General features: G+C 44.3%; 9 protein-coding genes and 2 long non-coding RNA genes across 28 annotated transcripts; 7 read left to right on the top strand and 4 right to left on the bottom strand.

Annotated features, from left to right (window-relative positions):
* Positions 1 to 11,575: 11,575 nt before the first annotated feature.
* On the bottom strand, positions 11,576 to 14,350 carry LOC119404858 (glucose-6-phosphate exchanger SLC37A2-like). The gene is given in 2 exon segments (XM_037671537.2): positions 11,576 to 12,814; positions 12,816 to 14,350. Coding segments are annotated over 2 exon segments (1,593 nt in total). The 5' UTR covers positions 14,081 to 14,350; the 3' UTR covers positions 11,576 to 12,486.
* A 13,315-nt stretch (positions 14,351 to 27,665) lies between these two features.
* Positions 27,666 to 126,670, bottom strand: LOC125759810 (uncharacterized). The gene is made up of 3 exons (XR_007417501.1): positions 126,526 to 126,670; positions 96,639 to 96,711; positions 27,666 to 27,705 (listed from the first exon to the last, which is right to left on the bottom strand). It is a non-coding gene; the product is annotated as an uncharacterized LOC125759810 (long non-coding RNA).
* On the top strand, positions 43,848 to 51,889 carry LOC119404866 (uncharacterized). The gene is made up of 3 exons (XM_049419051.1): positions 43,848 to 44,046; positions 47,180 to 47,282; positions 50,714 to 51,889. The coding sequence occupies exons 1-3, from the start codon at positions 43,888 to 43,890 to the stop codon at positions 50,791 to 50,793; spliced, it is 342 nt and encodes a 113-aa protein (XP_049275008.1). The 5' UTR covers positions 43,848 to 43,887; the 3' UTR covers positions 50,794 to 51,889.
* Positions 54,104 to 80,242, top strand: LOC119404859 (zinc finger protein 271). 3 transcript variants are annotated; one of them, XM_037671538.2, is made up of 15 exons: positions 54,104 to 54,183; positions 55,474 to 55,533; positions 55,818 to 55,877; positions 56,166 to 56,225; positions 58,079 to 58,138; positions 58,367 to 58,426; positions 59,466 to 59,525; positions 59,922 to 59,981; positions 60,258 to 60,355; positions 64,364 to 65,087; positions 65,749 to 65,879; positions 70,072 to 70,792; positions 73,128 to 73,258; positions 75,579 to 76,280; positions 79,293 to 80,242. In XM_037671538.2, the coding sequence occupies exons 1-15, from the start codon at positions 54,157 to 54,159 to the stop codon at positions 79,345 to 79,347; spliced, it is 3,009 nt and encodes a 1,002-aa protein (XP_037527466.1). In that variant the 5' UTR covers positions 54,104 to 54,156; the 3' UTR covers positions 79,348 to 80,242. The 3 variants fall into 3 exon arrangements, with proteins under 3 accessions (XP_037527466.1, XP_049274991.1, XP_049274992.1); XM_049419034.1 differs by lacking the exon at positions 65,749 to 65,879 and having other exon boundaries at positions 54,116 to 54,183; positions 64,364 to 65,048; positions 70,754 to 70,792; XM_049419035.1 differs by lacking the exons at positions 65,749 to 65,879; positions 70,072 to 70,792 and having other exon boundaries at positions 54,116 to 54,183.
* LOC119404862 (zinc finger protein 160) lies at positions 83,261 to 141,477 on the top strand. Its single transcript, XM_049419042.1, has 11 exons — positions 83,261 to 83,406; positions 88,690 to 88,749; positions 89,034 to 89,093; positions 89,381 to 89,419; positions 90,598 to 90,657; positions 91,283 to 91,380; positions 96,216 to 96,936; positions 98,611 to 98,741; positions 101,326 to 101,996; positions 139,614 to 139,667; positions 141,346 to 141,477. Exons 1-10 carry the CDS (start codon positions 83,383 to 83,385, stop codon positions 139,643 to 139,645), a joined length of 1,896 nt encoding a protein of 631 aa, XP_049274999.1. The 5' UTR covers positions 83,261 to 83,382; the 3' UTR covers positions 139,646 to 139,667; positions 141,346 to 141,477.
* LOC119404868 (uncharacterized) lies at positions 96,966 to 113,542 on the bottom strand. The gene is made up of 4 exons (XR_007417500.1): positions 113,278 to 113,542; positions 113,064 to 113,154; positions 98,080 to 98,207; positions 96,966 to 97,467 (listed from the first exon to the last, which is right to left on the bottom strand). It is a non-coding gene; the product is annotated as an uncharacterized LOC119404868 (long non-coding RNA).
* A 2,553-nt stretch (positions 141,478 to 144,030) lies between the features above and the next one.
* On the top strand, positions 144,031 to 158,352 carry LOC119404860 (zinc finger protein 883). Of its 2 annotated transcripts, none has more exons than XM_049419040.1 (10): positions 144,031 to 144,102; positions 144,802 to 144,861; positions 146,048 to 146,178; positions 146,505 to 147,315; positions 148,484 to 148,572; positions 151,896 to 152,466; positions 153,578 to 153,672; positions 155,975 to 156,086; positions 156,514 to 156,573; positions 156,898 to 158,352. In XM_049419040.1, the coding sequence occupies exons 1-10, from the start codon at positions 144,046 to 144,048 to the stop codon at positions 156,904 to 156,906; spliced, it is 1,995 nt and encodes a 664-aa protein (XP_049274997.1). In that variant the 5' UTR covers positions 144,031 to 144,045; the 3' UTR covers positions 156,907 to 158,352. The 2 variants fall into 2 exon arrangements, with proteins under 2 accessions (XP_049274997.1, XP_049274998.1); XM_049419041.1 differs by lacking the exon at positions 144,031 to 144,102 and adding an exon at positions 144,113 to 144,368 and having other exon boundaries at positions 156,898 to 158,350.
* A 1,372-nt stretch (positions 158,353 to 159,724) lies between these two features.
* On the top strand, positions 159,725 to 168,368 carry LOC125759809 (endothelial zinc finger protein induced by tumor necrosis factor alpha-like). Of its 7 annotated transcripts, none has more exons than XM_049419044.1 (7): positions 159,725 to 159,983; positions 161,475 to 161,560; positions 161,850 to 161,909; positions 162,193 to 162,252; positions 164,205 to 164,264; positions 164,636 to 164,730; positions 165,813 to 168,368. In XM_049419044.1, the coding sequence occupies exons 2-7, from the start codon at positions 161,504 to 161,506 to the stop codon at positions 166,528 to 166,530; spliced, it is 1,050 nt and encodes a 349-aa protein (XP_049275001.1). In that variant the 5' UTR covers positions 159,725 to 159,983; positions 161,475 to 161,503; the 3' UTR covers positions 166,531 to 168,368. The 7 variants fall into 7 exon arrangements, with proteins under 7 accessions (XP_049275001.1, XP_049275006.1, XP_049275000.1 ...); XM_049419049.1 differs by having other exon boundaries at positions 161,501 to 161,564; XM_049419043.1 differs by having other exon boundaries at positions 161,501 to 161,560; positions 165,813 to 168,367.
* A 4,438-nt stretch (positions 168,369 to 172,806) lies between these two features.
* Positions 172,807 to 226,585, top strand: LOC119405411 (uncharacterized). Its single transcript, XM_037672249.2, has 20 exons — positions 172,807 to 173,229; positions 174,523 to 174,582; positions 174,749 to 174,808; positions 175,592 to 175,651; positions 177,909 to 178,054; positions 179,448 to 180,225; positions 181,219 to 181,344; positions 181,451 to 181,503; positions 199,582 to 199,909; positions 200,782 to 200,884; positions 201,697 to 201,822; positions 201,942 to 202,104; positions 215,892 to 216,041; positions 216,442 to 216,538; positions 218,761 to 218,817; positions 219,354 to 219,413; positions 219,715 to 219,774; positions 221,991 to 222,121; positions 223,262 to 224,051; positions 225,220 to 226,585. The coding sequence occupies exons 2-20, from the start codon at positions 174,526 to 174,528 to the stop codon at positions 225,403 to 225,405; spliced, it is 3,531 nt and encodes a 1,176-aa protein (XP_037528177.1). The 5' UTR covers positions 172,807 to 173,229; positions 174,523 to 174,525; the 3' UTR covers positions 225,406 to 226,585.
* LOC119404863 (zinc finger protein 358) lies at positions 182,918 to 212,570 on the bottom strand. 9 transcript variants are annotated; one of them, XM_037671542.2, is made up of 16 exons: positions 212,030 to 212,567; positions 211,692 to 211,890; positions 204,604 to 204,663; positions 204,266 to 204,325; positions 201,956 to 202,086; positions 199,367 to 200,090; positions 197,071 to 197,130; positions 196,715 to 196,774; positions 196,367 to 196,426; positions 196,019 to 196,078; positions 195,676 to 195,735; positions 195,333 to 195,392; positions 192,578 to 192,637; positions 192,113 to 192,207; positions 188,067 to 188,784; positions 182,918 to 186,073 (listed from the first exon to the last, which is right to left on the bottom strand). In XM_037671542.2, the coding sequence occupies exons 1-16, from the start codon at positions 212,098 to 212,100 to the stop codon at positions 185,978 to 185,980; spliced, it is 2,574 nt and encodes an 857-aa protein (XP_037527470.1). In that variant the 5' UTR covers positions 212,101 to 212,567; the 3' UTR covers positions 182,918 to 185,977. The 9 variants fall into 9 exon arrangements, 8 of the variants coding, with proteins under 8 accessions (XP_037527470.1, XP_037527474.1, XP_049274993.1 ...); XM_037671546.2 differs by lacking the exon at positions 196,019 to 196,078; XM_049419036.1 differs by lacking the exon at positions 195,676 to 195,735.
* LOC119404864 (zinc finger protein 768) lies at positions 225,952 to 256,806 on the top strand. Its single transcript, XM_049419392.1, has 21 exons — positions 225,952 to 226,032; positions 231,975 to 232,034; positions 234,090 to 234,149; positions 234,219 to 234,278; positions 234,342 to 234,518; positions 234,576 to 234,635; positions 234,697 to 234,756; positions 234,814 to 234,873; positions 234,931 to 234,990; positions 235,052 to 235,111; positions 235,169 to 235,228; positions 235,286 to 235,345; positions 235,406 to 235,582; positions 235,642 to 235,701; positions 236,627 to 236,757; positions 245,243 to 246,014; positions 249,295 to 249,377; positions 250,989 to 251,641; positions 253,391 to 253,450; positions 254,282 to 254,401; positions 256,374 to 256,806. Exons 1-18 carry the CDS (start codon positions 225,952 to 225,954, stop codon positions 251,476 to 251,478), a joined length of 2,571 nt encoding a protein of 856 aa, XP_049275349.1. The 3' UTR covers positions 251,479 to 251,641; positions 253,391 to 253,450; positions 254,282 to 254,401; positions 256,374 to 256,806.
* Positions 256,807 to 265,399: the final 8,593 nt, after the last annotated feature.

Here is a 265,399-nt window from a genome sequence, read left to right on the forward strand (position 1 = left end):
TCGTCATTTCAGCATTGACAGATTTAAGCTTAAACAATATTGAAACACCACCATTCGCTCAAACATGTTGACCATGCAAATACTATAGGTAGCGGGGTACTGCCCCTTTGGGAATTAGTAGGGTGGTTGTACTGCACGAGATATGTCACCAAGCTACTAGCCCTCGACCTTGGTAACGTTTTTTGAGTACTTTTGCAGTTCCTAATGCATCTGATGATATCAGCTTTATGGGGCGCTCATTCTTAACTGGATAAAACTATCAAGATGCCTTTCCTACGTTGAGGAATTACAGGAATGGAATCGAACTGCCAGGCCACTCCCGGAGTGGGTATGGGCTAAGTTTTTTCATTCCGAGGAACTGAAATGAATGGGACTGCGGCAATTCCTAATTCGCCGGAATGGAATTGGAATGGAATGGAGGCGCCCATGCCGCAACACTCCTTCCCACGCACTGCAAAGTGCTCAGCCATAATTCATCATCATCAGCCACAGCACAAAATGCAGATAATGCCTTACAGATGTGTAGCGGGTACCGCGATTCTCCGAAGAATGACGAAAAATGGCATAGTGGGAACTTCGCTACTTCAGAAAAATTGCGATCATTTATGACGTAGTGGGTACCTTGCATGTATACATGTATTAGTTGCCCCAAGATGCTCTACAAAGTCCGCTCTTCCAACTTTTGCTGTGACTGTGCTGCGTGTTCCACGCAGGCCTGCGATCTTTTTTATCAGAACAGCGGTCTCGCACATCAGAGAGTACACTCAATGACGCGCTGCTTCTGAGATCGTGCTCACTCCCTTGACACAAAGCATTTAGCCGACTAAAAAAATTCGTATTTGTCTTGTGAGAAAATAAATACCATGACTTTGAAATGAATACTGGTTTGTGCTAGTTGGTAGGAATACGTGATACAGTTACTTCCGCTCCTCTGAAGAACGTGTTTTACCCTTGTCCCACTTTCTTAAAAGGAGGGCAAGTAACTACATCACAAATCTAATGTTTTTTTTTTTATGATTGCCTTGCCTTCAATTGTTTTCATACAAAAGAAAAAAACCGTTACGAACCGTTACGGAACGTTTTTTTTTTTCGTTCCGGAACAGAAACGGAACGGAACTTTTTGCAGTGGAACGAAACTAAAACCGAAACGAAAAACATTTCGTTCCGACACCCTGCTCACAAGTCTCCACGAGAACGACCAACTTCGGGCCGTCCAGAGGGCTCACGACCTGGCCGTCGAGTTTCAACTCCCGGTCCCGTCGTGGGCGCGGCCCGCAGACGAGGCCCCGTAGGGAGCCATCGCCAGGACCAAATAAAGCTATTTAGATGGATAGAGAGGACAACGGGTGATGCGCACATACCGGAGTTTTCATCGCGCAATTAAAGACGGCCGCAGACCTCAGTCGTCGCTTTACTGGAAGTTTACGGACTGATTTTCGACCACCTGATGTCGTTTAACGCGAGGAACGGTGCACCTAAAGCCCCTCCATCGCGTCTACCCGGCGGAAAACGCATGGAGGGGCTTTAGGTGCACCGTTGTCCCTGCACTCCCTAGCCCCATTACTGAGATGCCACAGCTGCCGGGAGTCGAACCCGTGACCTCAAATTAGGTACCGTCACGGATGGATATGGATACTGAGCAAGGGTGTGTGGATTAAATTTGGCGGCTCCCTGTCACACATACGTGCACCTTACTTGGACACACAAAACGGACATGTCCGCAGCCAAGTCTCCGACGAGGTATTCAACTAAAGCAGGGGTCTCAAACACGCGGCCCGGACCACACATGACTGTCTTCGTCCCATATTCTTGTTTTCTTAATATGTTCGTGAGCAACAGAGACGCGGCTGCTATCAAGCATTCTTTTGGTGAGGCGTCCCATGCGGTCGCCATGTGTTGAAACATGACCGCGGAACAAAAACTATATCTCAGAATCGGCGTCCACATTTCGGTCATTGTGGCGATCAGTATCGATAAGTTTCTCGAAACCTGACGTCGAATCCCCTTCATAAACGACCCATATATAAGATATGAGAAAAACTCTAACAAAATGTAGGTAACGTAGCATAGACCTTCGGACCATCTATACACGGCGTTATCGCGGCGTTCTTGTTTCCTCGTTCCATTTTCAAAGGGACGTGCGCTCACTAACGCGCGATATTAGAGCTTAGGTGATTAAAACCGCTCTTTGTCTCGGGCTGCCCATACAGCCGCGACGCTTCGCTCATGGCACATTTTAATTACTTTTTTGGGGGGTGGGGGTACGCGCTAGAACGCGATATATATATTTTTTTAATTACGGCAGATTCGCACTAGTGATGTCAAGCCTGAAGGAAGTGAGGAGCTGGACGACCTTCTTTGTTTCTCTTCAGTTTTCTCTTTCTTTCTTGCTCTCTTTCTTTCTTTTTCTCTCCTCTCTGTTTTTTCTATGCCCTTTTTATCTATATTTATTTATATTATATATTTCTCTCTATTTCTCGCTTGTTTCCTCTTTCTTTAAATCTTTCTTTCTGCCTTGCTTTCTCTATTTCTCTCATTATTTCTATGTTATGTTTCGCTCTTTCCCCTCCTCCTAACCCTCACATCTTTCATCCTCACTTCCCTTTCCCACCCCCTTCACTATACAAGGCTATGCTATGCTCTGGTTAGCGTGCCTGGATAGCCGAGTGGTTAATACGCTCGCCTTCATATCGTGGGTACGCAGGTTCGAATCCCGCCTCGCCATGAAATTTTTTCCTAAAGAACTTCTCTTTCTCTTTCTTCCTATCTTTTCCTTTATTTCTGTCTCTCTCTTTCTCTATGTGCTTCTACTCTCGCCCATCAGTTATTGCATCCCGCTCCGGACAAATTGGAGTATGTAGTCTGGGAGCGAAGCAGAAGATGAAGACGAGGGAGATCGAGGACATAGGTAGCGCGTGCCGGTTCGTGATTATGATCATTTCAGTTCACGCGCCACGGAACAACGCGCAGCCCGAGACAAACAGCTCCGCTGCTTAGAAGATGCCAGCGCTTTTATATAGCACCAGCCACTCATTTTCACTGTTAACAGAATCCGTGAAAAATCACAGCAATGTAAACAAAAAAGAACAAAATACATAAAAGAGCATCTAGGGGGAGGTCGTGTAAGTCAGTCGAGCCATAAATATATTTTCCCGGTGCGCGAGGGTGCCCGGTGTGCCAACCCCTGGCTACGTCGCTGCGGGCAAGTGCTTGTCGCATTATCATCCAACGTAATATACTGATACACAGGCCTTCTCTGTGTGCAAAAGCCAATATATTCTTATCAGCGAAGCTGCACACCATTTCCGATTGCACGCGTGCCACAGGATATCGATCTTTCGGGGTCTGTATTTAAAACAATGAAAATTTGTGATAACAAAGTTTAATGGCTGAGATGACAGGAAGATTGTACGTAATTACATCAGAAGCGCCCCACCCCACCCCCCTTTTTTTTTTATGCCGGCGGTAGTAATATAAGCGTGATGATTGAAGAGGCGTGACAGTGAAGAAGATAAGACAGCATTCTACCGCATACTGAAAAGAACGGAAAAGATTTCATAGCCACAATATAGTTTGAACTCTGACGGCACGTGGTAGTGCGATATATGCCTTCGGTTGCCGTCGGCTCAACGCACTTGAAAAAATTACTGCACGCTGCTGGTGATCTAACCTGCATCGTGTAGCTTCCCAAAGAAGAGGCAAAAAAGAATTCGTCAGCACGGGGTATCGCTGGACCCGACGCTTCCACAAGCGGACTTGTCTTCTTCAAGGCTGCAACAGTGACCCGACGTTTCGACAGGCGGACTTGTATTCTTCAAGGCTGCAGCAGTTGCAGCCTCGAAGAAGACAAGTCCGCTTGTCGAAACGTCGGGTCCAGCGACACCCCGTGCTGACGAATTTTTCATCCCTTCAAGCTTCCATCCTCCCCCGAACTTCTCCCAAATAAGAGGCCATATTTAGAAAGAAATTGACACTCGGGGCAATCCAACAGCTATGGCTTCCTATAGTGCATGGTCCTTGCGGCTCTTGTTGGGACAATGCGACCTATACGGCAGAGACCGAACGAAAAGCGACTGGTCGCAAACGGTCGCAAATGGCCGCTTTGGTCGTAAAGCGACTGTCGTGGCTCGGCCGCTCGCTGCTTGATTTTTCAGTCGCGCGACTGCAGTCGCAAACCTCTGAACAAATCAGATGCACAGGAACAGGACGTCAGCTTATTTTACGGGGCAATGGCAATGTGAGCAGACGTGAACTCTGTATGTCGACGGATATAAGTCGCACGCAGGTGTGAACGTCGGTTGCGTCGGGCGGGACGCTTTTTGGTCGCCGGTCGCAAATGGTCGCGCGACCTGTGCTAGACGCAGGTGTGGCTCATAAGCACGTATGCGGTTACTTTTTCGCACTGGTTTCAAATGGATGACAACCAGGCATATGCGTGCGCACAGAGAAGAGAGGAGTGGGGGGGGGGGGGGGGTAGCCACCCCTTTAATCATCGAAGGGGGCGGCTACCTCCCCCACATCTACATCTTCGAAAGATCTACATCTTCGGAAAAAGCGCTCGCAGATAGGGGTGTGCGAATATTCGAGTTTCGAATCGAATAGTTCCTAATCGAATAATTCGATTCGAATTTCGAATAGCTAATATTCGAAGTTTTGAATAATTCGACAAGACGAATGTCTAAAACGCGACAAAGGCCAATGGTGCAACTGTTACGGTATACGGCGGCTAAAACTAAAGCTAACGTCGCCATTCGTTAAAATTTCTCTGACATCCTGGTTCAAAAGAACTGCAGTAGGGTACGGATTTGGGCTGGTTGGCATGACTTCAAGTAGAAAACAGCGCTACGAGACGGACGAAGAAAGGGCACAAACCACGGCGCTGACTATCAACCAAATTGCTTTTATTCCACCAGTCCGATATTTATACTCCACATGACTAAGAAAGCATAACAAAAAACCAGAAAAAAACCGGTCAGCCTGCGCAAAGGCAAGAAAATTTTTAACTCGACAGAAATGTTTATCTCCTTCGGAAGCAGTGAAATCGCGGGAGGCTAACACTGCCTCGCCGCCTTTACAAATGTGATACGCTTCAGAAACGAGACGCGCCGTTCGTCATAGTACTTTGATAGGAAACTCGTATCTTTAAAAAGATGGCTGGCAGCCGCATTCATTGCAATGAATGGACAGTTTGACTGTATTTTGCTTGTTTAGAGATCTTGTTCGCGTGCTCGCGCAGCGGTCATTAGCACACCGGCCAGTTTGACCAACATAGTAACGCCCGCAGGAAAGAGGAATCTTGTACACAACAGAATCGCAACATTCAACAAACTTTTGCCGGTGCTTCTTACTACATCTTTCCGTCTTGGTTTCTCTGTTTACCTGCTGACACAGGCTACCAAGTTTATTTTTGGCAGAGAATAACAACCTTACCCCAGCCCTACTGACCACCTTTTTAAGATTATGTGCCACCTGGTGCACATACGGGATGACTACAACTGGTTGCATATCACATTTGTAAAGGCGGCGAGGCATGTGTTAGCCTCCCCTCGATTTCACTGCTTCCGAAGGAGATAACATTTCTGTCGAGTTAAAAATTTTCTTGCCTTTGCGCAGGCTGACCGGTTTTTTCTGGTTTTTTGTTTGCTTTCTTTAGTCATGGTGGAGTATAAATATGCGGACTGGTGGAATAAAAGCACATTTGGTTGATAGTCAGCGCCGTGTTTGTGCCCTTTCTTCGTCCCGTCTCGTAGCGCTGTTTTCTACTTGGTTCAAAAGTGAGCGCATGTTGATCTTAAAGGAGATTATGTCATTTACACACGTGGAAAAACACATGAGAAAACTGTCAAGTCCTTCACAACTTCGCTCCCGAAACGAAGGCATGGACTTCTTGCGTAGTTCGGTTGCATATGCCGCAAGCGCCATAAAACGACCTGACTTTGGCCTGCAAAACCCTCGGTGATTGGCTTTGCATGTAAAAATTTGTTCCCACTGGGCAGTCGCCACTGCCGCACCGCACCCATTAGTTCAGAAACTCTCATCGTTCCGGCGCGCAGTTAAAATGCTGCTGTGAACTGGCGCCCGAAGACTTTCGGGCCTGGAGCACCCATGGCGATGAAGCATAACATTACCGTTGTTGCAGATGAGCCTTATTGCTCCACCATAGGGAAAGAAAACTAGCTACCGTACTCCCCTCTGTTAGGAGTGGCGCTGCTGACTGGAATGGCGGCTCTTCTATCAACATGCCTGCTCGCCCGTAAAAGCTGAAACAAAAACCACTCCCGAACAAGTGCGTAATGAAGCTGTCACCACGCCGTAGCGTCCCTGATTTTTCCTTTGTCTTGCCTTAACTGGCGGTACACATTTCGTGTAAATATACTATTCGATATTCGATTCGATATTTTTGGCCACTATTCGGCACTATTCTATTCGAACTCGATTCGAGATTAAATTTCACTATTCGCACACACCTACTCGCAGACTGTCACCATTTCTTCTTTGCTACAAGTGCGATATGTATTACTACTGTTTAGCGGCGCGCACCCTAAAGTGTCGCTCAGGGTTCCGAAGCGTACTCCCCAATAAACTTGATTTGATATGACTTGATGCTGCAGACAACAGTCCTCGCCGCGGGCAATCAGCCTAGCTTTTGCCTTGTGTTTGAAGCCGCGCGAAAGTGGTTCGCTGACAGCAAAGGCTGAACGTAAGCTCCTTGTCTTGTCTGATAAGACGCTGTCGATATCAGGGTGCGGGGCGGGCCCCAGACAAGATTGTCCGGACCGTATGCAATGATTCACCATGCGTCGTCAACTCGTCTACCGAACTCGGCGGCCATCTTTTTAACAATTAACTTTGGTCAAACTGCCTGGTGGGACGGGACACGAGGAAAGAAGTGAGACAAACAAGCGCCGACTAACAACTGGGTTGTTAGTCTGCGCTTGTTTGTCCACCACGCAGTTTGACCAAAATGAATCATTACCAGCTTTCTCCGCTGTTTACTCATCTTATCAACAAATATGGCTAACTGTTACTGTGTCATGGCACAAAGGGGCACACGCCTGTTGTAAAAAAAGGAAAAAAAAAGGCATCAACATTTCAATGATAACTTCGTGCATGGATGTATATCTTCGCAATACTCCCGAATAAATAAATATAATCCTTGCTACGTCCTTGCTATCTTTGAACTAGTACTATTTGAGGTGAAGTGCTGTTTGTTTCCGGCACTTGTGGTGTTTGAAGAGCTAAGGGCAATTAACGGAACTTTAAACAAAGCTCGCGCGGCTCGAGCTGTTGTTGCCTGCCGTAAAACTCGCGCCGCTCAGTTACATAATAAATTGCGAAGATGTGCATGTTTGTAAGTGCTACCGCGTCCGAAACGTACAGCGCTGAAATGTTCAGGGTCGCGCACACGCGCCATCCCTACGTTCCCCACGCGCGTATGCGCATGCATAAGATAAGCTCAGTGGTCAACGGTTAATTGTTGCACCTTTCACAAGCGTCATGCACTTCAATTGAGCCCCTATCTCGCCGCTGCGGAAGGATGCGATTGCAGACATGGAGGACGCGACATTGCGAAGCACAAAAGATAACGGCGTCCTCGTGAACAATGCACCGCCGCAGCACTTCAACGGAAAAAATGGATGCTCTTTCCTCGCTAGCGTTGATGATACGTATCGAGTTTTACGCTTCAGGCTCGCTCCTATAGTTTGGCTGGGAGGTCTTCCGACAAATTTGGATTGATCGCCTGAAGTTCTTTCACGAACAATGGAACCCTTAATCACGCAGGCGAATAGTCACAGCGATGCAGTCAAATCTATCAAACCCATGAACAAAAGCTCTAGCAGCAGAGCGCGTTATTCGACCAATATGTGCTGCTCGTACGCGTTTTAGATGTACCGCTAGTGTAGTGCTGATTGACTGATGACATTTCATGGCCTAGAGAAAAACGGGGTGCCGCGCGGAGTCGTGGCACAAGGCTTAACATTCATTTTGAGAAAAGTCTGAGCCACATGGCATTGTTACTAACTGGCTTCATGTAGCCTCCGCAAGTCTTTGACACTGCGCTATAGCGACACACAGCACAGTGGAGGCTGTATCAATGGCATAAACTCAAACAGGAATCTAAGTCAAAGTGCATCTGTACTCTCACATTCACGAAGCGTTACTCCTGGACCGGTCAATCTTCAAATTATCGTTCTGCGCGGAACTTGACTGCAGTAAGGCCACACAACAGCCTAGAGTCGTAAAAAAAACAGTGATATTATCAGTTTAAGCAAAGTTCACTTGTTTCTTGTCGTATCTTATTTTACATGTGTCAGGGTCAGCAAATCTGCTGCCACATCAGTCAAAATGCACAGAAGTGACACCATGCGCTGAAGTATTTTAATAACTGCAGGTCGATTCCACGAAAGATCGAAAAAGGGTGTATATTTGATGTTTCCGATTTTCCTGATAATTTTGTATGTTGTGCACATATGATTGCACAGCACAAATCGCAGTTCGTTTTCAAATAAAAATTTTTTTCAACACAGCAAAATTCGACAAGTGTCGCCGGTTGACGACGACCATTTTACGAAGAATGCGTTTTCGTAAATTCGCAATCATGCTGGCAGCCACTGAAGCTATATATTACAAATAACTTTCTTTTTGGCGGAAGTAGAAGTAAAGAGGAAATCACTCTTATCATTTCATGAAATTCTGAGTAAATGATGTATTTTTAAAAATTCACGAAAAACGCTGCGTTTTTTGAAAATCAGTCAAATTTGGGACGCTATGGCTACTTCTGTGAACATCTTAGCTTGTTCATATTTGCAGTATGAATAGGCCTTTATGTGAATAATGAACCTCTGCATTTCTATTTCTCTAATAATTTTCAAAGTAGTAAATTTTCATGCTCGAAACACGAAAAAGAGAAAAGTGCTCCTCGATTAAAAAATCTATAATAAAAAAAACCCAATCTCAATTTTGTTCAAAGTCCCCCAAAATGTTCTCAAAGGACTGCAGAATGATATTATGAAAAAACATGTTGCATCATTTTTATTAGAACAAAAGCAGAAAATGTCAAACATTGTGTTTCCAGAGCGTGGTGGCCACTGCGTAAAGGACATCTCTAGTAACAAGAAAATACAGTAACACGTCATTTTTCTTCTCTGAGCTTCGCTAAACAGCAGTAATGATCTATTGTTGGAAAGTGGGAACTGTTTTGTAAAGAAAAAAAAGATCGTTCCAATTAAATGCATTTGCGACACCACTTACATTCCTCGTTGACGGGCAGCACGGACATTTTCATTCCTCTGGATAATTTTTTTTTTAGTAAATGCGCTTATATAAAAGTAACGAAGCTAAACGCGAAATATGTGTAGCTGAGTCGATCATGCATTGTAAGAATGTGAGAAATCGCAATGGCGGCAGTGGTGAACGGCGAGTACCGCAGTGCAACCTAAGCACAGCAGCGACACATTGTTTGCCGGGCTTTGTCGCTATGCACGAGAAAAAGCTGGGGTGTCGATTGCGTTGGTTACACGATACATTTTTCACCGCTCGTCGCTCTCCCGCCCGGTCTCTGGATCCGCACAGTGCGAATCGTGTGGCCCGCGCTACAAGCACTCGTGTAAACGGGGTAGCATGCGTTAGGCGGACAGGTGCAAAGTACGGCGCGATGGACGCCCGCCTGAGCAGACGACAGCAACGAGTACGGCTGTGCCAGTAAGCCAAACACCACCTGAGATAGAAGTTAAGCATCCAATTGTGCTTCACTTTGATGCGATCACTATCCTACGCTCTGAAGGCGGCTATGGGTAGGCGTTATAGCCATGGCCGAGATTTGTACGGACTGCCTCATGGTGCACAAAAAGAAAATTCCGCTGCCGCAGAATTTTCGTTACGTAGAAGATATCGGATCGAGACTCTTTTGCGGAGGGTCATGAAGCAGGATGCGCGCTCAATTCAAGAGGGAAACCAGATCTGCCAGCACTCCTTCAAGAGAAGAAGGATATGCAAAACAAAGCAGATGCAATGCAAACAAAACGTGTTTTGTCCGTGGCCAGAACTGCTGCCACCAATCTTCACGTAATCGATTCTTTTTAAACTCTGCATTGATCACATAAGGTTTGACAACGTACACATTGGGCCAACAAAAACCACACCTCTTGGCGACCGCTCTCCAGAAATTCATTTCCATTCATGAAGAGACCTTGGCTTTTATACCAATCTCTCAATTCTGGCACAGCACATCATCATAAGAGACGCATGGAGGGAATGCGATCTTTAGCACTCAAGATATGAATTATACTCAACTGAAATAGATGAAGAAAAGGAGGCTACAACTGAAAGTGCATACTGTGGACTGAGGGATGTCTAACACTGGCGTGAAGTCGCAAACCACGCGAATGCATTTAATTGGAACGGTCCTTTTTCTTTACAAAACAGTTCCCAATTTCCGACCATAGATCATTACTGTTGTTTAGCGAAGCTCAGAAAAGAAAAAAGACGTGTTACTGTATTTTCTTGTTACTAGAGATGTCCTTTGCGCAGTAGCCACCACGCTCTGAAAACACAATGTTTGACATTTTTCTGCTTTTGTTGTAATAAAAATGATGCAACATGTTTTTCATAATATCATTCTGCAGTCCTTGAGAACATTTTGGGGGACTTTGAACAAAATTGAGATTGGGTTTTTTTTATTATAGATTTTTGAATGAAGGAGCACTTTTCTCTTTTTGGTGTTTCGAGCATGGAAAATTTACTACTTTGAAAATTATTAGAGAAATACAAATGCAGAGGTTCATTATTCACATAAAGGCCTATTCATACTGCAAATATGAACAAGCTAAGATGTTCACAGAAGTAGCCATAGCGTCCCAAATTTGACTGATTTTCAAAAACGCAGCGTTTTTCGTGAATTTTTAAAAATACATAATTTACTCAGAATTCCATGAAATGATAAGAGCTATTCCTCTTTACTTCTACTTCCGCCAAAAAAAAAAGATATTTGTAATATATAGCTTCAGTGGCTGCCAGCATGATTGCGAATTTACGAAAACGCAGTCTTCGTAAAATGGTCGTCGTCAACCGGCGACACTTGTCGAATTTTCCTGTGTTGAAAAAAATTTTTATTTGAAAACGAACTGCGATTTCGTGCTGCGCAGTCATATGTGCACAACATACAAAATTATCAGGAAAATCGGAAACATCAAATATACACCCTTTTTCGATCTTTCGTGGAATCGACCTGCAACAATCACCTTGTATACAGCACTCACAACACTGCCTTTCAGATCTTTTGTTCCCGTGCTGTATCGGAGTGTCAGTACATCACATAAACACTTGGTCTGCCTAATGGCAGTGAAATGGCGGTGCAGTCTCGGCAGTCACCGGAAGACAGGTCCTTATATTACAATGAACTTCTGTGACCAACACTACTGCTGGCCGCATGCGTACTCCAGAGCCTGGAAAAGCCCATCCCTCAAACACATTATTGCTCAAAACACATACACATTTCCTAATGCCCGTCCTAATGAAAATGCACAATTTCTGGAATGTACCCTGCCTGATTTTTTGCGGGTGGTTCAGAAAAGTTCCCTCCTTCAGGTAGTACATATGAAAGCTCTCCTGGTCATTCCTGTACACAACCGTGGTTAAAAGTACTGTTTAGAAGCAGTCACGCTTACACAAAAGCACTACATAGTGAAATTTTCTTTCTATATCTTTGAAATCTGCTGCCCATATGAGAACGATGAACAAGTGCACAGATTTACGGTGAAATGCCACACTGCTCTCTGTCACTTTCACCATTTGGTTCTTTACATGGTTAATTTGTTTGCTGTATACGATGATGCAACCACTCAGGTTTTCACAAGTGCACAGTAAATGTGTATGCAGTAGAGGTTAGTTCACATTAGGTGAAACAACATGCAAGAACAACTTGCGTCATTTGGAATGTGCAAATGAAGATGACGAATGATCGCTGGACAACAAAAATGTAGTCACTTGCACATAAAACAAACACTGGTGTATAAGTGTGCATAAGCACATTATGTATACTATGTATATGTATGTACAATCCTCAGGTGATCCTAATGTACAGGGTTGTCCACATCTAAGGTGAACACCTCATTAGTATTCAAAACCTCACAGAAATTGATGTTTAATACATGATTAGGAAAATCATTACTGGCGTTTGTCGACACCGTGATCAGACGTCATATGATGGACATTGCCGTCGTGAAGTAGGATAAACACTGTTTTACCAGTTTGAATACTAATGATGTGTTCCTGTAAGATGTGGTCAACCCTGTACATATACCTTGGCACTCCTCTGGTAGCCCTTTGTCTCGCTTGCGATAAAATGCAAGCTGCTTGACAACCTGTAAATTCGTCTAAAGCACGATTATCGTGAGCATGGAAGTTCTAAAACATTTTGGGGCAAGTCTCACCAGCCCCAAACAACAGGCAGGCAGTCAGTCGTCCATAAAAAAACAATAATAATGACTAGTTTAGAGACATTCGAGTTGTCTTCCGAGATCTGAGTCGAAGGAACTCGTACTTGGTGACCCTGAGCAGACACAACACAGCAAGAACATCGGACACCATGACCATGTAGAACACGGTGTTCCAGCCGTACTGCAGAACGAGTCCCGCTATGAGAGGGCCCACTGCAGCTCCTATGGAACCCGTGCCGTCGATGATGGCCGTGACCGTTGCCAGCGCCTTGGCACTGCCAGTCACCGTCGGGTGGGTGCCGAGCTCCGCCGAGACGGCGGTTGTGATGAGCGCGTACGGGCCGTTAATTAAAAGGCCCGCTAACTCTGGAGGACCAGGTCATGGTGAGGCTGACGCTTCCGTAGTGCTCGAAAACAAACATCATGGGGACGGCGGCCATTAGGAAGACGACGCAGGTGATGGCGCTGGCACCACTTCGATCGGACAGGTAGCCGGCCAGAATGCCCCCCACGATGCCTCCGAAGTCGAACGCGGTCGATATGAACGCCGAGCTCGAGGAAACTGACGTCGTGGAGGCGTGGATGTAGAAGGGTAGCCAGAAGAGGAACGTGTAGCTGACCAGCTTGGCGAAGAACAGTGCCAGCGAAAAGTCGAGTACTCCGGGGATGGCCAGTGCCTGGACAAACGTCACGGCTTTCTTCTCGCTTTCCTTTTTGAGTCTCCTCTCCAGCAGATACCGCTGTTCGTCCTCGTTCAGGGTGCCGCTCGCGTAGTTTTCGTCTTCTCCGTCATCGCTGGGCACGTCTTCCGGCCGAACGACCGCGGACGAGAGGGACGTCTGCAACGACGCCGAACTGCGCCGCGGCGTGTCGCATCCGACCTCTTCAGGGTAAGGCGTGAGGAAGAGCACCACGAAGACGCCGACGAGACCGCATATGGCAGCCGGCACGACGAACGAGAGGCCCCAGTCGCGGTTGACGAACGCACCGGCGATGTAGGCGCCCAGTATGTTCCCGACCGACGTGTGCGCGTTCCAGACGCCGAAGATGAGACCGCGCTTCTTCTTTCCGAACCAGTTGCCGACGCACGTCACCACGCTGGGCCAGCCGGTGCTCTGGAAGGCGCCGCCCAGCAGTTGCACGACAAAGTAGAAGGCGAACGAGTGGATGCCCAGGCTGTAGCCCATGCCGAATATGTGCGTGGTGAGCGCGCTCAGGAGCATGCCCAGCCCGAGGAAGTAGCGCAGGTGCATTCTCTCCGCGACAAAGCCGCTCACGAACATGCACGCGGCGTACGTGAAGAGGTAGATGGAGTCGAGGTAGGAGAAGAGGCGCGGAGCGTCGTCACCGTCGAAAGGGGCCCAGTTGCACCACGTCTGGCTGTTGTTCTCGGTAACGACGATCGAGGCGTCGGGCGTGGCGTACCGACAGTCCTGGTGCAGCACGGACTTGACGATGCTCAGGGGCCGCCGCGTCATGTGGTAGCAAGTGTAGGCCAAGAAAGTGGCCACGAGCACGAAGCCGCGGTAGTAAGCGAGCCTCCTTTCGGCCGTAATGGAATCACAGCACTTACGGAATGTCAGCTGAAGTAGCCGAAGTCCCAGCGGGGCCCCCGTCGACGCCATCGGATCGCTGGATGTCATAAACGCGACCGCCGCTGCTTTCAGGCGCGAGTGAAGTCGCCAGCTGCTTCCTCGCGATTTCTAGTCCTTCGCAGTCACGAGGAGGACTGGCATGGCTTTTCGATGCGATAAACACGGACTTCGGGGGCTCGGCTGATTGCGGTTATCTGTCCGTCCGTCCGCGGGATCGTAGAGTTCGCATTTAGCTGTCAGCGGAGTCAGCTGCGCACGGCACAAAGGCGAAACCGACGGAGCGCGATGACGTACGAGGTAAAAAACACATGCAAGAGACATGCGAGCGATAAACCAATGACTAAACCAAACAAAAACAAAAAATCTGGCCGCGAGAGGACGCGACGTTTGCGACATTGTTGCTTACATGGGTTGTCTGTTTTTCGCTAAATTTACGTAAAAAGTCAGTGCGACGTGATGGCTTCACTGTAATGTTTGCGTAAAGAAAACAGTAGAATCTTTGCAATATGTAGAGAATTTTATACTTGCGAGGTCAATAGTACAAATTAAGTCAGTGACCGCATCATATGCGTGTCGAAACATGGCCTCCGAGATTGCAACATTTCAGGCTCCTAAACGTTGCCTAAAATTTCTTCCGCCGCACGTAGCCAGCAGAAGGCTCCAAGATCTGTATTTTTATTCAGGGAGCAGTCTGAAGACAAGACGCATAAAAAAAAGCGCGAAATACAAGCTCCTTAGTCCATAGCGATGCGTTGAGGATCTGTTCTTGTTTTAGTTTGCTCTGAAGAACATCTTAGTTTTGATGCACGTGCATAACTATGAATGCAGGAAGGAAATTCTGAGGGTTCATTTCTTTTGTTTATAGCATATAATAAAACCAATGAAGTATAGGGGACATTAATTGTACTGTTTTAAGCGCATTGTAGTAATTGTTGCATAGATGTGAAGAAAATAAAGTGGGCGAAAAGACAACTTTGCATAAATATGCATATTCCTGTGTATGTTTTCTTGAAAATATTGCAGCGATATAGATGGATGGAGGTGGATGCTATGCACGCACCATAGTTCAGCATTTCAGGCGCGAGGTGCTGGTTTTTAAACTTTGTTCTGCAATAACTTCCCAATGCTTCATGCGTTGTTCATGCAACGAGGGAGCCATGACAATGCCGGGAACAAGGTAACACTTATGTTAATCGAATTAATTGTTTACCTGAATGAAGAAAACTGGCAGATTTCACATACTGTGGGAATCAATGTAATCCGAAGCAGTCATCTAGGAGCTGCATACACCGCATTGTTTGTCCTTGAGGCGATCAAGGCATTCATGTCATGAAAGGTCATTCACTATTGCATGTTTGTCATGCATGCATGCATGCATGTACAATGTGGTCTGTAACATGCTAATCAAATGAAAGCAGGGGAATCTTAAGGGCTCATTGTTAGACACAATATTAATTAGAACCAACAGACAATCAAGCCAAGGAAAGTATAGGGGACCTTATTTGTAGTAACTATGTTTAAATTAAAAGAAATTAAAGTGGATGAAAAGAACTAGCTGCCAACAGGGACCAAACCTGCAACCTCCCAATAACACCTCCAATGCTCTACCAATTGAGCTATACTTTCTTTGGCTTGATTGCATGTTGGTCCTAATTAATGTTGTGTCTAACAAAGAAAAACGAGGCCCTAAAATTCCCCTTCTTTCGTTCATTCATAGCGAGGGTCTCATTCTGGTAGACTTCATGCCTTCAGGTAGGTCATCTGCCAGCTCATGGAAAGATCATGTACTATATGATGCCAACAGGCAAAAAAAATGTGTTCCACACTCGGGTTAATCCCCTCTTCCCCCCGCCTCGCACGGAGGAAACTGCTGGACCTTTAATAAAGTTTGTTCATTCATTCACACTCACCGTCACGAGCGGCACTGCCTAACACTCCCAGGTTTAAAAACACAGATAAACCCAATAAAGTGAACGTGAAGACGACCGCCGCAGTAGCTAAATTTGTAGAGCATCGGACACGTTATTCGAAGGTTGCAGGTTCGGTCCCTGCTGGTGGCAAATTGTCCTTTCATCCACCCTAATTTCTTCTCATTTATAACATAATTACTACAAATAACATCCCCTATACTTTCCTTGGCTTGAATGTCTGTTCATTCTAATGGATGCTAATGAAACATACATTCTGGTATATACAAATTTGCTTGACCTGTCATTTATGTTCTTCGTACATTCATGTCCTCCCATACCAATTTTCACATATATCAAGTTGATGAAGTGGCCACGGGTTCACCATGACCATGTCATGTAAATCATGATGTGAATGACATGCATGTCATTATTTTGATGCGAAGACCTGTCATTTATGTTCGTCATACACTCACGTCATGTCAAACCAATACTGGTATATATCCAGTTAACGAAACAGCTGTGAGCGCCCCAAGATCGTATCATGTAAATCATTCTGTATATGACATTCATGCCATGATTTGCATGTTACAAGCTGTCAATGATGTTCGTGATACAGTAATGTCACGCCCTACCAGTTTTGGTATATATCCATTTAGTGAAACGGCGCCCCAAGACCATGTCATGTAAATCATGCCGTACATGATATGGCAGGCATATTCATTAAAACTTCCTCTTAAACACAGCGTCATTTCAAAGCATGTTCTCATATGCATTTACAGGGGGCAGTACATCTTAATTATGCCGTACCTCTTTAATAAAGTAGAACATACAGTATCACCTAAGCACAAATGCACATCAGCTGTAATCAGATCATCCATCATACTAGTAAGCGCTTTGCCGGTTCATTCAAGATATGATGCATTGGACTTGCAATTCGGAGGAGAAAGAGTCACTCTGTAGCCGTTGTCCATTACTGTAAGATGCTGCTTTCCAGTCAAAAGGCCCGGAAAATCACTTTTCACACATGGAACACTTGTATATATAGAATTCTCATGCCTGATGCATGAATTTACCAGTGCACAAGTGGTACACACATGGTATATAAGTTTTGCTCCACTTGAGATGCTGTTGTAGGCTCTTCTTCCAAGCAAATACCTTACCACAATGGTCGCAGCCGAAAAGGTCCACACCTATTGGATGCAGTTCTTCGTGCCTTTTTATTCGTCCCTTGTACTAGAATGCAGATGGGCACATCTTGAACTTGTACTTCTTTGCCCGCCTCAGTGGTACAGTGGTCACGGAGCTCGGCTGCTTACTTGAAGGTCGCGGGTTCAATCCCAGCCGTGGTGGTTGCATTTCAATGGAAGCAAAATGCCTTGTACTGCTTTACGCAATGTAAGTGCGGTGGTACTCAACTAACGCTCACTTTTGTTCGAACTGTTTGGCCACCATGGTTCCACTCATGCAGCATTTTACTCTAATATGTTGCACGTAAGTACGCAATGTCCGAGTGCTTGCTCAAACCGCCAGTCATTGGCAGCACTGTAACAGGCTGTCAGAAATGCTGGTACCTGGACAGGTGCATCCACATGACAGTTTCCCACCAGAGTGCACGAGCTGGACGGCAGCGGTTGAGTGCTTCTTAACGAACATTCACTAGCAGATGAGGCAAACATGCTGTCTTTCAACCATGTATATGAAACGACGCATCGCGCATTCCACTTGTGAGATTCGTTGACGTCAGTGCTCTCGCTGAACAGCGTCAAGGGGGAGATGAAAGTTCCACCAGGGGATTCTGCACACTGAAAAGATGTACACGTCTGCTTGAGCTGCTTCGGTACTGTACAACAATAAATTTAGGTAAGAGGACCATAATGCGTGAAAGCACACAGATTTGAATGACAATGAAGTGGGTACAAAGTAGATCGGTGATTGAAGGAGCAGCGAAAGAGGCGGTGTGTCACTACTTGCAAAAGGGTAGTAAAGGCCATTTAAGAGTCCAGTTACTCCAAGACTTATAGCACTGGGTCCTTTCATTTCGTAAAGGAGAACTAGTATACTAGCCTTGACATCCAGTCATTCGATGATGTTATCGAACAAACGGCTGGCGCCAGGGTGGCACTGCCGTGCACCAGAGCATAACATGTGCATGCTCCATAGATCATCAGTGATGTGCCCATCAGCACTGATGTATTGACAAGCATGCATTTGGTACTCGTATTCAACACAAATGATGGCAAGTACATATGTCAGAGGAGTGTCATTGGATACACGGAGCTACAACTTCGTGGCAATTTTTTTGAATCAATAATCATAATGCTGTTGATTCATTGTGCAGAGTCACTTTAGCGTTCCCTTTAATTACCAGAATGGCTGAAAAATAAGAAAAAAAGGCCGTCAACTGTGCCTTGTTTGGTACTCTTGTGATTTGAACTCTAGGGTGGCACAACGTGGTTGAGGTGTTTCTGTGGTCAACTTCTGCGCTTAATTTATGCTCAACTTATTCTACATAGCTCACATGGAAGCCTTCCAATATGTATCACAGTACTATTAGCAAGAAACGAGTTTTGACGATTTAGCATGAGATGGAACGCCAAAATATTCACCTAGCCCTAAGAAACGAGCCAAAATATTCACCCTAACAAACAGCCACTTTTATATGCTGAGGTTCAAATTTTATAAGACTACCACTAGCCAGTGGCAAAGGTAAGCAAGATACATATAGAGAATTGGTGAATACAATGGTAAAAGGAATGAAGAGCTGATATTGTAACAGGCGTAGGTCACTTGAGAAGTGGAGTTGGGGGTTTACTGAAAGAAAAAAAAAAAAATATGCAGAGACAGCCAAAATGGCAAATCTGTACTAGATGTGCTGTTAGTTCAAGCAAGCTTGGCGGCCCTATGTTGCAGCCAGGATTCAAAGTGGATTCCACAAGAAGTCATCATCATCCAAAAGGCACAACTGCAATTCATCATTATCATGACAAAAAAGCTATGCAAAGTTCTTTGTTTTTTATATATTTAAACTAGCCATGTGATTGACACCTTGCAGACCAACCATATTGATTTCTGGTTGCACTTATGTTGGATTTGCAGCTTGCGATGCATTTGCTATATCGCTATTTATTGCTTGGGCTCAGCATCCCAGACATCTGACATCTGGAATGGCACTACCAACAAGACATTAACCATAAAACTAGATACACTTTATACGAAAAGCATGCGAACTACCAAGTTGATTGTACCAATTGGCACTTTGACCTTCTTATTAGATATGTAAGATGACATTCACTCTAATTACAGATGAGTTAGAAATCTCACCCTGGGATAGTATGTGTGGTGATTTTATCATTTGTAGACTCGGCGCTGTTCGTCTGGAGGTTAAAGAGATGATGCATGGCTAAAGGGCTGCTGGCCTTTGTCGTTCGAGTCACGTAGTTCCTACAAATACAGGGTGCACATTCATTTAGCAAGAGTGCAATGGCAATATGTTACGAGGCATCAAGCGAACTTCCCACAGTTCTTAACTTTCTCTATGCCATTTAATGCTTGGGTTTCGCTTAACGATAACTTCCTTCACTTCCTGCATTTGTTGGCTTTACAACATGAGCAGCATCTTTAAGCAGCCATAAGAAAAAAACACGTCACACCTTGGTGCTGACATCCACCAGCCAAGACAGCCAACAGTACACTTGCTAGCTCATCCATATTATAATGCTATGACAAATCACGGAGAGATAACAGATCACCAGTTATCCGTCCTACGTGATACATTGCCTGCCCAGTTCCATTTTGATCTCTTGCTGTCAGCTATAATGCTGGCTATCCCTGTTCGTCCTCGGATCAACACTACTGACTTCCTATCTCTTTATGTTATGCCTATCATTTTCCATTTCATTGCATGCGACGTAGTCCTTAAAGGGACTGACAACCATTTCATATGGTATACCTATTTTCTTTGGTGCAACAGAATTAGGCTTACCGGTCAGTGTGTAATCATGGTAATGTAGAAAACACCGTAAACATTTTTCTGTGTGCAGTGCTGAGTACCGTATTTATTCGAATATAGGTCGACCTTTTTTTCCCAAAAATGTTGCCCATAATCAGCTATCGACCTATATTCGTGACCAAAGAATCTCGACCTATATTCGCGATCAAAGCGACCAAAAGCACCGCACCTATGGCGTTCAACTGCCGCGCCTGCTGTTCTTCAAGCAGTTCCTGCTACATACGCACATTATATACCATAAAATCTTGTATAAAAACCGTACCCGTTCGCCTTTTCCGACTAAGTAACTAAGAAAAAAAAAGTTATTTGTGCAATAGCTGCACACCGCCTTTTCAAAGCCCCCGCGAAATGCAGCCGCCCCGCCATGTTTGCGCTGGAACCCGTGATTTCCCTAGGTAGGCCGTGAAGTCCCTAGCCCCCTAGCCGCGCTGCCTGCCGACGCGCAGCCGCACTGGCCACTGGCTGCACTGGCCTCACTCTTTGTTTGTTTGTTGCCCAGCAACTGGCAGGCATGACGCTCTTGAAAAAGAACTGCTGAGGCTCCGGGCGCGCGTTTGAAACCAAACGCGCCACGGGCGCGCTCGGTTCGCGCCGTTTTGCGAAGCATAAAAAAAGCAACAACGGAGAGACATCGGTGCATGAAAGAAATTTCACGTATTCCCGAAGCGTGGTAGCACATGCCAAGCAAGAGAAATGATCGAAAAAGGTGCGCACTTTAAACCAGCTGCACCGCGAACGCGCTCGGATGGGCAAGCGATAGGTGGCGCGCTGTTTTGCGAAGCATAAAAAAAGCAACAATGGAGAGTCATCGGTGCATGAAAAAAAATTTTACGTATTCCCGAAGTGTGGCAGCACAGGCCAAACAAAACAAATGATCGAAGAAAGCACGTGTTTTAAAAATAAACGCTATGCCGTACATGTACGACGAAAACCCTTTGGTGCCAGGAAGCTTCTGCCGTACATATACGGCGAAAACCCTCAAGAGGTTAAAAAGGTTTTAGAGGGTTCAGCACCATGGAAGATAAAGTGCATGCGTTTTGACAGATTGTGGTAGCATGCCATTGTAAAATAAAAGTCTTCTTACTGTTTTGTAGGACCCTCTTGAAATGGATACAAAGGAACCATCTGAGTCTCCAGTAATTATGCCAAAGATTTTTACCGCAGCATCATCAACAAGCGGTACTCAAATGCCAGGAAGTGTAGCCACAACAGACAGCAACAAAGGGTGAGCAGCGCCTGGTCCCCTGTGAAAGGATAAAGGTGGTACCAGTCGAAATACATTTCATTATTATAGGGATGACTACAGCCCTAGAGTATCGTCGTTTGTACTTACAATACCCACATTAAAGTATCTGCATATGCAGGGTGCCCCAGCTATCTCTAGCCAGAGTTTAAAAATACGCCGACACACTCTATGACAATGCGACCAAATGCATGTTGCCGACTGTTCCATAGCGTACGTCACACCAGTTCTTGTTTTCTGCTTAATTGCCTGATTAGACATGTTTAATTGACTGACTTTTGAAGCAACAGAGCTGGGCGATAAATTCTAATGAGAAATTTGTAGATTCAAAGCATCCGAACAGACAGTTTGTAGATTCAAAGCATCCGAACAGACAGTTTGACAAGGGCAGACAGAGTGGACCAATCTATTTCTGGATAATTAATGTCACCACCTAAGAATAAAAGCGAATTAGGAAATTTCTGTGTAACTTGTTCAATGGCGTCACCAAGAAGTTCTGGAAACTCTGAATTGCTGTCGGGGGGTCGATAACAATTGCCAATGACGCAAGCAACGGGACGAAATTCATGAAGCACGTGACATACTAGGCACTCCGTGGCGACACGGGGAAAAGTTAAAACCAACTTAGGGAAAAAAAGTCTTCAAGTGACGTCACACGTGAGTGACGTAGCAGTGACGTCATCTATTGTTCGCGAGAGAGCCCAGACTCCGGCGAAGCGCATGTGTCAGAATAACGAAGCGCTATTTTCACGAGGGTCGCAGTAGGGCCCGCCGCGTTTGGCATCACGCGTTTAGATATGTAGATATGTGTATCGCGAAGCGACCTGCGTCGACTTGCGTTTAATAAGATTTGTAAAAGTACGTGTGAGCGTAACTTTGCGTGCCTTGGAAACTGTCATCAGTGCCGTTTTGACCAAAAATCACTCGTCGGCAGTGGCATATGTATTTCTCTCATCTTGATCGCTCAGATTCCGCGAAGGCTGTGTCCAAGCATTGCGTCCAGATTACACTGAATTTCTTTTTATAGTCCAGATGTAACGACAAGCAGTTGCCATAGGCCTTCGTACTACAAACTCTATGGCAGTTGCTTTAGTTACGTCCAGTGTGTTGTTTGCGGTGCGTATTTGACTTTATTGCAGTGGAGTTGCCTTAGGCTACCCTGTGCCGTCATCATCACCCTTTTAGTAGTAGTAATAGTAGTAGTAGTAGTAGTAGTAGTAGTAGTAGTAGTAGTAGTAGTAGTCCAGAGTAGTGAATAAAAAAATCAAATGATGATAATTGAAATGAGACTAAGCTGCGTTAATCTACCCTCACATACACTCACGCACTTACCACGAAACCTCTATAAAACGTTAGAGGTTTTGTGTTTCATGGGTTACAGCTTCGCTGCTCAATGGTTTTCACGGCGTGCAATTGGCAGAATCTTTTTTTTTCCCTTCTTTCTACATGCCTGGTTTCGTTTCTGTCCAAATTCAGGTAAATGGCAGAGATACTGACAGCCAAATGAAAACTGGGACTTTGCCAGGCTTAATATGTCGGCTTACCAACTAGCGTGGAACCAGAGCCTAGTTCTCGGTAGCCGACTTCGCTTCTTGCCTCCAGCCCTGCGTGCCTCCCGAGCTCATTGCCATTCTCAGTGATTGCCCGACAATGTTCATGTGCGCTGTGGCCAAGATTGTATACTTGGGTAGACAACAGACAGTACCTAAAAAGTCATTCAAGATGCTAAGAAAACTTTCGTTATTCACCTGATCTAGGAATGTGCGATATATACTGTGGTTCGGAATGTACGCTTCCTTTCGTTGTCTGTGTGCTTCTCAAAAGTTGTGTTCGCTTTAATATAGTTTGATAGTAGAAGAACGCACTTATGTACGACCTAAAGGAATTATTGTTGTGCTCATTGGTTAAAACTTAATTAATGAAAATGTACCGTTGTGCAAAGACTTCAAGCCTAAAATGAGGTAGCTTCTTACAGTTAATAGTAGAGGAGTTCACACTAGTCATCTCAACTGAACTTAAATGGAGAGAGAGAACATTTCCTCAGCATGTGCATGTGGTGCAAAATATAGGGTTGGCTTCCAACTCTTCTAAAAAAATCTAAAAAATATATTTCTTTAGAACGCAACGGGTGTTGATATCAAGATATAACCAAGCAGCCCAATTTTTACACTACCTCATGTAAGTGCAGTTTTTTTTCACCTTGATTATCTGGTTTTCTGTAAGTGTCATTGTGGTGTTTATGAGTTGATAATCAAGCCTTTATAAAGACATCAGCAGCATTCTTGTTTGTTTTGTGACCCAGGATCCTTTCTGCCTTCTTACAACTAACAGTGCGAAATAGTTGAGACTACTATGCTAAGCCGAACTTTGATGGAGTATAAAGTTCTTCAGAATGTGTGTGGTGTTTAGAGTACACGGTTTTTCCCACCACCAGCTTTGTGCCCTCTCCTCTGTCCTTGTACAAGCGCATGTGTTGTGTCCTCCCTCTTTCCTCGTTGCAGTGCCTGTGCCGTGTCCTCTCCTCTGTCCTCCCCCGTGTCAGCACCTGTGCCGTGTCCTCTCCTGTGTCCTCATTCAATTTGTTCCATGCAGTCATGATGATATTGAATCATCAACTCTCCCAAGCCACCACCCATTCTTCTCACTCTGGAAATTCATTCACACGAGTACACTAAGCTGATCTAGGATACAGGATGAGGCTCTCTTCAGCATGTGTGCATTGTTCTGAGTTTACGGCTCTCTCTCAACCCCGATCTAAAAAAGGGCATTTTTTTCTCAGGGTGTGATGGACGTGGAAGTCAAGGTAGAGCCCTGTAGCCCGCCAACCACACCACCTCCTGTGAGTGAAGTGGATTCTGTCTTCTTTGGAATCTTGTTGCTTCAAGCTAGCATTTACGATAGTAGTAACGTTCAGGCTTTGTTGACAAAAGTTTTGTCATGATTGCGAGTTAGCCCAGTAGCCCACCAACCACACCACCTCCTGTGAGTGAAGTGGATTCTGTCTTCTTTAGAATCTTGTAACTTCAAGCTAGCATTTACGACAGTAGTAACCTTCAGGCTTTGTTGGCAAAAGTTTTGTCATGATTGTGAGTTAGCCGAGTAGCCCACCAACCACACCACCTCCTGTTAGTGAAGTGAATCCTGTCTCCTTTGGAATCTTGTTACTTCAAGCTAGCATTTACGACAGTAGTAACCTTCAGGCTTTGTCGGCAAACGTTTTGTCATGATTGTGAGTTAGCTGAGTTGCCCACCAACCACACCACCTCCTGTGAGTGAAGTGGATTCTGTCTTCTTTGGAATGTTGTGACTTCAAGCTAGCATTTACGACAGTAGTAACCTTCAGGCTTTGTTGGCAAAAGTTTTGTCATAATTGTGAGTTTATGAGGCAGCCATACAAAGAATAATAATGTAACTATTTATTTGGTGGGAACTGGGATTCTTTCTGGCATGCTATCTCTATCCAACAGCAGTCGTTCTTGTTGAACATTGCCATTGCATAAATGAGTCGAATATTATTTGTTTTGTTTTGTGTATCAGCATGCATTTTTTGTTTCACTTCTTTTTTTCTACCCTCTCTTCCCAATGGTCCGATGTTGATTGTTGGTAGTACTTCTGAAAATAAATTCATATTTTTTTTTTCTGTAGATATACGTTGACACCAGTGAAAAAGAAGTGCCAGCTGAGGGAATACTTGGAAGTTACAGCTCTGAAACTTCGGAAGACAGCATGGATAGCAGCCAAGGGTGAGTTCACTTGAGTCCCGTGAAACACTATTCAAAGTCTTCTGTATCATGCTTTCCAGTGAGGTGAATACATTTGCATCGTGGTGCAGAAGGTTCTCCAGGATGAAGTCTTTCCCTTCATCCAAGCCTGTTGTTTACATCTTCTACATTTTTCTTTATGTAGTTTATGAGATACATTCACTTTTGGTAGCTCAATACTTTAAAGGGACTGACAGTGACTTTTAACTGGCTCGGTTTTTTATGCCACATGTTTGATGCAGCGCTGAAATACGTCAGCACCGTTAATGTGTGTTTTATTGCACAATCATCTTGCCCAAGTCATATATGTGACCACCAAAAGAAATATAGAAAAGTTATGTTTTCCCTGCAAGGGGGCCGGGGGGAGGCATATTTTTGTGGCATGTCCCATTAAATTTCTTAAACAGCAAAGTGCTCTCTCAAGAGTATATTAGTAAGCTTTATACAAAATGAGCCATATCAAGTAGTGCCATTGTTTGAGCATGCAGCATGCAATTAAGCAATCACGCTCTCTCTTTTTTGTATGATTAGGAATTTCCTTGTCACAAACTTTCCATAGGTGTATTGCTTAAAGGACCGCTGACACTAACAGCTTGCCTACACCTCCCTAACAAGCTTGCTGATTTGTCAGAATGCCACGGCAATCACATTTCATGACTATAACAGCGCCACACAGACACTCCATTTTAGGAAAGAATTCCCACACCTCTTTCCAGTGCCTGTCCATTTCTTTTTGCCCGCAAAGTGATGTAATGTTGCCCATGGGCAAATTACATACCATTGAGCTCATAAGTTGGTCCTATGCACTATGAAACTGCACCTTGGCCCTTTTGGGATGCAGACCTGGCCGCGCAGTTGTTGTGCATTTCACATATTTGTTTACCTTGTCAATCCCTAACACCGCGCCGCCTGTATCTGACTCAAGTGACACTAGGAGGAAGCCTTGCTCGGTCATTGGCTGCACGTCGATGATGTAATCACCGATGTCGTGTTACGTTGCCAATGTGGCCACAGTTGCAATGACAAGCAACACCTACCCTTCTGCACGACTGAGAAGGATAGGGACCCAGAGTAAGAAACCAAAACCAGCCAAAGTGGCTGTTCTATTCTCTGACTCCTTGATTACAGCACTTATTAGCAAAATTTTTGCGGCAGCATGTTCAAAACATACAAGCACGCAGTTATCTCTTCATCACAAATTTTCGACCTGAGGATTGTTTACTGGCCCTTTAATAAACTGGAGTGATCCTGGATGCGTGTCTAGGAGTGGTGGTAAAACTGGGCCATTTTGCTACTATTCTGCTTCTCTGCACTCTGATACGCAACTGCAACGCGCAGTAACTGCCTAGCTAGTTTTGCCGGCTTACTAAAGAAAGAACATCCCTGTTCCGAAATTTTCTTGGTCCAGCAAGAAAGAAATAATTTTAGGAAAAGCTCTACCTACTTCTTTCCCCCTTCACAGAGTGCATGAGAAGCCCCCTGTGATGTTCTCCAGAGGCGTGGTCTATGCAACCTCTTTGTCTTGTGGTATTTGTACATTGGCTGAACCAAACATTCGTGCACATCCGCTCAAGGGAGCATGCACAAAAAAAGTAAGGAAGAGGACAAGGGTGCACTTATGGTTGTCCAGATTGCTGTATGTGGATGTGATATCCTATTTTCACAGGCAGGAGCGTAAAAGTTCTTTCCAAATTGCAGTGGAAGCTTTTTTAACCAAAAGAAAAGAGATCAATGTGTGAGCTGTCAATGCTACCCAACGGCACACCTGCTTACTTGGCAAGCTCATGTTTACTGCATTTTGTAATGCCAATAAAGCTGCTAGTTTTGCTTTGTATAATATTTCAGTGTGGTGCCATCACATTATTTGCTTTGGCCTTCCATCAGCGCTGTATGTTTTTTCTTTTCATTCTTGACGTGCAGTTATGAGTTGTGCTTCTCTTTGATTCCTTTCTCGTGTTACTATCTTTACTTTTTGTGCCACCTTACCGTTGTCATAATGCAAGAGCAATTAGCCCAACAATTAATTCTTCTCATCTCAGTTCCAATGGTGCTGCTCCAACGAAAAAGTGAGTGTCTTCTTCGTGCCGTTTATTACGGTATCTTTCAGAAGCTGTGTCAGTTTATGCAACAACTGATCAAGCTGCTTTGTGGTTATTTTATTATATTATTATTTCTTTAATTTATGCATGACATTATTACTTACAATTACCTTATTTCTTTGTGTCCAGAATCTTGGAAGGTACCGCGGAGCCTTCACCGAAGAAGCCTAAACAGAGTGTGAACAACTTTAACAAGTGTGACCTGTGTGGGCGGTGCTTTTCTAGAGCAGACCATTTGAAAAGGCATCAGATCGTGCACGCATCTGGGGAGGAACACTTCAGCACTCACAAGTGTGACCTGTGTGGCCGGTGCTTCGCAAGAGCAGAGTACTTGAAAAGGCAGCAGACCTTGCACACCTCTGGGAAGCAGCACTTCTGCACTCTCTGTAGCAGGCGATTTCCTTGCGAGAAAAGTCTGACTGTACACCAGTTTACCCACACAACCGAGAAGCCCTTTGCTTGCACCTTTTGTGACATGAAGTTTTTTTATATAGCTGATTTCACTAAACACAAGCGTGTGCATACAGGCGAGGTGCCATATGCATGCCGGATATGCCCATCTAAATACTGCACTAAGGAATCTTTGGACAGACACGAGCAGCTGCACGCAGCTGGAGTGGAGATGCTCAACTGCCCGGAGTGTGGCAAGGCCTTCAAGCAGGAAAGATATCTGCGGGAGCACCTGAATTGGCACAGAGTGGAGAAGCCACACTCGTGTCATCTTTGCCCAGCGAAGTTTGCCACCGAACATCATCTAAATGGCCATGTGTTAACGCACACGAGTGAAAAAAGGCATAAGTGTGCTGTGTGCGAGAGAGACTTTAAGAGGCAAAATGACCTCAAAAGACACATGGCCACTATACATGTTGGAGTCAAGGTTGCCGTGGCAAGCACCAACAGCAGGGTGGAGATGCCAAGTAGCCCCCTCTCCATGCAGCCTGCCGTAAGTGAAGCACAATATGGAACTGAGCAGTTTCTTTATTCACGGTACAATCCAAAAAGAAAAGTAATTGTGGTTTTCTGCTTCAAAGCAGCATTATTCTAGTCAAATTAACGCTAGATAAATGGCGGTTCGAGAAGTTCTTTCCAAATGTTAGTGCACGGATCTTTCTTACGAGCTCAGGTTGATGCAGAATGGCCCGAAAAATTTCGCCAGGAATACTGTTGTGAGATAGTATAGAAGTTTTTCGTTTGAGGTAGCACTGTGTGTTCATATGTCGTCATGCATACCCTTCACCATACTTTATTGAGTGGCAGTGGCACTTTGTAGCTGGGCACCTAGTTCGAGGTGTGATGTGTAGAGCACATGTGGGAGAGTGACAACACATTGTTCTGTAACTGTAGCGCATTCCTAGTTGACCTTTCCTCTGTTTCTTTGGCCCCAGTGCCAGCCTAATTTCTGTGCCATTTGAGGTCTCACTTGACTTCTTCTTTCATAGCGCAGTCGTGTTTATGTCGCAAGGGCTATAGTTGCCTACTTTGGTGCAGGTTTTGGTAGACTGAATGGAAAGAATACAGTAGACTTCGGTAATTGCTTTGGCAGTGAGCTTATTTACTGCAACACCAGTATTTTCCATCTACCCGATTGCCATCACAGTTTTTATTTTGCCACTGAAGATAACCCATACCCACTATACATGACATCTCAAGTTAAGCAATCTCCTCAGCATGTGCAGTGCAGATGTATGGTATAACCCTCCCAATGAGAATTGTGCAGCATTAAATGCACATGCAAGTCGGTGTGTGGCGTTGTTCTGACGAACTCTTTAGAAGTAAGTGGCACTATGCATGGCTTGATGTGAGCAGCGTAGAAAGTTGGGCAATTTGGTAAAGGTTCATCTTGGTCAAACTGCACGATGGGACGGGACACGAAGAAGGCGTTGTTTGTCTCAGTGTCTTTTTGTTTCACTCCCTTCTTCGTGTCCTGTCTCACCGCGTAGTTTGACGTATATGGCTTGACATTTCTTTGCCAAATGTGTCCCCATCGTTACTTCCTTATAAATGGGTCTGCATCATGCTTACTGCCCATTGGGATCATTTCCATGCAATGCTTGTGTAAGAAATGTTTGAAGCTTGAGGATTCTTATCATTAATTTGACATGTGCCTCCTTTGTGCCACTCGCACTGTTTGAATGAGAGTATCAACAGGGAATCGTAAGCTAACACGTACAGTAGGACTCAGTGTCACCATTTTTACTCGTCTGAGCCAACTTGAACCACTCTAACCAAAATTTTGCTTGGCCAAGCTCCCTCAATTTTTTCCGAAATTATATACTTGGCAACGTCCACTCCGACTCAAATACACTAAGTTTTACAAAGCTGGACTCCATCTGATTAAAACTTGCCCAACTTATGCTCATCTAGGCTCACTTTATCACAGTGACAGATAAATGCAGTGTGATGTCGCAGTGTGAAGTCATGTCGCAACAGCAACTCTTGACATACTAGCAACACTCTGTAGTCCGCTGTCAGTTGTACATGTACGTAAACAGTGAAGAGTGAGTTGCGTCCAGGGGTTCCAACAGCAATTTCGGCCGCATCCAGGACACAGAGTTTGCAAATCCAGCAAACTATGCTGAATGGTCATGATAATGTCCATTGCTGTGAGGTTGGCCTGCAGATGCTCAGTGACGAAAACATTAAAACTAAATTTTGCTAGATGTGTCCTGGCTCCAGTGTGTGCAGGGCATTAACACTGCATGCCAAGGAAACAAAAGATGTCTCTTTTGCGATACCTCAAAATCATGTCAGTACTCCTGTTGTTAATTAACATCACGTGAATTCCCACTGCACGTTCTTTCTTTTACCACTTGTCGTTCAATGACATTTAGTGTAGCGAAACAGATTCTTACTCAACAAGATAGTGACTGCGTAAAGGCTTGTAAGGCAAGTTTTACCATTACATTTTTTTTGTTTTAAGCAAGAAAAAAAATTTGAAGTTTTTCATTGACGGCTATATTCCCATTGTTCCTAAAGCGCACCTTCCTCACTGAACTTTCCCTTTGCTGTCAGTGGGAAACTTCAAAAATTTTTTTCCTTGCTTAAAACAAGAAATGTAGTGACAAAACTTGCTGTATCAAAATAAGTAGGGATGGACGAATATTCGGGCGTTTCGAATATTCGAACGAATATTACAGTATTCGAATTCGCTTCGATACAAATTTAGATTATTCGAAATTTCGAAGTATTCGAAATAGACGAATATATGTATTTGATCGCACATAACCCCCTGTAAAGGTGGTTTCACTGCAGCGTCTGGTTGCTTTGCCGTGAAACAACCCATCGAGGAAACATCTGCACTACCGCGAAGCCACACTTCAAGGTGAAATGTACATATTTTTTAAGTTTAAAAGCGTGTTATATGGGCTTATATGCGCTAAGTGTAGTAATCTTTAAATTGTAACGTATTGCACCACTTATAACTTGCACCCTACTGCTATTCAAATCTTGATACTATTCAAGGCTGCTTCCACTTCATTTCAAACCAAAAAAGTGACATTCACTCATACCTAGTTCCAATTCTTAAAAATACTTTGCAAAGGTCATGACAAAAATGCTCATTTTTCTTAATAATATGCAGAAATACTATTCGAACTATTCGATTCGAAATTATTCGACTAAATCACTATTCGCTTCGGATTCGCTTCGAACCTCAAATTCACTATTCGCCCATCCCTAAAAATAAGTGTTTATTTGCTTTGGATTGAGGTTAACACTGTTTTTTAATTGAAGCACCCCATTGTGTAAATTGGGTCTCAATGTAGACCAAAATGAGGATTTTATAAAATTTGTGATTTTTTTCTCAAAATATCTAAAAATTCAGTGGTCGGAAAGTATCTTTAACTCAAATATATCTTTCATAGAGTGAGTACTGATTACTCGTATAATCATACATAGTACAGGGAAAAAAATCCAAGCATAGAACATTCTGGAAAAATTTCTAGAGGCGTATATGGCAGTAATATTTCAGAGCTTTGAACACTTTACACAAGTGCCTTTGCTTAATGTGTAAGCCAGATTTGGTATTGATACAAGGAACAATGCTCTCATAATAAAATTTCTGACGAACATCGCTCAGACGACATTCTGCGAAAATTGGAAGGCTCCCACGTGGCCAAAAATGATTTTATCTCGGAGAAACTCGGTTTCCAATGCATTAAATCAGCGTGATTTTTTTCTGAATACACTTGAGATAGTTGTTAAAATGGATGGGACATTTGACATGGAATGACCTTTTATGCATTTGCACTGTATGCAGTAAGAATTGTGTTGCAAGTGAGTGCTCCTAAAGCACGCGTGTTGGCACACTCCGTGCTAGCTTTCACTTGTAGAAGTAAAGAAGTTTGTACTGTTTTGTAGGACCCTCCAGACGTGGATAGAAAAGGAAAATCTGAGCCTCCAGTCCCACTGCCAAGGATCGTTTCTGTGACCACATCGACAGACAGCGTGGAAACTTCAGGAAGCGCAGCCGTTACACACAGCGACTGTGCCTAGTCAACAGAGACTGGATGAAGGACATAGTTGATGGAACACATTTCATTGTGATGGTTATAGCAACCAGCCTAGACTGTTGTCATGTGTACTTCCAATACTCACAATAAGGTTACCCAACATCTACAACATTGTGCAGTGGCAATCACATCGCGCTGCCTAGCTCAAGGTTGCATATTTCAATATGTGAGCTTGGCTGCATTTTGGTGCGGGTAAAATAAAGAAGAACAAGGGCCCTCATACACATAATTATAGGTGCATGTCAAAGTATCTCTGGCAGCAAAATTAATCTGGTATCCTATGCTACCGCGTGCCCCTCGATGGTATCAATTTTTTCACTAATATTTGTGAACTAGTTTTTGACGATGCCCACTCGCACAAGTCACATTCTCACATTCGGATAGGACAAGAGTGTATTTGTGTACTTATGTTAAGGCTGTTAGGATATGGGATTTTCTTTATCTCTAAGCCTCTGCAAAGCATGTGTTACAGTTGCTGTAGGCTTTTTCAACAAGTGCAGTCCAGCTCAGGCTCATAGAATGGAGCAGCACAAAGATGCGATCAAAAGTGATCACATGTAAATTATTACAATATTATTACATTATTACTTCAAGTAATACAGTCGAACCCACTTATAGCAGTACTCAAGTGCCATGAAAATTTCATAGTTTTAATCGATAATTAGAGCACAAAAAAAAAAGCAATATAGAGGGACGGCAGGCTGCTGTGAGAAAACCATAATATCAGATGGGATATGCCAACAGACATTAGTGATAAGGATGACAAAGCTGCCAATTTTTCGGACATGCTTGAAAATTCAGACGCTCAAACTCATCCAAGTCTCAACATTTTACTTAAGTTGCATGTTGTGCATTAACAGAAGCCACCACCACTCCCCGCTGTAGTGGTTTTCAAAAGTCAGCTTTGCCGCAATGCCACAACGCTATGCGGTGAAGCATACTGCGAGTCTGAAGGGGCGCTGGGGCAGTGGGGTTGTGGGCGGGGGTTCAGCAGCTTGAATTTCTCGTTTTCTTCGCTTTCTCCAAGGATTTCATGATCCATTACCTTTCAGCACGGACACCCAACAGACAGAATTCATTGTTACAACCGATAATGCGGCATGTGGGCATTGCTGCAAGTGGGTTATTTCACCATAGGAAACATACCAGTGTTGACGATGCTGCAGCTTCTCATTGTTATAACCATTATATTGTTAAAACCGGTATAGTTATAAGTGGGTTCGACTGTAATAATAATAAGGCAGCATCTGGCTTGACGAAGACTACTTGTCGAAACGTTAGCTCCAGCTGCCTTCCGTATTCAAGAATTTTTTCATCACTTTCGCAAGCAGTGCTTTGTGCAGCTGAAGTAGATAAACCACTGAAGTTATTAATCTTGGGGTAGCCTGACTTCTATTGTGCTACACATCATGTGAGTTGCAGTAGCAGCTACCACAAATTAAAACGCGGATGTCTTCATTCTGCGGTTTGTCATAGTGTCTCAAGATGTCTGTATCGACGTTATTCAGTGACCAAATGTATAAATTTATGCTCATGCAAAGTTAGACGGCATGAAAGACGAGAACAAGAGAAAACACAGACACACAGCACCAGTGCTGATCCAGCACACTCAGGACGAGTGCTGAAAACATGCACACAGAGGACACTGGTTTTGTTTTGACTTGTCGCCAAGGGGAAAACAGCTCATACCTACTAAGAAGACTGGCCACACTGTCCATTATTAAGAGAAATGAGTAAAAAGCATTAACTAAAGCAATAGTAAATGCTATGTAACATAAAAAAAAAGAGGACGAAATGCAATGTAAATAAAAAGTGGAAGAGATATAAGATTGAAAAAAGGAAAACGAAAAAAATTGTTTCCAGTGGTCGGTCGCACTAGCAGCGTAATCTTAGCAGCGTAAATTTGTGCAGCGCAGTCAGAATAGCACTGTGGCTTGCAGTAAACTGATTGGGCTCCAAACAACAACAGGTTAGTAGTAGTGAATGTTGAACCCAGCTTACCACTCAGCATTTCAAGAAACATTCTGTGGAGTTGGTGGCATGACAGAAAACGTGATCTGTTGTTTTCGGTTGATTGCAGGGCTGTACAGAGGTTAGTTAATGAGAAACCAGATTTGTGAAGGTAAAAATTGAACCAACACTTGTCCCGTGCATGCATATTTTCATGTGTCCTCGTCTTTCGTGCTCTTTAACTTTGCAGATGTCGCACCAACTTGCCCAAACCAAAGAACTCCTAAACCAAATTTACTCTTATGCCTTTGTTTTTTTATGTCCAGGATCTCTGAAGTTGCCATGGGATCTTCACAAAATGAGTGTTTGTCAGCTGGCACAAGCGTAACTGTGCAGACGGAGCTTTGATATTGTAAAGGGTTGCATTTGGCACACAATGAGAAGGAGCACAAGTTCCCTGCCTGTGGCTGGAAGTTTGTTGCGAGGTATTCAACACCCGCTGATTCATGAGAATGGGAAGCCGTACGCTTGCCTAGTCTGTGGCAGGTAGTTTTCTCGTAAGTTCAAGCTCACTTTGCGCGAGGGAGATAGGCCATATGTGTGCCAGATGTGCCCTTCCAGATTCTGCAGGAAGAAGCCTTCACACCGGCACGAGCAGCTGCATACAAGCGGAGTAGACTTGTACTTTTGGCCAGTGTGTGGCAAGGCCTTCGGGATGAGAGCTATGTTGGAGCACTTGAACTGGTACAAGAGGAACAAGTTGTGCCTGTGCCACTTGTGGCCTGCCAGATTTGCATGGAAACACTGTCTGGAAACTCGTGCAGTGACACATAAGCGTTCCGTTCGCAAGACACTCCTTGCCTTACGTTCACCCTAAATGTGCACATGCGCTGGATGCACGGTGGAGATTGCAGCGCCAAGTAACCCTCCGACAAGGTGTTTCCTGCAAGTGAAATGCAATGCAGAATTGTGCATTTTTTAAAAAATATTTAAGGTGCAGTCCAAATGGAAAAGAAATTGCTGCATTCTGTTTCAAGGGGTCATTATTCTGGCCACGTTCTTGCTGGGTAATCCCAATGTTGTGGCACGATTATTTCCCAGTTCCTGTTCTTCAGATTTATGCGAAATTTGTGCCGCATTATCTCTGCCTGTGATGCCACTGTTAAACTGTAAGAAATGTTTTCATTTGAGGTAGCACCTTGTGTTCACTAGTTGTCATGCATTGCCATCACGGTATTTTAATGAGTGACCACGGTGCTGTTCTGCCGAGTGCAGAATTGCAACTTCAATACTCACTTTACTGCAGATTTCAGCACCGGTCAAATACAAAAATGCCCACTAACATAGATTTAGATGCTTCTTAAAGAACATCATGTGTTCTACCTAATTCCCTGTCACGAATTTCGGGTAGCCCGGTGCAATGGACTCAGTCTAGACTCGTGGCATAGCACAGCAAACATTTATCAAACAAAAAACAAGGAAAACTTGGCACTCTAAAATATACAAATGTACAAAATACAGTCGCTACAAACTTCAACCTCTCAACTCAGTACATAACTAAATCGTCCTACCCCTATCCTGCTCCAGTCTTATAACAACTAACACGTCGGAGCGGCCTTACTTGTCATTTCTGGTGACTTGGTGCAGAGCCAAAGTCCCGTCTGGTGTCTACGTCGTCCGGTCATTTAACTTGACATGGTCCACGCCGTAGCGCAATGCTCCAACCGTCGTTGCCTGGTCACAAGCAGGCACTCCGCTCTCCTGACGGCTAGGCCCGCTAGGCCTAACGTCGTTGTCGGCTCCTTCGCCAAGCCTGGCGTTCCACCGCTGACGTGGCCCTCCGTTGATTGCCCTCGGTGGCCTGCTTCGGGAGGGGTCTTGCGCCGGGAACGTCCGTACTTGAGGGCGCGGCCACTGCGTCACCGAGGTGCCTTGCTCGAACGTCGTCGATGTCGCCGGCCTCACCTCGGGACGCCCGCGTCACCGTCCGCAGACTCAAACGCCCGTCGCTGCCGTCGCCAGTGCGTCTGCTGGCGATGCGACCTTCCTTCGCCGAGCCCACGAAGACAATGCCAGCTCATTGCTCTTCGTCCTCCTTCATGGCTCGGTCGCGTGCCTCGAGCTCTGTCGAATCTTCCGTGCACGCGCTCGTGCCGCTTCGAATGTTTTGAGAACTTCGCCGTCGTCGTCTTTTGGTCACCTGGCACTCACTCGTGACATTCCCTCATAATGGCATGCCTCATTACGAGTTTGATGCTTTGGCATGTAAAAAACCATTACTTATTTTAGTTTTCATCACACTTTTAAAAGTGGTGAAGTGACTTATCGTCTAGCTTGTGTTTTTCTCTTGCAATGCTGACACAGCATTTATAATAACCTAGTCTGGAGGTCCTTAAAGGAAATGCCTTAAAGCTAAGTTTGAGAATCAGTGTGTTCTGTGCACGGAACCTGTCACAAATCAGATACTATGACCACTATGACCATTGGTATAGCCAGAGAGGGGTTGAGTCCCCGGCCCCAAAATTTTTAAGTATTATGTGTGAATATATACACATGCACATACATGTGCATGAAAATACATAAAGGGTGATTGAACCCCCCGAAAAGAATTGCTCGCTCGCACGACCATGAGAATGTGTTGATTGTACAAATGGGGCAAAGGTTTGTTGATAACTTGCGACAGTGCTTAAGTGTTTAAAATGAAGGGTTGGCTCAAATCTAGTGATTCCCTGTGAAAAATTTGCTCGCTATTCAAAATATTGCACTGGTACTCATAGACCTCATTCTTGTGCCAGTAGAAGCCATGCTGCACTTAACAAAGTAAAAAAAAATAACAGCTTTGTTGTTAAATTGTGTTCATTGTCTTGTAATAAAAAAAGAACCAGCTGAGGCAGGGCCATGACTGTAACACTCCAGACAAGCAGCACTGAAAATTCGAGAGGCATAGTCGATAGCTAACTAGGACTAGGATTAGTTCAGTGGTGACTCATGAAATACTATTGAAGCAAATGTTTGAATGTGCTTTCAGTAAGGGGGAACTGATGACTGTTCTATTGAAAGTGGTTGTCTTCAAAGCAGACTGCATTTCCTTGGACGTAGGTTCACTTATACCAAGTCAGGCTTTTAAGTGGATGATGACGATGATGAGGACATTGCAGGTTGCCAACGGGTCTAGCGTTGCGAGATTTGTCGGCAGTTTCCCCGCCCGGTTTCCTCCTTTCAGATTATGTTGAAATAATGTATTTCTTTTAAAGCGAAGCACGGGCAGGCTACCAAGAAGGTGCACGCAGTGCGATGCAGCAATGCACATGCTGGTGGCCTATGAGTTATTCCGAACACGGTTGCAACAACAACCGTGGCCCCCTGGCGGACGTTTACAAGGACGTGTGTTGCACTGGTCGATCTCCGCTCATTTGTTGCCGGTGTACGAATACTGAAAGTGCCACCTGCATAGGTGGCAAAACTAGACGCTAGGGTAAAACTGCTCTGCAATCCCATCCAACATAAGAAGACTCGCGAGCACTCTGCGGGACTGTGACTTACTCCTTGGCTCTCGGGACATACAACCGTCGCCTGGTCATTCGTATGCCAGTTTTTATTTACTTTTGAACTTTTGTATAGTTAGCCACTGTTCAGCATATGCTTCTGAAGTGTTAGCCGAATTGCTATTCGAGGGTTTACACACACACACATGTGTGTTTGATATATCTGTGTTCACATATATATATGTGAAAAAAATTTTTGGCTACGCCACTGGTGCCGTAGACATTTCTCCTATAGCTGTTTATTTTAAGCTTTGTTCGAATTTAACTCCGTCTTTTATACTTTCAAAGGGGTACTCTTTGGAAGTTTAATCTATGCTCTAACTCGAACTTAGGTGCTGTGGTGAGTCATAAACTGGCAAACAGCATCCTCATAGGTTCGACTACCCGTATTTAGAACACATAGCAACAATTTTTTGCAGTACACTGGCCAGATAACACAACTATAGCTTATGGCAGCACATATCAAAAGCAAGGACAAAACACACACATAAAGATGGACAAAGATGTAAGCATCAGTGTCTTTGTCTATCGTTATGTGTCCATTTTGTCCTTCTTTTTGATGCACTCCGCCATAAGCTATCACAAACCAACTAGCCCACCAGTATGTCTTAAGCAAAACGCACAATAAAAGTTTACCTTTGCAAGCTTGACAATTTATCTGCACCAGAAAGGTATGTGTTATGCAAATGGCTGCCATTGAGAATGGCAATCCTATCAGCTTTTACCAGGTGTTTGTGAGTTACGAGATAGTTGCGTGAAGCTGGATCCGGAATTAACAGAACCAGTTATTCTTTCTTTTGGGGCCACTACTCTAGGATACAGCCAAAGGGATGCTTTCTTCGCCATTGAGGAAAATATCATTGAGACTAAAAGAATCTTGTAAATTCTGCCGGCTTTAAGTACTTTACTACTCGTAATTTGATATTGAAATGAATATATTAACTACGACATCTAGGAATGTTACCTTATAGAAAATTATGGAAAAATCTACCCACTATACTCGGCCAATCTCCCATATTGGGTATGAGCCATGATCAGAGGCCAATCAGAACAACAACAGCGTGAAAGAGACCAAATGTTCTGTGCCAAATGGTACTGATTTTCAGCACCTTGGGATTTCGTGGTATAGCACATGGTGTAGCACAAGGCACTTTTAAGTTGCTTTAACTAAACTGTGATGCAGAATACCTTCAGTAAATTTTTATTTGCACATACCTGGTTTCGTTCCTTCCCCTCAAAATTACCATTGTAATCATGTAATTAAGCACTAAGCATAGAGCACTTTTTCAGAGAATATCGTGGATATGAAAATCAAGGGCAAAGATTTCTCAAACGTCCTCGAAAATTAGGGACTCAGCCTTCTATATCGGCATTACTCTCCCTGGGGTTGTCGCACTGGGGCACTGCAACAGGGGCATATATGATTACATAATTAATATTATAAAGGGATCAAAGAGACTGCCATGCTAATAATATAAGTCTCTTTCTATTATTATTATTTCATTCTTTGGTTATTTATACACCTTGTTTTTATTCATTTATTACTATTATATAGGGGTGTGCGAATATTCGAAATTTCGAATATTTTTCGAATAGTGTTTGCTATTCGATTCGATTCGCACTGGAATTTTATTATTCGAACTATTCGAACTTCCCAAAGACAAATACAGTCAATGTCCGATTGAAAGTGACCCCTTCAGATTTTTAATATGCTTCACCCCATTACACTCTCGTATTGCGGCAAAGCTGCCTTCAAGCTTCGTTACGGTCGAACTTTGCTAAGACACAGTCAACGTCCGATTGGAACTGGTCCCTAGATTTTCAATATGCTTCACCTCATCACACCCCGGTATTGCGGCAAAGCTGCCTTTCAAGCTCTGCTACGGTCGCAAATGTATTAACTCAAGAAAACGCTGATTGAAAGCATGGAGATAAAAGATGTGGCAGAGGTGGGGGCTCAATTAATGCTGTTTTGGACCTGAAATTTGGGCAGCAAGTTCAAAGAATCGGACGCCGAAGCTTTTTAACATCCAAAATTTCAGATGTTCTTATATATTGACGTCTACGAGGCAGATTTGGAACTCCGAACTTGAAGAGAGCACACCCTTGTCCGCCACATCAGTTAGGCTTCCACAGAAGTTGAAAGAGGGGGGGAGACTGAGGAAATGGCATCTTTGCCTATCACGTGTAAAGTGTTGTCGGCAACACTTTGGTTGCACAAAATTATGTACATAAATACAATTTGGCCTCTGCATTGCCTCATTCTTGATTAGACAACTATGAAGCACCACCCTGCCAGCACTTCATCAACCAAGCGAAAAGAAACACTTTCATGTTGCTATCTCATAATATGCTTAGGAATCTTCTCTAAAATTCTTTTCTGCAATTTCGCTTCAAAGTATTCGAAAAATATTCGATAATTATTTGAAAAATATTCGATTCGCACTCACACTTCAATATTCGAATTCGCTTCGCACCCAAAATTTTGCTATTCGCACAGCTCTACTATTACATTATATTTTAAAATTAACTACAGATTAGTCAACAGAGATTTCTTAACATTCAACGAAGAAGCCAAAGTAATCACTCTAATATTTTTGCACGTCTACAAATTATCTTTCTAGCATTTGCTTTTTCTTTTTTTCACAAATTCTAGTGCAGCACGCATAAATCTGGCTTTTCCTTAACAAATCTCTGTGCAGTTTGCGATGAACCAGAAACAATAGATCACTTTTTTCTATCATGCCACCGTTTCACCTCACTCCGTAGAATGTTTCTGGAAATGCCGACTGGTAGGCTTGGTTTACAATTTACTACTTCTAGCCTGTTGACTTTTGGAGCGAATCAGTTTGGGGCAAGCCGCAGTGCTATTATAACTGCGCTACACAAGTTCATTCAAGCAACAGGAAGAATACGCTGCTAGTGATACCGACCACGGAAACCAATTTTTTTTTTTCCTTTATTATTATTATATATATTTTTTTTTCAATCGTTATCCTATGGCTTTGTTAACTTCTTTACTCTCATTTTTATTTACATCGCGTTTCGTGCTCTATCTTTTTTTTTGAAGTTTCATACGGTTTACATTTCCCTATGTAATTGTAAGTGCATGTGGCCAATCCCCCTTGTGGGTATGAGCCAGTCTCCTTAAGGCAAACAAACAAACATACTCGCGACAGATTCTCCGTAGTGGGTTGAATCATACCCGTAGATGAAAGAGAAGCAAAATGGCTTTATTTCATTTTGTAGTTAGCAGCGTAATAAGGATTGTGTTCGCATTGTTGCTGATATACGCACACCTACAAGCCTGCAAAATCAGGGATTTCTTCAGAGTCGGAGACGGCAGCGTAAGTACTTATGTTTTGTTTTTGAGGTTTAGCTTATTGTGAGCGCCAGCGTTCCCGTAGGCCTAGAGCCAGAGCTTCGATCATTCTCTCTCGCTGAAATGCTTCCACACTTCTACAGCAGAGTAGTGTCTCTACCTCATCGATTCAGTCTTTGATGAGATTGGTGGGCAGGTGGTGTATTGGCCAATTTTGCAACTGCTGGCTGTTGGAAGGGAATGGCGAGGTTGAGCTGCTGCAGAACCAACGCTTTCCGTGAGGCACGTGTCTTTGTAAGCTGCTGTGTCCCATGGTTTTATGGTAGTACGCATCAGATGCAAGGCTGCAGCGAGTCTGAAAAGAAGGAAGTGTAAAGGGTGGGAGAAATTATCCATTACCCAGCCAGTGAGCAACACGGATGGACGCACAATACGTGTACACACAGTCGTCGGGTATAGTTTGTCTGGCCGCGTACGTTACGCAGGGCTTCAAGGGAGTGAAGACGGCTGGTTTTGAAAATGAGTATCGCTGAAAATGATAGCTCAAGTGTAGAAAACTCAAATTCTTAGGTAAACAAAGTTGGCTGATAGCTTACACGTCTCAATTTGAAGCGGCTGACATAGATAATTATAGTGGGAAGGTCGTAATCTAACTTGCACATGACATCCTCCCGACTTTCACTTTAGACATGGCATGTAATAGAAAGCCATTGTATTCCATTCACCATATGTATTTCTTATTTCTGCTACTTTTGTGTCTTTATTTCATTGCACACCCAACTATCCGATAGGATTGCAATTCTCATTGGCAGCCATTTGCATAACACATACTTTTCTGGTGCAGATAAATTGTCGAGCTTGCACAGGTCAACGTTTTTTTTTTTTTTTTTTTTTATAGTTGTGTCTTGCTTAACACGTACTGGTGGGCTAGTTGGTAGCGTTTGGCAGCACGCATCAAAAGCAAGGATGAAACAGACACATCAGGACAGACGAAGACGTAAGCGCTGGTGTCAATATATTTATCTATCCTTAATTATGTGTCTGTTTCGGCCTTGCTTTTGATGTGCGCTGCTATAAGATGTGGTTGTGTCATCTCATCTGACCCGTGCTTTGCGTAAAAATTGTTGCTATGTGTTCCAAATGTGGGTAGTCAAACCTCTGAAAATGCTCTTTGCCAATTCGTGGCTCAGTGCCACGCCTGAGTTTGTGATGAATAAAGGAGGGGCACGAGGCGCGTGCCGAACGTGGAAGCGCGACGACGGTGCGCGAGAAGCAGAAAGTCACCCGATGGCACGCGCACCAGCCACGTCGACGCAGAGGATTGGCCAGATAGGGGCTCGTGGCATGCGACCCGAGCCGTGATGGTGAACGACGAAGGATGATCGTGGCACTGTGCTGTGGGGCGCCGGACGGAGAAGATCGAGGAAGGAGCAAGCGTCGCACCCGCGGCGAAAGCGGCTGGTACTCGGTTCTGGAGGTGGTGGCACTCAAGGCCCGGGGAGTGGCCGTCGACCTTGGAAGGCTCCAAGCGAGGCTGCCCGGACACGTCGCCCCTCAATACGGCAGTTCCGGGATCGCCAGCAGCCCTTCTCTTCTCGGCAGGACGGCTGCCGACCACAGTTCAGTCAAGGAGGTGCCCGTCACCTGTGGAGTCTTGAAGCAAGGGACGAAGGCCCAGTTAGGCCTAACCGACGAGAGCAAGCGGTAGGCTGGACGAAGGCGACCGACGATGAACTTGGAGGCCTATTGAGGACGTCGGCGACGGTCTCTACGAGAGATTGACGCGACGGAAACATCGAGTCGTCGCGACGAGCTGTAAGAACATTCCATTACCGCAAGGCCCATAGTGGGCGGCCACACTGAGTTGATGTGACGGGTCTAAGCCTAGCTAGAACGCATTGTTTAGCTAGTTGCAGTTCTGGATATGAACTGAGATTTTTGGAAAATGTAAATAGGTTTTGGTTTGAATTATTCAGTGTCTTTAACGTTTTTTTATGTTATCTTTTTTGCTCATTATAAACTTTGTTTTTGCCGTCCTCCCACGGTACTCTGACAAAGCTTAGAACAAACAGCTGTAGGAGAAACGTCTATGGCACAGCTAATCGGAGACTTACTTTCCAAGACGTTACTGAGAAAGATATTTAAGGAAGCATTATCTGACTACGTGATGTCAACAGACCTACCGGCCCCACGTATGTCTGGCGAAGCTAAAATATAGTGGACTTGCTGGCGTATGCAAGCTACAAACAATATTTCAAGCGTGAACTGGGACAAGCACCAGTGAGTGAACGACACAAGTGCTTAAAAATACTACTAAATACTGAAAGGGACACTAAAGGCAAATAATTTATGTCACAATGAAAGGTCAGTGTGTGAGAATGTCTAAAACGGCAATAGTATCCACATCAGTGCTCTAGTAATCGCGAAATTGATGTAAATGTAGGACACGATGTGTGGCAGGAGTGGGACATTTTTGGAAATTATCCTGATGATGTCAATTAACCACTGGTAATCAAACTAGTTGCGATAAAGAACCTTCGTACATCCCAAAACGTAATAAAGTGCTGCTTGTTCGTTTCTGTTTGGTTCGTGGAAAAAAGAACATCTTGGCGTTGCCATGAGGAACGGTGCAAGGGGCTCAAAAGTTCCATTTTCGCCGAGCTGCGCGTTTCAGTGGTAGTTTCGATATCGTGTACTGCTGCATGTGCTTGGCTCTCGCTATTTTCGCACTGTTGATACTACTGCTGCCGCTAGCCAAGCTAAGCTCCATTACAGTGAACTATACAGTTTCGGAGTGGCCCATGGCTGCATCTTGGCAAAGTTGATGGCCGCTTTTGCATCAGAAACCGCAGCGTCGGCGGCCGGGCAGTAAAGGCGGGCGACGTTGTGCATGGAAACTGCTACGTCAGAAGGCCCGTTCAGGTGGATGATTTGAAGTGCGCTAACGCCGTGCGGACCACTAAAACGTGATTTCCTTTCAAATTAACATTTCCTTGGCACGAAACAAGCACTACGAGGTTTCTGGAACGCTATTTCAACAATCAACATCGACTTAATATTTGCATTTAGTGTCCCTTTAAGGATGGGTGTCTCTGATCTCGACTCCTTTCTGGTTGACACTTGCGTTGTGGGTTGTTACAGATGAGTTGGTCGCATTCTTGGCCCAATATGGCCGTGCGCTTCTTATCATATATAGTGTGCCATTTTGCATTGTAGTTTCATCAAAGCTTCGTTTACACCGATGCCCACAGTGAATGGGACCTGATGTCCTCCTTTCACTCACCCATTTTTATCCTCCTTTGCAGAGGGATGTCGCTTTCCGAACCGTATCATCATACTCTGGAAGGACTGGTTTGGAAATACCTTTCGTCATCGTGTTTGCTGTGCAAACGCTAAACAGCAGATATATGCTATTCTATCGGACAGAGCACAAGCAAGAGCTGCTCAAGTACCCGCAGTCCGGAGACAGGCCTTCATACAATTTGTGGAGTCTTGGTCGTCTCTGATGAAGACTGAGGATATTTATCTGACAGCGATTCCTATAGTAACATCTGAGATGACAGCAAGTGGACATGCCACTTTTGTTGTAGTTTATGGCATAATTTCTATGATAAACAGACTGAAGTTTTTGAGTGAGGCTTACTGGGCAACCAACCAGCTCACGGTGAGTATTCTCAGGGCACTTGGTTTATAGAATGCCACATTCCCGCTTGAGAAAGTGCTTATGCATCATGCATTGGCAAATTTTCGACATTGAGCATCATGGAAAACATAACATAATTTTGCAAAACTCATCATTTTTATTAAAACCTGACCATTCATATGAAATCAAAGGTACTAACTGCCCATTTCAAGAATGGCTGATATGACTTAAAACCAGTCTGTAAGCTGCCACACAAGTATAGATGGATGACGTTGGTAATGTAATAGAGTTTATTCAAGGCAACTGAAATATGCAGAAAGTTGAGATCACTTCCAGCACGGTGGAGATAAAATGTGTGGATGAGGGAGAGAGCTATGTGGCTGCGCTGAAATGAAAGAAGTTTTATTTTTTCCTCAATGCAGGGATGTCTCTTTGTTCAGATCTGTTCACGTAGCATTAGAAAAGCTAAAGAAAGCGTTCACTGTAGCTTCTACACGGCTGCCGCTTAGCATGAGGTGTCCAGTTCTATTACTTGCCGTGGTAGCAGCGCTGTGAAATAAGCTCGCTGCAGCTCCCTGGCTAGCCGTGTAGAAATCTCTTTCGCATCGTTACAGAGAAAGCTCTTGCATTAACAAGACTGAGCAGAATTATTAAGAGTGTACATTTTAAAGAATCTGCAGCGCAAGTACTTAAGTACTGAAAAGAAGGCGATGGAGTGTCGGAGACCCTTTTAGCATTCCTTCCTATATTGCGTCATCTTTCATTCAGTGCTTGCGTTCTTGCATTGAGATTCTTTGAAATTTACATAAACCAACTCGCCCACATTGCCATTCTTATTCAGGGCACCTAAGAATGCTCGACATTGATGAAGGATTCCAGCAAAACCCAGGCATTGTGTGAATCGATGTCTTGGGAAGCATTCAGCAAGAATGTGCCTATGCCCCATTGTTTGTCGTTTTGCCCAGCATTACAAGGCGGGCAAGTGTAAATTCAGTGGTTGTGTACAGAATGTGGGTTTACCAGGCATGTCGAATACACTGTGATGCTTAAAGGGTAGCTTATGGTACGGCACAACCAGTGGTGTAGGCAGAAATTTTTTTCGGTGGGTGCACCTCGATCCTTGATCAGACTTTGGGTCTGGGCAAATAAGTGATGTCGATTGTCATTTCGGGCTCTGTAGCCCATGGGAAAAAAAATTTCGGGGTGGGGGGGGCACGGGCCTGGTGTGCCCCCCCCCTAGCTACGCCACTGGGCACAACGTCAGTGCTCACGTTAGAGCACAGATGTCCGTTACATTGAGGAGAAACGCATCCTACAGGGTGCGCTGATGTGCATTTCATAAGCAGCGTTTGTTGACCTATTGATGACGGTTTGAGCAACACCAGGCCATAGCTTGCTGAGGCACAGTAGTAGGTATACAATGTTTACTGCATTGTTGTTTTAAGACTGGACAGCCGACACCGCAACCACGGTGTTAGACACCATCACCACAACTGCTGATGCAGCACATTTACCTACTTTCTCTACTGCGTGGCTGGTTGTTAATGGCTGTCGTAGATGTTTGTTTGCATTTGTCTCCTTGTGTGATGTCTACAATTATATCGCCTGCTATATAAGAAACCTGGAGTTTTTCTGTTGTTTAACTTACACCGTTATGGTGGTACAGTGGTTATGGTGCTCGGCATGAAAATTGCCGATTTCATTCCGGCCGCGGCGGTCCCATTTCTATGGAGGTGAAATGCAAGAGGCCCATGCACTTAGGTGTAAGTGCATGTTAAACAACCCCAGGTGGACGAAGTTTTCAAAGCACTTCATTACGGCTTGCCTCATAATAATATCTGGGGTTTAACGTCCCAAAACCACGATATGATTATGAGAGTCGCCGTAGTGGAGGGCTCCGGAAATTTTGACCACCTGGGGTTCTTTAACATGCACCTAAACTTAAGTATAGGGATGGGCGAATATTCGGGCGTTTCAAATATTCGAACGAATATTAAAGTATTCGAATTCGTTTCGATACGAATTAAGATTATTCGAAATTTCGAAGTATTCGAAATGAACGAATATACCCAGCACCTCCACCACTCTGAAAGACACAGGAAGACTTCACCAGGCAGGGCCAGCAGCAGCGTTTATTCCGCAATGTCTGCCTCGGCTCAGAACAGCAACCAACGAACCCAATGGCGACGATGATGGTTATGTACAAGTGAGAACGATGAAGTACGATAGATGTGCTTACAATATGTATATATTTGACCACACATAACTCCCTGTAAAGGTGGTTTCACTGCAGCCTTTGGTTGCTGTGCCGTGAAACCACCCATCCAGGGGAAAACCTGCACTGCCGCGAAGCCACACTTCAAAGTTAAATGTACATTTTTTATATGGGCTTATGTGCGCTAAGTTTAGTAATTTTTAACTTGTAATGTATTGTGCCACTTATAACTCGCACCCTACTGCTATTCAAGTTTTGATACCATTCAAGGCTTCTTCCACTTCATTTCAAACCAAAAAAGTGACATTCACTCATACCTAGTTCGAATTTTTAAAAATATTGTGCAAGGGTCATGACGAAAATGCTAATTTTTCTTAACATGTGGTGAATACTATTCGAACTATTCGATTCAAAATTATTCGACTAAATCACTATTCGTTTCGGATTCGCTTCGAACCTCAAATTTACTATTTGCCCATCCCTACTAAGTACACGGGCGTCATAATCATATCATGGTTTCGGCTTATAAAACCACAGATGTTATTATTATTATTATTGTGTAACTCATGTAAAGTGTGTTCTTACGTACTTTTCTATGTCTATTTTCACTGATCTTGGTTTAATACAAAGTAAAGAGAGCATTTCATCACGTGTGACGCAAACCAGCATACCCAGGTGGGTCGTGGTATGTGGGTCTGGGCCATACCTGTTGGGGATAAGGTCTCCTGACGTATATTACAGAGAGATAGACAGAAAGGTAGATGTATTCCGTCAAACTGCCTTTGCTTCACATTTAGAATAAGTAATAAGTGCTATTTTCGTGACATACCAACACTTCAATTTAAGGCACTTTAGTTGTGAGAAGTTCACAGCTTGCAAAGCAAAATATTTTTGCCGGAGTTTATATATGCTTCTTTGTTTTTGGTTCTGCCCTAACAGGACACTGATTTAATCCAGTGGACATTGTTTATTATCAGCTGGATCTTATTCCTAATACTGCTTGTCACAGGAGCTCTTGATGCCATCTTCCAGACTGCCTTGAGTGAGTTGCTTCTTATTATTCTCAACTGCTAACCTTATGCTCTTTAAGTTCTATTTGAGTACGGCTCTCAAAAACCACGCCGAATCGCGAATGCTGCTGGAGACAATGTTTCGGAAAGTTGACTTGTCTTTGTCAAGGCAGCAACATTGCCTTGACGAAGAAAAGGCTGTATATATAGACCAGAACACAGCGAATTCCATGCGCATCGCCATGTTTGCATCGCGCGTCGCGCCATCTATCGCACACGCGACGAAACAACACGCGCGGGCTGCCACGCCAGCAGACGATACACAGAGCAAACGTGAAACTTCCGAAACTCAGCCCGTCGGAGAGCGTGTTTCGCGTCTTTTCTAGCCTGGACATTTTCGCTGATTTTATTGGAACACCAAGAACATCTTCCTCATGCAAGTCCACAATGTATACAGTACGTGCTAAGTGGGCTGCGGAAGCAACCACGTCAGATACGTACGCTGTTACATTTGTAAAAAAAAAGGTTCTCGCTGTAGTAGGCGTGAATCGTAATTGCAGTGCAGCTCGCAAAAGAGTGAAACGATGTTTTGTTGCCCCATATTACAAGTTGTGCACAAAGTTTTGTGAAAGCTCATCATTTCAGCATGCATCGCGTAATAATTAGAGTACGCTTTACGGGTAGTTTCGCGGAACGTAATTTTTGTTTCACGGGCGCTCTTACAATAATGCGTCTTGCTCACAAAAGCGTGCTATCAGAGAGTATAACCTGAAGTAACGTTCAGCGATCCCTTCTGGAAGCTACCTGCGCTATTTTATTCTTGTAACGATGGTGCTTTACAAGCGAAACTGTGCTACTCTTAGTTAAGCCGGTTAGCTACGCCTGCGACGTAAAGGACACTGGCGCGAGTACTGTTTACTTACGTGCCAATATATGTATTATGTGCAGCTGGATGCCTCGTGTCCAAATAAATTTGGGGGCATCAAACACTGAAATGAAAGCACGAAATTCTGGCCAGCTGTTGAGGAGCACCGTGCCAATCTCGAAGGCGTGGATGCCATCAAAAGCACTAAAGCTTAATACTGCGTTGAAAGTGGCAAAGCATGCTGATTGCTTATGCTTGAGAGCACTACCTTGCACTAGATTTTCGTCAAAGGAAACGCTCAAAGGTATGAAGTGCACCCCCACACAAAGATCACGCCTGCCTTCAACCCAGCTGTGTGTCAGGCAAAATAGGTTCGCAAAATAAAATAGGTGGGCATCACACTGCAGAATACACGCTGTTAGTGTACTTACTCGCGCATTTTCACTCGGCTCCTAGTTTTTTTTGCTTGAATCACAGTTATCCACTCGCGGCGAAGCTGAAAACACCGCACCGGCACTATTTCCGTGGCGCGTCGTAATCGTCGTAGACAACGCTAATATCCTCTTGTTGCGCAGCTTGTTTTGGCATCCGAAGACGACGCAGTAGTGCCCAGACGAGCTCTTATACGCTGAAGCGGCGTGAACGGGTACTTTTTCGCACTTTAAAGCCTCAGAACTGCAGCTTGCCCTGTTTACTTGGTGCAGCCCGCACGCGCCTTGGCAGCCCCGGTCAGCCCGGCGTATGGGTGCGAGAGTATCCGCTCGGCTCGCCAGCAGCCTGGGTGCGAGACAGGCGTGCTCTGGTGTATACTTGTCAGAACGTTGGCTCCAGCGACATTCCCTGGTCAACGATTTCTCAAAGCATCGGTGAGTTCATTACATGTAATTCAGTGACAGTATTAGAAGTAAAGGCCCACAAAGTTTCAAACTGGCTATAGGCATTTCCATAAACAGGAAGGAGCCTATAATTGCTTCACATCATTTGAACTACATGCCAAAGTAAAAGATGAACACACTGTGTAGCCGATCCAACACGCATTCAAGCCTTTCATTAAGCGTATTTTGCCGGCAGCAGTAGGCTGTCGTCATGACGAATCAGTCTAGCGACACTGCGCATATGTCAGTCCAGTTAGGCTTTCAGAGAACTGGGTTTACTCGTGTACTCGTGCAAAATGAATACCTGCTCAAATACTGGACCAAAATACTTGTGCTCACACGTCACTAGGAAACCTGAAAAACCTTCGTGGAACTGGAAATCCCTGGGTTACAGAGCTGCGCAAAACATGTGATGCCCCGACTTAGCCATCTTCGTCTAATGCATGGCTCACCTGCTCGACGTGGCTCATTGCGGCTTCCGTTCGCTGTGCGTCACATCAAATGTCTTATCTTTCCCGTATTCATAGTTGGCACGCCAACCGAGCGAGATAATCGGGGGCCATTCAACTCGTGATATATCGCTGAGCGAGTGGCAAGGATGAGCGGAGGGAAGCGCTACGAACACAAGCCGACCAGTTCCCGCGCTTTGCCTGATTTAAAATTCACAAAATAAGGAATAAAAAAGACAAAATAAACAATAGAAGAGTTCTTTAAAGTTCGATCAAATTTGTTTATTTGTAAAAACTCGCGAAGGACAATAAACGCGAACATCCACATCAACCTAATTTCGTTCAACCAGATCTTAGGATGCCCGGCAACCGCTACGAGCGCGCATGTTCCTTGAAACTGAAACTGGCGCTCAGTATCTGGCATAGAGTTTAATATGGTATCTGGGGCCTGTGGCCATGACGAAATGTTTCCTAACTGGGGAAAATAGACAGATTTAGTTGGGCGTCCGCAGCAACTCTGTGGACGCAGCCTGCCAGCCATTTCCTATGGCAGGCTGCGTCCGTAAAGCTGTTGCGGACGCTCAACTAAATCTGTCCAATGTTCATTGCGTTACTAACGTTACGGCATTTTTATAAGGGTCACTATGTGAAAGGCGGGGAAGGGTGGCCGAGACAGAACGCACCAAATAAGGGCATTTCGGCGGGTGAAATGACCGAATATGGGCATTTCAACGCACGTTGTTGACGCGCGCTCGGCTGGCTTGGCACGTGGCGCGTTGACGTCACACGCATCACGTCACGTGGCGTCCCGTCAGTCACGCTCCCCATCAATTCGCCCGCATCATATAAGAGCGTTTCGGCGGGCGAAATGGCCAAATATGGACATTTTGACTGCCCTCCCCCGTCTTTCACATATATATAACGGACGATTTTTTCGTTGAATCACTATTTTGGTTGTTCACAATGCTCGAATTCGAGGTCTGCACGGACTCTCGCATATGGAATGAACACAGACTCCCGATATGGAAAGACTGTCACAGCTTGTGATGTTGCTCGCTAGAATGATTGCATCACCAATAATTTGTGTTTAGATGTTATGAAATTCTGTAAAGTTATGTTATAAAGGCACTATAGCCAAGACGTTGCTCGCTTGAATGATTGCATCGACAATATTTTGTGTTTAGATATGTTATAACGTCACTGGCCGACTGTTGTTACAGCTTGATCATAACTATGCTGACATACTAATTAAGTTATCTATCCTTCCTTTGCAGGTCATGAATGCCTAGCGATTTCTGAGTGCGCGACGTTTGTCGTGGAATCGTACTGGAGTCTCCACGACGCCTTGTTGTAGTTACGAGCAGCCACCAAGTGATGATCATGCGCCGAGGCATTCATTTCTTCTACTGAAGCGTGATGTGATGAGATTTTGACTACAGTGTCTGCACTGGCTTTGTTGTGTCATTGTTCCGAAGATAAAACACGTGCTAGTGGCTGTCACCGATCCCATTAATGGGAGGCAATCGCCGGGCAGATTCCAAGGGCTGACATATCGGCCCCCCGAAACGCACCACGAAAGCGCGGACAATTTAACCTTTTAGTGCACCAGCGAAGGCCGGTTGTGGTCCAAAGACAGAGTCAGAGCCAAGTGTTGATAACACAAAGAAAATATATTCTCAGTTAACGCAGTACAAGCATCACACAAACATGTACACTCAGCTGGTATCAATTACAACTCTCAATATAACTTAGTCTGGATATGGATATATACAACACGTAAAAGCGAAACAAATATTGTGAGTGCGGAGAAGAGACAAAATAATGTGTCCTAGCACAGGTTGAGAAGCGAAGCGCAGCTCGGCTGTCGCGCAGGTAACTTGAACTTCTCGTAACACGGAATGCAAGCGATCACTGCTACAAATGATTTTAGGGGCTTCTTTCGTCTTAATGAACAAAGGTGGTAATGTCACTACAAGAAACTGGTCGTCGGAATGCTCTACAGCCAAACCACTTCATCGAATGCGTTTAAGCACATTCGGCAAACAAACTTGCAATCTCCTCGTGGAAAAGAATTTAGAGCAACCGCTAACATGACCGATACCAAGCAAAATTTCCGTCTGCGCGTCAGCTGGCATCAATCGGCTCACGAGAAACTGTCGACAAATAGCTTTACATGCTTACAACATTACTAAAAAATTCGTGGTGCCAAACAAAAATAAATAAAAAAAATGTGTGTGACTTCTCTCTTGTGTCTGTGTCTGCACGCCCTGTCTCTTTAACATGAAGAAATTCACTGTAGTGTAACAGCGGGAAAATGTTCGATTTGCCCTGTAGCTTTCTTTTTTCTTTTTTTGATAAGGATAGCGCTTGCTTCTTCGTAACGACCGAATAAAAAGTTCCGCTGCGAAGCGGAAAAGTCGCACCACACAGCAGCGCAGCACGCCTTCTTTCGTAGTTTTGTGACATTTGGAGAGTGCACCGAACACCAAAATTCTGACCTTCAAGGCATGCACATGGTAAAAGCGCGGCAAGAGCAGACAAACGGAATGGCAGCAAAAAAAAAAAAAAAAAAAGAGCGAAAGCGCCGCGCTTCGGCGCAACGGACACGGCGTCTAAATAAATATATAGGGTGTTAAAAAATAATAGACAAGAAAACATTTTATTTCTGCATGTAATTGCATAAATTTACTTTATTGAGGCGCAGATTGGAAATATAAAGCCACATATGCAAAAGTTGCTGAATTTTTTCTTGCTACCAAAATCATGGCGATTTCCAAAACCGAAACTTGTCGAAGTGTCAACGTTTGGTCATTTTGTGTAGATGTTCTGTGGTTTGGTCGGTTTGGTCGTTTGGTTTGTACCAGCGCCTCCTCTATTTTTGAGGCGCTGGTTTGTACCATCATTCCTCGATGATAGCAGTGGCATCTATTTCACTCATGTGGATCGCTGCGAGAGGTAAAACTCTATGGCAGTTGCTGAAGTTACGGTCGTTGTGTTGTTCGCGGTGCGTACAAAGTCATTGGTTGGTCCGTGTCACTGCGTGGCCAGTGACATAGGTTTCTGCATCGCTGACACCAACGTGATGAATTTGGGAAGAAAAATTACGGCTCATTCGGAGCAGTTATGTTCAAGCAGCACTTAATAATAATAAAAAAAAAAAATACGCACGAAACTTCAAATGGGGGTTGTCAAGTGATGCGTGAGCGTGGGGTTCTCCCGTCGGAGTTCCCCGGAACTTTTGTTTTCGCGCGGCATCGTCATGGCGTCTTTCAACTTACTTTCTATAGCTACGGTCCCTACTATAGCGTTCTTCAGTGTCTGGGGTGGCCCTACGAAAGGCCCGCCCGTGATTATCGAAACGTGTGTTTTGTGTCAAGTTTTCGTAAAGCTGGAATTGACCTTCCGCATGATTCGAATTAACGCAATCCCAACCCCGAATGCTACACGATGCGTTCCACCAAACCCGAAGTGTCTAAGACGCTACATCTATGTTGTTAACGTGCTGGAACTTAATTCACCAAGTGCTATTACCAAGTGCCAAACCCCGAGTGTCTGAACATCACCAAGTAGTCTGGCCGTATCACTTGACATGGGCCGCAAATATTTCCTGGAAGTCAGCTTCGGCAAAGTTTGTAGTTTGATTACTTTATAAGTACTTAGAAGAAACATATAGCAACTACTTGGCTAGGGAATGGAAACAGAAAGTTCCACATTGCAACCAATTATTACAGTCTTTCATAGCATAGCCAATCAAAATGGCGAATGCTTTGACACACTGTGTATGTTGGCTCGTATCTCATTTGTGCGCTTCTGTGTCCTTGTTACCCCGCTTGCTTCCCTGTAGTGCTGAGCTGTGCTCTCGTATGTGCTGCAGACGACGGCACCAACGTTTAGTATTGTACGAGATGAACAAGTGAAAAAAAATGAACTAGAGTAATGCGGGACAAGGAAACTCGCACCACAAGCGCTCACTCACAACTGAAAGTAATGCACTTGTGAAAAAGCATATGTACTAAAATGAAGTTGAATCGCACATGTCGTAAAGAGACATAAGAGAGGCAAACAACCAAGGCGCGTGTTTACAGTCGATTAATAAAGTTAAATTCCTTGTCTTGTAGCAATAGAGAGAGAAAAACACAGGTGTGTTTTAAGTAGTCTGACTGTAGGCTGGGCTCAGCAAAGTTGGTTAAGTTTACTGCACAAATTTATAAAGTTTCTTTAAAGCTTCTGGAATCTTCCTGCAGTGCCAAATGAGTCTTTCATGATGCTTAGTTAAAATCCACCTAAAATACCTAGAAGCATACACGAAAAAAGAAAAATAAAACTGGGGGGAAATGTTATGAAATTGGGAATTGGGTTTGCCAACTGGTGACAATTGACTTGTCATCTAGACATGTCCGTACCAAAGAGTGCTTTCAACACAGGTTTAGAACACACTGATTCAGGGAGATGTAAGAACCTGCCGAGTGGCAAGCAAATTTAACGTCAAACCATGTGCTATGGTATGACAGAAGTGGGGAAATGGGAAACGATCAACCTGCAACATATTAGGTGCTGGTTTCGATTGCCTGCACCATCAAGAATCCTGTGAATATTTTATGCACTAGAAATGTACCATGACCAGGTACACTGCTTATAGGTTCTCATCTCTTGGTTTGCCTTGCAGTGTCCTTGAAGTCGTCGGGAATCCACCACAGCTAGAAGAAACTCATGAGTGATGTCACCAGATGCCCACCATAAAATGGTACACATGTGCTTGGTGCTTCACAGAAGGAAGGAAACAGTCAGGCAGGGAGGTTAAACAGAAAATGCTAGAGAGAGAGAAGGAAGGGAAAGAAGGGAATGTGTGGTAAATTCGCCGATGCATGTAGAATGTCAGCGCCAGTCAAAGGCATTAAGAAGGCTCGCCTGGAAGGAATCCCAAGTTGCCTATAGCGACACCCACCCCACGGGAAACTTGGGAGTTCAATACTTCAAATGAGCTGTAATATAATAGTGCGTAATTCAAGTAAATATGCGACTGTATATGAATACTAAGGAGGCTCATTAAACATTACTGAAAGGAAAGGAATCTACATCTGGACAGTAAGAATGAGTTACATACATATTTTGTTTCTTGGAATTTGAAGTCGTCCACGTAAGGCATCATCACTAAGGCTAAAACTGAGCGCCAGTTACACACACAAACTGAACACACAGTTCAGTTTGTGTGTGTAACTTTGTGTGTAAGGTAACACACAGTGCCTAAATTCACTTTAAGTTTGCTACGGTTGCTTCAAGAAGCCTTTTTCATTGTAATATAAGCTAGTGGGTGATTAAAATATACTTCATTTTATTTTTTTCACTTATTTCTCTACACTTTGCTTCTACTTTGTCCAAAGTCTAGGTGAATTTCACAGATATGAACAGCCAAAGGAGAAGGGGCAAGAAGAGTGCTTTCTGTTCCTGTATGATTTTCCATCTTTAATATGCTAACTTGCCAACTAGTGCGGACCCAGACCCTCGTTCTCGATAGCCAACGTCACTTCCTACCTCCAGCTCTGCGTGTCTCTTGAGGTCATTACCATTCTCAGCGATTGCCCAAGAATGTTCATGTGCACTGTGGCCAAGATTGTATATTTGTGTTGACAACAGGCAGCACCTACAAAGTGATTGAAGATGCTAAGAAAACTTTTGTTAAACCTGATAGAGGAATGTACGAGATGTGCTGTCACTTGGAATCTGCACCTTCTTTTCTTGTCCGTGTGCTTCTCAGAAGTAGCGTTGTTTTGAATATAGCTTCATAGCAGAAAAATACACCTGCATACGACGACCTAAATTAACTTATTCTTGACCTTATTGGGTAACACTTGCAGAAAACCACTGCTGTGCAAGGACTGAGTGTGAAATGAAGTAGCTTCTTACAGTTAAACGTCTGAACCGGTTCACACTAGTCATCTGAACCTAAGGAGAGAGTGAAAACGTGGATGTAGTGCAAAATGTAAGGTTTGCTTCCAACTCTTCTCAGAAATTCAATCTTTGTGTTTCTTTTTAGAACATGACTGGTGTTGACATAAAAATCGAGCCAAGTAGCCCAATTTCTGCATTGCCTCATGTAAGTGTACTTAGATATTTTCACGTTGATTAGCTGGTTTTGTGTTAGTGTTATTGTGGTGTTTACGTGTTAATAATGTCGGCACAGATCACCAGTGTTCCTGTTTATTTGGTGAGAACGAGGATCCTTGCTGGCCTCTTTCAGTGAACACTGTAAAATGGTTCACACTAGTACACTAAACTGAACTTGGTTGGCGAATGAGGCTCTTTAGCATGTCTACGTTGTTTAGAGTACAAATTCGCTTTTCAAGTCAGCTCAGAAACAAGTAAAAATGTCTATTTCAGGCCATGACAGATGTTGACATGGAGGTAGAGTCTATCATCCTTCCCAACACATTACCTGACGTACGTAAAAAAATGTTTTCATTTTTTTGTTTTTGCTATTATATGAGCAATATTTGGATGTGTGTGATTGATAAGGTAGTCAGACACGGACCAACGGTGTTCTTGCTAGTTTAGTGGCATTCGGGATCCTTTCTGCCTTCATACAGTTAACAGTGTGAAATAGTTCTCACTAGTACGTTAAGCTGAACTTTGATGGAGTATGAGGCTCTTCAACATGTGTGTAGTGTTTAGACTACATGGTTCCTTCCCACCTCAGCTCGGAAATAAATGAAAACAAATCTATTTCAGGGCACGGCAGCTGTCGACATAAAGGTAGAGCCAATTAACCCTCCTGCCACACTGTCTGATGTAAGTAAAGGGAGTGCCTCCATTTGATTCTCCTGTTTCATGTTAGAAACATTCTGATGCGTCTGGGCCATTAGACAAAGACTAGCAGTGTTCTTATTTATTTGGTGGCAAGCGGGATTTTTCTCGCTTCTTACTAAATTATATGATTGCACAGCGTAGATTAAATGAGGACAACACAGCGCCTTTGCTATGTCCTCTCTTCTGTCATCATTCCGGAACCTGTGCTGTGTCTTCTCCTTTGTCCTCGTTTTAGTGCCTGTGCACTGTCCTTTCTATCCTCGTTTCAGAGCTTGTGCTGTGTCCTCTCCTCTGTCCTCGTTGTAGCGCCTGTGCTGTGTCCTCTCCTCTGTCCTCGTTGTAGCGCCTGTGCTGTGCCCTCTCCTCTGTCCTCGTTGCAATGCTTGTGCTGTGTCCTCTCCTCTGTCCTCGTTTCAGCAGCTGTGCTGTGTCTTCTTCCATGTGCTTGTTCCAGCACCGGTGCTGTGTTCTCTCCTTTGTCGTCGTTCCAGCTCCTGTGTTGTGTCCTCTCCTCTGTCCTCATTGCAGTGCCTGTGCTGCGTCCTCTCCTCTGTCCTTGTTACAGCGCCTGTGCTGTGTCCTCTCCTCTGTACTTGTTCCAGCACCTGTGCTGTGTCCTCTTCTCTATTATTGTCACAGCGCCGGTTCTGTGTCCTCTCCTCTGTCCTTGTTCCAGTGCCTGTCCTATGTCGTCTGCTTGGTCCTCGTTCAGCACCTGTGCTGTGTCCTCTACTCTGTCCTTGTTCCAGCGCCTGTCCTGTGTCCTCTCCTCTATCCTCATTCCAGCACCTGTGCTATGTCCTCTCCTCTATCCTCGTTCCAGCACTTGTGCTATGTTCGCTCCTCTGTCCTTGTTCTAGCTCCTCTGCTGTGTTTTCTCCTCTTTTCTTGTTCCAGTGCCTAACCTGTGTTCTCGTTCCAACGCTGGTGCTGTGTTCTCTCCTTTGTCCTCGTTGCAGCGCCGATGCTGTGTTTTCTCCTCTGTCCTCATTCCAGCTCCTGCGCTGTGTCCTTTCCTCTGTCCTCATTCTAGCAACTGTGCTGTGTTCTGTCCTATGTGCTTGTTGCAGCACTAGTGCTGTATTCTCCTGTGTCCTTGTTCCAGTGTCTGTGTTGTGTCCTCTCGTATGTCGTTCTAGTGCTTGTGTTGTATTCTGTCCTCTGTGCTTGTTCGATTTGTGCTGTGCAGTCATGTCGATATGGGATCACCAACTCTCTCAAGCCACCACCCATTCTTACATAACAATGTAAATTAGGTTTCACAAGTACAACAAGCTGAACTAAAATACAGTTAGGCTCTCTTGTGCATGTGTGAATTGTTAATCTGCATGGTTTTGTTCCAACTCAGATCAGAGAGAAAGGCTTTCTCTTTTTTTTCGTGGTGTGGTGGGCGTTGACATCAAAGTAGAGCCTAGTAGCCCACCAACTCAATCACCCCCTGTTAGTGAAGGGAATTTTGTTTTCTTTTGATTCTTGTTACTTCGAACCAGCGTTTACGACAGTAGTATTCTCAAAGCTTTGTCAGCTATACATAACACTGTAAATTAGGTCACACAAGTGCACTAAGCTAAACTAGAATACACTCAAACAAACCTCATTTAACAGTCACATCTGCCACAAAAATAACCTCGTTATGTCCAAAAATTTGTTATAAACATTTATTCGTAACACTGTATCTCTCCATTTAGTTCGTTATAACCAATAATTTGTTATATTCGTATTCGTTATATCGAGAAATGAGTGTATAGAGTTAGGCTCTCTTGCACATGTGTGCATTGTTTAATGCACATGGTCATTTTGCAACTCGCATCGGAAAAGTTTTTTTTTTTCGTCAGGATGTGATGGGCATTGACATCAAGGTAGAGCCCAGTAGCCCATCAACTACTCCACTTCCGGTAAGTGAAGAGATTTTCTTTTCTTTTGATTCTTGTTACTTCGAGCCAGTGTTTGCGATAGTAGTATCCTCGAAGCTTTGTCAGCAATACAACACTGTAAATTAGGTCACACAAGTACACTAAGCAGAACTAGACTATAGAGTTAGGCTCTCTTGCGCATGTGTGCATTGTTTAATGTACATGGTCATTTTGCATTGCATCATAGAAAAAGGTGTTTTTTTTTCTCAGGATGAGATGGGCTTTGACATCAAGGTAGAGCCCACTAGCCCACCAACTACAACACCTCCTGTAAGTGAGGGGAATTTTGTTTTCTTGTTATTCTTGTTACTTCGAGCCAGTGTTTACGACAGGGCCCGTGTTCTCAAACGATCGCGAAAGTGCGATAGTATCGCGTTTGGGTGACGTAGAATCTGATGCGTTCAATAACTGAAGAAACACTTGTTTGTGACGTCATTGTTGCACTGGCTGTTGGTGTTACAAATGTCTCACAACACAAGTGAGCGTACCGTACGAGCGCAGAGTGACCGGAGTGCAGCTTTTTCGAACGGGTGCTGTCTTCTACACAGTGGCCAGGCTTGGCTGCGGCTACTTGAAATATAGGACGTGTTGAAAGTGCTTTCAGCGTTTTTTTGTGCAATTGTTTAATGCACCGTATAATATTTAAAGTATGCACCTTGGTGTGAAATCTATTTTCGTTGAGAGTTTAACACGGTGTACTCAGAGAGTTCAGCTGTAGTGTGCCACCGCAGCGATATCATCTCAACATGTTGCCGGCATGCGATAAACTATGCGAGCAACGCTCAGTTCATGTTCCTGAAACGTTCATACCACAAAAAAACACGTGCTGGCAAAGAACGAGTACTGAAAGCACGCCAAGGTAATGCTCACGGAAAGCTTCAGCGTAAAAGATGCTGCGCACATCCACCGAGGATTGAATACTAGAAGCTACCATCTGTGTCACTGAAATTCTAGACTTCACCACCAACCAGCGGTGATAGGATGTGTTCATTTATTCCAGGCATGTCAGGAGTGCCGTAGAGCACCGTCACGTCGATGGAAATACTAGATGGCGCCCTCACTTTTCCGGTTTTGCTCAATAGCCAGTCTGTGCTCACCAAAGGCGATACTTCTGCGGTCGTTTGAGAATACAGCCCCAGTAGTATCCTCAAAGCTTTGTCAGCAATACATAACACTGTAAATTCGGTCGTGCAAGTACACTAAGCTGAACTAGAATATAGAGTTAGGCTCTCCTGCGCATGTGTGCATTGTTTAATGTACATGGTCATTTTGCAACTCGCATCAGAGAAAAGGGCTTTTTTTTTTTCAGGATGTAATGGGCATTGACATCAAGGTAGAGCCCAGTAGCCCACCAACTACTCCACCTCCTGTAAGTGAAGGGAATTTCGTTTGCTTTTGATTCTTGTTACTTCAAGCCAGTGTTTACGACAGTAGTATCCTCAAAGCTTTGTCAGCAATACGTAACAATGTAAATTAGTCACACAAGTGCACTAAGCTGATCTAGAATACACTCAAACCTCATTATAACAAAGTCACATCAGCCACGAAAATAACTTTGTTATATCCGAAAATTCGTTATAAATGTTTATTCGTAACACTGTATCTCTATTGACTTCGTTATAATCGATAATTCGTTACATCCGTATTCGTTATATCGGTGTTTGAGTGTATAGAGTTAGACTCTCTTGCAAATGTGTGCATTGTTTAATGTACATGGTCATTTTGCAACTCACATCAGAAAAAAAGGCTTTTTTTTTTTTTTCAGGATGAGATGGGCATTGACATCAAGGTAGAGCCCACTAGCCCACCAACAACACCACCTCCTGTAAGTGAAGGAAATTTTTTTTTCTTTTGATTCTTATTTTCTGCTATCTTGATGGGGTGTAGCCCTTTCGCGGAAGGGCCGACGCTGCCGTTTGCTGGCGAGATTTTTTTTTTTTTCGAAATTTGAACTGCCAAGTTGGGGGGGAGCGGCCCTTACATGAGCGCAGCCCTTAGTTGAGTGTATACGGTATTTGTTCTGCCCTATAATCTCCATGGCCTTATTTTGCTTGTTGGCAGTGCTTCTGAAAATTAATGCATAGTTTTTTTTCTTCTGTAGACATATGTTGACACCAACAAAGGAGGGCCACCAGCTGATTCAACAGTTGCAAGTGACAGCACTGAAACTTCAAAAGACAGCATGGATATCAGCCTTGGGTGAGCTCACTGCAGTACAGTGAAACACAATTCAAAGCACCGTTTGTATCATGCTTTCCGGGGAGGTGAATAGATTTTTATCCTGGTGCAAAAGGTTGTCCAGCAAAAAGTTCATTTGCCATCATGCAAACCTATTTATGTGTTACACATGTTATTTGGGACATAAATTCACTAATGGCAGCTTTGTGCTTTATGCTTATGTTTGATGCGTCACTGATAGACAAAGAAACAGAAAGCATGGGGTCAACCTTGTCAATATGTTTTAGAGCACAGTGAGTCATCTAGCCCAGATCGTATATGGGATCACTATAAATTTGGAAAAGCTATGTTTTCCTTGAAGGATGGTTTAGGAGCTGCATGTTTTTGTGGCATGTCCTATTGACTTTCTCAAAGGACAATGTGCCCTCTTGTGCAAATTCTTTGTCTCAGTAGTGAATAAGTAAGCTTGCATATAAAATGAGCCATGTCGGGTAGTAGTATTCTTAGAGCATACAGCATGCAATTAAGCGCCCATGCTTTCCCTTTTTTATGTGATTAGCCATGTGCCTTTGCCCCTGTCACCAGCTTTCCGTTATGTATTGCTTAATATAAACTGTAGTTGTCCTGCATAGGTGTCTAACAGTGTTGATCAGACTGTGTCATTCTGCTACAATTGTACTTTGCACCTTGATATTCAAGTGCGACTTGCACTAACTGCTTCGTTAGTTTCACCGGCTTACAAGGGAAGGAAGATTTCCTGTTCTTAAATTTTCTTGTGAAAGATAATTTTAAGAAAAGCTCTACCTACATCATTCCCCCTTCTTTCTCCCTTTATTTTGTTCCTGGTTTTTCCTCCATTACTTTAGGATGTATATTCCTGCTTACGTCTCAAAGCTTGCTAACTTATTGCCAGAACCAGTTTGACATTCCGGCATGTATAAGCACATACTATCCTCTTGTAAGCGTGACAAGGACATGCTTAGCGAATAGGACAGCGCTCCGCAAAATACAGGATCAAGGAGCATTCTTCATTTGACAGCTTCTCGATCATCACTTAAAGCCTCACTTGACTGGCATGGCTCCTAGTCATGCTAGCCTTAAGATGCCTGCGGCTACAGAAGAAGTAATTGTGATGGCATCAAACAAATACCGCATTTCCCTGATTTTTGAGAATTTTGGACACATTTCTTGAAACACCTGGTATATGTATGGATACACATAGATAATTCGCTAAGAAATACCGTACTAAAGGATGCTCTGTTTGAGTTGCTCGAGCAGGGAATAGAACCACTGACCTTTTGCTTAGTGGCATGACACTTTAGGCAACTTGGCAATGTGCAAGTGACATGCTATTTGTGGAGATTCTTTACAGTTGAGACTGAGCCAGCGTCTCTGAACTGCGAAAGCCACCTCAGAGTTGCAGTGGCTCATTCACTAGCTTCCCGGAAGATGGCGTAAAAGCTGTTTTTGTCTAGAGCACAGCTGTGCGAATCTTGAAAGTGACCTGCGAAGCAACAAGTACAAAGTGTAGTTGCAGTGATGGCTGATAACTTCATGTACAGTGTGTTCTCACCGCTGAATTTGTATTGAAGCAAGTGCCAGCAGGAACATCATATTCACCTACTGCTGCTGCATCTCCGCTTGACCGGTGTTTCATCAGTATAGCAGTGCGCCCCTCTAGTGCTGCTTCACGGGCTGGCAGCACGGAACTTATATATATATATATATATATATATATATATATATATATAGGCTTTACAACCTGAACGTGCTGCCCATGGTAGCCACTTGTCATCCACACCATCATGCTACACACAGCATGTCATGGTCATCAAGTCTTCCTCTTCGTGTGGGTCTCTCCACCCGACGACACACCTGCTTATTTAGCAAGCCACTTTTACTACAGTTCATATTGCCAGAATAGCTGCTAGCTTTGGTTTGTATAATAGTATTCCAATTTGTAGCCATCACATCGACTGCTTCGTCCTTCTGGCAAACCTTTGCATTTTTAAGAGTGGAGCTCTTTAAGCTTTTCGTTGCGCTGGGTAGTTCGAACAGAAACTATCGTCATCATGAATCGGCATGCACTGTCTTCATTTTCTGCTTCGCTCCTAAAACACGTGCGCCGATTTCTCCGGCACGGGATGGTATTACTCTGATGGGTGAGAGAACGAGTACAGAGAGAGAGAAAGAAAGAGAGAGAGGGAGAGAAATTCTTGGCGAGGCGTGATTCGAACCCGTATACCCACGCTCCGAAGGCGAGCGGTCTAACCACTCGGCTATCCAGGCACGCCAGCAGAGCATAGCATAGCCTTGTAGAGTATAGTACAGCAAGGTGGCGAGAAAGGGAAGTGAGGAGGAAGGAAAGGAGGAGGGGAGAGAAAGCATAGCATAGAAAGAAACAGAGAACTAGTGAGAAAGAACGAAATAAAGAGAGAGAGAGAGAAACAGATAGAAAGAAAGAGGAAGCAAGAAATAGAGAAAGAAGGGCAAGAAACAGAAAGATAGAAAGAGCGAGAAAAACAAAGTACATGGAGAGAGGTGGAAAGAAATAGAAATAAACAGAGACAAGAAAGACGTAGAAGAAACAGAGAGATGAGAGAAAAGAAAGAAACAGAAGAGGAAAGAAAGAGAAACAAAGAAGGCCGCCCAGCTCCGTCCTTCCTTCAGGCTTGACACCCTTATTGCGAAACTGCCCTAATGTTCTTTCTTTTCATTCTCTCTATGTGCAGTTGTGGGTAGCTCTTCTCTTTGTCTCCTTTCTTGTGCTGTTATCTATATTTGTTGTGCAAGCTTGCCTCTTCCGTAATGCCAGGCCAACTGGCTCAACCATTAAAGGGACACTAAAGGCAAATAACAATTTATGTCAGAGTGAAAGCCCAATGTATGACAACTTCTAAAACGGCAATATTATCAACAGCAGTGCCCTACTTACCGAGAAATTAAGCTAAATGTATCACATGATGAGCGCCACGAGTGGGACATTTTCGAAGTGATCCCGATGACGTAGGGAAGTCGGCCTACAATAAATCACTAGTAATCAAACTAGCAGCAGTAAAAAAAGAACATTCCGAGCAACAAAAGACGTAATAAAATGCTGTTTGTTCGTTTCCGCTTGATTCATGGAAAACAAAACCTCCGTGGCGTTGCCATGGGGAACGGCGCGCGTGGTTCAAACATGGTTCAAAGGTTCCGTTTTCGCTGAACTGTGCCTCGCCCGTCTCAGTGGTAGTTTCGGGATCGCGTACTGCCGTGCGTGTTTTGCGCGCTCGTGAAAGTCGCTCTGACAGAAAGTCCGACAAAATGCCGCATGCGTGTGATATTGCCGGATGCCCGAATGGTGCACAACGCTAGTGCTGCAGCAAGGAAACCGGTGTGTCTTTTCACTGGGTGCCGCGGAATGAACCCGTACGCTCGAAGTGGCTTAGTGTCATGCCATTGTGCCAGTGTGCTAAACAGTCAAAACCTCTGCGTGTGTGCTCGCTGCACTTTCGTACTGAGGATTACGAGACCAACCGCAACTTGGTGACGGCTTTGAATGTGCCCATCCGAGCAAGTCTTTGCCGCAGCGCCGTTGTTGCTACTGTGGGTCCCGCTACTTCCGCTCGGCTGCTACTAGTGTCGGCGGCCGCGCAGAAAAAGCGGGCAACGTTGGGCACGGCAGCAGTGACGTATGAGAGTCGTATTTTCAGGCGGGAGATTTGAAGCGCGCTAACGCGATGCGGACCACTAAAACGTTATTTTATTTCAAAATAAGCACTTCCTTGGCACAAAAGCAGCACTACGAGGTTTCTGGACCGCTATTTCAACAATCAACGTCGACTTAATATTTGCCTTTAGTGTCCCTTTAAATGTCGTCTTAGTTGTAACGGTGCTACTGAAAAGTGAGTGTCTTCTTTGTGCTCTTTGTCATAGTATCTTTCTAAGTCTACGTTATTATTATGCGACTGATCAGTTGACTATAAGTTATGGTATACTTTCTTTAGTTACTATTAATATTTTTTTATTATTATTTTCTTTCTTGTCCAGAATCTTGGAAGGTGCTACAGAATCTTCACCAAGAAAGTGTGACAGGAGTGTCGGCAGCTTGTACGAGTGTGACGTGTGTGGGAAGTGCTTTAAAGGAACGGGCAGCCTGAAAAGGCATCGGACCTTGCACACAGCCAGGAAGCCGGAGTACTCGTGCACTCTCTGTAGCAGGCAATTCCCTAACAATTATAGGCTATTCCTACACAAGTTTGAGCACACGGGCGAGAATCCCTATCCTTGCCCCTTTTGTGGCAAGAAGTCTTCATCTAAGGCTGGGTTGATTAAACACAAGCGTCTGCATACGGGTGAAATGCCATATGCATGCCAGATATGCCCATCCAAATTCTGCTCTAAAGGAGCTTTGGAGAGGCACAAGCAGCTGCATGCAGCTGGAGTGGAGATGGTCCACTGTCCGGAGTGTGGCAAGACCTTCAAGCGGGCGAAAGCGCTGCAGACACACTTGAAGCGGCAGCACAGAAAGGAGAGGCCACTTTCGTGCCATCTTTGCCCAGCCAAGTTCACTTACGAATGTCATTTAAAGATGCATGCGTTGACGCACTCGAGTGAAAAGAGGCATAAGTGTGCCGTGTGCGAGAGAGGCTACAGCAGGCGTGAATGCCTCAGAAGACACGTGGCCACTATGCATGTTGGAGTCAAGGCTGCCATGGCAAGCACCGACAGCAGGGTGGAGATGCCGAGTAGCCCCCTCTCCATGCAGCCTCCTGTAAGTGCAGTGCAATGTGGAATTGAGCAGTTTCTTTATTCGCGATACAATCCAAAAAGAAAAGGAATCGTGGTATTCTGCTTCAGAGTCTCATTATTCTTGCCATGTTAACGGTAGATAAATGGCACTTCGGGAATTGGGAAGTTCTTCCTGAATGTTAATGCATGAATGTTTCCGACAAGCTGTAGCTCAGGTTGATGAAGAATGGCCCGAAGAATTTCGTCGAGAATACTATCGCAAGATAGTATAGAAGCTTTTCTTTTGAGGTGGCACGGTGTGTTCATAAGATGTCGCACATGCTCTTCGCTATACTTTATTGAGTGGCCATGGCATTGCATAGCCGAGTACCTAATTGGAACTGTGATGTGTAGAGCGCATGTGAGAGAGTGACAGCAAGACATTGTTCTGTAATTGTAGCATATTCCGAGTTAACCTTTTCTTTACTTCTTCGGTCTTAGTGCTAATCTAGCTTCATGGTAAGAGCAGTGCTAAAAGATAGCAATATGAAAAGAAGAATGACAGAACAGGTGATGTGTGAGCCAAACTGCACATGAAAAAGTATTTCGAAGGGTTCAAGACTATGAAAAATGAAGCGCATGCGTTTTGACACGTTGTGGTAGCATACCACTGTAAAAATAAATATTTTCGTACTGTTTTGTAGGGCCCTCTGGAAATGGATGTAAAGGAAACATCTGAGTCTCCAGTACTTATGCCAAGGATTGTATCTCTAGCATCATCAACAAGCAGTATTGAAACGGCAGGAAGCACAGCCATTACAGGCAGCAACAAAGGGTGAGCTGTGCCTGGTCCCCTGAGAAGGGATTAAGGTGGTACCAGTTGACAAAACATTTAATTATTATAGGGATGACTACAGCCTTAGACTGTGGTTGTTCATGCTTCCAATAGTAACAGTAAAGTATGTAAATATATATGCTATAGCGCAGTGGCATTGATGTCGTAGTGTCTTGCTTGAGGTTGCATATTTCAGTCCATGTGCGTGCCTGCATTTCAGTGCAGGTGAACTGAGAAAAAAATAAAATGCTTGTGTGCATAAAGTTCGGTGCATTCAAAAGAAGCCCTGGTAGAAAAGTTTAATCTGGTATACCGTGCTACCATGTTTCCCACAGTCGTATCGTGGTTATTGATAAATACCCATGAATGAAATTTTTGTGACAGCTGGTCATAACGGTCATATTCTCACACTCGGATGGGGGCATACTGTAAAGATGTTTGTGTGCTTATGGTCAGGCTGTATTATGGGGTTGCTGCGGAGCTTTTCGGAAAGTGCACATAGGATGGAGCACGACCATGCATCTGCTGGGAAGAGATTATAGCATTTGCAAGTAGTACTTCGAGCATCCTAAATAGATGAGCCACTGAAGTTGATAATTTTGTTGTAGCTGGGCTTGTTTGGTGCCTCATGTTATCTCGGTTTCAGAGGTGCTGGCACAACTGAAATGTGGTCCAACTGCGCCATTTGTGCAATTTTGCTACAATCCAATTTGTCTGCACCTCGCTACACCAAGCCCAGTATAAGTTGCGCCAACTGCGCCAAAGTTCACTGTTTAGGCCTTGCACACCGCTCATGTGAGCGTATGTCGCCTGCAATATTCCTGGTCTTGCTCAAAAAACCGCGAGGGCTTTTTAAGATTGTGACATACCGTTGCCCTCTTTCCACCAATGCACTTTTTCTCATCAAAGCATACATACGCAGAGAATCCAGATCGTCACGTATTCCTGTGAGCTCCGCTACTGACATCTTCGCATGTCATCTTTAGTCTCGAAGGCTAGTGCTGTTGATGGGGAACTCGCATGCTAATACCAAGACAAACGACCTCAAATTTTTGGGGCACTGTAAAGTAGTGCAGAAAGGCCATGTGGCTTTCGCTTTATTGAGAGCACTGCATGCTGTAAACAGTGTCCTTACACAAATCATAATTCAGATCTGTGGCAGTTTATCGGCCAAAAAAAAGAAAGAAAAAAACTTGGAGGATGCTTGTGCTTCGCCTTCAAGAGTAGAACGCGATAGCATAATTGAGCCCCATACACATTGCCTTCAACCATGCTGCAAAGAAAGGAACGTATGTGCGCGTAACATTGGCCGTTTCAAACTATCCTAAAAGGCCTACTGCAAGTACAGTTGCGAAGTGCTCACTACGCCACAGTTCTTCCTTTTGCGAATTGGCAATGTACCCACCGTGCGTCCGTGAGGTGCCACATTCACCTGCACACTTTGTAATGGGGGGGCACCTTTAAACCACCCACTCGTTGCATAACTCAAGTGTTTTGCTGCCTGGGGCGATTCTATGATTCCACCACGCAATATTACGTGTGTTAAAGAGACTTCTGCCACTACATGACATTCTTATAGTGTTCTTTTACGAAGCAGTTTCCAGCACTGGCAACTCCGTGGTAGAACACTTGCTTGCCACGTAGAAGGCCTGTGTTCAATTCTCACTCGGACCAAAGATTCTTTATTATTTATTTATTTGCATCTATCTCGAGTAATACGTTCTGGCGGGCTAGTTGGTTCATAGTTTAGATATTATTGAACTGCGCGAAAAGACAACATGTGTAAGGAACATACAGAACACCACGAGCGCAGACTCGGATTTCAATATCTTGGCTATTCTTCGTACGTGGCCCCAGGATGGAACCAGATGACCAAATAGTGCTTGCACTTGCGGAGGGACTGTCCTGCACTTCAGGCAATAAGTCAAAACATGGGACTGGCGAACGGACACCGCAATCAGGTTCACATAGGAAGTTGCTGCCTTTTGCTTTGCGCAGTTTAATAACATCTAAGCTATGAACCAACTAGCCCGCCAGAACGTCCTACTCAAGTACATTTATTCTCCTGTGGGCTCCTTTATATGTGCGCAACCAAAGCAAGAGGCAGCAATTTCCTCTGTGAACCTGATCACTGTGTCCGTCTGCCTGTCCAGTGTTTTGGCTTATTGCCTGAAGCGCAGGATAGTCTCTCCGTAAATGCAAGCACTATTTGGTCATCTGGTTCCGTCCTGGGGCCACATAGGAAGAATAGCCAGGATATTGAAGTCAAGAGTCTGCGCTCGTGGTGTTCTGTATGTAATGGGCAAAAACAGCGCGCAGACGGACGGGACGAAGAAAAGGATACACAGATCATTTCTGCGCTTGTTCTGTGTATCCTTTTCTTCGTCCCGTCCGTCTGCGCGCTGTTTTTGCCCATTACGTATCACCAACTAGCCCAGCTTTCAATCGTTCTGTATGTTCCATACTCATGTCCTCGTCTTTTTGCGCAGTTTAATAATGTCTAAGCATCTATCTCAAATTTTTGCTCACGGACAACGCTGATTTTTCACTCACGACCGTCAGCACTGCCGCCGACACCGGAATTTCTGCAAAACGAGCTCTTTAATGCTATCGCGATAAAAAGTAACGCTACCCTAATGCAAGACTTAGTCTGAGAGTGGCACTCGACTGACTGTATTGGTAAACTTGGAATTAACTATGAGCCATCTTCTTATTTTTCTTCTCAGTCGATGTATTGATACTTGCCCCCCACCCCCTGAAAGCTTTCTGCACCTAACGTGGTTGTGCACTAACTGCAGGATCGGAAGCATCGCAAGCTTTCTACACCTCACCTAGTTTTGCACTGCCTCCGGATCAGCGTACCTTTAACCATGTGATGATGTCATTATCATATGAGGTCATAGTGATGTAACAAATGGCGTCACCAATTATGGTAATCTGCGATGTCATCATAATGTCATCAAACAGTAATCTCTGACCATGTGACTTTTTGCATCATTCATGTTAATGTCGATGCTGACAGTCACTTCCCTCGTTCGAACTTAAGTCATTTAAGGCTTTAGCCGTAAAATATAACTCTTCACTTCAACAAGAACCATCAATTTCGTACTCATTTGCCAAAGCGTATCTAAGTGGCAACCTAAAAAAAAAAAAAGTGCGTGGTTGAGATCTACTTGCCCTGGTACCCCATTGATCCCAGCCACTCACAAGCAATCTTTGGATGAACTCAATTATCTTAAATAAAGTAATGATTCGAGATCATATGTATGCAACCTAATTCTTAGCTTGAACCAAAACCATCAATTTCAACTCTTAAGAAGACTTCTTTTTAACATTCAGAAAACCAGAAGAAAGTGCTCAACACCGAATATGCTTGGGAGGGAATCAAAAGTGTCACACTGTACCATAGGTCAGCAAAAAAGTTGGCGCTCACTCAGACTCACATAACAAATATATTCTACTCTGAGGGCTCACTCGGACTCAGACTCACCCAAAGCTTCCTGAACCAGACTCAGTCAGACTCACTAAACTTTTTCTCAACCGGACTAGCTCGGACTCAAACTCGCCAACATATTACACAGCCGGACTCACTCAGACTCAGACTTACGGCTTCAGGTTACAAAGGTCCTCTTTGTAATGGCGTTTTGACACCTGTCGCACACAAAAACTGTACGTGCCATCTTCGCCTTCGTCACTAATGCCTCACCGAAATACACTTCCCGTATATCGCTGTGAAGTCAACATGTCGCATTACTCCATGTGAAGAAATGCTGTTCTCTGACATTTGGCCTTCTTTCTTTGTGCATGTTAAAGCAAGACTTGCTGTTCGCACAGGGATCTACACGAAATAGTCACACACTTGCTCTAAGTGACCCAGACACCAGTGTTTTTCTGCGCCAGGACTGCTCCAGAAAGTATTATTTCTGCTCCAAAACTAGTGCCAAAGCACAGCTATTCTTGCTGTAAATCTGCTGCTAAACCGCTATTTTCCTGCTACAAAAGTTGCTCCAAAGCCTAAATTGGCTGGACCACCATTGGTATCTTGATTATGCTGTTTATCACGCTATCCTTTTAATTAAGTCTGTGTCAGTTTTATGCAACAACCAATTAAGTTCTTTTTCGTTACAATCTATTCATTTTTTAGTGATTTATTAATGTTATTGCTTATTATCCTTTTCTTTTTGATGTGCAGAATCTCGGATGGGGGACCTAGAGGATATCCACCTAAAAAGCCTGAAGAGAGTGTCAACAGCTTGCTCGAGTGTGGCATGTGTGGGCAGTGCTTTACAAGAAAGGACGATTTGAAAAGGCACGAGATCATGCACACAGATGAGAAACAGCACGCTTGCACTCTCTGTAACCAGCAATTTGCAGCTAAGAAAAGTCTGATTGAACACCTGCTTGTCCACTCGGGCGAGGAGCCCTATGCTTGCCCCTTCTGTGACAAGAAGTTTACACTTAAATTTGATTTGTTTAGACACCAGCGTGCATATAAGAGTGAGTCGGCATATGCATGCCAGATATGCCCATCCAAATTCTGCTCTAAAGAATCTTTGGACTGGCACAAGCACCTGCATGCAACCGGAGTGGACATGGTCAACTGCCCGGAGTGTGGCCAGGCCTTCGAGCAGGCGACAGCGCTACAGAAGCACTTGGAGTGGCACAAGACAGAGAAGCCATACTCATGCCATCTTTGCCCAGCCAAATACGCTCTCAAGTGTCATCTAAAGAGACACGTGTTAAATCACACGAGTCAAGAGAGGCATAAGTGTGCCCTGTGTGAGAGAGATTTTGCCAGGCGTCATGACCTCAAAGAACACATAAGCGAACAACATGTTGGAGTCAAGGCTGCCGTGGCGAGCACCGACAGCAAGGTGGAAATGCCAAGTAGCCCCCTCTCCATGCAGCCTCCTGTAAGTGAAGTGCATTGTGGAAATGATCAGTTTCTTTATTCACGTTGCGATCCAATGCTTCAAGGCAACATTATTCTAGCCATGTTTACGCTAGATGAATGCCAGTTCGAGAAGTTCTTTCCAAATGCTAATGCATGGGATAGCATCAGGGGCGTAGGCAGAAATTTTTTTCGGGGGGGGCACCTCCTTGATCTGTAGTGGGGACGAGCAGGCAGATGTGGTCGAGTGTCATTTTCTGCTCTGTATGCTATGGCAAAAAAAAATTTCGGGGGGGGGGGCACGGGCCCAGGTGTGCCCTAACGTGGCTACGCCCCTGGATAGCATTGAACCTCTTCATTTTAGGTGGTATGGTGTGTTCATAGGTTGTCGCACATACCCTTCACCATACTGGTTTCACCTTCACCTTCCGGTGACGGCTAGCAGACGCACGCGCGTAAGGGTATTTCCTTTCTGTCTAGCCTCGCACGTCACCGGAGGGCTCACATTGTTGTGCAAATAAAAATTATTATACTATTATTATTATTATTTATTGAGTGGCAGTGGCACCGCACAGCTGAGCGCCTGCCTAGTTGGAAGTGTGATGTGTGATGACAAGGCATTGTTTTGTAACTGTAGCGTAATCCTAGTTAACCTTTCCTTTATTTCTTTGGTACCAGTGCCAACCTAGCTTCATGGTAAAAAGCGACGTAACAAGACAGCATTAGGAGAAGAAGAACGCATGATGGCCGATGTGTGAATCAAATCATTAAAACCATTAACCCTTTGAGGGTCGAATTTTTTCGTGAAATCCAGTCTGAAAATGTGTAATTTTTTTATTGCTGAAATAAATTCTTCAGACGATTATTTAAGAAAAAAATTGTCTAAAATTTTTTTTCGTGACCTAAAGTGACAAAAAAAATCATTTTTGTTGTTACATACACATGGTTTATTCGTAATAAAATCAAGCAAAACCCTAAAAAAACAAAACTTAACAGTTTTTTATAAATAAAAATTATGCATTGTAGTAAACATAGCTCACAGACATGCAAAATTAAGCGCACCAGAGTACTTTTCCGGTTAAAAATGTTCGTGTTCTAACCCAAAAACTTTTCAGCGTGTGATAGTCTTTGATGCATAGCTCGCCGCTCACGTTTTTCAGATGTCGCTCCTTGATCGTCATCGGAGTCTGAACTCGTCAAAAAATCCTCGTCTGACAAACTGAAATCCAATGAATCAGATTCTGATTCGGCACTTGGGGAATAGTCCGCATCGGAAGAATCGCTGCTCGACTCACTGGCAGCAGAGCAACCGGCGCGCGATTCCATAGTGTAGGCGAACTGCATCAGTGAGCGCACGGAAGATAACTATGGTTCTGTGCCCGTCCGGAAAGCAAAACGAGTGAAAAAGCTACAGTAATCCTTTGTCTTATCGCCAACAAGACGTAGTTAGTTTTTCCGAGACCCCAAAACAGGAAACGCAATCACGGTGGCGTCGTTTGTGTAATTAGCGCCGCACAGAAACAGATGTAATCGCGCGCCGGGGAGCAATAAACGAGAGAGTAACAAGCAGTCACCCTTTGAGAGATTAGAAATCAAACAGCCATCAGCTTTGTGGCGCAAGAAGTGAAAACCACCCGAAGGATGAAACCGAAACCAGACGGACCGCGTGCGCGTGACTGCAAGCCACCGCGCCTCTTTGGAAAGCAAGGAAAAAGACGGAGAGACATTGGAGCATTAAAAAGTTCCACGTATTCCCGAAGCGTGGCAGCACATTCCAAGCAAGAGAAATGGGAGAAGGCATGCGTTTGAAACCAAACGCGCCGCGGGCGCGCTCGGTTCGCGCCGTTTTGCGGAGCATAAAAAAAGCAGCAACGGAGAGACATCGGCGCATGAAAAAAATTTCACTTATTCCCGAAGCGGGGCAGCACATGCCAAGAAAGAGAAATGATCGAAAAAGGTGCGCACTTTAAACCAGCTGCACTGCGAACGCGCTCGGATGGGCAAGCGATAAGCGGCGCGCCGTTTTGCGAAGCAAAAAAAAAAAAAAAAAAAATACAACGGAGAGACATAGGCGCATGAAAAAAAATTATTACACGTATTCCCGAAGTGTGGCAGCACAGGCCAATCAAAAGAAATGATCGAAAAAAGCGCGCGTTTTTAAAATAAACGCTATGCCGTACATGTACGACGAAAACCCTTTGGTACCAGGAAGCTTCTGCCGTACATGCACGGCGAAAACCCTCAAGAGGTTAAAAAGTTTTTAAAGGGTTCAGCACCATGGAGGATTAAGTGCATGCGTTTTGACAGATTGTGGTAGCATGCCATTGTAAAATAAAAATCTTCTTACTGTTTTGTAGGACCCTCTGGAAATGGATACAAAGGAACCATCTGAGTCTCCAGTAATTATGCCAAAGATTTTTACCGCAGCATCATCAACAAGCGGTACTCAAATACCAGGAAGTGTAGCCACAACAGACAGCAACAAAGGGTGAGCAGTGCCTGGTCCCCTGTGAAAGATAAAGGTGGTACCAGTCGAAATACATTTATTATAGGGATGACTACAGCCCTAGAGTATCGTCGTTTGTACTTACAGTACCTACATTAAAGTATCTGCATATACAGGGTGCCCCAGCTATCTCTAGCCAGAGTTTAAAAATACGCCGACGCACTCTATGACAATTGACCAAATGCATGTTGCTGACTGTTCCATAGCGTACGTCACACCAGTTTTTGTTTTCTGCTTAATTGCCTAATTAGACATGTTTAATTGACTGACTTTTGAAGCAACAGAGCTGGGCGATAAATTCTAATGAGAAATTTGTAGATTCAAAGCATCTGAACAGACAGTTTGTAGCTTCTTATCTATTAATGAACGAAAGAAGCGGATCTAAGGGCTCATTTTCTTTGTTAGTTTTGTGTTTGTTAATGTTGTGTCTATCAAGTATTTGCGTTTTTCTGCTTACTACAGGTGCCCATGAAATACAAAAAAAAATACGATGTGACATGCCCGCTTATGCATCTGTACACGTCAGGATTCTAGTGCTCCCTAACGTTCCGTTCTAGTGCACCCTAACGCATGCAAACGATATGCTTCCCTCTTGGTGGTTCATGACAGCGATGAGCAGGCGCATCGGTTATTGTTTGTGTTGCCGCCAGCAAAACGTGCGTCATCGCACTGCCACCACCATCGTCGCTCACACCTGGTCAAATGCTATGGTCATTTGCATGCAGAAAGTTAGGGAACAAGGCAATCACGGTGTGCATAGGTGTACAAGCGGGCATGTCACATGGTCTTTTTTCGTATTTTGCGGGCATCTGTAGTAAGCAGAAAAACGCTAATACTAAATAGATAGGAAGTTAGAAACTGTCTAATGAGACATTTTCCGAACCTATCTACAACTTTCTCATTGGAACTTTTTGGCCACATTCGTTGTTTCAAATGTTAATTAATTAAACATGCCTAATTAGGCAATGAAGCAGAAAACAAGAAATAGTCTAACTTACTCCATGAAATAGTCAGCAACATGCATTTGGTTGCATCGTCATAGAGTGCGTCGGCATATTTTTAAACTCTGGCTAGAAATACCTGGGGCCCCCAGCATGTACTATAGTGCAGTGGCAATGACATAGTACTGTACTGCCTTGCTTCAGGTTGCTGATTTCAGTTCATGCATGTCGCTGCATTTCAGTGCAGTTAAAATTAGAAAAAAAGCGCTCATGTACATAAATTTGGGTGCACGTAAAAGAAGCTCTGGTTGAAAAACTAATCTGGTGTACCGTGGTACCGTGTTTCCAACAATTGTATTGTGGTTATTGGTCAATTACCCATGAATGAATTTTTGGACACCCGGTCGTAAGGGTCATATTATCATGTTCTCACATTTAGATAGGGGCATAGTATAAAAACATTTGTGTGCTTATGGTCAGGCTGTATGACTATGGGGCTGCTGCAGGGCTTTACAGAAAGTTCAGTCCAGCCCATGCTCTTACAATGGAGCATGGCCATGCATGTGCTGGGAAAGAGATCATAGCATCTGCAATTAGGCTTTCGAGCATCTGAAGTAGATAAGCCACTGAAGTTGGTCATTTTGGTGTATCTGGACTTGTTGGTTGCCATAGCTCAACTCAGTTGCAGAGGTGCTGGCATAGCTGAGGGGCAAGTATCTACATTGGGCTGTTTTAGATGCGAAGTATCTTATGGCGGAGTTCAATCCGGTGGTGGTGGTGGTGGTGGTGGTGGTGTGCGGCGTGACCACCCTTACTGCGCATACCCTCACCACTTACCCTCCCCTTCCCCTTTCTCCCTCTCCACACTCTCTCCCTTTCCCCTCTCCCCTCCCCCTTTCCACTCTCCCTCTGAAACGCGGGCTAGACATGCCGAAATTCTCTCCTGCGCAACCCCGCGATGAGCACCAGCGCATGCGTGTCCCCTCCCCTCTCTCTCCATTCCTACGCTGCCCCCCTCTCGCACGCCTATGGACCGTGTTCCCCGCTCGCCCTGTGAGAATTAACGGCCAGGCTAGAGGAAGACAAGACGCGCGTAGCGTTCCTCTTCGCGTTCCACGACGCGAGGTCGGTAGCATGCCCAACGAACGCCAACGAAACGCGAACGTGCAAGTGCTCCGGCTTCGCATCGCCTCATGGTCCCCTTTAGCGGGAAATGGTGTAATTTTATAACAGTATCCTTCTTAGTGTATATCATTTTGATGCAGTGACCAATCGTGTTCGTTCATGGGTACAAGCTATTTATTTTTTTTACTGATTTATTAATATTATTGCATGTTATTTTTTTTCTTTCTGATGTACAGATGCTCGGAAGGAGCTACAGGATATTCACGAGAAAAGCTTGAATGCAGTGTCGACAGCTTGTTCAAGTGTGCCATGTGTGGGCAGTGCTTTACAACAAAGGACGACTTGAAAAGGCATGAGATCGCGCACACAGCTGAGGAGCAGCATTCCTGCGCCCTCTGTAGTAAGCAGTTTGCCACCAGGGAAAGTCTCATTCTACACCTGCTTGCTCACTCGGGCGAGGAGAAGCCCTATGCTTGCCCCTTCTGTTACAGGAATTTTACACTGAAGGCTGATTTCGATGTACACATGTGTGCGCATAAGCCTCAGGTGGTGTATGCATGCCCGGTATGTCCGTCCAAATTCCGCTGCAAGAAATCTATGGACAAACACGAGAAGCTGCATGCAAGTGGAGTGGAGATGTTCAACTGCCCGGAGTGTGGCATGGCCTTCACGCAGACGAAATTTTTGCAGAGGCACTTGAAGTGGCACGGGATAGAAAGCTCACACCTGTGCCCTCTTTGCCCCAGCAGATTCACATGTGCATCCCAGCTGGAACTTCATTTGGAATCGCACAAAGGTGAAAAGTCGTACAAGTGTCCGATGTGCGAGAGACTATTTGCCAAGCGTCACCACGTCACTGCTCATATGCGTCAGACGCACGATGCAGTCGAGGCCACCGCGGCAAGCCCTGGGAGCAGTATCATGCTTCTGCTGCCTGTGTAAGTGAAGAGCAGCATGGAACTGTGCAGTGTTTACTTACACTGCAATTCGATAAGAAAGTGAATTGTGCGTTCTGCTTTAAAGGAACATTATTTTAGTACTATTATCAGTGGATAAACGGAAGTTTCAGAAACATGTTATGAATCGTTAGGCTGTGGTCCTTCCCACATCCCATTGTTCAGGTTGATACAGCTGTGAGACGGGAGAAAACTGTTTTATTTAGGAGGTGCCATGTGTGCATAAGTTGTCGCATATAGCTGTCAACCTGCCTTTAGTCATTGCATTGCTGAACTCATAGTTGCAGGTTTCATACTCGCTTTGGTGCAAGTTTGGATAGCCTGAAATGAAAGAGAAGGCACTAAGACTTCAGCGATTCCATTGGCTCTTATTTTCTGCAACGGCAGCATTTTCCATTTACCCAATTGCCACTAGCGGTTTTTTCACAGTGAAGGTGACTCTCCTTTCATTAGGCACATGTCCTTAATTCACCGAGTTGTAAAACAGAATATGAGCCTGGCGAACTTAATACTCAGTCTCACCAGTTTTACTCGTCTGAGCTAACTTGAAGCAATCTAACACAAATTTTACTTAGCTGAGCTTACTCAAATTTCCTGAAATTGTATTCCAACTCAAGCTCGCCAAGTTTATTCTCAGATAGGTATACTGATACTCAAACTCTCCTAAATTATGCTCTTCTGTGCTTACTCACACTCGTGGAGATATGCGAGCCTGAGCTTGTTGACTTATGAGTGAGTTTCTCGAATCTGGCTCAAACTCGCCTAAATTGTACTCTGCCAGGCTTACTCAAACTCATGGATATATCTGAGCGTGAGTTAATCGACTCGTGAGTTTTTCGAATCTGGCTCAAGCTTACCTTAATTATACTCTGCTGGGCTTACTCAAACTCGTGGGTATGTCTGAGCCTGAGTAAGTTGACTTGGGCGTTTTTCGGCCCAGAAGAATGGCTAAAAGGATTGACAGAACTCGTGCACACTGTGTGAAGCTGCAGCAAGTGCAGCTTTCGTGCTTAAAAAAGTCGTGCTGGCCACAGTATGGCCTCATTGTATGAAAAGACAGGACAAAATTACTGGAATTAAATTGTTCTTGGGCTCATTCATTAAAATTTCACGCAGCCATTGCCATGCAATACTTTTCTCAACTAATGCCTATAGTGTCCAGTATTCTGACTGTGTTTCACTTATTAGCTCTTCAGTGGCACCTTCAAGTAAATGTGAGGTGGCTTCTTATCATTTATCCTCTTGTCTTGTTGACACTGGTATGTTTAAAGGGACCAACAGCTGGTCAGAACATGTGATTAGATCCTGGTGCAAATGAAAAGACCGTGAATTATTGTGACAGATTCAAGCATGCTTCTCACGATTTGAGTAGGATTGTATTTTTGTGTTTAACTGTCACAAAAAAAAAATGGTATGTCGCACAGCCTGGCGCAAGAGCCTTGTTGCTGCACAAGAAGTAATTTTGTGTGCTGTACGTAGTCTGATGCTTTTACACGCACCACAATTAGTGCCCGCATTTGGAGTATGTATATTATTATCCATCCCCACTCTTTTCTGTACTGCTTAGGAGGTAAACGGTATGGATGCTGGGAAGTGGCGCCGCATTCACGGCAACTAGCGGGACATTTCGAGCCGTGGTGCATGCGCGTGGAGTGCAGGAATGCACAGCACACTGCAGCGCACAAACACGAACTGCAGTCATGCTCATCTCCCACCGTTTGCAGCACATGTTGTGTGCATACGACTTCGTGGTCACTGCAGATAAGGAAATTCTGATTATAAATGTTTTAGATTATGATGAATGTTGACATCAAGGTGGAGACAGCTAGCCCTTCAACTCTGCCACCTCCTGTAAAAGAAGTGCATTTTCCCGTTTTGGTTCTTTATTGAAAGTCAGTATATAGAGCAGTTGTGACCTCAGGTTTTTCAATACCAATATGTATTATAGTCCTGCTCGCTCAGCGTCAGTAAATTTTTATAATGCTGGTACAAGTTAACGTCATGTCTATTCCTACTGCATTTTCTTTCTATTACCACTTATCATTCAATGACAGTATAGTGGCAAGAAGATAACAGCATAAAGGCTTGTAAAGGAAGTTTTGCCATTACGGTTTTTGTTTTAAGCAAGAAAAAAGCGTTTGAAGTTTCCCATTGATGGCTATCTTCCCATTTGTTCCTATGGCGCAGCTTCCTCATTGAACTTCCCTGTTGTAGTAAAGTGGCAATTTTTCAAAAACGTTTTTTTTTGTTTAAAACAAAAACTGTAATGACAAAACTTGCGATAAAAAAAAAAGTGTTTATTTGCTTTCAGTTGAGCTTTAAAGCTGATGTTTAATTGGAGCACCACGTCATGTAAATTGCATCTCAATGTAGACCAAATGAAGATTTTTACAAATTTGGGATTTTTTTGAAAGATTTACCCACTTCAGTTGTCGCAAAGTATTTCTAAATCATGATATATCTTTCATAGAGCAAGTATTGATTTCTCAGATAATCATACGTAGCGCAATGTTGCAGGGAAAAAATTCGAACATAGAACATATTGGCAAAATTTCTAGAGGTGTACATGGCAAGAAAATTGCAGTACTAATATTATTGGGCTTCAGACACCTTACACAAACGCCTTTGCTTAACATGTAAACCAAATTTTGGATTGATGCAAAAACCAATACTGCCATAAATTTTCTGATGAGCGATCACTCAGACGACATTCTGCGAAATTCGGTAAGCTCTCATGTGGTCAAAAGTTGTTTTGTCTCTGAAATATTACCAATTCACAGTTTTCCATGCCTTAAGTCAGCATGATTCTTTCCAGATACGTTTGAGATAGTCACTAAAATGGATAGGACATTTTGGCATAAAATGAGCATTTGTTCATTTGCACTGTCTGCAGTAAAAATTGTGTTGCAGGTCAGTGCTCTTAAACCCCACATGTTGGCACACTCTGTGGGAGCACTTAATTATAAAATTAAAGATGTTTGTGCTGTTTTGTAGGACCCTCTGGACATGGATACCAAAGGAAGATATGATCCTCCAGACCCACTGCTAAGCATCATTTTGTAACAACATCGACAGCGACTGTGCCTGCTCAACAGAGATGGGATGAAGGGCACAGTGTATGTAACACATTTCATTGTGATGGTTGTGGAAACCAGCCTAGACTATTTTCATGTGTACTTCCGATACTCACAATAAAGGAAGTTACCCAGCACATACAACATTGCGCAGTGGCAATCACACCGCACTGCCTAGCTTAAAGTTGCGCACGTTAATCGATGAGCTTGGCTGCATTTCAATGTGGGTAAAACGAAAAAAAAAAAAAAGCCATCATGTACATGGGGAGATGGAAAGAAACGCGAAAAGCATGACGCGCTGTTTTCATCGCGTTCCGACTTTGGTGACAATGAAAAGATGTTAGAATGGTTCTTGATTGCACCACGGATGACTCCATTGGCTTTTTATGAACGTCCAGGCTACAAGTGCTTGAAAAGGAATGTGAAACAGCAGAGAATGTAGATGCTGCACTGCTCGCGTTTCTTGCCATCCCCACTGTACATAACTATACGTGTATGTCAACGAAACTCGGGCAGCAAAATTATTCTGGTATCCCATGCTACCATGTGTAATATTTATATATAAATATCATGCGTAGCATGATATTTATAAAATAATTATTGATGATGGCCAGTAACCCAAGTGTAATTCCCACATTCGGATAGGCGAAGAGTGTAAAAATAATTGTGTACTTATGTTAAGGCTGTCGGGATATGGAATTTTCCTCGGCTCTATGCCTTCGCAAAGAATGTGTTACAGTTGCTGTAGGTTTTTTCGACAAGTGCAGTCGAGCCCAGGCTCATAGAATGGAGCACAACGATGCGATAAGAAATCATCACATTTGCAAATTATTATATTATTACATTATTACTTGAAGTAATAATGTGGCAGCAACTGTCCTGATGAAGACAATAATAACTGTTGAAACGTTGGCTCCAGTGACCTCCCCAGTTCACAAATTTTTTCATCACTTCCTCAAGTAGTACTTCATGCAGCTGATGTAGATAAACCACTGAGGTTAAAAATCTTGGGGAAGTTTGACCTCTTTTGTGCGACACATCATGTCAGTTGCAATAGCAGCTACCAAAAATGAAAACGCGCATGTCGAATCTGCAGTTTATCGTAGTGTCTTAAGAAAGTTGTCCAGCGATTAAACAAATAAGTTTATGCTTATGCAAAGTTAAACAGCACAAAAGATGAGGACACAAGATAACAATGCATGCACAGCACCAGTCCTGAAAAGATGCACACAATGGCACTGTGTGTGTTTTCTTTGTCCTCATCTTTCTTGCTGTTTAGCTTTGCAGATGTTGCACCAACTTGCCCAAACCAAAGCACTCAAACCAAATTTATGTTTATGCCTCTATTTTTTTTTAACCCTTTTGCTCGCGTGAAAAACGACAAATTGTACCAAATTTACTAAAAATTTCTTTTCACTCAATTTGTAAAATAAAACAGTACCATTCTTTCAATTCAGTAGGGTTCCTTTATTTCACTAATTGCGCAAAAAAGAACTCGAAGGTGGCTTCACTGCATGGCAATAAAACAAAAGCCGAGAACCAAGTTGCACAACATGGACAAGTGTGGCCATCTAGCGTGGGACCAATTTTTGTTGACGACGAGTGTAGGCGAGTGATGACGAGATCGGTCATTTTGGTACAAAATCTCATGACTATACTTGTTAGCGGGAGCGAAAGAGTTCATGTCCAGGATGTTTGAAGTTGCTACGGAAGGCTCATCGAGAAAGACTAAAATGAGTGCTGGCAGCTGGCACGAGCGTAACGTTTGCAGGCGGAGCTTTGCAAACCCGAAATATTTCGTAAAGCGTCGATCGGATCACGCACGTGAGCGAGAAGCAGCACGCATGCCCTGGCTGTGGGAGGAAGTTTGCTGCGAAGTCACATGTTATTCAACGTTAGCTGGTCCACACGAATGAAAAGCCCTGCAGTTGCCTCGTCTGAGGCAGAAAGGTTGCTGGTAAGTTCAAGCCCATTTCACGCAATGGGGAGATGCCTTATGTTTGGCAGATGTGACGCGTCCAGATTCTGCAGGAAGAAATCTTCACGTAGACAAGAGCAGCCACATGCAAGTGGCATAGACTTGCACTCTTGGCCAGTGTGTGGCAAGGCCTTCAGGATGAGAGCTATGTTGGACAGCTTGAAGTGGCACAAGAGGGAGAAGCCGTGCCACCAATGCCCTGCCAGATTTACATGGAAGCACTTTCTGCAGAATAACGCAGTCACACACATGTGAAAAGACGCACAAGTGTGCCATGTGCAAGAGACTCCTTGCCTTGCATACAAACCTAAATATGCTCTTGCTTTTACTGCACCACAGAAAACTAGGGGACAGTTTAGTACGGCACATCTTGCAGAGAACTGAAAGAGTTCTTCGAGCCTGTATAGAAATTAAGTGAGAGACAGATGGGTGGGATGTTTAGGTGCCCAGTGGGTGGGTTTTGTAGTCAAACCAGCTCGTTTAATTGTTCATTTTAAAATGCAGTTGCACTGTTATATGTGCCGTGGGACGATATGTAATATGTGTAACCATGGCTTCACGTGCCTTTGGAGCTGTCGTCTGTGCTGTTTGTATCAAGGAATCTTTCCTCCTGGCAGTGGTAACTGTATGTCACACGTGCGGATTGCTCCAATTCTGCAAAGGCTGTCTGCAGCATTACGTCCAGACTTGTGTAACGATAAAAAGTTTGCATGAAGTTTCCGCAGTAGGCCTTCGGCGCTTGCTGTCGCTTCTTCCAGAGCCGGCCAAAGCACGCGTACGGGTCTAAACGTGCCCGAGCGCGCGTTCAAGAGGTTGAGCATGCAAAGACTGCGAAGCACTGCACTGTAGGTTGCAGCAGAGAACACCCGTGACTGCAGCGCACTAAACCAAATAAAGGTGCTCCACTGAAAGCTCCCATCAGCTTGGCCAATAAAGTGTGGCCAACGCCTCCTGGCATGGCATAGCTTGGTTTGGCTAAAATTGTTTACAAAGCTATCCACCGGCGTCTCCAGCGAACGCTTCCGTCAGCGTTCACCGGCTCTGCGTGGTTATACAACCATTCAACGACAAGCGCCCTTACAAATATGATCTTGAGCATGCTCGAGGATCTCGAGATTCGAGTATTCGCACTTGTGAGAGGACTCCGAAAGGTCAGTTGTTGCTGTTGGCCCGTGTGACTGGAGGGCCGGTAACATGGCCTGCAACAGGGCACGCGCTAGCACGCTCACCGCAGAGTTCCCTGGAACTTTGTTCTCGGGTGGCATCGTCATGGCGTCTTTAAACTTTTTTTTTTTTTTAAGCGTTCCTCTGCGTGTAGAACGGCCCAGTGAAGCGTCATTCGCCCGATCATCTAAATGCCGTTTGGCGTTAAATTTTCTGAGAGCGAACATTTTCCTGCCGCCTAATTCGCATTAATAGGCAGTTTTAGAATAGCGTACGCTAAGTTTGCGTTAACGTTTGCGGCCCGCTATTTCCGTCAGTTAACGGGAGCCCGCAAGCGGTTAGCGTACACGTTAGCGTACGCGCCTCGCATATTGGCACCTGACTCACTGAACACGACCAACAGCTGTCAAAGCCATATTTCCTTCCCGAGTAGTCACATCCCTCCCAGTTCGCACTTGTTCCGGGAGCCTGAAACCACGAGAAACCTACATGTTTTCACACGGCCGCATCACACCAGCAAGTTTGGCCCAGATATGGCGATAAACCAGATAAACGCTGTCAAATGTTCACCTTTAACGTAAAATCAAGGTAATCTACACGCACACCGAGCCGCCGACTGAGACGTCGGAAAGTAGCGTTGCGGTGTTCTCTGGTGCGGTTGCGAGTTTGTAGCTAAGCTGGCTAAGCCAGGCTAAGCGGCTAAGCCAGGCCAAGCTCAAGCCGTTTGAATTGGTAAATAAACATGGCGTCACGCACTTAAGTAACCTGCATCGGCTTTCGTTTTTGATGTGTAAAAGTACGCGTGAGCGTAGCTTGACGTGCCTTAGTAACAGTCACCAGTGCCGTTTATACCACTGCTCATCCCTCGATGATGTTCCTCGTGCCCCTTGTCGTACGTGTATTTCACACAAGTGGATCGCTTCAGTTCTTCGAATGCTGTGTCCAAGCGTTGCGCCCAGACCAATGCCTTGCTCAGACGTAACGATAAGCAATAGATAGAGCTTCATACTGTAAACTCTTGCTGAAGTTTCGTCCAGTATTGTTTGCGGTGCGTACTTGACTTGCCATTGTGAACGGTTGGCCGTGTAGGGGGGGGGGGGGGCTGTAACATCCTGTAGCAGTTGCGCTGCGTCAGTGGAAGGCGCTAGCGCGACCGCCAGCGACACCATGTGATCCTACTTTAAAAGAATGTTAAGGCTCCTTCGGAACAGTTCTGTTACGGTTAAAGCAATACTTAAAAATCCATGCGAAACCACCCATGGGTGCGCTTTGTGTCGTCGGTTCCTCCCTTCTTATGTCCTTGTTCCCTCAGTGCGCCTTTTTTGCTTTAAGATATGAACCGTTACCAACTAGCCCAAATGGCTGTTTTGCTACACCCATGGGAGTTGTCTAGTGATGCGTGAGCATCCTGTTTTCCTGTAGGAAAATGTATGGACGTCAGACTCTGCCCAGGCGGCGCTGCGAATAACACCGCCACCAGTGCCTTCATCGCAGCCCATGCTACCCATGCGCTAACTGGGTAGTACAAAGAGAGCCGTCCGCAAGCGAATGTGCATAGGCCACAATAACGGTGGTGTTGAGACGTGGTTTCCTGAAAATCAAGGACCTGGAAAGCTTCTTCCGCCAATCCACGCTTCAAAAAAGTAGGAAGCTCATCAAAGCGAACTGCAGGTACAATGCAAAAGAAGTTCCAGCTATTCCAGCGCGCTGCAACTCTCAAGTACAAGCGAGCATCGCACGACACCGAGTTCTAGGCAAGCCCTTCAACGTTCGTTCTCTTGCGCCTTAATGCGTTAAAATTGGGTATATACGTAATGCCAAAACGATGAAGTACATACACGATCAATTTACTTAGCTATGCATCTTACGATCAGTGGTACAAAGCTTGCTTTATCAGGGACGAATGGCCCTGGCGATTTTCGCCTTTTCAGTTGCATTCTCCCTTCATCTCTCGCTTCCTGTGCATTGGACTTTTTTATTACGCATCCTCAAATGGTTTCTTGATGGTTGTCTTCTGTTTGTATATACTGCAAATGGGGACACGTACGTGTACACTTTCGCGGGGTACAACCAAAGGCAAAACCGTGGCCTCCGAGATAGCTACGGCAATCGCGGAGGCCACAGGCAAAACATACCTGAACGTGGTCATAACCTACATTTTGCCATTTACTTGTATGACACGTGTTAGCTAGTTAGAAACGGAACTCTGAGCGTTCAAAACGTACCTGCGCGGTGCTTCTCACTCTGTGTTAAATGGCACGCACCGCGGTCAGAGCCTCTGCTGAGCTTCATAGTCAAGGTTACCACAGTTCTCCGTCAGGGCTACGCATAACAACAGCAGAGCCACATTATCACACTTTCTCATGCAACCGGCCGTAAAGAACGCGGGTATACTTTGCTTACCCCCAACACGCTCGCAGCAGCTCGTATCCAGCTTAGAAGACTGTAGAATTGTGCGTGTTGCTACAACATGATTATGAGTGCGAATCAGCGCAACCAGCATTCTGTGTCCTCTCTTCTGTCCCCTCCTGTCGGTTGTGCTGATTTGCACTCCTAACTGTATCCAGCGCTCTCGTCTTCCTGCTTCGTAGGACAGCTATGGAAATCAATAAAACTGAACGTTGTTATTCAGTCCTTTACGTACGTGGCAATTCACAATGCAACAATAGCGTCGACTACAGCGTTTCTTCGTAGCGTGCGGAGCGGTCTCGTCTGCTGTTGTTTTCGCCGTCGTTCTAGCGAGTGATCCATCAAGCACTTCATGGCGGTTTGGTCGTTTGGTGGCGCGTCCGACTAGCAGAGAGAAATTCACAGCTCTCATTCTGAGTATTAAATGTGCAAACACAAGCAATATTAAGCTCAATCGTTGTTTCACACTCGCTAGTTGGACCTAGTCCCACTGCAAACTGTGCATGGGAGTCGGTCTTTGTACTACCTAATACTGTTCCGACAGGTGACGCTACGCTCTTGCAAAACTCCAGAGTCTGACGTCCATAGTCGCGGAGTTCCGTAGAACTTTGTTCTTGAGTGGTGTTGTTATGGCGTCTTTCAACATTTTACTAGCGTTCCTCTGTGTCTTGGACACATTTCACATTTAGTGAAAGGTCATTCACGCGTTCATCGAAGCGCATGTTTGGCGTTAAACTTTCTAAAGGTGGACATTTTCCTGTCACATGATTCAAACTAGCGTCACCATTACCCCTAGCGTTGCACGATGCGTTCCACCAAAGCCGAAGTGTCTGAGATGCTGAATCTATCTTGTTAACACGCTGGGACTTAATGCATCATGTGCTATCACCAAGTGCCAAACCTGAAGTGTCGAAGAGGCCGCATCTGTTTTGGTAAAATTGCTGGACGAACTTCACCAAGCGCCAACTTAAAGTGTCGAAGAAGTTGCATCTGTTTTGGTAACATTGCTAAACGAACTTCACCTAGTGCTATCGTTATATCTAGGTGCAACACTATTCACTTCCTTCTGTTAATGGGTCGGAAATGTTTCCTGGAAGCCAGTTTCGGCAGAGTTTGTAGTTAGACTACTTAGAAGAAACACAACAAAAAAAACAACTTATTGCAAATCGTATGGACACATACAGTGCCACTTTGCAACCGATTCTTTCGTAGAGTGGCCAGTCAAAATCGCAAATGTGTTGACACTCGCTGTACAGTATGGTCCACATTTAGAGAAAATACTCGAGTGCACGGTGGGCTAACTGCTGGCCAGATTTGGAAATGTGGAGCATACGTGTAGAATCACAAGGGCAGTTTGTGCCCCTCGTCGTCTGCTACTTCACGACCGCCGCGCTCGGCACGCACTAGCAACATGCTATATTTCTATGGTTGGAAGGACAAGCGTGCCGTGCTCGCTGCATCAGGAATCAATTTTGTTGTCTATTATCAAAGCCGGCCAGCTGGTGTGAGCAGCATGTGGAAAGCTTACGAGTGACTTTTCAGTGAGCACTGATTCGAGGTTACCAAAGTGACTGGCTTCGTTATCAGAATCAAAAACCCAGGCGAGTTAAAACTGAAACCAGAGTATGATTAGGGGTCATGCTGCTTGGGGAGACCAACTAATTTCAACCACAAGGGTTTCCTTAACGTGCACCTAAGTATGAGCACACATCTTTCCTTTGTAAATTGACCCCAGTTGAAATTCGGCTGCTGTGGCCATGGAGCGCATCGCATCAGAAACCACAGCAACAAACAAACAGCACCTTTTTTTTTGCCTGCTGATTACACGACGAGGCGCAAGCAGAGTGGTGGCTACATGAATTGCACAGCGGAAAGATGCAGCGCTCGCCAAGCGCAGGGGCGGAAAGTAGCAGGCAAACAGCGGCAAGCCGCCCTTACGCCTTTATGTGTGTGCGCCGCGTTTACTAATCTCGCCGCCAGTTCGCGCCACGCTGGGTGCCAGCCACGCGTTCGCGTATTTCCTCTAAGAGTCGACCGTACTGTACATTGGCTCAGTCTCATTTGCTCTGTTATGTTCCTTTATTACCGTACTTGCCTCTCTGTAGCGCTGAGTCGTGCTTCTGTGTGTTCTGCAGTCTAAAGCAACAATTTTTAATATTGGACAAGATGAGCACGTGAAAGAAAAAGTGCAAAAAGAAAAATTCAACATCAACTATACTGATGCGTGATGCAAGCGATGTGAATTAGGTGAAACAATTGACGAATCGACAGACGCTTTCTCTCTTTGCCCTTCCATGGAAAAAAAACAGCAACAAAACGACACCAGTTTATTGTCGGTTGATGCTTACTGTAAGATGGTACACGTGTGCTTTTAACTTGGTGCTTCACGGAAGGAAAGAAACAGTCAGGCAGGGAGGTTAAACAGACGATGTAAGAGAGAGAGGAGGAAAGGAAGGAAGGGAATGTGTGGCGAATTCGTCGATGCATGTAGGACGTCACCGCCTGTCAAAGGCACTAGCCCGACGTCCTCAAAAAGGCTCGTCTAAAGGGTATCCCAAGTTGGCTATAACAACACGTACCCTGTGGGAAACTTGCTTGTTCAACACTTCAAATGAGTTGTTGTATACTAGCACATAATTGATGTAAATGTTCAACTATATATAAATACAAAGGAGGCTCATTCAACATCACTGAAAAGAAAGAGAAAGTAAAATGCGGTGCAAACATTTTCCCTCCTTTACCAGTTGTCTTTTACCCTTTACGTAACGAGGCGCTGGGGGACAATGCTCTCTGCTATGGACCTCCCGAGGTCCTCTGAGCCATGATAGTGAAAAGAAAAAAATCTACATTTGGACAGCAAGTACTAGTAAGATACACATTTTGTTTCTTGGAACTTGAAGTTGTCCACGTGAGGCCAAAACTCAGTACCAAGGCCCATATGTAAGGTAATGCACAGCGCCTAAATTCACTTTAAATTTGCTGAGTGGTACTCCAAGAAGTATTTTTCATTGTAATATAACCTAGTGGGTGATTAAAAAATACTTCATTTATTTTGTCACTTTCTTTACACGTGGCTTCTTGTGTGACCGAATTCTAAGTAACTCGCACAGCTATGAACAGCCAGAGGAAAAGGAAAAAGAGGAGTGCTTTCTGTTCCTCTATGAATTTCTATCTTTAATATGCCAACTTGCCAACTAGTGAGGACCCAGACCCTCGTTCTCAATAGCCAACTTCACTTCTTACCTCCAGCTCTGCGTGCCTCTAGCTCATTGCCATTCTGGGTGACTGCACGACATCTACATGTACACTGTAGCCCAGACTGTATACTTGGGGTAGACAACAGGCAGCACCTACCATTGGACTGATGGTGCTAAGAAGACTTTATTTAAATATTAGTTGATTAAGGAACGTACGAGATGTACTTTCGTTTGGGATGTACACTTTTCTTTTGTTGTTGTCTTTGTGTTTCTCAGAGGTAGTGTTATCTAATATATCTTCATATTAGAAAAATACACTTACGATGACTTATATTAGTTTATTCCTGAACTCATTTTTTAAAACTTGCAGAAAGCCACTGCTGCGTAAAGACTTGAAACTTTAAATGAGGTAGCTTCTTATAACCAAGAGTCTGAAATGGTTCACTCTAGTCATCTCTACTGAATTTAAAAAGAGAGTGAGAACCTTTCCTTAACATGTACACGTAGTGCAAAAGGGTTTGCTTCCAGCTCTTCTCAGGAATTTAAAAAGCCTTTGTTTTTTTTTTTAGAACATGACTGGTGTTGACATCAAGTTTGAGCCAACTAGCCCAATAACCATACTACATCATGTAAGTGTACTTACTTATTTTCACGCAGATTATCTGGTTTTGTGTTAGCATTCGTGCTGTATTTACGGGTTAATGAGATAGGTATAAACCACCAGTGTTCCTGTTTATGTGGTGGCGACGAGGATCCTTGCTTTCTTCTTTCAGTGAACACTGCAATATTGTTCACACCAGTACACTAAACTAAACTTGGTTGGCGAATGAGGCTCTTCAGCCTGCCTGCGTTGTTTAGAGTACAAATTCCCTTTTCAACTTAGCTCAGGAACAAGTAAAAATGTCTATTTCAGGCCATGACAGATGTTGACATGAAGATGGAGTCGATCAGCCCTCCCTACACATTACTTTATGTAAGTAAAGGATTTTTTCATATTGATTCTCTGGTTTTATATGAGCAGCATTGTGATGTTTGTGGATTGATAAGGTAGTCAGACACAGACCAATAGCGTTTTTGCTTGTTTGGTGGCAATCAGGATCCTTTCGGCCTTCTTACAATTAACAGTGCGAAATAATTCTCACTAGTACGTTGAGCTGAACTTTGATGGAGTATGAGGCTCTTCAGCATGTGTGCAGTGTTTAGAGTACACGGTTCCTTCCCACCTCAGCTCAGAACTAAATGCAAACAAATCTATTTCAGGGCACGACAGCTGTTGACCCTCCTGCCACACCGTGTTATGTAAGTAAAGGGAGTGCCTTCATTTGGTTCTCCTGTCTCATGTCAAAAATATTGTGATGATTCTGGGCTGAGAGGGCCATTCGACAATTCCCAACAGTGTTCTTATTTATTTGGTGGTAACCAGGATCTTTTTCTGGCTTCTGACATTATAACATGATTGCACAGCGCCCATTAAGCGAGGACACAACACAGCACCATCGCTGCGTCCTCTCCCCTGTCCTTGTTTCAGTGCCTGTGCCATGTGCTTTCCTCTGTCCTCGTTCCAGCACCTTTGCTATCCTATCCTTCCTCGTTCCAGGCTTGTGTGCTGTCTGTCCTCGTTCCAGCGCCTGTGCTGTGTGCTCTCCTTTGTCCTCAGTCCACTACCTGTGTTTTGTCCTCTTTCTTCATTCCACTGCCTGTCTTTGCTGTGTCCTCTCCCTTGTTCTTCATTCCAGTGCCTGTGCTATGGCCTCTCCTCTGCCCTTGTTTGAGCAACTGTGTCGTGTCCTCTCTTCCGTCCTCATTCCAGTGTCTGTGCAGCGTCCTCTCCTCTGTCCTTGTTCCAGTGCCTTTGCAGTTTCCTTTCCTCGGTCCTCGTTGCAGTTCCCGTTCATTGTCCTCTCCTGTTCTCATTCCAGTGCCTGTGTGGTGTCCTCTCTTCCGTCCCCATTCCAACACCTGTGCTGTCTGCTGTCCTCGGTCCACGTTCCCAGCAACTGTCTTTGTGTGTTCTCTTGCTTTTCCTCGTTCCAGCACCTGTGCTGTACCCTCTCCTCTGTCCTCGTTCTAGTGGCTGTTCTGTGTCCTCTCCTTTGTCCTCATTCCAGAAACTGTTCTCTGTCCTCTCCTCTATCCTTGTTCCAGCGCCTGTGTTGTGTCCCCTCCTCTGCTGTCATTCAGTTTGTATTCTGCAATCATGTCGATATGGTTTCATCAACTCATCCAAACCGCCACTCATTCTTCCACAACACTACAGCCCCAGTAGCCCCAGCCCCAGTAGCCCCAGCCCCAGTACAGCCCCAGTAGTATCCTCAAAGCTTTGTCAGCAATACATAACACTGTAAATTCGGTCGCGCAAGTACACTAAGCTGAACTAGGATGTAGAGTGAGGCTCTCTTGAGCATGTGTGCAGTGTTTAATGTCCACGGTTCTTTTGCAACTCGGATCAGAGATAAAGGCTTTTTTTTTTTTTTCAGGGTGCGATGGGCGTTGACATCAAGGTGGAGCCCAGTAGCCCACCGTCTACACCACTTCCTGTAAGTGAAGGGAATTTTGTTTTCTTTTGATTCTCTTTACTTCAAGCCAGCGTTTACGACAGTAGTATCCTTGAAGCTTTGTCAGCAATAGTGTTGTAATGATTGTGGTTTTATGAGGCAGGCGTACACAGATCAACAGTGCAGCAGTTTATTTTGTGTCAGCCGGGATGCTTTCTGGTTTGCTATCTTTGTCCAACAGTGTTCATGTCAAACATTGCCATTGCATAATGAAGTCAAGTATGATTTTCTTTCTTCCAGTGTATTGTGTGTCTGCATGCATTTTTGAAGTTTTCTCTGTCAAGTTCATTTTATTGTCTCACTTTGCACGAACTATTATGAATTGTTACTCATTTTAACCCTCGCTTTCCATGGCCTTATGTTGATTGTTGGCAGTACTTTTGAAAATATCTTAGATCGGTGGTACGCAAAAGAACGGTATCACAGGAGGAAGGAACACATACACTGTTCTTTGACACGGACACCGTTCTTGGACGCTGTTCTTGACAGAAACGCGGACACCGTTCCTGTGATACCGTTCTTTTGTGCACCACCGATCTAAGATGAGTTACCCACTCGCCCAGCAGGCTGTCCTTCTGAAAGTAGGTGCATTTTTTTTTTCCTGTAGATATACATTGACAGCAACGAAAAAGGACCACTAACTGATGCAGTACTTGCAAGTGACAGCTCTGAAACTTCAAAAGACAGCATGGATAGCAGCCCAGGGTGAGCTCACTGGAGTCCAGTGAAACACATTTGAAAGAACTGTTTGTATCAATTCTTTCCAGAGAGGTGCATAGATTTTTATCCTGGTGCAAGAGGTTGTCCAGCAACAAGTTCATTTGCCATCTTACAAACCCATTTATAACCTTTACGCCTTGCTTTATGTTATTTAGGACATAATTTCACCAATGGCAACTCGATTATTTTGGCATATGGTTGAGGCATTATCGATAGACGAAGATGAAGCAACAGAAAAACGGGACGAACATTGTCAATGTGTTTTATTGCACAGTCAATCATGTAGCCCAGGCTATATATGTAACCATCAGAAATATAGAAAATTTATGTCGTTCCTGCAAGGGGGTTCAGGGGTGGCATGTTTTTGTGAAATGTCCCACCGAATGTCTTAAAGGGACACTAAAGAGCAAAACAATTTTTCTCATATTAGTAAAGTACTCTTTCACGATGCCAAAAACACCACGCTTGCTGCAAGAAGACGCTTAGTAAGCGAGAAAACGTGCAAAAACAAAATGTGGGTAGCGACGCCACCTAGAAGTTTCCGCACCATTCGCCGTGACGTCACATGTTTTGACGGCGCCTACTGGGGACTACGTAGTTCCTAATTCGTAAAAATGAAGCACATTGTCCTCCGAGGGGCCCATAGACTTAACTTACCAAGTTTGGGGTAATTTTGTTGAGCCAATGGCGCCAAAATACGATACATACACTTTGAAATCCGTGACGTCAGGCAGGGAGATTTTGGCGTGATATTTGAAAATGAAACTTTGAACTTTATTTTCTCCTCTATTAATAAACCTATGATGGCGAAATTAACGACGTTAGAGTTCTCAGAGCACAATTTATCGATCTAAACCAATTCATTGTTTCTCTTTAGTGTCCCTTTAAAGGACAAAAAGCCTCTTGTGTGAATTTTGTAACTGTCTCAATAGTGAATGAGCAATTGCATACAAACTGAGCCGTGTCAGGAAGTAGTATTGTTAGAGCATGCAATTAAGCACCCATGCTTTTCCTTTTTTATGTGATTAGCAATGCACCTTTGTCCCTGTCACCAACTTTCCATTTCTGTATTGCTTTATAAACTGGAGTTATCCCATATACGTATCTAACATTGGTTATCAGACTGTGCCATTTTGGTACAATTATTCTTCGTTTCACCTTGACACTCAAATGTAACTTACACTAACTGCTTCGCTAGTTTCACTGGCTTACAAGGGAAGGAACATTTCCTGTTCTGGCAAGAAAGAGAATTTTAAGCAAAGCTCTACCTACATCATTCCCTCTTCTCTCTCCCTTTATTTTATTTGTAGTTTTTCCTTCTTAGCATGTGTATTCCTGCTTACGTCTCAAGGCTTCCCAACTTACTGCCATAACCAGTTTGACATTCCGGCATGTATAAGCACACCCTATCCTCTTGTAAGTGTGACGAGGACATGCTCAGCGAATAGGACAGGGCTCCAGAAAATGCAGGCTCAAGCAGCATTCTTCGTTCAACAGCTTCTCGATCATAACCAGGGCTTAAAGTCAGGGGGGCCCAGGGATAAGGGGGGGGGCGCCCCCCCCCTCTAATTTTCAAGGAGGGGCTCGGCCCCCCCCTCTAATTTTCAAGGAGGGGCTCAGCCCCCCCCCTCGGCAGGTCAACTGTAGCACTGCGGCACCCATTTGACAAGCACTGGAGTTGACTTTTTTAATGCAGTAGTGCTGTGTGGAGGTGAATTAAAGCTCTCCAATCTTTTGATTAATGATTTAATCGTAATTATTCGGTTGATGGGGTATCATCAGAAAAAGAAAGAAAGAAACAGGTTTCATCGTACTGCTGGATGCAATTGCTCGAGACGCTGCACACCATGGGTCACCACCATGTTCGACTGAGCTTCTTGGCACAACACACTTCAACCAGGCACCTGTGCGTGAGGCTACCTGTTCGTCAATCAGTGAAGGTTCACCTTCATCTCTTTAGGTCAACAGTCAATCCTCATTCGTTTAGTTGTGTATGACGAGTCTGTTGCAATGCGAAATACGCATGTATTTTACCTACCTTTTACCTGTAGAAATAAAATATAGCATTGTGGTGCCTGAGGTTCTCATTGCAGTAAGCGAACTAATGTTCTGCTTTGCAGCTAGACTTATTTGGTTTGAGTTCGCATATCGTTATTCTTTGACATCCCAAGTTATTCCTGAAAAACTATTTCTAAAATGCCCTCTTGTTAGTGATTGATTGGATAGGCGCATTGAGCAAACATGCGAACTAGACGCTGAATGATATATTTCTTTGTGTAGCATTCATAAGCATTCGTTCAGTTTTAGAGACAGTTGACTTCACTACACTGTGGTCGTACCAAACACAACCTAATTCAACCTAAACACGCAGAAACATCAAACAGACGCGCATGCGAAGCAATTTTCATTTACGTTTCACTCGGGGTCCGAGCTTCATCAGATGAAGCTCAGACTCCCCCCGAACGAAACAGCACCGCAGCCTGCTGTTTTGAATTTCTGTTATTGCTACATTCTAGAATGTTGTGTATACCCTCGTCAGATGTGTTCTGTTGCCGCCACCGCCTCTGTCTGATGTATAGGGGGGTGAGAACGTAGTCAAGCGGACAGTCGCTTTTATTCTCACCCCCTCCATCAACTTTGTATTGGTGGAAATAAACGTTATTATTATTATTATTATTATTAAATGAATATCGCTTCGCACGCGCGTCTGTTTGATGTTTCTGTGAATATTTCACCGGACCTAGAAACCCTTTGTTGTTTTGGTATATATAATATATATACATGTGAGCTGTGTCAATTGCATTACTTGTGTCCGAGTTTGACTTCTTCTGTAGCTGCTTTGATGTGCTCGCTTCTTTTACTGCGATAACAATCATATGGACATTCTAGGCATATTTCCGACATCACCGTGATGTTCCATACGTATATACTTATTGATATATATAGATAAGTCACTAAGAAATAGTGTACTATAGAAAGGTCTGTTTGAGTCGCTCGACCAGGGCATCTAACGACCGACCTTTTGCTTCGTGGCATGAGACTGTAGACAACTTGGCAAAGAGCACACGCATGCTCCTCTGCGCAAGTGATGTGCTATTGAGACATGTTCTTTACTGTTGACAATGAGCCAGCATTTCTGAAGTGCAAAAGCCGCTTCAGAGTTGCAGTGGCTCGTTCACTAACTTCCCAAAAGATGGCGCAAAAGCCGTTTTTTTTTTTTCTAGTACACAGCTGTGCTCGGCGTAGTGTGGCCTTGCTTGCCTTATCTTGAAAGCGATCTGCGAAGCAATGAATACAAAGTTTAGTTGCAATGAAGGCTTATGATAACTTCATGTACGGTGCGTTCTGACCAATTAGTTTGCATTAAAGCAAGTGCCATCAAGAACGTCAATTCACCCTCTGCGAAAAGAAAAGGCTTTGCAATGGGTACTTTAGGCAATATTTGCTGTGGCACTGTATTTATTTCTTTGCTGGCGGCGATGGCATACGCGAGGAGATGCAAATTCTTACTTGGTGGTTAATGCGTACTACCGTTTAGTGCGTAGTTATGCGGCGTTCCCGGCAGGTACACATTAACGAGGTTCCACTGTAGTATCCTTACACTACAGTTACAAACAACGAATAATGCTCCTCTGTTTTCTTTGGCTTAATTGGCTGTTGGTTTTTTAACAAAGAAAGGAGCCTCTCGAACAATTCCCCTTATTTCGCACTTTCATAGCGAGGGCTTCGTTCCAGCAGACGTGATACAGCATGTGAGGGTTTATAGGTCAGCTGCCGCCTTGTATAAAGAACACGTGCTTCGTGACGCCCTCTGGCAAAAAGTGTTCCACACTTGCCACCTTGGCTACGAGTAGCGCTGGCTGACACTCCCAGGGACTAAACACAGATAAATACCCCACAAAGTGGACGAGGGAGCGCCCTCTTTCGTAATTCGTTAAGGCGGTCCGATGTCGGATTTCTGACATCCCACAAAGTATGTAATCAAACAAAATAAAATAACACGTGAAATATACATATGACAACTAAATATAGAAAAGCAAAATAAAACAAACAAAAGTTGAAATTATGATAAATGCAGTAAAGCAAATTAATAAGGGAACCAGAATACGATGCCTGACGCCATGGTAAGCACAAAACACAAAGAAAATGCGATCTTCTGTTAAGGTATCTTAACGCAATGGATCGGTTTTCTCACAAATTTCGAACTAGGACAAGTTCTTCTCTTGTAAATTGAACATTCCGTCTCGTTCGATATTTCGTCTCAGTTGGACATTCAGACTCGTTGGACATTCAGTCTCGTTGGACATTCTGTCTCGGTTGGACATTCCGTCTCGTTGGACATTTATTCTCGTTGGACATTCAGGCTCTGAATCGGGTCTATCCACTCTCGATACACCTGCTAATTTAGTAAGCCATTTTTGCTACAGTTCATATTGCCAGTAAAGCTGCTAGTCTTGATTTGTATAATATTCCAGTTGGTAGGCATCGCATCGACTGCTTCTTCCTTCTGGCAAACCTTTGTATTTTTTCTTTTCATTCTCTATATGCAGTTGTGAGCAGCTCTTCTCTTTCTCTCCTTTCTGGTGCTGTTTTCCTTATTTTTTGTGCAACCTTACATCTGCCATATTGCAAGAACAACTAACTCAACCATTCAATCTTTCATCTCAGTGGCAATGGTGCTACTGCAAAACAAATGTCGTTGTTGTGCTGTTTGTCATACTTTCTCTATGTTATTATTATGCAACTGATTATAGTTATGGTATGTTTTCCTGAATTACTATTAGTATTTTTGTTTATTATGACTTTTTTTTCATGTCCAGAATCTCGGAAGGAGCTACAGAATCTTCACCAAAAAAGTGCAACAGGAGGGTCGACAGCTTGCACATGTGTGACATTTGTGGGCTGTGTCTTACAACAAAGAGCAGCTTAAAAAGGCATCGGCTCTTGCACACAGCTGAGAAGCACTGCTGCACACTCTGTAGCAAGCAATTTCCTAGCAGGAAACGTCTGTTGCTACACCATTTTGCCCACGAGGGCATGAAGCCCCATGCTTGCCCCTCGTGCAAGAAGAGGTTTTCACTTATATCTTATTTGAATAGACACAAGTGTCCGCAGACGGGTGAGATGCCATATGCATGCCAGATGTGCCCATCTAAATTCCGCAGTAGAGGATCTTTCAACAGGCACAAGAAGCTACATGCAACTGGAGTGGAGATGATCAACTGCCCGGAGTGTGGCAAGACCTTCAAGCAGGTGACAGCACTGCAGAACCACGTGAAGTGGCACAAGATGGAGAAGCCACACCACTCGTGCCATCTTTGCCCAGCTAAATATTCCAGAAGATATGATCTAAAGAACCATGTGTCAATAATGCACACGAATGAAAAGAGGCTTAAGTGTGCCGTGTGCGAGAGAGAGTTCAGCAGGCGTGATAGCCTCAGGAGCCACATAAGAAGAAGGCACGTTGACGTCAAGGCTACCGTGGCGAGCACTGAGAGCAGGGTGGAGATGCCAAGTAGCCCTCTCTCCATGCAGCCTCCTGTAAGTGAAGTTCAATGTGGAACTAGCAGTTCTTTTATTCACGGTGCAACCCAAAGAGAGAAAAGCAGTTGTCATATTCTGCTTCAAAGCAGCATTATTCTAGTTCTGCTAACGCTAGATAAATGGCACTTCGACAAGTTCTTTCCAAATGTTCATGCACAGATATTTCCCACAAGCTGTAGTTCTGGTTGAAGGAGAATGTCCCACAGAATTTCCCCAGGAATGCGCTTGCGAGATAATATCGATATTTTTCGCTTAAGGTGGCACAGTGTGTTCATACGTTGTCACTCGTAGCCTTCAGCATACTTTAGTGAGTGGCAATGGCACTGTAGGACACCTAGTTGGAGCTGTGATGACATCTGAGAGAATGACGACATATCGTTCTGTAATTGTGGCACACTCCCTTTTAACCTTTGTTGTATTTCTTCTATACCAGTGCCAGCCTAATTTTGGCACCACTGGAGGCCTCGCCTGACCTCTACTTTCGTAGCACGATCGTGTCGATGTTGTGTGGGCTTTAGTTTTCATAGCCTGAATTGAAAGAAAACACAGTATATTTCAGTAGTTCCATTGGCAGTAAACTTATTTGTACAATAGCAGCATTTTCCACTTACCTGATTCCTGTTTATCCTTCTCATTTTCCTAGTTACGATTACCGATACGCGCTGTACAGGATATCTCAAGTTGAAGAACAATCTCCTCACCATGAGTAGTGAATATGTATGGTGTAACCTTGCCCCTGACACTCGTGCAGCATTAAATGCACATGCAAGTTTGACTGGAGCATTGTTGTTGTGACGGCCTTGTTAGAAGTGGCACTATGCATGGATTAACAATCTGTTCCCATTGGTGCTTGCTTATATATGGGCCTGCATCATGCTTACTGCTCATCATCCTCATATTCATGCACAGATGGAATGTTTGTGTAAGCAGTGTTTGAAGCTTGAGGATTCTCATCATCGTTGTAATATATGCCTCCTTTGTGCCACTGACTTTGTGTTAATTAATAATGAATTGTGTTAATGCATCAACGGGCAGTTGCTAGGGAACGTGTACAATCCGTATTGTTTCATCTTCATGGTGTTTGATATTGATGACTGACGATGTCGTTTATGAGCAAAAAATTATAAGTGGACCACTTACTGATTCTTGGGCCATGCCAGGTTGAATAGAAACTTTGTCAGAGCATGTATGTTGAAATACATACATGCTGGTTATTCCGCTGGTTATGTGTGCTCTTTATGTGTGCTTCCATGTGTTCTATGTCTTTCCTGCAATGAAATTTTACGAAATATGTAGCTTAGGCATCTAGACGAGCTCATTTTGTAGTTTGTTATGATTTGTAAAAGTGATACATCTAGATAAGTATTATAGTATTGTCATCAGTGGTGATAGCCATCACACTTGTTTCTTTTCTTTTTTCAATGCACCAATTTCAGTGCTTTCCTGTCGCAAACTGGGTGCCTTTGATGTGCCTGTTGGTACTGTCTGTAAAGTATCATAGAGATGGAGATGAAATATATGAATTAGTAAGGAAAGAAGATTTTCGTTGTACCAAACTTCACGTTAAATAGTATTTTAAGGGTTCAAGACCATGGAAGAATATAAGCACATGCGTTTTGACAGGTTGTGGCACGCCATATTAAAAATAAAAATCTGTGTGCGTTTTCGTAGGACTCTCTGGAAATGGATAGAAACGAACCATCGGGGTCTCCAGTACTTATGCCAAGGATTGTCTCCATAGCATCATTAACAAACGGTATTGAAATGCCAGGAAGCACAGCTGTTACAAATACCAACACAAGGTGAGTTGGGCCTGGGCCCCTTAGAAGGGACATAGGTGGTACCATTTTATGAAATATATACTATAATTATTACATGGATGACAAGAATCCTACACTATTGTCATTTTTACTTCTAATACTCACAAATAAGTATGTGCACAAATATGCTTCAGCGCAGTGGCAACAGCACAGTACCGCCTTGGTTTAGATTGCAGATTTCAGTGCAAGCAAAATGAGAAAAAAAGCGCTCATGTACATAAATTTAGGTGCATGTAAAAGAAGCCCTGGTTTAAAAATTAATCTGGTATGCCGTGCTACCGCCTTTCCCACAGTTGTATAGTGGTTGTTGATTGATCAATAACCCATGAATGAATTTTTTGTGAAGCCCGGTCATTACGGTCGTATTGTCATATTCTCACACTCAGGTGGGGGCATACTGTAAAGATGTTTGCATGCTTATGGTCAGGCTGTATGACTATGGGGCTGCTGGAGGGCTTTCTGGAAAGTGCAGCTCAGCCCATGCTCATAGAATGGAACACGACCATGCATGTGCTGGAAAAGAGATCATAACATCTACAAGTAGCACTTTGAGCATCTGAAGCCACTGAAGTTGGTAATTTTGATGTAGGTGGACTTGTTTGGTGCCATAGCTCAACGCAGTGATGAAAGTGCTGCTCCAATTGCTCCAAACTGCTCCAAAAGATAAATGCTGCTCCATGCTGCTCCAAAGTGTAATATTTGTCAGTAACTGCTTCAAACCTGCTCCAAAATGGCATTGGAGAACTAGAAACAATGAGCTTTAACCGTGTGACCATCCAGCGAGCCTAAACGAAAACAAAAATAAGCTGTATACTATCATCTAGTATGCAGCTTGTATACTAGCTGCACACTAGCACATTGACAATGCTACATGTACTGGTATTGTCGATGTACAGGGTGTTTCAAGAAATGTGTCCGAAAATCATCAAAAATGAGGAAATGGAATATTTGCTCACTGCCTTCATACTTACTTTTTCTGTGGTGGGAGACATCTTAAGATGACCAGACAGTAATTATGACATTAATAAAATAAAATAATTTAAATAACTTCTTAGTTAGCGGAGACATGCGGTCAGTTGAAATGGGAGGATTGCTGTCCTTCGTGCGAAAGGGCCATTGCCGCTTTGAGATTTTGAGAAATCAGCCTCCGGTAATTATTGCGGAGCAATGAGATTCAGCCAAATTCACTGGCGAAACCGAAACCAAATCTCCGATGAGCGCAACTAGCAGACGACCAGAATGACGTCACTATTCACGACGGTGATTACAGGCATGTTAGTTCTTCTGCATTTGTTAACATACGTGCGCCCTAGGTGGTCTAATGGCAAAAGAAACCTACACAGCCACAAAGCGAAGTCAATCAATGGGTGTAAACAACGACGCTTGCTCATTCTAGACGTCTTGGAAGAGTATGGCTGTTTCACTCTTCCAAGTTTCGGTTTCAACGGCAAAATTTGTCATGTTTATTACTCGCTAATAATTGCCAGCGGTTGCTTTTGTAAAATCTGAAAGCGGCAACATGCTTTTCGCAGAAAGGGCTGCAATTTTCCCATTTGACTCGACCACCCGTCTCCTCTAATTAAAAAGTTGACTTCATTTCTTTAATTCCTCTTGTATTTGAGGCCTCTACTCAGCTTAAGATGCCTGCTCCCACAGAAAAAGTAATTACGAAGGCAGCGTGAAAATATCTGATTTTCCATATTTGTGAAGATTTTCAGGCACATTTCTTGAAACACCCTGTATATCTGATTTAGTTGTATATTTGTACCTGACAAGCAGACTATTTTGGTGAAATGTGGATGAGATTAGTTCATTATCTTAACGATTACTAACTGTTGCCGTGATGACTTTGATGTGTGACTGATTACATTTTGCACTTTATCAGCTTTGACCTCATTTCTGCCACAAGAACTGGCATTTCAAGTGTATAGCTCATTTAGCTTATTTTATTTTTTAAATTTTCAATGCTGGCTATTTTGGCGAAATATGAAAATGACATATTGAACTCGTACCGATTATAAATTGCTGCTTTGGCAATAGTTACATGTGATTGTGGCAACTTTTGTAAATTGGTGTCCAGCTTCATCGCTTTTATATCACTTCTGCCACAAGTACTGGTATTTTAAATATATGTTGCTCATCTTAATTTGTGTTCAGTGACCATCCATCTGCTTAATTATTTGTTTCTTGCAATTTGAAGTGATTATGATATGTGCAATAAATATTAATATTTATGAGATGCTTAAATGATGATTTAAACTCCAGGAGTCGTTTGAAATTTTTTGCCATCTGCTCCGAAAACACCAATAGCTGCTCCAAAGCACCATTTTTTCTGCTCCAAAATCTGCCCCGAAAATCAAAATTTCGCTTCCATCAGTCTCTGTTACACAGGTGCTGGCATAGCTGAAGGACAAGCATCTACATTGTGCTGTTTATAACAGCATGCTTCTTAGTCTGTATCATTTTTATGCAACAACCAATCAGGTTGATTCATGGTTACAGTCTATTTTATTACTTATTTATTAATAATATTATTGCTTATTATTTTTTTCCTCTTGATATACAGATGCTCGGAAGGAGCTACAGGACATTCACGAGAAAAGCTTGAATGCAGTGTCGACGGCTTGCTCGAGTGTGCCATGTGTGGGCAGTGCTTTACAACAAAGGACGACATGAAAAGGCACGAGATCACGCACACAGATGAGGAGCAGTATTCCTGCACTCTCTGTGGCGAGCAGTTCGCTACTAGGGAAAGCCTCTTCCTACACCTGCTTGTCCACTCGGGCGAGGAGCCCTATTCTTGCCGCTTCTGTGACAAGAAGTTTACAGTTAAAGCCGATTTAAATATACACAGGCGTGTGCATAAGGGTGAGGCGGTGTATTCATGCCCGATATGCCCATCCAAATTCGGGTTCTGGAAAGCTTGGAACAGACACAAGCAGCTGCATGCAAGTGGAGTGGAGATGCTCCACTGCCGGGAGTGTGGCAAGGTCTTCACGCAGACGAAAGCTCTGCAGAGCCACATGCAGTTGCACATGAAGAAGAAGTTATACCTGTGCCATCTTTGCCCCGCCAGATTCGCTTATAGATCCTCTCTGAAACTTCATGTGGCATCGCACAGAGGTGAAAAGCCGCACAAGTGTCCCGTGTGTGAGACAAGGTATTGCAGGCGTATTGACCTCAATGCTCATATGCGTAAGAAGCACGATGGAGTCGATGCCACCGTAGCAAGCACTGGTCAAGATTGCGCTGCCAAGTGACGCCGTCCCCAAGCTGCCTCATGTAAGTGAAGAGCAGCATGCAACTGTGCAGTTTTTGTTCACACTGCAACCCAATAAGAAAAGGAATTGTGGCATTCTGTTTGAAAGAAACACTATTTTAGTCCTATTAGCACTGGATATATGGGAGTTTGAGAGACATGTTACGAATCGTTAGGCACTGATCTTTCCCAGATCCCATAGATTACGTTGATACAGAATGGCGAGAGGTATTGCAATGCTGCTGCTGTGAGATGGGACAAAACTTTTTCATTTAGGAGCCACCATGTGTTCATAAGTTGTCACATGTAGCTGTCAACCTGCCTTAGTCAGTGGCCATTGCATTGCATTGCCGAACTCCTAGTTGCTGGTTTGATGCTCGCTTTGGTGCAGGTTTGGATAGCCCGAAATTAAACAAAAGGCATTAGACTTCAGCAGTTTTTTGGGCTCTTAGTTTATTTTCTGCAACAGCAGTATGTTTCATTTACACAATTTCCATTATCAGTTTTGTTTTCGAAGAGGACCCTCCTTTCAGTCGGCACTTATCTCTAATTTACTGTGTTGTAAAACAGAATATGAGCCTGGCCAAGTTGGATTCTGTATCACCAGTGTTATACTCATATGCGCTAACTTCAACCAATCTCAATATAAAATCAAGAGTTCGACGAAAACTCGTCTGGTCGGGAACAATCATGGTCAAAAGTTACTAGTCTTTGTTATTAGTTATTAGCTTTTTGGTCGGCGTCTTCTTACTTTTGACCAATCTCAATATAACTAAAATTTTGCGACGCTTCGCCTGTGGTGGAGTTTGCGTTTGGTGATGATAGCAGTTCTAGCAGTAGCTTGTCCAGCTTGCACGACGAGGATTACGAAAAGACACAGGTGCTGTACGAAGCCTTATTTCGAGCGGCTTTTTCAGAACAGTGGCGACCAAGGTTGCCACGAAGTCGTACAATGCGAGAGCACAAATTGTTTCCGGAAGCGGTGTATGTGACGTGTGCTTAAGGAGCTTCCTGTGTGATCTTGCACAGAAGGTTGCCATGTATAACAGGAAAATTCGACTTGGTGCAGTCGGAGTGCCCACTCCAGGATTTTGGTGGCCGCTCCAGATCTTCTTGTGAAAAACGCTGTCGGTCTCAGAGCTACCAAAATTTTCTCATGTGGACTCACTCTGGCTCAAGTCACCTAAATTGTACTCGGCCTGGCTTACTCAGACTGACAAATATATCGGAGCCGGAGGTAATCGACCCACGAGTGATTTTTTTCGACCCAGAAAAATGGTTCAAAAAAGTGAACCTATGACAGTTGCAGCTTTCACACTTATAAAAAAGTCGTGCTTGCAGCAGCATAGCTTCACCATAGGAAAAGGCAACAGGATAAAATTACTCAAATTAAGTTGCTCTTTAGCTCATTTATCAAAACTTCAAAAACCTTTGTCGTGCAATACCTGCTAGCGTAGAAATAAATTGTTGTTTGTTGACCTAGCCTGTTGCCTTATTCGCCCGATCCCATCGTAGCTGCGATTACTCATGCAACGGAAAGGGGACGTTAACATGTGCACGGTACGACTGTGTGCGGCTGGAACCTGAGCTAGGCTTCTGCACCAGCCGTGCATAGAGCGGAGCCCTTCATATGCGAAGCGAGGCACAGCTGTGCCAAGGCATTGCTTGGCAATGCGTAGTGACGTCACAGCCAGGTGCCGTTTCTGTTCTACACGATACAGACAAACGAAAAGCTTAAACAGCTCCGCTGTTAAAAATTGAGTTGCAAGTCAGTGCTCTTGAAGTAGATGTGTTTTGACACATTGTCTCAGCATTCACTTGCAAAAATAAGGATGTTTGCTCTGTTTTGTAGGACCCTCATGGATAAAAGAGGAGCATCTGAGCCTCCAGCCTTACACTGCCAAGGATTGTCTCTGCTACCAGGTCAACAGACAGCACTGAAACATCAGGAGGTGCAGCCGTTACAGACAGTGACTGTGCCAAGTCCACAGAGATAGGATGAACGACGTAGTTGATGGTTATGGTGACCAACCTAGACTATTGTCATGTGCGCTTCCAATACTTACAATAAAAAAATTTACCCAGCATATACGGTAGCCCAGTGGCAATGACATCACGCTGCCTTGCTCAAGGTTGCAGATTTGAGTCCATGTGCATGGCTGCATTTCAATGCAGGTAAAAGGATTAAAAAGATGTGCTCATATACATAACGTTACATGCACGTCAAAGAAACTTAGGTGGCAAGATTAATCTGGTATCCCATGCTACCCTGTGTCTCACAAACTTATCATGGTTTTCTTAATGTTTATGAATTAATTTTTCACGCACGTCACATTCTCAGTGTAAAAGTCTTTGTATACTTGTAGTCTGGCTATACGGATAGGGGGTTGGCCTCGTGTCTGAGCCCTTGCGTTGCATGTGCTACAGTTGCCGCCGAGATTTTTTAATAGTGCAGTTCAGCTCGGGCTCGTTGAACGGAGCACTAACCTGAAAAAAAATTATTACATTCATCAAGGCAGTTGCTGCCTTGAAGACAAGTCCACTTGCTCAAACGCTGTCTCCAGTTAAATTTTTGTTCAATGACTTTTTTGTGTCTACCAATTTCAGCTCTCAATCTTTCAGTCTGGCTTAAAATCTCGGCGGCAAAAATTTCGTTCAGCATTCTTTTAGCAGCTCTGCTGTAAAATTCTGACCAACCAGCAGGCCGCCTAAAGCTTTGCTGTAATTAAATCTTTCATCTGGCGTGTCCCATCAAAAAATTGGCGGAGACGAATGCTTATTTGCAGGAGCACGCATGGATGCATTAAAAAAAGGAAAGCGCTGGAGCAGGGCGGGGGCGTAGCCACAAATGTTTTTTTTTGGGGGGGGGGGGGGGGGTTGAACCCCCCCCCCCCTGGCTACGCCCTTGGAGCAGGGTGTCTTTTTGTTCTGCAACAAAGATCATCATCTGGCTTGCTTGTGCTCCCTTTCTTTAAAAACGCTGCGCTTGCCGCTTTCCCGTCAAGAATTCTATGTCATCATGCTGATAGCGCATGCTGTTCGTGACCGTGACTCGGTTTCGAATTCCGCTTTCTGTCAACTCCGATTGGCTTAAAATCAAAACGAGGCGAAAACAGCGCACACTTGACGAGGATGCACAGAGGGAACACTGTGCACTGTGTTCCCTCTGTCCGTCCTCGTGAAGTGTGCGCTGTTTTCGCCTCATTGTTATTCCAGTTAAAAGCAATTGCCTTCATATCCCGCCATTTTTGATAATATGGCGGGATTTGACAGGCGCGCGAGATATATATGAAGATTATTGTTGTGGGACAAAAAGACACCCTTTTCGCGCGCGCTCTTTCTTTACAGTATGCCACCGCAAACGAAATCGTTGCAATGGCAGAAACGCTAGCGCGCAGCGGATGTAAAAAATGGCGCGGATTGAAAAATGACGGCGTGACAGTGGTTCTCAGCCATGGATGCTTTGAGGACCCCTTGCAATGAGACGAAAAAAAAAGGGGGGGGGGTCTTAAATTAACGCAACATGCAGCGTGAAATAGGTGCCTATTTTTCCCTGGCAAAGAGTGATCAAACTAAAGTGCCACGAGCTTCTCAATAAGTTGTGCGGATCTGCAGCCACGCTCAATTTGTTTCTAGCTACGTTTGCCCAAGAAAAAGTATGCTCACTTGCATATATCCTAGAAAACTGCAAAACACACACACACACACACACACACACACACACACACACACACACACACACACACACACACACACACACACACACACACACAGCCATCTCGTGAAGAAGGGGAACATAAGTCAGCTCTGCCGCAATGCGAATGCAGTGAAGCATATACCAAAAATCGAAATACATGTATGCCTAAAAAGACGTTTTTTTTTTTTCGAGGATGGGTTTTGCGGACCCCCAAAATTGGCTTCGCGGACCCCCTGGAGTCCGCGGATCCCCATTTGAGAACCACTGTCGTAGAGAACAAATAGAATGGGAAACACAAGTCAGCTCCGCTGCAATGCAAAAGGGTTACGTGGTGAAGCATGACAAAAATCAGAAGGGGCCGCTGTCACGGGACATAGTGTGCCTTCAAAAAAAACGTTTTTCTTTATTTTTCGAGGATGGGTATCGCGGACCCCCGTTTGAGAACCACTGGCCTAGAATACACTAGAATATTCTAGTGAGAGGTGTACATTATTAAGCCTCCTCCGCAGACCTCAACATCCGCGCCGTACGCCAGCAACCATGCCAAACAGACCAGCTGGCTCGGCAAGTTTGTAAAATCCCCGTATTTTCCACATGTAAAAAAAAAAAGAAGCAAATAGTGCCCTCACAATTATGGCATCTATGATGTAAATTCGGGGTAGCCTTCGAGAGTTGTTCTGCCGGCTAGATTCGAAAGCCTATCCCGGCCTATCCAAGCCAGGAGCAAGCCGATGATTTGGTCGAATGGCGCCGAAGTGAACTGTGTATGTCAAAGGAGCGTAGTCAAAGTACGTGAAATCGTGTTTTTTACGCGCTTTAGGAACTAGACTAGACGTCATATCAAGTACCCTGCCTTTATGATGCGAAGGCCATCGCATGCGCATTTGAGAGTTGCGGACCGCTCCAGAACTTTCAATGGGCGAAAAATGTTTCCCAGCAACGTGTTTCAGTGGAGTTTGGTGTCGGTCTTAGCGCTAGAACGAAAACGTCACAACTACAGTGCCATAGAAGGCCCCGCAGTCACAAAGGAACAGTGTTGAGGGTTGCCATGTATCTGTACGAGGAAGAGAAAAAAAGATGCCACGTCTTGCAGGCAGCGTGATAGAAGTGAAACAAGAAGGAATCGGCACAGGTTTCACTCTGAAAGTGACTGCATGTTGGGCCCAAATTTTGTATCAGTAAAATTTGCTCAACTCCTTTATGGATATTTGTACTGTTCTTGAAATGTCCATACTGTTGCGAAATATTTATTCGTGAAGCTTGCTTAAGGGCACAGGGTAAGCCCATGCATTTTTGGCCATTTTGAGGTACCGTTTTCTCAATGATTAAAAGGGGTATCCACATAATTCATAACAGCCCACCTCTCTTGACGACGGTTTTCTCTCGCGAATCTCAATATTCGCTCGCAGTTTTGTGAATAAGTCCGGACCAAGGAGGTCATTTCTGGGCATAGTACGCGAGATGGAAGACGCTTATGCGTGAAAAGTTTGAAATGCGAAGGCGAAGCCCACCTTTGGCGTGCTTGCTGGTCTGACATGCAAAAGCAGGTAAACTTGTCGTGAATTGAAGCAGCAAAAAGAAGGCGTATAATAACAAATGACAGCGGTTCCGAAAATTTGTGGACATGATACATCGCATGCGGAACACTTAAGTCACTTTCACCACAGTACAGTTGTGTCATGCAAAAAAGAGTGCACTAAGATCTGCACGGGAGACTCAAATTTTGAGCGATCCTCCCAACTGTGCGAACATGGCCACAGATCTCCCGAAGAACAGCGTCAACGCCACTGCGAGAAGGGAATGATAATGACAAAGGACGATGCTACGAAAATATTCTGGCCCTGATCTATCGCGTCAGGACACACTTCAGTCACTTTCACCGCAGTGCATTAGTGTCGTGCAAAAAAAAAAAAAAATGCATTAAGATTGGCAAGGGGCTACTTTAGCTGTTTCGGTAAAGTTTTCAAACGTTGACGATCATACAAGTACTCGTAATTATATGGCGCATGCAAGTGTATGTACTTAAGTGACAAAGTGTGTTGTGTCCAGTGACAACTAGTAGGTTCTCGCCAATCTTATTGCGCTTTTTTTTTTTGCTTGACACGGGTGTACTGCGGCGAAAGTGGCTTAAGCGTTGCGTATACTCGATGGATCAAGGCCATAAATTTTTGTTCCCGCTGTCATTCGTTATTATTGTTTTCTTTCTGCGGTGGCGTTAGCGTTCTTTTTCGGGTGGTTTATGGCCGCGCGCATTCAGAAGGATAGATCAAAATTCGAGTCTCCCGTGCAAATGTTAGTGCACTTTTTCACATGATACAAGTGTACTGTGGTGAAAGTGACTTTAGTGTACCGCATGCGATAGATCAGATCCACGAAATTTTAGAACCGCTGTCATTTGTTATCACTATACGCATACGTTTTGCTGCTTCCGTTCACAATAACAACTTTAGCTGCGGCTGATATCAATACTCGCCTATGTGAAAACATTGCGATCTTTCACCCATACGCGTCTTCAATATCGATTGACAAAACGGCGAGCAAATATTGCGATTCGCAAGAGAAGCTGTTGTCAAGGGAGGAGGGAGCACTGCCTATTGTGTGGACCAGACCACAGAATAAACCCTCGCAATTTGTGACGGAAAACAGTCATCAAGAGAGGTGGGCTGTTTGGGCTACAGCGAAGCCTGGTGCGCACAGTCCACAGCACACGTCTATTTGGTGTGGTCCACAAAATAAAGGTGCACTATATTCTGTGGTCTGGTGCACAGAAACCGTCGTCAAAACAGGTGGGCTGCTTGGGCTACAGTTTATTCTGCACAGCCCACAGCACACAAATTTATTACGTGGTCCACAAAATAACACTGCATTTTATTTTGTGGTCTCGTCCACAGAATAAAGCTGAAGTTTATCCTGTGGTCTGGACCACGACCTACTGTACTCCAGTGGTGCGATCTTGTACGCGTTTCAAAATAACCACGGAGGCGTGGCATTACATCCAGCCGCACGTGACCGCACATGCCGCACGCGAATGGCCCATTTGAACCGCGACAGACGTCACGGCTCTGCATTGACCAATCGCGTGCGGTCACGTGCGGCTGGTTGTCATGCCACGCCTCCGTGTTTATTTTGTAACGCGTACAAGATCGCACCACTGACCTGCCCAAATGTCCCCTCTCCAGCGCCCATGTTCTAATTCATACCTCCTGCCGCTAGGGACGTAACCTACAAGCGTTGTGGCGCTAGTCAGCACCTGTTCGCTCATGTCAGCTTTAAAGGGACCGACAACTGATTTTTCTCGACCCAGTTTTTTACGACACGACAGGAAGCTTACCCTTTGTAGCGTTTGTAGCTGCAGTGGTTTACCCTAAAAGCACGTAGTTATTTTATAAGCAGTATTTTTCGATCTGAAAGGCTCCAAACACGCATGAAGGCTTGCTCCAGCAACGTTGAGAATTGATAGCGATGCCGCTAGCCTTTATGAAAGCTGCAGTTGTTCTGCTTTCGCAGGAGTTACTGTAACTATGCTTAACCACCTTTATTTTGAGCTTTCCAACCATTTTTGAAAATAGCAAGCTGTTACAATGAGATGATGTGGCCTTATACACCTTCTCGGTATTTGTACAGCGTTGTGTGCGCCTGCGCCCAAGGTTGCCTACGCCAAGCGAAGGCAGCGCCACTTTGTTGCATACAACTAACGCAGGCCTATATGTACATTTTTATGGAGTAATATCTTTTAATATAAAGAAATGAACAATATTTCAGTACTAACAGAAAAGTCATCGAATGCGTACACCAATCAACGGTCACGTGACCGGCTTCATCGAACCATTTATCATTTTGCCGCCAGAGGCGCCAAAGGTCATTTTTCGCGACTTTTAATGAAGAAATAAAAATATAAATCCACCTCTCACGAGATAAACAGGGTTGGTTTGAGTCAATGTGACGGACAATCTTTTCATCAGTGCAGTCATCTCATTTCATGTTCTGGGCAGTTGTCGGTCCCTTTAACGCTCGTGGTGATGTTTCGCCAGCGCAGAGTGTAATTATTATGCATAAATGCAAAATACTTCGGAAATAAACATATGAAAAGTGAATTTGAACTTTCCTTTGCATTTAAAAGGACACAGCCGTCCTACACTATGCAAGTCTACCGCTTTTCACATTAGTCAACCAGTGAGCAGTTTTCACTGCGTTAGTCAACCAATCAGCGTTAGTCAACCAATCAGCAGGTTTCACCAAATTTTGAGGCTATAAAATGCCTGCTGTAGGCTTCCTCTATGCAAGGAGACTCAGCACGAAGTGTTGGACACAGCAAGCGTTTAGAATATATTTTAATTCTCTTCCAAAATGTGCCTAAATGCTCATTCTCACGACCTAGACCCATCGCTAGCACGACTGACACCAATGTCACTCTGTAGGAAGCGTAACGAAAGTTTTAGTGATGTCGGACCACATTAGAGTGACGTGCAATAAGCGGTGACCCACAGCTCCACTGCACAGGGCAAGCCAAGATAGCATCGGCTGCAACCTGCCCTCATTTTTTCTGAGCTTGTTGCCGAAGTAGCCAAACTTGCTCGCATTTCGCAAAGTGCTTCGCATCGTCACGCGAACCTGCAAAGGCAACGTTGCCGAAGTTTAATTCGTCCGCACACTTCTTGCTTTTTGCCGTAGCCGTAAACGTGCGAGGTCGGACAGGTGGGGCCACCTGGAGGTGCTAAGATGAACCAGGCAAGCACAGAATTGTTGTTGCCAGAAATCTGGTGCATTCTACTTCTCTGCCGGTGTAAATTCTCGGCAGCGACGTAGTTCCGAATGTGTTGCCTTTTTAAACATTTTTTTTTGCCGCGATCACACAGTGAAAACGAAGAAACGCACCTATAGTTGTGGTTGCACAAAGCGTCACAAGATGTCAATACCGTCGTCCGGTAACACAATGCTCCGCAAAAATCTCTGCGCATACCGGAATACCATACACGCTAATATTATCTATTAGAGAATTTTAGCGAGTTTTCAAGGCATTGGAACGGTTACTCGTGCGCGTGTGCGAGAGCAGACGATGCAGCAGTGCGTGCGTCACAGCACTGTGTTCAAGCTTCCTACACAGTGACGTCACTATCCAACTCGGCGCCCAGAAACCAAACCGAAAGTCATTCACATAAACAGAGTGATATTAAATTATTCAGCGAGAATGCATGAATCTTGGAACTTCCTAGAGCATTAAGAAACGTTTGCAACAGAGAACGCGCAAGCCACAAGTTTGATGGCACCACCCCATTAATCGCACTGAATAGCTTACTTAACCTTCGGTCTAAGTTTGCAGAAGCAGTCACATAATGCCGGCAGTTCGTCACATAATACAGGCATTTTTACTCCAGCGCCGTCCAAACGGTCGCAGAGTAGCAGACGAACAGGTTATAGGAAGCACCACCAACGGCGAACGGTTGAAAGAGAGCGGGGACGCGCGCTCCCATGGGACCCCTGCTATCTGGGCAGGTCAGGAGTACAGTAGGTCGTGGTTTGGACCACAGAATAAGCACTGCAAGGTCGATCCAAATAGGTCGCGAAGCTTCAGGCGAAAAGCGGTTCAGAACCTATTGCCAACGACACCAGCAAGGGGAGTTATGGGTGTTGCGATTGAAGCGCGACTATGTTTGGAGGGAACAAACACTAATACGAAAAACCAGGTTTGGAATCAAGGGTAAAGCAATCTTTATGTTTTACAAATTACATTTATTTCCCGAACAATGTTATGTAGGTGCAATGTGCCAAGAATGTATGACAGTGTTTAATTATTATGGAAAACCTTTTTCTTAGCGGCCCCTGAAGAGAGGCGCACGTCATTGTTATTCAGTGCAGCCCTTGCGGTGCATGGAAAGGTGCGCTCGTAAGTTCCTCTGCGACGACACGCCCCCTCAGGTGTTCTGGTGTTTGGCACTTGTATGCGTTCTGCGAAATATCGTGGTGAGAATTTGATTGTGGTGTGCGCGAAGTTGCGAGATGCGTTTCATCGTTGGTGAACGTGCTGGCGATGGTGCTCAACGGGCAATGGCACGACGCGGCTAACATTTCACACCGAACGCTTTCCTCAGTACTCGCGGAAACGATGTGGTGTTCCAAGATTTGAATAGCAACGCACAAACGCCTGGCGAGCCCTCACTTCTAGATAAGACACCGGGGCAACGATTCGGAGTAGTGTGCTTGCTGGATTTTCATGCATGAGTATTCCTGCTGCCCGGTTTCCTTCGTGAACAAGCGGTGCCTACTATATTTCTTGTTATCGGTGAGCAGATCGCTAAGTTATATGTCGCGCTACAATTCGCATGCCTTGATACGTTACACGTAAGGTTAATTTATCGGAACATAAGGCAAAACATAGTACACGTAGTGCACGCACTTTTTGTACTCATTACGACATTTGTTGGTAATTGTGTATGGTGTGATAAAATTGCATTATTGTGACCATTGAATAAAAACTGGAATATTATTTTGGTGTGACAAGGAGTCATTTCTTCTCGTTAGAACTGAAGCACACATGCAATGCGCTCTTTAAGTACCCTGCGCATGTGCAAAGCAACTAAGCAACACTGCAAACATGAGAGGTACGCTGCTGCCTACTTTATTCACGCTGTGGAAGATGACACGAACGCAAAATAAAAGCTCCAAGAATAGGGTTTCCTGGTAAAATCAAGGCGAATTCAACGGCGGTACACTTAAACACCCGTTTAGTCACGGGTCGATATAAGTTTAGCTAGCGTTGCCTTCAAGCGCACTCGCCCAGGGCTTGCCGTAGCGCAAGCCCTTAGCGATCAGGCGCCTAAGAAAAATATTTTGAGGTTAAATTTCGCGCTAGTCCCTACAAAATGACGTCACTTTTTACCAGATACTGCGTCACATCCTCTTTATTTTTTGTTCCGCCGGAAGTGTTCCCTCCTCACACAGATGGCGCTAAGCCCAATGAGCAGCTGATGAGCAGCCATTTTCTGAACGTATGGGCTTCTATGGAAGCTTCGCTACCAGTAACATTTACCTTGAGCACTGCGCCACCGCATCATGTGATTCTCCAGTCATGAATCGTGCAATCACATGCTTGCGCTGACAATAACGTTCACACTACTTCGTAACGACGTCTGGCTTCACCTAAGAAACCTCAAGAAATGCACACAAGATTTCGACAACATTTGTGTAACTCCTCGCACTGTTAACGAGTTCCGAAATCAGCTGCTTTCTTCCTCACAGCTCAAGCACAGCACGCAATTGTGCGCGGCAAGAACAAGATATATATCGTATGCACACGTTCTAAGGTGCAAGTAATGCATGCGCGCGCCTCGCATATTGACACCTGACTCACTGATAATACTACCAACAGCTGTCAAAGCCATATTTCCTTCTCGAGTCGTCACACTGATGTGTCCCTCCCAGTTCGCACTTGTTCCGAGAGCCTGAAAGCACAACGAGAAACCGACATGTTTTCACACGGCCGCAACACAACAGCAAGTTTGGCCCAGATATGACGATAAACGCTGTCAAATGTTCACCTTTACCGTATAATCAAGGTAACTTACACGCACACCAAGCCGCCGACTGAAAAGTTGCGGGTACACTGTAGTTGCGGGAAAGCAAGTCATAAGTGGCTAAGCCACTGGCTAAGCCGCTAAGCCAGGCCAAGCTCAAGCCGTTTGAATTGGTAAATAAACATGGCTACATGGCGTCTGGCGTCACGCTCTTTATAAGATGTGCGGCGGGAGGTGACCTGCATCGGCTTTCGTTTTTGATGTGTAAAAGTACGCGTGAGCGTAGCTTGACGTGCCTTAGTAACTGTCACCAGTGCCGTTTATACCACTGGTCATCCCTCGATGACGTTCCTCGTGCCCCTTGTCGTACGTGTTTTTCACACAAGTGGATCGCTTCGATTCTTCGAATGCTGTGTCCAAGCGTTGCGCCCAGACCAATGCCGTGCCCAGACGTAACGATAAGCAATAGATAAGCCATAGAGCTTCATCCTGTAAACTCTTGCTGAAGTTTCGTCCAGTATTGTTTGCGGTGCGTACTTGACTTGTGTTAGCTGAGGGGGAGGGGGGAGGGCTGTAGCATCCTGTAACAGTTGCGCTGCGTCAGTGGCAGGTACAGTGTTCTAGTGGCAGGCGCTAGCGCGACCGCCAGCGATACCATGTGATACTACTTTAAAAGAATGTTAAGGCTCCTTCGGAACAGTTCTGTTGCGGTTAAAGCATTAACTTAAAAATCCATGCGAAACCACCCATGGGTGCGCTTTGTGTCGTCGGTTCCTCCATTCTTATGTCCTTGTTCCCGCAGTGCGCCTTTTTTGCTTTAAGATATGAACCGTTGCCAACTAGCCCAAATGGCTGTTTTGCCACACCCATGGGAGTTGTCTAGTGACGCGTGAGCATCCTGTTTTCCCGTAGGAAAATGTATGGACGTCAGACTCTGCCCAGGCGGCGCTGCGAATAGCACCGCCACCAGCGCCTTCATCGCAGCCCATGCGCTAACTGGGTAGTACAAAGAGCCGTCCGCAAGCGAATGTGCATAGGCCACAATAATGTTGTTGAGACGTGGTTTCCTGAATATCAAGGACCTGGAAAGCTTCTTCCGCCAATCCACGCTTCAAAAAAATAGGAAGCTCATCAAAGAGAACTGCGGGTACAGTGCAAAAGAAGTTTCAGTTATTCCAGCGCGCTGCAGCTCTCAAGTACAAGCGAGCATCACACGACACCCGAGTTCTAGGCAAGCCCTTCAACGTTCGTTCTCTTGCGCCTAAATGCGTTAAAATCGGGTATATACGTAATGCCAGAACGATGAAGTACATACACGATCAATTTACTTAGCTATGCATCTTACAATCAGTGGTACAAAGCTTGCTTTATCAGGGACGAACGGCCCTGGCGATTTTCGCCTTTTCAGTTGCATTCTCCCTTCATCTCTCGCTTCCTGTGCATTGGACTTTTTTATTATGCACCCTCAAATGGTTTCTTGATGGTTGTCTTCTGTTTGTACATACTGCAAATGGGGGCACGTACGTGTACACTTTCGCGGGGTACAACCAAAGGCAAAACCGTGGCCTCCGAGATAGCTACGGCAATCGCGGAGGCCACAGGCAAAACATACCTGAACGTGGTCACAACCTACATTTTGCCATTTCCTTGTATGACACGTGTTAGCTAGTTAGAAACGGAACTCTGAGCCTTCAAAACGTACCTGCGCGGCGCTGCTCACTCTGTGTTAAACGGCACGCACCGCGGTCAGAGCCTCTGCTGAGCTTCATAGTCAAGGTTACCACAGTTCTCCGTCAGGGCTACGCAAAACAACAGCAGAGCCACATTATCACACTTTCTCATGCAACCGGCCGTAAAGAATGTGGGTATACTTTGCTTACCCCCAACACGCTCGCAGCAGCCCGTATCCAGCTTAGAAGACTGTAGAATTGTGCGTGTTGCTACAACATGATTATGAGTGCGAATCAGCGCAACCAGCATTCTGTGTCCTCTCTTCTGTCCTCTCCTGTCGGTTGTGCTGATTTGCACTCCTAACCGTATCCAGCGCTCTCATCTTTCTGCTTCGTAGGACAGCTATGGAAATCAATAAAACTGAACGTTGTTATTCATTCCTTTACGTAGGTGGCAATTCACAATGCAACAATAGCGTCGACTACAGCGTTTCTTCATAGCATGCGGAGCGGTCTCGTCTGCTGTTGTTTTTGCCGTCGTTCTGGCGAGTGATCCATCAAGCACTTCATGGCGGTTCGGTTGTTTGGTGGCGCGTCCGACAAGCAGAGAGAAATTCACAGCTCTCATTCTGAGTGTTAAATGCGCAAACACAAGCAATATTAAGCTCAATCGTTGTTTCGCACTCGCTAGTTAGACCTAGTCCCACTGCAAACTGTGCATGGGAGTCGGTCTTTGTACTACCTAATACTGTTCCGACAGGTGACGCTACGCTCTTGCAAAACTCCAGAGTCTGACGTCTATAGTCGCGGAGTTCCGTAGAACTTTGTTCTTGAGCGGTGTTGTTATGGCATCTTTCAACATTTTACTAGCGTTCCTCTGTGTCTTGGACACATTTCACATTTAGTGAAAGGTCATTCACGCGTTCATCGAAGCGCATGTTTGGCGTTAAACTTTCTAAAGGTGGACATTTTCCTGCCACATGATTCAAACTAACGTCACCATTACCCCTAGCGTTGCACGATGCGTTCCGCCAAACCCGAAGTGTCTAAGATGCTGAATCTATCTTGTTAACACGCTGGGACTTAATGCATCATGTGCTATCACCAAGTGCCAAACCTGAAGTGTCGAAGAGGCCGTATCTGTTTTGGTAAAATTGCTGGACGAACTTCATTAAGCGCCAACTTAAAGTGTCGAAGAAGTTGCATCTGTTTTGGTAACATTGCTAAACGAACTTCACCTAGTGCTAACGTTATATCTAGGTGCAACACTATTCACTTCCTTCTGTTAATGGGCCGGAAATGTTTCCTGGAAGCCAGTTTCGGCAGAGTTTGTAGTTATACTACTTAGAAGAAACACAACAAAAAAAACAACTTATTGCAAATCGTATGGACACATACAGTGCCACTTTGCAACCGATTCTTTCGTAGAGTGGCCAGTCAAAATCGCAAATGTGTTGACACTCGCTGTACAGTATGGTCCACATTTAGAGAAAATACTCGAGTGCACGGCGGGCTAACTGCTGGCCTGATTTGGAAATGTGGAGCATACGTGTAGAATCACAAGGGCAGTTTGTGCCCCTTGTCGTCTGCTACTTCACGACCGCCGCGCTCGGCACGCACTAGCAACATGCTATATTTCTATGGTTGGAAGGACAAGCGTGCCATGCTCGCTGCATCAGGAATCAATTTTGTTGTCTGTTATCAAAACCGGCCAGCTGGTGTGAGCAGCATGTGGAAAGCTTACGACTGACTTTTCAGTGAGCACTGATTCTAGGTTACCAAAGTGACTGGCTTTGTTATCAGAATCAAAAACCCAGGCGAGTTAAAACTGAAACCAGAGTATGATTAGGTATCGTGCTGTTCGGGGAGACCAACTAATTTCAACCACAAGGGTTTCCTTAACGTGCACCTAAGTATGAGCACACATCTTTCCTTTGTAAATTGACCCCAGTTGAAATTCGGCCGCTGTGGCCATGGAGCGCATCGCATCAGAAACCACAGCAACAAACAAACTGCACCTTTTTTTCTGCCTGCTGATTACACGACGAGGCGCAAGCAGAGTGGTGGCTACATGAATTGCACAGCGGAAAGATGCAGCGCTCGCCAAGCGCAGGGGCGGAAAGTAGCAGGCGAACAGCGGCAAGCCGCCCTTACGCCTTTGTGTGTGTGCGCCGCGTTTACTAATCTCGCCGCCATTTCGCGCCACGCTGGGTGCCAGCCACGCGTTCGTGTATTTCCTCTAAGAGTGGACCGTACTGTACATTGGCTCATGTCTCATTTGCTTTGTTATGTTCCCTTATTGTCATACTTGCCTCTCTGTAGCGCCGAGTCGTGCTTCTGTGTGTGCTGCAGTCTAAAGCAACAATTTTTAATATTGGACGAAATGAGCATGTGAAAGAAAAAGTACAAAAAAAAAATCGACGTCAACTAGACTGATGTGTGATGCAAGCGGTCTGAATTAGGTGAAACAATCAATGAATCAACAAATGCTTGCTCTCTTTGCTCTTCCATAAAAAAAAAATAACAGCAAGAAAACGACACCAGTTTATAGTCGGTAGATGCTTACTGTAAGATGGTACACGTGTGCTTTTAACTTGGTGCTTCACGGAAGGAAAGAAACAGTCAGGCAGGGAGGTTAAACAGACGATGTAAGAGAGAGAGGAGGAAAGGAAGGAAGGGAATGTGTGGCGAATTCGTCGATGCATGTAGGACGTCACCGCCAGTCAAAGGCACTAGCCCGACGTCCTCAAAAAGGCTCGTCTAAAGGGTATCCCAAGTTGGCTATAACAACACGTACCCTGTGGGAAACTTGCTTGTTCAACACTTCAAAAGAGTTGTCGTATACTAGCACATAATTGATGTAAATGTTCAACTATATATAAATACAAAGGAGGCTCATTAAACATCACTGAAAAGAAAGAGAAAGTAAAATGCGGTGCAAACATTTTCCCTCCTTTACCAGTTGTCTTTTACCCTTTACGTAACGAGGCGCTGTGGGACAATGCTCTCTGCTATGGACCTCCCGAGGTCCTCTGAGCCATGATAGTGAAAAGAAAAAAATCTACATTTGGACAGCAAGTACTAGTAAGATACACATTTTGTTTCTTGGAACTTGAAGTTGTCCACGTGAGGCCAAAAGTCAGTACCAAGGCCCATATGTAAGGTAACGCACTGCGCCTAAATTCACTTTAAATTTGCTGAGTGGTACTCCAAGAAGTATTTTTCATTGTAATATAACCTAGTGGGTGATTAAAAAATACTTCATTTATTTTGTCACTTCCTTCACACGTGGCTTTTTGTGTGACCGAATTCTAAGTAACTCGCACAGCTATGAACAGCCAGAGGAAAAGGAAAAAGAAGAGTGCTTTCTGTTCCTCTATGAATTTCTATCTTTAATATGCCAACTTGCCAACTAGTGAGGACCCAGACCCTCGTTCTCAATAGCCAACTTCACTTCTTACCTCCAGCTCTGCGTGCCTCTAGCTGATTGCCATTCTGGGTGACTGCACAAGTATCTACATGTGCACTGTGGCCCAGGTTGTACACTTGGGTAGACAACAGGCAGCACCTACCATTGGACTGATGGTGCCAAGAAAACTTTATTTAAATATTAGCTGATTAAGGAACGTACGAGATGTACTTTCGTTTGGAATGTACACTGTTGTTTTGTTGTTGTCTTTGTGTTTCTCGGAGGTAGTGTTATCTAATATATCTTCATAGTAGAAAAATGCACTTACGATGACTTATATTAGTTTATTCCTGAACTCATTTTTTAAAACTTGCAGAAAGCCACTGCTGTGTAAAGACTTGAAACTTTTAATGAAGTAGCTTCTTATAGCCAAAAGTCTGAAATGGTTCACACTACTCATCTCAAGTGAACTTAAAAAGAGAGGTTTGCTTCCAACAGAAATTTAAAAAGCCTTTGTTTTTATTTAGAACATGACTGGTGTTGACATCAAGATCGAGCCAATTAGCCCAATAACCGTACTACATCATGTAAGTGTTCTTACTTATTTTCACGCTGATTATTCGGTTTTGTGTTAGAATTTTTGCTGTGTTTATGGGTTAATGAGGTAGGTATAAACCACCAGTGTTCCTGTTTATGTGGTGGCGACGAGGATCCTTGCTTTCTTCTTTCAGTGAACACTGCAATATGGTTCACACCAGTACACTAAACTAAACTTGGTTGGCGAATGAGGCTCTTCAGCCTGCCTGCGTTGTTTAGAGTACAAATTCCCTTTTCAACTTAGCTCAGGAACAAGTAAAAATGTCTATTTCAGGCCATGACAGATGTTGACATGAAGATGGAGCCTATCAGCCCTCCCTACACATTACTTTATGTAAGTAAAGGATTTTTTCATATTGATTCTCTGATTTTATATGAGCAGTATCGTGATGTTTGTGGATTGATAAGGTAGTCAGACACAGACCAATAGCGTTTTTGCTTGTTTGGTGGCAATCAGGATCCTTTCGGCCTTCTTACAATTAACAGTGCGAAATAATTCTGACTAGTACGTTGAGCTGAACTTTGATGGAAAATGAGGCTCTTCAGCATGTGTGCAGTGTTTAGAGTACACGGCTCCTTCCCACCTCAGCTCAGAAGTAAATGCAAACAAATCTATTTCAGGGCACGGCAGCTGTTGACCCTCCTGCCACACCGTGTTATGTAAGTTAAGGGAGTGCCTTCATTTGGTTCTCCTGTCTCATGTCAAAAATATTGTGATGATTCTGGGCTGAGAGGGCCATTCGACAATTCCCAACAGTGTTCTTATTTATTTGGTGCCAACCAGGATCTTTTTCTGGCTTCTGACATTATGACATGATTACACAGCGCCCATTAAGCGAGGACACAACACAGCACCATCGCTGCGTCCTCTCCTCTGTCCTTGTTCTAGCTGCTGTGTTCTGTCCTCTCGTGTGTCCTCATTCAAGCGCCTGTGCAATGACCTCTCCCCTGTCGTTGTTTCAGTGCCTGTGCCACGTGCTTTTCTCTGTCCTCGTTCCAGCACCTTTGCTATCCTATCCTTCCTCGTTCCAGGCTTGTGTGCTGTCCTCTGTCCTCGTTCCAGCGCCTGTGCCTTGTGCTCTCCTTTGTTCTCAGTCCACTACCTGTGTTTTGCCCTCTTTCTTCATTCCACTGCCTGTCTCTGCTGTGTCCTCTCCCTTGTTTGAGCAACTGTGTTGTGTCCTCTCTTCCGTCCTCATTCCAGTGTCTGTGCAGTGTCCTCTCCTCTGTCCTTGTTCAAATGCCTTTGCAGTTTCCTTTCCTCGGTCCTCGCTGCAGTTCCTGTTCATTGTCCTCTCTCCTGTTCTCATTCCAGCGCATGTGTGGTATCCTCTCTTCCGTCCCCATTCCAACACCTGTGCTGTCTGCTCTTTTCTGTCTGTCTTCCAGCAACTGTCTTTGTGTGTTCTCTTCCTTGTCCTCATTCCAGCACCTGTGCTGTACCCTCTCCTCTGTCCTCGTTCTAGTGGCTGTGCTGTGTCCTCTCCTTTGTCCTCGTTCCAGAAACTGTTCTCCGTCCTCTCCTCTATCCTTGTTCCAGCGCCTGTGTTGTGTCCCCTCCTCTGCCGTCATTCAGTTTGTATTCTGCAATCATGTCGATATGGTTTCATCAACTCATCCAAACCACCACTCATTCTTACACAACACTGTAAATGAGGTCACACAAGTACACTAAGCTGAACTAGGATGTAGAGTGAGGCTCTCTTGAGCATATGTGCAGTGTTTAATGTATACTGTTCTTTTGCAACTCAGATCAGAGAAAAAGGTTTTTTTTTTTTCAGGGTGCGATGGGCGTTGACATTAAGGTGGAGCCCAGCAGCCCACCAACTGCTCCACCTCCTGTAAGTGAAGGGAATTTTGTTTTCTTTTGATTCTTTTTACTTCAAGCCAGCGTTTACAACAGTAGTATCCTTGAAGTTTTGTCAGCAATAGTGTTGTAATGATTGTGGTTTTATGAAGCAGCCATAGACAGATTAACAGTGCAGCACTTCATTTTGTGTCAGCCGGGATACTTTCTGGTTTGCTATCTTTGTCCAACAGTGTTCATGTCAAACATTGCCATTGCATAATGAAGTCAAGTATGGTTTTTTTTCTTCCAGTGTTTTGTGTGTCTGCATGCATTTTTGAAATTTTCTCTGTCAAGTTCATTTTCTTGTCTCACTTTGCACGATCTATTATGAATTGTTACTCTTTTTAACCCTCGCTTTCCATGGCCTTATGTTGATTGTTGGCAGTACTTCTGAAAATATCTTAGGTCGGTGGTACGCAAAAGAACGGTATCACAGGAGGAAGGAACACATACACTGTTCTTTGATACGGACACTGTTCTTGGACGCTGTTCTTGACAGAAACGCGGACACCGTTCCTGTGATACCGTTCTTTTGTGCACCACCGATCTAAGATGAGTTACCCACTCGCCCAGAAGGCTGTCCTTCTGAAAACAGGTGAATTTTTTTTTTCCTGTAGATATACATTGACAGCAACGAAAAAGGACCACCAACTGATGCAGTACTTGCAAGTGACAGCTCTGAAACTTCAAAAGACAGCATGGATAGCAGCCTAGGGTGAGCTCACTGGAGTCCAGTGAAACACGTTTGAAAGAACTGTTTGTATCAGTTCTTTCCAGAGAGGTGCATAGATTTTTATCCTGGTGCAAAAGGTTGTCTAGCAACAAGTTCATTTGCCATCTTGCAAACCCATTTATAACCTTTACACCTTGCTTTATGTTATTTAGGACATAATTTCACCAATGGCAACTCAATTATTTTGGCATATGGTTGAGGCATCACCAATAGATGAAGATGAAGCAACAGAAAAATGGGACGAACATTGTCAATGTGTTTTATTGCACAGTCAGTCATGTAGTCCAGGCTGTATATGTAACCATCAGAAATATAGAAAATTTATATCGTTCCTACAAGGGGGTTCAGGGGTGGCATGTTTTTGTGAAATGTCCCACCGAATGTCTTAAAGGGACACTAAAGAGCAAAACAATTTTTCTCGTATTAGTAAAGTACTCTTTCACGATGCCAAAAACACCACGCTTGCTGCAAGAAGACGCTTAGTAAGCGAGAAAACGTGCAAAAACAAAATGTGGGTAGTGACGCCACCTAGAAGTTTCCGCACCATTCGCCGTGACGTCACATGTTTTGACGGCGCCTACTAGGGACTACGTAGTTCCTAATTCATAAAAATGAAGCACATTGTCCTCTGAGGAGGCCATAGACTTAACGTACCAAGTTTGGGGTAATTTTGTTAAGCCAATGGCGCCAAAATACGATACATACACTTTGAAATCCGTGACGTCAGGCGGCAGATTTTGGCGCGATGTTTGAAAATGAAACTTTGAACTTTATTTTCTCCTCTATTAATAAACCTATGATGGCGAAATTAATGACGTTAGAGTTCTCAGAGCACAATTTATCGATCTAAACCAATTCATTGTTTCTCTTTAGTGTCCCTTTAAAGGACAAAAGCCCTCTTGTGTGAATTTTGTAACTGTCTCAATAGTGAATGAGCAATTGCATACAAACTGAGCCGTGTCAGGAAGTAGTATTGTTAGAGCATGCAATTAAGCACCCATGCTTTTCCTTTTTTACGTGATCAGCAATGCACTTTTGTCCCTGTCACCACCATCCCATTTCTGTATCGCTTTATAAACTGGAGTTATCCCATATACGTATCTAACATTGGTTATCAGACTGGGCCATTTTGGTACAATTATACTTCGTTTCACCTTGACACTCAAATGTAACTTGCACTAACTGCTTCGCTAGTTTCACTGGCTTACAAGGGAAGGAACATTTCCTGTTCTGGCAAGAAAGAGAATTTTAAGCAAAACTCTACCTACATCATTCCCTCTTCTCTCTCCCTTTATTTTATTTCTAGTTTTTCCTTCATTACTTTAGCATGTATATTCCTGCTTACGTCTCAAAGCTTCCTAACTTACTGCCATAACCAGTTTGACATTCCGGCATGTATAAGCACACCCTATCCTCTTGTAAGCGTGACGAGGACATGCCCAGCGAATAGGACAGGGCTCCAGAAAATGCAGGCTCGAGCAGCATTCTTCGTTCAACAGCTTCTCGATCATATCCAGGGCTTAAAGTCAGGGGGGCCCAGGGATAAGGGGGAGGGGGAGGCCCGCCCCCCCTTCTAATTTTCAAGGAGGGGCTCCCCCCCCCCCCCCCCCCCTCGGCAAGTCAACTGTAGCACTGCGGCACCCATTTGACAAGCACTGGAGTTGACTTTTTTAATGCAGTAGTGCTTTGTGGAGGTGAATTAAAGCTCTCCAATCTTTCGATTAATGATTTAATTGTAATTATTCGGTTGATGGGGTATCATCAGAAAAAGAAAGAAAGAAACAGGTTTCATCGTACTGCTGGATGCAATTGTCCAAGAAGCTGCACACCATGGGTCACCACCATGTTCGACTGAGCTTCTTGGCACAACGCACTTTTCAACCAGGCACCTGTGTGTGAGGCTACCTGTTTGTCAATCAGTGAAGTTTCACCTTTATCCTCTTTAGATCAACAGTCAATTCTCATTCGTTTAGTTGTGTATGACGAGTCTGTTGCAATGCGAAATACGCATGTATTTTACCTACCTTTTACCTGTAAAAATAAAATATAGCATTATGGTGCCTGAGGTTCTCATTGCAGTAAGCGAACTAATGTTCTGCTTTGCAGCTAGACTTATTTGGTTTGAGTTCGCATATCGTTATTCTTTGACATCCCAAGTTATTCCTGAAAAACTATTTCTAAAATGCCCTCTTGTTAGTGGTTGATTGGATAGGCGCATTGAGCAAACATGCTAACTAGACGCTGAATGATATATTTCTTTGCGTAGCATTCATAAGCATTCGTTCAGTTTTAGAGACAGTTGACTTCACTACACTGTGGTCGCACCAAACACAACCTAATTCAACCTAAACACGCAGAAACATCAAACAGACGCGCATGCGAAGCAATTTTCATTTACGTTTCGCTCGGGGTCCGAGCTTCATCAGATGAAGCTCAGACTCCCCCCGAACGAAACATAAATGAATATCGCTTCGCACGCGCGTCTGTTTGATGTTTGTGTGAATATTTCACCGGACCTAGAAACCCTTTGTTGTTTTGGTATATATAATATATATACATGTGAGCTGTGCCAATTGCATTACTTGTGTCTGAGTTTGACTTCTTCTGGAGCTGCTTTGATGTGCTCGCTTCTTTTACTGCGATAACAATCATATGGACATTCTAGGCATATTTCCGACATCACCGTGATGTTCCATACGTATATACATATCGATATATATAGATAAGTCGCTAAGAAATAGTGCACTATAGAAAGGTATGTTTGAGTCACTCGACCAGGGCATCTAACCACCGACCTTTTGCTTCGTGGCATGAGACTGTAGACAACTTGGCAAAGAGCACACGCATGCTCCTCTGCGCAAGTGATGTGCTATTGAGACATGTTCTTTACTGTTGACAATGAGCTAGCATTTCTGAAGTGCAAAAGCCGCTTCAGAGTTGCAGTGGCTCGTTCACTAACTTCCCAAAAGATGGCGCAAAAGCCTTTTTTTTTTCTAGTACGCAGCTGTGCTCGGCTTAGTGTGGCCTTGCTTGCCTTATCTTGAAAGCGATCTGCGAAGCAATGAATACAAAGTTTAGTTGCAATGAAGGCTTATGATAACTTCATGTACGGTGCGTTCTGACCAATTAGTTTGCATTAAAGCAAGTGCCATCAGGAACGTCAATTCACCCTCTGCGAAAAGAAAAGGCTTTGCAATGGGTACTTTAGGCAATATTTGCTGTGGCACTGTATTTATTTCTTTGCTGGCGGCGATGGCATACGCGAGGAGATGCAAATTCTTACTTGGTGGTTAATGCGTACTACCGTTTAGTGCGTAGTTATGCGGCGTTCCCGGCAGGTACACATTAACGAGGTTCCACTGTAGTATCCTTACACTACAGTTACAAACAACGAATAATGTTCCTCTGTTTTCTTTTGCTTAATTGGCTGTTGGTTTTTTAACAAAGAAAGGAGCCTCTCGAACAATTCCCCTTATTTCGCACTTTCATAGCAAGGGCTTCGTTCCAGCAGACGTGATACAGCATGTGAGGGTTTATAGGTCAGCTGCCGCCTTGTATAAAGAACACGTGCTTCGTGACGCCCTCTGGCAAAAAGTGTTCCACACTCGCAGCCTGGGCTACGAGTAGTGCTGGCTGACACTCCCAGGGACTAAACACACATAAATACCCCACAATGTGGACGAGGGAGCGCCCTCTTTCGTAATTCGTTAAGGCGGTGCGATGTCAGATTTCTGACATCCCACAAAGTATGTAATCAAACAAAATAGAATAACATATGAAATATACATATGACAGCTAAATATAGAAAAGCAAAATAAAACAAACAAAAGTTGAAATTATGATAAATGCAGTAAAGCAAATTAATAAGGGAACCAGAATACGATGCCTGACGCCATGGTAAGCACAAAACACAAAGAAAATGCGATCTTCTGTTAAGGTATCTTAACGCAATGAATCGGTTTTCTCACAAATTTCGAACTAGGACAAGGTCTTCTCTTGTAAATTGAACATTTCGTCTCAGTTGGACATTCAGACTCAGACATTCAGTCTCGTTGGACATTCTGTCTCGGTTGGACATTCCGTCTCGTTGGACATTTATTCTCATTGGACATTCAGGCTCTGAATCGGGTCTATCCACTCTCGATACACCTGCTAATTTAGTAAGCCATTTTTGCTACAGTTCATATTGCCAGTAAAGCTGCTAGTCTTGATTTGTATAATATTCCAGTTGGTAGGCATCGCATCGACTGCTTCTTCCTTCTGGCAAACCTTTGTATTTTTTCTTTTCATTCTCTATATGCAGTTGTGAGCAGCTCTTCTCTTTCTCCCCTTTCTTGTGCTCTTTTCCTTGTTTTTTGTGCAACCTTACATCTGCCATATTGCAAGAACAACTAACTCAACCATTCAATCTTTCATCTCAGTGGCAATGGTGCTACTGCAAAACAAATGTCGTTGTTGTGCTGTTTGTCATACTTTCTCTATGTTATTATTATGCAAAATTACTATTAGTATTTTTGTTTATTATGATTTGTTTTTCATGTCCAGAATCTTGGAAGGAGCTACAGAATCTTCACCAAAAAAGTGCAACAGGAGGGTCGACAGCTTGCACATGTGTGACATTTGTGGGCTGTGTCTTACAACAAAGAGCAACTTAAAAAGGCATCGGCTCTTGCACACAGCTGAGAAGCACTGCTGCACACTCTGTAGCAAGCAATTTCCTAGCAAGAAACGTCTGATGCTACACTTATTTGCCCACGAGGGCACGAAACCCCATGCTTGCCGCTTGTGCAAGAAGAGGTTTTCACTTATATCTTATTTGAATAGACACAAGTGTCTGCAGACGGGTGAGATGCCATATGCATGCCAGATGTGCCCATCTAAATTCCGCACTAAAGGACCTTTCAGCAGGCACAAGAAGCTGCATGCAACTGGAGTGAAGGTGGTCAACTGCCCGGAGTGTGGCAAGGCCTTCAGGCAGGTGGCAGCACTGCAGAACCACGTGAAGTGGCACAAGATGGAGAAGCCAGACCACTCATGCCACCTTTGCCCAGCTAAATATTCCAGCAAATATGATCTAAAGAACCATGTGTCAATAATGCACACGAATGAAAAGAGGTTTAAGTGTGCCGTGTGTGAGAGAGACTTCAGCAGGCGTGATGGCCTTAGGAAGCACATAAGAAGAAGGCACGTTGGCGTCAAAGCTACCGTGGCGAGCACTGACAGCAGGGTGGAGATGCCAAGTAGCCCTCTCTCCATGCAGCCTCCTGTAAGTGAAGTTCAATGTGGAACTCAGCAGTTTTTTTATTCACGGTGTAACCCAGAGAGAGAAAAGCAGTTGTCGTATTCTGCTTCAAAGCAGCATTATTCTAGTCCTGCTAACGCTAGATAAATGGCACTTCGACAAGTTCTTTCCAAATGTTCATGCACAGATATATTTGCCACAAGCTGTAGTTCTGGTTGAAGGAGGGTGTCCCGCAGAATTTCCCCAGGAATGCGCTTGCGAGATAGTATTGAAGTTTTTCGCTTGAGGTGGCACAGTGTGTTCATAGGCTGTCATAAGTTGTCATAAGTTCATAAGTGGCAATGGAACTGTGTAGCTGGACACCTAGTTGGAGCTGTGATGACATCTGAGAGAATGACATATCGTTCTGTAATTGTGGCACACTCCCTTTTAACCTTTGTTGTATTTCTTCTATACCAGTGCCAGCCTAATTTTGGCACCACTGGAGGCCTCGCCTGACCTCTACTTTCGTAGCACGATCGTGTTGATGTTGTGTGGGCTTTAGTTTTCATAGCCTGAATTGAAGGAAAACACAGTATATTTCAGTAGTTCCATTGGCAATGAACTTATTTGTACAATAGCAGGATTTTCCACTTACCTGATTCCTGTTATTCTTTTCATTTCTTTTCATTTTTTCATTTCATTTCCCATGGAACCTTGCCCCTGACACTCGTGCAGCATTAAATGCACATGCAAGTTTGTGTGGAGCATTGTCGTTGTGACGGCCTTGTTAGAAGTGGCACTATGCATGGATTAACAATCTGTTCCCATTGGTGCTTGCTTATATATGGGCCTGCATCATGTTTACTGCTCATCATCCTCATATTCATGCACAGATGGAATGTTTGTGTAAGCAGTGTTTGAAGCTTGAGGATTCTCATGATCGTTGTAATATATGCCTCCTTTGTGCCACTGACTTTGTGTTAATTAATAATGAATTGTGTTAATTAATGTGCCAACGGGCAGTTGCTAGGAAACGTGTACAATCCGTATTGTTTCATCTTCATGATGTTTGATATTGATGACAACGTCACTTACAATGTCGTTTATGAACAAAAAATTATAAGTGGACCAATTACTGATTCTTGGGCCATGGCAGGTTGAATAGAAACTTTGTCAGAGCATGTATGTTGAAATACAACAGATTCCGCCGGTTATGTGTGCTCTTCATGTGCTTCCATGTTTTCTATGTCTTTCCTGCAATGAAATTTTACGAAATATGTAGCTTAGGTATCTAGACGATCTCATTTTGTAGTTCGTTAGGATTTCTAAAAGTGGTACATCTAGATAAGTAGTATAGTATTGTCATCAGTGGTGATAGCTGCAGTATCCGGATATAGCCAGGCCCGCTCATTCGGTAGGCAACTATGACAGTCAATAAACATGACGTTTAAGTAAGCCCACCTCATCACGTTTGTCTCCATCCTAATCCATGGCATCCGGCAGAATGCAAACATTACATTGGTGTCAGAAGTGTGAAACGTACCACCCAGAAGCTTGAAGACAACAATCCCGAGGAATTTACATCGTCGACACAGCCGAAAACTCTCAGGCAAGCGCAACATGGCCAATGCACTCCCGCCGTTCCCGAGTTTTAACCTTCGAGTCACCAACGCCAACAACGTCGGACTTGAATGGACAGAGTGGGTAGAACGATTCCAAAACTTCCTCGTTGCATGCAACATCACATAGGACACTCGCAAGAAAGCTCTTTTGCTTCACTATGTCAGTGAAGAGGTGTACGATTTATTCCAATCTCTGCCGGCCAGCACTTTAGAAAGCACGTCCGAGTACGAAGCGTCAAAAGCGAAACTCGACGCTCACTTCGCACCACGAAACCTTTGCTGTGTATCGTTTCAGACAAACAAAACAGAACGTGGGTGAAAGTTTGGACGCGTTTTACGCCCGATTCCGACAGCTCGCCCGACACTGTGGCTTCACAGACGCCGATCTTGAAATCAAGAGCCAGATCATCCTCGCTACAACGTTGACCCGTCTGCAGAAATATGCCATGCTGCACGTCATAGAGCTGCCCGAAATCCTCAAGCAAGGACGGCTGTTCGAAGACGTTGAACGTGATGTCTCTGACATAGAGAAAAGCGTCGACAGCACTCAGTCGGCATTTTCGCTGCAACAAGGTGCGAAAAATCATCTGGAAAACTTGGAGCAGCACCACAGCTACAAGGGTCGTCGAAACCTGAAGCCACCTTTTCGACAATCATGTGACACAGGCAAACGCGACACGCCAAACTGTCACAACTGCGGCGAGTGGCCTCATCAAGGTGGGCGATCAGGTTGCCCTGGGTGGGGCAAGACATGCAATGCATGTAGCAAGGTTGGTTAGTTCGCACGATTTTGTAGCTCAACTAAGAAAATGGTGCGAGCAGTACACTGTGACAGTGGTCGAAACAGGAACTCGCAGGCAGCCTGCAGTAAGAGGTGTTCAAGTACTAAAGAACACTCTGCCTCCTTTGAGTAAGGTTCAAGCAGCGACGAATATGCCTTCGTTGCCATGGCTTCCCCTCAAGCAGGCTCATCTCTAAAAGCCGTTGTTACTGTGAACAGTGTGCCTGTTACCTTTATAATTGACACAGGTGCTATGGTGTCCATTGTTGGTGAAAACGACTTTAAGAGCTACCGCCTAAATGTGAATCTCGAGGCAACATCCATCAGAGTATTTCCGTACAAAGCAACATCTCCGCTAGAAATTTTAGGCAAAGTTGCTGTCACGATGAGATACAAAGACAAGTGCATTGAAGAAGACATCTTTGTCATTCCCGGGAGCTGTGCTCCACTCTTGAGCTTCACAGCAGCATCTAACTGGGGACTTGTCCAGATCACATACCAAGTTGATGACCAACTAGATAACAAGTCAATCGTGGAAGCATTTCCCAAGTTGTTCAACGGAGTTGGAAAGCTAAAGAACCAGCACATTCACCTTTTTGTGGTCGAAACGGTCCCACCTGTTGCCCAACCACACAGGCGTATTCCATTTGCCTTACGTGTTGCCACAGAAAAGGAACTCGAACGCCTCCTGTCAGAAGACATCATTGAGCCAGCCATTGGACCTACACCATGGGTATCCCCTGTGGTAATTGTACCTAAGCCGCATCAGCCTGATGAAATCCGAATCTGTATTGACATGCGTGTTGTCAACACTGCTATCCAACGTGAACTACATTTGTGCCCGACAGTGGATGACATCATTGTTGCCTTAAATGGAGCAACAGTATTCTCAAATCTCGACTTGAAAAATGGATATCATCAGCTGGAACTCGATGCACCCTCAAGGCAGCTCACGACATTTTCAACACATGTTGGCTTGTTTCGATACAAACGCCTAAACTTTGGCATCAGCAGTGCAGCTGAAATTTTTCAAAACACCATTCGTCAAGTACTCAATGGCATCTCCAATGTTCTCAATGTCAGTAATGTCATTCTTCTCTTTGGACAAACAAAACAGGAGCATGACACGTCTCTGGAAGCTGTTCTGCAGTGACTCCAAGAAGCGGGATTGACACTTAATGAAAAGAAGTGCCACTTTCATCAACGTGAACTCACCTTCTTTGGACTTATCTTTCCAGCTGATGGAGTTCGCCCTGATCCCAAGAAAATAGCAGCCTTCCTACAAATCAAAACACCAGAGTCACCACAAGAAGTGAAGTGTCTGCTAGGAATGATCAACTATTCAGGCAGATTTCTGAGAAATTTTGCTGACCTCACACAGCCTCTACGTGAACTGACACTGAAGAATGCAACTTGGGAGTGGACTGCCCGCCACCAGAAGGCCTTGGACAGATCGAAACACGCCATGTCTGATGTTTCTACACTGGCCTACTTCGACCCATCAAGGCCCACAGAACTTGTGGTTGATGCAAGCCCTCATGGCCTTGGTGCAATCCTGACCCAAAGAGAGAACACAAGCACCCTTGTGATAGCATATGCAAGCAGAGCACTGACGCCGGTTGAAAGCCGCTACTCTCAAATCGAACGAGAGATGTTGGCAGCTGTCTGGGGTATGGAACACTTCCGGCTCTGCTTGTGCGGTACGAAGTTCCTTCTTCTAACAGATCATAAACCGCTAGTCAGCATCCTAGGAAACCCCAAATCACTGCCATCTGCCCGCATACAGCGCCCTGCCCATCGTATACAGCAATATGCATATGATGTGCAGCACACTGCTGGTAGCAGCAATCCATCAGACTACCTGTCAAGACACCCAGTGCCCTTTGAGAAGCCAGGTTGTCAAACTGACAAAGTTCCAGATGAGTATGTTCATTTCGTCCAGCGCCATTGCATTCCAAAATCCTTCTCAATCGAAGAAGTGGCTGAACAAACGAAAATGGACCCACAACTGAAGCTGGTCAAAGAAGCCATACATAACTTGCAGGACAAATGGCAAACAGCAGGATTGAAACCATTTGCTGCAATAAGAACAGAGTTGACAACCATACCTGATGGCCTCATTCTCAGGGGAACACGCTTGGTCTTCCCCATAAATCTTCAGGAACGTGCAGTAGAACTTGCACACCGTGGCCATCAAGGCATTTTAAAAACAAAACTCCTTCGAGAGAAAGTATGGTTCCCAGGCATGGACAATTTGGTACGTGCACTCATCAAGGGTTGCCTCCCATGCCAAGCAGCAGTACCCCAGTCAAGTTGTGAACCACTTGCTCTCACAGAGCCACCAAACAGCCCGTGGGAAGCTGTATCAATTGACTTCTGTGGCCCATTTCCCGTCAGAAACTATGCCATGGTAATAATTGATGACTTTTCATGTTACCCAGTTGTACACATCATAAGCTCTACAGATGCTCGTAGAGTGCTACCACTTCTCCGGGCAGTTTTTGCTCAGTTTGGAATCCCCGAACAAGTACGGATGGATAATGGACCTCCATTCCAAGGCACAGAATTTGCAAACTTCGCTGAAGAACTCGGTTTTCGGCATCAGAGTCACACCTCGATGGCCTCAAGCAAATGGCGAGGTTGAAAGATTCATGCGGACACTAAAGAAACAAGTCCACACCAGCCAACTTGAAAATGGTGACTGGAAGTCAGAGTTAGACACATTTTTGATGTCATACAGATCGACACCACAAGGCACAACTCAAAGAACCCCATATGAACTATTGTTTGCAAGGTCAATGCGAAATCTCCTTCTTCAATACATTCCACCTCCGAAAGCAGCTAACAAGAGCGGCACAAGGTCAACAGAATTACGCCGGCAGGTGTATAACAAACAGTACGCTGACGCTGGAAGGCACGCCAGGCCACATCGATTCTTTGTGGGTCAACAAGTTCTTTGTAAACAGCCACAAAAGACAAATTCACACCATATTATGATCCCTTGCCATATGTGGTCACTAAGGTTTCAGGGTCACAAATTGTGGCATCACGAGGAGGCCGAGTAGTAGTCCGAAATGCCAGTTTCTTCAAGGATGCTTCAGGCATCGTCTCAACATCGCCATGTAGTGCAGAGCCAGAGTGCGATGACCTGGCACCTTTGCCGGACACAGAAGCTCAGGCACCAGAACCCCTCCACCAACCACACAAGCATCCCTGTCGTCGCTACCCCACCAGGGACAGGAAGCGTCCTGGCCACTTTGACGACTATGTGTGAGACCGGCAAGCATGCTTTGTGCGTGCGTGTGAAATTGTCAAGTGTTCTTACGTGTAAACCTTGTGCTGAGGAAGCAGCAAGTGAAACTCAATTGTGCTCGCTATTGTATTTATTTGATTAAATTTCTGTTTGCTCCTCATGAACACTCTTCCTCCAGGGGGATAATGTAGTATCCGGATATAGCCAGGCCCGCTCATTCGTTAGGCAACTATGACAGTCAATAAAAATGGTGTTTAAGTAAGCCCGCCTCATCACGTTTGTCTCCATCCTAATCCACACCATCCAGCACGATGCAAACACTACAATAGCCATCACACTTGTTTCCTTTCTTTTTTTCAATGCACCATTTCTAGTGCTTTCCTGTCACAAACTGGGTGCCTTTGATGTGCCTGTTGGTACTGTCTGTAAAGTATCATAGAGATGGAGATGAAATATATGAATTAGTAAGGAAAGATAATTCTCGTTGCACCAAACTTCACGTTAAATAGTATTTTAAGGGTTCAAGACCATGGAAGAATAAGCACATGCGTTTTGACAGGTTGTGGCACGCCATATTAAAAATAAAAATCTGTGTGCTTTTTCGTAGGACTCTCTGGAAATGGATAGAAACGAGCCATCGGGGTCTCCAGTAATTGTGCCAAGGATTGTCTCCATAGCATCATTAACAAACGGTATTGAAATGCCAGGAAGCACAGCTGTTACAAACACTAACACAAGGTGAGTTGGGCCTGGGCCCCTTAGAAGGAACATAGGTGGTACCAGTTTATGAAACGTATATAATTATTATAGGAATGACAACAATCCTACACTATTGTCGTTTTTACTTCTAATACTCACAGTTAAGTACGTGCACAAATATGCTTTAGTGCAGTGGCAACAGCACAGTACCGCCTTGGTTTAGATTGCAGATTTCAGTGCAAGTAAAATGAGAAAAAAAGCGATTATTTACATAAATTTAGGTGCATGTAAAAGAAGCCCTGGTTTAAAAATTAATCTGGTATGCCGTGCTACCGCCTTCCCCACAGTTGTATAGTGGTTGTTGATTGATCAATAACCCATGAATGAATTTTTTATGAAGCTCGGTCATTATGGTCGTATTGTCATATTCTCACACTCAGGTGGGGGCATACTGTAAAGATGTTTGCATGCTTATGGTCAGGCTGTATGACTATGGGGCTGCTGGAGGGCTTTCCGGAAAGTGCAGTTCAGCCCATGCTCATAGAATGGAACACGACCATGCATGTGCTGGAAAAGAGATCATAACATCTACAAGTTGCACTTTGAGCATCTGAAGCCACTGAAGTTGGTAATTTTGATGTAGCTGGACTTGTTTGGTGCCATAGCTCAACTCTCTTACAGAGGTTCTGGCTTGCTGAAGGGCAAGCATATACATTGTGCTGTTTATAACAGTATGCTTCTTAGTCTATATCAATTTTATGCAACAACCAATCATGTTGATTCATGGTTACAATCTGTTTTCTTACTGATTTATTAATAATATTATTGCTTATTATTTTTTTCTTTTTGATGTACAGATGCTCGGAAGGAGCTACAGGACACTCACGAGAAAAGCTTGAACGCAGTGTCGACGGCTTGCTCGAGTGTGCCATGTGTGGGCAGTGCTTTACAACAAAGGACGACATGAAAAGGCACGAGATCACGCACACAGATGAGGAGCAGCATTCCTGCACTCTCTGTGGCGAGCAGTTCGCTACTAGGGAAAGCCTCTTCCTACACCTGCTTGTCCACTCGGGCGAGGAGCCCTACGCTTGCCCCTTTTGTGACAAGAAGTTTACAACTAAAGCCGATTTAAATATACACAGGCGTGTGCATACTGGTGAGATGCCGTATGCCTGCCAGATATGCCCATCTAAATATAGCCGAAGGAGCTCTTTGAACAAACACGAGAAGCTACATGCAACTGGAGTGAAGGTGGTCAACTGCCCGGAGTGTGGCAAGGCCTTCAGGCAGGTGGCAGCACTGCAGAACCACGTGAAGTGGCACAAGATGGAGAAGCCAGACCACTCATGCCACCTTTGCCCAGCTAAATATTCCAGCAAATATGATCTAAAGAACCATGTGTCAATAATGCACACGAATGAAAAGAGGTTTAAGTGTGCCGTGTGCGAGAGAGACTTCACCAGGCGTGATAGCCTCAGGAGCCACATAAGAAGAAGGCACGTTGGCGTCAAAGCTACTGTGGCGAGCACTGACAGCAGGGTGGAGATGCCAAGTAGCCCTCTCTCCATGCAGCCTCCTGTAAGTGAAGTTCAATGTGGAACTCAGCAGTTTTTTTATTCACGGTGTAACCCAGAGAGAGAAAAGCAGTTGTCGTATTCTGTTTCAAAGCAGCATTAGTCTAGTCCTGCTAACGCTAGATAAATGGCACTTCGACAAGTTCTTTCCAAATGTTCATGCACAGATATATTTCCCACAAGCTGTAGTTCTGGTTGAAGGAGGGTGTCCTGCAGAATTTCCCCAGGAATGCACTTGCGAGATAATATCGATATTTTTCGCTTAAGGTGGCACAGTGTGTTCATACGTTGTCACTCATAGCCTTCAGCATACTTTAGTGAGTGGCAGTGGCACTGTAGGACACCTAGTTGGAGCTGTGATGACATCTGAGAGAATGACGACATATCGTTCTGTAATTGTGGCACACTCCCTTTTAACCTTTGTTGTATTTCTTCTATACCAGTGCCAGCCTAATTTTGGCACCACTGGAGGCCTCGCCTGACCTCTACTTTCGTAGCACGATCGTGTTGATGTTGTGTGGGCTTTAGTTTTCATAGCCTGAATTGAAAGAAAACACAGTATATTTCAGTAGTTCCATTGGCAGTAAACCTATTTGTACAGTAGCAGCATTTTCCACTTACCTGATTCCTGTTATTCTTTTCATTTTCCCATGTAACCTTGCCCCTGACACTCGTGCAGCATTAAATGCACATGCAAGTTTGAGTGGAGCATTGTTGTTGTGACGGCCTTGTTAGAAGTGGCACTATGCATGGATTAACAATCTGTTCCCATTGGTGCTTGCTTATATATGGGCCTGCATCATGCTTACTGCTCATCATCCTCATATTCATGCACAGATGGAATGTTTGTGTATGCAGTGTCTGAAGCTGGAGGATTCTCATCATCGTTGTAATATATGCCTCCTTTGTGCCACTGACTTTGTGTTAATTAATAATGAATTGTATTAATTAATGCATCAACGGGCAGTTGCTAGGAAACGTGTACAATCCGTATTGTTTCATCTTCGTGGTGTTTGATATTGATGACTACGTCACTGACAATGTCGCTTATGAGCAAAAAATTATAAGTGGACCACTTACTGATTCTTGGGCCATGCCAGGTTGAATAGAAATTTTGTCAGAGCATGTGTGTTGAAATACAGCAGATTCCACTGGTTATGTGTGCTCTTTATGTGTGCTTCCATGTGTTCTGTCTTTCCAGCAATGAAATTTGACGAAATATGTAGCTTAGGCATCTAGACGAGCTCATTTTGTAGTTACTGATGATTTCTATAAGTGATACATCTGGATAAGTAGTATAGTATTGTCATCAGTGGTGATAGCCATCACACTTGTTTCCTTTCTTTTTTCAATGCACCGATTCCAGTGCTTTCCTGTCACAAACTGGGTGCCTTTGATGTGCCTGTTGGTACTGTCTGTAAAGTATCGTAGAGATGGAGATGAAATATATGAATTAGTAAGGAAAGATTATTCTCGTTGCACCAAACTTCACGTTAAATAGTATTTTAAGGGTTCAAGACCATGGAAGAATAAGCACATGCGTTTTGACAGGTTGTGGCACGCCATATTAAAAATAAAAATCTGTGTGCTTTTTCGTAGGACTCTCTGGAAATGGATAGAAACGAGCCATCGGGGTCTCCAGTAATTGTGGCAAGGATTGTCTCCATAGCATCATTAACAAACAGTATTGAAATGCCAGGAAGCACAGCTGTTACAAACACTAACACAAGGTGAGTTGGGCCTGGGCCCCTTAGAAGGAACATAGGTGGTACCAGTTTATGAAACGTATATAATTATTATAGGGATGACAACAATCCTACACTATTGTCGTTTTTACTTCTAATACTCACAGTTAAGTACGTGCACAAATATGCTTTAGCGCAGTGGCAACAGCACAGTACCGCCTTGGTTTAGATTGCAGATTTCAGTGCAAGTAAAATGAGAAAAAAAAGCGATTATTTACATAAATGTAGGTACATGTAAAAGAAGCCCTGGTTGAAAAATTAATCTGGTATACTGTGCTACCGTGTTTCCCACAGTTGTATAGTGGTTATTGATTGATCAATAACCGAATTTTTTATGAAGCTCGGTCATTACGGTCATATTGTCATATTCTCACACTCAAATGGGGGCATACTGTAAAGATGTTTGCATGCTTATGGTCAGGCTGTATGACTATGGGGCTGCTGGAGGGCTTTCCGGAAAGTGCAGTTCAGCCCATGCTCATAGAATGGAACACGACCATGCATGTGCTGGAAAAGAGATCATAACATCTACAAGTAGCACTTTGAGCATCAGAAGCCACTGAAGTTGGTAATTTTGATGTAGCTGGACTTGTTTGGTGTCATAGCTCAACTCTGATGTGATGGAAGTGCTGCTCCAATTGGTCCAAACTGCTCCAAAAGATAAATGCTGCTCCATGCTGCTCCAAAGTGTAATATTTGTTAGTAACTGCTCCAAACCTGCTCCGATATGGCATTGGGGAACTAGAAACAATGAGCTTTAACCGTATGACCATCCAGCGAGCCTAAAAAAACAAAAATAAGCTGTATACTATCATCTAGTATGCAGCTTGTATACTAGCTGCACACTAGCACATTGACAATGCTACATGTACTGGTATTGTCGATGTACAGGGTGTTTCAAGAAATGTGTCCGAAAATCATCAAAAATGAGGAAATGGAATATTTGCTCACTGCCCTCATACTTACTTTTTCTGTGGTGGGAGATATCTTAAGATGACCAGACAGTAATTATGACATTAATAAAATAAAATAATTTAAATAACTTCTTAGTTAGCGGAGACATGCGGTCAGTTGAAATGGGAGGATTGCTGTCCTTCGTGCGAAAAGGCATTGCCGCTTTGAGATTTTGAGAAATCAGCCTCCGGTAATTATTGCGGAGCAATGAGATTCAGCCAAATTCACTGGCGAAACCGAAACCAAATTTCCGATGAGCGCAACTAGCAGACGACCAGAATGACGTCACTATTCACGACGGTGATTACAGGCATGTTAGTTCTTCTGCATTTGTTAACATACGTGCGCCCTAGGTGGTCTAATGGCAAAAGAAACCTACACAGCCACAAAGCGAAGTCAATCAATGGGTGTAACAACGACGCTTGCTCATTCTAGACGTCTTGGAAGAGTACGGCTGTTGCACTCTTCCAAGTTTCGGTTTCAACGGCAAAATTGGTCATGTTTCATTGCTCGCTAATAATTGCCAGCGGTTGCTTTTGTAAAATCTCAAAGCGGCAACATGCTTTTTGCAGAAATGGCTGCAATTTTCCCATTTGACTCAACCACCCGTCTCCTCTAATTAAAAAGTTGATTTGATTTCTTTAATTCCTGTTGTAATTGAGGCCTCTACTCAGCTTAAGATGCCTGCTACCACAGAAAAAGTAAATACGAAGGCAGCATGAAAATATCTGATTTTCCATATTTGTGAAGATTTTCAGGCACATTTCTTGAAACACCCTGTATATCTGATTTAGTTGTATGTATTTGCACCTGACAAGCAGACTATTTTGGTGAAATGTGGGTGAGATTAGTTCATTATCATAACGATTACTAACTGTTGCCGTGACGACTTTGATGTGTGACTGATTACATTTTGCACTTTATCAGCTTTGACCTCATTTCTGCTTGAAGAACTGGCATTTCAAGTGTATAGCTCATTTAGCTTATTTTATTTTTTAAATTTCCAATGCTGGCTATTTTGGCGAAATATGAAAATGACATATTGAACTCGTACCAATTATAAACTGCTGCTTTGGCAATAGTAACATGTGATTGCGGCAACTTTTGTAATTTGGTGCTCAGCTTTATCGCTTTTATATCATTTCTGCCACAAGTACTGGTATTTTAGATATATGTTGCTCATCTTAATTTGTGTTCAGTGACCATCCATCTGCTTAATTATTTGTTTCTTGCAATTTCAAGTGATTATTGTATGTGCAATAAATATTAATATTTATGAGATGCTTAAATGATGATTTAAACTCCAGGAGTCGTTTGGAATATTTTGCCATCTGCTCCGAAAACACCAATAGCTGCTCCAAAGCACCATTTTTTTCTGCTCCAGAATCTGCCCCGAAAATCAAAATGTCGCTTCCATCGCTGACTCTGTTACACAGGTGCTGGCATAGCTGAAGGGCAAGCATCTACATTGTGCTGTTTATAACAGTATGCTTCTTAGTCTGTATCATTTTTATGCAACAACCAATCAGGTTGATTCATGGTTACAATCTATTTTATTACTGATTTATTAATAATATTATTGCTTATTATTTTTTTTCTTTTTGATGTACAGATGCTCGGAAGGAGCTACAGGACATTCACGAGAAAAGCTTGAATGCAGTGTCGACGGCTTGCTCAAGTGTGCCATGTGTGGGCAGTGCTTTACAACAAAGGACGACGTGAAAAGGCACGAGATCACGCACACAGATGAGGAGCAGTATTCCTGCACCCTCTGTAGCGAGCAGTTCGCTGCCAGGGAAAGCCTCTTCCTACACCTGCTTGTCCACTCGGGCGAGGAGCCATATGCTTGCCGCTTCTGTGACAAGAAGTTTACAGTTAAAGCCGATTTAAATATACACAGGCGTGTGCATAAGGGTGAGGTGGTCTATTCATGCCCGATATGCCCATCCAAATTCGGGTACTGGAAAGCTTGGAACAGACACAGGCAGCTGCATGCAAGTGGAGTGGAGATGCTCCACTGCCGGGAGTGTGGCAAGGTCTTCACGCAGACGAAAGCTCTGCAGAGCCACATGCAGTTGCACATGATGAAGAAGTTATACCTGTGCCATCTTTGCCCTGCCAGATTCGCTTATAGATCCTCTCTGAAACTTCATGTGGCATCGCACAGAGGTGAAAAGCCGCACAAGTGTCCCGTGTGTGAGACAAGGTATTGCAGGCGTATTGACCTCAATGCTCATATGCGTAAGAAGCACGATGGAGTCGATGCCACCGTAGCAAGCACTGGTCAAGATTGCGCTGCCAAGTGACGCCGTCCCCAAGCTGCCTCATGTAAGTGAAGAGCAGCATGCAACTGTGCAGTTTTTGTTCACACTGCAACCCAATAAGAAAAGGAATTGTGGCATTCTGTTTGAAAGAAACACTATTTTAGTCCTATTAGCACTGGATATATGGGAGTTTGAGAGACATGTTACGAATCGTTAGGCACTGAACTTTCCCAGATCCCATAGATTAGGTTGATACAGAATGGCGAGAGGTATTGCAATGCTGCTGTTGTGAGATGGGACAAAACTTTTTCATTTAGGAGGCCCCATGTGTTCATAAGTTGTCACATGTAGCTGTCAACCTGCCTTAGTCAGTGGCCATTTCATTGCATTGCCGAACTCCTAGTTGCTGGTTTGATGCTCGCTTTGGTGCTGGTTTGGATAGCCTGAAATGAAAGAAAAGGCATTAAACTTCAGCAATTTTTTGGGTGCCTAATTTATTTTCTGCAACAGCAATTTCATGATCCCGATTTACCCAATTTCCATTATCAGTTTTGTTTTTGAAGAGGACCCTCCTTTCAGTCGGCACATGTCCCTAATTTACTGTGTTGTAAAACAGAATATGAGCCTGGCCAAGTTGGATTCTCTCTCACCAATGTTATACCGACGTTATACCCATATGCGCTAAACCAATCTCGATATAACTAACATTTTGTGATGCTTCGCCTGTGGTGGAGTTTGCGTTTGGTGATGATAGCAGTTCTAGCAGTAGCTTGTCCAGCTTGCACGACGAGGGTTATGAAGAGACACAGGTGCTGTACGAAGCCTTATTTCGAGTGGCTTTCTCAGAACAGTGGCGACCAAGGTTGCCACGAAGTCATACAAAGCGAGAGCACAAATTGTTTCCGGAAGCGGTGTATGTGACGTGTGCTTAAGGAGCTTCCTGTGTGATCTTGCACAGAAGGTTGCCATGTATAACAGGAAAATTCGACTTGGTGCAGTCGGAGTGCCCACTCCAGGATTTTGGTGGCCGCTCCAGATCTTCTCGTGGAAAACGCTATCAGTCTCAGAGCTACCAAAATTCTCTCATGTGGACTCACTCTGGCTCAAGTTCACCTAAATTGTACTTGGCCTGGCTTACTCAGACTGACGAATATATCAGAGCCGGAGGTAATCGACTCACGAGTGATTGTTTTCGACCCAGAAAAACAGCTCAAAAAAGTGAACCTATGACAGTTGCAGCTTTCATGCTTATAAAAAAAGTCGTGCTGGCAGCGGTATAGCTTCATCATAGAAAAAGGCAACAGGATAAAGTTACTCAAATTAAGTTGCTCTTTAGCTTATTTATCAAAACTTCAAAAGCTTTTGTCGTGCAATACCTGCTAGCATAGAAATAAAGTGTTGTTTGTTGACATAGCCTGTTGCCTTATTCACCTGAACCCGTCGTAGCTGCAATGACTCGCGCTATGGGAAGGGGACGTTGACACGTGCACGGTACGACTGTGTGCAGCTGGAACCGGAGCTGGGCTTTTGCACCAGCCTTGCATAGAGCGGACCCCTCCATATGTGCAGTGACGTGATAGCCAGGTGCCGTTTCTGGTCTACACGATACAGACAAACGAAAAGCTTAAACAGCTCTGCTGTTAAAAATTGAGTTGCAAGTCAGTGCTCTTGAAGTAGATGTGTTTTGACACATTGTCTCAGCATTCACTTGCAAAAATAAGGATGTTTGCTCTGTTTTGTAGGACTCTCATGGATAGAAAAGGAGCATCTGAGCCTCCAGCCCTACACTGCCAAGGATTGTCGCTGCTACCAGGTCAAGAGACAGCACTGAAACATCAGGAGGTGCAGCCGTTACAGACAACGACTGTGCCAAGTCCACAGAGATGGGATAAAAGACGTAGTTGATGGTTATGGTGACCAACCTAGACTACAGGGGCGTAGCAAATGGGGGGGGGGGGGGGGGTTGGGGGGGTTCAACCTCCCCCCTGAAATTTTTCAATTTTGCTTGCTCATATATACACGCACACATACAAACGCACGCACGAACATACATAAAGTATGTTTGAACCCCCCCTGAAAAAAATTTCTGGCTATGCCCCTGCTAGACTATTTGTCATGTGCGCTTCCATACTTACAATAAAAAATTTACCCAGCATATACGGTAGCCCAATGGCAATGACATGATGCTGCTTTGCTCAAGGTTGCAGATTTGAGTCCGTGTGCATGGCTGCATTTCAATGCAGGTAAAAGGATTAAAAAGATGCGCTCATATACATAACATTACATGCATGTTAAAGAAACTTAGTAGGTGGCAAAATTAATCTGGTATCCCATGCTACCATGTGTCCCACAAACTTATAATGGTTTTCACTCTTAATATTTATGAATTAATTTTTCACACACGTCACATTCTCAGTGTAAAAGTCTTAGTGTACTTGTAGTCTGGCTATACGGATAGGGGATTGGCCTTGTGTCTAAGCCCCTGTGTTGCATGTGCTACACAGTTGCCGCCGGGATTTTTTAATAGTGCAGTTCAGCTCAAGCTTGTAGAATGGAGCACTAGCTACCCTGTAAAAAAATTAATTATTACATTCATCAAGGCAATTGCTGCCTTGAAGACAAGTCCACTTGTTGAAACATTGTCTCCAGTGAAATTTTTTGTTCAATTACTTTTTTGTGTCTGCCAATTTCAGCTCCCAATCTTTCAGTGTGGCTGAAAACCTCGGCGGCAAAAATTCCGTTCAGTATCCCTTTCACAGCTCTGCTGTAAAATTCAGACCAGAAGCCTAAAGCTTCGCTGTAATTAATTAAATCTTTCATCTGATAGTGCCCCATCGGAGAATTGGCACAGACAAATACTTATTAGGAGGAGCACGCATGGATGCATTTAAAAAAATAATAAACACTTGAACTGGGTGTCCTTTTGTTCCACAACAAGGATCACCATCTAGCTTGCTTGCACTCCCTTTCTTTAAAAATGCTGTGCTCGCCGCTTTTCCATCAAGAATTCTGTCATCATGCTGATAGCGCATGTTGTTCGTGATTGTGACTCAGTTTCGAATTCCGCCTTTAGTCAACTTCGATTGGCTTAAAATCAAAACGAGGGGAAACAGCGCACACTCGACGAGGACGGACAGAGGGAACACAGAACACAGAGGGAACACTGTGCCCTGTGTTCCCTCTGTTCGTCCTCGTCAAGTGTGCACTGTTTTCGCCTCGTTATTATGATCAGCCAACTAGCTCGAGAGGTATTATTCCAGTTAAAATCAAACCCTTCATATCCCGCCATTTTTGACTATATGGCAGGATTTGACAGGCACGCGAGATATATGAGGATCATCGTTGTGGGATAAAAACACACCCTTTTTGCACGCTCTCTTGCTTTACAGTGTGCCACCGCAAACAAATTCGTTGCAGTGGCAGAAACGCTAGCGCGCGACGGATGTAAAAAAACAGCGCGGATTGAAAAATTTCTCAGTGGACTGGTGCAAGTGATGAGGGACCCCTTGCAATCAGAGAAAAAAAAAAAACGGGAGGGGGGGGGGGGGGAGGTGATAAATTAACACAACATGCAGCGTGAAATAGGTGCCTTTTATTTCTCTCTGGCAAAGAGCGATCAAACTAAAGTGCCACGCCAATTCGATTTCAACAGCTTCTCAATAAGTTGTGCGGTCTGCTGCAGCCACATTCAATTTGTTTCTAGCTACGTTTGCCCAAGAAAAAGTATGCTCACGTGCATATGTTGTAGAAAACTGCAATATATATATATATTTCAGCCATCTCTTGAAGGGGAACATCAGTCAGCTCAGTCGCAATTCAAACGGAGTGAGCATACCAAAAATCGGAAGGGGCCGCTGTCATGGGACATGTGTACCTAAAAAAAAAAAAACCTTTTTTTTTTCGAGGATGGGTTTCGCGGACGCCCAAAATTGGCTTCGCGGATCCCCATTTGAGAGCCACTGTCATAGAAAACATAGAGAATGGAAAACAAGTCAGCTCCGCCGCAATGCAAAAGTGTTATGTGGTGAAGCATAAAAATCAGAAGGGGCCGCGGTCACGGGTGTTCTCTGGTGTGCCTCCAAAAAACGTGTTTCTTTTTTTGTTTTTCTTTTTCGAGGATGGGTATCGCGGACCCCTATTTGGGAAACACTGGCCTAGATTATTAGTGGTGTACATAAGCCTCCCCCGCAGACCTCAACATCCGCGCCGTACGCCAGCAACATCAAATAACTTCAAGGTCAACGACGTCGACACCATCAAAGCCCTGCTAGGCCCTGCACACGACAGCGGAACAGACCAGCTGGCTCGGCAAGTTCGTAAAATTCCCGTCTTCTCTACATGTAAAAGAGTTTCTGGTTGTAGAAAACTCTATGGTTAGGGTGGCTACTATGGTTTCTGGTACCGGCTAGATACAAAAGCCTATCCAAGCCAGGAGCAAGCCGATGATTTGGCCGAATGGCGCCGAAGTGAACTGTGCATGTCAAAGAAGCGTAGGCAAAGTACGTGGAATCGTGTTTTTTGCGCGCTTTAGGAACTAGACGTCATGTCAAGTACCCTGTCTTCATGATGCGAAGGTCATCGCATGCGGATTTGAAAGTTGCGGACCGCTCCAGAACTCACTGGGCGAGAAAGAAACGTGTTTCAGTGGAGTTTGGTGTCGGTCTTGTTAGCGCTAGAACGAAAACGTCGCAACTACAGTGCTCTAGAAGGCCCTGTAGTCACAAAGGAACAGCGTTGAGGATTGCGATGCAGCTGTACGAGAAAAGTAAAAAAGATGCCACGTCTTGCAGGCGGCGGGATAGAAGTGAAACTAGAACGAATCGGCGCAGGTTTCGCCCTGAAAGTGACTGCATGTTGGGCCCAAATTTCGTACCAGTAAAACTTGTTCTGATCCTTTATGGATATTTGTGCAGTTCTTGAAATGTCCATGCTGTTGCAAAATATTTATTCGTGAAGCTTGCTACAGTCACCGAAGTTATGCTTGGGGGTTATAAGGCAGCCACACACAGATCAATGGTATATTTGTTTATTCGGTAGCAATCAGGATCTCTTGCAGCTTCTTAGAGTCTTAATACGTTCACAGTAGTATGCATAAGTGAGCTTGGGTAGAAAATGAGTCTCCTTAACATGTACGGGTGGTTCAAAGTACATGGTTCATTCCAAACTCAGCTGAGAGATGTGTATAAAATCTTTTTCAGGGCATGGCGGGTGTTGACATCAAGGCAGAGCCGTGTAGCCCCCCAGTCACACCAATATCTGTAAGTGAAGTTAGTTTCGTCGTCTTGAATCTCATGTTTTATGTTGGCAATAATTTGAAGCTTGTGGGTTGATATGACAACCATTCACAGACCAAGGCTGTAACTGTTGGTTAAGTTTTTACCAGCGTCCTTTCTGGCACTCTAAGGAACAGTGTTTGCTATAAAAGAGCTCCATGCGTTGTAATTCTAGCGACATTGTTAAAAAATCAGTGGCCTTTTAAAACACCTGCTCCACTGCAACTCAACTACATATGATAGGCAATACTCACGAGGCCGCTTCCTCTTGCGCATAGGTTATCGCTAGCATCCATCTTGTCACCCACTGCGGTCGCCTAGTGGTTATGGTGCTTGAGTGCTGACCCACAGGTCACGGGATCGAATCCCGGCCGTGGCGGCTGCATTTTCGATGGAGGCGAATAGGCCCGTGTACTTAGATTTAGGTGCATGTTAAAGAACCCCAGGCGGGCCACTCCGGAGCCCTCCACTGCAGCATCTCTTATAATCATATCGTGGTTTTGGGATGTTAAACCCCAACAATTATTATTATTATAGTATCCATTATTATTATTATAGCATCTTGCTTAAAAGCATCATGGACATCTGAGAAGCATCAGGCTTGCGCTCTGTGATGGTTGCTTAGAGCAAGTGGAAGCAAGAATAAGTTGCATAAACAGCTGCATAGCAGAAATGATAACCGCACAAAGCGAGATAGCTTCTAACTGTGAACCCTAATCTGGATGTTTACTCCTCGGTATATACATGTGCACTGTACGATGTATGTATGTTTGCAGTGCATGTGTGTATAACATAGTAGAGTCTTGATAAATGAAACGCTATAAGTTTGACAAATATGTCGGATGACGATTCTATGGATAGTGAAAAATGGTGCAGGACAGGCAAATTAAAAAAGTTGAAGCTTCGACTTTTCAGTAAGGGCATTTAATAGACAGCACTCCACGTGTCAATTTTTGGGCTCCTCTTCTATGGCCCCATACTTCACTGTTTCCGGTTTTTATATGAACAACCAAATAGCAAGTGCTTTCATCTTATGAGAAAAGAATGTTGCATTTACTCAAAGCTACACATAAAAGCTTGGGACACCTTTCATTCCATGGAGACGAAGGGACATGTAACGTGCCACGGTTGCCCTCATTCACAATATGCAAATTTTTGTGCTGTTCTGTAGGACCCTCTAGACATGGTTAGAAATGGAAAATCTGAGCGTCAAGTCTCACTTCCAAGGATCGCCTCTGTAACCACATCAACAAACGATACTGAAACTTCAGCATTCACAGCTGTGATGAACAGCGAGATAAGGTGAGCTATACCTCTTCCACTGAGACTGCCAGAGTTGGGAAAGCCAGTGTTTGCAGTGATCGAGTCAGTTGTGTTCTCATTTCCTTTTGTTTTAAAGGAAATGAGATTAAATTTATAATTTAATTAGTATATGAATGCTTACTGCGATAGAGCCGATAAAGCGACAAACCATGCTATAGCTGTTAGATGTGTTGTTATCAATGCTTCGCCTTTCAGGTGAAACTGTGACTTTATTCGTAGTATTTTTCTATGTCCCAGCATTATGCAGTGACCAGTCATGTTATATGATGGTTAACTATCCTTTATATTTTTATTTTAATGTCCAGAATCTCTGAAGGATCTTCTACAGTATCACCTCCAAAAAAGCCCACAATCAGCTTTGGCAGCCACCTTAAGTGCGACGTGTGTGGGCAGTGCTTCGCAAGAAAGGACTCCTTGAAAAGGCATCAGTTCCGTCACACGGGCGAGGGGCCACACGCCTGCTCTGTCTGTGGCCGCAAGTTTGTTTATGGGTCATACCTCGTACAACATATGCGTACCCATACGGGTGAGAAACCGTACCCCTGTTCTGTCTGCGGTCGCAAGTTTTCATCCACGCCCAGTCTCATAAGGCACCGTTTGGTCCACACGGGCGAGAAGCGTTACACTTGCCTCATCTGTGGGCAGAAGTTTTCTGCCAGGTGCAAGCTCGTTTTGCATGAGCACGTGCATACGGGGGAGATGCCATATGCGTGCCAGACGTGCCCATCCAAATTCTGCACGAAGGCGGCCTTGGAACGACACAAGCAGCTGCATGCAAGTGGAGTAGAGATGTTCCACTGCCCGGTGTGCGGCAAGACCTTTGAGCAGATTACAGCAATGAAGCAGCACCTGAAGTGGCACCGGAGGGAGAGGCCACACCTGTGCCATCTTTGCCCAGCCAGGTTCAGGTATAAACTTCGTCTCACGAGTCATATGTTAACACACACAGGTGAAAAGCCACATCAGTGTCTCGTGTGTGAGAAACTGTTTGCGTCACGTTCGAACCTTAATCTGCATATGCGTCGAATGCATGATGGAGTTGAGACCACCGTGGTGAGCACCGACAGCAGGCTTGACGTCACGATGCCAAATAACCCTCTGACCATACTTTCTCCCGTAAGTGAAGCGCCATCTGTTATTGCGCAGTTCTTTGTTCTTTATGCTACAATTCAAATCGAAAGGGGTTGTTAGCTTGTATTTCAAAAGTGCATTATTTTAGTCCTGTTCACACTTGGTACTAATTGGCAGTCTGTGAAATCTGGCACAAAAAAGTACAGCACATGTGTTTGCATCCCATGCTTCAGGTCATTGTCGGTTGGCTCCTAAATAATCTGTTAATAAGGCTGCAACGGGGGCTAGTTGGTGTTGAATTCATCTTGTAATGCACTGCCAGGTATGACAAGGACCAAGAAAACGAAAGACAACACAGGGTGATGCATATACTAACAAATTACAATATTTTTAGCATGGGCAAACTTGTGCACCGGCTTGTTTCCTTGGGCCATATACAGATTTGAAAGGGTAGGCACTATACATGATCATATGGAAATGCCATCTTTCTGGGACCCATCGAATTCTATGTAAAGGGAAGTCAGATACCTGTTCAAAAGGTCCATAGAGTCAAACAATCGCGTCTCATTTTTTCCCACAAATCTGGCCTCACCAAAGTCCTAAATGGCTTTCCTCACAGACTTAAGCAAAGGTTCCCTGGGAATGTTGAAGGACATTTCCTTAACGTCCACTGAAACACGCTGCACTGGCTTAGTCTTGGCGAGGAATACCGTCAGTTCTTTTGAGCTTCGGACGCGAAAAAGGTCCTCAACGCCGAGTAATGACAGCTGCCTTTGCAGAAATCTTGCAGTCTGCCTCTGCCAGGTCCCTCGATCTTCAACGATGGTTGTAAAATATTTTTTTGAATGCATAGCATTTCTCGTCACCTCTGGCAAGAAATAACCCTCAAAGTCATTGGCAAGAAAGAATAACCCTTAGTCAAACAATGATCTGTAGCTAGTTTATAGCTTGTTACTTCACGCAACATCCATCCCCTGTCATATGTGGGGTCTGCAGGAATTTTCTTTCACTATAATTCTATGCGTGTGATGTCAAATAGATTTAGGCCTATACACAGCCATCTTAGACATTTTTCATTGTATCATCCCACAGTTTCTAAGAATTCTCCTGGCATCTTTTGGCCATATCTGGCCCTTTTGATAATAACAGCCATGCTTCAGTCAGCCAAATCTCTTGAACACTTAGCTTTAGCATTCTGTTCTTTGTCTTTTAGGAGGACACTAATAAAACAGGAGCCTCTCAAGAAGCACTTGATAGTAGCAGCACAGAAAGTTCAAGAGATATCATGGATAGCAACTCAGGGTGAGCTCACTGAAGTCCACTCTTACACAGTAGACAAGAATGTTCGTTTAATGCTTTCCCCTAAAGAAATATATGTTCTTTCTAGTGTAAATGGATGTCTTGCAAATATTGTGTTTCCGTATGTGTGAGCCTATTGTTTCTTTCCAGCTCATGCTTTAACCCTTTCACTGTTGGGTGTTTCTGGCCGTGCCGCACTCCCAGTGTTGGTTTGGTTTCGGGAATATCAGGGAAGCTTGAAACGCAGAGAAATGGCACGTTGTGAAGTTAAGATGACAGATAGAGATGGAAAGGGGATACAACAACCTCGTTTGCTGTTGATATCAGCAAGAGAGGCCGCAGCGAGCGAGCGAGTGAAAGCAGCGATCGAGTCATGTTTCGGTGGAGAGGCAACAGCGTGTGCCTCTGAACTTGAGGCACTGCAGCGGACATGCCAACAGAATACAAAAAAAAGAGAGGAAAGGAAAAAAAGCCCTGCAAACCTGCGACAGGTGGCAGAATAACCCTTGTATCCGTAATCACATGCACACTGCGTGGTCGCTCAGCTTGAGAGAGTAGCACGCATGGAGCGACCATGCCCCATAGTAAAAAAGGGTGGGTACGATCGCTCCCCCCTATTTAGCGCACAATAGAGAACATACCGGTACGTCGGTGACACTGCGGGGGAGAAACGCGAAAACGTACCGGTACGTCAGTGACAGCGAATGGGTCAACATAGGACAAATGTTCACTGCTAGAAACTCAAGCTTATGTTCAATTATTCAAAGTTAAATAGCGTTACCATAGCTGTAAGGCAGGGGTCTTTATTAAATGGGTGGTGTCATCAAATCTGTGGCTTGCACATTCTTTGCTGCAAACGTTTCTTATTGCTCTAGGAAGCATGATGCACGCTCCAAGATTCATGCATTCTCGCTAAATAATTTAATATCGCCTTATATATGTGAATGCCTTTCGGTTTTGGTTTCTGGGCATCGAGTTGGACACTGACGTCATCGTGTAGGAAGCTTGAACACGTGGGCCCATAAAGCTGTAACGCACACAGTGCTGCATCATCTGCTCTCGCACACAAATGCGGGCAACCGTCCGGATGCCTTCAAAACTCACTAAAATTCTCTAATAGAGAATATTAGCACATACAGTATTATGTTATACGCAGAGATGTTTCCGGAGTACCGGGTTACTGGACGATAGTATTGACCTCTTGTGATGCTTCGTGCAACCACAATTATAGGTACTAATCCAAAAGAAGGCAGGTCATGGTTACCAACGTTTCGACAAGTGAACTTGTTGAAAGGTCAGCTTCAGCACATCTCCTGTTTATGAATTTTTCATTAGAATTACCGTATTTACCCGCATAATTTGCGCCCTCGCATAATTTGCGCACCCCTAATATTTACCAGCTTTGCTAAAGAAAAAATATTTACTCGCATATTTTGCGCTCCCCGCACCGCTCGAGCCAGCTCGCCGGCGCGCGCGCACGGGGCGAACTTTGGACGGCCGCGCCGCCGCGCCCCGCGGCCCTCACCGAGCAGGCGAGCACAGTCATACACAAGACAGGCTGCGAGTGCGAAGTCCCTTCTTCCGATTAGTTCGTTCTATTCTCTGGAAACCGCCGAGACCGTACCAACCGTTAATCTGTTCACCGGTTGTCGGAACTGTTCGAGCGGTCTCCCGCCGTGAGAATGCATGCACGCGACACGGCACGGACTACTTTCTGCATCGGAGGCGTGCGAGGGCCAGTCGCGCCAACATTTTCCCGCGCTGACCCTCCTCCTCTGCGTCCGCGCTGCGACGCAGCCTTCGTTGATTTCGGAAGTTTAGGTTTCGCGATCAGCCAGTTGCGTTTTCACTGTTCTCTTGCGCTGAGCTACAATAACTATTCGCAAAATTCAAGCTCACTGTTATAGAATTTGCCTAAGGAAACGGGAACCGTGCCGCAGAAGAGTTCGCTTTTTAATACAAGACCGGGAAGGAGACCGTTCCGAGGACCGAAGCATGGAAAGTTTCCTGCCGTTGAAGAATACCTTTTCAAATATGTGCGAGAGCTTAGCCCACCGGTATCGCCGTGCCGTGGCACCTCGTTACTCCCAGCATTGTCGCGAAGAGCTTCAAGAAGACGCCTCAACGCACTCGACGGAACCAACCCACGAAACACGAAAGCTCTATAAAACGTTTTATAGAGGTTTATAGAGGTTTTAAACGTTTTAAAGACGTTTTATAGAGGTTATGTGTTTCATGGGAAGGACGACGCGCTTTGGGAAAGCGGTGACAGCGGCCGCGGCGATGATTCTCAGTCGGACTTCTCAACCAGTGATTCTGACTAGACCGCGCATGACCGAATCTGGCTGGTTAAAGTACGTGCTAATTCTGTTAAAAACCCTTCGTTTGCGCTATAATTTATTTTCTTCTTCAATGTATTATATCGCGCGTGTTAGGACTATATATTGTGCGTTATTTCAGATGTGCTCGCGAAATCTCCGCGTAATTTGCGCACCCCCTTTTCGGAGCTCCAAATTCGCGAAAAAAAGTGCGCAAATTATGCGAGTAAATACGGTATAGGGGAGTTTCTTTGTTTTCACTAAGTGACCGTGGCGAAAAATTGTTTTAAAAGGCAGCGCATTCCGAACTACGCCAATGCCAAGAATTTACACCAGCAGACACGTAGAATACATTAGGTTTCTGCAACAGCAATTCTGTGTTTGCCTGGTTCATCTTAGCGCCACCAGGTAGCCCCACCTATCCGGCCTCTCATGTTTAAGGCTATGGTAACCCAGCATGCTAAAGCAAAGATGTGTGTGAACGAACTAAACTTCTCTAATGTCGCCTTCACAGGTTGCGTGTGACAACGTGAAGCACTTTGCAAAATGCGGGCAAGTTCGGCTACTTCGTCAACAAGCTCAGAAAAATTGAGTGTAGTTCGCAGCCGATGCTCTCTTGGCTTGCCCGGTGCAGCGGAGCTGTGGGTCGCCGCTCACTGCAAATCACTCTAATGCGGTCTGACGTCACTAAAACTATTCGTTACGCTTTCTACACAGAGACGTTGGTGTCTCTTGCGCTAGTGATGGTTCTCAATCACGAGAATGAGCATTTAGGCACACATTGGAAGCGAATTAACATATATTCTAAGCGTCTGCTGTGTCCAACACTTCGTGCTGAGTATCCTTGCATACAGAGAAAGCTTACAGCAGGTTTTTTATAGCCTCAAAGTTTGGTGTCACCACCCTTTTAAGTAGTATTTACGAGACAATTGTTAGTCCTCAACAGTGTGATGCTATGACCAATTGACGTAGTAAGCTCATGGTTATCATTTCTTTTAATATGTCCAGGATCTCTGAAGGTGCTGAAGCTTCATTACAGGAAAAGCCCAGAGACAGTACCAACATCTGCCATGAGCATAATGTGTACAGGCAGCAATTTGCAAGCACAGACTTTATGCGAAGGCAACAGACGACGTCAGCCTGTGTGAAGCAGCATGCCTGCTCCGTCTGTGGCCAGAAGTTTTCTCAGCCAGCACATCTTGTCCAGCACCAGTGTGCCGACACAGTTGAGAAGCCTTACGCGTGCCAGATGTGCCCATCAAGATTCTGTGCGAAGGTTACATTGGACAGGCATGTGAAGCTGCATGCAAGTGGAGTAAAGATGTGCCACTGCCCAGAGTGTGGCAAGGCCTTCAAGCATATGAGAGCTCTTCAGGAGCATCTTAAGTGGCACAGCATAGAGAAACCACACCCATGCCACCTATGCCCGGCCAGATTCGCAAGGAAATCCCACCTGGAGAGTCATGTGGTAACACATACGGGTGAAAAGCTCGAGTGTCCCATGTGTGAGAGACTCTATTCGAGGCATGCAGATCTCAAAAGGCATATGTGCCAGAAGCATGATGGAGTCAGAACTACTGTGAGTAAAGTGCTTTTATCAGTCATGCTGAAAATTAAATTTCGAAGGAAGTGTTACCTTGTGCCTCAACATCACATTATATTCTAGTCATGTTCAAGCTGACTTACTGGCAGTTTGAAAAGCTGATAGTACCAAGCTTTTTGGCAAGCAAGTTCACCACGTTCTGTGCTTCAGGCTGATGTGGAATGGCTCATTAACGATCGGCACCAGAAAGGTGCTAGTCGTGCTTTGTTGAATGGTAGTAGTTGCTTTCATTTGAGCTAGCCCAATAAGTTGATAATTTGTCACTGATACCCACTGCAGTAGTTTAATAAATAACCATAGTGGTGGCCTGTAAATCTTGACTTTGCTGTGGTGCTGATTTTGATGTGTGTGAAATGTCAGAATGCTTCTTAACAGCTCCGCTGTTTAAGCCGGCCGTTAGTCCATGCAGAGTGAACGGAAAACTGTCGTAATCAGGAACCGGCACGCGCTGTCTATGTCCTCTTCATCCTATTCGTCCTCGTCTTCATCTACTGCTGCACTCCCAGAACATGTGCGCCAATTTGTCTGGTGTGGGATGCACTAACTCTGATGAGCGAGAGAACGAGTACAGAGAGTGAACGAAAGAGAAAGATTGAAATAGAAAGAACGGGAAGAAATACAGAAAAAGATAGAAAGATGTAGAAACAGAAACAAAAAAAGCTAGAAAAAGAGAGAGCAAGACAGAAAAAGAAAGAAAGAAAGTGAGAGAATTAAAGAAAGAGAGAGATCGAAAGAGTAAACGAGAAATAGAGAGAGAAAGAAAGGGAAGAAAGAAAGAGCGAGAAAGAGGAAGAAATAGGAAGAGAAAGGCTGAAATAGAAATAAACATAGACAAAAAGGAGATAGAAAAACAGAGAGAAAGAGAAAAAGAGGAAGAGAGAAACAAAAATTAAAAAGAAACAGGCAGGCCGCCCAGCTCCACACTTCCTTCACGCTGGACACCACTAGTGTGAAGCTGCTTTAATTTTTTTTACTTGCGGGAGTAACTTAAGAGATAATGTGAGAGGAGTCCTTGCAGTCAGTTATCTAACAGCAGTCAAGATAGCCAATTAGTTCAAGCTTTACGAATGTGTTCTTTGTCTTCTAGAAAGACACTGACGGAAATGAAATAGGACACACTGATGAATCACTTGACGGTAGCAGCACCAAAAATTCAAGAGACATCACGGATGGCAATCCAGGGTGAGGTCACTGAGGTCCACCGTAACATTATTGACAGGAGTGTTCGTATAATGCTTTCCACTAAAGGAATAGGTGTTTATTTTTATGTAAACGGCTGTTTTGCAAACATTGTATTTCCCTACATGTGAGCCTTTTGTTTGTGTCTTCCAGCTCATGCTTTTAAGCTACTTAAAACTCAAGCTAATCAGGAACTGAGGGATAATGTTTAAACAATCTTAAGTTAAATAAAAACAGACAGAAGTGATTTACGGATTTAATTTGACCTGTATTGATCTGTTTTCTGTACAGATGTATGCAAGTGGTTGGGTTGCATGGATAGAGGTTTACTTGAAGAAGGGCAGAAAGGGTGGCCTGAGCTATAGCTTGTCCTGGCCGACTACTCTGCATTCATTTAATGGGACAAGGCCGAAAGGATTGATGAATGAGGATGATAGGGAGGCGAGGATATCAAAGTCCATTACGCTGTGTCAGTTGTGCGTCTTGGCCAGAGTATAATATGTAGGCACCGAGCTTTCTGACTCTTGCGCAAGATTCGAGTGCCTTTCGCCATCACAATGGTGCACTTGTGTTTTCTTAGGAATTTAATAAATTTTTCCCTTCTTCTCAACGGACTGGTTCTGCGTCACTTCACTCAGATGTCCCTTATGCTGCTCGGTGAATCAGGCTTTTCTTGTCAGGAAACATAATTCTGCGCTCGGCTTGTGAGCTGTTAAGGTGCATATTTCTCACCTCTGCTCAACCAAACACCTATTACATATGACCATAATATTAATATAATCACCATCCTTTTACACGCCAAAACCACAATGTGATTATGAGGCATGTTGCAATCCAGGGTGAGGTCACTGAGGTCCACCGTAACATTATTGACAGGAGTGTTCGTATAATGCTTTCCACTAAAGGAATAGGTGTTTATTTTTATGTAAACGGCTGTTTTGCAAACATTGTATTTCCCTACATGTGAGCCTTTTGTTTGTGTCTTCCAGCTCATGCTTTTAAGCTACTTAAAACTCAAGCTAATCAGGAACTGAGGGATAATGTTTAAACAATCTTAAGTTAAATAAAAACAGACAGAAGTGATTTACGGATTTAATTTGACCTGTATTGATCTGTTTTCTGTACAGATGTATGCAAGTGGTTGGGTTGCATGGATAGAGGTTTACTTGAAGAAGGGCAGAAAGGGTGGCCTGAGCTATAGCTTGTCCTGGCCGACTACTCTGCATTCATTTAATGGGACAAGGCCGAAAGGATTGATGAATGAGGATGATAGGGAGGCGAGGATATCAAAGTCCATTACGCTGTGTCAGTTGTGCGTCTTGGCCAGAGTATAATATGTAGGCACCGAGCTTTCTGACTCTTGCGCAAGATTCGAGTGCCTTTCGCCATCACAATGGTGCACTTGTGTTTTCTTAGGAATTTAATAAATTTTTCCCTTCTTCTCAACGGACTGGTTCTGCGTCACTTCACTCAGATGTCCCTTATGCTGCTCGGTGAATCAGGCTTTTCTTGTCAGGAAACATAATTCTGCGCTCGGCTTGTGAGCTGTTAAGGTGCATATTTCTCACCTCTGCTCAACCAAACACCTATTACATATGACCATAATATTAATATAATCACCATCCTTTTACACGCCAAAACCACAATGTGATTATGAGGCATGTTGTAGTGGGGGACTCTGTATTAATGTCGACCCCGTGGAGTTATTTTGCGTACATTTTAAATCTAAGCACACGAGTGTTCTTTGCATTTTCGCTCCCAATGTGGCTGCCATAGCCAGGAATCAAACCGGTGCCCTTGAGCTTAGCAGTGCGACACCTTATGTTCTAAGCTGCCACAGCGGGCATATATGACGATAAGAAATCTACAAACGGTGCATGTTTCACAGATTTCTTTTCAGTTGAGTCTATATCTGTCAGAGCTTAAATGATGCCAACAGTGTACGCAAATATGGACAAGCAGTAACCAAGCTTCATTTCATTTTTGAGGGGAGGTGTGGTTTTAATTCATACAACATACTTTAAACATCTTACCATATATCGTCTGCCAATCACCATGCTGGCATGCTGTGTTATGAGCGGCTTCCAAGCTATTGCTGTGCATGAATGAGCCACTGAAGTAGAGAATGCTGGTTTTGCTGGACTTTTTGTCTTATGGTTTCATCTCAATTAAAATAGCATTACCATAGCTGTAAGGCAGGCGTGTTTATCATGCAGTTTTTTTATAAGGCCTTTCTCAGTCGTTAACCGTGTCTTGATGCAACAAGCGTAGCAAGTTCATGGTTATAATTTTTTTAAATGTCCAGGACCTCTGAAGGCGCTGAAGATTCACTACAAGAAAAGCCCAGAGTTAGCGACAGCACCTATCACGACCACGAATATGATGTGCATGGCCGGCCATTTGAAAGCAAGGACTGTGTGAGTAGGCAACAGACAACACACTCGTGTGTGAAGTGGCGTGCCTGCCATGTCTGCAGCCAGATATTTTCTTGCCCATCAGTTTGGATATGTGCTGAAGAGAGCAAGCGCAAAGCCATTGCTACCTATGCAAGTTCACCACGCCAGCGTTTTTTTGTGACAGCGCGTGTTTGCGCTAATAGAACGAAACCTGTTTATGCCTGCATGCATGAGCGCATGGCACGCCATGCGGATGTTTTGGAGCAGCCATGGCATGCCTTTGCGCAGAAAGACTTCTTACAGTTTTTTTTTTTTAATTGTTTCACACTGATATGCTTTAAGGAACTTAGACTGGGAATCGGTGTTTTTCTCAGCATGCTCGTATGTCTCAAGGCATATGGTTTTTTCCCAACTTTGCTCAGAAATGTGAATAGCAAATCTTTTTCAGGGCATGGCTGGTGTTGACATCAAGGCAGAGCCGAGCAGCCCTGAATCTACGCTACATTTTGTAAGCAAAGTGTGTTTTTCTGTTTTAATTCTCTGGTTTTGCGTTAGCGATATTGTGCTTTATGTGGGTTTATAAGGCAGCCAGATGCATATGAATGATATATGTATTCATTTTGGGGCAACAAATATCTTTTTTCAGCTTCTTACAATTAATAGGTCTAATTTGTTCACGCTAATATCTTTAAACGAACTGTGATGGGCAATGTGGGTCTTTTTTCAGCATGTTAGTGTGGTTCAAAGTGTGCGGTTTTATCCCCAGCTCAGCCTTGCAAGAAAACCACCCAAGAAGGCTTATGGATATCTTGTTTTTTTCCCTTTTTTACAGGACCTCTGAAGGAACTACAGTATCACTTCAGAAAAAGCCCATAATTAGCATTGCCAGCTGTTTCGTGTCGTCGAGAAATCCTTGAGCACGAGGTGTCGCTGGAGCCAACGTTTCAACAAGTGGTCTTGTCTTCTTCAAGAAAGCAACTTCTACCTCGCTCAGCCTTTTTGTGTGTGACGTGTTGGAAGTGCTCTTCAAGCAAGAGCTGTTCGAAGAAGCATCAGATTTTGAACCCAGGCAAGAAGCCACACATGCCTGCCCGTTCTTCAGCCGCAAAGTTTGCTGAGAGGTCAACTCTCGTCCTACATGAGTGCATTCATAATAGTGAGAAGCCGTCCTCCTGTTAAGTCTGCAGCCGCAAATTTTCTCATAGGCACAGTCTCATAACGCACTATCTCAACCACATGGGTTGGAAATCCTACGCTTGCTTAGTCTGCGGCTAGAAGTTTCTCTAGGAAGTGGAAAATCGTCAGACATGCTAGTGTGTGTACGAATGAGATGCCGTATGTATGCCAAATGTGGCCTTCCAAATTCCGCATTAAAAGACCTTCAGACAGACACAAGCAGCTGTCATGCAAGTGGAGTAGATTTGCCTCTGCCCAGAGTGCGGCAAGACCTTCGAACGCTTGAAATCTCTTTTGGAGCACTTAAAGGGGCCCTGCAACACTTATTCAGCAGGGTCAGAAAATGCTGCCAATCGGTAGTCAAGGCTCCTGAGAATAAGAGAGCCAAATATTATAGTGCAGCACACGGCCTGGAATTTCCAATTAATTCTCAAAGTCGGCTAGAAATCGTTCCCTTTTCTCTCGACAAATGATGCCATAAACCCAAATGATTGCACCGAAAACCCAAAGTACACGGCCATTGGCTGATTAGAGCATCGTGAGCTACTTAGTTACTGCGGCAGCCATGGGATGCTGCCACCTGCCCGTGTGCAAACTCATGATCGCACTAAAAGTAAGCCGTGTGTTCGAAAAAAAAAACAAAGTGCTCAAGGTCATGATGCACGCTGACGAAAGGACGCTTCTTGCCCCCTTGGCATCTGCCCCTGGTGTAGCTTTCAGGGCACTCGCTGGTACAAAAGGAGAAAGGAAGCGCCTAAAGCATGTGACAAATCCCTACCTCCGCTCATACCTGGCAGATTCTGAAAATTTTCGCAGCAGTTGATTTGTAAGGCAATAGGCTCTTTTATAGAAGTCATCGATGATTACTTGAAAAAGTGTTGCAGGGCCTCTTTAAGATGCCACGCTACAGAGAAGCCACGCCCATGACAACTTTGCCCAGCTAGATTCACCGAGAAACGCCATCTTGAAAATCATATGGTTACGCACATGAGTGAAAAGTCGTATATAATTGTCTCTATGTGAGAGACTCTATTCTTTGGAAGCAGACCTCAAGATCTACGTTCACCAACTGCACGATAGAATCAAGAGCACTGAGTCGAGTACTGACTGCATTTTTATTACGGCCTGGAGATCACAGAACCAAGTAACTGTTTGGCCGCTCTTCTTCCTGTAAGCTAAGCACAATCTGGATTTGAGCAGTCGTTTATTCTTCACGCTACATTTCAAGGGATTGTTAATCTGGAAGCCAAGAATGAATTGTTTTAGTTATGCTCACATTCAGTCTGAGAAATCCAGTACAAAGGTTATGGCAGTGCTGTCCACATCCCTTGCTACAGGTCGATGCAGGTTGGCTGCTATATGATCATTCATAGAAATGTAGATGTAGATGTAGATCCTGTGCCAGTTATGCTCTTTATCTTTTTCTTTTTTTACAGCAGAATATGCTCGAGGTTTGCTGTGTGTCGTAGATAGAAAATTGTCATCATTATGAACCGGCACGTGCTCTCTTCATCCTCTGCTTCCTCTTCTGCTTCGCTCCCAGAACACGTTTGCCGATTTGTCCGACGTGGAATGCGGTAACCCTGATGGGGGAGAGAACGAGTGGAGAGAGAGAGAAACAAAGAGAAAAAGAGAAATTCTTGGCTAAAAATTTTTTTGGCGAGGTGAGATTCAAACTCGCCTACCCACGATCCAAAGGCAAGCGTCGTAACCACTCGGCTATCCAGACACGCTAGCATAGCATAGCCTTGTATAGTATAGATAGAAAGTGAGTGGGAAAGGGAAGTGAGGGTGAGGAGAAGGGGAGAGTAAAGCATAGCATAAAAAGAAAGAGAAAGAAAGACAAAGTCAAAGAAAAAGAGAAATATACAGGGAGAAGGAGAGAGAAGGAAAGAGGAAGAGAAAGAAAGGGAAAGTGGAAGAAAAATAGAGCGAGAAAGAGAAAGAAATGGTTAGAAATAAAAGAGAAACAAAAACGATAAAGATAGCAAGCACAGCCATGTGTAGTATCGCAAGGGATGGGAAAGAGAAAGGTGAGAGAGTAAAAGCCTAGCCATGCGAAGACCAGCTCTGCTGTGATCCATCTTTGCGCGGCTTAGTGCATGCTGCGCTAACATTTTTTATTTGTGGGAACCTCCGAGTACACTTTGTACATTGTATAGGAGAGGGGTGGAAATACATTCTAAGAGAAAGAAAAAAAAGTCACAGTTTCGCCGCAACGGCGAAGCAATGAATGCGATAGCAACAAATTGGAATGTTTCACGAACAACGGCAAGCAGCGGACGCTCTACGACAGCGCCTGGTAGAAACACGGCAGGAGGCGTGTCCTCCGTGATCGGCTCTCGATGGGAAAGAGTGCGTGCGACGTTCCATACAGTAGTTAGAGGAGGCGTTGATTGTAACCATAAAGTTTCATAGAAATTCTGTGGTTGGAGAGCCCAGCTTTTGCTCCAGAGTCTGCTAACTGTATGTGTGCCCGGTGTGCCCTCAGAAATATGGCATCTATGGCGTCAATTTAACTGAGAGCCTTCGAGATTGGTTTGTTGAGCGCCAGCGCCGATACACAAGCTACTCCTATCCTTTCCAAATCAAGCCGTTGATTTGGCCGAAGGAAATGGCGCTACTATAATGTGTTGCGAGCAGGTCGTGGTTGCGAGTTTCGCTTGAAGAGTCCGAAGTGGATTTATTCGACTTGCGTTGTAGGTCTGCCGTGAAATATCGTTACGGAATCGAAAAACTTCCGTGAGTACTCTTTGCCTCAGTTATCCTTCCCTCATGACGCAAAAACTCAATAAAAGACCGCTCAATAATGTTTCTTGCGTACGAGTTTTAGTAGACCTTGCCGAAGGTCTACTTGTTGAATAAGTCGAGCTCACACGTCACAAATAAGTGTACAGGGAAGATAGACTGGGATAAGATGAGGATGAAGCGAGAAGAAATTCGTGAGCCATTCTGCTCTGTGAAAGTGCGTGGTATGACCAGCGAAGCTTTGTAGCGCACGAAACATGGTGACACAGAAATTTGCTGAAAGGTAGATACATTTTACTGTCTTGGAGCGGTGGCGGCGGTCGTCGCGTCGTATAGCACACACAGACACAAATTAATTCTTGATCGGTGAGGATCACTTGTCTTGATCGGCGATTTGCCCTTCGCAAGTGCGCACTACGCCCCCCCCCCCCCCCTTTACGGAAATCTTACATTCACATTGGAGAACGGCAACTTGTCTTTCTGTTGAACAGCCACGCAAACAACTGATACAAAGACAAAAGTAACAAGGCCGTGACTGCGTCCACTAAGGCAACCCCTCGTTACAATTGCAAGCCATGTTTAACAAGTGGCACTTAATGAACTTTTCATTTTATAATAACCTGCCAATGGATTAAACAAAATGATTATTTTCATTCACTTCTTCAATGATCAACTACTTGCAGACATCCCTTTCTGACTTCAGCTCTGAATGTATCATGCAAAAGCTGAAGCAGCACGCATGAAATGGCTGATTCCGCAAAAAAAAAAAAAAAAAAAAAACCCTGCTTGAATAAGTTCAACAAGGAGTATGCTAAAGATCCTGTGGTGTGGAGTTAATTTTTTTTCCAGAAAGCGTGTTGGCACAAACATAATAGTTCCATAGCAACAAAAGGCAGTAGCATTAGCTGACTCAATAATGACTTCTCGAATTATTGACGATAGGGCGCAGTATTCTGTCTTTATTTCTTTGGGTATTGCTTTGCTTGCTCAACAATGGCTTCCTTAGGCATCAAAATGAGATAAAACAATTGACACCTTACTGCACATAGTTAAACTTTGATATGGGATTATGCTCTTTATTCACCAAGCACGTGTGTTTCAAAGCACATGGTTAATTACCATCTCGACTCAGAGATGTATTTTGGAAAACCATTCTCAAGGCATGGAAGGTGTTGACATCAAGGTAGAGCAGAGTAGTGCTGAACGCATGCTGCCTTTTGCAAGTAAAGTGCATTTTTCTGTATTGATTCCCCCGTCTTGCGTTGAAAGTGTTGTGATAATTGTGGGTTTGTAAGGCAACCAGATGCAAATCAGTGTTATAGCAATTCATTTGGTGGTACCAAGGATCTTTCTCACATTCTTACAGTTATTAGTTTTTATCGTTTAACACTACTATGCTTTAATCAACTTGGATGAGAAACGGGGTCCTTTTCTCAGCATGCTCATATGGTTAAAGGTATATGAGTTTTTCCCAACTTTTCACAGAAATGTGAATAGAAAACCTTTTTCAGGGCATGACAGCTATTGACATCAAGGCAGAGCCGAGCAGCCCTGAATCTCTGCTGCCCTTTGTAAGTAAGGTGCATTTTTCAATTTTAATTATCAAGCTTTATGTTGTCAATACTGTGCTTTGTGTATGTTTATAAGGCAGCCAGACGCAGATGAATGATATAACTATTCATTTGGTGGTGACAGGTATCTTTTTCAGCTTCTTACAGTTAATAGTTCTAATTTGTTCGCATTGGTATGCTTAAACGAAGTTGGATTGCAAATAGGGGTCTTTTTTCAGCATGCTCGTCTGGTTCAAAGTATGTGGTATTTTACTCATCTAAAAAATGTGCATAAAAAAATCTTTTCCAGGAGCTCACCTGTGTTGGCATCAAGCTAGAGCCAAGTAGCCCTGAACCCATGTTGCCTTTTGTAAGTAAAGTGCATTTTTTTGTTTTAATTCTCTGGCTTTATGTTGTCAATACTGTGCTTTGTGTGTGTTTATGAGGCAGCCAGATGCAGATGAATGATATGACTATTCATTTGGTGGCGACAGGTATCTTTTTCAGCTTTAGTTTCAATTTGTTCGCACTAGTATGCTTAAATGAAGTTCGATTGCAAATAGGGGTCTTTTTTCAGCATGCTCGTGTGCTTCAAAGCATGTGGTATTTTTCCCAACTCATCTAAAAAATGTGCATAAAAAAACCTTTTTCAGGAGCTCACCTGTGTTGGCATCAAGCCAGAGCCAAGTAGCCCTGAACCCACGTTGCCTTTTGTAAGTAAAGTGCATTTTTCTGTTTTAATTCTCTGGTTTTATTTCGTCAATACTGTGCTTTGTGTGTGTTTATGAGGCAGCCAGATGCAGATGAATGATATGACTATTCATTTGGTGGCGACAGGTATCTTTTTCAGCTTTAGTTATAATTTGTTCGCACTAGTATGCTTAAATGAAGTTCGATTGCAAATAGGGGTCTTTTTTCAGCATGCTCGTGTGCTTCAAAGTATGTGGTATTTTTCCCAACTGATCTAAAAAATGTGCATAAAAATATCTTTTTCAGGAGCTCACCTGTGTTGGCATCAAGCAAGAGCCAAGTAGCCCTGAACCCATGTTGCCTTATGTAAGTAATGTGCATTTTTCTGTCTTGATTCTTTCGTTTTGCGATGACACTACTGTTCTTTATGTAGCCTTTTAAGGCAGCCAGATGCAGATGATTGACATAACTGTTTGTTAGCAGCCAGGATACTTTCCGGTGCCTTACAGTTAATTGCCTGAAATTAATCAGTCTCGTCTGCTTAGCTGAACTTGGATGGAGAATAAGGCTCTTTTCTCTGTGCGCGTGTGTGGTTCCATGTCTATACTTGTTTCCCAACTCACCTGAGCAAATGAAGAAAATTTTTTCATTTTCTTCATTATGCCTGAGGGACCCCAACAAACGAAATACAGGTGCGGCAAAGTACCTAGCTAGAAGAGCTCATGCAATTAGCATGACTAGCAATCGAGACATTGAGCTGCCCTCTGCCACCATACCAGTGAGAGATCCATTAACAGCGGAGAAAATGGCCAATGTTTTTGGCATTGTCACATGCAAAGGCACAGTCATCATCTTGAGCGCCTCTCAAAGTGCACTCGGAAACCAAAAAAAAGGCCGAATCTCTACTTCAGCATTCAAGATTTTGTAAGAAATAACAAGACGACCAGACCTACGTTATACACTCAAACCTCATTATAACAAAGTCACACCTGCCACGAAAATAACTTCGTTATATCCGAAAATTCGTTATATAAACGTTTATTTGTAACATTGTTTGTATGACAAGACTATTCTTCATTTACTTCACTTTAACCGGTAATTCGTTATATCCGTGTTCGTTATATGGAGGTTTGAGTGTACTCGCATCGTATGGACCCCTGGTTGTAAACACATTGCAGGAAACGAAGCAGCGCATGCTGTTTCCATATTGGCCGTTTAGGCGTAGCTTCATGCTCCTTCTTTGCTGCACACAGTACCTTTATGCCCTTATTGTACTGGGTAGTCCTTTATGAAAGGGAACACTCAAGGCACCATGTTATTGGCGAGTTTACTGGTCGAAACTTATGCTCATCTTTTCAAGTCATTCCAAACCGTGCTGTAATGCTAAAGTAGGCGTGTAGGGAATGTTTCTCCTTTAAGAAACCATGGGCATTGAACTTGCAAGTGTTATGAGGCTTGCTTGCCCTGTAAAATGGAGCACAGCTCTTGGGCACCCGTCCCTGCATTCAGCACCAGTGTACCTCGCATGCAGATGTTCAAGAGAAAACATTGCTCAATAAATTGAGCAAAGAGTATGCTAAAGATACTGTGGTTTAGTCTAACTTTCCTTTTTTTTTTTTTGTCGAAAAAACACATAGGCTCAAGCATAGTTTCATAACAAGAGAAGACTAGCATTTGATGACACAAAATACCTTTTTCTACTTAGCTAGACTCGAAGATGACATTGCAGCCTAGCTTCTTCAACTGTTGTTGATAGGATGCTGTATTCTGTTCTTTCATTCTTTGGATCTTGTTTTATTTGCTGTCCAGTGGCTTCCTTAAGTTTCAAAACAAGATAAAATATTTGGCGCAATGGTACACTTCATTCAAATATGATGTGGAATCAGGCTCCTTCCTTGGCAAACAGGTGTGTTGTTCGAAGTATATGGTTAATTACCAATTCAACTCAGAAGTGTGCTTAAAAAAATCTTTTCAGGGCATGGAAGGTGTTGACATCAAGGCAGAACAGACTAGCCCTGAACCCACGTTGCCTTTTGTAAATAAAGGGCTTGTTTCTGTATTGGTTCTCTCGCCTTGGACAGTGTTGTGATTTTTGTGTGTTTGTAAGGCAACCAGACCGATGGTGTAATTATTCACTTGAAAGCACCAAGGATAGTTTTCATATTCTTACAGTTATTAGTTTTAATCATTTCCCACTAGCGACTCCAGGTGGTCGAAATTTTCGGAGCCCTCCACTACGGCGTCCCTCATAATCATATCGTGGTTTTGGGACATTAAACCCCAGATATTATTATTATTATTACAAAGATTGAGCTGGCATTTTTTTGTATGTTGAAAAGCACGCTTCAGTCAATCAAATCAAGTCTCTTAACAGCTCTGCTTTAAGACTGTGCTTAATGTTTTTAGGAGGACGTCAAGACGAATCAAACAAGTCTCGATGACAAAGCTCTTGACAGTAGCAGCGCTGAAAGTTCAAGAGACATCACGGATATCAAGTCAGGGTGAGCTCACCGGTGTACACCGCAAACCGGAGTAAACCGCAACACGATTGACAGGAATGGTTGTCTAAGGCAGTAAAGAAACAGATGTTTATTTTATTGTAAATGGCTGTCTTACAACCATTGTACTTCTCTACATGTGATCCTTTTGTTTTTTAAGTTACTTAGGACCTCGCCAAGTTCACTTACAGCAACTCGAACTTATTAAGAACACAAGGATGATGTTCAACTTATTCAAAGGTAAACACAAGCATTGGGAGTAGTGATTCACTGATTTAATCTTATAATACTGACTTGTGACATGTACAACTGTATTGTGAAGGCCATTTGTGCAAAAAGACACAAAAAACCCAGGGACATGAAAGAAAACATGAGACAAGTGCAGTTTCTTCTTTCTTTCGTGTTGCTGTTTTTTTTTGTTGTTTTTTTTGCCCAAATGCCCTTCACAGTGGATTGCCAACTCACCCAACGCTCTGTTATTCTACAGATGTATGCACCCAGTCAGGTTCTAGAGGTATATTTGTAGAAGAGCAGACAGGTGGGCCTGAGCTGGCCTGCCATGTTGCACTGTGATGGTGGGATGGTGTAGAAGAGATGAAGGCATTCTCGACTTTTGCACATTAGACACTGGAGTCACATTTTTATGACACCCAGTTACGTGAGCCACATTCACACAGAGATCCTATGCAAATATGCTCCCATACCGTACTTATTTGAATTGAAGGGTGCCACATTTGAGTGCTGCCTTTCACTGTTTTGTGCATAACTGCCATAGTTGCCTGTAGCAGCAGAAGTGTTGCGCTGTTAAGCACATGGGTGAAGGTTTGATTCCCGGCATGGAGGAAGGAAGAAAATTAGAAGGGGGCATTGTGCATAGTGATAGAAAGAAAGCTAGTAGGTCAGGCGCACATGCCAAGCTTCGCTTGCCCCCATTTTCCCAATAGGAGAAGGGCTCATAATTTTGTTGCTGTAAAGAAATTGTCTTTAATATGCAGTTTCATATAAGACCATTGTAACTTTCTCATGGTGTGATGCAATTACCAATCTTGTAAGTTGGCAGTTATTATTATTATTTCCATGTCCAGGATATCTGAAGGTACTGGGGAATCACTACCCGAAAAGCCCAGAATTAGCATCGGCACTTGCCCCGAGCTCGACATTTGCAAGCGGAACGCTGGAGACAAGGACTGTGTGACAAGTCATCAGGCGACACACTGCAATGCGAGACGGCGCGCCTGCCCCATTTGTGGCAAGTTTGTTTCTCCAGCATCTATCGCACAGCACCAGCGTATCCACACGGGTGAGAAGCCCCATGCCTGCCTTGTCTGCGGCCAAAAGTTTGCCAAGAAGTCCACGCTCTTTACACACAGTCGCATGCACACAGGTGAGATGCCGTATGCGTGCCAGGTATGCCCATCCAAATTCTGCAGGAAGGACTCTTTCGACAAACACATGCAGCTACATGCAAGTGGAGTAGACTTGCACCACTGCCCAGAGTGTGGCAAGAGCTTCAAGCTGATGATATATCTACGAAACCATCTGAAGTGGCATAGCGTGGAGAAGCCATACCCGTGCCTCCTTTGCCCTTCCAGGTTCACACACAAACGTAATCTGGAGAGGCATGTGGGGACTCACACAAGTGAAAAGCCACACAAGTGTCCCATGTGTGAAAAAGTGTATTCCCGGTATGAATACCTCACAAGCCACACGCGCAAGATGCATGATGGAGTCTGGAACCCCATGGCAAACACTGATAGGAGGGTCAAGATCAAAAAGCCACGTAACCCTGCCTCCTGTATGTGAAGTGTGATGTGGAATTCGGAATTTTTCCATTCTTCATGCTGCAGTTCGAATTCAGCAGGAATTGTTACCTTTCGTTTCAAAACAGTGTTATTCTAGTCGTTCTCACGCTAGATGGTTGTAGTCTGAAAAACTGGCAGTACGTGGATTATGATATGCAAATTCGCCGCATCCTGCGCTTCAGGCCAACTGAGATTGGCTGCTAAATATGTACGAGTCATGGCATCGCTAGATGGTTGGAGGTGCTTTCATTTCAGGTAGCACCTCTTACCATCTGCCGCTTGAGATGAGACATGAAGGAAAGAAGTTAAGCTTGACAAAAGTAAACTGCCCATCAGTACATTACTCAACAGCTATGGCACTGCACAGCTAAGCTGCTGATTGCAGGTGTAATCTCTTCATTGCTGAGTTCAGTGTGCATTAAGTGCAAGAACACTTGTGTACAGTGATTTAGATGTTCGTTAAAGAACCCCTCCCCACATGGTCATGTCTGTTAATCAGGATGTGGTTTTGGAAAGTGAAATGTTTGAATATAGATTTTTTTTTTTTTTTTCACAGAGCATACCTTTGTAGGCATGAAGGAATGTGGTGTCGAGCTTGTATTGTCTCGCTCGTGCATTTTGTGCCTACTCGGCAAATGTACTGAAGGATCGTCAAAGAAATGCTTTGCGATGAACTGTTGTGACAGGTATGTTCTATGCACCACATCTGTCACATGTAGTCCACCACTTCACATTGTATGTGTTTATGTTCTATGAATGAGGCAGCGTTTTGGTGATAGCTTGCGAGCGACAGTGCTTTCGAAATTAGGGAATGGCTGGAATCTACTGAACAGCAATAAAAATATTGTTGCTATTTGAAACATTGTCCCAGCAATCTCTGGGAACATTTTGCCCTTGTGCCATCAAGAAGTATGCATTAATAAGTCTGTCAAATTACTTAACGACACTGCTGTAAACTTATGCTCATCGTTTCATAAGATGACGTCAACATGAATGAAGAAGGACCAGCTGAAGCAGCTGTTGACAGGAGCACCTGCGTAACATCACAGACAAGCAGCACTGAAACTTCATGAGGCATCATGGATGGGCCGAGTGGTTTTCAGTGAAGCAGCACCAGGAAGCATGAAGTGTTCAACTTTAGAGAGCGACAGCATGTCCACCTCAAGTGTGGATACACACAAGCCTCCACGAGTGAGCATGTGCTCCGTACTGACCTCATCAGCCGCACTGTCGATGGCCCCACTGTCTGATAACATAGTCGAATACAACTCTCTTGACTGGACTTAACATTTCTTGTGGATTGGCTTCGAACTCTTGGGAGTGATGCAAAGTGTGTAGTGTAGCTGTTTCACCAAGATTCATTCGTTCATTCATTCATTGCTCTAAAATCTCATACATTAGGTAATAAATGATGAATGGACTGCACTCATTTGTAATCAAAGGTGTGTCCTGGGTTTTCCATTAGGTGGAGCCAAGTTTCACTGCAGCACCCCCCACTCCATACATGTCAAGTAAACGAAAACGACCTTCTCAATTGATGCAAAAGTGAAAATGAAGGGATAATGTGGTTCTCACGATGGCCTGCCTTCAGTCTGGGTGTAAAGGTGGCTAGCATAAACAGTTCTTAGAATGCAACATCAGAGGTCCTCGGCCACCATTGTCGTCAAAAATCTGCGTAACCATAACCCTGCACTTTCACCAATGATGGGATAGGTCCGACTGAGTCAAGGTACGAGGCAGGCTTGACATCCCCTTTAGATGATTAGAAGGAAACGGCCGGCCCCTGTGCGCGCACCTTTTCACTAGGCTGGCGCGAATATTCGAGCACTTTGAATATTCGGACGAATATTACAGTATTTGAATTCGCTTTGATTTGAATTTAAATTATTGGAAATTTCAAAGTATGCGAAATGAATGATTAGTCTGCATGTAACCCCCCTGCAAAGGTGGTTCACTGCAGTGGAGGGGTGCTATGCCGTGAATACACCTTCCAGGGAAAATCAGCACTGCCGCGAAGCCTCAATTCAAGGTTAAATGAACATATTACCCTCACATCAACTCGGGGGTGTTAGCAGAAATTTTTTTAGGGGGGGGGGCACCTCCTTGGTCTGAAGTGGGGACTGGGCAGGTAAGTGTGGTCGAGTGTCATTTTGCGCTCTGTATCCAATGGGAGAAAAAATTTTTTGTGGGGGGGGGGGGGGGGCACAGGCCCGATGTGCCACACCCTGGCTATGCCACTGCATCGACTCATTATATTTTAATTTTAAAAGCTTGTTATACCGGCTTATATGCTCTAAGTGTAGTAAATTTTAAAACGTAACATATTTTGCAGATTATCACTTGCATTCCACTTCCTTTGAACCAAAAAATAATGACATTTGCACATGCCTTGTTTCAAATTAAAAAAAAAGAAATATTGTGCAGGTTAGTTGGGTCATGACAAATATGCTCACTTTTCTCTTTTCTTTATAATATGTGATATATACTATTCGAATTCGATTTCAAATTATTTGACCTAATCACTATTCGCTTCGAACCTACAATTTACTATTTGCAGAAGCTTACTTTTCAGTAATGCCAGTCTCTCTCAATGGTAATACAAACACTCAGTGGTAGCCTTGAGGGAGGGTTCATTTTGAGAGGTGGCTTTTGTTACAGGGCCGGGATCCCAAGGTGCATTTATTTGTGTCCCCCCCTCCCCCTCGGGGATTCTTAAAAGGGATGCAAAGCCCCTCCACCCTTGCCTGAAACCTTAATGTTGCCAATCGTTTGCTAAACTTGATCCAGACATCTAGTATACTGCTAAAATGAAGCAGTTGTCTAAGCGAACTGAAGAAAACTAGGTGATTGTGGTGTAAAAGATCACATTATCGTGGCGTAAAAGTGCTAAGAAACATTATGGAACATTGGCTTGATGTTCTAAACAGCATTAAGCACATGAAACCATCAGAAGGCCCGTTTTCAGTGGTTTTTTCCTCTTTCCTTTTTTTTTGGGGGGGGGGGGTACATTTTTGTCATGCCCGTGATTTTCGTATGCATATAACAAGATGCAATCGTGGATGGCAAGCCATACACTGTGTGTGCAAGGGAGAGCATGCAAGGTTACAGAGCCCAAGAAGCACTGCGCGTAATGTGCGCTGCCTTAGGGCTTGCTTACACCGGCGACTTATGAGATCGTGCAACCAGGGCGGTCACAGATGTTCCAGCACACTGATGTCGCAAAGTGACCACTCGCAAATGGTCGCTTTTGGCTAAAAAAAAACGGCTGTCTTGAATCAGTTGCTTGATGCTCAGTATTACTGTCGCATGTCAAGACTGTCATTTTTCTACCAGGAAGGACAAATTGTGACCGGATGCTGCGCTACTTCAGTGTGCTACAACATTTGCGATCGCCTTGTTTGCACGACAACGTTGGTTGTAAAGCAACCCGTCGCAAATAGCCATAAATGGGCCACTTTGGCCCTAAAACTGACTGTTTTGGCTCGGTCACCGTCTGGCCCGCTGCTCGATTTCTCAGTCGTGCGACTGCAGTCGCAAAGCTAGTTAGCCAGATGCATAGGAAAAAAACGTCTGCTTGTTTTACGTGGCGATGGCAAACCAAGCAGATGTGAAAGCCATCACAAGTGCGACACATCCTGGTGAAGTGACTGGGCAGGTCGGACTAGATGGTCGAAATATTTGTCACACTGTGTTGCCTTTTTGGTCGCCAGTCGGAAATGACCACGTGACCCCTTCCAGTCGCTGGTGAGAATGAGTCCATTGCATGAAAGAAAAGGGGAGAGGGGGAGGCAGTTTGTAAACAGCATAGAGCAGAAGTGGGGTGATGAGGGAAGTATGTGCTTCCAACTTGCCTTGCCACAGTGGTTGTGCAAGCTCTCCCCTCTTCTGATTTCATGTATGTAACGTTTGTTGCAGACAACGACTGCGAAGGGCTGAGATGGCTGGCACCATCTTGTGCACCATGTAAATTTCCTCGCTAATTGTTTTGGAGGTTGCATTACAGGAGCGGCGCCAGCGGGGGGGTATGGGGGGGCAGTTGCACCCCCCCCCCTGCCTCCCCAGGATCAAACATTATCATAATGCAACGCATAAGTTCCCCGCCTCCCTGCCACCCTCGAAGGGACTCGCTTGTTGTGGCTGCACCCCCAGCTAAAAACTCCTGGCGCCGCCCCTGTTGCGTTATCTTTGTATTCTGGAGGTGTAGTGAAGTGAGAAGATATGCAGTGTTGCGACAGTGCGTGCTCACAGTAATTGAGAGAGATCTGTCTGTGCTTGCCTTTGTGTGCAGAGCAACAAGCGCTCGCAAGTTTAATTAGTGAGGGTTCTGCTGCGTTTAGGTTGGTCTATACGCAAATATACACACCCCTTCCGAAGTAAATTTCTGGCTACGCCCCTGAGGAGGTATACAAGTCTAGGGGCCCAGTTTTGTACACAATCGTATATGAACCAACCGTGATACATAATGCGAATTCTTGGTTGCATTACGTAGATTTCATGCAAAATCATTTAAGGGATCACATGATTTATATAATTCTGCCCATTTATTTATTATCACTTGTGTTATCTGCTGCTTCTTCAGTATTTTCAGTTTTGTGTGTTCAAACTATATCCTTAACATGACAGTTTACCAGCCAAGCACAGACCCAAAAGCGACATGCCTGTGCCTGTTTAGTCTTGTTACTCTTGTAGGCGAAGCACTCGTATTTATCCGACAGCTACGGTGTATGTTTGACAATTTTGCCGAGGCTGGGGTACGTGGGTCTAGATAAGATACACATAAATGACCAAGCAGCTGGTTATCCAAATAACGAAGTTCAAAGGCAGGTGCTTGCCAATATCTAACACATCCTCTAATGTCTTGCTTCAGTGTGTTCGAATTAAATCTTTGCTTCATTTTCCAATACGTCCTCCAACAACCATCGTGACCACCGAAGTATGGAGAGTCGTGACGAAGCTGTAAGGTTCTTTTGACACTCGCATTAGGTGCCTGGGTCCTGCCATTATTGAAGGTAATTTGTTCTGCACCATCACAGAAGAGCTCGTTGACGAATTTCTCAGTTTTATCATTTCTCTGAACTGTAAGGTAGGCTGGCAAATTACAATTGCTTTCCATGGTGGTTTTATTTCATTTTACACCCTGTGGCAAAAAATAAGACTGTGAAAGTGCTGGCCAGATCCTATTTATCGTGCTGCAAATGTGAAATGCTAGCAAAGTCAATACTAAACTTTATTTAACATTCAAGAACTCTCCCTGCATGCAATCCATTGATAAATATATTTATGACCGAAGTCCATTTATGACAACTAAGAATTTTTGGAATGTTCAATTTTGCTGGAGCTAAATAAAAAGAAATTTCCAAACTTGATTTATGGTTTTTTCCACGTACAGGTAGATATATCTGCTCATTGATGCATTGTTGTAACATTATAGCCGATAAATGAGTACAGTGTATTTATTAGAAAGTTATAATTTTCACTTTTGTTTATGCTGCGACAGGCCCAATGGGAACCATTATTTATTTATTATTTATTACAAATAATTTCAGAGCCCGAGGGCATTACAGAAAGGAGTGGTTAATACAAGTGTGCAATAATACAATTTATGAAAATGCAAGTTAATAAAATGCGGCATCTTGAATGGCACTTTTGAAGCTAGTGTCAGTAATGGCAGCAATGAAAACCCGCCACGGTGCTGGTTACGGTGCTCGACTGCTGACCAGAAGGTCGCGGGATCGAATTCCGGCCGCGTTTTCGATGGAGGCGCAAATGCTTGAGGCCCGTGTACTTAGATTTAGGTGCACGTCAAAGAACCTCGGGTGGTCAAAATTTCCGGAGCCCTTCACTACGGTGTCCCTCATAAAATTCATATGGTTTTAAACTCCCAACAATTAAAAAAATCGCACTAATGGAGGCGGGAAGGTGGTTCCGTCCTGTGCTGTGGTCTATTTATTGTCCGGCACCCATCAGATGCTTTAGCTTTCTTTTTTATGATTACACACAAAACAAGACACTTCAGGCTGTGACGTATTTGAATGGTGTTGACGTTTAGCAGCTCTGTCGTCTGCTGTCACTTGCACGTGCTACATGTAAACAGTAATGTCCATTGTGGTGGGGCTGGCTTGCTGATGCTGGATGACGAAAACTTTAACAATAATATATAGGGTTTTACGTACCAAAACTCTTTATTTAAAACTAAACTATTTTACTCGCGTTTTTCACCTGTAAGTGGAGAGCGTTAACACTGTATGCGAAGGAAACAAACAGAAAAGTGCCTTTTGCGAGCCGCGTGCCCTTACAAACATGGTGCCTATGCCGTAGGTCAGTACATTTTTTTTTTTCCTCGCTAAGCGTCGAGGTATGGTTTGTATGGATTTCAAAACCACTGCACTGCTAAGACTGCTAACCAAAGCAAGCCATTTCATTGGCTGAATAGCCTAGAATAGTGCGAAGTCGCGTAATCGTTTATGAATGAACTTCATCCGTGATGTAGAGGCGTAGAGCTTACGGCATAAGGACCGCTCCGATGCTGTCATCGGTGGAGTCAACTAGTTGATAAACGCGTGGAACAGAAGCATCACAATTCAGTGGACAGAGACGGGAGGCAGACATCGCTAGCTTACAGGTGATTACTAGCCGTCGGCGCTGCGCGCACAAGATCGAAGGACAAGGCAGGGATCCGAAAGAAGAGCCGAAGTAAAAGGTAAAGAAATTTTCGAACAGGGATGTCGCTGGAGCGAAACCATCTCTTCCATCTTTTTTTGAACTTCTGCGTTATTTGGATAACCAGCCGTTTGGTCATTTACGTGTATGTTATCTAGAGCCCCCCGCCTCGGCGAAATTGTCAAGCATACACCGCAGCTATCGGATTAATACAAGTGCTTCGCCTGCTAGAGTAACAAGACTAAAGAGGCACAGGCACGCTTTTGGCTCTGTGCTTGGCTGGCAAACTGGCATGTTAAGGATATAGTTTGAACACACAAAATTGCAAATGCTGAAGAAGCAGTGCATAACAAAAGTGATAGTGAATAAATGGGCAGAATTATATAAACCATGCGATTCCTTTAATGATGTTGCACGAAAAGTAATCAACGTGAGGCAAGCAAGAGTTTGCATCATGTAAAACATTAAACACATCCCTCTGGCTTAACTACAGCCTTCTGCACTTAAAGGCAAATCAGTTAGTTTAATAAGTGGCACTTATGTAAGTCTACTTTGTATTAGAAACTGCTAATCAATCAAAAAGAAAATGTTTTACTCGCTTATTTCTCCGTAATTGGCTGCTTCTCTTGCTGATTTTACTTCTTGCCTCCAGCTCTGTATCTCTTCAGGCACTTCTGTGCTTTCTTCTTTTTTTTTAAGCTGTGCCCTTGTGTACAATTTGTGCATACCAATTTACAAGCATGAACCAACTCGCTCAGCAGCAAGCTTTATCTCTTCTGTTTTGTGCCTTCCAAAAAGGGTCACATAAGCAGTGACCCGTATTCTATGTTGGCAAAACCGGAAGCAGAATCCATAAAGCGGTTTATGATGCAAAAGAAAATCTTGCCGTAATAAGCTGAGCAAAAGGTATGCCAAAGATGCTGGAGGTTAGCGTGTACGCATTAATTTTTATGTCCTGGAAGACACGTTGGCTCCAGCATAATTCTACGGCAAGAAAAAACAATGGCATAGTATAATTCAAAAGACCTTGTTCTAGTTGGTTAAAACTCTTAGAAGCAGTTGCAGCATAAGGACTTTATGAATTGATGAATTGTTGCCTGTAGTGCACAGTATTCAGTTCATTGTTTTTTGGGTCATCTTTATTGGCATTACGGTGACTTCTTTAAGCGTCAATTAGAGATAAAACAGGTAATAACAGACTGATGTGTTTCACACTAGCATGCCTAAGTTAACTTGTAGAACGAGGCTCTTTTCTCAGTATGAGCACATGCTTCAATGTACATGGTGTGTCCCAAACTCAACTCATAAATCTAAAAGAAAAGTTCTCTTTCAGGGCATGACGAGTGTTAGCATCAAGGTAGAGCCGAGTAGCCCTCCAACCATGCCACATGCTGTGAGTGAAGTGCATTTTCTTCGTTTCGATTCTGCGATTTTATGCCGGCAATATTGTTAAGCCTGTGGGTTGATGAGGCAGTCAGAGACAGATCATCAGCACGTGGTTCAACGTACATGGTTTGTCCCAAACTCGACTCAGAAATGTAAAAAAATATCTCTTTCAGGACACAATGGGCATTAACATCAAGGTAGAGCCGAGTAGCCCTCCAGCCACGCCACCTCCTGTAAGTCAATTGTATTTTTGCGTTTCGATTCTGTGATTTTATGCTGGCAATACTGTTAAGCTTGTGGGTTGACGAGGCAGTCAGAGACTGATCCTCAGCACGTGATTCAGCATACATGGTTTGTCCCAAACTCGACTCAGAAATGTAAAAAACGTATGGCAGCTCCACTACTGCAAGACCTGAGGAAGTGCATAGCACGGACACCCAGCAATTCTCATTTGTAAAGTTCCTTCTGCTCCGTTTACTGGAGTGTCGATAACGCCAATGGTTGAGGTAGGCACGTAGGGTTTCCCCGGCACAAGAAGAATATTGTTAGGGAGACTCGCAAACTTGGTGTGTGACATCTGCGCTACATTTTGCGGTGCTTTATCAACTTCCTGCTTGTTATGGCAGTTGAGATACACATCGTCTGCAGCGAGTTCCGTCAGGTTGTTTCCCCCATCAGATGTAACGATGCAGCGCCCGCGGAGCACAAGAGGAGGGGCATTCGCTTGCTCGGTGAGGCGGTGGCGCCCTCTCTTGCATGTTGCTGGAGTCACACGCATGTTTCCGAAGCGTTTTTAGCTATTTTAACCTAATTATTGCGATTACTTCTTGGGTATTTCTGTTAATTATATAGTTTTAGACCTTGTTTATTCGTTTTGACCAGGTTTTGAGCATTGCTAGCCTTGTTATGGCCTGTATTGAGCACTTTACTGTGAGCGTGATCACGCCACGAGATGTATGGATGAATGACAAGCCGGGCCCATAAAGTGCTCCGCATTTAAAAAATATCTCTTTCAGGGCATGATGGGTGTTGACATCAAGGTAGAGCCGAGTAGCCCTCCATCCACGCCACCTCCTGTGAGTGAAGTGCATTCTCGCATTTCGATTCTGTGATCTTATACTGGCAATATTGTTAACCTTGTGGGTTGATAAGACAGTCGGAGACAGATTCAAGAGCTCAATGTTAACATTTTGACAGAGATCTGTCTGGCTGAGCGAAAGAATTCTAGATGTTCAAACGCCTCCAGTCACAGCGCCCAGCCAGTGGCAGGATTTGCCAACGCAGGATTGATGTGAGAAGAACGGAAATGCAGGGCAGCACTCTTGCAGAGCACTGTGAGAAGTGCGACCATGGAATCGATAGCGATGGAGCTTCTGTGATAAACACTGAAATGAACCCAGGAAGGAGACTTTTACTCGAATTGTGACACATTCAAAACACCCCTGGAAACGGTGCCCCTGTATATGAGGACGGCCCTCGGGATGCAATGGAAAGGAAGAGCCAAGTAGACAGAACAAGAAACGATGCCAATTCCACAAACAATGCACTCAGCTCCTGAGGCAGGGACCGAACATTTCCCAAAACATTGGGTCCATTTTACAGACTGTCGCTTTGGCCATTTCAACATCTAGAAGAAATCAAGGTTGCAACATTCTATTTTGTGGCAACCAGGATCCTTTCTAGCATGCTAAAGAATAGTGCTTGCCATATAAAGGAGTTCCATATGAAGAAATGGGTCCGGTGTTGTCTTGTAGTCTTTAGAAGCTCATATTGTACCATGTTCTCTAACTATTGGCACAATGTGGTTGGTGAGTTCATTGAACCACATGCTCTACCGCTCCGCTGTGCGTGTCTGGGAAGTTTCTCGCTTTAAGGGGACACTAGAGAGGAAAACGATATTTCTTATGTTAGTAAATATCTCTTTCACCATTCCAAAATCACCACGCTTGCTGCAATGAGACACGTTGAAGTTCCCATACCAAATGCCATTACGTCATACATTTGGTGGCTTCTACTAGGCTCCTGTGTAGTTCCTAATCGGTAAAAATGAAGTACTTGCCCTCTGAGGCTGCTTAACATAACGTTTCAGGAAACTTCGTTGAGCCCGTGTCACCAAAATCCGAAAAATACGCTTTGAAATCTGTGACGTCACGCACATAGATTTCAGTGTGAATTTATAAATGCATCTTCGTCCTTGATTTTCTCCTCTGTTAAAAACCTGTGGTGGCGAAATTAACAACAGTAGAGTTCTCAGAGTACACTTTATCAATCTAAAGCGATTCAGTGCTTCACTTTAGTGTCCTTTTAAGCAGTATTGGACATTTCTTCTTCAGCAACAATTAAGCTTCTCTAATTTTTATTTTTCAAAGCTCTTCACTGAAGGTGATGCTGCTCTTTTTTTGAAATCATAAGTTGTGTGTTGCTGTTTGCACTCACTTATACACTGCCCTTAGTAGAAAGTGCAGATGTGCCTCCAGTTCAAGCGAAGATGTGTAGGCTATATGTAGCTCAAAAGAACTAGTACGTACATGAGAAGGAAGCATGTCAATTTGTTCTTTGTAGTGCACAAGGGCTTTGCTGAATTGGAGGGTTCGACGACTTGCAACTGCCTGCATGTATCATTGCAGCTAAGTGACAACGTGCCAGCTCACTGCATAAAAGTGTGCAAACTGTACTTGCACAGTTGTCTTCCGTATATGGGCTTGTCTTGGAAAAATACTTGTCAGGACTGCAGCGATAACAATCGGGCAAATGCTACCCTGTCACTTTATCTAGTGAGTTCACATTGTGCAACTCCCTGCTTCATTCTTTTAAATATACTTTATTGGACATACTTTTACTTAATCAAGGGCCAGGGCTCACATTTATGTTTTTTCATATATGTGAATACCTTGTGTCAATCAAAGTACTGTATGTCAACACAATATAAACCACAAATAAACTGCTCTGTTAGTAAGTCCCAAAAATTGGCACATTCACACGTGAAAAACCCGACGTAAGGATAACCAATGTTATTTCTTCTACTTTATGCATTTTTTTTTTGTTGGTGATGCTACTTTAGCTTGATAGGCTTGTCCTTTGTCTCGATAAAGTCAGGTGGATGATCAGAACATTGTGTGTGTGCATTTGTGGGCCTTTTTTTATGTGCTCGTATTTCACTGTTTCCACTTTGAATGTGGTCAACCAACTAGCAGATGCTTTCACCTCGCAAGGAAAGAAGATCGTTATTATTCAAAGCAGACTTCAAAAAGTATGCTGACCAAGGGACATGAATAGTGACACATTACGGTTGCACTGTATTGGGAACATAAAAATGTGCATCCTATTTTATAGGATGCTACTAAATCCTGTTTTGTGGACATGGATAGAAATGGGCCATCTGAGGCTGCAGCACTTCTGCCTACGATCGTATCCGTAAGCACATCTACAAACAGCGCTGAAACTTCAGAAGGCGCTGCTGTATTGGATGGCAACATAAGGTAAGCTGTGCCTGCTTCGTTAAGACAGGATAGAAGGTGGTGGTTGATGTAATGCATTTGATTACTTTCTCTCTGACATCCAGCCACGACCGTTGCAATGTGTACTTCTAGTACTTACAATGAGGCAAGTTACTCACCACTTGCTGTCATGTGCCACTTAAATGCTGCAGTAGGCCTGTGACAACAGCGTTATTCTTGAACTCCAGGTTGCAGGCTTGTAACCCACGTGTGCTGCCACATTTCTATGACGATGAGATGCGGAAGCGCTTCGGTACATAGATTTACGTCGACAGTAAAGAACCCGAGATGGCAGAATTAATCTGAAGTGTCTGACTACAGTGTGCTTTACAATGGAGTTGCATTTTTTGCACATAATACTTCCGAATTGAATCTTTATGACACCCAGTCAGACTCTGCCACGGTGGTGTAGCGGTTACGGTGCTCGGCTGCTGACCCGAAGGTCGCGGGTTCAATCCCGGCCGCGGCGGTCGCATTTCAATGGAGGGGAAATGCTAGAGACCCATGTACTGTGCGATGTCAGTGCACATTAAAGAACACAGGATGGTCAAAATTTCCGGAGCCCTACACTACAGTGTGCCTCATAACCTTATCCTTAACCTTATCGTGGTTTTGGCACGTAAAACCTGAGATATTATTATTATGACACCTAGTCAGGACAGTCACGTTCAGGTGAGGGCACAATGCAAAAATGCTCGTGTAATTATTTCCACGTTGTAGGGATATGGGATACGGTGCTGTGCCTGTGCAAAGCATATTTAATGGTTTCCACAGAGCTTTTCGAGAACTTTTTCCCAACTAGAGCTTCAAAAATGCTGCAGGATCAAGCAGGGGCTAAGAAAGAAGTAGTTACATATATATAATTGCAAGTAGTACTTCAAGTAGCTCGGCTCATTTTATGCATCACCAAAGAACTACTCAAAAGGAATGGATAAATAAAGAAAAGTTACTAACGTACTCGAGCCACAGCTTCTGCCTCGGAAAACTAGGGCTAACCTAGTGTGGGAAGAGAGGTAAGCTGCGGTGGCAAAGGTTTTCATGTTCTTTGCGTGCATCGCATAATAATGATAACATCGTTATCAGTTGTGTTTCTTTTTATATAGTTATTGGGGGGCGAGGGTGGTACCAAATTGAGCATGCTCAGTCCTGCTGTATTGTGATTTTAAAGCTGTTGATATCGATAAGTAAGCCATTAAACTGGATAGCATCTGTCTAGCTTGTTTTTTCCGACATCTGATCTCGGTTGCAACAGCACTAACGCAGCTGAAATGTGACTGTATTCATCCTGCTATCATTGTGATATCTTTACAAGTGTCCAGCAGCGTTATGCATGACCAGTCAAGTAAATTCATTATTTTCTTTCTTAACTGTCCAGAACCTGTGAAGAAGCTACAGAATCGCAACTGACGACGCCCGGAACTAGGGTTGCCAACCGCAACGTGTGCGACGTATGTGGGCAGTGCTTTACAACCAAAGGCTCCCTGAACAGGCATCGAAATTTGCACACGGGCGAGAAGGCACACATCTGCTCCGTCTGCGGCCACAAGTTTGCCACAAGGTCAAATTTGGCCACACACGTGCGTGTCCACACGGGCGAGAAACCATTCGCCTGTTCAATCTGCGGCCGCAAGTTTGCTGACAAGACTGCCCTCAATAGACACCACCGTTACATACATGTGGGCGAGAGGCCCTACACTTGCTCTGTGTGTGGGCTGAAGTTTCCTGATAAGTCCGTACTAGTTAGACACGAACGCTTGCATACGGGTGAGAAGCCGTACGCCTGCGAAATGTGCCCTTCGAAGTTCTTTAGGAAGGATGACTTGGGCAGACACATGCAGCTGCATGAAAGTGGAGTAGATATGTACAACTGTATGGAGTGCGGCAAGGCCTTCAAGAGCGAGAAATCTATGTTGCAGCACATAAAGTGGCACAGGGCAGAGAAGCCATACGCATGCCACCTTTGCCCTGCCAGATTCACAGAGGAAAAACGTCTAGAATATCATATGTCGACGCACAGGAGTGAGTATATCATAGGAATACCATACGTCAACGCACAGGAATATCATATGTCGACGCAAAAGAGCACCGTGGCGAGCACAGACAGCACTCTGGAAATCATGATGCCGAGTAACTCTTCAACCTTTCTGCCTGCAGTAAGTAAAATTCTTAATGGAATTGTGCAATTTGTTTTTCGTGCTTCAGTTCATATTGAATTGGAAATATTACTTTGCGTTTGAAGAGGGCAATTTTTTAGTCATGTTCACTGGACCAACTGGCTCTTTGAAAAACCGGCAGCGCTAATGTTATGGCATGCAAGTTCCCCACATCCTGTGCGTCAGGTCGACACAGAATAACCTGTGCAACGAACGTTCTGGTGACACTGCTGTTAAATGGTGTTATATGGTAGCAATACGTGACTTCATTCATTTTAGTGCCACATGATCACGAGTCATCACAGATAGCCGTTGTAGTAATTTAACGAACGGCCGTATGTGTTGGCCTGTTGAGCTTGAGGTTGCTTTGGTACAGATTTCGATGTGCATGAAATACAAGACCATTTACGTGGCTTGATGAATAAGTTGTAGGAGAAAGCGTTATCTGTGGTCTCATGTCTCGGAAGAGTGCAGACAACCATCGATTCAAGCTTTGTGAGCCTCAGAATCGTCTCAGCCCTTGCGCCATGTAATCAGGAAGGCCTGCTCCCATGCACGCTCATACGCATATATTCAATTCCTTCCTAGGGGTTGTGATTGCAGTGCATACATGAAAGCTGTTGCCTTCACTTATTTTTCATTAAAAACATTGGAAAGTTTACCTCTTTAACACATAATTTAATACATAATTTAATAAATAATCATCTTTAATACATTATTTTCACGCATTTAATTGCTAATGCCTGTCAACTTCCAGCTTCTTGCATCTCATGTTAGCCTTTCTGATGTTTTCTTGCTGTAGCTTTAAAAGGCTTTTATACCAAATGAATTTAGGTTCATTTATATTTTCATTACATTAGCTCACAGTGTCTAAACAATTCTGTGGGCATTCTTTTTCGACATCAGGTCTGTTTGACATTCAAGAACATGCATCAGTCAATCCTCTCGCATTCCTTTGCAGCATTGTTTTAAATTTGTGCTCATTGTTTTTAGGAAGACGTCAAAACGAATCGAACAAGTCTGACTGATGAATCACTTGACAGTAGCAGCATTGAAAGTTCAAGAGACATCACGGATAGCTACCTCACTGAAGCACACAGTAACATGATTGACAGGAATGTTTGTATAAGGCAATAAAGGAAGAGATGTTTATTCTAGTGTAAATGGCTGTCTTGCGACCATTGTATTTCCCTACATGTAAGCCTTTTGGTCTTAAATTACTTAGGACCTCGCCAAGTACGGCAACTCGAACTTATATGACGTCCAGGTTATCCAAAGGTAAGTAAAAACATTGGGAGTAGTGATTCACTGATTTAATTTCATAATACAGTAAAAACATTGGGAGTAGTGATTCACTGATTTAATTTCATAATACTTGAAGGTGTGCGAATGAGTTTCAAATTCGAATAGAATAATTTGATTAGACTTTCGAATAGCTAATATTCAAAGTTTCAAACACTTAAAGGGACACTAAAGGCAAATAATTTATGTCAGAGTGAAAGCTCAATGTATGACAACATCTAAAACGGCAATATTATCAACCGCAGTGCCCTACTTACCGAGAAATTAAGCTAAATGTACCACACAATGAGCGCCACGAGCGGGACATTTTGGAAATGATCCCGATGACGTGAGAGAGTCCGACTACAATTATTCGCTCGTAATCAAACTAGCTGCAATGAAAGAAGAACCTTCCGTGCATCAAGAAGCGTAATAAAATGCTGCTTGCTCAATTCTGTTTGATTCATGGAAAGAAGACCCTCTTTGGTGTTGCCATGGGGAACGGCGCGCGTGGTTCAAAGGTTCCGTTTTCGCCGAACTGCGCTTCCCCGGCGCCCTGCTTCGCTAACGCGGTCGCGTCTCAGTGGTAGTTTCGGTATCGTGTACTGCCACGTGTGCTTTGTGCGCTCGTTAAAGTCGCTCCGACAGAAAGTTCCAACAAAATGCCGCATGCATGTGATGTTGCCGGATGCCCGAATGGTGCACACTGCCGCGCAGTAAAGGCGGGCAACGCTGGGCACGGCAACAGTGACGTGAGAAAGACCGCTTTCAGGTGGGTGATTTGAAGTGCGCTAACGCGATGTGGACCACTCAAACGTGATTTTATTTCAAAATAAGCACTTCCTTGGCACAAAAGTGGCACTACGAGGTTTCTGGACCGCTATTTCAACAATCAACGTCGACTTAATATTTGCCTTTAGTGTCCCTTTAAAACGCAACAGTGGCCAATGGTGCAACTTGGTTAGGGTAGGGTGTAAAGGTGATGTCGTAACAATAGGCCTTTTGTTAAAACTTTTTTTTTTAAATTTTATTTTATCTCTCTCTGTCCTGTTTCCAACCCCTATGTCCCCACCCTCGTGCAGGGTAGCAAACCGGTTACCAGGTTAACCTCCCTGCCTTTTCCTATGTGTACTCTAAAGGAGATTATGTCATTTCCGCACGAAAAAAAAAAAAAAATGTCGGAAAGCCGTTAAAACCTTCACAACTTCGATTCGAAAGTGAAGGCATGGACTTCTTGCATAGTTCGGTCGCGTATGCCGCAAGCGCCGTAAAACGTCTGTCATGTTTAAATTGCAGTGCCTTTAGCTCAGACTCACTGCTATGCTCAAGATCAGAGGCATAGCATTCCTATTTTTCTTGTGAGGGGGGAAGCCAGGCAGTGACGCTCCAGCGGGAGGGGGTGGAGGGGGGGAGTCAAAGTTGCTGTGTCCAGGGAGGCATACAGAATAAATCACTGTTGCTATTCAACTTCTACTAACACAGTTTACTTACCGTACTTAGTTTACTTCAGTTCACTTGGACAACTGCTTCATTTTATTTATTTATTTATTTATTTATTTAAAAGTACCTTACAGGCCCCTGGAGGCATTGCGTAAGGGAGGTAATGCAAAAAAATGTTACATTTGAACAGTGTACAAAATGAATGCGTATAAATACACAAGAAATACATAAGAACAGCAAAAAAAAAATGTTACAGAAACATATGCGGGAACGTAGTCAGCATTACGTTATACAATAAAGAGAGGCAAGGAAAGAATACACTTTCAATCACGACAGCGCATTTACACAACAAAATGTGGCACATAAAATACGAGCAATATAATTAAAGAACGAACGCGACATAACTCTGCTATTACAAAAGAACATGTGACGTAAAATTGCTCAGAAATAACAATAAGGCTATGAAAAGGACAATGCAATAGGTATGGTATCAATCATTATTTTAACAAATGTGTGGCAAGTAGATGCTTGAAGTTATCTTGGTTACTTACAAAAGCTATGGTGTTAGGAAGGTCGTTCCACAGGCGAATGGCTCTTGGAAGAGCGGAATAGTTAAATGAATTAGTCTTCCCGTAGATGCGCATGAAATTAAACTGATTGTATAAATGTTGTGACCTATATTGTGGAGTTTCAAGTTGCAAAAATGGTGACTCTGTGTTATAGATGTATTTATGAAACAATGATAGCAGGGCGATATCCCGACGATCATGCAAAGGATGAAGCGATAAGTCGAGTTTAATTTGTGTAATGCTTGTGTTATAGTCATAACAACGTGAAATGAAACGTGCAGGCCTATTTTGTATAGATTCGAGTTTTTCGATTAGATATTTCTGATGGGGGAGACCAAATGGATGCTGCGTACTCAAGCTGAGGTTGTACAAATGTTAGGTAAGCTAGTTTACGAATATCGTTAGTAGAATGATGGAACTTATGGTGTATCCAGCCCAATGATCTCGAAGCATTGCCGAAAATGTATTCAATGTGAGTTGACCATGAAAGGGTAGAAGTTAGATAAACGCCGAGATATTTATATTGTGTGTCATGCAAGATATTCGTGTTATTTATATGGTACAAAAATGTAGATGTAGTACGTTTTCGGCTAAAACAAATGATTTTACATTTAGAAACGTTAAGCTTCATTAGCCAAGTGTTACACCAAAGAGAAACAAGCTCAAGATCTCTCTGGAGGACTTGGTGATCGTCGTTAGTCTTAATAGGAGAATAAAGAATGCAGTCTCCTGCGAAAATGAGCACGTGTGTGGAAATATTACTCGGTACGTCATTAATGTATATAAGAAATAATAATGGCCCAAGAACGCTTCCCTGTGGTACCCCTGAAGTAACACTAGAAAGAGGAGATGAAAAATTATTAACTACTGTGAATTGTTGACGATTGTACAAAAAATTACGGATCCATGTTAGGGTAAGAGTCTAGTTTTAGAACAGATAACTTAAAAAGCAAGCGGCGATGTGCTACGAGATCAAATGCTTTTGAAAAATCTAGGAAAGCACAATCAGTTTGTAGATCCTTGTCCATGTTAGCATGTAAATCGGTTGTTAATTCGAATAATTGTGTCTCGCACTCGCATGAGAAATTCCTTCGAAATCCGTGTTGATTTCTGAAGAAAAATTTGTTAGCTTCCAGATGGCTGTAGACATTAGATGAAATTATATGTTCTAGCATTTTACAGCAGATCGATGTTAATGATATTGGACGGTAATTTGCTGGCGAGTATTTGTTACCTGACTTAAATATGGGTTTAACCTTAGCTATCTTCCAGTCTAAGAATAGCATGCCTGTCTCTAATGATTGTATGAATATGTGTGTCAGGATTTGATTGGACACTCTGACCGTGTTTTTGAGGATTTTAGAATTAATATCGTCGACGCCACAGGATGCGGTTAGCTTAAGGTTATTTATTAGGCGTGCGACACCTTCAACCGTTACTTCTATGGGTGACATATATACGTAGTTTGATTCTGGTACTTCCGAAAGCTCAGACTGATCTTCTGTGGCAGTTTTAGCAGTATACTAGATGTCTGGATCAAATTTAGCCAACAATTGGCAACATTAAGGTTTCCGGCAAGGGTGGAGGGGCTTTACACCCCTTTAAAGATCCCCAGGAAGGGGGGGGGGGCGACAAATAAATGCACCTTGGTCTCACCCCCCCCCCCTACCCGGCCCTGTAACAAAAGCTACCACTCAAAATTAACCCTCCATCAAGGCCACCACTGAGCGTTTGTATTACCACTGAGAGAGACTAGTGTTACTGAAAAGGCGTGCACACAGGGTCCTGCCGTTTCCCCTTAATCATCTAAAGGGGACGTCAAGTCTGCCTCGTGCCTTGACTCAGTCGGACCTATCCCGTCATTGTTGAAAGTGCAGGGTTATGGTTACGCAGATTTTTGACGACAATGGTGGCCGAGGACCTCTGATGTTGCATTCTAGGAAGTGTTTATGCTAGCCACCTTTGCACCCAGACCAAAGGCAGGCCATCATGAGAGGCACATTATCCCTTTATTTTCACTTTTGCATCAATTGAGAAGATCTTTTTCGTTTACTTGACATGTACGGGGTGGGGAGTGGAGCAGTGAAACTTGGCTCCACCTAATGGAAAACCCAGGACACACCTATGATTACAAATGAGTGCAGTCCATTCATCATTTATTACCTAATGTACGAGATTTTAGAGCAATGCATGAATGAACAAATGAATCTTGGTGAAACAGCTACACTACACACTTCGCATCACTCCCAAGAGTTCGAAGCCAATCCACAGGATTGACTATGTTCTCAGGCAGGGGGGCCATCGACCGTGCGGCTGATGAGGTCAGTACGGAGCACACGCTCACTCGTGCGGGCTTGCGTGAATCCACACTTGAGGTGGACATGCCGCCGCTCTCTAAAGTTGAACGCTACATGCTTCCTGGTGCTGCTTCACTGAAAACCACTCAGCCCATCCATGATGCCTCATGAAGTTTCAGTGCTGCTTGACTGTGGCGTTACGCAGGTGCTCCTGTCAACGGCTGCTTCAGCTGGTCCTTCTTCATTCATGTTGACGTCATCCTATGAAACGATGAGCAAAAGTTTACAGCAGTGTCATTAAGTAATTTAACAGACTTATTAATGCATAATGCTTCTTGATGGCACAAGGGCAAAAAGTTCCCAGAGAGTGCTGGGACAATGTTTCAAATAGCAACAAAATTTTTATTGCGGTTCAGTAGATTCCAGCCATTCCCTAATTTCGAAAGCGCTGTCGCAAGCTATTAGCAAAACGCTGCCTCATTCATAGAACGTAAACGCATACAACTCTCAGGCTCAAAGAACTTAAAGTGATGGTTGTCTGAACTCTTGTGAGACACGAGACTACAAATAATTAGGGGTGTGCGAATATTCGAAATTTCGAATATTTTTTTAATAGTGTTTGCTATTCGATTCGATTCGCACTGGAATTTTATTATTCGAACTATTCGAACTTTCCAAAAACAAATACAGTCAACGTCCGATTGAAAGTGACCCCTTCAGATTTTCAATATGCTTCACCTCATTACATTCTCGTATTGCGGCAAAGCTGCCTTTAAAGCTCCATTACGGTCGAACCTTGCGAAGACAGTCAACGTCCGATTAAAAGTAGCCCCTAAATTTTCAATATACTTCACCTCATCACACCGTGGTATTGCGGCAAAGCTGCCTTTCAAGCTTCGTTACGGTCGAACTTTGCCAAGGCAGTTATTGTCTGATTGGAAGTGGTCCCTAGATTTTCATTATGCTTCACCTCATCACACTCCGGTATTGCGGCAAGGCTGCCTTTCAAGCTCTTCTACGGTTGCAAATTTACTAACTCAAGGAAACGCTGGCTCCAACATGGAGATGAAAGATGTGGCAGAGGTAGGGGCTCAATGCTGTTTTGGACATGAAATTTGGGCAGGAATCTGAAAAATCGGAAGCTGAAGCTTTTTAGCATCCAAAATTTCAGATGTTCTTATATATCGACGTCTACAGGGCAGATTTGGAACTCCGGACTTGAAGGGAGCACACCCTTGTCCGCCACATAAGTTGCGCTTCCACAGAGGTTGAAAGAGGAGGAGAGGCTGAGGAAATGGCATCTTTGCCCATCACGCGTAAAGTGTTGTCGGCAACACTTTGGTTGCACCAAATCATGTACATAAATAGAATTCGGCCTCTACATTGCCTCATTCTTGATAAGACAACTATGAAACACCAGCCCGCCAGTGCTTCATCAACCTAGCAAAAAGAAACGCTTTTATGTTGCTATCTCATAAGAATATGCTTAGGAATCCTCTCAAACCTTTCTTTCCTGCAATTGCGCTTCGAAGTATTAGAAAAATATTCCAAAATTTTCGATTCGATTCGCACCCAAAATTTTGCTATTCGCACAGCTCTACAAATAATGCTTTCTCTTAAAAATAATTTAACAAAGCAGATCTGTGTTATTGCATTTCACGTACACTGAAATCAGCTTCAAAGTGAACCTCGATCTCAACATGATATATGGTGTTTATTGGTGCAAAGGACATATGGTGGCCAAAGAGTGCCAGAACATGATAACGAATGTGAACAATGGTTATGTTAAGTGGCTGTATACGGGCCTAAAATTCATGTGCTAAAGGTGGATAAAACACATAAGTATTAAAATCATGACAGTGACATGAAATGCGTGAGTAAGAATGAATGGCAGGTAGTTGCGGTAATAAAAGTATGGGGGTATGGTATTAGCATGAATGCTCAAGCTCAACAAGCCAAGACTATGGCCATCCACTAAATTATTAGAACAGGCATGAGTTGACTTATGAAGATGTGATGCCAGGACAAATAAAGTCACCTACTACCATCCAAAAGCAGCATCACTGGCACATTTGGCACCTGAAGCATAGTATGTGAGGAAGTTGCATGCCATAACCTATGTACTGCCGGTTCGTCAGCATGAACAGGACTAGAATAATGCCCTCTTGAAACACAAGGTAACAATATCCGTTCGATTTGAACTGCAGCATGAACAACAAAAGATCTGTGCAATTCCACATTGCATTTCACTTACAGGAGGAAGAGTGGCCAGAGAGTCACTTGTCGTGATTTCCCTGCTGCTGCCTGTGCATGCGACAGTGCTCTCGACTCCACGGTGCATCCGGCGCATGTGCTTATGAAGGGGTGGACGCCTGGAATAGCGTTTCTCACACATAGGACACTTGTGCTCTTTCTCATCCATGTGAGCCAGCAGATGACTTTTCAGATGGCATTTCTGTGTAAACTTAGCTGAGCAAAGGTGGCACGGGTATGGCCTTTCCTTCTTGTGCCACTTCAAGTGCTGCTGCAGAGATCTCATGCGCTCGAAGGTTTTCCCACACTCTGGGCAGTGGCACATCTCTACTCCCCTGGCATGCAGCTGCTTGTGTCTGTCCAAAGACACCTTCATGCGGAATTTGGATGGGCATACCTGGCACGCATACGGCATCTCACCTGTGTGCACGTAACTGTGTGCAACGAGTGTGGACTTCTTGGCAAACTTTTGGCCGCAGTCAAGGCAGGCATGAGGCTTCTCACCCGTGTGGAGACGCTGGTGCTGTGCGATAGATGCCGGAGAAACAAACTTGCCACAAACGGGGCAGGCGCACCGTCTCGCATTGCGGTGTGTCACCTGATGACTTGTCACACAGTCTTTGTCTCCAGCGTTCCGCCTGCAAATGTCGAGCTCGGACCAAGTGCCGATGCTAATTCTGGGCTTTTCGGGTAGTGATTCCGCAGTACCTTCAGGCATCCTGGACATGGAAATAATAATAATAAGCGCCAACTTACAAGATTGGTAATTGCATCACACTATGAGAAACTTACAATGGTCTTATAGGAAACTGCATAATAAAGACAATTTCTTTACAGCATAAAATTACGAGCCCTTCCCCTATTGGGAAAATGGGGGCAAGCAAAGCTTGGTATGTGTGCCTGACCTACTAGCTTTCTTCTTTCTATCACACTTCACAATGCTCCCTTTCAATTTTTTTCCTTCCTCCATGCCAGGAATCGAACCTTCACCCACGTGCTTAGCAGCGCAACACTTCTGCTGCAACAGGCAACTATGGCAGTTATGCACAAAACAGTGAAAGGCAACAATGAAATGTGGCAACGTGGAATGACAATTAAGTGACCTCGATAAAAGATCAGATCGCCATATCAGAAATGGCTGATCGTCGGCAAGCCCACGATCAAGAGAGCATCAATTATTGGAAAACGGCGCGTGCGAATGAGCATGTCACCGGGGCGCCTACGAGCGCAAGATTTGTGTACACTCGCCTGAACCAGGTTTTTCGCAAACTATGCCGCCGCCACCGAACCTGTAACTCATAGAAGCTTCGCTTAAAAAACTGTTTCACGTCAGACAAGACATGGAGAAAAGTGAAACTAGACAAATGTCACCTACTTCAGAGGTTCACTCACGCACAGCGATAGCTCGGAACCCACTTCCTTAGAGCACAGCATGACTGAGTGTGGTGACTGGTAGCGCTTGTATAGCAGCATATTCGATTCACATTACATAAATTAACACCCCTCCCCTTTACCTGCCCCCTCACTCCACCCAAAAGAAGAATAAGTGAAGATGTCAATGAAACCCTTTTTTGTTTATTGCCCCAAGTGTTTAACATGGTTAGCTTAGCTTTGTCGTGGTTTATGCTGTAAGTGCCGGTAGGTTGGGAGCTTTTTTTCATCTTACATATATGCATTAGTATAGACGAATTCCGTGGTTATGCCTGCAGATAACACTGCATTTGCAAATGTTGCACGTAGTGTTCACGTGACGTCACCTCCGCTGCTGTCACCCTCTCCCGCCATCTCCGAGTACCTACCGCAGTTTATGTGCTGAAGCGCGAAGTGTTGATGGGTTGTCCGCTGTTGCTGCAAGGAATGTCGAAAATCAAGCAGTGCGGTGTTTTGTTGTCACACTTCAACGAGCTTTTAGGACCAGGAAGACCTCGACTGTTTGCTCAACACAAGACTATAGTATCAAAATGTGCGACACATCGACCCGTACCGGATTTCCATCAGCAGAGATGCTACCGCCAACACTGGCTTGTTGCCTGCCACGTCCTGTGCGAGCAGGGCGTATTTAATTACCTTGTTTTCACTAACTTTCATGGCCCAAGAACAAGTGAAAGCCCAAAGTCCCTCGAGGCCCACATTGTTTTACGAGTGGATGAGTCAAGGGTACTGCAGCGAAGCAGCTCCCATCAAAAAAGAGTCATTGTGAGAGAGAGGCAAGTTTACAGGAGAGGCAGCCCACGCCACTGAAGTATATAGTTCATGCAGCGCGAAATTGAGACTTCCTGCATGTTTTAAACAGTGATGATGCTGAGGCTCTTTGATCGGCACTCGTGGAAACAGCCGGGGGAAAAAAAAAGATTATGTGAGTGCAAGGTAGAGACTTCGCACGGTATGTACCAGTAATGGCATTGCCTGTAACTTTTCTCTGTCTCGTATGTTTTTGTTGCTTTTTTTACATTGTTGTGCGCTAATGTGAAGTGGCACCCCTGCATGCAAATGAAGACTGATTTAGATAATTAGGTAACGCTTAAAAAAAACAGAGAGGTTACCTGAGCCCCCAGTCGAACCGATCGGAAGGTTAACCTAGGGGACTCATTTGCGCTGTACTTCAAACTGCCAGTGAATCCAACTTGCTTGTTTCACATCTTGTTTCACAGTTTGCTTGTTTCAACGCAACCCCCTCGCCGCCACAACTGTCATCACGATTTCAACAGCCTCTCTTACCTGCTGAGTGTTCCCACAGCGGTCATAGTGAAGGTACAGGGTAATCACGGTAAGCTATCTCGATTTACGGGTAAATGCTTGGATAGCATTTATCTCTAATGAAGTTATGTCTGAAGATGTGAATATTTACTGTCAAAGTTCTTCAAGTCATTTCTGTTACTCTGCACCAACCAAACACGCTGGTGCTCTTGAGAAAATCGCAATGTGTGTTCACAATGCCGGGTAATAACTTTGGGCAACATCCCCATGCTTTGCTCCCTGTTTGTGGGCTGCAAGATCGACTTGCTTCACCTGCAGCTTATAATTGCACAAACTTGCATCGTGAGGCCGAACTGACTGGGCACAAGCATGAGGAAACAACACGGCAGCGGTCAACGACAGCATCAGTAAGTACCCAGGCATGTCGGTGGAACATACCAGAAGTGACAAAGAAGCGCTCGGTGACGCATGTGCACAGTATGTGTAGTTTATGTAAGCCGTACATGTCTCCATGGCTATTTGCTTTTCATTGTGATCTGTGGAGTGACTGCCAAAATAGACTGCAGCAACCATGATGACATTGCCATGTCATACCGCCACAGCTGACAGCATACGAGACATGACACTGCATCCTACAATTCAAATAAGTACAGGGGCATATTTGCATAGGATCCCTGCGTGAATGTGGCTCACGTAACTGGGTGTCATAAAAATGTTGCTCCAGTGTCTAACGTGCAAAAGTCGAGAATGACTTGATCTTTTTTACACCATCCCACCATCAAAGTGCAACACGGCAGGCCAGCTCTGCCCCATTTGTCGGCCCTTCTACAAATATACTTCTAGAACACAACTGGGTGAATATATCTGTAGAATAACAGAGCGTTGGGTAAGTTGGCAATCCACTGTCAAGGGCATTTGCGCGAAAAAAACCCCCAAAAAACAGGGACATGAAGGAAAGAAAACACTGCACTTGTCTCGTGCTTTCTTTCTTTCATGTCTCTGGGTTTTCTTGTGTTTTTCTGCACAAGTGCCCTTCACAATACAGTTGTACATGACACAAGTCAGTATTACGAAATTAAATCAATGAATCACTACTCCCACTGCTTGTGTTCACCTTTGGATAAGTTGAACATCATCCTTGTGTTCTTAATAACTTGGAGTTGCTGTAAGTGAACTTGGCGAGGTTTTAAGCAACTTAAAACCAAAAGGCTCACATGTAAGGAAATACAATGGTTGCAAGACAGCCATTTACACTAGAATAAACCTCTGTTTCCTTACTGCCTTAGACAACCATTCCTGTCAATCATGCTGCGGTGTACTCCGGTTTGCGGCGTACTCCGGTGAGCTCACCCTGACTTGATATCCGTGATGTCTCTTGAACTTTCAGTGCTGCTACTGTCAAGAGCTTCGTCAGCGAGACTTGTTTGATTCGTCTTGACGTCCTCCTAAAAACATTAAGCACAGTCTTAAAGCAAAGCTGTTAAGGGACTTGGTTTGATTAACTGAAGCATGCTTTTCAACATAAAAAAAAATTCCAGCTCAATCTTTGTAATAATAATAATAATATCTGGGGTTTAATGTCCCAAAACCACGATATGATTACGAGGGACGCCGCAGTGGAGGGCTCCCAAAATTTCAACCACCTGGAGTCGCTAGTGGGAAATGATTAAACTAATAACTGTAAGAATATGAAAGCTATCCTTGGTGCTTTCAAGTGAATAATTACACCATCGGTCTGGTTGCCTTACAAACCCACAAAAATCACAACACTGTTCAAGGCGAGAGAACCAATACAGAAACAAGCCCTTTACTTACAAAAGCCAACGTGGGTTCAGGGCTGCTCTGTTCTGCCTTGATGTCAACACCTTCCATGCCCTGAAAAGATTTTTTTAAGCACACTTCTGAGTTGAGTTGGTAATTAACCATATACTTCGAACAACACCTGTTTGCCAAGGAAAGAGGCTGATTCCACATCAAATTTAAGTGTATCATTCTGTCAAATATTTTATCTTGATTTGATACTTAAGGAAACCATTGGACAGCAAATAAAAAAAAAAGATCCAAAGAATGAACGAACAGAATACCGCATCCTATCAACAACTGTTGTAGAAGTTAGGCTGCAATGTCATCTTCGAGTCTAGCTAAGTTGAAAAAGGTAGTTCATGTCATGAAAGTCTTCTCTCGTTATGAAAATATGCTTGAGCCTATGTGTTTTTTCGACAAATAAAATGGATGCTTAGACTAAACCACAGCATCTTTAGTATACTCTTCACTCAATTTATTAAGCAACATTTTCTCCTGGGCATCCGCGTTCGAAGTACACTGATGCTGAACGCAGGGACGGGTGCCCAAGAGCTGTGCTCTATTATACAGGGCAAGCAAGCCTCATAACTCTTGCAAGTTCAATGCCCATGGTTTCTTAAAGGAGAAACATTCCCTCCACACCTACTTTAGCATTACAGCACAGTATGGAATGACTTGAAAAGATGAGCATAAGTTTCGACCAGTAAACTCGCCAATAACATCGTGCCTTGCGTGTTCCCCTTCATAAAGGACTACCCAGCGGGGTTGCCACTGACTTTCGAGTAAATGTCGCCAAACGACGAGCAAAAAGTCGCCAAAACTCATTATTTTGTTACAAATTTCGCCAAAAAAAAGTTGCCATTCTTGATATGTGCGGGATACCCAGTAACAAAAATTTCCACTCACGTATAGCACCGTAGAATACAGTACCATCCATGACCCTCCAATTATATTGACGTTTCTCAATGCCAGTCGTATCGCCCGCTTCACCATGGGAGTGCATGGTGCTACTTCTCCGACTAGCCGCAATATGTGTGTGGTGGCGCAAGGGTGAATGAATGAAATGCTCATGATATCCTTCCATCCCTGTCCGCTCGTTTCAAAGGTAAAAGTGTGGTAAACCTTGGGCGAAAACCGTGAAAGCGTTGTTTGTAGACAGCTTTATGTACCCTTATATGAATTAAAAGGATTAAAAGGTTTATTAAAGATAACACGACAGAATTCTTACAGGAACAGATAATTAGTGAGTCTTACACCTATTCACTGTGAACTAACTAATATGATACCGGACGCCACTGACCCTTTCTTATAGTCACTTATATCTACACGTGTGAATCCGATGCGTTATTAATGAACAGGTAGACAATGTAAAACGTTATATAGCAATTGTTTTCTTTGCACACGCTCACCGAGAACAGTGGAAAATGCCTGAATAAATATTTTTTTATTGCACAAATAGCCGCGTATCCGCTTCTCTTCGCTATTCCAAAACAGTCTTTACGAGCTGAATTGGGGGTACTGCAACAGTGAATAACTCGCCAAGCTATTCAGAACAGTTGGAGTTTTGGCAGAAAAAAAAGGTGGGACCACGCCGCCAACTCGTCGTCTAGCCGCTTTAGAAGCGAAACTTTAGAGAAGCTGAAAGCACCGAAAGCCATTAACTTATAGTCAAACACCGCCACCTTGCGGTACGCAAGGCAGTACTCTGACTTCCATTTTGCTAGGATGTCACTGGGGGACGTTCCAGTACCTCCTGCATCTAGATGAATTGAGGAGCTCACAAGAGTTACAGGATGGACATACCAAATGACGCGTAATGTGCACATTTTTCTCGTGGGTCTCAAACCAAGAAAAATACAGAGAATGTTGCCGCTCATTCAGTGGGAAGACACTGAGCTTAGTATGCATAACTCAGTGGAGACCTAAGCCGAAAATCGCCAAAAATTCGCCATGTCGCCATTTACAGCTTTTGGTCGCCACGGGCCTCTACAATTTGCCAATTTGGCGAAAAGTAGCCACCACTGGCAACCCTGCTACCCAGTACAATAAGGACATAGGGGTACTGTGTGCAGCAAAGAAGGAGCATGAAGCTATGCCTAAACGGCCAATATGGAAACAGCAAGCGCTGCTTAGTTTCCTGCAATGTGTTTACAACCAGGGGTCCATACGACGTGAGTATCATGTAGGTCTGGTCGTCCTGTTATTTCTTACAAAATCTTGAATGCTGAAGTAGAGATTCGGCCTTTTTGTGGGTTTCTGAGTGCAGTTTGAGAGGCGCTCAAGATGATGACTGTGCCTTTGCATGTGACAATGCCAAGGACATTGGCCATTTTCTCCGCTGTTAATGGATCCCTCACCGGTATGGTGGCAGAGGCCAGCTAAACGTCTCGATTGATAGTCACGCTAATTGCATGAGCTCTTCCAGCTAGGTACTTTGCTGCACCTGTATATTGTGTGTTGGTGTCCTTTAGGCATATCTCACTTAGCAATTTTCTTGACTTGCTCAAGTGAGTTGGGAAACAGGTATAGACTTGGAACCACACACACGCACAGAGAAAAGAGCCTTATTCTCCATTCAAGTTCAGCTAAGCAGACGAGAGTGATTATTCCGGGTAACTGACTGTAAGATGCCGGAAAGTATCCTGGCTGCTAACAAACAAACAGTCATATCAATCGTCTGCATCTGGCTGCCTTAAAAGGCTACATAAAGAACAGTAGTGTCATCGCAAAACGAAAGAATCAAGACTGAAAAATGCACTTAACTTACAAAAGGCAACATGGGTTCAGGGCTACTTGGCTCTGGCTTGATGCCAACACATCTGAGCTCCTGAAAAAGATTTTTTTATGCACATTTTTTACATTAGTTGGGAAAAATACCACATACTTTGAAGCACACGAGCATGCTGAGAAAAGACCCCTATTTGCAATCCAACTTCATTTAAGCATACTAGTGCGAACAAATTAGAACCAAAGCTGAAAAAAATACCTGTCGCCACCAAATGAATAGTTATATCATTCATCTGCAGCTGGCTGCCTCATAAACACACACAAAGCACAGTATTGACGACATAAAGCCAGAGAATTAAAACAAAAAAATGCACTTTACTTACAAAAGGCAACATGGGCTCAGGGCTACTTGGCTCTGGCTTGATGCCAACACAGGTGAGCTCCTGAAAAAGGTTTTTTTATGCACATTTTTTAGATGAGTTGGGACAAATACCACATGCTTTGAAGCACACGAGCATGCTGAAAAAAGACCCCTATGTGCAATCCAACTTCATTTAAGCATACTAGTGCGAACAAATTAGAACTAAAGCTGAAAAAGATACCTGTCGCCACCAAATGAATAGTCATATCGTTCATCTGCATCTGGCTGCCTCATAAACACACACAAAGCACAGTATTGACGACATAAAGCCAGAGAATTAAAACAGAAAAATGCACTTTACTTACAAAAGGCAACATGGGTTTAGGGCTACTTGGCTCTGGCTTGAGGCCAACACATGTGAGCTCCTGGAAAAGATTTTTTTATGCACATTTTTAGATGAGTAAAATACCACATACTTCGAACCAGACAAGCATGCTGAAAAAAGACCCCTATTTGCAATCCAACTTCATTTAAGCATACCAGTGCGAACAAATTAGAACTATTAACTGTAAGAAGCTGAAAAAGATACCTGTCGCCACCAAATGAATAGCTATATCATTCATCTGCATCTGGCTTCCTCATAAACACACACAAAGCACAGTATTGACAACATAAAGCCAGAGAATTAAAACAGAAAAATGCACTTTACTTACAAAAGGCAACATGGGTTTAGGGCTACTTGGCTCTGGCTTGAGTCCAACACATGTGAGCTCCTGGAAAAGATTTTTTTATGCACATTTTTAGATGAGTAAAATACCACATACTTCGAACCAGACAAGCATGCTGAAAAAAGACCCCTATTTTCAATCCAACTTCGTTTAAGCATACCAATGCGAACAAATTAGAACTATTAACTGTAAGAAGCTGAAAAAGATACCTGTCGCCACCAAATGAATAGCTATATCATTCATCTGCATCTGGCTGCCTTATAAACACACACAAAGCGCAGTATTCACAACATAAAGCCAGAGAATTCAAACAGAAAAATGCACCTTACTTACAAAGGGCAGCAGAGGTTCAGGGCTGTTCGGCTCTGCCTTGATGTCAATACCCGTCATGCCCTGAAAAGGGTTTTCTATTCACATTTCTGAGCAATTTCTGAGCATTTCGGGAAAAACCCTTATATCTTGAACCGTACGAGCATGCTGAGAAAAGAACCCCATTCCTCATCCAAGTTCATTAAAGCATAGTAGTGCTAAACGATTAAAACTAATAACTGTAAGACTGTGCAAAATATTCTTGGTGCCACCAAATGACTAGCTATAACACTGATCTGCATCTGGTTGCCTTACAAACCACAATTATCACAATACTGCCAACGCAAGACGGGAGAATCAATACAGAAAAATGCACTTACAAAAGGCAGCATGGGTTCAGGGCTACTCTGCTCTTCCTTGACATCAACACCTTCCATGCCCTGAAAAAGGTTTTTCAAAATACATCTCTGAGTCGAGATGGTAATTAACCATATGCTTTGAAGCACACGTGCTTGCTGAATAAAGAGCATAATCCAGCCCATATCAAAGTTTAACTAAGTGCAGTAAGGTGTCAACTGTTCATTTTGATGCCTAAGGAAGCCATTGTTGAGCAAGCAAAGCAAGACCCAAAGAAATAAACACAGAATACTGCATCCTATCATCAGTAATTAGAGAAGTCATTAGGTTGTAATGGGTTCTTTGAGTATAACAATAAAAAGATATTTTGAGTCAGCTAATGCTACTGCCTTTTGTTGCTATGGGACTACTATGTTTGTGCCAACACGCTTTCTGGAAAAAAATTAACTCCACACCACGGCATCTTTAGCATACTCCTTGTTCAACTTATTCAAGCAAGGTTTTCTTTGTGGAATCAGCCATTTCATGCGTGCTGCTTCAGCCTTTGCATGATACATTCAGAGCTGAAGTCAGAAAGTGATGTCTGCAAGTAGTTGATTGTTGAAGAAGTGAATGAAAATGATCAGTTTGTTTAATCCATCGCCAGATTGTTATAAAATGAAAACTTCATTAAGCGCCACTTGTTAAACATGGCTTGTAATTTAACTGCATAGTATTACTTTCTCCTTTTTTCAGGCATAAGCTCCCCGTTTCAGCCAAGGGAATGTGTTTAATGATGTTTCACCTGTGTGAATTTATATAAAAGCACTAAAATTTATATTGTGCTTATCCTCGCTTTAGTTCCATACTCGCAACAGATAATCGAACCAGGTACCTGCGTAATAAGAGGCGGGCGCTCCGGAAATTGACCACTTTTGCTTTAAAATGGCATACTCATTAAATCCAAAACCAGCTTGTCATTTGCCGGACTTTCTGATTTCCCCGAAGAACTGCTTTATAAGAGAGCTGTGTTTCAAGCACTATGTTTGGTGTTGATATTTACAGCTGTCAAATGCATTGTTGATATCAAACCCACTAGCGATTCTGTATACTTCATGCGAGTTTTTCGAAGCATTACGTATCTTGGTGTCATGTAAGCTTCTATGCATTAATGCGACAGTGCTTGGACTTCAGAACACCTTATGCATGCGCTTCATGTAGCCCTAGTTCTGCTCTGATCCAGTGCTAATTCTGCAGTTAATGTAGCACTAACGTAGGCCTTGGTGTAGCTCTAAACTTTGCGCTTAATGCAGCTCTACTACTGTGAAACCTGAGGAAGTGTGTAGCACGAGCAACACAGCGATTCTCTTGGCAACCATGGGCTTGCCGAGGCAGTGACGCCCTCTCTTGCACGGCGTGGGTACCAACCGGATGTTTCAGAAGCGTTTTTAGCGATTTTAGGTAAATTATTGCGATAAATATTAGGTTATTTCTGTAGTTTATACTATTTTAGACCTTGGTAGTTTATTATGCACTGGTTGACATGAGACGACAAGCCGGACCCCTAAAGTGCTACGCACTTGAAGCAAGCGCATATCGCCGCTCGCTCAAAGCAAGTTCGGTGTGGAAAAGGCGGTTTTCCGGGGCAATTCACTTCCTCCCGGCCGGAGCGAGCTTCGGAACGAGGGGTTGCCTTGGCGGGCGCAGTCACCACCTTGTTCCTTTCGTCTTTGCATCAATTGTTTGCGTGGCTGTTCAGCAGAAAGACAAGTTGCCGTTCTCCTGTGTGAATTTAACTTTGTTCCGTAAAGGAGGGACCGCGCGCACAGCGCACTTCTTAAGGGCCGGCAAATCGTCGATCAAGGCAATTGGTGATCACCGATCAAGAATTAACTTCTGTCTGTGTGTGCTATTCGACGCGACGACCGCCGCCACCGCTCAAGACAATAACATGTATGTATACCTTTCATCAAAATTCTGTGTCATTTGTGTTTCGTGTGCCACAAGGCTTCGCTGGTCATACCACGCACTTTCAATAGTACTATGGCCATCCACTAAATTATTAGAACAGGCATGAGTTGACTTATGAAGATGTGATGCCAGGACAAATAAAGTCGCCTGCTACATGTACCATCCAAAAGCAGCATCACTGGCACATTTGGCACCTGAAGCACAGCATGTGGGGAAGTTGCATCCCATAACCTATGTACTGCCGGTTAGTCAGCATGAACAGGACTAGAATAATGCCCTCTTGAAACAGAAGGTAACAATATCTGTTCGATTTGAACTGCAGCATGAACAACAAAAGATCTGTGCAATTCCACATTGCATTTCACTTACAGGAGGAAGAGTGGCCAGAGAGTTACTTGTCGTGATTTCACTGCTGCTGCCTGTGCATGAGACAGTGCTCTCGACTCCACGGTGCATCCGGCGCATGTGCTTATGAAGGGGTGGACGCCTGGAATAGCGTTTCTCACACAGAGGACACTTGTGCTCTTTCTCACCCATGTGAGCCAGCAGATGACTTTTCAGATGGCATTTCTGTGTAAACTTAGCTGGGCAAAGGTGGCACGGGTATGGCCTTTCCGTCTTGTGCCACTTCAAGTGCTGCTGCAGAGATCTCATGCGCTCGAAGGTCTTCCCACACTCTGGGCAGTGGCACATCTCTACTCCCCTGGCATGCAGCTGCTTGTGTCTGTCCAAAGACACCTTCATGCGGAATTTGGATGGGCATACCTGGCACGCATACGGCATCTCACCTGTGTGCACGTGACTGTGTGCAACGAGTGTGGACTTCAGAGGAAATTTCTTCCCACAGACAAGGCAAACGTAGGGTTTCTCACTCGTATGAATGAGACGTACGTGTCGGACGAGAGCCGACTTGTGAGCAAACTTGTGGCCGCAGACAGAGCATGCGTGTGGCTTCTCGGCTGTGTGCAGAATACGATGTATGCTCCGGGTGTCCTTACTTGTGAAGCACTGCCCCCGCACATCACACTCAATGCCGCTAGCTACGCTAAGTATGGGCTTTTTCGGAGGTGATATTGTAGTTTCCACAGAGGTTCTGGACATTAAGAAGCAAAAAGAAAGAAGAAAGATAACCATGAAATCACGTAATCAGTGATTGCGCAATGCTGCGACATGAATAAAAATGCTACAAATAATGTCACAGTTTCACCTGAAAGTCGAAGTACTAATAGTAATGCATCCAACAGCTATAATACGATCTGCAGATTGATCGGCCCTATATGGTGCAGTAAACATTCACATACTAACCAAAATATACTAGAGCAATTCTGCGCAAACAGGAAAACAAGAACACACCTTAATTAAGTGATTATGGACATTGGTTTTTAACGCTCCTGCATTAAATAGCACAAAAGCAGTGAATGAACACATTGAGTTGCTTCTAGCTTCTTTGACATAATGCGGGCTGATCTATAGGCCCCCGGAGATCCAAGAATGCTTGTGGAAACAGTCACACGAAGCTGCCAGCCCTCTAGGCTTGATCAACATTCAGAGGTTTAGCAAATTATTTGCAAGATGGGGCGTGCCTTTCTTTTTTGACGACATGTGGAGTGTTATGACTTTCACCTCTCCATACCCGACTGACCTAACGATGACGTGTGACTCTCTCGCCATCTGATGCCTTCACCTGCCCTTCTCCCGCTTGACAGCACTCAGCGTTCCTACCCTGCAACCCGTGCACGTGCAATGACAAACTTCCCTCTTGCACGCTTCCCACAATACCACAGTGTACAGCACAAGAGCTGCCAGAGGATCTTATCGCACTTGAACCTCGTACAGGCCATGACAGTGCCATTGCCAGCAGCGCCACCAGCGTTGCTGTGCACAAATGTTTGCTTGGCGTGTCTCTACAATTTCTATGACAACAAAATGGCACAATGAATTTACTCACTCCTCAGCTGTGGTAACACTATTTGAACTGAGACGAGACGACAAATAAGACAAATCTGGCTAGGCCAATGTTATTTACTTTGGTGGCTTACTTATCTATGCCAGCTGCTTTAAAAAGCCGCTTAAAATGTAGCCGGATTGAGAACGGTGATAGCTAGAAGATGCATGGCAAGTCATTTACCATGCTTCCATCCTAGTAAAAATAAAATAAGAGAAGCTGATAATGGTGTTACCATAATTGCAAAATGCAAGCAACCAACACGAAAACCTTTGCCGCACCTTACGTCTTTTCCCAGATGAGGTGAGCCCTGTATTACTGTGTCAATGCTTTGGCCCAAGTATGTCAGTAACTCCTCTTTATTGGTGCATTTCTTTCAAGCAGCTCCTTGGTGATGCCTCAAGGTGGCTGTGCTACTTGAAGTATTACTTGCAGATATGATCTCGTTCTCAGCACCTACTTATTCTTTAAGCTTTAGCTGGATAAAACTTCTCAAGAAGTCTTGTGGCAGCCATTACGCTTGCTTCGCCCAGAGGCATACTGCTTGGCCAATACCGTGTCCCTACAGGCTGGACATAATTACACAAGCATTTATGCATTGTGACCTCAGCTGCAACTGACTGTTATGACTGGCCTTCAGAAAAAATTGTATTCCTGGCTATTACGCCAAAACCCATGCTACAATTGCAAAGCACGCTAGGGCGCAAGACTCCAGAGAAATTGTACCATCTGGGGTTCTTTCTTGTGTATCCAGATTTGATTGTCAATGAAATGTGGTACCAACCATGGGTTAAAAACCTGCAACCTCGAGTTCAGCAGATCGAAGCTGTTACCACTGGTCTAACACAGCATCTGACTGCCATGCGACAGCACGTGGAAGGTAACTTCCTTTATCGTAGATTCTGGAAGTGCCTTGTTGCAGTAGTTGTGGCTGTTATCATGGTCAAAACAATTAAATGTGTCACATCAACCATCACTATTGGTCCCACCTCAATGCAGTTGGTGCAGCTCACCTTATGTCCCTGTCGAACGCAGCCGTGCCTACAGATGTTTCAGTATTATTTGTCGATGTAGCTACAGAGATGATCCTGGGCAGAAGGATTGGAGGCTCAGGTTTTCCTTCTCTGTCCATGCCTAGAGGGTCCTGTGAAACAGCACAAACGTATGTATTTTTGCAAATGAGTGTGTCCATGACGTGTTACAATGCATGTCCCTATGTCTGCATGGCACATGACGTTTCCCATGCAACACGATGGAAAGTTGAGCGAGTTGGTTCCGATTCATAGTTGAAAAGTCACAAAAAGACTACCACGAAAGAAGACTGAAAACAGGACGATGCGCTACTAATAACTGAGATTTTTATTCAGAAAACACGTATTTATAAAACGCTTATCCCTCCCTGATAACTCTCACATTTGGTTAACAATGTTCCTCTATCTGACCAATGACATCTAGCTGTATGCTCCGAGGACACATCAAAGGCATCACAGGAATTACACTCTAAGAAAAAATCTAGTATTTGGGTAGTATTTCTGCCACACAACAAAATTCGTCATCTGGCTTGCTCGCGTTTCCTTTCTTGAAAACCTGGCTCTCATCACTTTCCTATCAAGAATGCTATGTCACGCTGATAACGCGCGCGCCGTTTGTGACCCGGAAGTGCCGGGACCGCGGTGATAACGCGAGGAAAGTAGGAGGGCTGGATGACGATTATTGTTGTGTGGCAGAAATACTCCCGAAATACTACATTTTTTCTTAGAGTGTGTGTCACAAAGTGCTCTTTTCTAAGCTGAACAACACTCCTCAGTGTGTAAGAAAGGTTACTGCTTGCCATCACATACCGAACAGTTACACAGTCGTCTGCCATCTGGCTTCCTTGTCGACCAATGAACATCACATTTCGAAGAGTGGGACGACACTCATTCAGAACCAATGCAAGAAACCGAGAAGATGGAATGAATGATTGCCTGCTAGTGCAGGGGTCTCAAACAAGTGGCCCTCGGGCTGCATGTGGCTGCGGGCGCTTTGCTAGCGAACCAGGATGCACATAACTGTCTTTGTCCTACATTTTATTTTCTTAGTATGTTCGTGAGCTACACAGATCTGACTAGTCTCATACATTTTTTTCCGTGAGGTACCCCATGTGGTCACCATGTGTTGAAGCATAACCATGAAACAAAAGCTCTATGTTAAAGAATCAACGTCTAGATTTTAGTAAAATCGATATTGCTATGTTGTTTGAATCCTGACATCAAATGCCCTCTAGAAATGACCTATACGTGAGATATGGGAAAGGTTGTCTTATAAATGGCAACATCAGCTGACATTTTATGCCCCCCACCCCCCACTCAACCTTCTTCACTGTCCCGACCCTTGCGGGACAAAATTTGACTGCGGCCTGCTAGGTATAACGTGGCAACAGAAAGCACAGGACCGGGTTGATTGGCGGAACATGGGAGAGGCCTTTGCCCTGCAGTGGGCGTAGACAGGCTGATGATGATGATGATGCTAGCTGAGGTGAGTTTAAGACCTCTGGTCATGCAAGAAGTTGGAGTCTAATGAGCTCAACAGCAACTGGGCAATCTCTCAAGATGGCAAATTACAGTTAGATCAGGCAAATTGAAACCTTTCATGAAGCTGCATGCGACTGACTATTGTACATGGAGAGGCTAAATTCGCTTTTCCTTGCTGTGATAGCAATTTTATGGACAATCGAGGAGAATTTTTGCCATCGCCATATCTATATTAAAAGCAGCAAAGAAAAATAATCCTTAAGAAAACTTGTCCATGGAATCGAACCACCAACCCTTCGCTACGTGATGACACGCAATAAACAATTCAGCCACGTGTGCAGAGACACTCTTGCGTGCAAACGATGAGCTACTTATAAGCACAATGGTTGAGCTTGTTGGTTGTACATACTTCAAGGAACAGCGCAAAAAACAACAGGACAACAGAAAGAAGACGGACACACAGCGCTGTATGCGTCTTGTGTTCTCCTGTTGTTTTTTGCACTGTTCCTTGAAATAATAAGCATCCATGGGAGCTGTCGATGTGTGCGCCTCGTAGCTACTTCAGCTGCTCCAGCAACACAGAGGCTTGTTGAGTAACTGCCCCCTTGATGCAGTAAAGTGCCTATCATGCAGCTTAGTGTGGCCATAGAGAAATAGAACCACTGTTGGTTCTCCTTCTCTATAGTACAGAACGGAGTAACAAAAAGTTACACCATGCATCTACATCTGGCTGCCCAAAAAACCCACATAAAGCACAACATTGTCATCATAAAACGAGAAAACCAGGGCAGAAAAATTCACTTTACTTACAAAACGTGGCATGGATTCAAGGCTACTTGGCTCTGCTTTAATGTCAGCACACATGATCTCCTGAAAAAGATTTTTTATACACATTTCTGACCTGAGTTGAGCCGTGTGAGAACCACGCGAGCATGCTGAGAAAAGCTTATCATTCTCCAGCCAAGTTCACTAAAGAATACTAGAGTGAAATCATTCAAACTATTAACTGTAAAAAGATAGAAAACATCTTAGCTGCTGCCAAATAAAATGTTACACCATTCATCTGCATCTGGCTGCCTTATAAATCCACATAAAGTGCAATACTGCCAACATAAGACCAGAGAATTGAAACAGAAAGATGCACTTACAAGAGGTGGCATGGATTGACAAATACTCGGCTCTGTCTTCACATCAGCATCCATGATGCCCTGAAAAATATATATTTTTTTAATTACCACACATGTGTGCTGAATAAAGAGGCCAATTCCACATCCAACTTCAATTAAGTGCACAAGTGAGACAACTGCAGCGAAATCTTATTGATACGATTCTGCATAATATGTTTCGGCCTAATACAATTCTTTTTATTCCCGGCAAACGTTCCTTGGAAATAATGCGTTTTGACGCGTTTAATATGATCACAATTTTGTCCAAAATTGGATAACACAACCACGAAAGTGGATCTTGACCAATATATTAAGAAATCCTATGTTTATTCTTCAGTATACTGGCTCAAACTGCATTCCAACAAGCCATGCTGTGCACATTGCAGAGCAGCTGAGGCTGCAGCAGTGTCGGTTTTGCGGCAGAAAGATCGCTGCCTGGAGCGGCGCTTGCATCCACTGATGATGATGATGCGCCAGGCGATATTATGTCCTTTTTTTTAATCTTTTTGGTTGATACGATTTTTGCATAATACGTTTTATTTTCCAGCTCCCAAGAAAAACGTATCAATGAGATTCCGCTGTATTTTGTCTCGTTTTGACCCTTAAAGAAACCATTAGACAGAAAATATAACAAGAACAAAAAAAAAATGAAAGAACAGAATACTGCACCCTATCAACAATAGTTCGAGAAGTCATTAGCCTGAAATAGCTTCTTCGAGTCTAACTAACTAGCAAAAGGTATTTTCTGTCATCAAATGCTATTGTCTTCTCTTGTTATGGAACTATGCTTGAGTCAACATGTTTTCCGCACAAAAATGAAAGCTTGGACTCCAAACCACAGCATCTTTAGCACACTCCTTGCTCAACTTATTGAAGCATGGTTCTCTATCCAGAATCTGCCACATTATTATGGATGCTGCTTCTGCTCTAGCCAGTTATATGCAGAGTATAACGTTAAGCGCAGTACTGAATGGGACAGGGAGTGACATACACACAAGCGCTTGTGTGTGTGTGTCACTCCCTGTCCCGTCCTCGTCAATTCAGTACTGCGCTTAATGTTGTACATATGTCGCACCAACAAGGCCAAAGATCCACCCTTGTTATATGCAGAGCTTGAGTCAGAAAGTGAAATCTGCTGTAAAATCTAATACTATATAGGGTGATTCTTTCAGAACTGACCTATTTCATTGGTCTGTAGTTTTGTTACAAGGTATCTGATTTTAATGCGGTTTGCAGTAAAAGATTCAGGAAGGATGAAAATTTAATGGACCGTCCCGTTTTTTGATGTGCAACACCAAAAAAAAAAAAAAAGAAGGAATAAGGAACTGTTCTGACTTTAACAGTATGCAGACACTCTTGTATGGAATTTCACATTTTTTTTATTTCCTATTTGTTCTTTCTTTTTTTTTTTCGGAGTTCCACACCAAAAAAACAGAACGGGCCATTACATTGTCATTCTTCCTGAATTTTTTCCCGCAAAACTGCATTTAAATTGAATGATTTGTAACAAAATTACAGCTCAGTGAACTAGGTCATTTCTCAAGGAATCACCCTCTACTACCACAATCACCAGCGCCGCTTGCCTGGCTCCATGCTGATGTGGAATAAAATGTGGAATAAAATAAAATGTTCCACAATTGCTCAAATGACAGTGTTGTGCATTGTAAAATCTGCAAGAGAAGTGGTTGATCATTGAGGAAGCGAATAAAAATCATCAGATGTTTAGTCAGCTGCCAGAATTTTTTACATACCACCCATTAAACTTTGTTTAGGTGTTTTGTATTGCCTTTCTTGAGGCATGAGCACTCTCTTTCAGTCAGACGTATGTGTTTAATAACGTGTCATCTGTGTCAATTTATATTCAAGCACAAAAATTTATATTGTACCGATCATCAACTCTCGAAACAGATAATCGAACCGGGCGCTCTACAAACACTTTTGCGGTAAAATGGCGTACCCGACAAATCCAAAACCAGCTTGCCATTTGCCGGTTTTTCTCAACTCCCTTAAGTGCTGCTTCATAACTTAGCTGCGTTACAAGCACTAAGTTTGTGTTGATATTCACGGCCGTTAAGTGCATTGTTGATAGCAAACCAATTTTTCATAGTCCCTGCGAGTTTTTTGAAGCATCAATGCATTGCTCGTAGGACTTTAGTATGCTTTATGTATACACCAGTAGCTGCAATGACTTTTTTTTTTACAGAGGTACACGAAACTTTGCACGAGTGCGATAAAATTAGCTATGTGCGTGACATATGGTCCCTTTTAACGGATTAAAACAGGTGCCAATTGATTGTTTTTCCGAGCAAGTCAGAGAAAGTACGCATTCGCACATACCGTAATAATGTTACTTCCCTCGCGTCGCCGGCAAGACGCGCTCTCTTTTTACATATCCGCACCTTGTCCCGCAGCTGGATGTGTCCAGATAAGATCGAACACGAGGTCCCGGTCACCATTCGTGACTTTGATGAAATTTACTGTAGGTCTAGGCATTGCACACAGAACAATGGTTTCGCAGTTAGTTTTGCGAAAAAAAATTTTGTTCGCCTGAAAAAAGATATATAAATTTTGGCCGCAAAAAACGCTTTTCGGCCAATTTCGCGATTTCTGAATTTTGAGCGCACCTAGGGAAAAAACGGTGCACTTCTTCGCCACAATATTTATTCCCCTTAAAGAAGAAGTGAAATACAATCTTATGAGTCTATTATTTCCCTTGCTTGTTGAAGCACTTTTGAAGAAAAAAATCACACACTTGGCAAATCGCACAAAATACCTCTATTTCAGGAATTTATTGCTGCAAGCAAGTTAAAGTGAGGATAATGAAAATCGGTACATATTAACTTTGATACTTTCGCTCTCTTTTAAAATAATTGGCGTGGTTTTATCGCGCTCCGTTTTACTCGATAATTGGGCTGAAACGTAAGTGGTTTACCGAAAACGCCGAACTTTAAAAATGATTTTCTCAAAAAGGCCATTTTTAATTTTTTTTAAAATCCCTCTGATTGCAGTCAAGGACGTCATCTACTACTGTGCAGAAAAAAACGTTGCATTATTTTGGTTGCTAACAAGTTATAGTGCGTCAAATGTGACCATGCCAGCCTAGCGGCCGCATCGTTCGTTATGGGCTGAAACTCGGATATAAGTTGTAAAAATACTTCTACGTGACATAATCACAAATCAGCAGCTCCACACCAACAAATGCGCAGCCCGGTGTCATGTCTTGGGATCAGCCGCTTGACAAACCCGCAGCAGCGGCCGCTCGATGCTGCGGGCACTCACATTTACATTAGTACCGCTTCGACTGCGGATGAGCTCCGCTTGCGCGCCAAACTACGCTCAGAGGACATAATATATGCAACGAAAATATATGCAACATAATATGCAACGAAAACTCTGCCGGCGATTTCCTAGTGAGCGCCTTCAATACAGCACGGATGTGTCTTTTTCCCCTGCTGTTATGCCCGAAGCCGCATAATATCGTGATAAACGCTCGACTTGCGTTGAATATTCTATCTGCGGCCGCCCAACAATACAGTATTGTAAAAGCGGTCCTTTAATGAAGTAAAGGACTTGGACACACTTCTTTTCACAGCCGGCTGACACAAGTGTTCTGGCACGAGATGAACAATTGCAGTTTGAGTTGCTCGACCATCGGAAGCACGTATGACAGCTTTCTTTAGATGTCAATGGCTTTCTTTTGTGCCATATGTTGCTCATAGAATGAACCTAATTATATTTAGGCCATCCGAAGAGAGAAAGCAACACATGAGCGCACTACTGGAGGCGCTCACTGGGAAATCGCCGGCAGAGTTTTCGTTGCATATTATGATATTTCTTGGCACTTAACGGCCTTTAAATTTCACAGTGATGCATTCCTTCTCTCGTTTGTCCTCTGAGCGTAGTTTGGCGCGCAAGCGGAGCTCATCCGCAGTCGAAGCGGCACTCATGTAATCTGAGTGCCCGCAGCATCGAGCGGCCGCTGCTGCGGGTTTGTCAAGCGGCTGATCCCAAGACAAAGCTTGCTTAACCACGACACCGGGCTGCGCATTTGTTGGTGTGGAGCTGCTGAGTTGTGATTATGTTACGTACAAGTATTTTTAGCAACTTATATCCGAGTTTCAGCCCATAACGAACGACGCGGCCGCTAGGCTGGCATGGTCACATTTGACGTACTATAACTTGTTAGCAACCAAAATAATGCAAAGTTTTTTTCTGCACAATGGTAGATGACGTCCTTGACTTCAATCAGAGGGATTTTTAAAAAAATTAAAAATTGCCTTTTTGAGAAAATCATTTTTAAAGTTCGGCGTTTTCGGTAAACCACTTACGTTTCAGCCCAATTATCGAGTAAAACTGAGCGCGATAAAACCACGCCAATTATTTTACAAGAGAGCGAAAGTATCAAAGTTAATATGTACCAATTTTCATTATCCTCACTTTAACTTGCTTGCAGCAATAAATTCCTGAAATAGAGGTATTTTGTGCGATTTGCCAAGTTTGTGATTTTTTTCTTCAAAAGTGCTTCGACAAGCAAGGGAAATAATAGACTCATAAGATTGTATTTCACTTCTTCTTTAAGGGGAATAAATGTTGTGGCGAAGAAGTGCCCCGTTTTTTCCCTAGGTGCGCTCAAAATTCAGAAATCGCGAAATTGGCCGAAAAGCGTTTTTTGCGGCCAAAATTTATATATTTTTTTTTCAGGCGAACAAAATTTTTTTTCGCAAAACTAACTGCGAAACCATTGTTCTGGGTGTAATGCCTAGGCCTACAGTAAATTTCATCACAATCGGGAATGGTGACCGGGACCTCGTGTTCGATCTTATCTGGACACACCCAGCTGTATGTATTGCCGTGTGAAAATTAAACAGTCACTTGCAAGGCAGTGCTCTGTCTACCCTACCTGTCCAATTAGTTGCGACGTTTTACAGCGAAAGCTGTTGTGAGATCATTTCAACGGCCGTTTTTGGCGCCGTAGTTGTCCGCCGCCGCCGCCCGGTGTCCGTAACCACTATCGCGCGAAATAAGAAAAAATTTCCAGGATGGAACGAGGTTCGAACCTGGGCCCTCTGCGTGGGTGCCCAATGTTCTACCTCAAAGCCATGCTGGTGCTTGAAACTGCCTAGCAAAAATACGCTATACGGTACCGTCTGGCACTTAATGGCTGCAACGGAATGGTCGCCCATTTTTTTTTTAACGTCGTTGACAGCGGACAAACGAGACGTGTTAGTGCGGCGAGAAGAAAGGCCACCTCCCAAGTGGCTCGTTCATCAAAGCGACTGCGAACCCACGGAGGCTACGTAGCACGAGCACACGATGATATCAGTTTAAGCACACTGAGTGGTTCCTGCGTTTCTGAGCAAGCCTTGGAGCAACTAGTGTGTGCGTCGCCAGCCATTGTCACAGCATCGCACGCATACAGTGACCCCAAGCATGCCATGCGGAGTCCATACGTTGCGAAGATGGGAGGAGCAAGGAGCCGTGGCAGAATGAGTAAATGCTTTTAACGAAGTCTGGCAAGAAAAAAGAACCTTGGGCAAGTGCGGAAGGTCTGTTGGGGCGGCACGTTTCTTTTTCTTTTTTTCAGTAAACGTCTCTCGCCCACTCTTTTTTGCATGTACATCGGACGGAAACTACAAAGTCTGATGTGCACGTTCAGTTTACTTGCTAGAACTTGTTGCTGTGTTTACTGCGTGAATCTGTGTCGACAATGACCTACCTCGCAGAAGCCCTCTCGCTGAACCGCCAGTCGAACACGATCCTAACCTACAACCCAAAAAAGATCTCGTGTTCATATTCAAGTGACGCAGCAACTACACTGGAATACCCGATTATGGCCATAGAAGAACCGGTGACTAAGCGGATATCGTCGTCTCATGCATCCATTGACCAGTCAGTTTTTACTAAGGATGGTTCAGTCGCCAAACCTATATGCGCCCGGGTGACCTGGGAATCTACGCTGGAAAGTCAGTAAGTGTGGCTATAATGCAGTTTATCCGTGAGCTGAGAATTGTACTGTACGTGTGCTGCATTGAACTGTACATATTGTTTATAATCAATACTATGTAGTTTATAAGCAATATTTACGATGCGCTTTAAAATTTATAGTTTGGCGAGACTCCAAGGAAGCATAGAAAATTATCAGCTGCAGAGTTTTTTAAGAGCTAAAGTTGCCATGCATGCGGGCTTGTTCATTTTCTTATTATAGTGGTAGTGCAAATACATGGGACACAAAAAACGCACACGAAAACACACACAGGGCGCTCGTGTGCCTTTCTTGCGTCCCGTTTGTATGCGCTACCATAGTAATAAAATTTTTTACATCATTGCACGACCGCCAGCCAGCTGACATGTCAGCGCCCTTACCACTACATGTAACTGCAAAATTACCAAAAATAAGCACCTGCCAAACAACTTCGTTGGTAACTATGTTACACATTGGTTTATTCAATTTGTAGTTTATTTCCTACGTGCACTGCTCCACTGAACGGTTTTTTGGCCTTGTCAAGTTATTTCAAGACCTTTCTGTAAAATGCTGAATAATCATCATCATAATTGATCTTATTATTATTATTATTATTTGGTATTTTATTTGTTGCCGCATTACTCCAGCTGAAGCAAGGAGAAGGCATATTATGCAATGTGCTTACCCCCCCCCCCCTCGCGCTCCTGTAATCTTGTCAGAATGTCAACCCCCCTTCCCCCTCCCCCCCAGAGAAATCCTGGGTGCGCTAATGGCAAGCATACACTTTTCGTGCCACAAAACCTGCTACACAAGAACAGAAAGTTCTTGCCCATGCGATATGTGACTGGGAAGAAAACAATACAGGTCAGCTTGAGGAATTGTTTTTATGGTTTTGGTGTGCAAATTTCGAGTGGCCATTTATATGCACGCATATGAAGAGTCAGTTAACTTCTGACAAGCAAGTGACACCTGCGCTATTTCAAACGGCGCTAGGATTTTAGATAGATACGAAAGAAGTGAGAAACTGCCTCCACGCATGCGGAACTTCATAAGCCCTTTAGCGTGGCAACGATAACACAAACGTTCAAACATTACTTGTGGTACTCACTGGTTTCTGCAGATGTGCGGGAAACGCTGGAAAAACTGTGGGAATGCTACCCTGTCGAAGCCTTGTAGTTTGGCCCGTCCTATCGAAGCAACCAGCTTCAAAATGCTCCGAGCAAAGAACGTGCGCATCCTTAGGCGTCCAGCCGTCTCGACGAACAGCGCGCTGCCATGCGTCACGCAGCGTCTTGTCTTTAGGGAAACTGTGACACAAGGAAAAAAACTTGCTTCAACCCATATTCGCCAGCTAAATAGGTAATTAATGAGAACTTTAGGTTGCGAACGCACTTGTCGAGTGGGAGTGCGCTGCAGCAGACGAGAAATTGAAGGATCCATACTTACACATGAAAAGTGATTCCTGGCTTTTTCTTCGCACGATTCGTGCAGCCGAAGGCAGCGCATGAGCTCACCATCGCGTCCAGAAGCGTGCAGGAAACACCGGAAGACGCGGCGACGGTGCTGCACCTGCGGGTTGCTGTTGCAGGCCCTCTGCGCCCTTCGGGCGCGGAAAACTAATCGTGGCTTCGCCCTCGCTTCGCGAGTGCGGCCATTTCGCGTCTCCGTCACGCGCTACTGGCCGCTCAATGGCCGGTTGGCAGGGTCTCGGTCACGCGCTACTGGCCGCTGTCGCGGCCACGCGCTGTTTAGCCCGCGCGCCTGTGGTGTGCCCGTGTCACTGGCGTACGTAACCCACGAACCGCGTCGCGCTTCTCAGTCTGGCATTTAGCAACTTTAGCCCCTGCGCCCCGCTGGACGTAACTTAAGACTCGTTATTCTTACGTCCAGACGTAACTCCAACGGCTCCTATCGTTATGTGTAGACGTAATGCTAGACACTCCCGCGTCCATGGCCGGGTATCACCGTGTGCTACAGAACGCAGGCGCCGAGGTAGCGAATAGCGAACCACATCACACAATGTGCCCTTACAAACATGGCGTCTATGACGTGACAAATAAATTAGCCGGCCGTTCAGAATCCACTCCCGATCAAAGCAAGCCGCTGAACATAAATGGCGCCCTCCATAAATGTTTCTCTTATTTCGTTCGAAGTAGAGATTCGAAAGGTCCGACGTGAAGTGCATTTATTGCGACTTGCATGTAGGTCTGCCTAAGTAGGTGTAATCGTAGTTGTTTCGGGTGCTTTGTAATTACCGTCAGTATTATTTATGTCGGGTAATTGCCTTCATGATGCAAAGCAGACCGATGCAGTGCTGTCAACAGGCAGGAACAGTTTCTCGGGAATGAGTTTCAGTTGAAGTGTAGCTGAACATCTGCCACCACGGCTCAGAAGCGTCGGCGGGTTCGGGCGAGCAGTGTTTCCGCGAGCGTGAACGCGAATGCACGGATGGATGTGTTTTTCACCCTGATTTAACGACTCTGTCGGGCCTCAGCGATGTCGAAAAATAACTGCTGCGTTGTCGGCTGTTCAAACACGCGGAAAAAATCGCCAGGAACGCACTTCTACACGTTTCCGGTGCTATTTCATGAGCGAGAGCGACGGCGGCGGTGGATAGCGGCTGTACGACGTAGAAGGTAAGCAATCGCGCTTTGTTTACGGCAGTGTTAGAGCGATCACCATGTTTTTATTTCTCCATTTATGTCGCTACATCTTCAGCGAACGCTAACCCCAGATATTATTATTATTATGCATTGTAGACGCTACAATGCACACGACGTTGTTATTACTGATAAGACGCGATGCCTAGGCTCTCTTGAAAAACGAATGGCGCGAAGCGCAATGCCAGAGAATGTGGGCCAGGTGACGGCTCCTTTACAAAAGCGCCGTGGAATCACACGTCTGCTGCACGAAATCGGCTGCATTCTACCTAATGATGGCACTTGCATGCGATAACCGGTGCCTGCGTACGGCTCACAAAGGAGATGGCTGGAGAGGATCCCATGGCACATGATGGCACGTCGGTAACGTGATAACGCAGACGCTGCGTGGCGGCACAAGCGGCGCTTCTGCAGCCCGACCGCGCTCGCCCGCTTCCTAAAAAAAGAAAGAACATAAACAAGAAACAGCTCAATTCGCTTAAAGGGCAACTCCGGGGATTTTTCACTTATAGACAACAAAATATATGTTTTCAGTGAAATTACAGGGGGTCGACGACTATTACCATTTGGACCCATTGATATCTCCAAATGGTTCCAATTGTTTTTTTCAACTGGGTGTGTCGAGAAAAAACGTTGGTTCATGCGTCAACGCATGCAGGCATTCGTGATCGGGACGTTATAAAAAAAGCGGTGTACTTACGATGAGCTCCACTTCGTAGGGAAGCTTGTTGACGCTTGTCTGTGGCAAAAACTTGGCGCGTATGGTGACATTGTCGTCCCACACAGCTGTGACATCGGACACATGTCCACTATTATAAAGTGCGGCTCCTTTGCGCACACTGTCGCCGCAAAAGTAATTATCTGGGACACGCACAAGCGGCAAATCGTACGCGCGCACTTTCGTCATGCTTGTAGTGAAATGAGGCGTCTGCTACGCGACCCACCAGCGGTTCCAACGGCCGCCGCTACGCAGCTTTCAGTGGTGCCCTTATAGGCGCTGCGCATCGCGTATGTGCGCTCACGCCAAGGAGAAGTCTTCTTCCTCTTGTTCCTCGACCACCTTGATGATGATACGTGCAGAGCACTTTAGGGGCCCAGGCTGCCGTATGCTGTCCTAGCTTGGCATAATGCAGACAAAACCATGTGTGCTGGCATGCGCTAGCGTGTTCGGGCCTGTGTAAGGGGCTGGGTAAGACGCTGTGGCCTCTCCCCCTTACACTCTCTCAGCGGTCATGTGATGGCGTCGGGGAACGAGATTCTGCAGGCGCGCAATGAACCAACGCGTTGTATCCTAGTCAGAACGCGCTGGCACGCGCTAGCGTGTTCGGGCCTGTGTAAGGGGCTGGGTAAGACGCTGTGGCCTCTCCCCCTTGCACTCTCTCAGCACTCACATGATGTCATCGGGGAATGAGTTTCTGCAGACGCGTGATGAACCCGCGTGGCGTGCTCCAACAAGAGTTTGGGGCAAGCAACAGCAACTACAGTGAATTCTTGGTGTGCTCCACTTGCAAGGACGCGTTAACATAGGGCAAGGTGCCCGTAATGAACGAAACTTTAAGTCGACCCATGCGCTGCTCCGCATCCCCACATGGTTCCCTTCAGTGGGAGATGGTGTAATTTTTTTTTATTTCTCCATTTATGTCGCTACGTCTTCAGCGAACGCTACTATGTTTACACTTGGTCGTCTCGCGTGCATTGTAGACGCTACAATGCACATGAGGTTGTTATTACTGATAAGACGCGATGCCTAGGCTCTCTTGAAAAACGAATGCCGCGAAGCGCAATGCCAGAGAATGTGGGGCAGGTGACGGCTCCTTTACAAAAGCGCCGTGGAATCACACGTGTGCTGCACGAAATCGGCTGCATTCTACCTATTGATGGCACTGGAATGCGATCATCGGTGCAGAATGTTCGCTGTGCGCTCGCCTCAACTATATGCATATTGGCTGTAAAACATGGCACCTGTGCGCATTGAAGGCTTTTGACAGGACATTCAACCGATTCAACCTCCTTTTGAATGCCTCGTAACGTGACTTCATGCTAATAGGAAACACCATTGATGTCTCCCACTAATGCTCATTCGTTTGCACAAGCTGTGCTATGAGTGGGGCCATAGGCATGCTCATTGGAGGGGGGGGGGGAAGAGGGCAAAATCTGCCCCCTGCATTGACTTAGTGGGGGCCTGGGGGCGCTGTGATGAACATTTGCCCCCCCCCCCCCCCGATGGGGAACCCTGCGCACGCCTGAGTGGAGCCGATTATGAAACTTACGCGTTTTCTTTTCTTTATTCTTGCTGGTAGTGCTAGCTACTGGTTGCTGTGTTTTCTTTTGCATGGAATTGGTGAGTATATGTTGAGGCTGCTCCATTGTAGTTTTATCACACCTGAAAAAATTTTGCATGCCCAATGCATGGGGTCGATCCTCAAAGTTTCGCTTTTTTTTTTATTCTTGCTAGTGGTGCTAGCTACTGGTTGCCTTTTTTTTTTTTTTGCATGGAATTGCATGGACTTCAGGGAAGCACTTGGTTTTCAAGCAATATATACGACCACTTTTAGCATTTGCTTTCAAACTGTGAATATTGCAAATATGTACTCTTTTAAGTAATGCCTTGCTTCTTCCATTTTTCTGCAACCTTATGAACATTTTAGAGAGGATGGGAGCCCCTGGGAACCCACAAAGAACTCCAGGATCTGTAGTCAGCATTTTATCAACGGCGAAAGATCAAATGATCCGAGAAGTCCAGCTTATGTGCCAAGTATATTTCCAAGCGTGCATGGCACTTCCAAGAGGTATCAAAGGTAAAATTAAACTTTGCAGTGTGTATTTTCTGCTGACTGACAAGGGGACACTCAGCCAGAGAAGTAGCATTATGTTTGCTGTTTAAAGAATCCTTTTGTTTATTTGCACAGAGCGCTGGTAGGCAAAAGTAAATGTGTGATAGCAGTGTTACACAACTCTTGCTTGTTCCTTATGGCAACAGGACTTTTAGCCACATTGTACAAATTTTTAAAAACAGAGAGGGTCAGCTGAGATTACTTGAATTGTATGCTATGCAGGCAGAGGCTGCTCGTGAAATAGGCTCAATGTGTGTATTCAGACAAGCGCCGATATATTACGCACAAATGTATGTGTCGGTACTGCTTTTTGTTGGGTATAGGCCACCACTTACAATGTTCTTTAACATACGACATATTTCAGGTTGCGGGCACGAGAGCAAAAGGTGGACAGCATTACAGCCGCACAGGCTCTGGAAGATGTCATGGTCGACTGCAACTCAGAGGAAGAAAAAATAAGTGTATGTACAGTTCACAATACATATCTGCACATGAGATGTTTGTTTTTAAACGCCAATAAATATTTGTTTTGCTCCATACTAGTGAGCGAAAGCCCATCAATACTGCTACACCATGACTTTCGCATATATATTGATATGCATCAAACAGATAGACCTATTCTGTGGGTGCTTTGCAGATGTACTTTTGTAGCTGTAATTTTCCAGCTGCATCAGCACATTTTGTGCATGAAATGAATGGAAATACCGAGACTACACGACTTAAATGATAATATTGAGAAATCTATGCCTGCCACCGTTTAAGTATTAAGTAATCAGCATTGCCAAGCACCAACAAATGGCAAATGTGGCAGAGCTGTCTTCAGCTGAATTTATTATTTATATGCCATATTTATGATGGTATTAATATTAGACTGATAAATGTGAAATATCAGGGTGCGCTTAGCAAAATCACGTAAAATTACGTAACTAATCATGTGTTTGGATTTTCATGCTGAAACCACGCACAGTCACGTAACTAATCACGTGAAGCATGCTCGCAAGAATCACGTAATTAGCGTATCTGCTCACGTGCCATGTTCCTGCCAAAACCGTATATTATCACGTAGAACCTAACGCCATTTTGCAACGCTTGGTAATAGCTTGCAAAACCTAGCAGAAACGTAGCCAAGCTGCTGTGACAAGCACCAGCTCCGCAGTGACTCAGTCTCGCGCCACTAGCGCAAGCTGCCGAGATATTTTTTCACAAGTTTATCGTGCCGGTTTCAAAGTTTTACCTACGCTGACCCTTCACGTGACCGCACCTGTAAAATCCATGCCCCGGTGTGACAGCACTCCCTGAAAATCTACTATATAAACACATGGCACATAAACGAAGCTACTGTGTCGGGAAAAAACGTTGGTTCACGCGTCAACGCATGCAGGCATTAGTGATCGGGACGTTATAAAGAAAGCGGTGTACTTACGATGAGCTCCACTTCGTAGGGAAGCTTGTTGACGCTTGTCTGTGGCAAACACTTGGCGCGTATGGTGACAATGTCGTCCCACACAGCTGTGACATCGGACATATGTCCACTATTATAAAGTGCGGCTCCTTTGCGCACACTATCACCACAAAAGTAATTATTGCGATTTGTCGCACAAGTGGCAGATCGCACGTGTGCACTTCCGTCATGCTTGCAGTGAAACGAGGCATCTGCTACGCGACCCGCTTGTGGTTCCAACGGCCGCCGCTACGCGGCTTTCAGTGGCGCCCCTATAAGTGCTGCACATCGTGGATAGTTGATAAGTGTGCAGAATGAAAATGTCGGACCTAGCTGGACTGGGAGAGGAGACGAACAGTGTTACATTTGCACACACGCACGACATTGTACGCACAAGGGTAGAGGGACGCGGTCCGGGTCTGAAAGAAGAGCAAAAAAAAAAAAAGGTTCTGAAAACTCGAGCACCGTGTCTTGTACATGATGGTAGTGGTGAAACTACTGCGGGATTTGCTAGTGCGTGCTCTGTATCGGTACCAGCTTTTTTTCTCTCTGTATCGGGCACAATTTTTGCATGAGTTACGGTTAAACAGTTCCTCACAGAAGGATAATATGGAGCGCTCAAGTACAAACCAAGTTTAATAGCTGGCAACCACTTTCGATTATAGCTGGTTAATCTAATGCACTTCATATTCGATTGCTTATCTTGCTTCACATCACTTTTTGCCTCCAGCTCGACACGTCTCTTCAAGCCCCTGATAAGTTATGCATACCCATTCTGAGTGATTGACCAAGAATGTTCACATATGCAGTGGCCCCAATTTTATACTTAGCAAGACAGCAGGCAGCCTCCATAAAGAGTTTATTGTGTGAAGAACGCTTTGCTTTAATTAGCTGAGCAACCTGTGTTTGCTCCAACGTAGATTCATAGTGGAAAAGGCAATTGCATTCAACAACTCAAGATACCTTCTACAAGTCGGTTAAACCTTCAGGAAACCATTGTAGTGCAATGACTTTGCGTCAAGTATTCCATTCATAACTAGACCATTGGGTCTAGTTTTGTTTTCTCTGCAATAGCATTAAGCATCAAACTAAGATATTAACCGTTAACAAGTATAAACTGTTCTGAGCAAGCACACTTAAACTTGGATGTAAATTGATCAGCATGCACACATTGTTCAGTGTATATAACTTATTCCCAACTCGGCTCAAACCTGTATATATACAAAAAAATCTTTTTTCCAGAATATGAGTGTTCAGGTCAAGGTAGAGCCAAGTAGTCCTCCATCCTTGCTACCCTCGGTGAGTGAAGTGTATTTTTTTTATTCTGATTTCCTGGTTTGATGTTAGAGGTATTGCAATGGTTGTGGTGGGGGGTCAATAAGGCAGGCAGACATAGACCAACATTGCAAGTGTTTATTGAGCACCAACAAGGAATCATTCCAGCTGCGTAATGTTAATAGTCTGAATGGTTTCACACTAGTATGCTTATATAAACAGAGGTGTACGGTACTCACGGATTGAAATGCAACATCGTTTTATTTTAGTATAATGACTGCTGTGAGCTGTTGCTCATGATAACCACGTTATGTCATTGCAAATCTGGCTGCTAAAGTTAATGTTGGCTCTGATATAATTGTTCGAGTCAAAATTACTCCAATATGACACGAACTGTAGACGCTGAAAGCGAAACTATGTGCATTACATGGCCCTGAATTTTCGCTTTCAGTCTGCGAGTCCTGTACAATGAAACTATTTTTTGAGCATGAGCATGTAGTTAAAGGTACTTGGTTTTTCTCCAGTTCAGCTTAGAAATGTGCCTACAAAATCTTTTTCAGGGCATGATGGGCATTGACTGCAAGGTAGAGCCGAGTAGCCCAGAACCCATGCTTCCTTTGGTAAGTAAAGCAAATTTTTTTTTCATTTTGAATCTGTGCTTTCATGTTAGTGATATTTTGGTGTTTATAGGCTGAAAAGACAGTTAGAAATACACCAAAGGCGTTGCTCTTCAAGTGTTGGCAATCAGGATACTCTCTGACTTTCTACACCTTATAGTCTGAGTGGGTTCACACGAGAATTCTCAAATGAACTTGGGGAGAGAATGAGGGTATCTGCTTGAGAAGCACGCGAGGCTCTAAGTACTTGGTTCATTCCCAACTCAGCTGAGAAATGTATATTTAAAGAGCACTTTTTCTTTAGGAAGTGATTGGTGTGGACATCAAGATAGAGGCGAGTAGCCCTCCATCTACGCCATCTCCTGTAAGTAAAGTGCATTTTTCTCTTTCTGTTAGCTGGTTTATTAACAAATGTATGAGAATGTTCTGGCACATTCAAACACGTTTTATGCCAGCCAATGAAATGTGTAACAGCTTTAGCTGAGAGTGGTATCCTGGGCTAGTTGGTAATCCATTACTTAAGACGATTGTGCAACAAAGAAAGACACGGACAACAGAGAAGAAGACACACCCAGCGCAAACTGAATTTATTGTGCCACTGAACTTGTTACTGAACTTGTTTATATACTGATGCTGTGTAGACTACGCATGCGTGTACATCGTTATATATCGACCCAGTATGGACTGCACATGTGTGTACATTGAATAAAACAACAGTTACTAGTTAGGAGATGCCGCCACCAAGAAGAACAGCTCTTTGTCCGTAAGAGCCAGTGAAGGTGAGCTAACACACTTATCACCCAATTTTTCAGTCAGCTCAGCCTCAGTGATTTCGTGGATCAGCTGCGTCCTGCCACGAGACACAATTATGCAACGATCAAATGGAGGTTGACAGCCGCAATCCCGAGAATGCTTTGGAAGCAAGGAAAGCGGTCGACACGATTTAAGAGTGCCTAGTTCTCCTTCAGGTTACTCATGAGTTGCAGGTGGAAGGTTCTATTCGCTCCCTTGACGTTCGCCTAAGCTTTGAGCATAGCCACACGGGTTGGCCGTGTTGGCCGTGCAAGCCGCGAGCCAACAAACCACTTTTGCCATATACGCCTGCACATTCCAAGCTGGTTAAGCGGGCTGTTGCCTGTTTGTGCTTGAAGAATGCCCGCAGAAAATCTTGCTGCCACGTGGTGGGCGCAAGTTTTGAGCACCAAACCGAATGTTTCTCCTTGGCAGGGTATCCCAAACTACTGATGATGTCTGTCACGGAACGAATTTTAAGAGAAGTGCGACCCTGCGTGCAAAAGCTGGTTGCTTATGTCACTTTCGGCAAACACCCCAAAGTAGGTGTTGTACCCTTCATGCGTGGGATATCCCATCATCTGAAGAAGATAGCCCAGAAGGCAAACATAGAAGTTATATGTTCTGCTCCGAACAAGCTTGGGAAGATATGCTAGCTGACTGATCCAAATGCTGTCCCGCCTGGAAAGTGCACAAAGCGGAATTGAAACAGGTTTGTTGAATGTGCTCACCCTGTCCCGTAAGGCCTCCCGCTTTCGTGTTGGAAGCGATACATTGGGAAAACCGGGCGGTGCCTCAATGACCGGCTACGTGAGCACCACGGTGACATAAGAAATGGCACCGGTAGTTTCCTTAAAATTCATTGTCGCGATTGTGGCTGTCACCTACGTTTTATCGTTGCATGATTGTGTCCCGTGGCAGGACTCAGCTGATCTGCAAAATCACTGAGGCTGAGGCAATTGCAAAATCGGGTGATAAGTGTGTTAGTTCATCTTCACTGGTTCTCACTGACAAAGAACTGTTCTTCTTGGTGGTGGCATCTTCCAAATCGTAACTCGCAACTGTTGTTTTATTTCGTGTACACGCATGTGCAGTCTACTTTGCATCAATGTATAACCATTTACACGCATGTGTAGTCTATACTGTGTCGGTATATAAACAGGTTCGTTGGCACAATAAATTTAGTTGAAAGTTTGCGATGGGTGTGTCTTCTTCTCTGTTGTCCGTGTCTTTTTTATTGCGCAGTCGTCTGAAGTGAAGTTTTAGTTGGTGGAAGGAGAGTTTGGAAGAGTGTGGCATATTGTCAAAAATAGAAACCGAGTGAAGTGAGAAAACATTGACGCCCACAGAATTGCAGTACTGAAAGATAAATGTGTAAGTGTGCCATCTGTTATATTCACTAACAGAAACTGCATATTCTTTGTTTAAAACACAAGGAGACCTCATGTAAGGGTGACGCGCATATATTCACCTGCACTGGCTTTTCTTTTTCTTTCCTTTTATGGATTTTATGGGCTTCTGCATCAATTCACTCTAGGTCATTTAATAGTCAGCGCTTCGTGTCTGTGTTTTTGTGTGGCTCTTTTATGTGCCCGTATTTCACTGTTTACAGTTTGAAGATGAGTAGATGCTTTGACGTTGTACAGACAGAAGGTTATTGTTGCACAAAGTTATACATTAAAAAGTATGAAAAGTTTTTGGTACCATGAAAACTACGGGACCTGTATTGTTACACAAAACACGATCGCACTCAATCGCAAAAATAAAAATGCTTGTGCTGCTTCACAGGACCATCTGGACAAGGATACAAAAGGACCTTTTGAGCCTCCAGTCCTACTTCCAAATATTGACTCCGTAACCACATTGGCAAACAACACTGAAGATTCAGCAAGCACAGCTGCAATGGACAGTGACAAAAGGTGAGCTGTACCTGCTTCTACAGACACAGTATTTGGTGTGTGGTGGGTGACGTGATGCTTTTAATTATTTTAACTACAATGACCAGCCTTGACTGCCACGTGTACTTCCAATACTTACAATGAAGCAAGTCAGCCACTACATGCTGTTGCACGTCACTCACGTTCCATAGTGGACCAGTGGCAATAGCCTTGCGCTTCTGAACTCGAGAGTGCACATTTAAATTCACGTCTTCTACCACGTTTTAATGAAAATGCTCCTGTGCATAGATATAGGTCACAATAAAGAACTGCAGGTAGTAAAATTAACCTGGAGTCTTGCACTATGGTGTGCTTCACAATCATGTCTTGGTTCTCGCAGGTAATACCCCAAATTAAGTTTCTTATGACACCTAGCCATGACAGTCATGTTCAGATGAGGACACTGTGCTAAATGCGCATGTAGCTGTAATTAGGTTGTAGAGAAGTGGGGTAGGTCTCGGCACTGTACTTCTACACGCATGTGTTATGGTTGCTCTGCAAGGCTTAACAGCTGCTGCTCTGCTGAAGCTCCAGCAATGCCGCACAACCAGGCAGGGGAAGGGGGGCAGGCGATTGTGGCAGAAAGGTAGGGGATCATGTGTCCTGTAGTATGTACAGCATGGAGTGTTCAATGTTGTAAAGCTGCTCAGGTCATCAAAAATGTTACTCCTGCCCTCTCTTGCAGGTAACTTGCTTGGTTTCCAAGGTTGGCTGGTAGCTTTGTGTTGCTGGGAGCAGTGTTGGCTGGTAGCTTTGTGTGATGGTCTGCGCTGGCACCTCCCCCCCCCCCCCCCCATTTCTGGGTGCTTAGAGTTTCAGATTGCGTCGTCTTACAGAAGCGAGAAGCAACTCCCGAGAAGCAACTGGAATGAGCATTTGCTCATTCTAGTTCATGGCGTTCATTGTGCCGGAGTTGTGAAAGCCAGTGTTTTAAATAACCGTGTGAGGTGTGTTCTGGTTTGTCTGTGTGGGTATCCAGCACGGTCTTTATTATAATTACTACGTGAATATATACTCTAATGTATGGAGCCAATATGCAGCAATATGAGCAATATGCAGTTTCCACTGAAATGAGTTATGGTAATCTTTTTTCTTCCTTTTTTTTCTTTTTTTAATGTCCAGAACCTCCAAAGGAGCTACAGTATCACCTCCGAAAAGGCGTATTGAGTGTAAGATGTGCGGTCAGTGCTTTGCAACCACAGAGACCTTGAGAAACCATTGGAATGTGCACACAGGCGAGAGGCCATACGCCTGCCCTGTCTGCGACCTCAAGTTTGCTCGGAAGGCAACTCTTGAACAGCACAAGCGTACCCATACGGGCGAGAAGCCATACCTTTGTTCCATCTGCGGCCGCGGCTTTTCTCAAACGTCAAGTCTCGCGACACACCGTTTCACCCACACGGATGAGAGAGCACATGCCTGCCTCATCTGTGGGCAGAAGTTTGCTAATAAGACCAGACTCGCTAGACACGAACGTGGCCATACAGGTGAGATGCCCTATATGTGCCAGATGTGCCCGTCCAAATTCTGCAAGAAGGAGTCTTTTGACAGACACGTGCAGCTGCATGCAAGTGGAGTGGAAATGTGGCACTGCCTGGAGTGTGGCAAGAACTTCACGAAGTTAACTGCCCTGCTGACACATCTGAAGTGGCACAAGATGAATAAGCCACACCCGTGCCACTTATGCCCAGCCAGATTCGAAAAGAAATGCTACCTGGAGATTCATATGTTAACTCACACGGGAGAAAAGCCGCACAAGTGTCCCGTGTGCGAGAGACACTTTGCCAGGCCTTCTGAGGTCAGAAGGCACACGCGCAGTATCCATGATAGAGCCAAGATTACCACAGCAAGCTCTGTCAGCAAGGCGGAGGAGATTACCTTGCCAAGTAACACTCTGACTTTGCTGCATCCTGTAAGTGAAGTGCTCTTATTATTCGTGCTGCAATTCAAATTGAAAAAAAAAAAAGAGTTGTTTCCTTGGGCTTCAAGGAGGGCATTGTTCTAGTCATGCTCGCACTGACTAAATGACTTGTTTATGCAGTTGTGTGTTTAAATGTGTCTCTTGTTCTAAGTGCACAGCTTCGTCTATATCAGGGCTGCACTAAGGTTGCGGCATGAAGGTGTCCCACAACCTATGCCTCAGCCCAATGGAGAATGGCACCTAATAGATAGGAGGAGGGGAAAGGGTAAAGCATAGCATAGCCATGTATGCGTAGTATGGTATAGCAAGGAGTGGGAAAGGGAAGCGAGGACGAGGAGTGTTGTGTGGGTAAGGAGGAAAGGAGAGGGTAAAGCAAAACATAGCCATGTATTATAAGTAAGGGGTGGTAAAGGAAAGCGAGGGTGAGGAGGAGGGATGCGATGGTGAGTGTATGGCATAGTTATGTGTAGGCGAGTTAGAGGTTGGAGACGTGCAGGTGGTCAAGCGGGGAGGAGGAGGGTGAGTGGAGGTGGGGAGCAGCGGCTCAGGTGCCAGGGCGGAGTTGGGCCTGGGGAGAAGGCAATGTGCAGCCGCACCAAGTGCAGGTTGGTGTGAAGTTAGTGATGACGTCCTAGCTTTGCATTACTTTGCACTCCATCGCTGAGGCTTCCCCTCAGCTCCATTTTCCCTTGGTGTTTACAATGTTAGGTCCGTTAAAGCTACGTATTTTTTTTTTTATTGTTGCAGAGCATACTTTTGAAGGAACATGGCATTGATCTTGAGTTTCTTCTCTTGTGCATTTTCTGCTGCCTTTGCAAGTGTCTAGAGAAATGTCAAAGCGCTTAAATGAAGTGGGAGAATGGTATGTTTCATGTATTGTATCTGTCGCGCATCTAATAGGACTTTGCAGTGGATGTGTTTGTTATGCAACTAGAGCAGTGTCTTGTTTATAACTTACAAGAGCACTTTCGTTCTTTCAAATTAGGATATGGCTCGAGGCTTGTGACATGCCACACAAAGTTCGGTTTTTATTCAGTGTTTTGTCTCGGGGCACTCTGTTGCCACATCCTGCCTTTGTGCCATTAAGAACATTACTACAAGCAATAAAGCTGTTATCACTTAGTAGCTTTCCTGTAAAATTGTCCTCAATATTTTCTAGGAGGATGCTGACATGAATGAAAAAGGACCAGCTGAAGCAGCAGTTGACAAACCAGCAGCACTGAAACATTGTGAGGCATCACAGCAACCTAGGATGACCTCAGTGGTCTTCAGTGAAACACAATTGACAGGAACGCCTGTGTGTAAGGGGACCGTGGTGACATTTATTCATCAAAAGGTAACATAGCGCTAGCATACGTGGACAAGGAAGACACAACAAGACGAGCGCTGAAAGACAAAGAACCACATTGACAGACATTTATTCCATGTTTCCTCTGAGGCATGAGAAACAAGTCAGCTCCACTTCGAAGCTGGGAATCTTCCAAGGTCACAATCCTCAGAATCGTCGCACTCAGCCCAACGCACTACTGGTGAAGACAGTGGCACTTTGAGCATGCTTGCTTCAGCAAGAATCAGTTACCTGGTTCTATGTGCAGAAACAGCTACTCCTTCTCGGAAACCTTGCTGTGGATAAGCATTCCCACCAGCCTCAGAAGACATTACAGTGCTGCCAGTGCCAGGTGATTACCGATGACATCATTCCAGTATCACATGTGGATTCGCATTGACAAGAGGCCATGTGAGTGTAATGTCTACAGTGAACACTTTAAACATTGGGATCGTTGAAGAAACAGTGCTTCACTCACCTGGATAAAAAACAGTACAAGTGTACCATGTTGAAAGTGATATAGCCAGCACAGTCACTATAGAAAGCATGTGCTACGTATCCACAATGGCACAGTTGATGAAGGCTGACTACTGCAAGCCACTCTCATTACCCCAGCACCACTTCCAGCATTTGTGGAAACTGCAGGTAATAAAGACCATTAGGGGATGGACAATTTTATTGTGGGTGACTTGCGCTCTTTATTAGCCACTGCTGTCTGCTTGGATTCATCAAAAAGTGTGAATGTTCACCTGATATGTATTTCGAGATGGCGTAGATATTGTTAACAAATGAGCCCATGTTTAAAAGGTTTAAAACAGAGGACTTAAATACGAGTGGTTCACATATAAATATGGAAGCAAATTACACTGTCCAACAAATAAAATTGTTAATCATGCTGATTATGGTAGTGCTATAAATCATATGGTTAGATGTTGGCATATTTCTATAGTTACAAATTTGAAGAACACAGTAGCAGAGTTTAAAGACACCTGCAATTGTTAGGATGTTGATAATGTGTAGTAGGGATCTATTACTGCGTGTATGTGTATGCATATATATGAGTTGCAAATGTGCTGATGTTATGCACATAATTTAACAGTGGGTAACCACATGAACTGCTGAACAAATATTGTGCCACACTTTTAAAAAATAATGTCGGTTATGTAATAGCACTAGCAGTGCTGTGCGAAAGGCCGGTCCATTCACGACTTATTGATCTGAGATGGCAACAATTTGTTGATGACGGACTAAGTTTAAGTGTAAATAATGAAGGAATGTAGCTTGGTCAGTTTCACAGGATAAACCATTGAGCGAAACCGTGCTGTGCGGAGGGTTTGTTCGAGGCACAGAAGCTCATGATTTGTGAATACGTGTTCTACGATTTTAGACAGTACATTTGATGGTGGCATTGAAAGATTATTTAATAGTGACTGTTCATTAACCTGATTTATAAATGGGAATGACATTCCCCAATTTCCAATCATCGGTCAAGTGGCCTGTTGAAAGTGACTGCAGCACAGAAGAGAGAGGTGAGCAGCATCGTACTTGGAAAGGCAGGTTGGTGAATTTGCTGACCTTTCACTACAGACCCGCGCGTTATTAAGAGGATGGAAGAAAACTGATCACGATGGTGCTGTGAGCGAAGCTGTGCCAGCACAGCGACAGCAGACGAAGATTTGCTGAAAAGAAAAACCAGCCTATCCCCTACAAACATGGCGTCTGTGACGTCCGTTTGGGGCGTTTGAGCATAGCCTTCGAGATTCATTTCAGGAGGCCGAAGTGTGGATTTGGAAACAACTTCCAAGGCAAACCAAAGCAATCCGAATTTAAATGGCGGCAGAATGCTGAAAGTTCTTGTTTGAAGAGTTCGACGTGAACTGCGTGAATTTCATTTACTGCGACTTAGGCCTGTCACTAAAGTACGTGTAATCGTTGTTTTATGCAATCCGGGAATTATCGTTAGTACTATTTATATCAGGTGTCCTTCGTCCGTTATACAAAGGCTGTGGCATGGGGTTATGCGGGCCGCTCCAACGCTGTTGGTGGGCATGAACTTTCTCGCAAATGAGATTAAGTGAACATTTCTGGCAGGGTAGTCAAGTATGCAGAGCATAAAATGTCACAACTAGCTGAATAGAGACAGAGAGCGTTTCCTTGTGAATAGTTGTTCACTATGCGCGCGCACTCGCGCACATAGACACGACATACCAATACATCGAGAAACAAGGTACAGCTGCAAGAGAAGAGGCGAAAATATGTAAAGTACCTCATCTAGCATACCGTGTTGTGCAGAAGGCGTGACAGGGGTGAAAATATGGCAGCATCTGCGAGCGCGTTCTCTCTACCTTGCTGGAGAAAGAGAAATCGGCAGCATTCTTTTTCCTAATGTTTCATCACAAATTTTGCATGAGTTAAAGTTACTAGACTTCTGCATAAATATTTGTACGACTTTTTCAAAGCAACGCTGCAATATTAATGAGAAGAAGCCTTCTTGACAACAAGGAAATGTCATGCCTCAAAACGCTTGGGCAAGTTGGTTGTATGTAGGTTTCACCAACCACAGCGCTTGCAACGCAGCTAGATTTTAAAGCAGCTCATTAGGGAAATGAGAAAAAATGGCGACTGGCAAGCTCATTTTGAATTCCACTGTTCAGTCATCGTACCACAGAGGTTTTGAAATGGTAGAGTGTGCGGCTCCAGTTGCGCAGGTGCAAAGTTTGATTCTCAGTTGCAATGAGTAACCACCAGTTTTTTGTAACGACCAGAAATGTACCAGAATCGGGCATTTGATTGTTTATGGGTTCTTGTCGGGCGCCTCGTCCCACCATGGCCTTTGTGGTAGAGCATTGATCGAGCATTGGCTGTAGATGTCGGAGTTAAATGATTGCTGTACCTGCCATTAAATAGGCACTGACACTCTCTCAGCTCCGTGCTTGTCTCAGTATTTGGGTTAATTGCCTCACGAATCGATTGCCGCAAAAATTTTTTTAATGTCAGGTACGATTGGAGTTACAGGGATTTGCCGCACGCCTCATGTACTTTTTCTCTTCTTTCGTAGTGACGAGTGCGCTGAAAGCTACACAGGGAGGGGTGAAACGGGAGAGAGGCTACATCGATGCGCATCATGAATTTGAGCTCGCGCCATGAACACATTTGCTCACTTCTGGTGCGATTCCTGTGCACACTAGTGTTGCTGCTGTGTAATTTTATTGCACTATAGAGTGCCACGGCACACAGTGGGAAAATGCGCATCTGATCCAAATGCCACTCTTGATTTATGTTAGCTATCGGCCAATGACTGTGATCTGCTCTACGATAAAATAGAACTGGTGCTGGTCATTCGAAGAGAGCGAGGATGGGCCTCTACATGAAGAGAAGGTGCTTGAGCAACTGGCAAAGTCGTGCTCTGCTTGTAAACTCTCCTTGCAGCATACAGCTGCAAGAGTTGGCTGAGCTGTTCGCAAAAGTGTGTGCTTTCTGCAGTGTATGTTTTTTCAGCAAGCCTGAGCTGTGGTTAGGACCCCCCTAAGTCACCCATAAAGACAATCTCATAGGAAGCTGGAAGGTCAAAGACTCCAAATGAACTTGAATACATAAAAATTGCGAGTACTAAATTAACAATACATGATTGAGAAGTGAGATCATGTAAATGGGTGCATATGTTTAAATAAAACAAAGATTCATTGAACACGCTTGATCGCATGGAAAGAAATCTACATAAGGAGTGCAAGAAGTGGCACAATATGAATTCTGATGCTTGAATATATAGACACGGGTTCGATTCCCGACCATGCCAACTGCATTTCGATGGGATGGAGATTGAAGAACTTCTGGTGTTTGAAATTAATCCAGAGTCTTCCACTATGGCTTACCTCATTAAGATATTGTGGCGCCGGCACCTAAAACCCTGGAAGTTATTATTAATGCTTGAATATGAACTCATGCGCATGACACAATGCCAGGGCTATCCCGATAGCCATATGTCGAGGCCCCATGGTACGGTAATACAGCTCACTTAAATACAAACCATGTTTAGAAAGTGGCACTTAAGAAAGCCTCTTTTTTTCCTAATATAATCTGGTGACCAATTCACATACAATTAGTAATCTCATGCGTTCCTTTCTCCATTATCAGCTTCTCCTGCTGACTTCACTTTTTGCCTCCAGCTCTGCATGTCTCTTCCGAAACCTACACAATGCTGCATATCCATTTTGGGTGATTTGCCAGAGATGTTCACTTATGCAGTGGCTTAAACTGCATAATTTGAAAGACAATAGGCACACCCCAACCGACCAAGGGGTGTGCCAAAGATGCTGCTGTTTGAAGTCTAGGCTTTTTTTTTTTTTTTTTACATGGCCCCATTTGTCAAATCACTGTCATGGAGTGTGTCAGAGCCATCCTGGTTAACTTCAAGAGACACTGTACGGGCAGTGCACAAGGGGATAGCACTAATTTGCTTGCACATTGCCTGAATTCACGGAGCGAAACAATGTCACTAACTTTTTTTTTTGTCTGTGTGAATTGCAAAAATTGTGTTTGCTCCAACATAGCTTCATAATAGCAAAGGCATATGTTAACTCAAAATAATTTGTTCTAGTTTGTTAAAACTTGAAGAAGCCCTTGCAGTACATCGACTTGAAGTAGAGTCCACAGTGTCCAGTATTTTATTCATCCTGTCTTTGAATCTTGTTTTATTTGTTCTGGAATGGTCAATTTAAGCATTAAACTGAGATATAGCAGAGTGGAATCGTTTAAATAAAATGAAGATAAGCAGTCTTAAGTGGAATGAAATATACATTAGGAAATCAAGAATTGGCACATCGTATATTTTGACGCTTGAATGCACCGTTTGGGCAGGAGCGCTTGCCGGCGGCTGCTCAACGAGTGGAGTTTAGTGCGAGAAGGCGACCCGCAGTGCACTTCGCCATTGTGCTCAGTAGTGCCGCGCAGCATTTCATCTGACCGGTCAATTTGTTCGTGGCATTCTTTCCCTAAGAAATAATCGCCGAGATATGAGAAACAACTAATGAATATGCATGGATGTATACTTTTGAGCCAAAAATAAAGCAGAAAATGAATGTTTTCTGCAAGACATGCTGCGAAAACCTGCACTTCACCGCATCACGTAACTGCATTGCGCGGTGGCACTACAGCCACTTGGGCTAATGTTTTCTTTTGTATCAAAATAACGGCTGCAGATAGAATGCTTATATTTTCGGGGATATTGGAAATGACATTTTTGGTGAAGACGTATAGAAATTTCTTTATGTTTACTTGGTGTAAAGCAGCATTGCTTTATTCACAGAGTGTTCTCGTTTTTGTTAAAAACTTCCTATTAAAGTTTTTTTTTTCGCAGATTCTTTTAGTCATGTTTGCTTTAAATTTAATGCCGTTAGGAACTGCATTCCTTGTTCTACAGATTAGTACCATACATTGTAGCATCAATCATTTTGTGTGGCAGTGGAAAAATTGTTTACTAGAGTACCCAAAAATGACCTTTTTTTCCCGCGGACAGGAAAGTGTTAATAAGATATTGAACAAAATTTTTGCCACCAAGACTTACAGCCAAATTGAAAGATTAATTGATGAAATCGATAGAAACAACCTTCATTTCTGGGAGGAACTAGAGGAAGATAATGAATTCAATGTGTTTTTCACGAACTGCCGCATCTAGTGGCCGCGCCGTGAACTAGAGGAGGTGACGTTTGGTGACGTTTCATGCACTGGAAACAGGCATGCCAAGAATGCCAGTCGTCACCCGTGTCTCTCAACCCGCTCAGCTCCCACTACGGTTCCCAGTACCACTACAAACGGCACCGACAGCGAACAATGCTCCCAGCTGGGGTAAATCCCCTAAATGGTGGGGCACACCTCAGTGCCTTTGTGGAAGGGAGAGAGTGAGATGTAAAGGAAAGATGGAGAAAGGTAAGGGAAGGACAAACGCGTGCACCCTGCATGCGCCGCGGTGAATGTGACGTCACTGCTCGCGCTGGTGTGTGCAGCCGCCGTGCGCTGACAATGCACCAAAAATACAGCCAACTCTTAAAAAATGCGTGAAATAAACTCTGTTTACCGGAACAGTTGCCAACTCTTAAAAAATACGTGAAATAAACTCTGTTTACCGGAACAGTTGTGTCTTCCAAGTAGAATTTCGATGTTTTCGTCAGTTTTTCAAATTTTTGTTCAGTATCACTTTAAAAGGGTCATTTTCGCTACAGCGTGGCTTTCCGGTAGCAAAACACAACAGCGCAAAATGAATCTAAATCGCTTGTTGTGCTCATTGGTTAAGATGTGAAGAAGTCATTGCAGTGCAGTTACCTCTTGAACTTGAGCCCATAATCTGCAGTATCCTGTCGGTTTGTTTTTTTTTTAATCTTTGTTTTTGTTTTATTTCCTTCGTAATGGCTTCTTCAAGCACAATGTGAGATGGCTTCTTACAGCTAACAGTCTGAACTAGTTCATACTAGTATGCTGTACTGAAAGAGGGTGGAGAAAAGTTCTTCCCTCAACATGAACATGTTCAAAACAAGTAGTTCGTTCCTAATTTGGATAAGAAATAGAAAAATATCTTTTTTTTTTTTTTTCAGGTTACGACAAACTTCGACGTCAGGGAAGAGCTGTGTAGCCCTCCAACCTCACCGCCCCCTGTAAGTGTATTGTTTCATTTGGATTCTTCACACTGTAAACTTCACGTCACTAATATCTGAGTTGCGCTTATATAGCAAAACTTCAGTAAGATTGAAAAATCTGGTGCAAGAATAAGAGTGCAGGGACTCCCATAGCCTGTGCCTTTTTTTTTTGTCGATATGGTTAAAAGAAAATGCATTGGTTGCAGCCCTGCCCTACAGTGGAAAAGATAACATAAACAAGATGATATCTAACAGTTCGCGTCTCTTTGACATCGTATTTTGCTGTGCTTAGGGCAAATTATTAAAGTAGAAAAAAAAGCTTTTGCACATCTTAACTGGACGTCCGTTTTTTAGCATGTGGGTTAGTTTGTGGATCAGTGTGAATGTGCTGGACTTTGGAGAAATGAAACTCTCTTATACGGAAATGCCAGATAAGTGGAACAGTGGTACTGGTTGGTCGCCTGCATTCACATCGCTAATGAAATCTAGTTAAACAGAATCCAGAGTTTTATGAAGTCAAGGTAGACAGCACTTTAGTCAAAACAGCCACCTACCTATCTGTATATGGAACAAGATAAGTACAATAACCATGTCAAATGCGGATTCTGTAAATAGCTGAACTTGCAGCTGAATTTGGCAATTAAGACCCGGCCTATGTTTGAGGATCACAGCATCTCAAATTCAAGCTCTGTGATGGCAGCGACGCTTCAAGTCATTCAGTTACGTTCACATTTGTCCACGGGCAAGCTTTGTTTCCTTGGTTTGACTTCCATACTCTTGCGTGCTTATCTGCCAGTCTTCATGCACATGATATATTCATTACAGCTATACTCGTTATCTGCGTGTGCATGTACTTTGCTTGGTCAGGAAGGGCTGTTACTGCAGTGAAAAAACTTCAGTTCATGTCAGGAAAGCTGCTTGGGGCACATCTCATCCCGGCGCTACAGAGCAGTGCAACGCAGTTTTCAACACCTTAATACTGTTAAAAGTATATTTACAGTGTATTTATGGCAAGTGGATGGCCAAGCAGCCACAGCGGTGTTTGTTGTCCCGCACCAGCTCATTGTCCTCCTATATGTACACATGTACGTTTGCTGAACGAACACATGTACATTTGCTAACTGCTTTTACAACGGCGAGCTCACCAGCCGAATCAAATTCATAACTAGCAACACTCTAAATAACCCGATACATAGTGCCAATACAACACGCAGAGAATATAACACACACAAAACGACATAACACATGCAAGGCACCACGAATGCGCTGTCGCCGACGTTGGACTCACCGCACGAGTCCCTGGTACTGAGCCGTGGAATTACCCCCATGGACCTGCGCGCGAGGCGTTGCCAGACCCCAAAGAGAGAAAGTGCCCATTCACAAGCACCCGGATAATCTTGCTTCCCGCCAAGCGGCTCCACTGGGCCACCATGGGCTCACAGCGCCATCTCTCACTCGGCGGTAAAACTAGCTACGACTAATCTGCCAGATGCGCGTGTGTTATGAGGCGAAAATGACTTTACAGGGGGTGATAGCATCCCCTCAGGACATAATAGGCATGATACTGGTGTACAATATAAAAGTAATAATAATAATAATAATAATAGTAAAAAATAATAGTAACAATAATAATATATGCTGGGGTTTTGCATGGCAAAACCACGATAGGATTATGATGCTCGCTGTAGTCCGGGATTCCGGGTTATTTTTGACCACATGGGGTTTTTTAATGTGCACCTACATCTAAGCACACCGGTGTTCTTTCTATTTCACCCCCATCGAAATGCGGCCACCGTGGCTGGGAGCCAAACCCACGCCCTCAAGCTTAGCAGCGTGACACCTTACATGCTAAGCTACTGTAGCAAATGGTGTGCAATATGTGTATTCGGAGGAATTTCAATGTGGTTACGGTTTCAAAGTGCACACATGGTTCGAAGTGGGCATTTCATTCCACACTTAGATGGGAAGTAAAATATGAACTTTTGTCAGTTCGTTTGTATTCATTATTTGAAACGAGTCTTTCTATCCAAATTGAGCTCAAGATAAAAAAGAAAAGATAAACGCTTCTTTCAGGTCATGGAGAGAGTTGACATCAAGGTGGAACCAAGCAGCCCTACAGCCATGCTGCCTCCTGTAAGTGAAGTGCAATATGACATTGCGCAATCTTGTTGAAAAAAAAAAAAAAAACACCTCTTCCTTCAGGTTATGGAAAGTGTTGACATCGAGGTGGAACCGAGCAGCCCTACAGCTATGCTGCATCCTGTAAGTAAAATGCAGTATGGTGTCGTGCAATCTTGTAAAAAAAAAAAACAACTCCTTTTTCAGGTCATGGAGAGCGTTGACATCAAGATGGAACCGAGCAGCCCTACAGCTATGTCGCGTCTTGTAAGTGCAGTGCAGTATGGCGTCGTGCAATCTTGTGAGATAAAACACTTCTGTCAGGTCATGGAGAGTGTTGACATTGAGGTGGAACCAAGCAGCTCTATAGCCACACTGCCTCCTGTAAGTGAAGTCATATATAATATTGTACAATCTCCTAAATAAGAACTTTTCTTTCAGGTCATGGAGAGTGGTGCCATCAAAGTGGAGCCAGGCAACCCCAAAACCACGCTGCCTCCAGTATGTGAAGTGCAGTATCGTGTTGTGTATTCTCAGGAGAAAAAAAAAACACCTTTTCCAGGTCATGGAGAGCGTTGACATCAAGATGGAACCGAGCAGCCCTACAGCTATGTCGCGTCTTGTAAGTGCAGTGCAGTATGGCGTCGTGCAATCTTGTGAGATAAAACACTTCTGTCAGGTCATGGAGAGTGTTGACATTGAGGTGGAACCAAGCAGCTCTATAGCCACACTGCCTCCTGTAAGTGAAGTCATATATAATATTGTACAATCTCCTAAATAAGAACTTTTCTTTCAGGTCATGGAGAGTGGTGCCATCAAAGTGGAGCCAGGCAACCCCAAAACCACGCTGCCTCCAGTATGTGAAGTGCAGTATCGTGTTGTGTATTCTCAGGAGAAAAAAAAAACACCTTTTCCAGGTCATGGAGAGCGTTGACATCAAGATGGAACCGAGCAGCCTTACAACTATGCCGCGTCTTGTAAGTGCAGTGCAGTATGGCATCGTGCAGTCTTGTGAGATAAAACACTTCTGTCAGGTCATGGAGAGTGTTGACATTGAGGTGGAACCAAGCAGCTCTACAGCCACACTGCCTCCTGTAAGTGAAGTCATATATAATATTGTACAATCTCCTAAATAAGAACTTTTCTTCCAGGTCATGGAGAGTGGCGCCATCAAAGTGGAGCCAGGCAACCCCAAAACCACGCTGCCTCCAGTATGTGAAGTGCAACATTGTGTCATGTATTCTCGGGAGAAAAAAACACACCTTTTCCAGGTCATGGAGAGCGTTGACATCAAGATGGAACCGAGCAGCCTTACAACTATGCCGCGTCTTGTAAGTGCAGTGCAGCATGGCGTCGTGCAATCTTGTGAGAGAAAACACTTCTGTCAGGTCATGGAGAGTGTTGACCTCAAAGTGGAACCAGGCAGCCCTGAAACCACGCTGCCTCCAGTAAGTGAAGTGCAATATCATGTCGTGCATTCTCAGAAGAAAAAAAACGCCTTTTTCAGGTCGCAGAGAGCGTTGACATCAAGGTGGAACCGAGCAGCCCTGCAACTATGCCTCCTCCTGTAAGTGAAGTGCAACATCTCTACCGTGATAATATAGTGGTTATGGTGTTCAGCTGCTGACCTTAAGACGATGGTTCGATCCCAGCCACTGCAGTTCCTTTTCAGTGGAGGCGAAATACCAGAGGCCTGTACCTAAATCTAAGTATACTTGGATTTAGGTGCATATTAAAGAACACCAGGTTGTCCAAATTTCCTAAGTCCTCCATTACGGCGTTATCATCACAGCATATGATATTGTGGTTTTGAATGAAGGAATGAATATTTATTTGATCTTCAGTACAATTTCAAGCAAGGTACAGGAGCAAAATGCAAGCAGCGCCTTTTTTTTCTTCTTTTCATCCTTTTTCATTCTTTTTTTTTTCCCTTTTTCACAGCGCCCTTTTTCGTGACGAGAGTGCTGCTCTGTTCACGATCTTTGCTGTGAACAAGTTCAGGCAGTCATCATAATTATTCTCATTGGAGCTGCTTTCTCGCACTGCACAATTGCTTGAATAAAATCACAAGCCCACATTAGACCTGAAAAGTCATCCATCAGTGAACTTGAAGGTCTGGATAACAATCATCAAGCAAACATTTCAGCTGTGTACTTGAGGAAATCTGTGGACTTGGGCAGAAAGCTCTTTTGACAATAGTCCGTTCATCCATAGTTTTGGAGCTATTAAAGGGCTGGGCATTTGCCCTTACAAGCATACTCCTGGAGTTTTTTTCTTTTGAGTTTTTAAATGCAGTCAAAAATATTAAATTTGTTCAGAAAGGCAGTTGAAAAAAATCTATAGACTCCGCATTTTAAAAGCCCGTAATATGCACAGAGTTTGAATTTTTGAATCTGAAAAACATGTGGGCAGCTGTATCAGAAATGCTGTTCACACATTGTCACATTCTATAGTCAAACTCCTATTTGAATATTGTGTACATTATTTTGTAGGAACGCCTCGGCAGGAGTGACAAAGAACTATTTGAGTCAGCAGCCCTTTGTCCATGCATTGTAGTCCTAACACGACTGGCAAGCAGCGTACTAATGTCAAGAGGTAAAGCCACTATGGATAGCAATCCAGGGTAAGTGACATCGATTTGGCACCGTGAAATGGGATAGGAGCAGTTGTCCTGCCATATGCTTCCAGTAAGGCAGATTAATGTTGATGTTGTTGCAAAATGTTTCATTCCAAGTGCATTTTATTGCAATAGCAATTATATGGATACTCTCGGAGGATTTTTGCCGTCGCCGTCATGTCCCGGATATTATATGTATGTATATATAAATAAAAGCTACAAATAAAAATAATTCAGAAGAAAAAAATTCCGAAGCGCTTGACCGGGGTTTCGAACCTGCGACCCCTCACTCTACAGCTCGCTGCCGAAGAATTACGCCATGCCTCACTCGTTCTCCATAATACTAACAGCAGAATACAAACGCACGCGATATTGGGTGAAACTCATGCGAGGCCACACGTGGTGAAATTAAAATTATGCGAGACGCGGGCCATGCTGCATCTTTGTCCGCGCTGCGTTTGCGTCGTATCGCTGGTGACCCACGCTAGTTTTCCATTTTGGGGTTGTGGTGCCACGCCACTCATGGCCAGTCGGCCAGGGAAAAAGAAGAGCGTCTGGCTCGTGGTGGCGCGAGCTAGTGGGAACGCTTTGGCTCTTGTAGACTTATGCCACAGGAGGGAACAAACGAGACGGCTGAAGCAGAATCACATTATATATCTTTCACTGCGACCAGAATCCTGAGGCTAAAATTACAGCGCAAACGCAAAGACACCCCCGAAGAAAAGAAACATAGGACACAGGCGCTGACTAACAACTGCTTTATTCTTTCATACGCCAATGCATATATAAGCCCAAGACAAACATACTGCACATGTGCACACAATAGCTTTAAACCAAAACGTGTGACAAGGATGATAGTGTATTACACGAAGACATGCAATTATATTCAGATGGGTGCAGGGACAAAGAAGTAAAAGGGACAAAGAAATGCATTTGCACTGTAATTTTAGCCTCGGGAATATGTACCAACTAGAGCCAAATGAAGTTTTATCTTAGTGACCAGGGGGGGGGGGAATCGACACCCTCAGGGAACGCAAGCCGTGGCTTCACGTGCCACTTCCAAGCGAAACTGTGACTTTTTACAGCGAAAGCTGTTATGAGATCATTTCACCGGCCGTTTTTGGCGCCGTAGTTGTCCGCCGCCGCCGCCGCCGCCGCCGGTGTCCGTAACCAGTATCGCTCGAAATAAGAAAAAAAAACGAAATAAGAAAAAAATCCAGGATGGAACGAGGTTCGAACCTGGGCCCTCTGCGTGGGAGCCCAGTATTCAACCTCTGAGCCATGCCGGTGCTTGAAACTGCTTTGCAAAAAGGTCCTATACAGGCTTCATGTCGGGAAGGAACCACATGAACATTTGCAGTATAGCGTGGTAGAAGAGTAAAATAAGCACCATTCGTCGCACAACGCGAATTCTGTAACCAGGTGTCACACAATGCGAATTGCGCAACGAGTAGGTTGTTGAATGCTTCCAACCCATTACAAAGGTCTCTGCCATAATTCTTCATCGTCATCAGGCACAGCATCAACAAAGTGTGCATAATGTCTTACATGCGTTTAGCAGGTACCACGGCTCTCCGTAGAATGACGAAAAATGGCACAGTGCCTGCTGACCTACTTTTCAAAAATTACAATGATTTATAGCGTAGTGGGTTCCTCGCAAGTGCACTTGTTATGGTTGCCAAGGAAGCCCATAAGCGCATGATCCATTTCCTCGGGGTCTCAGTAAAATTACAATGATTTATAGCGTAGTGGGTTCCTCGCATGTGCGCTTGTATTGGTTGCCAAGGAAGCCCATAAGGGCATGATCCATTTCCTCGGGGTCTCAGTAAAATTACAATGATTTAGAGCGTAGTGGGTTCCTCTCAAGTGCACTTGTTTGTTTGCCAAGGAAGCCCATAAGCGCATGATCTATTTCCTTGGGGTTTCAATAAAGTTCTTCGCCCCCCCCCCCCCTCTCTCTCTCCCACGTCAACGTATGCTATACAGCATGACGGGAGAGGGAAATGGCGACCGGGCGTCACCCAATGCAAATTACATAACTGGTGGGCCGTTTAAAGCTTCCCACCCATTACAAAGGGCTGAGCCATAATTCTTCATCGTCATCAGTCGTCGCGTCAACAAGGTGCACATAATGCCTTACAGACGTGTAGCTGGTGCCTCGCTTCTCCGCAGAATGACGAATAATGGCTTAGTAGGTGCTTCCCAACTTCACAGAAATTGTGATTTATGGCGTAGTGGGTACCTTTCTAGTGTACTTGTATCGTAGCCCCAAGAGAGCTAGCTTACAACGGGCTCTAGAAACGCCGCTCTTCCAGCTTTCGCTGTGACTGTGCTGCGGTTTCAGCGCAGGCCTGGCGTTTTTTTTTTTTTGTCAGAGTTTGTGATGTTTTGGTCTCTTTCTTTTGTGTACATGTTTGCACGCCTACCTTCTTTTATCATGGTTCTTTTTGTAAAAGCCTATTCTTTGCCACTCACAGTTCAGGCTTGAAATTTTTTAGGAGTTCGCTAATAGGAGCAACAATGGAACGAAAAATGATAGCATTAACATTAAGAGATTGGAGGATGGCAGAATGGGTCAGGGAACGAACGGCTGTAACGGATATCCTAGGTGACATCAAGCGAAAGAAATGGACCTGGGCTGGTCACATAATGCATAGGACAGACAAATGGTGGACAGTAGGAGCAACAGAATGGTTCCCAAGGGATGGGAAACGCAGTTGAGGAAGTCAGAGAGTTAGATGGAGTGACAAAATTAAGAAGTTTGCAGGGATAAAATGGAATCAGCTCACACAGAATGGGGTGACATGAAGATCAATGGAGAGGCCTTCGTCCATCAGTGGACTAAAACAGGCTAAGAATGATGATGATGATAGCAGCTCAAGTGTTTGAGTGCCAAGATCACCGAGGAGAGTCCTGCTGTCTTCCTTCCTTTTTAAATGTGAAACATTTAGCAAACCTCAGGCACTTTGACCGTTTCTATTTACGTATCTATCTATCTAGCCGCCTGCGTCTGGGCACTCTCCTGGTTGTCTCCGTAACCTCTAATATGCCAAAATTGGCATAGCAAGGGATCAGTGTAGGATGAACACGATTCACTGGTCATGACATGAATAGCGCAAAACGCCCGTGGTGTACGTCATGAAATCCTTTCCCTCAGTCACGTGTGGCACATACCCGCATACCACAGTTCATGCTATGCGGGTATGTGCCACAGGTGATTCAGTCTTAACACATCAACGGCGAACATGCACACTGAAATGCAAGGCAAGTGAGGGAGCTGAAGACAGAACACCCCTGAAAGACGCTCGAATTCTATCCACTTATCCACGTGTTCTGCCAGAATGACGCAGAGAGAGAGATAAAAGTGAAGGAAAGGCAGGGAGGTTAACCAGGTTGTACCCGGTTTGCTACCCTACACAGGGGGACGGGGAAGGGGAGAAAAAAGAATAGAGAGAGCAAGCAGGAAAGAGGGGACAGGTAATACGCGCACACACATCAGTGTTCGCCGCACACACACAGACAGTCACAACCGAGAAGTACTTGACATCGGTTCCTCTGCGAGATGTTAAAAAAGGCTTGCAAGCACTGGCTCCAAGGAATCCAGAACTTGCAGAGCGCATTGAGCTGACGGAGTTGTCATTCCTTTGAGGAGAGTGCGCATTGTGGTCATGAGAGACCTCAACACAGCGAGGACTTGTAGGTTCTTGTCGTGGCAATCTGTTGACGATGAAGCACACTGCGGGGCATTCTGCGTCGGCTCTTTATGAGTGCGCAGTGGTGGCAGTGAGGGCCACGCGACATCCGCCGCCGCTTTCAAAGCTTCTGCGTCTTTCCGGCTCTCCAACTGTGATGCATTGGACGGTGGTGGTGGCGGCAGTGGTCGTAGCTGTCGCTTAAGGGAAGTCTGACGATCTGTCGGAGTAGGAGATCGCGTTGTCCGTCCAGACTGGGTAGCAGCAGTCTGAGACCTTCGTCGCCGACGCGAGCGTCGTTGTCTATTTCTCACCACATGAGCAGCCTCTTTGTGCGTCGAGCTGTCCCGTACCATCTGTTTCATGACGCTCCATTCTTTTTTCACTAATGGACAGTCCCTTGATGAGGCTTCGTGCGATCCATGGCAGTTGGTACATTTCAGGGCAGTTGCTCGGCAGGATTCCGCACTGTGTGGCTCTGCACAGCGGGGGCAAATCGCCACGTTCCTGCAAACTCCGCTCACATGACCCATTTTTTGACATTTACGGCACTGGAGCGGTCTTGGTGTAAACGGAGGCAGTGTTCTCTTCATTTCATATGAGGCTGGGCGATGGCCTCATGCTTACCGAAGATGAAGTCAAATTGATTGAGAGCCACTTTGTGACACGCGAAGAAGCTGCCGCTAAGTGCCCTGACGGCATATAGCTATACTACAGCAATGCGGATATCGACCACTAATACGTTGCCTCGACGCTGCGGACGTGTTATGTCATCCCGCATGCGATCACATAACTGGATATAAGACCAAGGAGGTACACAGGGATGCCCTGACCAAGGTGGCCAACATGAACACAAGCGACGTGGGTAGCCTGCTGGCCTCAATTTACCTGCGAATCGGCAAGCCGTACATGACCACGGCAAGTTGGTCTACATAGCACCTTCCAGGGCTATCAGCCTCGACGGCCTATACAGCACCAATGCAAAAGGTGACTTCAGGTTCCGAAATGTCGCCCGTTCTATCGACACAGTCTGTCGACGACATGACCCGGCTGGCAAACAGGCCTCTAGACATTGTCTATGACCTTCATTCAGTGCCACAACCACAAAATTCACCTCACACTTGCTGCTCTCAATGTACAGTCTGTGCACGTGCGTGCATGACCTTGAGAAAGACGCTCTGCTCACAGAAATTGGCGTGTTAGCACTTTCTGAAACCTGGAGCGATGAGCCCACTGCAATCACAGGATTCCGATGTGTCGTCCACAGCAAGCGGCTTCATTGCAGGTGCGGCGGCGTGGGTATATATAAGAACACGGTGATGCGCAACTTCAACGTAGGCCTCATCCCACTTCGCCAGCCACCACCAGACACCGAACACACACAGGCAAGCAGCGGAATTGGCGAGGTCTGCATTGCCCACATCAATTACAATAACAAAGACATTGCGCTCGCCGCCATGTATGTGAGGACTGTCAAGAACCCCTTCCACACATGCACACAGGTTTGCGAAGCGTGCATGCATGTGTCCTCCATCATAACGGACAAGTATAAGTGCTACATATCGGCATACCACGTCTGGTAATACTTATGTTGCTGTCGGCATCGTTACGCAGCTGTAAACAAGTGGTTATATAACACATGTACGACTCTTAAACATATGTGTGTGCGTATACCATGTGTGCCTATCAGCGTAATTTTGTAACGTCTCGCTCAATGTGAAAAACTACGCCACAGTCACCTCCTCGCCACATGCTTCACATTACACAGATTCCCACGGTACGTGGGATCTCCTGAATTTTTTATCATTAATCATGCTGGTAAGCAAGAATTCTGGAGGCCCAGTCACTCATCTGATGCAACACTCACGATTGAAACCACCACAAAATGCAGGAGCTCTGTGCAGCTCCTGCATTTTGCTCCTGCAACACTGTAATAATGCACAGATTTGCTATTGATTGCACTCAGTGTGAGAACAGGGTGCCAGCTCGCTTCTGTAAATTCACTGACACTTGATAAAGGGAGCATAATGCCACATGCGTTCTTTTCTTTCTATTTTTTTGTAACACATGTAACTACTGCTTTGTGCAAACCGCGCCCGAATGACTGGGAACCTCCCATATTATTTTAGAACCTTCTGATAAGATTATGCGCACAATGTGAACATTACAGTTTATTCTGGAACTTACGCGGCCGCCAGCAATAACGCTGGAATATTCTATGACACATGTAAAATGCCTATACGCTTTACCGCTTGGCAGGTCAATTGACGACCGACGAGTGTCTTTGGTTGTGAGAAAAAAATTAGCGCTTTTCGTGGCCGAAAATTTGAGGTAGGTGCAAATAAAGAAATAATAAAAAATGAGACTGGAAAAGTGGGACCGGGGATTCGAACCTGCGATGCATTTAGCCACTCGGCCACCGTGCATACATCCTCTAGCATACTAACGGTGAACTATTTATATACACCATTTGCAGTTGTGGTATGCACACCTTGAATGTTCTTCAGCGGCTTGACTATCATTCGCGAAATGGCGCAAAGGGCCCACGGGCGTACTTTTAAACGGCATCGCCCTGCCGTGTGGCCGTGTTTCATTGCGCCGCATGCATGGTTATAGTAATCGGAGGGAATCCGCACTTTGGCTTTCCTTGTGGCACGGTTTATGTCTCCACCGAGAAGAGAAGCCAGGCTAGTGATTGGGAAGGCGATACAAACATGGTCCGATTACGCTAGCCCTACTCTTGAAATCGAAGCTCAAGCTCAAGTCTTCCAAGTTTTTTATTTATTAATTATACATACTGCAGACCTAATAGGGCTATACAGAAGTGGGGGAATGCAAAAGTAAGAAAATGGTTAAACTGAACACTCAGTAGCAATTGGAAATTCTTTCTTTGCCAAACGATGGGTCGTACAGGGCAGTGCATTCCAGGATTCAATGGTCCTGGGAGAAAAACTGTACTGAAAGTGTTAGTGCGAGCAAAAAAAAACTAACAAGTTTGCCTTATTGCTGCTCCTTTGACCAGGGGCTTTGCAAGCGATAGAGATATATTAGATGTTGAGTAATATGGTGTTGAAGCAGCGAGTGCAAGAGTTTCAGACAGAAAGAGGAGTTAAACCAAGCAGAGCCATAAGAGATGATGGCGAAAAAAAAAAAAAAAAGAAACAGATCTGTCATAGTGGCGGTATATACAAAACTTGAGATTGAAAGCTTCTGAAGGCTATTGCTATTCAGTACACAGATTCGCGCATGCAAATCTGACCATTATCTTGGCTGCACCATGCACTAACGGAGCAGCAGTCGCTCCTAGCGCTTTCGCAACAGCTCAGTTAGGGCTGTGGCCCCTTGTCCTCCAGCTCGCATAATGTTGTGACGGTTTTGAGCCATTGGGCAGGGAGACAAATGCTTTTAACTGACAGTGTTAATTAACCTCAGTTACAACCATGCCACCAATAGCAACAAGTGCGTACAAACACCCCAGCAATGGAGCATTACACACGACAGGGCAGGAAGCACCCATGATATGACAGAAGGTGACTTTTAAGGGCTCGTTTTTCTTTGTTAGACACAATATTAATGAGAACTAACAGGCGATATTGCCAAGGAAAGTATAGGGGGTGTTATTTGTAGTAATTAGGATATAAATGTGAAGAAAGTAAAGTGGATGAAAAGATAACTTGCCGCCGGCAGGGACCGAACCTGCAACCTTTGAATAACACCTCCGATGCTCTACCACTGAGCCACGGCGGCGGTCATCCTCTTGTCCAGTTTATGTGGTATATATGTGCATTTAAACATAGGAGTGTTAGTCAGTGCCGATCGCAGCCATGGCGGCGAGTGTGGAACACTCTTCAGCTGCCAGCTCGTAAAAAGATCACATGCTACGTGACACCAACAGGCAGAAAAAGAGTGTTCCACACTCGCCACCATGGCTGCAATCGGCGCTGACTAACACCCCCTGTACTTTCTTTGGCAATATTGTCTGTTAGTTCTCATTAATATTGTGTCTAACCATGATATGAGAAGCACATGTCGTGTGACTGATAATGGTTCAGCTCACCTCGCATGGCTTTTTCGTGGCTCATTCGAGATTAGGTCAGTCCGGCCTCTCGAGTCTCAAGACAAAGAGGACCCTGAGAAAGATATGCGCATTCTTGATGCTGTAGCAGAAGTCTCCCTGGTAGTAAAGGGGACACAGGGAACGGTGCATCTTGGCTTCAGCATGGCTGTAGGGTGCGAGTGGGAACAGCTTGCGCACTCTAATGCCGCCCTTCTAACCACTGTGCATATAAACATCTCGAGAGCTGAGGCACACCGCTGGTATGTTATATCTGGATATAACAGTTGGTATGCTACATTGTGGGTTATATCGTGGTATGTTATATGTGAATATCTATTGCAAGCAGATCAGTAGTAATGAGAACATATATATTCACTGCAATGATGATGTTAAATTTGGCACTGAACTCGTCCACATTTCACAATGGCATAACCATAGTGTCATGTGGCATTACCAAGTCTGGAAAAAAAAAAAAAGAAACATTGCTGAAAAAATAAGAACAGAAAGAGCTTAAACAGCATCAACTTGAACCTGCCTCACCACTACACCTTTTAGCCAAGTCCTTATAACTGCGCCAATAATGACACCACATTTTGCAAAATCCCCTAGGCCTTCGCTTATTAGCCCACATTGTAAAAGCATGTGGCCCATATAGTACAACAAAACCTCTAACAGCATTGAATTGCTCTTCAAGACTTCATATTTCTTATGCATTACAGTTCCTTCTTTTCTTGATCTGCAGGATGCCTGGTGCCACTGTTGCTTCGGCGACACGGGGCAGCAAGAACACAGGCATCAATGACTCTCACGAATGCCACGAGCAGAGTCCGGCTGAAGATGTTCTCACGTGTCCTATCTGCAAGCGCAGGTTTTCCAGAAATCGCTGGCTGAAGGCCCACATGTTACTCCACTCTCGAAAGAGATGGATTCCCTGTTCCACCTGCGGAAAGCTGGTCCGAGCGACAGTCCTCTCCAGACACCAGCGCGTCCATCAGCCCAAGAAGTTTCCGTGCTGCCAGTGCTCGGCAATCTTCAGGGACAAGTCGGCACTGCAGTCTCACATGCTGGTTCATTCCAACGAGCGGCCGTACAAGTGTGAAACGTGCGACATGGGATTCAAAACTACATCGGCCTTAAAGACGCATTGCCGCATTCACAAAGACACGATGTTCAAGTGTGAGCTGTGCCCATCTGTGTTCCGCACTAAGGCGTACCTCATAAAGCACAAAGATCTTCATGCAAGAGGTATCGACATGCATCACTGCCACGAGTGTGGGAAAATGTTTCGGAATAAGAAGAACCTGCGCCATCATCTGCAGTGGCACACGACTGAGATGCCCTATGCGTGCCACCTGTGTCCAGCTAAGTTCACAAGGAAATGCCACGTGGAAGTTCACATACGTAGACACAAGGGTGAAAAGCCGTACAAGTGTTCCCTCTGCACAGAGGCATTCATGCAGTCCTCTCAACGTACAGTGCACAGGCGTCTTGTACACAGCGATGTGAAGCTCGAGGTAAGGGGCGTTCATAACAGTTTGACTTTTAAAGACGATAGTCTTTCTTGGGGAACTTAAACGCAGAAATTTTGGTCTGTCTTTCTGTCTGTCTGTCTGTCTGTCTTTCTGTTTGTTGGCACGTCACCCGATTCAGCCAACCGGCCAAAGTGGAACCACTTGCTTACCGCCCACCCATTTTGACCTGGTACGGCTGTTCATACTTGTGAACGTTGTCGATCAAAAAGTAAATATTACGCATATCTGAGGCGTAACATCATTAGGTAAGTATTAGGGGGTGTGTTCCTTTAATAGAAAATGCATAGATACGCAATTTTAAAGACCTTGATGGTATGCGTTTAACGTTGAGACAGTAACGCGTTTATTAAACGATTGCCACAGCTGAAGCGATCAGCGGTCCAAGCCGAGCAAGCGCGAGCGCCAACAACAACCATCTTCGTCGTCTTCTTTCGCAGGCGTTCTTGTCTGCGCCCTACCATGTTACAAATCACTCCCCCGCGAAAAAGGAGCCATCCTGGCGACCTAAGGAACAGGTACAACTGGTGGGTCATAATGCGGCTTCAGTCGATCGACGTGAACAGTCTCGCGGCCGCGACGACGGCGGTCCGTAGATGATTGAACAGGCTCAATAATAGAGTTAACTGGGGATGTTTGACGTAGGACGCGGTAGGGGCCTTCGTACTTAGGCAGTAGCTTTGTGGAAAGGCCAGGAGCGGAGGAGGGAACGCGAAGCCACACCAACGTTCCAGGCGAATACGACTGAGGAGGCAGGTTTTCGTCGTGACGGTCCTTCTGGCCCTACTCGCCCTACCATGTTACAACCCTAGTTTCTTAAGGTGCGCTGAAAATGCGACTGCGCTGAAACTTGTCTTCCTCCGTGCCCCCTGCACAAGCTCATGTTGTGTTTCGGTTTCGGTTCAGTATTGCATTGTACGAATGACAGGGGGCGCCGCTCTGGCATTCCTGTTTTACCCAGGCGACGTGTAAATAAGAGAGTTTGTGGAGAGTACTCGTTGAGTGCGGACGTTTCTTCTCCTTCAGCGCATCGCGTCAAACAGCGTGTTCGGGCTGGCCGGCGTCCCCACCAGTCGCGTTGGTCACCGCCGGTCTTCGCCTGCCGCTGCGCCGGGACTACCAGCCCGCAACACAGCACTCATGTCTCCCGACGTATTGCCAGATGGCGTCCTATCTCACGCAGCGCCTCTTCTATCGTCTTTAGACGACATTTGCAGCGAAGCACGCAGATACGCGGCCAATTTTTTTTTACAGCTGTACATCAATTCTAGGATACCACATTGTGAAAAAAACTGAAGGATATCTTAAAATGATTAATTATTTAATCACAGTTGCAGTGCAGTTATGATTAAGTGCTGCTACTATGTTTTGTCGCTACTGACAAGGCTTAAAGTTTGTGAAGGTGTAGTGCTGACATCTGCAAAAGTTTATTAGAATGTGCTGTCAGATCTGGATATATCAAATGGTGCTCCATGTTGAACACCTGTAACCTCAATACAATGAACTTCAGTACAGTTAGACCTTGATATAACGAAGTCTGTAAAATAAGCAATTCGCTTCGTTATATTGAAACTTTGTTAAATTGAACTTGGCCTTTCAAGCAAGCTACTGTCGCCAAATGCTGCTTCTTTGCACAGGAAGTGCCTGAAGCATGTTTGCATGATTCGGAAGTACACCAAAACTGATTTAAGTAACATGAAAAAAATCAATTTTTTTGAGCCTCAGATCCAGCCACCGTGGCTTGATGCTGTGTCATCCAAGTCCATTTCACAGTGGCCCTTGGTCACGCGTGACCGAGGGTCGCTGAAATGCAGGTCCAACGTACTGAGGTACTGTAGGATTTGCGATGCTATCGTGCTGTTGTGCCACTGCAGCTTGTTGTTAAAACCTCCGGTGTTGCCTGAAGTCCCGTAGTAGCGTGGTGTTAATGCTCTCGGGTTAACCAAACCGAACCATTTGCCTTCCACCCGCTTCGATGAGTGTGCAACGTCTAAAACCGTCACATGCTACAACACCAAAAGAGCTGCGGTCTAAAATTACATAAAAGCAAAGCGACAACTTGAATTATGGCTCCTCTATTTAAGGTGGCAACATTTTCGGCTTTGGGACAGCGCACATGCATACATCTGAAGAATAGAGCAAGACCCGGCATGGCATTGCGGATTTCACTCGCCACTATGCATTGGTTCAGCAACATTGTTTTAAGTCAGCTTTATCACCGAGTATCCACATAACTAGTATGTCCTTTTTCTCACCTATCAAGATTGCTTTTGGACTAGCTGCGTCGCCGACACCACGTTTCCTTAATGATCGCTATGATAATAAGAGCTTGTCACATTTAGTGTTGCCGGCTCTACGGCTAATCACGCTTGTTACTTGAGACGCAGCAGTAACAAGCAGACCATATCGGGCACTAATGCACAATACGCGCGACACAAAATACTACAGAGCTACGCTACATAGAGACGGTAGAATTGTGTGTGTGTGCCAGTATTACCTTACCACATGCCACGAATCAGCCGCATGCTGTTCTTCTCCGTCGTTCCGAAAGCAAGGAGAGCATTGAGTTGCACCCTTTCGCTCCAAGCACGCTGCTTTGCTTTGATGACTGCTTTCCGTTGCATGGCGGAAAAACCGCATGCAAATCGACCATATGACCACTGGCCCCTGCACAAGTGTCAGTTAAGTAATATCTGTTGTGTCCTCAATATTCATGCAGTTATTGCTCCTTACAAGACAGTATCGCGCAGACATCGTTGAGGAACGACAGATTGTGATGTACTATAGGCATGGGAGATGCAAAGCATCTTTTGTCTTGCGTTTTATTGTTGTTTTTATTATTTTTTATTGTGCTTTTCAGTTGATTTTGCTCAGCAATACACCTCTTGTCTTCAATATGATGCACCATTTGAATTTGCTCATGCTAATGCTCATGCCTTTGCTCATGCAGTATCTCTTTGCTAGGATTGCAATCTGTTAAAGCATGTGCACCACCACCGTAACTGTGTAGTTTTGGTGTGATGTGTTCTCTCTAGATATGATTTCCCGCTGACTCTTAGTTTTCGATCTGATTATTGCGAGTGTCATGCCCTTTGCTGCTCTTGTGCTATGTATATATTCCCATAAGTTTCTTCAATAAACATTTGGAAGTTAGCGCCAGTTCCGTGTTCTTTGTCGGTCCTTGTATTATTTTATGCTACAATTTTCCCACATAAATTCTGTTGCTAAGAAAAATATTTACAGAAGTGTGCATGCCTTCCCGCAGGACCCTCCAGACATGGACATAACCCCACAGACAAACAGCACTGAAATCTCAAGGGATGCAGTCATCATGGGTAACGAACCAGGGTAGGCACGGCCAAATCTACGGAAAAATGAATGAAACAAATTGCAATGTAATGTGCCACTCTCCTGTGTGGCTCAGTGGTCATGTCATTCTGCTGTGGACCACAAGGTCAAATGTTTGACTGCCGGTCAGTGAGATCACATTACGACAGAGGCAGAATGTAAAAGTGGTTGTGTAGTTAGATTGAGGTGCGTAACTCTCCCCAATAGCGTCTGTCATCTGTTTCATTCTGACCTTCGCTCTCTACTTAATACCAGAAATGTGATGGCTTTCAGCATGTGACACATAAGGTATAGGTTCATTCTTATTGTTGTCAAGTTGAGATCATTTCTGTGAGAGTTTTTGAGAATTCTTATGAGAAGATCCGGAGCTCCAGAATAAATTAAAATGTGATACTTTGCAAAAGTGTGATACGAAAAGATATTTGTAGGCTATAATATCATCGTCTATGCCCGTGCTTAGAGGGATGTCATCGCATCGTTGCACGTGAAAGCAGCACCGTACCTCTTGGGCAAGGAGAATTTGCTTTGGCTCTTTGCAGCAAGTGCCTGATAACTTCTTCCCGCATTCTTTTGGTGCTTTACTCAATAGTTGCATGTAGAAGAACATTTGTTAGTATTCTAATAATTGGTTATCTAGCTCTACGAGCTTTTCTTTCTAAGCGTGGTGACATATTCATATGTCTTCAGTTTAGTCTGGAGCTCATTCTTAAAAATGTGCAGCGTTTGTACAATGCTGTAATCTGCAGTGTTGAGCAGTAATCAGAAAGGCCACTTTAATACCGGCGTCACACAGCGCACTGCTGACCGCGATCTAGCGCAATCGCGACAAAATTTCTCAACACTGATTGGCTCCCTTCTGCAGCGTACGTAAGAGAGCCAATCGTGATCGTGAAATTCGATTGGGATCAGGCTCGATCGCGATCAAGAGTGAGTGTGTGACACTGGTGTAAGACCAGGCCCGTAGCCAGGAATTCTTTTCGGGGGGGGTGGGGGGGGGGGGCCCACTTGCTGAAAACCTTGACTATTTGAGAAAAACGCCTATTTTCATGATTTATTTTCGATAAAACACCATGTGTCATCAAAATTTCGGAGAGGGCCCAGGCACCCTGGGCCCCCCCGCCTGGCTACGGGCCTGTGTAAGACGTCTTTAAGATGTCTGAATTAAGACTGTTATTCAAACTTCCTTGGTAGATCAGTCTGAATTGGTAAAAATGCTCTTGTGTTAGCGAAGAAGTCAAACAGTTAGAAGGATTGCACACAATGAGATGTATGTAGATTGTCACACTAAGAGAAAAGCAACTCGCTGCTGTAGAAAATAAGAGAGTGCTTAATATTAGTTTTTACATCATTATTAAAAGCAGGCGGACTGCTCACTTTCTGCCAGCCTTTGATGTGTTATTGAAACAGTGCACACCTCTGAACAAAAAGCTATATATGCTACCATAAAGCAGAAGCCAAACATACAGGTCTCTTATGTAGCTTTTGCACTAAGATCCCTTTTATTTCTTTGCCCTGTTTTTTGCTATACTGCTGTCTGAATGTCTGTGCTGCTGTGCTAAGTAAGATGAACACTGGATAATTTCATTCCTTGCTTTTTTTACCAATGTGCAGAATCTCTGCTGGCGCTTTAGGAGAACCGCCGAAGAAGTGTACCAGTATTGTCAGCAGCTTTCACGAGTGTGACACGTGTAGACAGCGTTTTAGAACAAAAGAAAACTTGAAGCTGCACAAAACATCGCACACCGGTGAGAAGCCGTACGCCTGCTCCACCTGTGGCCAGACGTTTTCCCGGAAGCGCGATATGCGTCGACACCAGTGCATCCACACAAAGGAGTTGCCATACGCATGCGAGCTGTGCCCATCCAAATTCCTCAAAAAGCTGTCCTTGGAGAAACATATTCAGCTGCATGCAAGTGGAGTGGAGTTCCACCATTGTGTTGAGTGCCATAAGTTTTTCAGGTCAGGGAAGACTCTGAAGAAGCACCAAACGTGGCACAATAAGGAGATGCCGTACCCCTGCCACCTGTGCCCCAAGAGGTTCACGAGAAAGAGCAGACTGGATGATCACATGCTCACACATGTACCTTCGGATTTTGCGTGAAAAACCACATGCCTGTCCTCTGTGCAAGAAGCGCTTCTTCTGGCCGAATGACCTACAAAGGCACGTGCGTTCCATGCACAGTGAGGATAAGTCCCACGCAGCAAGCATGGACACCAGGAAAGTGATTAAATTGCCAAGTAGCTTGCTATCCACACTGCCTCCTGTAAGTGATACTTGGTGTAATACAATGCGAGATTGAGATTCTTTTATTGTTCGCGTTGAGGTTTCTCCTTTGCTTCATGCCAGCACATTACACTTTTTTAAAAGTAGTGGCAGTTATGCTGTTGTCAAATAATCGATGAGCCTTTATATTCAGGTGGTGCCACATATGCATCCATACTTTGTTGAAAAATTGATAAAATCTCATTAGGAAGCATAGTGTCGACCCCGAGCACTTTCTGCTAAACAAATTACCCCAACTAAGAAATTGGATTTGCAGCAAACTATGGTGCTGATAATACTCCTATTTTAAATGTAGCACATGTGCTTGTGTCCCATGCAGTTTAGATATTCTTAATAAAATAATCTCTCACGAATTTCACTCCATAGTTGAGTGTACTTGTGACACTTGTTCAATGAAGCCTATTGCATTTAATTGTATGAACAGTTGTTGCCAAGAGTTGTTATCAGCTGCTTGAACAAATTTTTACCAAAACGTATACGTAGTTTTGGTATACTGTTTGGCAGCATCAAGACATTCTGAAAAGAAAAGAAGAAAGATTTGCATGAAACAAATTCAGCATTCAGGGGAACACAGACTCAATCTATGTTCCTGAAAATGTACCAGTTCCACCTAGCAAGCGGACCGTTTTTAAAAATAGCAAATGTTGGGCACTTGTGCGAAGTGAGGATTCTTGTTTTATGGGCAGAATGAATTGCTGGGAACATCCACTTCAGTGCTAAATAAATCGTGGCGGCAGACACGTGAAGACACACGTTGGCACTGAGCAGAGTTCACTTGATAATCTCTGATACTCGGCAGTATACTAGTACTTGTGCATGTCTAGTAGACAGTTTGCCATTTCTTTTTCTCTTTTCCTCAAGAGTCTATGTGCCCACCACCACTCTGGGCATGTGTCCATTTAGCAATCTCAGGGAAAACACTCCCCTCATTGTGGCAAACAAAAGGCCACGTTTTTCAAGCATGTATAAAACCAGCCAATTTCGAACATTAACTCTTCTGTGCTTTCCTCCTTTCGTCTCCCTGTTTCTGGCATTCTAATGGAAGAGCCTTTGGTAGCGAATGTCCCTCGTTCCTTTCTCTCCCCAAAAAATCAAGTGCTGCTCATTATCACCATGACGGACTTGCTGTTTAAGGATAATTAGCTGTTTAAGGGATAATTCTTCCCACTTCCAGGCGAACCAGTTTGCCCTTTTTCGAAAGTGTTGTACATCAACTTGCATAGCCCTACATTTACGCCACGGCAAGAACCAAGCAATGAAGTGCTTTTCTTGAGCGTTTTATGAAGTCTGAAACACTGAAGTGCCTTTCATAGTTTTGTTAACATCCACATTTCACACTCGTACATCTCCACAGGAAAACCTAGAAAATTAGTCAGATCTATCTTGGTATTACAGCGAACACCTCTCTCTTTCGTGATCTTTAATGGTGCACTTTTTGCTTTCTGTTCCAACACTATTCTTCACTAAATTTCTTTATTATAGCCATTATTTTTGTCTGTTGTGTATATTATAAAAAACATAGGTTCTGTGAAAGCTATCATTTTCTTGCCTTCCTAATCTGCTCTTCATCTACTAGTACTGTACTTTTAGAGCTACTCATGTACAGGCATGCTTAAGGTCAGTTGGGCAAAGTACGTGGCTTCTTTCTTGGTTTGTTTTTAAGGTGTTTGAAGCGAATGCTTTGTTCCAAGTGTATTTCAGAATTAAGAAAAAAAAGCATTTCTTTCAGGTAACAGAGAGTATTGACATCAAGGTGGAACCGAGTAGCCCTACGACCCTGCTTCCTCCTGTAAGTGGAATATACGCTGGAAATCTTGTGCTTTCGGTCTTCTGAGCTCTTGTAAGATAAAGTAATCTTTTTGTAAGCTTGAGTCTGAGTAAGCTCAGGTTTGAATAATTTTGATATGTTAGCCAACCTTTCTTACATTAAGATTAAAAAGACAAGGTCTTCTGTGGACACGAATATATCCGGAGTTAAATCTTGTGATACAGGGAATGTCATTATATTGATATTCAACTGTATTTGGTGAAGCTCTCTGAACAAAGGAGGGATCGCCCAAAAGCACAATAATGACAAACGCAGTCATTGGTCTGTCTAATCTCTACACACGGTACAAGCCAGTCTCGTATGAAGCTATGAATTTTCATCGGTACTAGTGTTGTGAGGGAATACCATATCAAAAGAGCTACAGAACATGCTTGAGTAAAATATGTATTCACTTGCGTAAGGTTGGGACTTGCCTTTTTGTATTCTCTCTTTTATTCTCAGAAGTAACGCTCATGCCTCATGTTCTCTTTGGTAATTGTCATATCATTAAATATATAATGGATGAACTGACGAGTCTACTGTGTACTTTTAAACTTTAGTGTTTTGTTGTAGGTCTTAGTCGGTGGATTCAGCATCAAGGTGTGACCTGTTTCTTATTGTTTTTCTCCGTCAAAGTTGGCATTTATGGGTCATCAGGCAAAGAGAATTGCGAAGTGAACGAAGTGTTCATTTTGCAAAACACAGGTGTTAGCAGGTATAAAGAACGTTTAGAACTGTGGGATGTTTGGTTCATACCTTCTCGCATACTGCGGTCACACTGTTTCTGAAGAACTGTGCACCCTGTATTTTTAGGAACAGCTTGAGTTGAATGACACACGCCAGCAGCTCTTCAGCCATGCATCATCTCCTTAACCTCCTGACGAGCAGCACTGAGACTACAAAAGATAATGCCACCATGGATACTGTCCCATGGTGAGATTTTTTTAAAAGCACTGGAATTTGAGTGAATGTCATTTTACACGTCCTTCGAGTGACACATGTCTGCATGTGTAACAGGGAAGGAGCCTGTCAGGAGTGTGTCTTTATTTATGCAGGCTTGTTCTGGATTACTTCTATTTGGTACTTGAAATTATGTCAGATGTACAGTTCACTAACTCTGGCAACTGTGGAATGCAGAGAGTTTTGGTAGATTTGTTCAAAGGCACATGCAAATGGTTGTAATCGTTTTACTGGTTATTTCGAATGCAGTTGTGTGCTCTTAGTAATTGTCTGGGAATAGGTGAATGCAACAAATGCCAAAGAACGTATGCATTCAGTCCATTTGCTTCCGCATGTATTTTGGTGTGGTGTTTGTTTGCAAGAAGAATACAAAACTTCCCTGTGGTAGGCAGAGACTAAAGGCTAAAAACTAATGAAAGGTCTTGACCGCCTGGTCAGTAATAGAGCATCCATCAACTGGCACACCATGATGTACATTTCATTAGGGATGTAGTATTTGTTTCGTTTTACATCTTCTGATATGTATGTTCCTATACATATACATTGAAAACGTTCTATACATTCAAACAAAACACATGCATGTACCTATATACATATATATTAAAAAAGTTTTGTATGTATTATGCTGACAATGTTGTTGGTTTTAACTCTCATTGTGTTCACTTATGTGCGATCGAACTAGTGAAATATTGTGTTCTAATAAAATAGGAATTTCTGCCCAGACTTTTTCTTGCGACACATTGTGTGGTGTTCATTATGTTTGCCACGTGCTTTAATACGATGCTAAGTGTCATTTGGAATGATCACCTTTAACTTGCTTGGCAGCGTGCATTCTGGGTGTAGAAGATGTGGTATGTGACTTTGTGGATGTGTTTCCGCTAGTGCCACTCAAGGCTTTTTGGTCACTGTGCCTAAAGACTAGGTTGATATTGCTAAAAGCAAATACATAGTGAGCCGAATAAGTGCAACCAGCAAAAGACATGGTTGGTTTGCAGCAGCCAGTTGCAAGGTGGCCGCCATATTGCTAGCTTAACTAAAAAAAAATGCACAGTTTCTTGTGGTGATGATGAATTGCAGATATGCCTTTTGTTCATCATAATTTCTAGTGGAATGCACTAGTGGCTCCCACATTGGATAACCCAGTCTGATTGAACTAACATTGCATCTATTGTAGTAACTGTGCCACATCATACCTTGACCAAATCACGAGTTAACAAAAAAAAACTGTTATCATGAGATAAGAAAACTCTTGCTTTCTTATTGGTCAGCGATTGTGTTGTTTAGTGAGAATACTGAAGTCCCATAGATTTAGCAGAAGCAAGAGCCTTTTTTTTACCACTCGCAAATCTATTTGCCACAAATGTGGTTGCTCATTGTGGCCAGTGATGCCTGCATACACGTGTATGCACACACATTTGCTATCATTTGCGTTGGATGTGAGAACCGAATGCGTGCTTGCAGATACAACATAGCCGATATTTGATCGATGGTGGACCATACACTGCTGCTACTATGGTGAATGGCAATGCTGCCAGCATTGCCAGACACTTATTCCATGGCATTTTTGAATTATTGCATGTCAAGGCTAGTAGTACTACTTGGCTTTTACTAGATGCAAGAAACTAGTGATGAAAGTCTCAGAGTAAACGGACTTTCAACAGCATCGTCAACTTGTGCATGGTTTAGCAGCACACCTTTTGGCCATGCCTTCGGTATCGATGTGCCAGTAATTACATACCACCTCTTTCAAAATCACTGTTCCTTCAATCACCGGTCTACATCAAATTGCACAAGCAGGTGACCCAATCACAACACAGCTTGTCGCCGCACTTGATTGTCATTCAGAAAGTTTTTTTTTTTGCAGTATAATCTCGTTAAGTTTACTGTTGTATAGCATTACATCTGCTCAAGTAGATGTGTACATATTTTATTCAATTTATTCCAGTATGCAGAACCCCCGGTGGAACTCTCACGGCACAGCTAGAGCTCCAACACCTACGAATCTCACCAGTGGGATGTGTGCGGGCGTCGTTTCAGACATGTGGTTGGAAAATTACACATATGCCCCATCTGCAGAGAAACATTCACTAAGAAGCACTCGCACGCAACCATCAAGCTCAAGCGCTTTCGTTAGAAACGGTTATCGTGTTTTACCATGTTCCCGTCTTCCAGGTCCTTTTTTATTAACGTATTATATCTGTATCTGTAAACTCATTCCAAATCTCAGTCTATATGTTGCGGTGCTCACTAAACTTTGTCCAAATCTGATAGGAGGCCCTTCCACAGTTCTTACTTTCGGGCTTTGTTCTGAAAATGTTTCACTTTCATGTATGTGTTGTACTTTGTGATATTGTTAATAAACATGAACTTGAACCAGTGGAAAGGTGCTTATACAGTGGAACCTCTCAAAGTACTGGCATTTCGAACAGCCCAAGATGTCCTGCCACAGTGGTCTAGTGGTTATGGCACTCGACTGCTGGCTTGAAAATTGTGGGATCGAATCCCGGCCGGAGGCGAAAATGTTTGAGGCCCATGTACTTAGATTTAGGTGCACGTTAAAGAACCCTAGGTGGTCAAAATTTCCGGAGCCCTCCACTACAGCATCTCTCATAATCATATCGTGGTTTTGGGACGTTAAACCCCAGCTATTATTATCAACAGCCCAAGATGCCGTTGCAGTGCTGCCAATGCTCCGTGATTTCGGTGAGCCAGTGGATATGCTTTGTGTTCACGTAGAGAAACATTACAGCAAGAGGCTGCATTGGTGGGGCAAATGTGGCAAACAGTTTAAGCAAAAGTGAGCATTAGTTCAGTGCGCTACTGAGCTCACATAGCTGGAAAGAAATAAAGGTACAAGATGTGCGCATCTGCGTACTGGAAGGAGTCAATAGAGAGGCGTCAAGAAGTGCACACAATTTATGTGGATTCCTTTTACTGTGTTTGCACTGGAGTAAGAGCATGCAGTCACATACTGACAGAACACGAGCAAGATGCCGTGTACATGTCACCTGTGTCCAGGTAAGTTCATGGGGAGGTTTTCATACCTTGCCGAGGCGGCTCCAGAGGGTGGCAGCAGTCTCTCCAAAATTATCGCCTGCTCTCACCCCCCTCCCCCCACAAGAACAAGGATAGTGGAAACGCAACACATAAGTTCCTTGCCTCTCTTTCCCTCCCCCCCCCCCCCCCCCCCAGTAAAAAAAAAATCCTGGTGCCGCCCCTGATACATAGACACACAGACTAAACGCTGCAAGTGTCCTGTGCGGGAAATGTAATTTACCTGGCCTTTTGAATGTGGAAAGCAGGTGTGTCATATGTACAATGATTGCAATCTTGCATTAATGAACGACTACAGGATTACTTTTTCTTCACTGAACTGCAAGTTTAGGACATTGTGTCTTGAATGAACTGATAGAGAACTTAGAAGGTTGTATTATCTGATTAGAGCCAATATGTATTTGCGATTAATCAATACTGCATGTTTGGTTTTTATCACAGAGCAGCAGCACAATCAAGACCTGGCTGCCTCCTGTAAGTGTTTCAGAATTGCAGTGCTGATGTTACTGTGTGAACAGAAACAAGTACTGTTCCGTCCCTTGGACACCACTCCGGTGCCACAGGCTACCCCCTGCTCGCAGTTCTAGCTGGCAAGAAATCACGCGTGAGAGCAGAAGACGCAGACAGGCAGATTGCCCCTCTAGGTGGCCGTTGCCAGCCAGCTATCTTCCTATTTATTTGTGACCTTGTAAGTTTGTCTATACCAGTGGCGTAAATCCAGCAAAACAACAGGGGGGGTCCCGGACTTTGCATGGCAGCCATCTTGATTATTAGAAATGTGCATATTATTTTACACAAAAATGAAAACTTTACAATAAAACAAAAAGAAAACACACAAATATTCAGATATCGTGTTATTGCAATGCTCTTGACGATCTGCACTGCGCGACGAATGAGTCTCATACAACGTTCTGAACTAGTTTCTACAACACAGTTCCAAACAGCCGATGAGTATTCGATGAATCTACACACTGGATATGAAATAAACGTTAAAGGAACACTGACACCAAAATTGAAACCTCGAGATGGTTGTATTGTTTGATTGTCCTGTATGCGTGCAAGGGTACTTCTGGCCGTTTATAACTGGCGGACGTGTTAGCTTTCAGTTATCTTAATTTGATTTTGAAGCAAGCGTGAATGCTCATCTGAGTTGACAGCACCTCGCGACATCTTCACTAGTAAGGCGAAACATTGGTATGGCGTATATCGAGGCCCCGCGTGACATTGGACGAGTGAACCGAGCATTTCGGTGTCACAGAAAATTTGCGGGGTGCATACAATACCACAACCGGCACCCGACGAGGGCTATTAATTGTTGCTCACCCCTCTCACTCTGTTGTGGGGCTGCGCTCAAGGCAGTTCTGGCTGCTTAGATCAGGAATGCCTTTTCTTTTTTCTGGGAGGACACGCGCTTAAAGCCCGAACCGCACGTACGCTCCCAAACGCTCACGGGGCGCGCGTCATCGCGCGCAGCCCGGGCGTCTCCGGCGAGTTATGGCGGTTTCCACCCACACACTACGCGCGAAGGCGCACGCGAAGCGCGCGCTTCCTCATACGTGCAAGACATCGTTTCGTACAAAATTACTGATAGTTCCATCAGAATACTTACCAAACTTCCTTCTGTTACCTTTTTTATTGTTAGATGCATGCAAAAGTAAATAAGAACTAAAATTTTTCACATGATGTGTTTCATCATCCGTCGGTCAAGCCGGTGCTGGTAACAGCCATGCCACAGTGGCGTATTTGCAAGGCTCCAGGCGCTTCCGAGCGCGCGCCGTCTCAAGGTCGATATCAGTCGCCGCGAACACTCGCGTACCGCGCGCGTTTTGCCGCGCTTGCTTCGTCTGCGCATGCGCGGCCTCCGGAGCGCGTACAGCCAACGTACAGCGCGCGCTCGGCCAGCGTACGTGTGGTTCGGGCTTAACACAGAAGCGCCCACATCGTTTCAATCGTTTACCGTGCGCTCGTGGCGTGTGGACTCGGCGCCGCGCCCTTTCCCTAACTGAGAGGACGCGCGGCTACACGTAGCTGCGCGCCCTCTCTTTCCATAGCAGTCGAGAAGGTGTTGAGAGGAGAGAGGAGCTGATGAACGAAGGAATGAGAGAAACAAGCGAAGGCCTTTTTTGTATCATCAAACACGTGTAACTCAGCTATTACAGCAGTGTTTCGAAAAATTCTCACGGCTACGTGTTCGTTGATTGTAAACACTTTTGTTCATGAATAAACAGACTAGTAAAGTTAGCCACCATGCAGCCTGGAGATCGTGTGTGGGGAAAATTTCGCCTGCTGACATATTGCAGGAAAGCTGGGAGGACATTACAAAGTTTCGAGGTTTCTTCGCGTGATTCAAGAACCGCGCTAGGAAAGTCATGTAGATGGTGCGTAGAAGAGTTTTCGGGTGGCTCGTCACTGGACTCAATGCCTTTATAACATGTCACTGCTGTGCGTGCGCTTCTATCAACTCCAAGGCGATGGCGATTCATGCTAAAATGACTGGGCGTGCAAGCACGGAAACAAGAGAGAAGTCAAGACACCTCAAACTCCGCTTGTGGCTCACTAGTTCGTCTCTCTGTTATTATTCTAAGGTAATGAAGAGTTGGCCGAAACGTCTAAATCACTCTTCTAAATGGCATTAATTCCTTCGGTGCGTGATCCTGGAACCGGCGGATGAAACCACCAAACATTCCTTGCTTTTTAGCGAATTGTATAAATTAGGGTAGTCCTAATAATAGCTCCATTGAAGCTGTAGTTGCAACGTAGTTCACGAAACCATTGATTTAAAAGTTATCTAGCAGATTTCTGTTAGTTGTTTAACGTAACGTGGTAGTTATCCACCTGTCTAATGTCTGCAAGCCATTTTGGGCTTTCAAGGCGGCATCAAGTAACTGTCACTTCCCCCTTTTTTAATCAGAATAAAAATCCTTGTATGTTGCACTAAGGTTACCCGAAAAACAAAATTAAATTCAATGATCAATTACATAAAAGGCTCACCTCATCAGTGTTTTTGGTGACATTGTCTTCCGAAGAAGGTCGCTTGGAGTTCGGCAGAAAGAACGAGCTCAGCGAACTCTGCCGCTGGCGCGGCATCTTCCCAGTCCAGCTTGAAAGTCACAAGCACATTACGCCAAGAAGGTTGCGCGGCCGGTTACTGTGCAGTGCTGGCAGCACTTCTGTGGATGCGTGCAGGCTGAAACTGCCGAACGACTGACAAGTGATGTCGTATTTGTCGAATATTTGGAAGCAGCCCCCCACTTCGAAGCAGCTTTAATTGAAGACTTCGCGACGAAAAGGAGGAAGAGGGGCAACCCGGGGGACGCATTTTCGGGGTTGCAACCAAGGAGGCTGAAGGCGACGACGAGTACGGGAAGAGCGGAGAACGTCCTTGACATTCGTCGTTTTACGACCCACGCGCCCACCCCGTGAAAGAACACTGAAAGCCACAGGGAGCGTCACCCAACACAGGGAAAGCGTTTTCTCCCTCTGTTCTTCAAGTTTGTTGCACGTGCGGGGTGCAGAGAAAATCTTTTGACTGTGCTTGTGTTTCTGTATTTCTATTTTCCTTTTCATTTTCCCTCTCTACGAGAGCAGTGTAAATAGTGTACAAACGAAGCAGTCTTCGTGATGCGTTCAAACCGTGCGGACGTGTTGATTCTCTGTCGTCGTCCAACCTACTAAAGAAAGTTTTGCCTCCCTGCTTTTCCGCCACAAAGTGAAACCGGAGGACAGGCGTCTTCGTTTGAACTACAGTGTACTGGAATTGGGCAGTGGGCTCACTGCCGTATCTCTGCGCCGCGCCTCCACGGCACTCTCCGCGTCGACTGCTTGGGCGCCCGTCAGGGGCCTTGCCGCCAGTTTCTCCTGAAAACTTCTCTTGCGGGGTGTGAAGCGCGTCCTCTTGGTCAGGGTTACGCTGGTTACGCTGTAATTCCGGGGGGGGGGGGGGGGGGATCAACAAACGCGGGGTTGGAGGCGAGGAGAGGGCCACCTCTATGACACAAGAGATCACAAAAAAAAAAAACAATGGAGGGAGAAGGGGGTTGAGCATTTTCTTCTTCTTTAAAGCTGACCCAAGTAATAGAAGCTACTGTTCCCATTCGCGCATGCCCTTCAGCGCATGTTCCCGCCATTCATTCGTTTGAAAGACCTTTGTCGGCACCACGCGAGCAGCTTTGCTGCACTTATGTATGCTTGTTTTTCTCAAGAAGCGGCATCTGTGTCTATCCGTACGCTGCAACTGTCTCAAAGACGGCCCGCTGCTGCATCTGGACGGGAGGGAGGCGCTTTTTACAGTATCCGGCGGTCGTGCACATAGAGCATGCAGCGTACGTGCAGAGAAATTTCTGGGGCAGCGTTTGACAACAAAAAACAGCTGGATCCAACGAAGCGAAGAGTGACCGCGCAAAGTCAAGTGCGATAACAATAAAAGGAAGAAAATATGAGGACGGTGCTTTGGTAAAGCGGTCAGGGTACTTCTAAAAAATGATAAAGAACTCTGGCTGCTTGTTTCGCTATCGAAGTCCTAAGCACAGACCTACTGCAAGATGAAACGGGCTGGATAGAGATCGATGTACAAAAAAAGAGATTTAGGGGGGATGATTGAAGTAATTAGGAAGCGGGGGAGGCCCACGGTGATTGGGCTCCTTTGAGATGCTCCAGTTAGATCGACGGTTGTCATCGGCAGTTTATTGTTTTATAACGAGTGACCATGTATGCATTGTTAATCCATATTGTGATATGGCCAGCATTTGCGCATACATAGGCAGGGTTTCGTGTAAATAAAATTAGTTTGTCAGCACGTGACGCTGTCGAGTGTTATTTTGGTGGTGCAATTCTGCGGTGTAATAAAAATGTACGCACGTAATCTATGTTACTTGTTATGTACTCATAATACCTATGTATAGGTTTTTTTTTTTTTTATTGGACCCGCACGTACCAATATATATCGCCTGCGAGTCCAACCAGTTTTGGTAACCTTGTATGATCTACGTCTGCAAATAAAACAATTTAAGATTACCGTGCGGATACAGTTAATACAAAGCCAAGTGATTCCGCCGATTATTGATTCGCGAAAAAAAAAAGCATTAAGTAGGTTGGTCACAGAGACCAGCTCATGCGAAAGCAAATAAATAAAAAGTGAGGCGTTGTTTATATTCGGCATAGTGGGGCTTGAAAGGCGGGAGTGAAGTCGCTAGGATCGCTACAGTGGCGAAAGGGCATTGAAAATCGTATCGACCAGCAGTACAAAAAAAAAAAAAAAACTTGAACGCGCCACACGCAGGAGCATTCATATTCATCATAGCCGCTTAAAATATTGCCCACCCTCTGTAAATCGGTCACAACGACAACCCTTTATTTCACAACTCACAGAAAAGTTGCATAAAAAGAAGTTTCGTGTGTTGCGCACCGAAATTCAGACTTTTCTTGCGCTCAAAACAACCCGAGCTAGCCGCGCCCTGCAACCCGCCGGAAAGTTTCAGGTGACGTAGAGTTACTGCATATGCTGCCTCTGACGCTAAGTGACTCTAAGGTGACGCTGCGAACACTTCTAGAGCACTGTAGTTTGAACGATCGGGTGGATCGGGCCCAGAAGTTCGTCAAAAACGCGCGCGCAGCCAGGGGCTCCGGAAGTATACATGTGAGGGCGACGTCCATGGGTTGAATGTTGCATCGTGTATATATATATCTATATATATATATATATATATATATATATAAGGAAGTCTGGTTGTAGCTTACCGCCTTATTGAAGCCGACAGTGAGGTCGATGTTCTTGATCATTCTCTACCTGCTTGGGCGTCTGATACGCACAGCCAGTTAGAGAAAAACGAACAGTAACGGGAAGTATGAAGTTCAGCTGGAATGAACAGGGGTACTGAAAAATGCGTGCAGTTTCAGTTGGGTGTGAAAAGATGACTCATTTGTGGTGATATTTGCAAGCAAAGGCCGAATATCTCTTACTCAATTTCTCTCGCCCCAGTCTCGGTGCTGAAGAAATGTCTTCACGAATCTCGTTGCTCTCAGCGAGTTAGAAGGCGCAATGATACGTCACCACGTGGATAAACGGCCGCGGCATGGCAGCGGCTTTCGTGATTGCCGCTATGGATGTGGCTGCAGACTTTGAACATCGCTCACAAGATCTCGTAAAAATATTTGTGCTTATTTCTTTCGTTGTATCTGAGAGCTGGAACTCTGAGGCGATTTTGAATGGCACGTGTGAAAATAAACTTCAAGCAAGTCAAGATGGAAGATGTTCGAATGCAAAATCTCAGGGGGGGACCATTGCATAGGGGGTCCCCCCCAGTCTAAACACAGGGGGGGTCAGGACCCCCCTGACCCCCCCGGGATTTACGCCACTGGTCTATACATTTAAAATAAATAATAAAAGGAGAAAAAAGAAGCTCAAGAGAGTGAGGACACTTGTAGACGGAATTCGAGGCGTTGCTTACGCGCCGCACAGCTGCGGCGGCTGCGGTACAGTTGTCTTTTAATTTCGTGCGACTTCTGTGGTAATCAGCAGAAATTTGGAGCCAGTTGCATCCGAATGGTGTTTCTACAGCTGTTGTGCCAGCCATGGACGCAGAAGTACGAAAAAGTACCGGACTTCTATGACGTTTTTACGTCCTTTCGGCGAGGAGCCATGCACTTCTATCGTGACTGCGCGCCCAGGAGCAACAAACGACAATCCCAACTTTTCCGCCACGGCCGTCTGGTGGCGCTGCCTGTTCGGTTCAAAGCTGCAGCGCACTAGGCCTATATTGTACTACACATGGCTATGGTATGCTTCCACTTCGCTTTGCACAGCTGCGCCGAGTTTTGAGCGGTAGCCGGCCACGGCTGGAACTCGAGCTTAAACAGCTCCGCTGTTTTTTAACAAAATTTTTAAGGAGAATTGACACAACCTTCAAGGCAGCTCCATCGCAATGGACAGTGCTATGACGTGCCAACACAGTCGCTGTGAAAGTTGCGACGTGATGTGGTGCGCGTTGTGACGACGACACAAATACAACTAAAGGAAACGTGCGCGCGCCTTCTCGACTCTCGCAAAGGTGCTCCTCCGACGGATGCTATTCGTGTTTGTGCCGGTTGTGCTGTGCGCTGTCCGTTTTGCTGCGACGCCTCGTCGTCACATCGAGAGCGATGGAGCGCTGCAACATCTCTGCAGTATGTACCTGCGAAAGGATGCGAGTGTGATGTGATTGCCTGTTCCGATCACCGCATCGCTGGTTCGCGATGGCACCAACTTTCTGTGCCGTCGCTGGCTGCTGTTCCAGGACGGGGGGCGACGTTAGTATGCACCGTTTTCCGAATGACCCAGCGCGGAGACGAGTGTGGGTAGATTTTGTGCGTCGCGGCCGCAACCGGGACTGGACGCCAGCCAAGCGAAGCCTGATTTGCTCGCGGCACTTTGCCCCCGACTGCTACCGGGCCGGAAACCATCGCTACCTCGTCGATTTCGGCTTCGAGCTGACAAAGAAGCAATACCTGGAGCCTGAAGCTGTGCCTACGCTGTACGCTGCTTCAGCAAAGCATCGCGATGCGAGTCCAGCAACAGAGCTCACATGCAAGCGGCTCTGCTGCGAGGTGCGTACGCCGGTGTTTTTGCGCCGCGCGAGTTCCTGTCGCACTTGTCACGATAACTCAGGGTGTGTTACCGACCTGGAAAACCCGCAAAAAACGGGCACCTGAGCAATTCGTTTGATTTGTAAATGCGAGAGCATTGCTTGTTGTTGAGATTAGTGTTGCGTTAAAATGTTGCTGAGCTTGTAAATCGTGTTCTTCAGAGCTGCATCGACGCAAATGCTGCCAACGCTGCCTCTATGCAGCTCGCCGCGCTTGCTCCGAGGCCGCTTTCTTCTGCCTTTTGTGTGATGAGGATGATGATGATGGTCAGGGACTCTGGCGCCATCTCATAGATTA

This window comes from Rhipicephalus sanguineus, chromosome 9 (assembly GCF_013339695.2).
Source record: "Rhipicephalus sanguineus isolate Rsan-2018 chromosome 9, BIME_Rsan_1.4, whole genome shotgun sequence".
Taxonomy (NCBI): Eukaryota; Metazoa; Arthropoda; class Arachnida; order Ixodida; family Ixodidae; genus Rhipicephalus; species Rhipicephalus sanguineus.

Excerpts from the sequence above, each read along its gene's own strand:
- LOC119404866 (XM_049419051.1), top strand. The coding sequence starts at position 43,888 with ATGAAGACTGAGGATATTTATCTGACAGCGATTCCTATAGTAACATCT. Across the intron at positions 44,047-47,179 it reads GGGCAACCAACCAGCTCACG|GACACTGATTTAATCCAGTG; the intron begins GTGAGTATTCTC and ends CTGCCCTAACAG. Across the intron at positions 47,283-50,713 it reads CATCTTCCAGACTGCCTTGA|GTCATGAATGCCTAGCGATT; the intron begins GTGAGTTGCTTC and ends CTTCCTTTGCAG.
- LOC119404859 (XM_037671538.2), top strand. The coding sequence starts at position 54,157 with ATGTCACCAGATGCCCACCATAAAATG. Across the intron at positions 59,982-60,257 it reads CACCAACAACACCACCTCCT|ACATATGTTGACACCAACAA; the intron begins GTAAGTGAAGGA and ends TTTCTTCTGTAG. Across the intron at positions 65,880-70,071 it reads ATTACAGGCAGCAACAAAGG|AATCTCGGATGGGGGACCTA; the intron begins GTGAGCTGTGCC and ends TTTGATGTGCAG.
- LOC119404862 (XM_049419042.1), top strand. The coding sequence starts at position 83,383 with ATGATGTTCCTCGTGCCCCTTGTC. Across the intron at positions 96,937-98,610 it reads CTCTCTCCATGCAGCCTCCT|GACTCTCTGGAAATGGATAG; the intron begins GTAAGTGAAGTT and ends GCGTTTTCGTAG. Across the intron at positions 101,997-139,613 it reads TGCCACCGTAGCAAGCACTG|CAAGCACTGGTCAAGATTGC; the intron begins GTCAAGATTGCG and ends ATGCCACCGTAG.
- LOC119404860 (XM_049419040.1), top strand. The coding sequence starts at position 144,046 with ATGATTTGGCCGAATGGCGCCGAAGTGAACTGTGCATGTCAAAGAAGC. Across the intron at positions 146,179-146,504 it reads GTGATGAACAGCGAGATAAG|AATCTCTGAAGGATCTTCTA; the intron begins GTGAGCTATACC and ends TTTAATGTCCAG. Across the intron at positions 152,467-153,577 it reads ATGATGGAGTCAGAACTACT|AAAGACACTGACGGAAATGA; the intron begins GTGAGTAAAGTG and ends TTTGTCTTCTAG.
- LOC125759809 (XM_049419044.1), top strand. The coding sequence starts at position 161,504 with ATGACAGCTATTGACATCAAGGCAGAGCCGAGCAGCCCTGAATCTCTG. Across the intron at positions 164,265-164,635 it reads CTGAACCCACGTTGCCTTTT|GAGGACGTCAAGACGAATCA; the intron begins GTAAATAAAGGG and ends TAATGTTTTTAG. Across the intron at positions 164,731-165,812 it reads ATCACGGATATCAAGTCAGG|GATATCTGAAGGTACTGGGG; the intron begins GTGAGCTCACCG and ends TTCCATGTCCAG.
- LOC119405411 (XM_037672249.2), top strand. The coding sequence starts at position 174,526 with ATGACGAGTGTTAGCATCAAGGTAGAGCCGAGTAGCCCTCCAACCATG. Across the intron at positions 174,809-175,591 it reads CTCCAGCCACGCCACCTCCT|GGCATGATGGGTGTTGACAT; the intron begins GTAAGTCAATTG and ends TATCTCTTTCAG. Across the intron at positions 219,775-221,990 it reads CTCCATCTACGCCATCTCCT|GACCATCTGGACAAGGATAC; the intron begins GTAAGTAAAGTG and ends GCTGCTTCACAG.
- LOC119404863 (XM_037671542.2), bottom strand. The coding sequence starts at position 212,100 with ATGGTGAGCTCATGCGCTGCCTTCGGCTGCACGAATCGTGCGAAGAAA. Across the intron at positions 204,326-204,603 it reads GTCAATCCATGCCACCTCTT|GAGATCATGTGTGCTGACAT; the intron begins GTAAGTGCATCT and ends AATCTTTTTCAG. Across the intron at positions 197,131-199,366 it reads CTCTGGCCACTCTTCCTCCT|GGCATGGAAGGTGTTGATGT; the intron begins GTAAGTGAAATG and ends AACCTTTTTCAG.
- LOC119404864 (XM_049419392.1), top strand. The coding sequence starts at position 225,952 with ATGGCACAGTTGATGAAGGCTGACTACTGCAAGCCACTCTCATTACCC. Across the intron at positions 226,033-231,974 it reads AGCATTTGTGGAAACTGCAG|GTTACGACAAACTTCGACGT; the intron begins GTAATAAAGACC and ends TTTTTTTTTCAG. Across the intron at positions 234,519-234,575 it reads CTATAGCCACACTGCCTCCT|GTCATGGAGAGTGGTGCCAT; the intron begins GTAAGTGAAGTC and ends CTTTTCTTTCAG.